Source organism: Macrobrachium nipponense, chromosome 1, assembly GCF_015104395.2.
Source record: "Macrobrachium nipponense isolate FS-2020 chromosome 1, ASM1510439v2, whole genome shotgun sequence".
In the NCBI taxonomy this organism is placed as follows: Eukaryota; Metazoa; Arthropoda; class Malacostraca; order Decapoda; family Palaemonidae; genus Macrobrachium; species Macrobrachium nipponense.
The window spans coordinates 193,936,518-194,181,718 of NC_087200.1; the positions used below are offsets into that span (position 1 = coordinate 193,936,518).

Here is a 245,201-nt window from a genome sequence, read left to right on the forward strand (position 1 = left end):
TTCCAAGTTTATGACACATGTTCCAGTGTTACGAAGCCAGTCTGATGGAAGAAATATGACTCCAAAAATGCAAAATAATCTATATTTTAAAGTTTTTTTAATGAAAAATACTATGAAAATGCAGTTTACATAGTTTTTAATACACCCAAAGCATTAAAAGTAAGATTTTCGTAGGATTTTATTGACGATTTTCCGTCTTACGACGTGTCTTAAGAATGGAATCCCTGTCGTAAACCAGGGACTGCGTGTACTAATTTATAGAAGTAGAGTCGTTTTACATACTGTTTTAAAATGCAAGGTGATGAATCACTTGCACAGTGAACATAATGGAATAAATGCAATGAAGGCCAAAGCAAGAAATTGAGTTTATTGGCCTCAGATTGATTTAAGATGTTAGAGAAGTTACAAAGAATTGTCATATTCGTTATTTTAATTTTCAACTAATCCTAGCTCCAGTTCTTTCATGGTCCTCACATGGTAAGATGTGGTGTCTGCTTCATATATCATATATGCTGGACCCATCGATAATATTTTCTTTTGGCTGTGGATTCTTATTCTTAGTGTCTGGATGTTCATATTACTTCTTCAGTGACGTCAGTTGGAACTGATAAACTCCCTTAGAAAAAATTTCGTTTCAGCTTTCCTGATGGTGTCTCCTATAGTGGACTATAATCCAGCATCAAACGGGTTAGCTGAGAAGGCATTTAGAACTTTTAAGGAAGGTCCGAAAAAGTTCAGGTGTGGTTCTTTCGATATCTAAGATTTTCAATTTGTGTACAGTTTGAAAAACATGTGCAAAGCACTAAAGGGACAACCTATGCAGAACTGTTGTTTGGCCTTTGTCTTGACAGTCCTTGAGTTAGTTAAATGGCACCCTACTGCTGTGTTTACACCGAGCAAATTGAATGGATTCAAATCAACATGAATGATGATTCATCTGATTTAACACACTTAGACTTTAGCAGAGCCATTCACGCCAGGTGAATCACATCAATTCAGATAATGCCGATTTCATTTGATTCAATTCACAGATCTGGCCCCATAAGGGGTTAGTGCCGTCAGTGCACCTCATTCGGTGCAATGTAGGCATTACTTCAACTTCTTTGCAGTGTCCCTTGGGCCCCCAGCTGCAACTACTTTCATTCCTTTTACTGTACCTCCGTCCATGTTCTCTTTCTTCTATCTTACTGTTCACCCTCCCCTAACAATTGCTTCATAGTGCAACTGCGAGGTATTCTTCCTGTTACACCTTTCAAACCTTTTACTGTCAATTTCTGTTTCAGCGCTGAATGGCCTTAGTTGCCCCAGTGCTTGGCGTAATGCCAAAAATCTACACAAGTCAAATAAAAATTCACAGATTTGACTGGACCAATTTTTCATCACTCAGTAAATCCACAGTGGTATATAACACCATGCTACCACAGATGATATCTTGATCCATTTATTCCAAGAGTGACTTGCTGTGTATGATCCTTGCAAAAGGGAACTAGAGCTGCACTCACTCAGAAAAAGTGGTGGGAATGCATTGACCCAGGATAGATACACCGAAGATCAAGACGACTGGACAAGCACCTCAGTGGAGTGGCCAGTATGTTGTTGGCGTACCACCTCGGTGGCCGCGAGTTCGATTCTCGGGCATTCCATTGAGGTGTGAGAGATGTGTATTTCTGGTGATAGAAGTTCGCTCTTGGCGTGGTTCGGAAGTCACATAAAGCCGCTGATCCTGTTGCTAAACAACCACTGGTTCCATGCAATGCAAAAGCACCATACAAACAAACAAGACAACTGGACGCAACTACATCATCAAAGAAATAATGAGGCACTCGGTTATCTCACACAAAGAGTGAATAATTTGGATCTCAGCGACATCATCGAATGCACCAAAGCACATAAGAAGCTTGGGGAACACAAAAATGGATACATTCCAAACAGTTGATGTGCTAGAAGAACTGTGTAGTTGCAGAAAGAATTGAAGAAATCTGTTAGAGGGAATATATAACCTATAATCAGATTAGCCAGAGATATTAATGCAGCTTTGGGAGAAGAAATGACTCATTTGGAGACTTAAAGGCAGCTGTTTGTGCTTAGAGGTCTTGAACATGTTTCCAAGTATCAAATGTTGTTGAAGTCACAGTTCCAAAAACTGAAGATTTGAATTTGAAAATGTAAAGTCAGTGCTGCTTTTCGAGGAGAGGCAAGAAAAGAAGAGGAATCTTGAGTCTCTAAAACAAGTTTCAGAAGAGATTCATAAGAAGAAGATGGAAATTCAAGCACAAATCACAAGAGAGAAGATGGCACAAGATGATGCTCTGAGAGAGAATCCAGAAGATTTGTCCACTCTGCTTGTAGCCAGCTTGGACATACCTGCAAGAAACTGGTCAAAATTTGAAGAAGGAAAAAAGAATAGACAAGGGAGAAAGAAAATACAGGAAGGAATACCATCAGAATAAAAAGAAGGACGAAGAAGTTGTCAGGGATGAAAGCACAAGATGAAAGTGATGAGACAATGAATGTAAATCCGAAGAAGACGAGCTAACAGCAAAGGTTGCGAAAACCAGAATAAGATCAAAGGTAATTATTGCTGTAACTGACAATGAAAACGAAAAGGGGAGAAAAGTGAGTGCAACTGTGAACAAATCGTCAGTGAAAGAAGAAAATTCCAAATTAATATGGAACTTAGGTTCTGGTGCTAGTGATCACATGACACCTCAAAAAGACGGATGTTGATTTTGACAGTTGCATCGCAGGTAATCTAAATAGAAAGAAGCCTTCAGTCCTAGTCCTAGGGAGAGGGAAACTTATGAAAATGAAAGACCAGTTTGATGGATATGAGCTAACCTTGAAGTGCTCCAAATCTAAATAAAACCTATGTCTGGAAGGAGATTGTACAGTAAGGGCTTCAAGCTATTTACTTATAAAGGGATTAAACAAATGAAAGATGTGAAAGAAGTGTTTCTGAAAGGATACTGGAATGAAGCAGCAAAAATGCATCAATGCAAAGCCAAGAAAATTTTGCACGGAAATGAAACAATTCAAGAAGAATGAAGACATAGAAATCACTGAACAAAGTAACAGTAAATTTGTTGCACAAAAGATTTGGACATGTAGTACGAGCAGTGCATCTGATGTCTAGGGTAGTCTCTTGCGATGCTCCTGATTCGCTGTTGATAAGCCAATCACAGGGCTGGAAACTATGGTGTCTCCCTCAGCTTAGGCCAAGTGTCACAGCCAGACACTGATCGTCACGTTCGAGGTTTCTCCCATTCCACAGCACAAGTGGAATCTCGTTTATGGCTGTTGACATTGTTTTGTTCTTGATTTAATTTGCATGAAGTTTGGCTTCAGACCAGAACTTGTGTGGTACTCCAGACTCGATCATCATGCAGCTTGCTATGACCAGTAAACTAGCTGTGGTGTCCGGCTCTTACATTTTGCAGAGGAGTGTACAGGATTGTCAGTCTTCTCTATTCCTTTTTATATAAGAAAAGCCAATCGGACACCCACTATCAGTGTAGAGACATTGCAAAAGTCTGTTGTGTTTTCTCTCTGTCCTGGCCATGACTCCTTGAATTTCTGCAGTTTCACTTTTCTTCTTGATTATAGCAATTTCACTTTACTACTACCTAAGATGGTCATCCAGAAAGGTAGCAAAGATGTGGCTTCCACTTCCATTGGTTCAGGAATCTGACACACATCACAAACATTACTAAGTACTATTTCTATTGCTCCATTACTCCTTGAATCACTTGCATTTGCTTTTTTGTGGACTTACTTTACCTTCCATGCATGTGGTGCAGTCTTCAAGTTTTCCTTTTGCTTCACAAACTTCGGGCAAGACTATAGTAGATTCACATTAACCGTGCATCTGATGTCTAGGCCAGTCCCTTACGACACTCCTGCCTATGTGAACTCTCGAGAGAGTTCACATAGGCAGGATGTATGCTCCAGAAACTCTCATTGGCTAGAAATAGTACTTAGTAATGTTTGTGATGTGTGTCAGATTCCTGAACCAATGGAAGTGGAAGCCACATCTTTGCTACCTTTCTGGATGACCATCTTAGGTAGTAGTAAAGTGAAATTGCTATAATCAAGAAGAAAAGTGAAACTGCAGAAATTCAAGGAGTACATGGCCAGGGCAGAGAGAAAACACAACAGACTTTTGCAATGTCTCCACACTGATAGTGGGTGTCCGATTGGCTTTTCTTATATAGAAAGGAATAGAGACGACTGACAATCCTGTACACTCCTCTGCAAAATGGAAGAGCCGGACGCCACAACCACAGCTAGTTTACTGGTCATAGCAAGATGCATGATGATCTAGTCTGGAGTACCACACAAGTTCTGGTCTGAAGCCATTCTTCATGCAATTACATCAAGAACAAAACAATGTCAATGGCCATAAACGAGATTTCATTTGTACTGTGGAATGGGAGAAACCTCGAACGTGACGACCAGAAATTCATTAAAGTGTTTGGCTGTGAAGCTTGGGCTAAGCTGAGGGAGACACCAGAGCTAGAAGTTCAAGCGGAAAGATCTACCCATATGGGAGTATGTCCAAACCACGGTTGTCCAAACCACGGTCTAGATAGGACCGTGGTCGAAACCAAAATTGATACAAGTTGTGGAGCATCAATAAACAAATTATGATCAATGCGTAGATGTTGATTTATAAAGAGGAGATTTAGTACCACTTTCAAAATCAATGCACCAGCTGTAATAACCACAACCAAGAAGCAAACAGCAACTCTTTTCATATCCGACTCGGAACACCAGATCACCGATACTTGCAAGGAAGGTCAAGACAGATTTCCAGCATTTGCTGAAAGATCTACCGACTGTCGAAAAAGTAATCAATTATCCCGACAAAGATAAGTGGGAGGCTACCATGCTACAGTAAATGGAAAGACTGGAAAGCATAGACACCTGGAAAATAGTGCCAAGACCAACAGGACATAAAGTGATTGATTGCAAGTGGGTATTTAGAGGAAAGTGTGATGAACATTGTCACGACAAACCTTCCGCAAAGTCAACTTGGAGCAAGAAGAAGAAAGTCAAAGGACAGGTGAAACAGCTTCGTGTGGTTGTAGTTGAGTAAACTGATCAGAGAAGACGAAGAAGATTTTTTTATTGAGATATTACGTTTGTGTAATGAAGAATTAATAAATTAACCAATGTATACGATTTGGGAAACAAAGGAATTGCTCGAGGCGAAAACAACAAAGTTTACAAGACCCCTCGGAAATAATCAAATTTGAGTACTGTCTTATGAAAACTAAAATCAAACCTCAACCTCAGTATTTGCATTGATTCCTAGTTCCTAAACTAACGTATGTAAAATAATGTGTAATAAAGTAGTTCTTGAGTTCGGTCACCAAAGTGTAGAGTAGTAGGCCAACCCTTATACCAGGGATGTGTGTAAGATACGAACTTTATCGTGGTCCATCTGCTTACCGACAGCATTTAATTACATGATTTATAGCCAAATGCATTGCGTATTTAGTTGGTTAACTTATCTGTGAGGGTTTTTGGGGGATGATTTTTCTAACATTGTGTTTAATTAGCCCCTTCAGGGACATAGTAATCTTCATGTTGAGCACGTGACACTTGATTGTCTTTGTATCGGGAATTTCTTATTTCAGTAGTGTTTTGAACCTTAGTATGTATTAATCTTGTTCGGGGATTTGTTATTATGCCTTTAAATTCTATTTTTTGTAATAAAATAAAAAAAACTCACGATGCCTTTCCAACCCCTCCACCGCGTGGTAGCAGTATTGTCTCGTAGATTGTGCTAACGGCCCATAACATCAGGGCCTAGAACAGTGCAAAAACGGGAAAATCACGACAAACTTGGTGTTGTAATAAGACAAGGATTGTGGCCAAAGGGTTCTGCCTAACAGCTAGTGTGGACCATAGATATAAAAGCCTAGATGCCGCATCGGCCGGCCGGACATACGTTATCAGGTCCGCCATCTTGGCGCGGTAATTCAAACAATGCAGCAGGCTGCAGTATATGACGTTTTTTCGCCACTATTCGCTTAATATTGCACGGATTTTCTTGTCTGCTGGCTCGCTACAAAGCTTACATAATTCCCTAAAAGGATCTAATAAAATAAAGTTGTTCCTTATTGTTTGAAAGTTAACTTACAATGACTTTGTTTTAGCAGGTAGGGGGAAGGAGGGGGCTAGTTGTACACAAATGTTAATATTTACCCATAACTATTGCTGTAAACAATAATTTGAAATGCTGTGATAAGACAGATTACTTAAGTAGGCCTACAGCTATGGATCTTTGCAACTTAAGTAAAGTAAAATCTTTGTCTCTCGAAGTGCTGTTTAAAAAAAAACCAATATAATTTTTGGCACAGGCCTATAAGTTTAAGTCATAAAACTGTAGGGTTGAGCCTAAAATAAACTACAGTAGGCCCTAGAATAACTAGGATTTCTGTGTTATCTAGCCTTTGCATCTCTGCCTGCTCCTTTGAGCCTGGGGGGTGGGGGTTCTTCCAATTTTTTGGAACGGGATGCTCCTCAGTGAATTCTGACCTCTAGACCTGGCTTTGGAAAATTTAGCGGGTATCAAGAGACCTCGTCTAGTGGCAAAAGTGACCTATCTCTAGACCTAATTTTATATGGTGAAATAATTATATAGAACCTAAATTTTTCACAAAACTGCCTTTAATTTGCTCAGACTAGGATATATCATTATGGCAAGCATTAACAGTTCAATATAACTCATCTCTACACCTGTGTTGTCAAGGATCCAAATTATTATACCTTATTTGGGATAAGGGCCTGGGCCATCTCTATACTTCTACCCTTCCAGAAGGGGACCCATCTGTAGACCAAAATTGCCAAAATGAGCCAATCCTGACAAGCAACCCTGTATACCCGGTCATAGTACACCACCGAGCCTTTTAGCCTAGGCCACAATCATAAGGCCAGTCTAAAAAAATTTTTCAGCTAACTGTTCATTGGTTTGGTCACACATGTAAATTTAAAGCTATGGGTGGCCTTATGGGTCATTAAGCCTATACTTTGAAGTAACAACTCTCAAAATATATTGCACAATGATTTATTTTCATGATATTTGTTCTTACATTTTAATGTATATATAACATTTATTGTCACATCTGAGCATTTATTTATAAATATTCCCAGCAGTTTAAACAAGTTTTTTTTTCATTGCTGTTTCCAACAGTTTAATGATTCTACATTATAATGATAATGTATATGCATTGATATGAAATTAGCAGGCTATATCAAAACATCAGCAAAAACTCATTATGTGCCTTGCTTGGCCATTTAGTTTCTTATTACAAGGACCAGATTAACTCTTTAATATTTCATAGCTATAATGCAGTGAAAGAAATCTAGAAACATCAAATTAGTGTCCTAACATACACGATTTACCCTATTGACCTAATGGCCCTTAAACAATATTGTTTTTGACTATTTTTTTTTCGTAGGCTGTCTTATCACAGCATTTCAAATTATTGTTTACAGCAATAGTTATGGGTAAATATTAACATTTGTGTACAACTAGCCCCCTTCCCCCTACCTGCTAAAACAAAGTCATTGTAAGTTAACTTTCAAACAATAAGGAACAACTTTATTTTATTAGATCCTTTTAGGGAATTATGTAAGCTTTGTAGCGAGCCAGCAGACAAGAAAATCCGTGCAATATTAAGCGAATAGTGGCGAAAAAACGTCATATACTGCAGCCTGCTGCATTGTTTGAATTACTGTGCCAAGATGGCGGGCCTCATGACGTGCGCCAGCCTATTCAGCTAGCGGCCGATGCGGCATCTAGGCTTTTATATCTGTGGTGTGGACAATCTCGAGATTTATACCCGTATAGTAGGAAAATCAAGCATTAGGCTGCGATTGGCCTTAGCTGCTGAAAATTCATGGTCTATTGAACAACAGGTTGGTGTAAAAACCCACCTAATAAACAGCCGACTCAAGGAAATCATATTTATGGGACAACAAAAGGGATGTGAAGTTGTAAACGGAAAACATTTTGTTTGCGGATTGGAGTAAGAGTATCTACGGCTTGACTCAAAGCGGTAGAAACTAGAATGAAGAACTGAACGAGAAGCTGAGAAACATGGGCAGGATTGGATGTGAGTTTGACCGATGCGTCTACTATAATAAAGCAAGAAAAAAAATATTGGAATTCGTGTAGATGATTTTAACATTGATGGAAATTCAGATGTGACTTATTTCGAAAAAGAATTTAAATTATTGTTTTCCTCTTAAAGATCTAGGAGAGGCATGAAATATTCCTTCCATTAAATACACCAGAGAAGATGCATCAACACTTCTGATGCATTAGAGACTACATTCAAGAAGTGCTGATAGATCAAAATCTAGCTGAATCAAAGGGTTGTCAACCCCATTAGTCCTAAGTTAATAGACAAGCAGTCCTTTTAGTTAATAGACAAGCAGTCCAAAAGGATACAGGAATCACTGGTAACTTGTCAAACCTAGTAAATGCACGAGCCTGACATTGTTTTTGCCATTGAGGCACTTTGCCGAAAAATCAAGAACTTCATAAAACAAGACCTGAAGAATGCAGAACATCTACGATATCTCAGGAAGTCTCAATATTTATCCAGAACTCAAGAACGCCAAACAGCATGGGGTGGCTGCTGACCATGCAAATGATCATGAAGGGAGAAAATCCATCGCTGGATTTGTAATAACTCCAGCAAACTCCAGCAGGCGGATCAATATCATGCAGAAGCAGAAACAAAGAATAATTACATTAAGCAAGGGTGACATAGGCCCAATCACAAAAGGTTAGGCTATAATTCCTGAAAATAAACACAGACCTAATGGCTTCGTGACAAACTTTAGGACATGGGGTTGGATATATCTATCTATAACAGTGGTTCTCAACCTTGATATGACCACGCCCCCCTTCCATATGGGAGTAAAATTCCCTCCCAGACTAGAAAAAAAAAGAGAAAAAGAAGGGGTTTCGAGGGATAGTGAGGGAGGTCAATAACTAAAAAACATTGTCAGCCTAACTAGAGTAGTAGACTCCGATACTTCTGCATTTTTTCATAAACGTCTGAATGTTAGTTCCTCACTCTTTAAGAGAATAACGAATATAATTAGAGAATTTTTGTATTCATTTTTCCCCAGGGCTCGCGCCTCCCCTGGAAATTGCTGACGCCCCCGTAGGGGGGCCGCGCCCCCCAGGTTGAGAACCACTGATCTATAACATATAAGTACATCCTACTCCGCTGTCACCATATGTATCCACATTCTTACATTTGGTTTTAGTATTAATACAAGGCAACAAGAGACGTAGTTTATTTCAGAAAACTGCTTTGGGAACTTGGATTCAATTGTCTCTATAAACTACCAGAAATAAATGTTGACAATCAAGGTGCCCATAGCCTTAGCAAATGACATAATCATTTGATATACTTAAATATTTGTATGTACTCGTAATATTTTGTTTGCAATGACAAAATAAAAAAAAATTTACTCGAGTTATTACGAAGTTGTTCATCAAGGAGAGTTGTTAAAATATTAGTCTGAACATATGATTCTTCGTTTTGTCTCTTTTATAATTTAATTTGAAAATTACCGCCTGGCAGCAGCGAATTAATGCTCAAGTCGGTCGTTCCCATACCAGAGTGCTTAACTACCATATAAAATATATAGAGAGGCAGACTAGGACAATACCTGTGTTCTAATTGCTTGACCAACGAAGAAAGAATGCTAGAAAGAATACAAGTCGAATCAAAACGTGCAACTGACATGAAATCACTAAGATTGCATGTTTTACATAGGACGTAGCGTTACTCGTACTACTGTTTGCTTACTACACGTGCAGTGTCCGCATCGGGTGAAACTGCTATCTCTGAGCAATAACAATGTGTATTAAGCGATACATTTTCAGCAATTGTTAGGAATTTTCCCCAAATATTAGACTGAGTAAAGGAATTTAATATGTACGTGAAGTAAAATAATAATTATTATTGTTAAATAAATAATTCCCTATTGGTAAGTGAATAAATAAATAAATAAATATATATATATATATATATATTATATATATATATATATATATATATATATATATATATATATATATATATATATATATATATAAGCAAATACCACAGGAAAATGAAAGTCGGAAATCCAAGCGCTTTCGTCTTTGCTAAGACATTGTCGAGGAACGAATGAAATACAATTGGAGAGAAAGGTCTCAGGTACACAACAAGATCAAGAATACCAGATGGTTAATTGTCAAAAGGGTAAAAATTAAGAGAAATTCCAGTATTATCGGATATCACACGGTCACAAACCTAGACATAGGTTTAACACTAACCTAAACTACAAAGTATCCGTACAGTCCAAAACATGTAAAAACTGAATATATTAATTTTGTTGCTTATATTTATCTACAACTTTTTTCATTTTGAAGGCATGAAGTTTAAATAAACCAAGACTTAAATTTAGAACATTTCCATTATTTGACTTGATGAAACAAGATTCAATGATATTCCTTTTAACTCTGTCATTACATGGGATTAAGGCTCTTGCTTGACTCCAGTTAATAGGATGATCTCAATCTCTTGTGTACGAGTAATGCATTCGATATCTGCCCAGTTCTCACAGAATATTGGTGCTGTTTGAGACGTTGTGAAAGAGATTTACCAGTCTGTCTGTATTAGACTTTATCACACTTTTTGCAAGGAATTTCATATATGCAGCCTGGAAGATCTTTAGGAGAATTTTGTATTACTAAACTCTTGACATTGATATTACTGAAAACAACATTTATGTTGAAAAGCTTTAAAGTTCTAGGAATATCTAAAAATGCCCAAGGACTTTTGTAGATGTGGGATGGAAAAGAGCTTGAAAAACATTTTATTCAACTAATGACAAACTTGAATTGAGTAAGCATAACATTCTAAAATTACCCTATGATGAAGGGTTTTTAGATATTCCTAGAACTTTAAAGCTTTTTAATATAAATGTTGTTTTCAGTACTTAATGTCAAGAGTTTAGCAATACAAAATTCTACTAAAGATCTTCCAGGCTGCATATATGAAATTCCTTGCAAAAAGTGTGATAAAGTCTATTACGGACAGACTGGTAAATCTCTTTCACAGCGTCTCAAACAGCACCAATATTCTGTGAGAACTGGGCAGATATCGAATGCATTATTCGTACATATGAGAAATTTAGATCATCCTATTAACTGGAGTCAAGCAAGAGCCTTAATCCCATGTAATGACACAGCTAAAACGAATATCATTGAATCTTGTTTCATCAAGTCAAATAATGGAAATGTTCTAAATTTAAGTCTTAGTTTATTTAAACTTCATGCCTTCATAATGAAAAAAGTTGTAGATAATAAGCAACAAAATTAATATATTCAGTTTTTGCATGTTTTGGACTGTACGGATACTTTGTAGTTTCGGTTAGTGTTAAATGCATTTTTAGTTTTGTGACCGTGTGATATCCGATAATCCAGGATTATCTCTTAATTTTTACCCTTTTGACAATTAACCATCTGGTATTCTTGATCTTGTTGTGTACCTGAGACCTTTCTCCCCAATTGTATTTCATTCGTTCCTCGACAATGTCTTAGTAAAGACAAAAGCGCTTGGATTTCTGACTTTCATTTTCCTGTGGTATTCGCTTATTTAATGAAGTCATGTGCATCTACTGTGATTTCTTAAGCACTATCTATATATATATATATATATATATATATATATATATATATATATTATGGAGGAGTTATGGAGTTCCATTTGACAATGTCTTGTGTGTGTGTGTGTGTGTGTGAGAGAGAGAGAGAAAGAGTAATTGGTGGTTGGGTGGTTAACGATTGGATTGGCTGTTGGAGAGTTCTGGGTTGTCTGTTGGTGCTGTTGTTGTTAGAGTTCTGTGTTTTGAGTGAGTGTTTTTAGTCAGTCTTTAGTGAGAAGCTGTGACAGCCAGTAGTGTTAGCAGGAGTCTGTTGAAGGCATATTTTAGTCAGATAAGTTGTGTTGTTTTTTGTGTTGTTGTTGTGATTCCTTGGTGTTGTTAGTGGGTGTGTGTTGCCTTTTTGTGTTGGTGATTGTTTGTGCAGTGGTATTTTGTTGTGGTTGTGTTCCTTGTTTGTTGTTGTGTTGTTGAGCTGTGGTTGTATTCCTTGGTTGTTGTTGTGTTGTTGTTGAGTAGCTGGATTGTAGTCCTTGGGTGTTATGGTTCTTGGTGGTTGTTGTGGTGTCTCAGTGACCTCGACCAGCGGACAGCACAGGATTGCCCGGAGTATCTGGAGTGGTTGGGTAAGTACATGCGTTTTGAGAGTTTTTTGTTTTTGGTGTTTGTGTTTGTTTGTTTTTTTTGTGTGTAGGTAAGTGAATTGTCCTGCATATTCCGTAGTGTGAAGAAGAAAGTGTGACTGAGGGTGAGTTGGGCAGCTGGAGTGATTAGGTTTATGTGGGGGGGATTTGCCCGCTTGTTTTTTTAAGCTTGTGATCCCGCCACATTATATTTTGCCGCCTGAACAGGGACTGTTGGTTCGGCAGCTGCAGGGCAATTGGGGTAGTGAGTAGTGTGATTGGTGGAGAAAGTGAGGATGGAAGGGTTGAAGGAGATAGAGAGGCTGAAGGAGGAGCTGAGGTTGGCAAGGGAAGCTAAGGAAAGGTTGGAAGTGGAGAATGATAGGTTGAGGGTAGAGTGTGAGGAGCTGAAGAGCGAGTTAGAGGAAATGAGAGGAATGCTAAGGAGTGCAAAAGTGGCAATGAAAGAAGAGGTGAAAGGAGCAGAAGAGAGAATGGATGAGAAAATGGACGAAAAATTCGGGGTAATGATGAATGCAGTGCAAGAGATGATGCAGGAAATGATAAAGGGATTCATGGGAGAGGGAGCTGTAAGAGGTAGGCCTACTGGGCCTTGTGACGGGCCAGGAGTGGTAAAGAAAGTGAAAGAGCGAGTGGATGAGAGTATGAGTGACGAAGGCGATTTGGTTGTGATAGGTAAGGGAAAGAAGGGGAAGACACAGGATAAGGATAAACCTGAGGACAAGAATAAGGAGGGGGCTGAGGAAAAGAACAAGACTAAGGGAAAGAAGGTTAGTAAGGGTAACAGACAGGATGAGACTGGGACTGAATACACTGGGGAAAGGGATGAAAGTGATTTGGATAGCAGTGAGTGGAAACATGTAGGTAGAAAGAAGAAGGGTAAGAAGAGTATGGATGTGAGTATGGAAGTGGATTCGCTTTATTTGGAAGAGGGAAAGAAGGGTCAGAATGGAAGTAGCGAAAGTGAGAGTGAGAGTGAGCGGGAAGTACGAAAGGCTGTGTATATGAGAGAGGTAACCTGATGTGCACAATACGAGGAACATGGTAGTAAGGACATAGGGGACTTTTTTTTTAGGGAATATGAGAGGTATTGTGAGGCAAAGTATGGGGATAACAAGAGAGTCTGGGCAAGAGAGTTAGGTAGCTTTTTGACGGGATTTTTGTTGAGTATGTATGGGGGTAATGATGAGCGTAGGTGTGCCGTATAAGAGTGTGAAAGCCAGGATTGTAGAACAGGTGAAGAGGATAAAGAGTAGCATTAGATATAGGAGAAAGCAAGATTTTGAAGAGGCAAGAATGAATGTTGGTGAGCCGTTGTCGATGTATGTGGTGCAGCTTGGAAACATTAGCCAGGAAAAAGTTTGGGGATGAAGGGATAAATGAGTGTAAGGAGTTAGTGCGAAAATTGCTGGCGACTGTACCAGAGAGTGTATATGAGTTTATAAATCTGAAACGTAAGTAGAAAATGCGATGGACGAATGAAAGGTTGACATGGAATGACATTTTAGAAATTGTAGAGGATTACGAGTTAGATAGGTGTGTGAAAGAGAGTAGGAGTGTTAGTGTTAGGACTGAAGTAGCTGAGGTTATACCAGAGTTTAAAAGCTATAGGGAGGCAGTTTTGGAAGGGCCGCAGCGAATGGCAGAGCGAGTGGTAGATAGGAGCGTTAGGGCAAGTAATGTGAGTGTAGTTAGCCCTAAAAGAGATAGGAGTGCGAGCGTTGGAAGAGTAAGGTCAGTTAGTCGTGAGCAAGGAGATCAGTGTTATTGATGTGGTAAGCCAGGACACAGGAAGAATGAATGTCGGTGGGCGTTAGGAGCGTGCTTCGGGTGTGGGCAAACAGGGCATTTGGTGAGTGAGTGTAAAAAAGATAGGGATATCAAATGTTATAGGTGTGGACAGGCAGGGCACATAGCTGGTGGATGTCGGGGTACCCGTATGAAAGTGGTTTGCAGCAACTGCGGGAAGAACAGGCATTATGCTAGGATGTGTAAAGAACAGCATGCAAAATGTGTTGAATGTGGAATGGAAGGTCACGTGGCGAGTGTGTGTAGGCAAAAGAGGATATGTCAGGCTGGGAATTCGGGAAACTAGGTGAAAAGGGGATTCAGTTGGGTGGGTCCTCTGGTATGCGGGCAGTAAGAGTGATGCATATGTGTGAAGGATTGTTACATGAAAAGGGGTTTGGGGATAGAGCTCATGAATGTATGAGTGTAAAAGTGAGATGCAAAATGGTGTTTTTGGTTGCTCTGATTGATACTGGGTGCAGTGTCAATGTTCTTTTTAAGAATGGATGCGACAAGTTGCGGAGTGAGTGTGAAATTGGGGAGTGTAAAGGGGAGGTACGAGGAATAGGAAATTTGGGTATGCCTGTGGTGGGAGTGGTGCGTGAAAATGTAGAAATCGGAAGGGGTAGTGATGGATGAAAGTGACTTTTATGTGATCAAGGGAGTGAGTGATAAGTATGATATGTTGTTAGGGTACGGGTTCTTGAGGAAGTGTGGGATGGTGGTCTGTCCAAGCACAAATATGGTTGAGTTGCATATGAAGGGGAATATACATGGAGAGTTGTACTTAGGTAGAAATGGGGAGGTAACCAGTAAAATATGGAAGGGGGTGCCGTTAATTGCGAAAGAGAGTGTAAAGGTGCCGTGAGAAGTCGGAGAAGTTGTTAGTGTGAAAGTTACGTGGCCAGATAGTCTTGGGATTGTCAAAGGTGACAAGTGTGCATATGTGGTTGGGGGTGTGGATGCGAACAAGTTGGTAAGAGCAAGCGTGCATGTTTATGACGGGATTTTGGATATGGAGAATTCGCGGGTTTTTGTAACCTCATTGCCGAATGTTAGGAAAAAACGAGTGTGGGGTATACGTGAAGGTGATTGTTTGGGGTTGCTATACACGTTGGTGAGTACAGATGATGAAAGATATGTTGAAGTGCGACAGGTGATGAAAGGTAGCGTGACAGGCGGTGATGATTGGGGGTATGATGAGTTGAGAGGAAGAGTTAAGGTCGATGAGAATGTTAGTGACAACGAGAGGAGGCGGTTGATGCAGATATTGTGGGATCGGCAGGGTGCGTTGAGTCATGGTGACGAGGATTTTTGGGGGTCTAAGCTTCCCGAATTCAAGATCATTTTGGAAGACAATACCCCCATATATCAGCATCCTCCCATCTTTTCCCCGCCTATTACCTGAGAGATTGAGGAACAGTGTGAGGAGCTTGAGAGAGTGGGAGTGATAGAGAGGAGTGAGAGTGCCTGGAATAGCCCCGTAGACCCTGTACGTAAGCCGGATTGAAGTCTGTGGATGTGTGTAGATTATAGGAGGGTGAATGAAGTGACTGTGAAGGAGCGATTCCCGATAAATGTGGTGTCTGATTGTGTGTACAAGATGCATGGGATGAGAGTGTTTACCAAATTAGACCTGGTAAAGGGCTGTTCCCAGATGCCTCTTGAGGAGGGGAGCAGGCCTGTTACTGCTTTTTCAAGTGGTAGTTGCCACTACCAGTTTAAACAGTTGAGTTTTGGGTTGGTTATCGCACCTGCTGCCTTTCAAAGGGCAATGAATGGGGTTTTGGCTGGGTTTGATAGAAGGAAGGTGACTGTGTTTATAGATGATATTTTGATTGCGAGTGAAACTGTTGAGGAGAATATGGAGCTGCTTGAGAAGGTGTTAGAGCGGTTGGAAGAGGTTGGAGTGAAAGTGAAGCTGGAGAAGTGCTCGTGGTTGGCTGGAGAAGTGGAATTTCTTGGTCATAAGGCGAGTGCTAGTGGCGTAAAGAAGAGTGAAAAGTTTGTGGAAAAGGTAAGGCAGTTTCCGCGTCCCTGGACCGTGCGTGAGTTGAAGGGGTTTTTGGGGTTGATTGAGTTTGGGAGGAAGTTTGTTGGGGATTGTTCAGGTATAGGGAAGCCGCTGGCAGAATGGACAGGGAAGAAAAATTGTACTAAGCTAAGGTGGGATGAGCAAATGGTGGGAGCATTTGAGAGATTGAAAGAGGAGGCTGCTAGAGATGTCACCTTGGCTTTTCTAGACTATAGTGAGGATACGAGAGAGCTTGAGCTGTACACTGATGCGAGCAAGGTTAGTATGGGAGGGTGTTTAACACAGATGCAAGAGGTGAATGGGGAGGAACAGTTGAGAGTAATTGCGTATGTAAGTAAAGCTTTGAATAAAGCGGAGCAGAAGCATTCGGTGGTTGAGAAGGAGCTTGCGACGATAAGGTTTTGTGTGAAAGCGTTGAAAGTGTTTTTGTATGGGGTAAAATTTATCATCCGGATGGACAATTGGCCATTAGTGTATATGATCAAGAAGGAGAGTGTGAATGCTAGGATCGTGAGGATGATTCAAGATTTGAGTGAGTTTGATTTTAGGTTAGAATATGCGCCAGAGAGTAAAAATGTGATTGCTGATGCAATGTCTAGGATGCATGGCAGGGGCAACGGTGTCATGAAGAGTGACTGGGGCCCGAATGTGGTGCCTGAGGGTTTGGTTGTAAGAGAGAGGTTTGAAGGGGGTGACAGTGTGTGTGAATGTTTGTTTTCGGCACTGAAAGACTTGGAAGGGAGAGGTCTGGTTGAAGAGGTGCCTGGTAGTGCGAATGAGTTGCAAGTGAGGTTGTTGAGTGAAGTGCAGAAGGAAGTGGCATATGCGGAGGAACAAGGTGGGGAAGAGGAAATGTTGCATAAATTGCTGTTAGCAGTAGCTGAGTTGTTTGGAATAAAGGTGTTTTTGTATTTTGGATGTGATAGACCGGTTGAATATCGAGGGAGGATAAGTACAGGTAGTGAGCATGGGGTTTTGAGGATTCAGTGTGAGGAAAATGGTTGTAATTGGTTAGTTAGGAAAGGGGACTATGAAAGGGTTTTGAATCAGGAGTACGGAAGTGGGGAGGTAGCTAAGGATGAATGTGGTGAGGATGACTATGATGTGGATAACCAAGTGGACGTGGCAGTGAATGTGTGTGTGCATGGGACACGAGGGAAAATGGTGGTGATGGTCAAAATAAATGATAGTGAATACGGTGGTTTGGTTGATACGGGGCACAAGCTTCCTTGGTGAGTGGATCAGTGGTAAGTGAACTGGAGAGATGCGATTGGGAAGTGAAAAGGCGGTGTACAAGTGTGAGGATACATGGGTTGGGACAAGGAAGTGTTTTGGCGTGGGAAGAGGTGCAGTTAAAGGTTAGGTTAGGAGATTTGGAAGTTGTACATAACTTTATAATTATGGGAGAAAATTATATGCCAGCTTGCTTTTTGATAGGGATGGATTTTTTGAGGATGCATGATGTAAGCATTGATATAGGGAATGGGATAGCTAGGATTCAGGATTGTAGTGCATTTGTAGCAAACTTTGTGGGGATAATTGATATTGCTAGAAGTGAGAATGATTTGTTGAGTGAGGAGATTGAGGAAATGCGACAGTGCGTCTTGAGGGGGAGTACGTGTGGAAGATTGGCTGCATGAGTTTGGTGTGTATAAGAGGGTTGCTAAACGGTTTGTGGTTTGTAAAAACATAGTGTACTTTTTGCATTAGGAAGGGGTGTATGACAGGGAAGTGTATGTGCCGGTGATTTCTGTTGAGTCAGCAGTATGTGTGTGTTGGTGCATGATCGGCTTGGGTATATGGGGAAAAATAAGTTGTGGGAGTGCATGAGAGAGAGATTATATGTGCCTGGGTTGAATAAGATTTGTGTGGATGTGGCTGTTACCTGTGAAGACTGTCAGAGGGGAAAGCATCAGAGTGTGCATGCGAGTCTGCCTGTGTTGTGATTGCAGATGAAAGAGCAGTTTGAAATGCTTGTGATTGATTGTGTTTCGTTGCCAAAGACTGTGAAGGGGCATGTGGGAATGATTTTGATGGTGGATCACATGAGTAAATTTGCCTATGCAGTTCCCTCAAAGATAAGAAGAGTGAAACTGTTGCGCAGATGGTGGGGCAAGTGATGTTGCCTATGTGTGTGTGTGTAAGCCGGCAAAAATGTTTAGTGATAATGGGCCTGAGTTTGTGGGGTGGGAATTTGAAGAAATGTTGAAGGAATGGGGTATTGTCCATGTGTATTCTATTTTGTATATGCCCAGTGCGAATGGTTTGGCAGAAAGGACTGTGAGAACAATGACCGAGATTTTGCGAATGATGAGCAAAGGCGACAATGATTGGGATATGTATGTAGGACGTGCAGTGTGGGTAAATAACGCCACACTGCAGAAGAGTATAGGTATGTCTCCTTGTAAGTATGTGTTGAATTTTTAAAGGATTGTTAGGCCGCGGTTGGGTCTGTCAGAGAGTGATCGAGATTTGGGAATCAGGTGGTAAGGATGTAGTTGGCAGCATGAATGAGTCTCTTCGGGAGTTTGGCAGGAGTGTAAATGAGGTAAGTGATTTGGTGGCTGAGTTACGAGAGATATTTGGACAAGAGTTGGAAGGGGTAGATGAGATAGTGAATGGGATTTGGGAGGATGGTAGTGAGAGAGATAGTAATGGTAGTCTGACTGGAAGTGGTCTGGGAGAAGTTGATGGTGGTGTAACTGAGAGTGTGTATGAGGGCCCTCAAACAAGATCCAGGGGACCTGCGTCCGAGCATCCGTGGGTGTTGAGGTTGGTGCTGTTGTTGTTAGAGTTCTGTGTTTTGAGTGAGTGTTTTTAGTCAGTCTTTAGTGAGAAGCTGTGTCAGCCAGTAGTGTTAGCAGGAGTCTGTTGAAGGCATTTTAGTCAGATAAGTTGTGATGTTTTTTGTGTTGTTGTTGTGATTCCTTGGTGTTGTTAGTGGGTGTGTTATGGAGGAGTTATGGAGTTCCATTTGACAACGTCTGTGTGTGTGTGTGTGAGAGAGAGAGAGAGAGAGAGAGGGTGTAATTGCTGTATGGATAGTTAACAACTGTATTGGCTGTTGTGAGTTCTGGCTGGGTTGTCTGCTGGTAGAGATCAGAGTTCTGTGTTTTGTGTTTTTGAGTCAGTCTTTGGTGAGAGCTGGTGTTGATAAGTAGTTTGGACAGCAGTTTATTGGAGGAATTGAAAGTCAGCTAAGTTGTGTTTTGTTTGTTGTTTAGTTGTTGTTTTGTCAGTTGATGTTGTTGCTTAAGAGTTGTTGTGCTGTGAGGTCTTTGTTGAGTTGTATGTGAGTTCCTGTTATTATATGTGAGTTGTTGTAGTTGAGGGTTGTTGTTGGTGTTGTTAGTGGGTGTGTATGTTGCCATTTTTGTGCTGTTTTTTTTGTGTTGGTAATTGTTTGTGCATTGGTCCTTTTGTGTGTTTGTTGAGTTTTTGTTGTTATGTGTGAAGTTGTGGTTGTGTTCCTTGGTTGTTTGCTGTTGTTGTTAGGTTGTGGTTGTGTTCTTGTTGAGTTGTGGGTTGTGGTCTTGGGGTGTTGTTGGTTGTTGTGGTTGTGTTACCTGTTTTGTGTGTGTTGTTTTGGTTGTTGTGTTTGGTTGTGGTCTGGTTTTGTGGTTGGTATCTATGCGACCTCGACGGCAGACAGCACAGCAAAGCCCGGAGTATCTGGAGTGGTTGGGTAAGTACATGTGTTTTGCTTTTTTGTTTTGTCTTTGTATAGGTGTAGGTCAATTGTCCTGCTGTATTTGTTGTGTTAAGAAGAAAGTGTGACTGAGGGTGGGTTTGGCAGGTGGATCGTTTAGGTTAATGTGGGGAGGGTTTTGCACTTGTTTTTTTTTCTAGCTTGTGATCCCGCCACATTATTTTTTGGTGCTCGAACAGGGACTGTTGGTTCGGCAGCTGCAGGGCAATTGGGGTAGTGAGTAGTGTGATTGGTGGAGAAAGTGAGGATGGAAGGGTTGAAGGAGATAGAGAGGCTGAAGGAGGAGCTGAGGTTGGCGAGGGAAGCTAAGGGAAGGTAGGAATTGGAGAATGAGAGGTTGAGGGTAGAGTGTGAGGAGCTGAAGAGCGAGTTAGAGGAAATGAGAGGAATGCTAAGGAGTGCAAAAGTGGAAATGAAAGAAGAGGTGAAAGGAGCCGAAGAGAGAATGGTTGAGAAAATGGATGGAAAATTGGGGGTAATGGTGAATGCAGTGCAAGAGATGATGCAGGAAATAATGAAGGGATTCATTGGAGAGGGAGCAGTAGGAGGTAGGCCCACTGGGTCTTGTGACGGGCCAGGGGTGGTAAAGGAAGCGAAAGAGCGAGTGGATGAGAGTACTAGTGACGAAGGCGACTTGGTTTTGATAGGTAAGGGAAACAAGGGGAAGACACAGGATAAGGATAAACCTGAGGACAAGAATAAGAAAGTGGCTGAGGAAAAGAAAAAGACTAAGGGGAAGAAAGTTAGTGAGGGTGATGGACAGGATGAGACTAGGTCAGAATACATTGGGGAAAGGGCTGAGAGTGATTTGGATAGCGGTGAGTGGAAACAGGTAGGTAGAAAGAAGAAGGGTAAGAAGAGCATAGGCAGGGGTATGGACGTGAATTCGCTGTATTCGGAAGAGGGAAAGAGGGGTCAGAATGGAAGTAGCGAAAGTGAGAGTGAGCGGGAAGTACGAAAGGCTGTGTATATGAGAGAGGTACCCCGATATGCACAATACGAGGAATATGGTAGCAGGGACATAGGGGGCTTTTTTAAGGAATATGAGAGGTATTGTGAGGCAAAGTATGGGGATAACAAGAGAGTCTGGGCAAGAGAGTTAGGTAGCTTTTTGACGGGATTTTTGTTGAATATGTATAGGGTAATTATGAGTGTAGGGAATGTGCCGTATGAGAGTGTAAAAGCTAGGATTGTAGAACAGGCAAAGAGGATAAAGAGTAGCGTTAGATATAGGAGAAAGCAAGATTTTGAAGAGGCAAGAATGAATGTTGGCGAGTCTTTAAATGAGTGTAAGGAGTTAGTGCGAAAGTTGTTGGTGACTGTGCCAGAGAGTGTATATGAGTTCATAAATCTGAAACGTAAGGAGAAAATGCGATGGACGAATGAAAGTTGACGTGGAATGACATTTTAGAAATAGTAGAGGATTATGAGTTAGGTGTATGAAAGAGAGTAGAAGTGTTAGTGTTAGGACTGAAGTAGCTGAGGTTGTACCAGAATTTAAAAGCTATAGGGAAGCAGTTTTGGAAGGGCCGAGGCGAATGGCAGAGCGAGTGGTAGATAGGAGCGTTAGGGCAAGTAACGTGATTGTAATTAGCCCTAAAAGAGATGGGAGTGGGAGTGTTGGAAGAGTAGGGTCAGTTAGTTGTGAGCGAGAGCGACGGTATTATAGATGTGGTAAGCCAGGACACAGGAAGAGTGAATGTCGGTGGGCATTGGGAGCGTGCTTCGGGTGTGAGCAACGGGGCATTTAGTGAGTGAGAGTAGGGTCAGGTAGTTGTGAGCGCAGAGGACGGTATTATAGATGTGGTAAGCCAGGACACAGGAAGATTGAATGTCGGTGGCGCTGGGAGGTTGCTTCGGGCTGGGGAAACGGGGCATTAGGGAGTGAGTGTAAGAAGGAAAGGGTATTAAGTGTTACAGGTGTGTACAGGTAGGGCACATAGCTAGTGGATGTCGGTGTACCCGTATGAACATAGTTTGTGGCAACTGCAGGAAGAACGGGCATTATGCTAGGATGTGTAAAGAACAGCTTGCGAAATGTGTTGAATGTGGAATGGAAGGTCACGTGGGGAGTGTGTGTAGGCGAAAGAGGATGAGTCAGGCTGGGAATTCGGGAAACTAAGTGAAAAGGGTATTCAGTTGGATGGGTCCTCTAGTGTGCAGCAGTATGTTCAGGAGAATGTGATGAGTGAGTGGTTGGGGGTGAATAAAATATGAGCCGAGCATCAGTGAGCAAATGGGTCTGGAAGATTGGCAGTTAGTGTTGGTTGAGTATGGAAGAAAGCGGAAGAAGGTAAGGAAAGGGAATGAAAGGGAGAAACATGAACTGCATGATAGAGGGGTTAGTGTGGGGTTAGTGTTAGGGTAAAAATGGTGGATAAGGTGTGTAATACAGATGACTTTGAGGGGAGGAATGATACGTATAGCGTGTGTGGGTTTGAATTGTCAGGGTTTAGTGAAGTTTTACTGGGAAGGGAATCAGGTTGTAAGGATGTAGTTGGCAGTATGAATGAGTCTCTTCGGGAGTTTGGCAGGAGCGTAAATGAGGTACGTGATTTGGTGGCAGAGTTACGAGAGATGTTCGGACAAGAGTTGGAAGGGGTAGATGAGATAGTGAATGGGATTTTGGGGGATGGTAGTGAGGGAGATAGTAATGGTAGTCTGACTGGAAGTGATCTGGGAGAAGTTGATGGCGGTGTAACTGAGAGTGTGTATGAGGGCCCTCAAACGAGACCCAGGGGACCTGCATCTGAGCATCCGTGGGTGTTGCGGAAGGCTATTTATTGTGGGTGTTGTGAGTGAAAGGAGACGTTGTCAAATGTAACAGGGGAGGAAATATGGAGGAGTTATGGAGTTCCATTTGACAACGTCTGTGTGTGTGTGTGTGGAGAGAGAGAGAGAGAGAGAGAGAGGGTGTAATTGCTGTATGGATAGTTAACAACTGTATTGGCTGTTGGTGAGTTCTGGCTGGGTTGTCTGCTGGTAGAGATCAGAGTTCTGTGTTTTTGGTGTTTTTGAGTCAGTCTTTGGTGAGAGCTGGTGTTGATAAGTAGTTTGGACAGCAGTTTATTGGAGGAATTGAAAGTCAGCTAAGTTGTGTTTTGTTTGTTGTTTAGTTGTTGTTTTGTCAGTTGATGTTGTTGCTTAAGAGTTGTTGTGCTGTGAGGTCTTTGTTGAGTTGTATGTGAGTTCCTGTTATTATATGTGAGTTGTTGTAGTTGAGGGTTGTTGTTGGTGTTGTTAGTGGGTGTGTATGTTGCCATTTTTGTGCTGTTTTTTTTGTGTTGGTAATTGTTTGTGCATTGGTCTTTTGTTGTGTTGTTGAGTTTTTGTTGTTATGTGTGAAGTTGTGGTTGTGTTCCTTGGTTGTTTGCTGTGTTGTTAGGTTGTGGTTGTGTTTCTTGTTGAGTTGTGGGTTGTGGTCTTGGGGTGTTGTTGTTGGTTTGTGGTTGTGTTCCTGTTTTGTTGTGTGTTGTTTTGGTTGTGTGTTTTGGTTGTGGTCTGGGTTGTGGTTGGTATCTATGCGACCTCGACGGCAGACAGCACAGCAAAGCCCGGAGTATCTGGAGTGGTTGGGTAAGTACATGTGTTTTGAGAGTTTTTTGTTTTTTGTGTTTGTGTTTTTGTGTGTGTGTGTGTAGGTTGGTCAATTGTCCCGCATATTCCGTAGTGTGAAGAAGAAAGTGTGACTGAGAGTGAGTTGGGCAGCTGGAGTGATTAGGTTTAATTGGGGGGGATTTGCCCACTTGTTTTTTCAAGTTTGTGATCCCGCCACAATATATATATATATATATATATATATATATATATAATATACATCGACAGGTTAAGCAGAATTAGTATCAATTTCAAAGGTACCGCCGTCCAAGTAACGCTGTACCTGAGACTATGTTTGTCTCACCCTATGAATGCGATGTATTTTGAAAAGAAGGGAGACAAAAAATGCAGCACAATGATAATATATTTTAGGCAAATTGAAATAATGTGCAATTAATCTGGTGAACCTGGGTGATAAGAGTTCAGTAAATCACAATTCCAGAGTCTCTACCACAACCGTGCTAAAAACGGAGTCCTAAATATGATTCAAAGGGAATGTACTAGTAACTTTCACATTGCTCAGGAATCAATAAAGCGAGAGAGAGAGCGAGTTTTAATTAAAGCTAATGAAATGAAACATGCTATCCATCATGTAAGTAGACATTTATATTGTATAAATTTGGGGTAGCAATTTGTACACCGTTGAAATATTGTTAAACATTTCCCAATTTTAAATAAGTGTGGCTAAGATTATTTTGTAAAATGGCTTCTGTTGGTAAAACAGTTTTCATTTTCTGTACATAAGTGGAGAATTCAACATGTCAATTTAGTTTATGTTAAATATCACCATCTGTTTTAGAGTAGTGGTTTAGATGATCAGAGACAAAAGATAAATTTTGTTTATGAAACTCGAGACGTAAAGTTGTGTTCGAATTATATCGTTCCGTGGCAAGAAGAAGAAGTAAGATGAGACTGCGTCGTCTGCAGACATCTCCCATTCATGTTATGAGACGTCACTCACCTACTACTACTACCTGAGGTTTTCGTAAGAGGCCACAGAGGAGGATCCTGCCGTTTGCCAACAATCACATGCAGATTGTTGCTTCTTTACTTACCAAGACCTCCGCGTGGAAGGCGGTAAAGCAATGTGCTGAGCGGGAACGTGTTCGTCTCTTACAGCTAAATAGAATTGTCACAGGTTGCAAAGTAAGAAGCTGGGCTTTTTAAAGTAAATCGTAGGTGAAGCGTAGCAACTAGCTGCGAACCTTAATCCACCGGTGGTGTTTTATGCTTGAAAATACATAAAAAAGAAATGTGACCACGTGTTGTACTGTATATAGACTAGATAGGTATTCTATAACTGCTGGTGATAGCAAGGCGAGATCTGTACTAGTAAGTACCTACCTACCTTAACACCTACTACTAGGCTAGGTAGCTAGGTAGTATAAAGTGTGATCTCAAAATTAGAAAGCAGTGAGTACTAAGAATTTACCTTGTTTCGCAGAGCCGGTAATTTTAAGTTATACATTTATCCTTTGCCATAAGGCTATACCCAGCTAGGTTAGTAGGATACCTCTAATACTACTATTTAGTAATGTGTGATTCTGTGTGTGAGGACTGCCGGGGGAAATCCAACATGTTTTGAATATTACTAGTACATCATCAGGAATGGTTAAATATAAATAATAGAAAACAAGTTAAGCAGATGAAAAGATACTATACCTACCTACATGTGTAATTTGTAGCAATCGCAGGTGAAAAGTAAAAACTTTGACAAATATAAATGCCTAGCCTAGTGTAGAGAAGCTTAAAATACCATAACTTCCTATGACATCAGGTTTTCCCCCTCCCCTCCATTTTAACCTAGTTATCTTATCCTGACCTGTGGGTGTCACATCTACTATTTGGCAAGGAGACCCTTGCAAGCACCCTTACTGCAGGCCCAGGCCCCACCTTGACTTTTTCATATCAGTCATCATTGCTTCTAACGCTTTATGACAAAGAGCCTTTGTCAGATTCTGCAAGTCATGTCTCTACTGTATTTTCACTCTGCAAAATTTCCATTTCATCTTGTGTCTCCCATCTGGCCCAAAACCTAGTGGGTTTGGGTCTTCTAACTCTTTTGGTACCATCTCCTGGCCCCCCTTCATCATTACTATTTCAGTATATGGCCCTTTGCTAATTTCCCATATATTATCATATCTTACTGTATCCTGCCATCTGGCTCCTTATAGTCTTCCAGCCTTATCTTCAGAGTGACAAAATTTTTTACATATAGTTTCACTGTCACGCCATGATTCATATCCATATAAAAATACAGATCTTGCTGGACTATTGTACTACAATCTTCTTTTACACAAGTAACTTACCAAGCAGTTACATAGCAGAAAGCTTCCTACCTTGGCCGTCCAAAATTCAAATTTTGAGGAGGCACGGCCATCACTAGTATTGATGTGATGCTTGGGACCTGTCCACCTTCTGGACAGGTACAATCCAGCAGAAACTCCAAATTAATTTTCTGCCGGCTCCCAACCAATACAGTAATTATATGCAGTCCTTACTGTTAGCTTTTGCTTATATGTAGTATATTCGCTAAGTGTTTATTTTTTGCCATCATTATGTCTGATTCCAGTTCTTCTGGGATTCTGTATTGCTCAGATGGATGCAGGACCAGGTTATTTAAGCTAGTTTATAATACTCATACTAGGTGTATCAAATGTAGAGGGCAAGAGTGCTCCAAGGAGTTTAACGGGCTCAGAGTGTAAAGGGTGGGATAATTCTCAGTGGAAGAAATATAGGTCTCATGTTGACAAAGCATCATAGAAAAAGCATCTCAGACACTGCTGTGCGAGTGTCTTCAGACACGGATGTGTCTTCGACGGACATGAGGTGCCGTCGACATAGTAGTGTTACCCAGCAACCTCTTGAGAGGCAGTTAACTGCCGACATTTTGCCTCCTCCTGTCAAGAAGTATGGAGAGGTGGTGTTTAGCCCGAAACCTTCGTGCAGTTTTTGGGCTCAGCCTGCAGGTGCACCAGCATCCCATGACTGTCATTCTCCTTGGGACAGTCCTGAATAAGTAAGATCTTTTGAGCGCCCAGTTTCAGCGCCAAAGTGCACTTCACTCCAACACATGGAGTGCCATTTGTCTCCTACACACTCTTCAGCAGCGCCAGCACACTCTTAAGCCTGCTTCCAAGCTTTTGGCATCGGTTCCTCAATTAGAACACCAGGCACCAACTACTTTAGACCAATTTCATTCTGCTGTAGAGGATCCAGCTTTCACGCCTCTATTGTCAGATGGAAGAGCTGATGGGGATGTTTCAGAGAAAGAAGAATGCTACTAGGGTTGATGATGGTCTTTTTCCAGTTTTGTCTTATGAAGAAGAGACTGAACAAGACCACTCCATCTTCTACCTACTCTTCGCTACTTTGCAGCAAACTTTTTGGAGTTTTTTTAGCCTGTGCCTCCAACTTTTCCGGCCTCTACTTTTCTCAGGATTAAGAAAGTCAGCTGTTGTGTCATTATTGTGATGTAGGATTTTTTGGAAACACTGCTGCTGTTACATGTGAGTGGGAGTTTCTACACCTGAGCAGTAGTCAGTTGTTGTGGAGGTAGGGTGTTGTGCCCTGGGGCTCCGTGGTTGAGATGTTTGTTGCGAGGGACCTCTCCTTTCCCTTTGCTTTCCTCATTGGTTGGAGAGTTGGATCTTGAAGGTCATCTATTACGCAGCCTGAGGTAGCTTGCAAAGTGAGTTAACTACGGTTATCTAGGCCTATTCCAAGAAAGTATGGCATCTAAAATCACAATGGACATGATTAAGCCGTTCACCGGCGAAGGAGACGTTGTATCATGGTTGAAGAAGGTAACCTTAGTAGCTAAGCTACAGAATATATCAGACTTAGCCAGTTTTATTCTATTGTATCTGGAGGGTGATGCTCTAGCACTTTATTTGGAGATGAATGATGAAGACCAAGAAAATTGAGGAAAAACTGAAAGTAGCATTTACTGATGATGCATTCTCTGCTTTTGGAAAACTGGTTCAGATGAAGTGGACAGGAGAACCAGTTGATGTGTATGCCAATGAGATTCAGAGATCGGCCGGTTTAGCTAAGTTTGATAAGGTTGGTTAAGAAAATGTGGTGACACTAACTTTTGTCATAGGTCTCCCGGATAATATTAGTTTTGCTTTACAGCAATTGCCAAATGTGATGATGATGGCAACGAGTGAATTGCTCAATTCATGCTAGGATTTTGTCATCTAAACAGCAAGGTGGTGTGGTAGCTGTGACTGTTAGGAAGAATGGAGAAGGAGGTGGTGTTGGGAAACCTGAGAAGAGGGCTAGGCCTATCCAGTTTAAGGGTCAGTGTCTCCGATGTGGTGGACCTCATTTGATAAAAGACTGTAAAGAGACACAGGTGAGATGTTTTAGGTGTAATAAAATTGGTCAATTGCTATTCCTTGTCAAGAACAGGTTGCGGAAAACGAGTAAGGGGTGACTGCTGTACCTGTGGTCGTCCTTGTGATGATAGAAAGGCGCACCTTGATTCATTGCCTATAATTAATGTTTGGATTGGTAATGAGCCTGTAAAAGGACTTTTGGATACAGGCTGCTCTATATCGGTGGTACATTCCAGATATGTGCCCCAATGTAGAGGTGAGGTGTATATCAGTGCTTTTGATGGGAGTCATATCAAGTGTAAAGTTGCAGATTGGGCGAAGATAGGTGTGAACGGTGAATGTGTAACCATAAGGGCTGTGGTGTTGGATCAGCTGGTTAATGGTGTTGTTGTGGTGTTAGGAGCTGATATCATTGACCACTTGGGAGGTGTCACATTGACCCAAGGCAAGGTATGTTTTGGTGCCTTTGTTGTTGCTTCAGTTAGTCAAGAAATTGAGCATAGACTTTAGTGGTGAGAGTGATGACAGTTAGCCAACAGTTGTTATTGAAGACCCAAACTTTCATGCAGTATTTGATGGACAGAGATGGACAGGTGGTTTTGGAAAACAATGAACCTGTGACATTGACAAATAAAATAAGTTGTTATGATAAAAAGCTTGAGTGTTGGAAGAAGAAGAATTTGAGAAGGAAGTGGACAGGTGGATTGCTGAAGGGATTTTAGTTCCGTGGAAAGAAGTTAAAGAAGGTATCATTCTTCTAATGGCAGTGTAACAGCCAACAAAGAATAAGGTGAAACCAGTGCTTGATTTTTGGGAACTTAATGTGAATGTCAAGTGTCACATTGGTGATGATGTGACTGACATATGCAGTGAGATACTACGTGAATGGTGACAGACGGGTGAGAATGTGTCTGTTGTGGATTTGAAGTCGGCCCACCTACAGTTGAGCGTTGATGAAAAATTGTGGCCATATCAACTAGTGAACTATAAAGGCCAGACATGTTGCCTTACAAGATTGGGATTTGGGTTGAACTCGGCACCACAGATTATGTCTAAGATACTGAAGACTGTATTGAGTAAGGATGAAAAAATCAAGAGAGCAACCAGTTCATATGTAGATGACATTCTTGTGAACGAATCAGTAGCTTCTGCTGATGAGGTAATTAGACACTTAAATACATTTGGGTTGATAACAAAGTCCCCTGAGTCACTCAATGGAGGAGCTGCTTTAGGATTGCAACTGCTAAGAGTTGGAGGAGAGTTGATGTTTCAGAGAGTTAATAAGGTGCCTGAAGTCACTGATATGCTTACAAGGAGGGAATTGTTTTCAGTTTGTGGTACATTAGTGGGCCATTATCCCATAGCTGGATGGTAAAGAGTTGCATGCAGCTACATTAAGAGAAGAGCCTCAGGAGCACGTTGGGAGGATCCTGTTAGTGAGCAGTCCATGTTGATGATTAAAGAGGTAATTGAGAGAGTAAAGTTAGATGATTCTGTGAGAGGAAATTGGCGTGGCCAGGTGTTAACAATGGTGTTGTGTGGTGTGATGCCAACAAAAATACTATGGGTGTAGTTTTAGAGATAAATGGCAAGGTTGTTTAGGATGTTGCTTGGCTTAGAAAGAAGGATGATTTCAACCACATCAGTGTTGCCAAACTAGATGCTGTTTTGAAAGGGGTAAATGTGGTCATTAAATGGGGTCTTTAGTCAATAGAGCTGAGGACTGACTCTGCAACTGTGGGAGCATGGTTGAAATCTCCCATAAGAGCTGAGAAGGGTCCTCACACAAAGGGAGCTGCAGAGCTGAGAAGGGTGCTCACACAAAGGGAGCTGCAGAGATGATGATCAAGAGATGTTTGGGAACATTGAAGGAATTGATTACAGAATTTGGTTTGAATATTGTGGTTCAGATGGTGCCTACAGAGAAGAATAAAGCTGATATTCTGACAAGAGTCAAGAAGAGTTGGTTGGCAAGCAATGGAGTCGAGCATGCACATCTCTGTGCAGGTGCTGTAGTTGATCTAGCAGAGTTGCATAATAAACACCTATGGGAATTGACAGAACACTATATTTAGCCAAGAAGTTGGACCCCAAAGTTTCCAGAAAATTTGTGAAGAAGGTAGTTCAGTGTTGTGATCGTTGTCAGTCCATTGATCCTGCTCCTGTGGTGCACAAAGGAGGAGAATTAAGTGTTGAAAGAAACTGGCAGCGCCTAGCTTTACTCATTACAGACAGATACCCTATTTATTAGTGATTGACTGTGGTCCAGGTCGTTTCGCAATATGGAGGAAGTTAAAGAGAGATGTTCAAGAAATATCAGCCGAGTTGAATATCTTTTTGGAAAGAGAGCCAGTTGATGAACTATTACTGGATAATAGTACAGCATTTAGGTCACAGTGTTTAGGAGATATGTTGGATCGTTGGAATATTGTTAGAGCGTTTCGGGCTGCTTATCGACCAGGAGGAAATGGAATAGTTGAAAGGCACCAAAGGACCATCAAGGCTATTGGAGAGAGGGGAGGAATTAGTCCTATTGAAGAAGCATTCTGGTACAATAGCACACCAAGGTCCGGACAGGATGAATCATCTGTTCCACAGCATGCAGTGTACAGATATGGGTGGAGATACCCTTCAGTAGTTCCCAAAGGAGCAGATACCAGCCAAGACACACCCGTTGCAATTAAGCTGGGAGAGGAGGTGTGAGTGAAGCCCCCGATCGCCCATTGTACTACTCAATGGCGTAAAGGGATGGTTACTCATGTGAACTCCTTGAACAACATTTCCGTAGATGGAATGCCGAGGCATGTGTTGGATGTGCGACGAGTTGTAGTTCCAGCCTCCGTATCTGATGGCTCAAGCAAAATGTCAAGTGATGATTCATTCTCAGAAGAGTCAGTGAAACTGCAAGTGAGTGGTCAAAGTGAAACGGGAGAATCAGTGTCCACGGAGGAATAGGAGACCTCCTGTATGGATGGGTGATTATGTCTCTGATTAAGTTGTGTGTGTGTGTGTTTTGATCTTAAGATTCTGTGGGTGTGTTGTGTCATTAATGTGATGTAGGATTTTTTTGAAACTGCTGCAGTTACATGTGAGTGGGATTGTCTTCACCTGGGCAGTAGTCAGTCAGTTGTTGTGGGGGTAGGGTGTTGTGCCCCAGGGCTCCGTGGTTGAGAGTTTGTGGCGAGGGACCTTTCCCTCTTTCCCTTTATTTTCCTTGTTGGTTGGTGAGTTGGATCTTGAAGGTCATCCATTACACAATCTAATGGAGCTTGCAAAGTGAGTTTAGCAGTTTGAGGGAGCTTGCAAGGTGAGTTTAACTCCATGAGCGACTGTGAAGGCTTACCCAAGTTAGCCCTCTCTTCTTCTGCCAAGAAGGTACTTCGGGAAGTGGACAACTGGTTGGCTTTTAAGAGAGACATTTGGAAGGCTTCTTCTCCATTAACGTCTGAATTAATCAAGAAGGGACCCCGTTTCTGTGCCAGTGAGGAAACTCCTTTGGGAGCTTCTGCCTCCTCCCAGGGGACTTCTCTGGTTTTGTGGACGCCTCTTGTCAGTTGGCATTTACTGCTGCCAAGTGGATGTTCTTGTCGCTGGAAGTGGAACCATTTCATTAGGAACCAGTTTAAAGTATTAGAGATTTTTAGTTTCCTTAACTGGACGGTGGGAGCATTGGCAATGAAGATTGAAGACTGTCCGGAACTCTCCAACGACTTTGCCTCAGACTGGTTGGGGGTCTTGTGCAGATAAGGCAGTCAAACATGGTTCTACCAAAGTTGCCTCCTTGTTTACAATGGGGACGCTCAAAAAGCGGGTTTGTTCCTACACGATATACAAACCCTCTGTCCTTTACTAAGGAATTACCTTCAGCTGTTAAATTCTTGAACAAGGTGGTTAGGCAGTAACTACCGTCTGGTAGGCGGGTAGGCCCGCCTGCCTGGATGTAAAACCTCCAATTTGCTTTCGGCCATCTTCCGATTAAGATGTATGTTTGTGAGCTCTTGCTGACTAGCCGTTAATACAATTTTCCCAGTGGGATCTTTAATTTATTATTTTGAATAACTATGTATATTCTGTGCTTGATATCAATAATGAAGTGACTTTAATAATTAATATGCAAACCCACCTTTGTTCATAACCGAACAAACCTTCGGTCTTAACAGTAGGATAATTTCTAGCGCCTAGCTGTATCCGGTTAAAAAGCAGATAAAAGCAAGGAATCTTGTGATATCTGGCAAAGCATGCGTAGCTCGGGTGAGGAGTGGTCAAGGACCACGCCACTACGCCAATCTTTCTTTGACCGCCTGGGCGAGAGTCGTGTTAACCCCTCTTGGCCTTTTCCGGTTCATTGCCCGTTTCACTTGTGTTTAGTGTGTGTGTGTGTGTGTGTTTTGGCTGATATTATGGCTTCTTATGCTCCTTCTTGGCGTCAACGTATGTGCCCTGGAGTTCCAGGTTTTCCGTGTTCTCGTTTTTTGGCTTCGGCAGCGACTGACCCTCACATCACGTCCAGTAGGTGTCATTCTAATTTTTGTACTATAACGAATCCCTGCACGGAATGCTGGGCATGGCCTAAACAGCAGTGGAAGTTGTTTTATGGCAAGAGAGAACATCGAAGGGTTTTGACTTCCTACTTATGAGTGTTTTTCGCTTCTTCCCGATGCTTCGTCTCCTGCAGTATTCAACCACCATAGTACTAGTGTTGTTCCCGTGTCTCCTTCCTTTTCTTCCATTGATTTGTTGCTGGAAGTATTGGGAGGCCACCAGGCTGATGTTTGTAATGTTGCCCCTTCTTTCTCGGGAGTTAATTTGATTCCCGAGAAGGATGAGGCTTTTTCATCAATCTCTTTTCTTCCAGGGTCGGAGGCATCCAAAAGGGCAGCGATTTGGAAGATGCTTGGGCTAGGGGGTCCCCAGTCCTTGGAGGGGTTGCTAGCACATTTTGTGGAGGCTCACACCCCCCTCCCTGGACTGGCAAAGCCATCCCCCCTCCTCCTGGCCTCGTCTTTGTAGGTAGCCGAGGTCAGCCATCTTGTATTGCTCCGCCAGTGACTGCTGCCGTTTCTTTTGAGTTGGAGTGACGCTGTGGCATCAGCCCCGTTGATGATGTCACGGGATCAATCTGTGTATTCCTCTGCCAGTGGCGTCTGATTCCCCGTCGCACCAAGGGGAAGCCGTGACGTCACTCCCATCAATGATGTCTCTCCCAGTCATCTCCTCTGATCTGCCTCTCGGCCATGACATCATCCCTGCCACCCAGTTTGCTACATCTCCCTTCCTTGTCATTGGAGCGTTCTCTGGCACATCAGTCTGAGGTTATATGCCAGGCAGTGTTTCAGAGGTTTTGGATGTCAAGTTGGCTGCCTTATCGGTTGGGAGGACTGGTAGGAAACGTGTTGCTTCGTCCCCGCCTCCTGAGAAGAGTTCGCATAAGAAACCAGTGCTGTCTTCCTCTCCCTCTTCCCCCTCTACGCCCTGTCGGTGTATCAAGTGTTGGCAAGATGCCTCAGCATTAGAATCTATGACGGCCTCCATGTTGCAGATGGTTTCTTGGCTGGACTTCTGGCCCGTGATTATGCTTCCCAGTCTGCTGCAGTCCGGGGGCAAGGTGTTTTCATATTTGGCTCACCTCAGTGCTAATTTATAGGCTAGTCTTCTGATTAGAAGAGACGCAGCTTTGTCTAGGATGGAGACATCGCTCGACACGGAATCCTTGCTGGCATTGAGGAACGGAGATCTGTTGGAGTCCCAATTTTTGTTTCCGTGAACAGGGCTCGAGAATGCGATAAACCGTCACCGGGAGATTGTTGCCTGGTAGCCCCGTCGAGGACTTTGACTTCAGCAGGGCCTTCCGATTTGACTCAGCCTAAGTCAGAAGATCAACGCCCCTTTCGCTCTCGTTCCTTTAAGCCAATAAGGGGCCCAAGTGCCAGAGGTAGGTTAGGCGCCTCTCCCTCTCCTGCGCCATGGGTAGAGTGGGTGCCTAGCGGTACATTGGGCCAAGTGGCAGAGAAGTGGGTGGTAGATGTCCTTCAGGTGGGATACCTACTGCCATTCGACTTCTCTCCTCTGTTGGACAAGCTGCAGCTCAGGAAGGCATATCCTCCTGATTCTCTGGAGTTCTTGGTTCTACGGGAGGAAGTGCAGAAAATGCTGGACAAGGATGTGATAGAGGAAGTGGTGCGTCCGTCCCCGGGGTTTTACAGTTACATCTTCTTGGTGACCAAGGCGTCGGGAGGATGGAGGCCTGTGATCGACTTATCCACTTTGAATCACTTCATCAGGAAGACACGGTTCAAGATGGAGACCCCTCGCTCGGTGTTGGCAGCCGTGAAGGAAGGCGACTTCATGCTCTCGATAGACTTAAGGGTCACATACTTCCAAATCCCTGTTCATCCAACGTCCAGGAAGTTCCTTTGCTCCTCTCTTGCGGACAAGGTCTTCGAGTTCAAAGTCTTGTGCTTCGGGCTGACGACAGCCCCTCAAGTGTTCACAAGGGTCTTCTCTCTTGTGTCAAGTTGGGCCCATGCTCAGGGGATCCGTTTGCTGAGGTACCTTGACGATTGGTTAGTCTTGGCAGTTTCCAGGGAAAAAGCTGCTGCAGGACAGGGATCGTCTACTTCAGTTCTGTCTGGAACTGGGCATATTAGTCAACCAGGAAAAGTCGAACCTTGTACCCAGTCAAAGGATTCTCTCCCTGGGCATAGTCATTGATACGCCAGTGGCAAAAGTTTTCCCATCGGATCAGAGATTGGAGAAGTTGCGGGTGGTGGTGCGCAGCTTCCTGTCAGAATCACTTCAGACAGCTCATTAGTGGCAGGTTCTTCTGGGAGTGTTGTCTTCCCTAGAGAAGCTGGTCCCTCTTGGGCGTCTTCATCTTCGGTCTCTGCAATGGAGACTGGGAGAGTTCTGGTCTCCGGCAGGGGACTCTCCCCTGTAAATGGTTCCTCTGTCTCTGGGAGTGAGAGAAGACCTTCGTTGGTAGTTGGACGATCAGAATCTGTTGAAGGGTGTCCCTCTGCGTTCTCTTCCACTGGACTTCCTTCTGTTCTCGGACGCCTCCCTTGCAGGTTGGGGCGCTCATTTAGGTGGCCTCATCACTTCAGGCGTTTGAAATTTGGAGGACAAGCAGCAACATATCAACGTCTTGGAGTTGAAGGCAGCCTTCCTGGGTCTGAAGGAGTTGGCGGGGGCGGGGAATGGGAGGTAGAAGGTCATTCTGTCGTTTTCATGTCAGACAACACCACGGTGGTAGCCTATCTGAACAAACAGGGAGGCCTGGTTTCACATCAACTTCACGCCTTGACCGTCGAGCTTCACCAGTGGACGGCCAGCAATTCGGTAGAGCTCTCAGCCAGGTATATCCCAGGTAAACGGAATGTTGTCGCAGACAAACTCAGTCACCGGGATCAGATCCTAGGCACAGAGGGGTCCCCTCATCAAATGGTGGCAGACAAGCTTTTCCAGATTTGGGGGAGATCTATGCTGGACCTTTTTGTGACTCGCTTCAACAGGAAACTGGAGGTATTCTGTTCAGTGGTCGCAGATCCTTTAACGTTAGCAGAGGACGCATTCCAACATCCCTGGGACAACCTGGAGGTCTATGCCTTCCCTTTGTTTTGTTTGATTCGTCAAGTTCTGAACAGGCTAATGAGTTCACAGGGTCTCAGGATGACTTTGGTAGCCCCTCTGTGGCCTCAGGTGGAATGGTTCCCAGATCTGCTGTCATTGTTGTCAGAGGTTCCAAGGGAGATTCCCCCTTGGTGACATCTCCTGTGTCAGCCTCATGTGGAAAGGTTCCACCAGTCAGTAGAATCCCTGTCTCTTCACGGTTGCAGGCTAACTAATATCTCCTCCGAGCGAGAGGCTTTTCTCAGAGAACAGCTGGGCATATGTCCAGCAGTCTTAGAAAGTCGACCTCCGCGGTTTACCAATCCAAATGGGTGATTTACTTTGACTGGTGTCGTAAACGTGGTTTTTCTCCACTCGCAACCTCTATTCAGCAAATAACAGACTTTTTAACCTTCCTCTGAGACGAGAAACATTTGTCTTTTCCTGCCATTAGAGGCTACAGAAGGGGTTTGAGCAGTCAAGTTCTCCTAGAGAACTGAAGCCTCTGAGGTGGGATGTTTCCTTTGTTCTCAAGAGCTTCACTAAGAGTCCATATGAGCCCTTGTGTCGCTCATCTGACAGGAGCCTGATGCTCAAGACAGTTTTCCTTCTGGCCTTGGCTTCTTCCAAGAGGATAGGAGAGCTCCACGGTCTGAGCTATGACATGAAGCACAACAGGGGTTGGGGGTCGGTGTCCTTCGAAATTGTCCCGGAATTTGTGGCCAAGACCTAAAATCCCTCTGTGCAAGATGACAGGTTCACTTCGTTTTCTATTCCATCACTGAATGACTGTGGGTGGTGATGCTCAAGAGCTTTTGTTGTGCCCTGTCCAGGCCCTGCGTTGCTATCTTAAAAGGACTCAGCACCTTAGACCAGGCTGCCTGAGACTTTTTGTTAGCACAGACAGTATGAAGAAAAAGATGTCTAAGAATACGGTCTCTTTTAGGGTACAGGAAGCCATCAGACAGGCATACTCGACTCTTGGTGATTCCACCACCACGTCTGTGCAGGCTAGAGCGCATTACGTTAGGGCCATTGGTCTCTCTCTGGCTTTCAAAAAGGACTTAGCTGTACAAAGAGTACTTGGTTACACCAGTCCACGTTCACCTCTTTCTATCTTAAGGATGTTGCCCACAGATCTGCGGACACGTTTTCCTTGTGCCCTGTGGTGGCTGCCCAACTCATAGTTGCCCTTAACAGGGCACTTTTGTATCTTACCTAAGATGATTGTGTGGATGAGAGAATGAGTGAGTTGGCTGGTCTCCTTTCTCTTGTACCTTTCCTTCTTCCTTCGGTTGGGTTTAGGAATAGACACATCATTCGCTAGACTGGTCTAATATAGGTGAGTAAGGTAGTCATACTGATAGTGTGGTCGCTTAATATAAAAATATCAAACCCTCTATTTGGTAGCATATGCTCCACCCCTTGGCAAGGAGGAGTTGGGAGTAGTATAAACCCTGGTGTATTGGTTTGCTATTGGACAGTCAAAGTTTCTCTTTGGTTCCCTATACAGTGGTTCTCCCATATATCATTATGCGTCACTCAGGGTCTGAGTGGTTAGATATCAATTTATCTAGCTTCTCAATAGGATTCAGTCCCTCTCCAGAAGTAATTTCTTCTGGAAGCTGGACTGGTGGGTAGGATGTCTTGTACCTCCCTCCAAGTATGAGTATCCTATTGGTAAGACCGAAGGTTTGTTCTCGTATGAACAAATGACAAATTTTCTAAGACAATAGTTTTCATAGCTACAAACCTGAGGTCTTAACATTATACTGCCTGCCTCTAGCCACCCCTCTGTTTGTTAAGATATCCTGAGTTGGGAAAGACTGACGTGGTGGCGTAGGTGAGTGGTCCTTGACCACTCTTCACCCGATCTACGCATGCGTTGCCAGATACCACAAGATTCCTTGCTTTCATCTGTTTTTTAACTGGATCCAGCTAGGCCCTAGAAATGATCATATTGTTAAGACCTCGGTTTGTAGCTATGAAAAATGCAAATTGTCTTAGAAAATTTGTCATTTTCTCTAGCTTTTCAGCTCTTTTTCTAACCTTTGCTGTGCAATTAGGCATAAGTAATACATATTCTGTGAGAGATTTACATCAATGAAACATAGAGTTAGTTTTTTACTTGTAAGTGTTCCAGATCAATGTGTTTCATACTAGTACATCACCCCCTAGCAGCAAGCACATAGCACATTAAGCAACATAATTAGTTTGTGGAGAAGCAAAAGAACTAACTCTTGGGTTTCTCATTTCAGATGGAAAGTAAGGACGTGAAAGTTCTCCTTGCTTTTGATTTTGACCATACCCTCATTGACAACAATAGTGACACTTATATCTATAAACTTGCCCCAGGCCACAAGATTCCAGCAGATCTGAAGAACTTGTATCGTAAGGATGGTTGGACCCACTACATGGGGGAAGTATTCAAGTATCTTCACAGCAATGGCATGAGAAAAGAGGACATTTTGAATTGCTTAAAGGAAATTAAACTGACAGATGGAATGAGAGAATTGTTAATTGGAGTTCCAAAAGACCTTACAGAATTTATCATTATATCAGATTCCAATGTAGTATTTATTGATCACATTTTACAAAACTTAGGCATAAGGGAACTCTTTTGTAATATTTTTACAAATCCAGCAGAATTTGATGAAAATGGATGTTTGCATCTTCAGATGTATCATCATCAAGACTGGTGTAGTCTTAGCACAAAGAATTTATGTAAAGGTTCCATTTTGGCAAATTATGTCAAATCTAGGGAAGAGGAAGCCAATGTTCACTTTTCAACCATAGCATATGTTGGTGATGGAGTGAATGATTTCTGTCCTAGTCTCCGTTTGAAATATTGTGATATTGTTTTTCCCAGGTGTGGCTATGACCTTTTAAATGTCATTCCTAAGATGGAAGTTGAAAAGGGGTTGAAACTTGATGCAGATGTTTGTCCATGGGATACTGGCAAAGATATTTTAGAAAGACTGCTGTTATGTTATAATGGAGTTGGTCATCTGGAAGTCCCAAGACCAAGAGTAAGAGACCAACTTCTTAAAGTTGAAAATTAGCAGCTTCATCATGTTTTAGAATTGGTTTTGATCTAGCAAAATACATTATGCTATTTTTGTTCCATAAAAGTTTTTATACAATAAGTAATGTATTTTTATTGTATATTGCTACCTCTCATATATTTTTAGAATTCTGTGGTATCCTAAGCTGTTGGATCACATTAAAGATTATCTGTGATTGGTATTGTGAATAACCTGATTTACTGTAATGGAAGATGTATGACATTGTTATCATCTTTTTCCAATTAAAACCAGTGCTTCAATCCTTATAATTCCATTTCTGGTTTTTGTTAGGAATTCTGTCTCGTATCTCATAAATATTGTACCATGTAGTGTGATAACCTCAGCTGTTTTCATACTTGATCGTATTAGGTATGCCTACCATTAATTTCATAGCTTGTAGTAAGCTAAGTACTATATAAATGTATTTTATACCACAAATATTTTTGTCAATTATAATGTATTTTAATATGAATGTTTTTCTATAGCACTTTTCTTGTATAAATGTGATCATTGATGGCAGTTTTTATTGTCACGGCTCAAACTCAAATTCATTGATTAACCCCATGGTTTACGAACAGTGGTATCATAACATTGAAAGTTTCATGAAACTTCAAAAACTTTCCAAAAGTTTCAAATAATATACAAAGCTGCTATGCTGCCAATCTTTGTCTTCTCCAGATATCTGTCACAAAACATGTCATGTAAGTGTATAATGTGACTTCATTACAATGAACCGTTGATCACAAAATAAGACTTATTAGATAATGGAAATCTTAGTAAAGTAATGAAAAGTATTATATATCTCATATTGTATGCCAGCATGCATAGTGATTTTTGCCTCATTATTAAATTTAATGAACACCACATACAGTAAAAAACATATGCTTCATGATGTTAATAGATCACTTCAATGAATTCCACACAATTTTAATGTGCATCATACTTTGTGTAAAAATAAGAGCTTTTATAAGATGAACATCAACCAGGAGGTAGTCTCCTGTTCTACAAGGTACTAGGTTTGGTTGGGTACTTGGCCTAGCCTCACTAATTCTAGTCTACCTTGACAAACCTGTAAAAGAACGGGATCAGAACCTGAGAGAATAGATATGCAAGTATGTATATAAAAACTCACCCTCTGGGATTAAACAAACACAAGGATAAATGTCCAGATTCACTGGATCCATGAAAGACCAAGAGAACTACCTGTTCATGCAACAAACCATGTAGGCCACAATGGGTTTGTCACTATTCCTCCATTCCCATGCTAGAGAGAATACAAACTAAAAAAAGCAATGCAGTATGGCAGCCGCACTCACCTGTATCAGACCAGTTCTAGCGTATAACGTGACTATTCTTCAACCTGCCCATAGGAAGAAGAAAGGAAAAAAGAAAGAAGAAGACCAGCCAACTCACTCATTCTCTCTTCCACACAATCATCTTAGGTAAGATACAAACTGTCCTGCCAGGGGCACTGGATGAGCTACATAACTTGTCGGACAGCCACCACGGAAGCCAAGGAAAAGGTGTCCAAGGACACTGTGGGCAACGTCCTTCAAGTAAAAGGAAGTGAAAGTGGTTTGCTGAAGCTAGGAACCAGCATTCAAAATCATATGAACAGACAAGTTCTTGAAAGCCAGAGAGGAACCCAATCCCCTGATGTCATGTGCACGCACATGCACAGCATCCATGACAGAACTTGTTGGTCAGGAGTATGCCTGTTTAATTGCCAGAATGAAATGGGGTTCTTGAATACTTCTTTCTTGGTTTGGCCCGTGCTTAGTACTGAGGAATTTTGAGTCTTAGCCACGAATTCCGGGACAAATTCAAAGGCCACATACCCCCAACCCCTGATGTGTTCAACATCATAACTCGGGCCATGAAGCTCTCCAACTCCCTTCGAGGAAGCCAAGGCCAACAGGAAAACTGTTTTTAGAATCAAATCCCTGTCTGACGATCAACGCAGCGGCTCGATTGGAGCTCGAGTGAGATTTCTCAAAACCAGAGTAAGATCTCACATCAGAGGCGTGAGTTCTCCATGAACAGGATTGCTTGAAACTCCTGAACAATATCAAGATCTCCCAAGAAATAGAGATGTCCACGCATTTCAGGCGTAAGACCAACCCCAAGGCAGCCCTGTAGCCTTTGACAGCAGAGGCTGAAAGACCTTAGTCACTTCTGAGAAAGATCAGATAAATTGCTATTCACCGAACAGGAGTTCCAAGTGGAGAGAAACCCCGTCGACAACACCAATGACAGTAAATGGCCCACTTGCCCTGATAAACTGCCGATGAAGACCTCCTCAGGTAGCTGGACAGGTGACCTGCTGCCTTGAAAAGAAAAGCCTCTCGCTCAGAAGAGATACTTTACAGTCTCCAAACGGGAAGAGATAGGCACTGTACTTACTGGTGGAACCCCTCCACATGAGGTTGACTAAGGAGGTTGTAGCAAAGGGGAATTTCTCTTGGAACTGCTGAGAGAAGACAGGTCTGAGAACCACTCTGCCTGGGGCCACAGAGGAACTACTAAGGTCATCCTAAGATTCCTGGAACTCTACTCTGTTCAGGACCTGATCCTTTTGCCTCGGACCACCGAAAAGTAGACTTCCAGCTTCCTGTTGAAGTGGGTGGCGAAGAGGTCTAATATGGGTCTTCCCCCATAGGTGAAACAGCCAGTCTGTTATGTCCTGATGCAGGGACCACTCTGTACCCAAGACTTGACTCCAACAACATAGTTTGTTGGCCACTACATTCCTTCTGCCCGGAATGTATCTGGCCATGAGCTCCACGGAATTGTCAGTCACCTATTGGTGCATCTCGAGTGTCAATGAATGGAGGTGACAAGACACCAGCCCCCCTAATTGTTCACATAGGCCACCACAGTGGTGTTGTCCAACATCAGAACGACCAAGTGACCTTCCACCCCGCTCCTGGAACTCCCTCAGACCCAAGAAAGCTGCTTTTATCTCCATCACATTGATGTGAAGCAGCTTGTCCTTTGTACTACTTCATACACCCGAGACTGGGAGCTCTTCGAGATGAGCACCATGACCTTCAGTGGAAGTATCTGAGGAAAGGAGCAGATCCGGAGGGGACAAGTGTAGAGGGACACCCAACGTAAGGTTCTAGTCATCCAACCACCGTAGGTCTCTTTTTACCTCTCCATAGAGGTAACTGCTGCTGAGGGGAATCTCCCACCAGACCAGAACTCCTTCAGTCTCCACCGCAGAGCGAATGTGGGGACGTCCATGTGGGACCACCTTCTTAAGAGATGACGAGATACCTGCCACTGGAGAGCTGGCTGCTCAACCTGAGCAAGGAGGGATCGAGCCACCGTCCTGAACTTCTGCAATCTCTGGTCCGATGGAAAAACCCTCAACGCTGCTGTATCTATTATCATACCCAGGTAAAGAATCCTCTGGTTGGGGAGCAGATTGAACTTCTCCAGGCTTACTACGATGCCTAGGCTCTGATAAAAGTGCAGAAGACAGTCCCTTGTCCTGAACTAGCTTCTCCCTGGAACTTGCTATGACTAGCTAATTGTGGAGGTATCTCAACAGGCGACTCCCCTGAGCATGGGCATATGTCGAAATCAGGGTAAAGACCCTTGTGAACACTTGCCCTCCAAGGATGAAGCAAAGGAATCTCCTGGACGAAGGGTGAATTGGGATCTGGAAGTAAGCATCCTTCTCCTTCAAGAAATGGGCAGTTTACTGTTATTGGTGTCGTCAACAAGGTTTCTCTTCACTCACAACCTCTGTTCAGCGTGTAGAGATTTTTTCATCTTTCTCAGGGATGAGAAAGGCCTTTCTGTTTCTGCTGTCAGGGGCTACAGAGCAGTGTTAGGTTTGGTGTTACCTCTGAAAGGCATGGACATCTCTTCATCCTGGGAGATCTTGTTGTTCAGGAGTTTTGAGCAGACCTGTTCTCCAAGGGAATTCAAGCCTCCAGCATGGGATTTTTGCTTATCCTGAGAAGACTCACTCAAGCTCCATTCAAGCCCTTGCGTTGATCATCCGACAGGGATTTGACACTGAAGACAGTTTTCCTGTTGGCCTTGGCTTCTTCGAAAAGAGTGGGGGAGCTTCATGGCCTAAGTTATGATGTGAAACACACCAGGAGTTGGGGGTCTGTGACCTTCAAGTTTGTCCCAGAATTCGTGGCCAAGACCCAGAATCCCTCGGTACATGACGATAGATTTGCCTCTTTTTCCACTCCATCTTTGAATGACTTTGTAGACAATGACCCGCAAGAGCTCTTGCTATGTCCTGTCACAGTCCTACGATGCTATCTTAAAAGGACTCACCATCTAAGACCTAGGTGTCGTAGGCTTTTTGTTAGCACTGGTCGGTCCAAAAAAGAAGTTTCCAAGATCACCTTCTCTTTCTGGATTTGCGAGGCAATCGAAGCAGGCTTACTCGTCTCTTGATGGTTCTGTCATTGAGGTTGTGCAGGCTAGAGCACATGATGTCAGAGGTATAAGTTCCTCTTTGGCATTTAAGAAAAATTTCACTGTTCATAGAATTTTGAAAGCTGGCTCCTGGTTGCATCAATCCACGTTCACTTCTTTTTACCAAAGAGATGTTGCCAACAGGTCTTTGGACACGTTTTCCTTGAGTCCTGTGGTGGATGCCCAACAAGTTGTGTATTTCACCCAGTGCCCTTCACGGGGCAATTTTTTACCCTACCTATAATGATTGTGTGGAAGAGAGAATGAGTGAGTTGGCTGGACTCTTTCTTTCTCTATGTTCCTTTCTTCTTCCTATGGGAGGGTTGAAGTATACTAGACACTTCATATGCTGAACTGGTCTGATACAGGTGAGTAAGGTAGTCATACTGATAGTTATTTTGCTTTATGTTATAGAAATAATTAGACCTATTCAGTAGCAAATGCTTCTCTCTCTCTCTCTCTCATAAGGGAGAGTAAAGAGTGATAACAAACCCCTGTGGCTAATATGGTTTGTTATATGAACAGTCAGAATTTTCTTTGGCTCCCTGGATGCAAATACTCTCCTCATATATCATTGTATTTCAACCCAGACTTCCAAGTTGTTAGATATCAGTTTACCTATCTTCTCATGGTCATTGAGCCACCTTCTTAAGAACTCGTTCTTCTACGAAGGGTGGTCAGGTGGGTTAACTCCCAGCTGGTTTAGGATACTTGTACCTCCCATCAAGTATAAGTCTATCCCATTGTTAAGACCGAAGGTTTGTTCCGCATATGAAGAAAAGACAAATTTTTAATCAATTTGTATTTTTCATAGCTAACAAACCTAAGGTCTTAACGTTTTGCTGCCCACCTCTAGCTGCCCCTCTCTCTTTTTTATTATAATTCCTGGGTTTGGGAAAAGACTGGAGTGTCACGAGGTCTGGTGCACGGTCTCTGACCAGCTGTCACCTCATATGCACAGGAGTTGCCAGATCTCACAGATTCCTTGCTTTACAATCTTTGATTGTGTTAACTGGTTACCAGCTGATTTACCTTGGGAAGTTTTGGGAGAGGGATCAAAAGATTTTATGCCTCATGCGTCCCTGTCTTTCTCACCCCCACCCAGGTTCAGATGTCGATCATTGGGCCTCTTTAGAGCTATCAGTGGTAACAAACTTAGATGGCCTGTTATCCCACTTCATATCTTCTCACATCCCAGTGTTGGCTGCCATGACAGTTTCTGTCCCCCCTCCTGGCCTTCACTCTGCTGGGTCTTGCTCTATGCCATCAAGCGCGATGCCATTGGTACTTATTACGCATCATCTTGGGTTGCCTCCTGTTCAGGCTACAGCAGTACCAACAGCTCACATACAGAGTTCATCTGTTCTTGTGACGTCACAGCTGGGTTCTGCTATGACGTCACCGGCTGCTGCTCTTACTGCGAACTTTCTCATTCAGGCTATGTTTGGCACAGTTGACTCAGTCTTTTGAGAGAGGTACGGCCGTGTTCTTAAGAGTGACCTTGGTTAAAATGGCAGACCCTCACTCCTTTCTTGAATTGCATGACATCCAAAAGGTGACTACATCGTTAACTTTGATAGTGTGAGCACCCCTCCCCAATCATTGCCACCATTGGGGGATGCCTGGCGAGCCACTGGGCTATGTGGCCGAGTTTTGGGGCAGAACAATGGGTGGTAGATGTCCTTCGGGTAGGATATCTACTTCCTTTTGACTTCGCTCCTCCTCTCTCTAATCATCCTCTCCTTCACCTCACTTACGCCCAGGGCTCTTTAAAACACCTAGCTCTCCAAGGAGTGAGGAGAATGATGGAGAAAAGAGTAGTAAAGTGAATAAAGCATCCTTCCCTAGGGTTCTACAGCCAAGTCTTCATAGCCCCCAAAGCCACTGGGGAATGGAGGCCAGTGATAGACCTTTCAATTTTGAATCGCTTCATCAGGAAGACAATGTTCAGAATGTAGTCTCCTCGTACAGTCTTAGCAGCCATCAGAGACAATGACTACATGGTGACTATAGACTTGAAGGAAGCTTACTTCCAGAGCCCTATCCATGCCACCACCTGGAAGTTTCTTCACTTCAGTCTTTGAGAACTGGTATTCCAGTTCAAAGTCCTTTGCTTTGGCCTGACAACAGCTTCCCTGGTGTTCACAAGGGTTTTCACCCTGTGTTGACATAGGCTCATGCTCAGGAGGTTGGTCTCCTAAGATATCTTGATGACTGGCTGGTTTTAGTGAGTTCATGGGAAAGATAATCCTGATAGGGACCATCTTATCCAATTTTGTCATGGCTTAGGCATCAAGATAAATTTGTTAAAATTTGTTAAAGTCCAATCTTCAACCCAATCAAAGAATTTTTTACCTAGGAATGATCATAGACACAGACTTGAGAGTCTTCATGTCAGACCAGAGGATCAAGAAGTTCAGGACAGTGGCTCACTCATTCCTGTCCAAATGGAAACAACCAGCTTGGCACTAGCAAGTGATCCTAGGTCTTTTGACATCACTGGAGAAGTTGGTTCCTCATGGCTGTCTACGACTTTGATTTTTGCAATGGATGCTGAAGGAATTTTGGTCCCCAGCAGGGGTTTCTACACAGCTACAGGTCCTTCTGTCAACAGAAGTAGAAGCATCTTCCTGTGTTGGCTGGATGACAAAAACCTGACAGTGGGAGTGCCTCTTCATTCACCCCCTCTGGAACTCCTCCTGTTCTCGACGCCTCTACAAGGGTTGGAGAGCTCATGTAGATTTCCTGACTTCTGGTGTGTGGAGTCCTCAGGACAGGCAACTTCACATCAACACGCTCTGATGTGAGATAGCACTACAGTGGTAGCTTATGTGAACAAACTGGGGGCCTAGTGTCACGGCACCTTCACTTGGTAATAGTCCATAACATCAGTGGCCCATCAACAACTCGGTGGACCTCATGGCCAGGTATGTTCCAGGCAAGAAGTCGTTGGGGACAGGTTCTAGGGATAGAGTGGTCTCTGCATCAGGAGGTGGCAGACAGGCTTTTTAAAATGTAGACCAATGACAAGACCTTTTTGTGTCAAGGTTCAACAGGAAGCTAGAGGTCTATTGCTCAGTAGTTCTAGATCTCTTTGTCGTGCCAGGAGACGCCCTTCAATATCCTTGGGATAACCTGGATGTCAATGATTTTCCCCCATTTTGCCTGATGTCATGTTCTGAACAAGGTAATGATTTTCCAGAATCTTGGGATGACCCTAGTACTAGCTTCTTTGTGGCCTTAAGCAGAATGGTTTCCCGATCTACTGTCTCTGCTCTTAGCAGTCCCAAGAGAAATATCCCCTTGGCACAATCTACTCTGTCATCCTCATGTAGAGGGATACCATCAGCTGGTAGGATCCCTATCTCTTCATGGCTGGAGACTATCCAGTATCTCTTGCAAGTGAGAGGCTTTTCCTGCACAGCAGTGACACAGATATCTGGTTACCTCAGATCTTCTTCACTGTGTAATAGGGAAAATGGCCTGACTACACAGACTGTTCTCATAAATGAGTCTCTCCACTCGGAACTTCTATTCAGCGGATGGCTGATTTCCTGATCTTCCTCAGAACAAAAAAACACCTTTCTGTTTCTGCCATTAAGGGCTACAAGGCTGCCTTGGGATTGGTTCTTCATCTGAAGGATGTGAACCTAACTTCATCTTGGGGAATATTTATGCTGCTCAAAAGTTTTGAGCACTCTTTCGGTCGTCGGATAGGGACTTCACCCACAAGACAGTTTTTCATCTAGCCTTGGCTGAACTCCATGGCCTGGTTTTTTTTTATGTAAAACATACTGGGGGTTGGGGGTCTGTAGCCTTTGAATTCATCCAGGAATTTGTTGCCAAGACTCAAAATCCCTTGGTTCATGATGACAGATTTGCCTCCTTTTTCATCCCCTCTCTTGGGGATTTTGTTGACGATGATCCAGATGAATTAGTACTCCTTTGTCCTGTCAGTGCTTTGTACAGATATTATATGAAAAGGACTTGACACCTCAAACCAGGGTGCCAAAGACTTTTTGCTAGCATGGGCTGGGTCAAGTAGAACCGTCCAAGAATACCATTCCGTTTTGGCTACAAGAAGTGATCAACCATGCTTACTCCTCATCATCAGTTTTGCCAATAATACTGTGCATGAAGAGCACGTGACATTAGAGGACTAAGCTCCTCCTTGGCATTCAAGAACAACTTATCTGTTCGTAGGATTTTGAATGCTGGTTCTTCGCTTCACCAAACCACTTTCACTTCTTTCTACAGGAGGGACGTTGCCACAGTTCCTTTGACACTTTTTCTTGTGTCCCCAGTGGTGACTGCACAACAAGCCATGTAGCTCATCCAGTGTCCCTAGCAAGACAGTTTTGTATGTTGCCTAAGATGATGGTTTGAAAGTGAGAATGATTGAGAAGACTGGTCTATCTTTCCCCCTTTTTCCCTTTCTTCTCTACCTACGGGTGGTAAGAAGATGAAGCCATTATATGCTGGAACTGGCTGGATACAAGCGAGTAAAGTAGCCTTACTGGTAAGAGTATTTTATATTCTACACGAATGTACCTTGCAGAAGCAAACCCTTCCTCTCTCTAGCATGTTAGGTGGCTCCTTAGTTTGTTATCTGAACAGATATAGCTCTTTCACTTCCTCCTCTGCAATGAATCTCTTACATTGTATTTTAGCCCAGTAGTATGACTTTAGTGTCCCAAACCTCCAGTTAGTTCAGGATTCTCTTACCTCCCACCAAAAGTGAATCTATCCAAATGTTGTCAAGACCTAGGTTTGTTCTGCATATGAACAAATGACAAATTTTAAATTTGTATTTTTCATAGCAAACAAACCTGCAGTCTTAACATTTACTGCCCACCTCTAGCCACCCCTCTCAGTTAAACCCAGGCTGGAAAAAAACTGCCACTTCCTCCCTCATCCCAGTGAGAGATGCCAGATGCCATCAATTCCTTACTTAAACAATTCATGTTGTTTTTTACTGGTTTCCAGCTGGCACCAGAAGTTTTATCCTGGCGTTAAGACTGCAGGCTTGTTAGCTATGAAAAATACAAATTAATTTAAAATTTGTCATACTTATTAAAAAAAATTTTTTTAGATGAATTTCACTTCTGTTATGGTAGCTGAAGAAGGATTCGTCACTTGAGATTTCTTAATTGGAGTCTTCTTGTCCTGTCTCTCAGTTCCTCGTTGGGACGAGTGGTTTTCGGCTCGGCTACCAATCTGGTGGTCCGAAGTTCGATTCTCAGATCGGCAAACGCAGAATCAGAGGCATTTATTTCTGGTGATAGAAATTAATTTCTCGATATAATGTGGTTCAGATCCCACAATAAGCTGTAGGTCCCATTGCTAGGTTCCCAATTGGTTCCTAGCCACGTAAAAATATCTAATCCTTCAGGCTAGCCCTAGAGAGCTGTTAATCAGCTCAGTGGTCTGGAAAAACTATGATACATATACCTAACTTGTCCTGTCTCTGAACTTGCACGGGAAGAACTGGAGAAGAATGAACTGCTGTAGCGTTCCTCTCAGAACAAGATTCTTGAGGGTGAGAGGCCGACAGACAAGACATATCACCCATGGGAAGATGTACATGTCCAGGAGAGCCATGGACATGGTCCGAAGGCGAAGATGAGGAGTTGGTTCTTCATTTCTTGGGAAGAGGATCAGCGAGGAAGTCTTTAATCCTCCAACTTCTGATGGGGGAACGAACAAGAGGAGAAAACCAGAAAGACAAAGGAGGAGATCTGTGCCACCTCCTCTTAAGAACACAGCTGTACCTCTCTTGACAGACCAAGTCAACTCTGTCAAGCATAGCCTGAATGAGTGTGTTTGCAATAGGAGCAGCAGCAGATGACATCATAGCAGAACCCAGCTGTGATGTCACAGGAGCAGCTGACACTGGAATGTGAGAAGACATAAAGTGGGATAACAGGCCATCCGAGGTTGGAACCCCTGATAGGCCTATTGAGGCCTAAATGACCGACATCTTCTGTGCATCCGACCTGAAAGAGAGAAAGACATGGCAGCATGAGGAATAAGATCTCCCGATCCCTCTCTCAAAATTTTCAAAGACGAATCAATGGAAGAATAGGAAGGAGAAGTAACTGGAGAAATCTAGACAAAGGAAAAGCAGAACAATGAGGGGCCTAAGAAACATCCATCGAAGGAGGAGAAAACACTTCCCAAGATGGTGCCTCCGACTACTTTCCTCTCTGTTCCCTCCTTACTCATGTGGACATAAACCAACCTGAGAACAGTAAACACATGAACCATGGTTCACCCCAAAAGAAAGCGATTAATAGACTGTAATTGGATGATCTGGATAACATTAGTAGTATTCATACTCTGCCACCCTTCCTGCTGCCATGGCAATTACAGCTACGTACCATAATAGAGAGATAATTATTTAAAAATCAATGTTACTATACAAATTTCTATTTTACTGGCTGCAGACCTGTAAATATTTTCATTAAAAAATATTTAAAATTTAAAATACTCAAAATACTTCAGATATTTCTTAGTATGAAAACAGACTTTGTTAGTACATAATGCAAACACTTTTAACTGCAAGGCTTTACATTGAATGCTATTTATGAAGTTCAAGGGTAATGTGTAAGCACAGTTTTTCAATATGATACATGAATGCATAATCAAGTGCAGACAGTTTGCATTGACAGAATTGGAAGTTCTTATGTTAGAAGAAATGTTATAGCAAGACAAAAAATATGCTTCCTTTAAATCATTTAGTTAAGAAATTACCCTCTTCTTAATTCTACTGGACTTCATACTTATAATCTACATAGTTATAATAATAAGATTATGTAGTAAGGATACAGGTGGTTCACCACTTTCAACTTTTAAAGATTTATTTAGACATATCATAACACAGGCATATGACAAAAGTAAACAAAGTGACTTCAACCCGAGTATTGTGCCACATGAGGCCAAACATGCAATATGTGCATTTTACATTGTATTTCATTATGAAAGACTTTTCATATAAAAACTGCTTTATCCAGGTTATAAAAATCCCTAACCTAAAGGACAGACTACTCTCATTAGTGCAGTTATTGTGGACAACAACCAATATAATATCAAAAGAAGTAAATGAAATTTTCAAGATTACAAATACTTATCCAATTATTGTTCAGGTGTGCTTGCATTTCAGCATATCAACATTTTATTACAAAGGTGGTCAAATTTAATTAACAGATACTTACCTTAACATATCACTAGAACATCTCCATAAATGGTAAGACATCATATACAACTGTGATGCATCCATCCCTTAATTTTATAAGTAATTTGTAACAAGTTTTTGATGCTTCATCTGGCATTAAAAATCTCAACTGATTTTACTGAACAGAGAACTCAGCTTTTGAAATTAATAGTACTATAAACAGTGCTGGATTAAGACTCTTTGGGGCTCTAGGCTAAGGGTATACAGGTAGTCCCCGATTATCGGCAGGGGTTCCATTCTCAACAGGGTGCTCATGAGTGAAAACCGTCATTAACGGAAACTCTGCGATTTATGGCGCTTGTGGCGCCAAGTTTCGGTTAATGGCGCCTCTGTTAGGTATGTTATGGCGCCATAACTCTATTATCGGCACCATAAGGTACTGATAACTGAAACTTGGCCTGTTATGGTGCCATAAATCTCTGATTTTATAGAGCTAGACAAGCGTCATAAAAACGGATCGCCATTAACCGATTCCGCTGATAACCGGGGACTTCCTGTATATATGGGGACTTCCTGTATATATGGGGCGACCTGTATATGTATGTATATGTATGTAGTATGTATATATATATATACATATATATACATATATATAACATATATATACATATATATATACTATATACATGATATACATATATATATATACTATATATATATATACATATATATAAATATACATATATATATACATATATATATATACATATATATATATATATATATAAAATATATACATATATATATCTACATATATATATATACACATATATATATATATATATATATATATATATATATATAGATATATATATATATATATATATATATATATATATATATATATATATACATATATATATATATATATATATATATATATATATATTATATATATATATATATATATATATCTATATATATATATATATATATATATATATATATATTTATTTTTATTTTTACCCAAATCATATCCTGCATAGTATTTTCATGGTTTTTAGATACCCTTGTATTTTTGAATAAGAATTATAATTTAGTCGGTAGTGGATTACCCAATAGGCTAATTAGGCTAAGCCTGGGGGCCCTGGCTACAAGTCACTAGCCAGTATATTAGAAAATGTGTAAAAATAATTGGCCCCATATATATATATATATATATATATATATATATATATATATATATATATATATATATATATATATATATATATATGGGGCCAATTATTTTTACACATTTTCTAATATACAGCCTATTGGGTAATCCACTACCGACTATAAATTATAATCATTCTTATTCAAAAATACAAGGGTATCTAAAAACCATGAAAATACTATGCAGGATATGATTTGGGTAAAAAACAAACATTTTACAAACTAATTTTTCGGAGTGACAGAAAAGGGAGGATGTACAGTCACTCGAAGATGTTTTGCGACATGCTTCAAAACTTTTTGGATAAAAGCTCGTTACGTAGTGACATCTGGTGCTATTTGGTAACTCCATTGTAAGTGCTTGAAACAACTCAGAAACTGTGGATGCATCTGTGAAATTACCATAAGTTTCCCTTGAAAGCGATTTTTTTTTAATATTGTTGTCATGCTTTATTTGATTACGGGATGTTACTGTAATACTATTCTTATGTTTTAATATTTTCATCTCAAAGGGCACTCACTAGCTTTATGTTTTATCTCCTTCATGTGTGGAATTTGTAGACATAAGCCTATAACTATTATAAATTGAAATATTAGTCCTAGTAACATCAACAATTATGACTTTGGTAAAGAATTGCTGACATATTATGAATAAAGTTTTTTCAAGAATGGTATTGGAATGACCAAATCTTTGTATATCGTAAATTAGTTAAAAAAATTATATAATTTATATATATATGTTTATGCTGTTATCCTGTGTAATTTCTGATTTCTCTCATTGCCACTTTACCATCCTCATTGATGGATAATGTCTCCTCCTCATCGCAAAAGATGATTTTCTTCCAGAAATCATCAGCCACTGGATAATATTGTAACACAAACCAAGACTATCTTTTTTTATGTTCTCTGTTATGAAGGGTTTCTTGGAATGAATATGATGAAATAATATCTTGGCCTCATGTAGCCTGTTACAGATGGTTTGGGCATCGACTTGTAAGTGAGGAGGCAGTTTGATTTTCAAGCTTGAGTGTAGCATCACACAATAACATACATTGTGAGATTTTTTTCGTTTGTGTTTTTGACGATTATGGTAGAATTATTTACTATATATATTTATATAATTTTGTTGATGATTATTCAATATTATTTTATTAGTTAAGATGCTTTTATTTTCATTCAAAATATAGTTTATCCTTTGACTCTTGTTCAATGATCTAGCACAAAAATGTTTCAAATGTTTTATTTTTTTATGAATGTTTCACTCACCATTCTTTTTTATATTATTAACAGTATGATTAATAACCAAAATCAAATAATAAAAGTGTTTTATTGTATATATCAAAAGAATATATTATTGTTAAGTGAACCAAAACTTCTGGAACATGTTGCAAAACATTTTTGACTGAGTGTACAAAAGTAACTTTTACTCAAATCATACTTAAAATATAATTACAAAATAACTTATGAAAACAATCATGGCTTGAAAATTACATATATAAACTCAATAGTTCTCATAACTAAAACTAGAAAACAATCCACAAAACCAGTGCCTAATGAGTAAAATGTATACAAATATTAATACGTATTCTGTATTATACTAAATATTTGTATCCTGAGCAACTTATTTGTATACCCATATATAAAAATTTCATACATCATAACTTGCTCCAACCTGAGTTTCATCTAGAAAGAAGTTAACTATCCCCTGGGCATTTTCTGGAGACAGCCATAAAAGCGACATCAAACCAGCTTCTAAGATTCCGATGCACATTCCTCCTAAAACGTCAAGAATGTGATGGCGTCGAAGAAGTACACGAGAAATACACACAGCGATAGACCAACCAATCAGAGCCAAAGTGATGATTATCCAAAGTGAATACTGAAATTCAATTGGATGGTCAGTAATGTGAATTTTACATTAAAACTGCTGCTGAAAGTTACATACTGCACATTAACAAAGAAAAATAAACATGAAATTGGAAAACATTGGTGACAATTACATAAAACAGGTGGAAATTACATAAATTGTTCAAAGGGATTACTTGGATGCTATAACATCTAGCCTTCAAAGTGAAGCATGTCCAAAAAGAGAAATGTAGTTAGTAATGGCCACTGATGGAAGAAAAAGATTTATTTTTCATTTGGGTCAATAAAGAAATATATAACAGGGGAGGAGTTAGCAGAGAAGGGACGTACAGGCAGCCCCCGGCTTACGACGTTCCGAGGTTACAACGCTTTTCAATTATATTTATCAAACATTATTTCCAGGTTAACGACACATGTTCCAGGGTTACGACGCCTGCACCGCTGATCTGGCAGAAGAAATTTTACTCCAAAAATGCAAAATAATCAATATTTGAAGTTTTTTTTATGAAAAATGCAATAAGAATGCAGTTTACATAGTTTTTAACCCCTTCGCCACTGGCCTGCTGCATTGTTGCAAATGCTTGCATACCGCATGAGACCCCCTGTCGACCGCGAGTATCAATCATTACTTGCTCCCAGTAAATTTTATGTTATTCATATTTTTCCTTTATATTCTTATGTGAAAACATTGTGTGTACGGACATCAATGAATATTTTTTACCCCATTGTCAAAAAATTACAAAAAATATAGTAAGAATATCGGAAAAAATAGGAATATTTAGTGGAAAAAGTAATTGCAGAAGTAGGAACTGTTATAAAGTAGTAGAAATAGTAGTAAAGTAGTAGAAATAAAGTAGCAGAAAAAGTAGTAAAGTATTAGTAAAATAGTAGTAGTGGTAATAGCAGTACTAGTTTTCTTACTGAAACAGTTATTCCTAGGTTTCATACAGAAACAGCGTATACATCAATGAATGTTTATGGCACTGGTAATAATAATAATAAAACAGTAATAATAGTAATAATAATGATAATAAAAGCAACAGCATCTCGTGACCAATATGTATATACATATGGGGCAGTTTATTCACCCTCATTATCATCAGCAAGCTATAAAAAACATTCATCTCATCACAAGTAACGGGCCTCCATAGAAGTCCTTTCACCTTACACTTTCCTGTTGAATGAAAGTACTACTCTGCCCGAGCATTCATCCATTCACACAATTTGTCAATTACATCACCACAAAAAAGGAAAAAATGCATCTCGTAAGCAGGTGAAATCTGGTGTGTAAGCAGGAATCCCATTGCCACCCTCCGTGAATCAGGGGGGGTTGGGTCTGGGCGCAAGTCACAAGATGGATCAGTTATGAACCGCCAACCTTCATTGACAAGAGGTTCAATGTCTTCCAAACACTCGTTGTCACTGTCAACCTCTAAGAAATTATCACAATAATCATCATCTGATAGATTTGGTAGGTACTCAGACCCTGACTCTGAAACACTATCATCTGACATGATACTGAAAAAAAAACATATAAAATAACTGCAATCAAAAGGGAAAAAGGTTTAGAATTCAAATCTACAAGGTTTACGGACAAAATCGTAATCATCCTTCTCAGATAATAGCCTGAGGCGCACTGGCATATGTTGGCCAGTACCCCTCCTAATATCCCATATGAAAATGACGTCACGACGTCCATCGGACGCTCATTGGTTAGAATGAATTGTGGGTGGAGCTTCAGCACCTCTCTCGTACACAATACTGTGTCTGGAAACCATCCAAGCTGAAGAAAACGCTTTGCTTTTCGAGGAGGGATGAAAGACATACACGCGTACGTCGCGGTCTTTTATTACTGTACCGTAAAAGACATACATGTGTACGTCCCAGTGCTGAAGGGGTTAATGCACCCAATGCATTAAAAGTAAGGTTTTCTTAGGATTTTTTTACAATGTTCCAGCTTACGACGATTTTCGGCTTACAACACATCTCAAGAACGGAAACCCCGTCGTAACCCGGGGACTGCCCGTACTTTTAATTAAATCAGTTAAAGCATCCAGCACATTTGTACTGGTACCATTTGAAGATAAGAGTTTGCTGGCAGAGTGGAAGCCTTTGGTAATCTTATAAAAGACTCCCCTCAAGAATTTCAAATCTTATCACTGGAGGTCTCCAGGGTTTAAATGAAATGTATGACTTGAGTCTTCTGAAGGATGGGACGTTTGCAAACAAGTCTATCAATAGGTCACAGCACTACCCCTGCTGGTATCCCTTTGGGGCTTGTAAACAAGGAGGCTGATTAGCCCAGTGAAGTGGACTGCATCAGCAAAGTAGATATGGTCTTTAAAATCAGCATATTCGGGCTTGATGTGAACTACGTTCTAAGAAGAGGAAGTCATCATTCATTTACACAAAATAATGTGATAATTATACAATGCAGCTTGATTTTTTAACCATAAGAAAACACACATAGTACTTGCTGTTCCTAATTTTAGCATGCTATTAGCCCTATGCCAACTTTCTGTTACTGTTGCATTTGTGAGGTCTCTGAAAGTACACCGAGGGAGTGAGAATGCAATATTGGATAGGTGAAGAGGCAACACATATGATTGCACCAAAAACACCACAAATCCACACCCTTAAAAGTGGAGTTTCCACCTATTGATGAAATGCCACATGTAATGGTAAACACACACAAATGCACACACTATAAAGATGGAGATGTCACTATTGATGAAATGCCACATGTAGATGTAAACACACCCACAGGTATAAAAGTAAAGCTTCAATGATATTATGAGGTGAAGTTAAAAATGAAGTTTTTATGATAAAACAAGTTTAATGTATACTTACCTGGCAGGTATATATATAGCTATATTCTCTGTTCCACCTGGCAGAAATTTTCAAAACTCGCGGCAATCGCTAGTAACCTATTAGTAGTTCAGGCAACCACCACCCGTTACCGTGGCGCTAGCGCTAGGAACGTTCCCAATTGGGCCAGATTTTCTCTGAACCCTGTCCCCTGAGGGGAGGCGGGTGGGAATTAAATATATATACCTGCCAGGTAAGTATACATTAAACTTTGTTTTATCATAAAAAACTTCATTTTAATGTATGACACTTACCTGGCAGGTATATATATAGCTGATTGACACATTTGGAGGTGGGTCAAGGACAGCAACATTCTTAGAGTATAAAAATATTATTAAAATATTATTAAAACTCCAGGTTCCTTACCTGCTAAGGTAGCTGACTTCATAGGTCCTGCCTCTAAGCCTGCTTAAACCTTAGTAGCTCTCAACAAGGAAGTGTCCTGTATGTTGAAGAAGCTAAGACTGGAACTGACAACTGGACGTGACCAATGTGTTGACAGATCCTTACAGCCCTCTTATGCCACGGCATTCAAGCTAGTAACAGATCATTTACCTGAACTACACACACCACCTCACCAGATAATACTAACACAACTGAGAAAAGTACCGCACCCTTTTCTCAGACGACCAAGAAACACAAACACCATCACCTAATAAAAACAACAACTAGCTTACAAGAAAGGTTGATGGGGTAGTAACTCCTTTGCCCAATACTGTACCCGAGGACACGTATGGACCTAGCGTCTGACAATTATCGAAGGTTGTCTGAAACGTCCCTAAGATAATGAGACGCAAAATATTGAATTAGTTCTCCAATATGTTGATTCAATAATTTCCTTGAGGGCTAAATTCTTTTAAAAGCTAATGAAGTCGCCACTGCCCTGACTTCATGAGCCTTCACTTTCAAAATACCAAAGCTCTGCTCTTCACACAACATATGAGCCTCTTTAATTAACTCTCTCATGAAGAAGGCTAGAGCGTTCTTCGTCATGGGTCTAGTGGGGTCTTTAACTGAACACCACAGAGCATCAGACCTCCCTCTGATAACTCTTGTTCTTTCTATATAACATCTCAACGCTCTCACTGGGCAGAGAACTCTTTCTTGCTCGTTACCGACCAATTCAGCTAGACCCAAAACTTCAAAGGATCTTGGCCAATGATTAGCTGGATCCTCATTCTTGGCCAAGAAACCTTCTTGGAATGAACACAAAACTGCATTGCCGTGTCTCCATCCCACCTTCTTCGATATGGCCTGAAGCTCACTAACTCTTTTAGCAGTTGCCAATGCTACTAAAAAGATAGTCTTCTTAGCTCAGCAAGATCTCTCAGAGAGGATTCCTCTAACGGTTCGAATTTGCTAGAAGTTAAATACTTCAAGACCACATCCAGGTTCCACGCAGGTGGCCTGCCTTCTGATTGTTTCTTCGTCCCAAACGACCTAATCAGATCTCTCAGATCTAAGTTTATTCGAGATGTCTAGATCCCTGTGGGTCTAAACCTGAGGTTAGCATACTCTTATAACCTTTAATTGTCGAAACTGACAAGTGTAAATCCTTCCTCAAGTAAAGAAGGAAATCTGCGATTTTTGGGTCACAGAGGTACTGGATGAAGACACTTTCCTGTTTTTACACCACTTCCGGAAATTGTCCCACTTCGACTGATACACCGTGATTGTGGAGGTTCTTCTGGCTCTAGCCACTGCACTGGCCACCTCTCTAGAATATCCCCTCGCTCTGACCAGACGTTCGATAGTCTGAACGCAGTCAGACCCAGAGCGAGGGTATTCTGTGAAAACTGTCGAAGTGGGGTTGTTTTTTGAGTAAATCTACTCTTAGAGGAAGAGTCCTTGGCGTATCTACTGTCCATTCCAGTACCTCTGTGAACCAACTTTGGGCCGGCCAAAACGGGGCTGACTAAGGTCATCCTCGTTCCTTTGCTCTCCCTGAACTTCTTCATCACTTTCCCCAGCACCTTGAACGGAGGAAAAGCGTACAGATCTAAGTTGACCAATCCATCAAGAATGCATCTACCGCCACTGCTTCCTGGTCTGGAATCGGAGAGCAATATGTTGGTAACCTCTTTGTTCTGGCTGTCGCAAACAGATCCACTACGGACGGCCCCACAACTTCCACAGGCTCTGGCAAACCTCCATGTGCAACGTCCACTCCGTCGAGAGAAGTTGCTCTCCATCCTGCTCAACAGGTCCGCACCCACGTTCTTCTCTCCTTGTATAAACCTGGTGAGTATCACGACCTTTTCCTCTTCTGCCCAAAGCAGAATTTCTTTTGCCAGATTGTAAAGGGGAAAAGAATGAGTTCCCCCTTGCTTCCGAATATATGCCAGAGCCGTGGTGTTGTCCGAGTTGACCTGCACTGTCTTGTTTCGAATCAACTCTCTGAAGTGCTTCAAAGCCAAGAAAATTGCCAACCAGTTCCTTCCTGTTTATGTGCCACTTTGTTTCGTCCTTGTTCCAAAGTCCCGACACTCTTGAGGGCCTAATGTCGCTCCCCAACCGCGTCCCGACGCGTCGGAAAACAAGACGAGGTCTGGGTTCTTCTGCTGAAGCGACATCCCTCTTGCTAACCTGCCTGGAGTTAGCCACCAACTTTAATCCTCCTTTACTTCGGTCGGAATTAGAAACTGGAAGGAATCCGGTTGCGATTTTCTTGGCCATGAATCCTTCAGGAAAAACTGAAGAGGTCTCATGTGCAGTCTTCCTAAAGAAATGAACCTCTCTAGTGAAGAGAGTGTGCCCAGTAGACTCATCCCACTCTCTTGCAGAGCATCGGTCTTTCTTTAGAAAATCCTGCACCTTCTGACTGCATTGGGCTTGCCTTTCGGGGACGGAAAAGCCCGAAAAGTCACTGCCGATATCTGAATCCCCAAATAAACTATCTGTTGTTGGGGCTCCAAATGGGACTTTCCCATATTCACTACCAGACCTAGGTCTTTTGCTAAGTCCAATGTTTGACTTACGTCCTCCAGACATTGACTTCTCGACTGGGATCTTATCAACCAGTCGTCCAGATGCAAAGACACTCTGATCCCTCTTAAAAGTAGCCATCTCGCCACTTGGACATCATCCTCGTGAATACTTGAGGGGCTGTGCAAAGGCCGAAGCAATAGGGCCTTGAACTGAAAGACCCTGTCCTGAATCACAAACCTTAGATACTTCCTGCTTCCTGGATGAATCGGAATATGAAAGTATGCGTCTTGTAAGTCCAGAGTCGCCATCCAGTCCCCTGGACGTACCGCTGCCAGTACTGAATCGTTCGTCTCCATAGTGAACTTGGTCTTTTCTCTACGAAAAGATTCAGTTGACTTACGTCCAGCACTGGCCTCCAACCTCCCGAGGACTTTGCAACCAGGAACAGACGGTTGTAAAATCCCGGAGATTCGTGATCCAGAACAGGTTCTATTGCTCCTTTCTCTAGCATGGAAGCTACCTGCTCCCACAGAGCCGCTTTCTTCTCTAAATCGTTGTAATTTGCCCCGAGGGCTCTCGAGATGTTGCGAGAGGAGGTCTTTTCACGAAAGGAATCTTGTATCCTTCCCGAGCTACGTTGACAGCCCAGGATCTGCCTTCATTTGTTTGCCAAACTTCCCAAAAACCTTGAAGTCTGGCTCCCACTGTCGTCTGGAGGCCCGAGTTCCCATTCTTAGAGGGTGTCTTGGCTCCTCTTTTCCGCGGGTACTCTCTTGACCCCTAAAGGCGGTCGAGCGAATGTTCTTCCCTCGAAAGGGCTGTTGCGACGTTCTAGTCTCCTTTGGCGTCTTCTTCACCAACTTGGTTGGTAAGAAACTTCTTAACCGAGACGAAAGAAGATCTTGAGTGGCTTTGGCTCTGCGAAAGGGATAGAGCTATATCCCTAATCACTCTGAAGGAAACAGCTGTTTCGAAAGGGGAGAGACAGTAACTCCGATTTCTGAGAGTTAGAAACTCTTTTGAGGCGAACGAACACAAGAGCGATCTCTTCTTAAGCACTCCTGCTGTAAATAACGAAGCCAGCTCATTCGTTCCGTCTCTAAGAGCCTTATCCATGCAGGACATAATGCTCTTAGCTGTTTCTAAGTCCTGCGAATCCTCTTCTCCTATGGAATTCGCTAGCGCTCCCAAAGACCAATCCAAGAAATTAAAGACTTCGAAAGTCCTAAAAATCCCTTTAAATAGATGGTCAAATTCCGAGGACGTCCACCAGAACCTTTGGGGCCGACTGTACGCCTGTCTGTCCGCGTGAGCTGTCCACTATACTAGAGAAGTCCCCCTGGGAGGAGGCAGGTACTCCCAGGCCTAGATTTCTTTCCAGTAGCGTAACCATACTCTGATTAGAAAGCTAACTTAGCTGGAGGAAAAACAAACAAGTATTTTCCCGCTTCTTTCTTGTCCTTCATCCAGTCATTCACCCGTTGAAGGGCCTTCTTTGCCGAAACTGACATCTTCATTTTCAGGAAGGAGGACTTCTTTGGAGTCCTAGTCTTGGAAAACTGTGATAAGGGGATAACGGAGCTGTCGGTTTAAATTCCCCCTCAAAACAGCAATAAGACGTGAAGTCAGAACCTTATAATCTGAAGAAGGTTCTATTCTTTTCTTCAATTACTTCCAACTCTTCTTCTGCTGAAGAAATATCTTGCAAGTCGTCATCGTATTGACGCTTCGTTGACGGACTAGCGTCCTGCCGCCTGCGTCCTGCGGCTAGCGAGGCATCGGCGTCCTGCCGCCTCGATGTTCTGCCGCCTGCGTCCTGCGGCTACCGATGCGTCTGCGTCCTGCCGCCTCTCGATGTCCTGCCGCCTGCGTCCTGCGTCCATCGTAGACACGCCTGCTTCCTGCCGCCTGCGTCCTGCGTCTACCATTGGTCCCGCGTCCTGACGTTTGCGTCCTGCTTCTTCCGACACTATTTTCCTCCTAGCGCCAGTGCGCCCTGCGTCCTCGGCGAACGCGTCCTTGTCTTCCCTTTTCGAAGACTTAATGGGAAGGAAACATCGTCCTTACGCCTCGAAGATGCTTGTTCAGGAGCATCCCAAGACTTCACCAACACTGCCAACTTGGACTGCATTTCCCGTAAGAAATGCTTCGTACCATCCTCCTGAATGGTAGACGACGAAGGATGAGGATTACGAGCTGGACTGCGACCTAACGGAGAGCGATCTTGTACTCTACCCGACGGAGAAATACAAGGGGAGGATACATAAGAAGATGGAGGCGATTCTCCCAAGGCAATACCATGCCGAGACTGACGTATATCGCCAGTGCGATTTGCGTCCTCTCTAGTACGAAAAATCCTTTTCCTCTTGATCGGTACTGCTTCCCCGTCTTCCGAGGATGACAACACTCAGGACTACTCCAAGCCTCACTATCTTGCACCTGTCTCTCGAGAGCAGTTGACGTCCTGAACGTCCTCTTGAGTGGGCGAGACACCCACTGCATACCGACGTTCCTCGCTCGGAAGTCGAACCTTCCAAGGACGCACACTTCCAGTTACGCCTTTTCTGCGGCGAACTGCAACAGCCTGGGAACTTGCAACAGGACTGTTCGAAGGGACGCCTGACCGTGTCAAAACCTCTCTCGCCTCCCTTCGACTGTCGACATGCCTTCTCCCTTGGGTCTGGGAGCTTGACAGAGGTCTAGGTCTAGGAGCACGAGAGAGACGATCAGACGCCCCCTCCACTACACTTTCACTGACATCGAAAGCACTAACTTTGTCTGTAAGTCGCTGTATCTGGTCGCCCATGGACGCAAGGGCAGCGAACACTTCACAATATTTGTATCGTTCGTCTCCTCCGATACAGCAGCGGGCGCAGGAGATACCTGGGGAGAAGGAACTACCAATTCTATATTAGAAGGAGCTGGGAGAGGAATACAATCACTCCTTTTACTCGAAGAATTTGACTTCTCACTACGAGAAACAGATCTCCTTACACGATCTTTCTCCAGTCTCTCAACGTATTTCATAAAGACCTTCCATTCCTTCTCTGATAATTTCTCACATTCAATGCATCTATTCTCCCAAGTACACACATTCTCCCTACATTTCTTACAAACGGTATGAGGGTCGACCGAGCTTTCGGCAGTCTTACCTTACAACCCTCTTTTACACACACTCTAAACATACTTCCAGAGTCAGACATCTTAAGAACCAATCCAAACGATGCCAAGCTAACGTTTCCCGAGTACAATACCAAAATCCAAGATCAGTCAGCAACGAGAATGAAAATTCTAGCAGGGAACCACCAACAATGTTGCGGTTCGGCTGGCAGAGAAAATCTGGCCCAATTGGGAACGGTTTTTTCCTAGCGCTAGCGCCACGGTAACGGGGTGGTGGTTGCCTGAACTACTAATAGGTTACTAGCGATTGCCGCGAGTTTTGAAAATTTCTGCCAGTGGAACAGAGAATATAGCTATATATATACCTGCCAGGTAAGTGTCCATACATTAAAATTATAAATTCCAAAATAACAGAAAATTATCAACTACTTATTAGTAGAGTTCTTAAAATGAATTTGGCTTGGACAGTTGTCACTGAAAACTGCCAAAAGTTTTACACAAACACAGTTACCATGATAGGGCAACATGAGTAAAACAAATGAAATAAGTCATATATAGTCACGTATCATTTGTTCTTGCATATCACGTGATCCTTAAAATTTTGTCCCCTAAACATGATTTCATCATACATCTCATGTATCGTGCAAGTTGTATTTTTGAGAGCCAAGATAACATTAAACTAACCTCTTTTCCTGAGTAATCCCAACTTCTTGTTAAATTAATGAAAGTAAAAATAAAAAACATTCTTACTGAATTAATTTAATTTTTAGTAGATTGTTCAGTATTACTATGCTTGTGTACAATGAATTGAATTTTTGGTAAATTGTACTAGGCTACACTTTCAAACAAGATCACTAAACTTATGGCTTGTGTAACAATTCATAACCATCTCTTACTCACCAAAGGACTGACACAAACAACATCAAGTACATATAACAAACACAAACAAATCTGTTTAAAATTTCAAGGGATTTTATTTTAACATAAGTTAAGTATATCTTAGTTTTACCAGACCACTACACTGATTAACAACTCTCCTAGGACTGGCCCAAAGGATTAGATATTTTTACGTGGCTGGGAACCAATTGGTCAACTAGCAACGAGAACTACAGCTTATTGTGGGATCTAAACCACATTATATTGAGAAATTAATTTCTAAACAGGTTGACAGGTTGGCTACCTACCCAATAATATGTCTCATTTAAGAGAGAGATGAAGGGGTTGCATATTCGTTTCAAAGTGTATTTATACACTGCGAATAGTATTTTGTTACAATTATGAGTGGGAAAAGGTAGTTAATTGCCTTTGGCATAAAATTTTCAGTCTAAAGTGTGATGGTTGTTGGTCAGAAGCATATTTAGTGTTTATGGTTATGCAGTAGTGTTGACAATGTTACGTGAGAAAGGGTACAGAGTTGCACCAAAAACACCTAGATTTTTCACTTGCCCCTAACCAGATTTTGATCTTATCCAATAGACCCTTGGCTCTATTAATCCAAATAATCGAGAGTACTGTAGTATATACATTACTACAGCTCTTAACCCTTACAGCCTGGGCTAAAATATACATAAAGAGCACCCCTAGACCAGACAAACTTTATGGTTGGCCAATTAAAAAAAACATCAATGGAAAGAGGAAGATATGCAAATGCACAAGGTATATAAGGAAAAAAAATTCTAAAAAAAATTCTGTACTTTCCATTGCCTTGGAAAAGGCACTTGTAAAAATATGCCAATTTTAGCAAGTTATACATTTTCTTTATAATAATCTTTTATTTTATTTTGCAAAATTACAGGGGAGCTGCAGCAGGAGAATATACAAGAGCAGCCCGAGCAACAATAATTACAGGAACATCAGTAACAGCAACAGGAGCAATCAGGGCAGCTGGGGCACGAGGCACAGCAGGAGCTGCCCCATGACTGGTCGCCAGGGAAACAGGAGTCACAGTAGTAGTAGATAAAATACAGGTACAAGGCAGTGCCTCAGCATACAGGAGAGCTAAAGTTGAAAATTCTAAATGAAAAGAAAACCAAGAATGACAATCCAGCCATCTACTGCTGCGCCCACAATGCTCACTGTCAACCTGAAGAAGAAAGCACTTATGATTAGTAGAGAAGAACTCCTCTCGCTCCAAGGGCAACTGCCCTACGAAGCAGAAGAGAGCCCTTGTAAAGAGTTCACCCGACCGCCAACCACCACTCTCTCCTCACCTGACAAGCAAGTGAAGACGGCGAAGGAGGGAATACTCCTGAAGGAGAGAACCCCATATAGAAAGATTACCAGGAGAGAAACAAGAATGAAGGGATGGCTACCAAGACTGCTGTCAGAAGCGAAAAAAGTTCCACCGACATTCAGCTGACCCCCTTCAAAGTTTCCTCTTGGGAAACCCTCCAACAGTGCATGTGGCAAGGGTAACACCTAAAAATAATTATAAGATATACTGTCGCACCCTTACGAGTAAAGGATGTGAGGATGTGATAGGGGGCGAATGTTATGGCCTTGACTGCCGGCCCCGAGACACACGCTGGGGGAAGGTGGCCTGCAAGGCTATCACAATTTGTGGGTTTGCATACTAATGTCAAACTCAGTACATATACCAAAAATATAAAAAGATAAGAGAAAAGACAGCCAAAAGTAAACGGGAATGCTCACATCCAGGCAGGCGAGTATTCCTGCTTACTGGACAGCAGTCACTGCCTAACCACCTTGTTTAAGAGTTTGGCAGCTGTTTTCCTGCTTCACCAAAGTAATTCCTTATGTAAAGGACTGAGGGTTTGTATATTGTTTAGGAACAATATACAAACAGACAAGAAGGCCTAGAAATGTCTAGACACTAGAGGGAGGAAAGAGAAAAGACAATTGTCTTGCTCCTTTAAACAAAAGCCAAGTTCCAATCTTGAAAAGACTTCTTGGGTGACTAGAGAAGAAACAAAAGAGGTAACTTCCTTCAAAAGCTCAAAAACTCAGACACAGATGCCTCACTGCTAGTGCTACATGGACCGGTTGACACACAGACACAGGTAGACACTCGGCTCAGACACAAGGTGCTCAGGACACTGTTCACTCAGAGTCCTCTGACACTACTAGGAGTTCAGACAGGAAAAGCACTTTGGCGCCAAAAACTGGAGCTCAACAACTGGAAGATCTGCCTCTTCAACAGCTGAGGTACACCTAAAAAGAGCCATCAATGATACTTCTCTACACTAGGATCCATATCTGTCCACACTGGGATCCCTGTTCATACTGGGATTTGTATCACTAAAGGATAAAGAATGCACATCCTTAAGGACTCATTTCCAATGGTTGTCTGTCGAGAACTGTGGAGAGCAGGCTCAACTGAGAGGAAACTATCTGGGAGCATAAACCATAAGAACTCCAATGGACTGACCATATGCCTCCTCCCAGGTTTAGGGGAGTCTGACAGGGACTGGGTTTAGGAGATAAAATAGGGCCAGATATATATAGTCCCTTCCTTCATTGCACATTTAGTAAGATGCCTTTAGAATGGCTGTCTGTTGATACCTGGGACTGGCAACAGACTTGACTGAGGAGGCAACTACCCATGTGTAAGCCCGCCTCCAACCTCCCTTGGACTTCCAGTATGCCCTCTCCCAGCAGTTTGACAGGGACCTTTGTCTAGAGTATTGCAGGATGAGTAGGCACCACCCCCACTGCACTTAACATGTTAACCTAGACACAAGATTGGCAAAGGTATGGAAAGGAAGCAAGGGAACCAGGTGCAGGAGCAGGTGGCAGGAGAGAATTGGTAACAAGGTGGTCACCCCTGGTGCAGAGCACATGAGAAAGGGTGCAGGCGATGCTGATGCCGGAGATCAGAGCCAGCAAGCTAGCAGCTTTGTAGCTTGAGCTGATAATCGACTAATGAGAACACCTACTCGTAGCAGTCAATAAAACACCCATTTCTCTCCTTACTACTTTCTGCCTTAATACTTTTCAGTTCTGCAAAGGAAGGTATGAAAGTTATGTAAAAAAAATTGTTTACCAGAGGCTTACAGGAAGCATATGTCAGTTAAACAAGTCATAATTGCAAAATTTACAGGCCTAGTGAAATGACAAAATACCCACAAATTATTTCCAGTGCCTTGAGCGAAGCCTAAGGCTTATAAACAAATCATAAATTGACAAGTTATGGCCTAAAGAAATGATAATAGTTGAATGTCGTAACATCCGAAAATTACTTCAAGGTAAAACCATAATCAGTGTCTCGCCAGTAACCTATGGTCGGAAATCAATTCATGAATTGCAAAAGTTAATGCCTAATGAAAAGGCATAACATACACTAATAATTTTATGATGGAATCCCATAACAATTGAGAATTATTTCAAGCAAAACTTACTTGACAGCTTGCTAGTGGCTTAAGGCCATAAAACAATTCATAAATTGCAAAGGTTATGGCCTCATGAAAAAAGAGCTAACATAGACAAATTACTTTTATAATGGAGTGTCATAACACTAGAGAATTACTTTTAAAACAAACTATCATCAGTGGCTTGTTAGAAGTTTATAGCTTGAAAACAATTCATAAATTGCCAAAGTTATAGCCTAATAAAAAGGCATAACTTACAACAATTTACTTCTATAAAGTAATGTCCGAGAGTTACTTTTAAGGCAAAACTATTACTTATTGGCGCAGCCAGTAGCCTAGCCAGTAAACAAACCCTAAATTTGAATGGTGTCATTTACCGGTGGCTTGTTGATGACTGAATCAACGTAAAAAACAAAATAAGAAAAACTCATCCTGAAAGACTTCAAAACATGCATTCCGATGGTTGATTTAAAGAAGCCTTCATCAGAATCCCAGTAAAATAACCAGAAAATACTTAATAAAGCTACCGCCAGACCAGGTGTTGCCACCATGGATGGTAGGATATGTATGAGGATTGTCTGCTAGGTCATTCCAATATTCCATTAGTAGGATGGGCTGTCACCTACACAAACTATATTGAAGCGCAACCTGTGAAATTTTGAATCTAAGCTGCTGTTCGAGTGGAAACTAGCTATGTAATTACTAAAAAAAATTGGTTTTTCTACCTCAAAACCTGTTTTTTGATAGCGTAGCCACTGTTTGTCCTCAAAGGAGCTTACAAAAGAAATTGACAGGTGATGAAATGGCTAAGCTCTTATTACAATCTAGATTAAATTTTTGGTCTAAGGTTAAACCACAAGTTATAAACCACATTCTTTATTCCAGATATCCATAGGGTTTGGCGACAAAGAACATGAAACTAAACACGAACATATAATTATTAAGATGTAGTTCTAAAGTGACTTGCCTAATTACGTACTCTGGGTTTGGTCCCAGTATTGTTGCACCTTTCCCAGCGATATCTTAGCATACCCATTATATCAAGAAGACCCCTCATCTTCCTCTGTAGCGCCCATAGGGGGTCATGACTTACTATACCACCTACTGTTTCTGATGACCTTCCTGTAGACTCAAGAGACTTCTTCGAAAAAAACATTTCCGATGAAAGCTAACAATGTACGTATGCTTAATTTCTGAATGTCATGTGACTTATGAAAGGACATTGTTTGTCTAAAAACAAGATGGTACTTTAAACAATCCCTGCAGGAGACATAAACTACTGAATTCACCAAAATAAATTGCCAGCTGAAAATTTTTTTTTAAATAAAACTTTCCACTGGGACTCAATTCTATGGACTTGACTTTCTACAGAGTTTGGTTCCTCCACGACAACCAAAAAAAACTAGGAGCACTTAGACATGCACGAATTCTAGTTGCGTGTGAATATCTGTAGAGACCGAAGAGTACTAATGGAAGTAGGTCTGGCACACAGTACATGATTGACACAGTAACTGTTGTCACATCTGCAGGTTAAGAATAGGAATTTCACCTAGGCAGCTGCTGTAGACAAGAGAAAGAGGCCTCCTGTCTTGAGTCCTATAGTACTCTGTCAGTGTTGTGCACTGTACAGTCGACAGCCCAAATTTGCAGGCTCGCAATTCACAGACTCAGTAGTAAATATACTACTATGTAATTTTAAGGCTCAAATGTTTAAGATATCTTTGAAATGATAATAATAATAATAATTTCAAAGATTAATACAGTAATAAGATGATAATTTATGGTACAGTGGTACCTCAAGATACGAAATTAATCCATTCCGAGGCGGCCTTCGTATCATGAGTTTTTTGTATCTTGAACCGCATTTTACATGTAAAATGCCTAATCCGTTCCAAGCCCTACAAAAACACCCCAGTAAATTATATTTCCAAGCCTACAACACATGTTCTTGGGTTACGATGCCGATCCGACGGAAGAAATGTGACTCCAAAAAGGCAAAATACTGTACATACTTGAGTAATATTCAACTGCATGTAATGTTCAAACCCCATTTTACTGCATATATTAGTACTTTAGCATATGTCCCTTAGCAATAAGCCTAGCCTATGTTAGCAGTTGCTACTGTAGCCTAGTCTATGATTCTGACATCTAAAACTAAGAAGCTAAAAGGTTAGAATATGCCAATAAAATGTATAAATAATAAGTATGTACTCATTTCAAATAATTATTAATTAATCATTAACTATAATACACAAACAAAAACAAAAAAACCTTCCAATCTTTGTTTACATTTAGCTCTTACGAGTACCAAACGATCGCCAAGCAATCACTTTAACTAGCACACAGTAAGTCATAAATTTTCATTAGTATCTCTCTTCAACTAATGAAACTACCAAACAGTATAATAACCATTCATTTCTATTCTTTATTCTATCTTTACCTAATGGAGATATCAAGTTACTGACAGCTGTATAATGAAATATATATAATATTAAAACAGAAGAAGAATTCTAGAAAATACATATTTGTTGGCTTCGATGATAGCAGTCATATATTTTATATTTTATTATATCTAATTCACAATTTTTTTTATTAAATGTATTGTATGTACTCATTTCAAATAATTATTAAGTAACCATTAACTATAATAAACAATCAAAAAAAAAAAAAAAAAAAGCTTCCAAACTTCTGTTTACATCCAGCACTTACGAGTACCGAACGATCGCCAAGCAACCACTTTTTCCTAGCACACAGTAAGCCATAAATTTTCATTATCTCTCTTCAACTACTGAAACTACCAAACAGTATAATAACCATTCATTTCTATTCTAATGTTTTTTTTTTATTAAATGTATTGCCTGAATAAGTTTTTCAATTTATGGCATCCTTTTACCAATAGAATACATGGAGCACAAGGGGTAGATGCTGACCAATAGGAGAGCAGGATCTTATGGGGTGACTAGCATCAGGAACCAATGGGAGAGCGGGAGGATGGTGGCGAGTTTACTCAGTTGGCGGCACTCGAGTTTTAAAATTGTTCTCGGTGGTCCGGGCGAATCTCGGGACTTTACAGCAACAACCTTTTGTAACTTGAACTATTTTCATATGTAGAGCCAAAAATATCTTTGTATTTGCTTTCGTATGTCGAGTTTTTCGTAAGTTGAGCCTTTCGTATGTCGAGGTACCACTGTACATTTGATTTAGCATGATACTTCAAGTATATATTTGGTATTTGAACTTTCAAGATAGGTAGTTATAAGTATTTTTAGGGGGTGTTGACTATTCGCTGATTTTAACTATTTGTGGGGTTGTGAGACCGACTATACTGGTCATGACCAACTAAAAGAGAATTCTTTGAAATTGATTATTGTATCTTATGGAGCCCCTCTAGGGACCATGAGAAAGAGTAACTTCTTTGAGGATGAACAGCAACTTTGCTATCAAGAATTATACATGAGCAGGATTTACATTTCAAGCTTGCCTTAAAGTTTTCAGTACTGTTATTAGACCTCTTAAGAAAGCATTCATATGTAATTTCTAAAGTTCATACATTTCACCTATGAGTATTTATTTAGTCTTACCTGAAATGGAAGCACAAAACTAAGCATGACAGCTCTTGTTGCATGGCCAGAAGGGAAAGAAAACTTGTCTACGCTTACTGTTGCAAACATATCATCTTTGTTATCAGAGGGACGACGCCTCCTTGTAATAGCCTTTAAAACAGCTACTATGATGATATCCAGGATGAGAGCTGAAATAACCATTACAATCAAATATTAGTTTTCATTCCTAAATAAGTTTCCCAACACATAAGACACCTGTCAATAGAATGCACAATTCACCTTCAGATTTATCAAGTACTATTGTAAATTATACTTTCCTACAATCTAATTTTTAACATAGTAACACTTATAAGTCACAATAAAATTTAGAATAATTTATACATATTCTATAAATACCAACCCAGACTCCCACAGGGAGAGAGGAACATTGCTGAATTCCTACTTGAAAATCAGCGAGGCACTAAAGACTTGGGGAAACCTACCAGTTCTAGGTCAAGTCTGTCATCTCATTCCTAAACTCGTCACTTACCAATTCATATACTGTAACTGACATGCCAATCACAATAATTATCATGTACTGCTGTAACCACACTGGGAAGATGGCACTCCCACTAATATAAGAAATTATGAAAAACCATGTTTGAAGTTTGTATTTCTGTATAAAGGGCAAATATTTTATTTAGTTCACTCAGCTTTAATAAGCTGAGTGAACTAACTTACATCAGTTCACTTTGCCTGACTGAACACCTTATTCTACTTATGAAAGGGGTTTGAAATTTCTTCACAAATATGGTACAGCCAGCTTTAATTTGAATAATTCTTGGGTGGATGTATGATATTTAGGGCAAAAGCCTAGGCACTAGGGTTACTTAAATCTAATGGAAAGTAAAAGCTATTGCTATGTAAGAAGGCCAATGTTTCCTACTTAGAATCAAATTTTATCACTTGTTGTAGTATTAGGTTCCCAGCACCGAAAGGATGGAAACTAGGTAATGTGTCTCCAGCTTACAAAAATGGTCCAAGAGAAGAGCTAGAAAATCATAGACCAATCTGTCTAATATCAGTCCCTTGTAAGATTTTTGCGTCCATAATTGCAGATCAAACTGTGGATCACATTGATAGAAACAACCTGCTGCTAACCAGTCAATGCGGCTTCAGACAAAACAGATCATGGAGTTTTCCATAACAAGCTTGGTATTTACGACAGTAGTAGAGCTATAGATATACTCTACTTAGATTTCTAAAAGGCCTTTGACAAAGTTCAACACAAGAAACTAGTGACAAAAGTTAGAGCTTTAAGAATTGTAGCAGAAACAGCAGAATGGATTGAAGATTGGCTAACTAATAGAAAACAAAGTCTCATAATAAATGGTGAAGAATAAGAATGGGCAGATGTGACAAGAGGAGTTCCTCAGGTTTCTATCCTTCGCCCACTCTTGTTTTTTATTTATATTAATAACATTAATGTAGGATTAACTAGCAGGATAGGTGTAAATGCAGCAGACCCTGAGACAGCAGAAAGTTTAAGAAATTATCTAAAGAAAATAGGGGAGTGGTCAAAAAGATGGCAAATGCCATTTAACTTGGATAAGTGTAAAGTGTTACAAAATGATAAATTTTCTAAGACAATTTGTATTTTTCAAAGCTTAAAACCTCAGGTCTTAACAATAGGATAATTTTCTAGCGCCTAGCTGGATCCGGTTAAATCGCACATGAAAAGCAAGGAATCTTGTGAGATCCGGCAACATAACTCTCATGATAACTACATGCTGTTTGGGAATGACATAAATAATGTAGAACAATAAGAGGACCTTAGAGTCATTTTACCGAGGACTTAAAATCCACAAAACAGTGCATAAAAGCCGAAAAGAAGACAAAGACACTAGTGGGATACATATAGAGGCAGTTCAAATACAGAAACAAGGAAATGGTGCTGAAGCTCTACAAATCAATAGTTAGACCACATCTTGCATATGCAGTACAGTTTTGGTCACCAAATTAAAATCTTCCAACCCAACCATTAAAAATGAATGACTGGAGGGCACTCCTAACACATAGTGCTCCCAGGCTTCTAACAAAACTCATCAATCCTCAGTCAAGGCAAGGTGATAGCAAAAAACTAGGAGTTTCCTATCCTGTTACCCAAAACCATGCCAGCTGCGAAGAATGGGACTAGTATACTGCATTTTTCATATGTTGTTTCAATATTGCAAAGGTAATAACATAGTGAACGCAGACTTGCATCTCCAAATTGTGGATTGCATGATTGTGGAAAAGGAGCAATTTTGCTTGAGAGCCAATGAAATGGCAATAGCTCTTATTTCATGCACTTTCACTTTGCACAACGAGAGATCAACCTCTTGAATTTTCTGATGTGCTTCCGAAATTACGGTTCTTAAAAAGAAGGTTAATGCTTTGTTGGCAAGTGGTCATGTAGGATCCTTCACTGAACACCAAAGATTTTGTGAGGGAACTCTAATCTTCTTAGTTCTCTCAAAATATACCTTCCATGCTCTTACTGGGCATATTACTTTCTCCTGGTCGACTCGGCTCAGTATATCCTACTAAACTCTTAAAAAACAAATGATCATGGCCAGGGATTAGAGGGATCTTCGTTCTTGGCAGAGAAACCTAGATCAACGAACATACTGCATTCCCTTGAAAGAATATGACATTTTTTATAACAAAACAGTTTTAATTATACTTTCCCAGTAATTATATAGCTATAAGTTACACTTACAAGGCAGCTTGAATTCAAAATTTTGCAGATAACATTTCACACTATCATGTAGGCGACCAGTCCTGCCCACTAACAGGAGAATAGGAACGACTGTGAGCAGCAAGCTCAGTTTGTTCATCCCTTATGTCTATCAGAGGGGAGGAGGGAGGGCTCTGGTCATGTAACACTGGGTAAGTATAATTGAAACTTTATTTTATTATAAAAAATGATATTGTCATGTTACAATAAAGTTTTATACATACTTACCTGACAGATATATACTTAGCTATAGACTCCGTCGTCTCCGACAGAATTTCAAATTTCGCGGCACACGCTACAGGTAGGTCAGGTGATCTACCGCCCTGCCCTGGGTGGCAGGACTAGGAACCATCCCCGTTTTCTAATCAGAATTCTTCTCTTCCACCTGTCTCCTGCGGGAGGCTGGGTGGGCTATTAATCGATATATCTGTCAGGTAAGTATGTATAAAACTTTATTGTAACATGACAATATCATTTTTATACATTCAACTTCCCTGCCAGATATATACTTAGCTGATTAGCACCCATTGGTGGTGGGTAAGAGACAGCTAACTACTGAAATAGACAGGTAAACAACATATGTTGTAGGTATTTATAAACCTTGGTTCCTACCTTATTAGGCTGAAGACTTCGCGGCTACTGCCTTGTAGTCTGCTTAGCCTCAAGAGCCTCAGCGAGATAATGATCTATGGCTAAGAGTTCTTATGGGTCTGCCAATGGGGTCTTATCCACTTACTCGGCAGAGCCTAAAGGCCTTTGTCATTGGGTGCTATTCCACTTACATGACAATACACCTTGTTCAAGGAGCACAAAACCGATCCCGATCACCTGATCCTAACATCCATGTTAGTTCTAAGATTGTAAGGAGTCATCCCCGAACTCCTCACAAACAACCAAAAAACTCGAAACATAATTACACTTTCATTACAAAATATACAAAAAAAAAAAAAAATTTTGTACTCCCCTACTAGTCATACATACCCTTGATCGCCTACCAGCAATGACACTCTGCTCCCGTGCGACAGTAGTGAGCTTGCTACTAGAAAACCAAGCACATATCTGACAAGAGGGTTTATGTACGATAAAAAACACAAAATTAAGGATCAGTCTTTGCTCCAAGACCCAGTACTGTATCTGCTGATACAAAAGGACCTAGCGAGAAGCACTTCTCATAGGTCACTCTCACGTCCTTCAGATAATGAGATGCAAACACTGAATTGCACCTCCAATATGTAGTCTCGATGATATTCTTCAGAGACATATTCTTTTGGAACGCCAAAGACGTTGCTACTGCTCTTACTTCATGCGTCTTAGAACCTTTAGAAGACCGAAGGATGCCTCAGAGCAGTTCTTGTGAGCGTCCGTAATAACGCTTCTCACAAAGAAAGCCAAGGCGTTCTTGGACATGAGTCGTTTGGGGTTCTTCACTGTCACACCAAAGACCTTGTTGACAAGCTCCCATCTGTCTCTTCCTCTCTAAATAGAATTTAAGAGCTCTCACTGGACAGAGAGATCTCTCTATCTCTCTGCCTACCAGGTTAGATAGGCCTTTTACCTCAAAACTTCTGGGCCAAGGTTTTGATGGGTTTTCGTTCTTTGCCAGAAACATTGTCTGGAAAGAACAGATGGCAGCATCTCCTTTGAACCCCACCGTGGAATCCAGAGCGTGTAATTCGCTCGTCCTCTTGGCTGTAGCGAGAGCCACCAGGAACAAGCATTTCCTAGTGACGTCGCGGAAGGACGCCAGATGTAAAGGTTCGAATTTGTCCGATGAAAGGAATTTCAGGACCACGTCTAGATTCCAACTAGGTGTTCTAGGAGTAGCTGCTTTCGACGTCTCAAAAGATCTAATTAGATCGTGTAGATCTTTGTCGTTAGCAATGTCTAGGCCTCGATTCCTGAAAACCGAAGACAGCATGCTTCGGTATCCTTTTATTGTCGAGACAGATAGGTGTGACTCCTTTCTCAGAAAGAGGAGGAAATCGGCAATATTCACTATAGAGGTACTGGAGGAGACAGCTTCTGAACCTTACACCACCTCCTAAAGACTTCCCACTTCGACTGGTATACTCTTCTCGTCGAAGCTCTGCGGGCTCTAGCGATAGAGCCCGCAGCCTCGCGAGGAAAAGCCTCTCGCTCTGACAAGTCTTTCGATAGTCGAAAGGCAGTCAGAGCGAGACCTGGGAGGTTGTGATGAAACCTCTCGAAGTGGGGTTGTCTGAGTAGATGCGTGTCTGTTTGGAAGCGATCTGGGGAAGTCCACTATCCACTCCAGTACCTCCGTGAACCATTCCTGGGCTGGCCAAAATGGGGCTATGAGTATCAACTTCGTGCTCTTCGAAGCTACAAACTTCCTGAGCACTTCCCCCAGGATTTTGAACGGGGGTGGGAAAGGCGTAAGCGTCCACACCCGACCAATCCATGAGAAACGCGTCTATTGCGAAGGCTCTCGGATCCTCTACTAGAGAGCAAAAGGTCTCTATTCTTTTGGAGAGGAACGTCGCAAACAGGTCTATGTGAGGTCTCCCCCACAGGGACCAAAGACTTCGACACACTTCTTCGTGAAGAGTCCATTCTGTGGGAAGGACCTGGTTTCTCCTGCTCAGTCTGTCCGCTCTCACATTTTTGATCCCTTGAACAAACCTTGTGAGGAGAGTTATGCCTCTTTCTTCCGTCCAGGTTAACAGGTGTTTTGTCAACTGATAGAGGGAGAACGAGTGCGTGCCTCCTTGCTTTCTTATGTAAGCCAGAGCCGTGGTGTTGTCTGAGTTGATCTGTATTACCCCGTCTCTGACTATCTTTTCGAAGGACTTTAAGGCTAGGTGTATGGCCACAAGTTCCTTGCAATTGATGTGCCAGGACACCTGTTTCCTTTGTCCAGGTGCCTGACACCTCCCTTGCTCCCAGCGTCGCTCCCCATCCCGACTCCGAAGCGTCGGTAAACAACACTTGGTCTGGGTTCTGCAGAGCAAGCGATAAGCCTTCGTTCTTTTGAAGCTGAGGGATCCACCACCTCAGATATCTTTTACTTCTTGTGGAAGTTGGAAGATGTCCGAGAGTTGACCCGTCTTCCAGCTCCACACCTCTTTGAGGAAAAACTGAAGAGGGCGAAGGTGAAGTCTCCCTAGCGAGAAGAACTTTTCCAATGAGGACAGGGTCCCTAAAAGGCTCAGGTAATCCCTCGCTGAGCTGTCCTTTCTCTCTAAGAAGCTCGAGATTCTTGACAAACCTCGAGCGATTCTTTCTCGCGAAGGATATACCCGAAAACCCGAGAATCCATCTGAATCCCCAGATAGACCAAGTTCTGGCTGGGGATCAGTTGTGACTTCTCGAGGTTGACGAGCAACCCTAGCGAATCTATCATGTTTCTTGTTACTTCCAAGTCCTCCAAGCACTGACTCTTCGACTTGGCCCTGATCAGCCAGTCGTCCAAGTAGAGGGAGATGTTTATCCCTCTAGGGTGAAGCCATCTTGCTACATTCGCCATCAGGTTGGTGAATACTTGTGGGGCTGTAGACAGACCGAAGCACAGAGCCCTGAATTGAAAGATCTTGTCTCCTATCACAAAGCGAAGATATTTCTTTGACTGATGGTGAATGGGAACGTGGAAATAGGCGTCTTGCAGGTCCAGAGAGACCATCCAATCTCCTGGGCGAAGCGCCGACATGACAGAGGCGGACGTTTCCATACGAAACTTCTTTTTCTGTACGAAGCGATTCAGAGCGCTTACGTCCAGAACTGGCCTCCACCCCCACGATGCCTTTGGTACTAGAAAAAGGCGATTGTAAAATCCCGGGGAGTGTGGATCTTTGTACCAGTTCGATGGCCTCTTTTTCCCACATTTGCTCCACCATCTGAAGGAGAGTCTTTCGCATTAACGGGTCTCTGTACCTCGCTGACAGTTCCCGAGGCGTAGATGTTAGGGGCGGTTTGTCGTCGAAGGGGATTACATATCCCTTCTTCAGGACCGACACTGACCAAGGGTCGGCTCCCCCCCCTTTGTTCCCATACTCCTGCAAAGTTCAGGAGTCTGGCGCCCACTGGTGCTTGGAGGAACAACAAGTCACTTAGATTTCTTGAATGGTCTAAATGAAGACCTTCCTCTCTTTTCAGAGCTCTTCTTTCTGGCAGGGGGACGAGCCGTTGCACCTCCACGAAAGGGCTGCTGAGTAGGACGAGGTTCCTTCTTAACCGTCGCCACTACCGGTCGTCCTTCTGGGACGTTTGAGTAAGTAGGTCTTGTGTCGCCTTCTCAGTTAGTGAGCGAGATATATCCTTGACTAACTGAGAAGGAAACAGATGATCTGATAGCGGGGCGAACAGTAAGGCAGTCCTCTGGCTCGGAGAAACCCCTTTCGATAAAAGGGAACCATACACTGATCTCTTTTTCAGGAGACCAGCACCGAAAAGTGAAGCCACTTCACCTGAACCGTCCTGTACTGCCTTGTCCATGCAGGACAGTACGCTATGGAGAATTTCTGGGTTCTTCAGAAACTCCGGATCCTTAGATTTGTTGGCCAGAACTCCGAGCGACCAATCCAGAAAATTGAACACCTCTAAAGTGACAAAAAGTCCCTTTAGAAAGTGGTTCAACTCTGAAGTGCTCCACGTCGCTCTGACCGATCCTAAGGAGTGACGTCTAGAGGCCTCCACTAAACTGGAAAAGTCGGCATCTGCAGAGGCGGGTAAAGAAAGACCCATAGTCTCTCCTGTCCCATACCAAATACCTCTCTTCCCGTGCAATCTGGAAGGAGGCATGCAGAATACCGTCTTTCCTAACTCCTTCTTCTTGTCCATCCAAGAATCTAAAGAATGGAGTGCCTTCTTCATTGATATCGCAGGCTTCATTTTCAAGAAGGCCGACGATTTAGCCGTAGCTGAGCTCGAAAAGAGCGAACGAGGAGAAGGAGGAGCTGCAGGACTAAGAGAATCTCCAAACTCTTGTAGTAGTAAAGAGGCCAAGACTTTGTAACTAGAAAGTCCCTCATTAGCAGGAGGATCGTCGTCAGACAACTCGTCTAACCCTCGATCCGACGAAGGAGAACGTTCCCGTTTTGAGGAAGAGTCCTTCCAAGACCTCCTATGTTCTGAAGGAGAGGAGCTCCCATTTGGCGAAGAGTCATAACCTCCAGGAACGAGTCCCGACTCTTGACTCCTGGCTCTGACTCTTGCCTCCTGACTCCTGCCTCCTGGCTCCTGACTCTGCCTCCTGACTCCTGACTCCTGCCTCCTGACTCCGGACTCCTGCCTCCTGACTCCGGACTCCGGACTCCTGGCTCCTGCCTCTTGACTCCTGCCTCCTGGCTCCTGGCTCCTGCCTCTTGACTCCTGCCTCTTGCCTCCTGGCTCTTGCCTCCTGGCTCTTGCCTCCTGGCTCTAGCCTCCTGGCTCTTGCCTCTTGCCTGGATGCCTCCACACTCTTGGCTCTTGGCTCCTGCCTCCTGGTTGACTCTCACTCCTGGCTCTTGGCTCCTGCCTCCTGGGTGACTCCTCACTCCTGGCCGGTGCCAGACGTTCTGATTGTTTTATCCAGGTTCGTACAGGAAACCTCACCTCGTAGGAGTATCGATCCTGGAGGTAGATACCTCCATACGTCTGGAGGATCTTTTAATAGGAAGGGAAGTGTCTTCTTCTAGGAGGCTCCTTTGACAGGACTCCTACAAATGACGAAATCTGTTCCTGCATCGCCATCATGAACCTCTTTGTAGCCTCCTCTTTATCCTCTTCGGGAGGAGGGGAAGGAGGAGGGGAGGAGTCCATAGCCTCCCCCTCCTGCCTCCTTCTCACTACTCTGGTTGGAAGAATGGCTCTTCTCGCCTTCTTAACTCCCGATGGAGACTCCTCAGGGAAGTTTCAGGGCTCGAGTCAATAGTCGGCGCCCTCCAACTCCTCTTGCGAGGCCGAGAACGATCGGAATCTCTCCAATCACGTCTCGGTGATGAAGATCCCGACGACGAGAAACACTCACGTAGGACGCTTTTACAATAGCGGTCCTTGGCAGTCTGGGGTGTCACAGAAACCGCCGAAGGGACACCTGATCGGTGGGGATTCTCCACAACCTCCTTTCGGCTTTCGACATTCCTTCTCCTCTGGGCATGTGAGCTTGGAAGAGGTCTAGACCTAGGAGCGTTGCTGAGCCGACCAGATGCCCCCTCCACTACACTGGGGACACTTATATCACTGTCTAATGACAAATCACTAGCCTTACCTTGTATGGCAGGCCATTTTTGTTTTCCATTATTTTGAAGGCTGCTTTTAGATCTGCAAGTTCTTTCGCTGGATCTACAGGTTCTGCAATAGGAGAAGGGGCTGCAATGGAAGGAGAAGTAGCAATACTTACCCTTGGGGAAGATCCCAAGCTTGGAATTAGTTCAGATCTAGAACTACTTAAACTTCTATGAGAAGCCTTCCTCGCTCTTTCTCTTTCTAACTTTTTTAAATAATTAGTTAGATTCTTCCATTCGTTCTCACTCAAGTTCTCACATTCTTTACAAGTATTAGTAAAAGAACATTCATACTCCCTGCACCTCTTGCATACCGTGTGAGGGTCTACCGAAGCTTTCGGCAACCTCACCTTACAGCCTACATTCACACAACGTCTCACAACCATACCAGAGTCAGACATATTAAAAGAAAAATCCAAATCAAGTCCACAAACGTCCACAAAAGCGTATGCCAATCCAACAATCCAGATACGTCACCAAAAGTCGGTCAAGAAGATCAATTGCCGGTGAAAAAAGAAAAACCAATCGAGAGGAACCAACAACAATGTTGATGGTCCGGCGACAGAAGAATTCTGATTAGAAAACGGGGATGGTTCCTAGTCCTGCCACCCAGGGCAGGGCGGTAGATCACCTGACCTACCTGTAGCGTGTGCCGCGAAATTTGAAATTCTGTCGGAGACGACGGAGTCTATAGCTAAGTATATATCTGGCAGGGAAGTTGAATGTATAAAATTTCATTTTTAATTATGTAACTTACCCAGCAATTACATACCTCATTCCCACATTGAAGGAAGTGGGAGACATGGACATAAATACTATTAGTACTTCAAAATATGCAATACATTGCAATAGAAATGCTGGTAGCAATGAATATAATGCTTGTTGTTTCCTCATCAGTTAAGAAAGCTACTGGGATACTGCCTCTGGTTGGTACTCATCTTAACCTGTATAGTGGTGTGACAGTATAGCCAGGCGTCGCCTCCTACTTAGTGGGAAATTTGCAGTGAAGTCACAACCCATCCGCTGAGCTTCCTTCCTCTATACCATGCCAGCCACTAGATATGGTCTGAACGCATTTTAACTTCCATGAAATTATTGAGAAAAGAAGAACGATTATGTTCCCTGTACCATGTAGTTCGAAGGCAGAATGGACGTATGAGGTATAAGATATGTAAGGTGAAGGGGAAGAGGATACTCTGACTTCCTTAGCTTTACTTGTATGAAGGCAAACTACTCTCTTAATTCTATGTGTGCCTCAGGGTATAAGTCCATAAGTATAATACGTTCTTGTCAGTGGATGAAACGGATCTTACCATACTACTAAACTCCAATTGGACAGGGACCTCCCTATTCTCCCACAGAGCTTGAGAGCATTTGGACGCTCAGAGAATGATCTGGTGTCAGGCTATAGCTGGTGCCAGAAGTGCTGTACGTCATTTGAGCTATGAACTCAGGACTGGCAGGCGCTTGTGGGAGCTAAACAGTATATATCCCCTCCCAAGGGGAAAATGACATGGACGGAAGTCCTAAAGTCTAGGATATCCAGCAGGCTGGATAGCCGCCACTTCCACTAAACCTCCATGAAGATATCTTATTAGTGGCTGTCTGTCGAGACCCTGATAGAGGCTCAACTAAAGAGCAGCTACCCAGAGCCAAAACCTGACACACAAACACACACACACATCACTAGAATCCATAACTCAAGAAGTCAGGACAAGCACATTATAAGGATTCCTTTTCAATGGTTGTCCGTCAAAACCTGCATACAACAGATTCAACTGAGGGGTAAGTATGAGGGGTAAGTATTCGGTGACAAACCCTTATGAACCCAATGGACTGACAGCACAGCTCCTCCAAGGTTTAGGGGAATATGACAGGGACTGGGTTAGGAAATTTAATAGGGCCAGAAAGCTACATCCTCCACTACACATCTAGTAAGATACCTTTCCAATTGCTGTCTGTCAATAGCTGGGACCGGCAACAGGTTTGACTGAGGGAGCGACCACTCGTATATAACCCCCAAACTCACCTTGGACTTCCAGTTTGCCTCCTCCCAGGTGCATATAAGTCTGACAGGGACCTTTCCTCTAGGAGAATCGAAGGACGAATAGCAACCTCCTCCACTACACACTTCAATATCACAAGGTTAACACTTCTAACCCAACACAAAACTGGCAATGGCATGGGAAGGGAGTGAGGGAGCCAGGCACAGAAGCAAATGGATAACATTATATGATTAGTAGTAGGAGAGAAAATAATGTATGTGCTGATTGTACTCTTTATTTGGTTCATGTACGGCCCTCCACAGGGTAAATCCCTCTGGAGGTTTCTTGTAGTTTTTTTAAATAGGGTTTTTCTTATATGTCAAAATTGTCTTTAAGTGCTTTCTTCTTGTATGATCTGCAATTTAGGCACATTAGATGCTGACCACGGTTGCTCATGGATGTTTGGGCACTTACGGAAATTCCTGGGTACCCAAGGACGCTTTTGAGTGCTAATGGACACTTTTAGATGCTTATGGACAGTCCTGGGTGCTCCTGGATGCTCTGGTGCTTATGAGCATTCCTGGACGGCTGGCACTTCTGAGCACTTATGGATGCTTGGGTGCTTATGGGAGCTTTAGCGCTCATGGGCAATTTGGCACCGACGCTCAAGCCACTGGAGCTAAAGTGCACCATCTAACGCTCGTAGTACGAGCTGGTGTCATGCTGAAGTGAGCGTTCTGTTGGAAGAGAGGAAAGTTCATAATATCTGCATCAACTGAGATGCGTGTCCTCCTTGTAGAGGAGACATGAGAAACATCTCAGAAGTCTTCAAAATTTACTACTTTCTGCCCTTACACTTTAATTCTCAGCAAGGGAAAATGCGAGGGTTAAATTAATATCATTTACTGACTGTTAACATGACTAGGTTTGGTAAACAAAACAAAATATGCAAATCTTTGGCCCAAAAGGAATAACAAAACATTCCAGAATTACCTTTAAAGTAAATATTGGTTGAACAATTTACGAGTAGCCTACACCCTGTAAACATCATCGAGGTACAAATCTTGGCCTAATGGAATGACATAAGATACCAGAATTCCTTTTTTAGGGCAAAACTATATTGTTGGCTCACACTAAGCTGATGAATTATCAATATTCATGAATTACTTTCAAGGCAATTGTTCAACATCTAGTAAATCGCCTACCCACTGTAAACATCACAAATTAACATTAAGGCAAATGTTTAACAACGTCTACTGAATCACCTATGCCCTATAAACGACACTGACGTAAAATCTTGGCTAACATAAAATACAAGATTTACTCTTCAAGGCAAAACAAAATTGACAACTCACAAGTAGCCTAGGCAAAAAATGGGCAAAAGCTGTCTAGCTTTTAGTCTAAATGAATGATGCAACACTCAAATATTACTTTCATGCAATAACCAGTTTTTGAGTATTATACTCTGGAAACAAGTTTCGAGAACTTAATAGGGCCAAATTATATACCTAGGGTTTACAAGCAATGAAGCCTGGTAAACAGAAAAACAATGCAAAAAATAGCCTATAGGAATGACGTAACACATGACAATTACTTTTATGGCTGAACTAATATCATCAGCTTGCAAGCATAAACAAAGACCAGTTGATGAACCAAGTCAATAATAACATAAACAAGTAAAACCTCATCCTGAGATTCCACTGGGAATGCAGACAGACCACTGAAATCCAGTTAAATAACTGGAAAATAACAAACATGCTACCGCCATCATTGGTGTTTACTAGACAACGGCAGGAACAAACTGAACTTGCTGCTTACAGTCACTCCTATTCCCACTTCACACTATCACTTACATGATAGTGTGAAGTGTTATCCGAGAAATTTTCAAAACAAGCTGCCGTATATGTGGAACTACTATAGCTATGTAATTACTACCGGGTAAGTTACATAATTAAAACCCATGTTTTTGTCAAGGGTTTGCAATTCGCTTACTCTCTTCTAAGCTGTAGCTAAGGCGATTAAAAATAACATCTTCCATGTTAAGTTCCTTAATGAAGAAGACTCTAAGGTTCGAAAAGAGGGAGCCATCTTAGCACCACATCTAGATTCCAGGCAATTGCTGCAGATTTCTTTTGCTTCGATGTATCTAATGACTTAATCAAGTCCCCAATACAGGCAGTCCCCCGGTTATCAGTGGTCCTGGTTAATGGCGTTCCGGGTTTATGGCGCTAGACTTATGTTGCCATAAAGGACGTGTTTCGGTTATTGGTACCATAACATACCTAACAGAGGCGCCATTGACCGAAACATGGCACCATAAGCGCCATATATTGACAAGTTTCGGTTGATGGGGGTTTTTGCTTATCAGTACCCGCCGATAATCGGGGACTGCCTTTATCTTGATTCGTCGATAAGTCCAGTCCTCTATGTTTAAATACAAAACTTAACATATCTCTGTACTCTTTTATGGTAGATGTAAGTCAGTCCTTCAGTCAATCTGAGAAAAGTAAAAAAATCTTCTATTTGTGTTACAGTAGTTTAAGATGAGATGTTGTTATCTCAGCACCATCCCCTAAATACTGACCACTTTGCTTGGTAGAGTGCAGCAGATCATCTCCTACAATTTGCAATTGCCTCCGCAAATTTTCTTGAAAACCCCTTTGCTCAGACAAGCTCCCTGATAGTCTGAAGCCTGTCAGTGAGCGTGGATAAGTTTTGATAAAAGCTGTAAAAATGGGGAGGTTTGAGAAGACTTATTTTTGAGGCAGAAGTCTTGGGAAGTCTATCAAGAGGCCAAGAAGATCAGGGAACCATTCTTTCTGTGGCCAAAAGGGAGTCACTAGCGTCATTGTCATAATGCTATGGGACATGAATTTCTTTAGTAGTACCTCCCTCACCACGTAAACATCTAGACCAGACCAATCTTGTAGCACTGCATCTGTCGCCCATGCCTGTGGATCTGGGGCTGGTGTGCAGAATAGAGGAAGACGATGGTTTCTTGACATTGCAAACAGGTCTATCGACAGCTTCCCCCACTGTGGATTCAGTGTCCATTCCGTTGGTATGACCTGTTTGTCATGACTTAATCTGCCTGCCAGAACATTCATCTTGCCTTGGATGAACCGTGTAACAATGTTGGTCTGGTTGTCTTCTGTCCACATCAGGAGATCCTTGGTTGTTTTGAACAGCAAAATAGAATGGGTGCCCTCTTGATTCTTAATGTAGCCTAGTGCGGTCATGCTGTCCAAATGGACCACTACCGTTTTGATGTATGCTTCTGATGAAAAGTTTTGAAAAGCCAGATGAATTGCCTTCAGTTCTTTGATATCTATGAGCAATTTTCTCTCGGCTTAAGACTATTTCTCTGACACTTTTGAGTTGTTAACGCATCTGATTACTATAATGTTAGGTTGGGGTTCAGCCAGTCTTTCTTCTACAGACCACCATTGAAGGTCCTCCTTTATTTCAGGGGTGATGGAAAAGACAAAGGAGTCCGGGAGATTTTCCCTGAGCAAGTTGGCCCTCAGGACTCTGGTAAGTAACCTTCCCTGTGGTACAAATTTCTCCATGAACTACAGTCTTTTTTGGCTAAGCAAGGTGGGCGAGACATGAATTTTTGGATTTTCTGGAGGCATTTCTGTATTCTTTGACTTGAAAGAAAAACATGAAAATTCAGAGTCGATCCTCATACCCAAATAAATGATCAATTGGGAGGGAACTAGTTTAGATTTCTTGAAGTTGATGAGAAGTCCTAACACCTGGGAGATATGAATCATTTTGTGAAAGTCCTCCGTGCATTGTAAGTTCAATGGGGAGTGTAAGAGCCAGTTGTCTAAGTAAAGGCTTATATTATTTCCCATCAGGTGAAGCCATTTTGCCAACACTGTGAGATCTCTGGTAAATACTTGAGGGGCTGTGGAGAGGCTGAAACACAGCTCCCAAAACTGGAAGACCCTGTCCTGGAAAACGAACTTCAGATACTTTCTTGATTCCAGGTGTACAGGAACATGGAAATATGTGTTTCACATATTGATTGTTACCCTGATGGGAAACATGCATCCCACATATCAACTGTTACCTTGATGGATGGACGACAGGACTGACTGATTCATTTCCATCCTAAAATTTGTTGTTAGGATGAAGAAGTTGAGAGCACTGATGTCCAGGACGGGTATCCTACCCCCGATGACTTGGGTACAACAAAAAGGCGGTTGTAGAATCCCCGTGTTGGGATCTTCGACCACTTCCACAGCTTGTTTCTTGATTAAGGCTGACACTTCTCGAGACAGGGCGGAAAACCTCTCAAAGCCTACCGAGCAGGCTTTTAAGTTGATGGGGGACATTGTTAATGGAAGTTTCTCCTTGAAGGGAATCACATAATCTTCCTGTGATACCTTCAGAACCCAAGGTTCTGCATTCCTTACTTCCCACTTTTTCCAAAATTAAAACAGTCTTGCTCTCACTGAGGCATGGAGGACAAGATCTTCATTTACAAGTGGCAGTTTTGGTGTTTGACTGATCTGAGGTTCAATCATGATCTGGGTTGAAAATGGCCTCTTCCTCTTCAAAAGGTATGTTGAAACAGGGGATGATGTCCTAGCAGACAGAATGGAAGATGGCATTCTAGTCCTTTTAGCCAACTGGGACAGTAAATCTTGGGTCGATTTCTTGTGGTTCCTCAGTCACTTTCTCCAAAACAGAAGGAAAAAGACTAGTCCTATCTAAAGATGCAAATAAAAGTGATGACCTCTGTGAGGGAGCTGCTTCTTTAGAAGTGAACGAGCACTACAATTCCTTTTTCTTAAGGATGCCTACGGTGAAAATCTTCACAAGTTCCTGTGCGCTGTCCCGTATAGCATTATCAGGACATGCCAGCACTCCCAGCCAGTCTGATGCAAAGTTCTGCTGCAAAGAAGTACAGTCTTCTATCTTTTTTGCTAATGCTTCTACCGTCCAATCGAGGAAACTCAAAATCTCAAACACTTCGAACAAGTCCTTAACTAGATGGTCAAATTCCAAAGCTGTAAATAAAATCCTACCTGAGGAAAAAGCTGATACACGTAACACCTCAATCAGACTGGAGAAGTCCCCTTGGGAGGAGGTAGAAACTCCCAAAGAAGGAATTTCTCCAGTGACATAAGACAGGTAAGTTTGACGTATCAAACGAGAGGGAGGCATACAGAACACAGCCTTGCCTATGTTCTTCTCTGCCAACCATGCATTTATATTATTCAATGCTTTCCTGGATGAGGAGGGAAGCACCATCTGGGGGAGTTTAACTGCTCCTGCAGGTTGGTGCGGTAAGAAAGATGAACCCAGAGAAGAAGGGGTTGCTGGAGAGAAGGAATCCAGGAAACGGAACAAAAAGTAACTCAACTGCGCCGAGAAATTCGTGGTTGGCTGTTCCCCATCCACAAGTTCTTCCTCTAAAGGAACCGGTGACTCTTGAGGGTCCATATAATTCTGTGAAGCTGGATACGGTTTCTGTAGAAGTGAAAGGATATCATCCAAACATCACTTGATCAGATCCACAGATGAATCATGAGCAATGGGAGCAACACCTGTTATGCCTGACACTTGTGGTACCAACCTCTTGATGGTTAGTGGGGGAGCTATCATAGGTGAAACTTCAGAACCGGAGGACTTGGGCATCGGATGCTCGGGCACTGGACGTTCGGGTGTCGGGCGTTCACATATACTGACCAATCGGTCACTATCCACTTCTCAGGCATAACTCGTTTCATAGACACTATATCATACCTTGGGCATTCATAATTCTGTCGCTTCGACACTGGGTGTTCATACAATGCACCTTCATACTCTTGGCATCTTTCAAACTTAGAGCACTCGGACACTCCACCACATAAATGCTCGAATTCTGAACGTTCATACACTAGGCACTCATAAGTTGAGAATTTGATCTCTGGGGATTCAGAAACTAAACACTTATGCAATGAACAATAGTACACCAACTGCTCCAGTTCCAGGAGCTTGAATACTGGGCACCTATACACTCCTCCGAGGGTGCCTCTTCACCTTCAGAAGGCACTTCAGGAGGCACTTCTTCAGGCGATTTGGGAGACACTACTTCAGGCGATTTGGGAGGCTTTGGAAGGTCATTCTTCATATGCGTGATGAACATGGCAATTGGCAGCTGCTGTCATTGCTTCTTCATGGTGGTGAGGGCTTGATTATAGGGCTCCAATACCATATCAAGAATGTTGGAAAACTTTCAGGAGCGTTCCATGTAAGGATCCCATGTTGCAACAAACTCCTGGACATCATTAATCATTCTCCTAACTTGGGACATGTGTTCCAAAGCCAGGGCCACCTCCTGCTCCTCTGCCTGCTCCTCTCCTGAACTAGGAGTGTCTTCTTCCTCACTGGCAGACTTTGTCAGGTCTTACAAATCCTGGTCTGTCAGAGGGTCAAAGTGGGCATCAATGAGGGTGCCGACTTCATCCTTGGTGATATTGTCAAAGCCTCCACCACCAAGAATTCTCACCAACTGGACTGCCTTATTAATGGCCAAATACTGGATTTCCTCAGGAGAAGTTCGTATAACTATGGACACAGTCTGGCCACAACTTACTCAAGCATGCATTCAGGGTCTCCTCCTTCATGTCCTTCAGCGATCGGTCGATGACAGACACATACGAATTGTGAATTTATGCCAATAAGCTTTCAGTGTAAATTCACTGTCACGGTCATTGCATCAACAAGGTGCAGGAGGGAGTTCCCGGTGTAGATTGCCTTGAAGGCACGGATCATGCCCTGGAGGAGAGAGGTGGTGTTGGGAGGGAGGAACTTGAGCTGGACTCCCTTGTAACAAAGATCAAGAGGGTGGCCACCAGCATTATCCATAACCAGCAACACCTTGAACTCCGTATTGCTTAACTTGAGGAATGAAGCTTTGATGAAACCAGTACTCCGTAAGGATTTTGGTGATCCAGGCCTTGGGATTGTACATCCAAAACTTGGGCAGCAATGCCTTTTTCTTATTCTTGAGTGCCCAGGGATTTGCAACCTTGTAAATGAGGCTCGGTTTCAGCATAAAGCCAGCCGCATTCCCGCACATCAGGAGGGTCACCATGTCCTTTTGTGACTTGAATCTGGAGGCTTTAGTTTCGTCCTTCACTAAATATGTCCAGGACGGCATCTTTTTCCAGAACAGGCCAGTTTTGTCCATACTGCAGATCTGTTATGAGCGGTATCCTTTCTCCTGCAGGACTTTCTTAAAGGTCTCTGGATATTTTGCTGCTGCCTCTTTGTCTGCCGATGCTGCTTCCCCAAGTAGGGAAACAGACTTTAGGTGGAACCTTTTCTGGAACTGGTGGGACCATCCTTTGCTCACCTGAAAACCTTGGGGAGCTGACGATGGTCCCGGTTGTGGCTCGTCTTCCTCTTCATGAGCTGGTTCATCAAAGCCGAAGAATTCCAATTCCCTTTGTCCATCACCTTCCTCATCCTGTAAGTTGCCACCTTCCATAGCAGTTGATAGCTGCTGGTAGAGCTGTCGCGCTTTCTCGCGTACAATGTTGGAGTCAAGGGCACGTTCTTCTTACGAGTCCTTGATCCAGTATGCGAGTGCAGATTCCATTTTCACGATTGTTTAATTGCACTGTTCACACTGCTTTTGCTGTACCAAAGTATATCATGCTTATGCTTTTTCTGATTTTACTTTTTTTTTTTTATGTATCTCACTGTGCTCTCGTTCACATTGAAATGGCGGCCAACTGCAACGAAACTTTTGCCAGCCTTCAACAAATCGAGAGCTTTCACCATCTCATAAAGCTTCAATATGGTCTTCTTTCTCTTAGGTTCAAGAGGCAGGGTGCTCTTTAGGGGCCATTTTTGGCATGATTCACACGGATATTTGCTGATACGTAAACCACAGCTTCACGATTACGTTCCCGTATATCAGTAACTTTCTACACAGTGAGGCTGATGAAGGAGAGATGCGCAATACCCACAATTCCATCTTTGCGAGATGGGGCTCTGGTTTTAACCAATCAATGCCAAGTGTACAGCAAATGAGCGACAAGGAAAATGAATGGTGCTCCTGGATTGGCTGCTCTGCAGATGACAGCCAATAACATGTCAAGTATCATTTTGTCTGGATACTGCTCAAAGAGGGCATCATGGCATCATAAGGTTTACTATTTGCAGTAAGTTAGCTTGGGTGAAGCATCTTTTACAAAAACCAATTATGTTATTGAAATTTTGCTGTGTTTACATTAACTGTAATATTTGAAAATTAATACATTTTTTTCATCATAAAACATGTATTTAGTCACAAAAATATACTTAGTACATATGCATGAAAATTCTGCGTACCGCAGACGAAAATATATGTACCCTGCTATTCCCAATGTCTACATATTTTAGATATGCTTTGCATACTTATAGTATCATCCTAAAACACTTTATGTACATACATAGCATATTTAGAAATCATCTTAAAACAAAACATTTCATAAAATGTAGTATAGTCTGCGAAAATTTCAATGCGCATACTGTACTCACTTGACCCAATAAGTACATTTCAATGTTCTCTCGTTTGTGCGTTTTTTGTGTGCAGCACAGTACATATACTCCACTACAGACTAAGAATTATTCTTTAAAATGTCCTCTAAACATTCTGTTTCTCCTAAGGCTTCTGGCAGAGTCTAAGCGTTAGAGGCTCATACTGTTAATGACAAATGAGGAGAAAATAGACATGAATGTCATGTTAAGAGAGGGCAGAAGTCATTTCAGCCCATTACCGTGTGACTGAAAGTGCAGCTGCCTGCATTGAGAACAAGTATGAGCAGGGAAAAATGCTTGGGGAGGCCATTCTTGGTCAAGAACGCGCCTCCCTCTTTAGTACTGTTATCCCACTAACAGACCAGGCCTTTGAAAAATATTGTGGTCTCTAAATTTGATCAGGGATGTTAGGGAGGTACAGACAACGGTCCAGGTATGGGATAAAAATAAAGAGAGGGCCACAACTTTCATTAATACTATTAGGAATGGAATAGTGAAGCCCTATCATACCTTGTTTGTGCAGATATACAATTACCTCAAGAAGGTGGTGCCTACCGAAATCCTTGACGAAGCACCTCCTGAAGAAGGTGAAGAGGTGCCCTCACAGGAGATGTAACTCATCTACTTTCCTGTGAAGTCTATCTTCATTGTCATTCATCAGGCTGCACAGCTATATAATATTATTATTATAATATTCAATATCACATATAGTACAGTAAATAACATGAAAATACAGAATATCACTGTACAAAAAAATTCGCATTCGCGAATAGCAGGAGCCAGCGAATAATTTTATAGATACGTTCCACAGAGAAACCTGTGAATGAGAGAGTCCTCCTGCGAATAATTTTTAGATATGTTCCAAAGAAAAATCCGCAAATGGTTGAGTCCACGAATCCCAAGAATGCAAATATAGGGGGTCCACTGTATACCTTTTCAATGGCCTTGACACGTTTGAAAAGTGCCCACTATGCTTCTTAGATTTGCGTGTGCCCACTATGCTTCTTAGATTTGCCTGAATCTGAATTACTAAATGACAGTTTGCTTACTCCCAGATGAGCAAGGGGAGTTTAGCAGGGACCTTGGTCTAGAAGCATTGGACAAGTAGCCATTCCCTCTGAATGCACTGCATTTGACACTACAATTGCACCGACACTTTCAAATTTTTCTGTTAAGAATTTTCAGTTAATCACCAATCTGTGAAACGATATTAACCAGAAGACTAAATTTGCGATCTACATGTTCTTCTATACTGGCAATGACATTGAGCTCAGAAGAAAAAGAGCCAGGGATCAGAGTAAATGGAAAAGTAGGAGGACTGGAGATAGGAGAGAAAGCAGTAAAAGGTGTCGAAGGAATAGGTACATCAACTGCTACTCTAGAAGATTCACCCTGACTAATTGAAGCTTTAGCTTTGGTCCTACCTGCTGCCTTTCTAAATTTGTCTCTATGAAGTTTGTCCAAATGATTACGTATTTATAGTCTTCCAAGTTCTCTTATCCCAGTCCTTACATTCTTCACAAATGACTTCCTCTGAACAAATTTGTCTTCTACACAACATACACATAGAATGTCTGTCATAAATCCCAATACAGTAGAGCCTCGGTTCTCGACGATAATTCGTTCCAGAAGGAGCGTCGAAATTCGATTATTTCGAGAACTGAATCAAGTTTTCCCATAAGAAATAACTGAAAATGGATTAATCCGTTCTTGACCGTCAGTTATTACCCTAACCTTGCCTTTTTATACAATACATTACATGTAAATTACAACTAAATAAGTTAAAAGTTAAATAAATATCATGTTAAATGTATATTTATAATTTTAAATGTGTCATATACAGTATAAAAGAAAACTAGCCTGCGTCCAACCGATTGTTGACCAAGCGCCATAGGCTACCTAGGTAAATAGTAAGTAGAACGTAGTGTAGTGGGTAGGCATAAAACGTGTTGCTAACATAATAAAAACATTGAAAAGCAAGTCTAATTATTACAGTAAATTAATAAACTATTAAAATTAAAACCAATTTATATTTATCAAAAACTTTGCCTACAGTAAGTCGGCATTTGAGGATGTAAACAAACCATAGCGCAGCCCTGGTGTTTATATCGGGACTATGGTAATAAACAAACCATATCGTCGCTATAAGCCTAGAAATGTTTACATTCGATATTAATTTATGGTAAATCTTTTACGGAGTCGACTGCAATGCTGTATACAAAATCACTTGAAAATTATCTTTCAGTAAATGTAATGTTATGATACTAACGATTTTGTTTCATAAATGTCCTTATAAAAAAGGTGCGTCTTTTACGGCAAATTATCCAATATCAGGGCTGGTTTCAAGCTTATTGGACTTTGACAATTACGTATTATGGTACTGCATGGTACATATATACGTACGTATAAGTAAAAGAATCTTCTTAATGTCTTTAATTACTATACCATTACGTACCAGCATCTCTTGAGTTTAATATCAAGCCAACCTCTTTTTTTTTCTCTCTCTCTCTTTTTTTACGAGGACGCTTATAAACGAAGCATACAGATTGCGTTCGTTACCGCGCACGCGTTGCATATGTAAACTGTGTCACTAACAGACCTCATATGTAAACATTGACGTCTTTTTACAGTAGACATAAAAGAATCGTCTTAATTTCTATAATTATTCTATACCATAGTGGCTTCTCTGATTAAGCTAAGGCTAACCTCCTCTTTACCAGCAAGCTTAACAAAGATTAAGATTGCGTTCGCTACCGAAGTTCGAACGGCACACGTTACGTATGTGACAGTGGTTTCACTACCAAATCTCTCACGTAAACAATGACGTATTTTTACAGTAGACATAAAAGAATCTACTTAATTTCTATAATTAATGTATACCGTAGCGGCTTCTGAGTTAAGCTAAGGCTAACCTCTTCTTTACCGGCACGCTTAAAAAGCTTAGATTGCGTTGCTACCGAACCGAACATGTTACGTATGTAACTGGTTTCACTACCAAATCTTACACGTAAACATTGACGTGTTACAGTACGACATAAAAGATTCTTCTTAATTTCTTAATTACTACGCACTTAATATGGCATAGTGGCTTCTCTTGTATAAGCTATGACTAACTTCTTCTTTACCGGCAAGCTTAACAAAGCTTAAAGATTGCATTCGCTACCGAACCGCACATGTAACCTACATACGTAACATTGCCTTCACTCCAAACCTAACAATTAAATACGTATTGCATTTGCTACTGAAACGCGCGCCTCAAGTGTAAGCATGGTTTTAGAATATGTCTACGCTTGAAAAAAAAATCAAGCAAGGGTGCTTGATTAAATTTTTTTTCGCCATCACTTTCATGCAGAGGAGAGGATAGACGAAACTTAAGGTTTATTTTGGAGTTGGAAATGATGGAAACATTTTGAAGGAAAAGGCGAGTGCCATGTAAACATTTTCCATTATTTCAGAGATTAACAATAGCAAAAGGTTTTAAAAGATAGCCAGTAGTAATGTTGGGACCCATGATGAATCAAAAGGTAACTGCGTATAAGTTGATAACACCGAAAAAGCAAACGAAATGCGCGCAAGGTGTACAAGACACGACACATGTCTGAATGTTTGTAAACGTTAGTTGCGGACTTTAAACAATGCCGAGTAGCGTCACCAGTGTTACCAACCGTTTTGCTAAATTATGCTAGTCGGTCCAAGCAAGAATTTATGCCAAATATGGTGCAATTTTGTGCCAGAATTATGCTATTAATATATCATTATCTCATTTCTCTAATACATTTGAGCTAAAACAACGATGTAATGGAAATTTAAAACATTTATATATAAGGTGAAATGATACAAAGTGACGAACAGACAATATTATAACTAATAATTTGATGATCTTTACATGTTAGGAAACTCGTAATAAAACACCATTTTTCTTTAATAGATCACATACGCAATCACTAGTACACTATTTGATATGCAATCACTATTATACTATTTGACAAATGTGTGAAGATCACACATACAAATGTGAAGAAAAACAACAAATTTTACTTATTACTGCATCATTATCATGCCACTCAGAACCATTTTTCTTTAACAGGTCACATAAACAATTAATAAACACTTGAAAATGTGTGAAAATTACTTCAAATATAACATTTTGTTATTTACTGATATTTACTGAAAATTAAAATTAAAAAAAAAGGTAAACAAACAAATCAGTCTCTACTCAAGAAGAAAAACATACGTACTTATTACTTGATCATTATCATGCCACTGAAACACTATTTTTCTTTAACAGATCACATACACAATGAATAAATACTTGAAAATTGTGTGAAAATCACTTCAGACATAATTAAAATTTTGATAACTACTGAAACAAATAAAACTTGAAAAAGGAAAAAAAGTAATTCTTTACTCATGAAGAAAAAACATTATTAACACTTTACTGATCGTTTGTCATGCCACTGTGGGTATTTATTTATATTCACAAAATTTAACATTCCTTAGTTGGGTTCAAACTTAGCAATTAACTCATTTGTTAGTGCTGCTTTTGAGGCAATTTCACTATGAAGATACATATATTCACTATAGCTGTGTATGAAATTGAGGAATTTTCTGCATTTTATTTAAAATTTTAGTGAAAATACACTCTAAAATTGTACTAGAACCCTAAGTGTGAAAGAAATTGTGCTAAGCTCCAATTCTTGGGTCGAATTATGCTAAAAATCATGAAATTATGCTACATTTGGTAGCACTGGATGACGCCAACTAGCGGCAGCTGGCGGAAACAGTTTTGTTTACAAACATCATATGGTCAGGGGTCGGAAACTGGTTTTTTGGTTGAAAACAGATACAAAGTTTATTGGAAATTTAGTGGCGAAATCCGATTATGTCGAGTTCTAATATGGTCGTGAACCGGGTCTCTACTGTACATACAAAAACTTGAATATAAGCTAAGCTAACTATTATTACTATTAGTGTGCTACCAAAAATCAAAAAGTACATCACCAAATGCAGAGCAAACCAAAACCATCCTGTGACAAACAAATCCAATGAGAGCTGCTCAACGACGTCTTTAGTCATTGACCAGCAAAAATGAACTGATGCCTCTAGCTTTGTTGTACCTATTCTTCCCCAATAGTGAGCATGGCAAACAGTCCTCACCTAAAACAAAAGAGCGCTACCAAGATTTTCAAATTTTTAGCTGCAGCATAAGTAGCAACTGCAGCCATTAATTATTTGGTAAGTTGCTTGTATAAAAATGTTATTGTTATAATACAATTAAGTTTGTTCATACTTACCTGGCAGATATATATATAGCTGTATTTTCTGAAGTCCGACAGAATTTCAAAACTCGCAGCACACGCAGTGGGCGGCCAGGTGGTAGTACCCATTCCCGCCGCTGGGAGGCGGATAGGAACCATTCCCATTTTCTATTCATATTTTATTAATGCCACTGTCTCCTGAGGGGAGGAGGGTGGGCACTTTAATTATATATATCTGCCAGGTAAGTATTAACAAACTTAATTGTATTATAACAATAACATTTTGTTCATGTCACTTACCTGACAGATATATATATAGCTGAATCCCACCTTCGGATGGTGGGAAGAGACAGAATAGGATTTGTAGGAAACTTAAATTAAGTAGATAGTGTATATCTTGGTTCCTCACCTGTTAGCAAAGTAGACTGTGATTACTGTCACTTAAGCCTGCTTTTGCTTAATCAGAGTTGCCAGCCAGGTGGAGACCTGTAGTGCTGGTGCGCTCTGGATGATCTGTCAACGGGGACGTGACCTCAACGTGACAAGACCATCGAGCCATACATATGAGGGCAACGAAGCAACTGACCACCACCTGACCAACTATCCAAAGACCCCTTGAACACTAAACTAAGGGATGGGAGATCTTCACACAAGACTCACCACAACCTAAAAACACAACAATAAAAACTAACCTAAACCTAACTAAGGGATAGGGAAAGAGCTACTTCCGGACCCCAAGACTGTGTCTGCAGAAATGTATGGCCCAAGAGAATTACAGTCGTCATAAATCGTTCTCACATCCCTTAGGTAATGTGAGGCGAAGACAGAGTTGCTCCTCCAAAAGGTGCCATCAAGAATGTCCTTGATTGATATGTTCTTTTGGAAGGCAAGAGAGGTAGCGACAGCTCTAACTTCGTGAGCTTTCACTCGTAAGTGGCTCAAATCAGTCTTCTGGCAAGATGAATGAGCCTCTTTAATGACGTCCCTGAGAAAGAAAGCAACAGCATTCTTAGATAAAGGTAATTCTGGTCTCTTCACAGAGCACCAGAGATTACCTGCGGGACCTCTTACCTCTTTTGTTCTATGCACATAGAACTTGAGAGCCCTGACAGGGCACAGGACTCTCTCTGGTTCTTGGCCCACCAGACTTGACATACCCTTGATCTCGAAGCTTTTCGGCCAAGGGTTAGAAGGATTTTCATTCTTTGCCAAGAAAGTTGGGCTCAAAGAGCAGACAGCGTTGTCTCCTTTGAATCCCACTAGATGATTAAAAGCTTGTATTTCACTAACTCTCTTAGCCGTCGCCACAGAAGTTAGGAAAAGAGCCTTCCTTGTCAAGTCCCGAAGAGACGCTGCTTGAAGAGGTTCAAAAGGACTTGACATTAAGAACCTAAGAACTACGTCAAGGTTCCATGAAGGCGGTCTCGTTTGGGGAATCTTCGAAGTCTCAAAAGATTTTAAGAGATCATGGATATCTTTGTTGTCCGAAAGGTCCAGGCCTCTGTGCCTAAAAACCGATGACAACATGCTCTTATATCCCTTAATGGTAGGGACTGCTAATTTCTGCACATTCCTAGAAAGAGCAGAAAATCGGCTATCTGGTTCACAGAGGTCGTGGAAGAGGAAACTCCCTCCTTTTTACACCATGCCCTGAAGGAAGCCCACTTCGATTGGTATACAGCTCTTGTAGATGCACGTCTTGCATTTGCGATTGCTCTCGCAGCTGCTTTCGAAAAACCTCTCGCTCTGGCCAACTTTTCGATAGTCTGAACGCAGTCAGACCCAGAGCGGAGAGGTTTTGGTGATACCTTTCGAAGTGAGGCTGTTTGAGTAGATCTTTCTTCCAGGGCAACGTCCTTGGAAAGTCTACAAGGAAAGACATGACCTCTGTGAACCATTCTCTCGCTGGCCACATCGGGGCAATCAGGGTCAACCTCGTCCCATCTGAAGCCGCAAACTTCCTCATGACTACCCCCATGATCTTGAATGGCGGAAAGGCATACAGGTCTAGGCCCGTCCAACTCCATAGCAACGCTTCTACAGCGATCGCTTCTGGATCTAGGACCGGGGAGCAATACAGAGGAAGCCTCTTGGTCCTCGACGTCGTGAATAAGTCGACCAGAGGACGTCCCCACAACTTCCAAAGGTCTCGACACACGTCTTTGTGTAAGGTCCATTCCATCGGTAGGATTTGTTCCCGACGACTGAGAAGGTCTTGCCCTGACTTTTGCACTCCTGCAATTAACCTCGTCAGGATCGTAACCTTTCTTCTTTTCGACCACAGCAGAATCTCCTTCGCCAGGTGAAACAAAATCCTGGAGTGTGTTCCTCCCTGATTCTTTAAATAAGCGAGGGCTGTGGTATTGTCGGAGTTTACTTGAACGATTTTGTTCGTCAAACTCCCTTCGAAGAACTGCAGAGACAGAAAGATCACTGCTAGCTATTTGACATTTATGTGCCAGGCTGCCTGTTCCCCTCTCCAGGAGCCTGACACTTCCTCCCCTCCTAGTGTTGCTCCCCAGCCCGCAATGGAAGCGTCTGAGAACAACACTAGGTCGGGGCTCAGAAGACTTAGGGACAAGCCCTCCTGTAGCTTCTGTGGATCGAACCACCATCTTAGATGGCTCTTTATTGATTGCGAGATTCTCAAGATTGCATTGAGATCGTCCTTGGCCCTCCATTCGTCCGCAAGGAAAAACTGGAGAGGCCTGAGGTGCAGTCTTCCCAAGGAAACAAACCTTTATAGCGAGGAAATGGTGCCCAGCAGACTCATCCATTCCCTCGCCGAGCAAGTTTCTTTCCCCAAGAAGGCTAAGATCTTCTCTAATCCTAGCCGCTGACGTTCCTGGGACGGAAACGCTTGAAAAGCCACTGAATCCATCTGAATCCCCAGATACACGATGGACTGTGTCGGGGTCAGATGCGACTTTTCGAGGTTGACAAGAAGTCCCAGGGACTTCACTAGGGCTAACGTGAACTGCAAGTCCTTCAGACACTTTTCTCTCGACGACGCTCTGATAAGCCAGTCGTCGAGGTAAAGGGAAACTCTTATCCCTGAAGAGTGTAGCCACCTCGCCACATTCTTCATGACTACGGTGAACACCATTGGAGCCGTGGTCAGGCCGAAACAAAGAGCTCTGAACTGCCACACTTTTTTGCCCAAGACGAATCTTAGGTACTTTCTTGAAAGAGGGTGGATCGGGATGTGAAAGTACGCGTCCTGCAGGTCTAAGGACACCATCCAGTCGCCCAGTCTCAAGGCTCCCAGAACACAATGAGGCGTCTCCATTGTGAATTTGGTCTTTTCCACAAAAAGATTGAGCCTGCTTACATCTAGGACTGGACGCCAACCCAACGACTGCTTTGGTACTAGGAAAATCCTGTTGTAAAAGCCTGGAGACCCCAGGTCCGCGACTTGCTCCACCGCTCTTTTTTCGATCATCTGTTGTAAAAGATCGAACAACACTTGTTTCTTTTCTCCCTGATAAGATGGAGAAAGGTCTCTGGGAGTCGTAGAAAGAGGAGGAAGATCTAAAAAGGGGATCTTGTACCCCTGCTCCACGATCTTGAGGGACCAAGGGTCCGTGTCTCTCTCTCTCCATGCTCCCGCAAAGGACTTCAGTCTGGCTCCGACTGGTGTCTGAAGGACATGCGTCTCACTTGGATGGCTTGGGTTTGAAGGAAGCTCTTCCTCTTGCAAGCCCTCTCCCTCGAGGAGCTGCTCTCGAGGGAGGAGCCCCACGAAAGGGCTTAACTTTCTTCGGCGGTCGCACAAAAGACGAAGAAGTGGAAGGAACTGCCGGACGTCTCGAGGTCTGGGCTAAGAGGTCCTGTGTTGCTTTTTCTTGCAAACTGCTTGCCAGGTCCTTAACCAAAGTCTGGGGGAAGAGATGGCTCGTAAGAGGAGAAAAGAGCAACTCTGCTTTCTGAGCTGGAGTAACAGATCTAGCCGTGAAGTTACACAGCAAAGCTCTCTTCTTCAGGAAGGCAGTCCCAAAATGAGAGACAAGCTCCTCTGAACCATCCCTGACGGCCTTGTCCATGCATGATAGCACGCTGGACAGCTCCCCCAGACTAAGAGACTCTGGGCTTCTAGATTGCAGATCTAGAAATCCCAAGCACCAGTCCAGGAAGTTGAAGACTTCAAGAGTCCACAGCAGCCCCTTCAAATGATGGTCTGTCTCCGTAGGGGTCCAGGTCACTTTAGCAGTGGATAAAAGGACCTCCTCTGAGAATCCACCAAGCTGGAGAAATCCCCTTGAGCTGAAGAAGGGATTCTAACACCCACGTCTCCTTTGGTTTCATACCACATACCTCCTTTACCGCTGAGTCTAGCGGGAGGCAGGGCGAAAGTTGTCTTGCCTTGATCCTTCCTTCGTTCCATCCAGTCTTGGAGTTTCTTGAAGGCCCGCTTAGTGGAGAGCGAAGTCTTCATTTCGACAAACTCCGGGGTCTTACATGTCTTCGAGGATGAAAACTGCGAAGGAGGAGACTTGGGAGCTGCAGGCTGGAACTTGTCCCCGAAGGACGAGCGCAACAGCCGCACAAGAACTTTATAGTCCGAGATTGAAGAGGCAGCAGAAGGTTCCTCTTCAACAGAGTCAGCAGGACTACTCAATTCTCCTTCTTCCCTAATCGGAAGAGGAGACCGCCTCTCCGGAGAGGGCGTACGTCTATCGGGTCTTGCCTTAATCAAAGACCCCCGATGTTTAAATGTAGAAGCCTTATCTAGGCTGTCTTCTTTGTGGCGTTTACCGCTCGAAGGAGGCAGAGCGTCCTGACGGCGATGAGCGTCCTTAGCGACGACCGAGGCAGCCTTACTTCCAAGAGAAGCGTCCTTACGTTTCTTCAATGAAAGGGTAGACTTTTTCTCAGGGATACGCGCCTGTGCGCGCAACCCAGCGTCCTGGTGCACGTCGTCTTCTTGCTCGGCGTCCTCCGAAGCGTCCTGAAAAGCGTCCTGCCAAGCGTCCTGAAAAGCGTCCTGAGCGCACTCAAAAGCGTCCTGAGCGTCCTCTCGATAATCACGGCAAGCAGCCTGCCCATGACGTTGAGAGGGAACGAAAGCGTCCCCTTGACGACCCGTCTTCTTTATCGGCGGCGAACGAGAGATCGGCGAATCGCCGAAGGAGACACAATCGGCGAAAGAGACGAGCGAGGAGAGGGAGAAGGAGACTGCTTCGTCCTCTTGACGGGCAGCCTAAGGTCCTTCCTCCGCTTAGGGTCGACTGCTGCTGGGCGAGTCCTCTGAGCCATAAGCGTCGATAACTGGTCCTGAAGGGACAAAAGAATGTTCTTCGTTGGAGAGGAACGAACAGAGGGAGCAGGGCTGATCCTGCGAGAAGACGAGGGGCGAGGGGACGCCTCCTTCCTTCTCACAGGTACAGCTACCTGCTTCTCAGGGATACGCGCCTGTGCGCGCAACCCAGCGTCCTCGTCGGATGAGATTTTGCCTCTCTTCTGAGGCGGAAAAGTCGTCATAAGCATCCGAAGAAAGTGGCGATACGGGACGTGAAGCGTCCTCAACACGAAACGTCCTTTTCAGCGGACGAGAGTCTCTCCGAGCGCTCCACCCCTTGCGCGGGGAGGACGCTTCGGAGAACGAAAAGCAGTCCTTAAGGATACGCGCCTGTGCGCGCTCCTTGACAGACTGGGACTTTGCAACAAGGCCTGCCAAAGGGACGCCAGATCGGTGGGGAGCCCCCGTAACCCTCTTGCGGCTTTTGACATATCCCCTCCCTGATTCCTTGGAGTCTGATAGCGGTCTAGGCCTAGAGGCATTATGGGGCCGATCTGACGCCCCCGCCACAACACTAGGGGCACGATCATGCACTTGCACTGAGCCAGTTTCCAAGGCTTTCACTTTGGTCTCTAGAGTACATAGAGACTCCAAAATAAGAGAAAGGGCATTACCTTCTCCCGACACAGATTCAGGGCCCGAAGGCAACAACACAGGTTTAGGAGATGCAAAATCTACAGGTGTTATAGCAGGAGAAATATTAGCACCCTTACCTTTGGTAGAACCACTCCTGGAGGAAGACCTCCTGATCCTATCGCGTTCCAATTTACGCCGATAGGAATCATACATCCTCCAATCATCATCGGTCAATCCATCACATTCATTGCACCGATCATCCACCAAACAAACATGCCCCCTACAACTCATACATACTGTGTGGGGGTCTACCGATGATTTCGGTAACCTCACCTTACAATCACTCCTCACACACACTCTGAAACTCACTCCACTTGATCCAGACATCACGTTTACAGAAAAGCCAATCCAAAGTCAAAAAACTGTCCACTATCGCGTATGCCAATCCAACAATCCAAAATCAATACCAAAAATCAATCAGATACTTAAATGCGAGTCAAATCCAAAAAATCCTAGGCGGAGGTCTGTAAACAGTAGTTTACCGACCGGCGACAGAAAAAAATATGAATAGAAAATGGGAATGGTTCCTGATATCCGCCTCCCAGCGGCGGGAATGGGTACTACCACCTGGCCGCCCACTGCGTGTGCCGCGAGTTTTGAAATTCTGTCGGACTTCAGAAAATACAGCTATATATATATATCTGTCAGGTAAGTGGCATGAACAAACTATCTTTTGAAGGATCAAGCTGAAAGGAAGGCAAGCACAGAACTCTGAATGCTATCATGGGGACTCAAAGCCAAACTCCAATAGAGCTCATGAGTCCAGAACAAGAGAACATAATATACTGGCCACTTTCCATTTAACCACATGGCAAATGGATAAATTATATCAGTGATCCCACATAGGGATGAAGGGAACACTCTAATCCAAAGGCCTATCCTGGTGAATGTGTTGGTCTACCATAACTTTCCTGCTACCCATACCCAGAATGTACCTGCTTGACAGTTCCAGTTCACCAATTTTGTGCACCACCCATGCAAACTGACAAGAGATGAATGGAAATTGTCTCCCCTCCTTGTTGACATATGCCACTAGCATCATAAAATAGCCCATCATCTATTATCGGAATGCAAATGGTGCTGACAATACTGCCAGAATTTGCAAAATGTTATGCTACTGGTGAAGTCATTTGACATCCACAACCCAAGAGAAACTATGCTCTCCAGGCATTCTTCTCACCCTTATGTCACTGCATCTGAGAACAGATGCACCTCCAGAGGTTGAGAGTTCAAACCCCCCAGACAAAGCTTCACGTTGTTTAGCTTCCTTTAATTCCTGACTATGGGCCACGGGAAAATAGGGGGAATATTTGAAAGCTGACCAATGGTATTTCAGACACCAGTAGAGGAACAAGTGTCTCCAAGAACATGTAAGTGAGGAGGACCTGCCAAAGCCAAGTTGGGTGTTCTTACCAAGACAAAAACCATGTTGTCACTGCCCTTAACTTGCTAATACAAAAATAAAAGTGCAGGAAATACCAGATTATGAACTTGTTCCATCACAGCAAACAGCAAATTTGGCAGTCTCAATGACTGCCAAATTTGCTGTTTTGCTGTGACTGTGTCTGTTCAGTAAGCTAAATAATAAGTCAAATGCCAAAAATGCTACTCAAACTTAGCCAAAACACGGGGAAAAGGCATGCACACAATTACAGCAGGAACAGGACATCTCAAAAGCAAGTCACTGGAGCAGGAGTAGAAACAACATCGGGAACAGAGCACAGAACTCTGGACAAGCCAAAATATTGCCCAAATGCCTTTACAATTCTCATGACTTTGACAAAACACCAAGAACAGATGTGGTGGACACAGGTGCACAGTCACTGTCCATATCAGGGATGGATAGTGACAAGTTATTTGTCTCATCAAGAATAAACCATGAATTGTGAGACCTCTGGCCTGAAAGTTCCTTCCATATACTAAAAAGCCTAGGGAAAATGAGCAGGAACAGACCCATCAGGAAACTGAGGCCAAAAAGGACTGCTGAGAGATGGCAGAGTTACAACCAGTGTGTCATCCTTGAACAAACCACTGACCTCTTTTTGCCTTCTTTTGCCTAGTTGTGTACTTCACTCATTGCAATGGAAGCCAACCACAACACTGCCCACTAGTTTAATTAGTACTCCAAGTTTGTCCATGCAAAAAGCATAAAGAATATCAGACACAGGCTGCATAAATTGACCACATGAAACCTTTCACCCAGGACACCTACACTGTTTATAAGAACTCGTCTGTTCCAAAAAGCCAAAACTCAAATAATCAAAAGATCTATCACAAAAACTCAAATAATCAAAAGATCTATCACAAAAACTCAAATAATCAAAAGATCTATCACAAAAACTCAAATAATCAAAAGAACTATCACATAAAATTTATCAAAAGCCATATAAGGAATACATCCACAAAACAGTCACAGAAAAATAATCCCCAACAATGTCAAGAAAATAGATCACAGTAGCAGTCTCGTCTCTCTACTGTGGAAAAGACAACATCAGCTTACAGTCACTGAGTAGTTGTTTTCCCTACTTCTCACCTACATACTGTGCTACTAATTATGCACTTAATGATCTTCAATAAAACCAATTCCAGTTGGGTGATGAGAATACTCTTATACAAAAGATAATGGTTTCTATGTCATAGGAACAAATGTTTTATTGAACTTGTGTTATATCGCATTGTTATATTATTTTTCAGTCACTTTTGCACAAACTAAGCTGAATAAACTGGAAGGACAGGCTTGGGTTCTCAAGTAGCCTGACAAAGGCCAGCATATTACTATACTACTGTAATTTTATTTTCATTTTACAGAAATATGTACCTCCCTAAGATATAAAAAGCATTTAAGCTTCATACAAATTCTTTTTGTTTAAACTGTTTCACACCAAAAATCTGATTCACACACCCTCCTCCTTGCCTAAAGCCACACTGCTACTCCATATCAAGTATTCTAACCTCTATTTCACTTTCTCAATTCAATCTACGTAATTCTTTCATAATTCTCAAGCTGTCCTCTTACTTTTACAATTTCTTTGGAAATTTTCCTAAAATCAATCAGCCACCCAATTATACTATCTTACCACATCATGAAGCTACTTACTGATAATCCAATTGTAATAACTCTTTGCTACTTACCAATAAAAATGTTTACAAGAAGCTGTCTGACAGAGGGACTGTCAAGGAAGAAGATGAAGGTAGCAGTTCCTACTAACCATGGTATGCCATGACACGATATCTGAAAGAACATTCGATGTACTGACATTTTTAAAACAATTTTAATTCTTTAATACAAACCCATAACTTTAAATTGCCCAGTCATTTGTCAACAAAAATTCTTAGACAAACATTCATCCACAAAAAAATAAAAAATTAATCACTGTGTGTGAGTAGAGAGCATGCAAAAAACAGACCACAGGACACGTTAAACTAGCACATACTTCATGTCATTGTACCTCTAACATCAATGACATGGGGCCATTGTGTGGAAAATTTAGTCTGAATTATGTAGTATAGGTTTCTATTTACAAATATTGGTTGGTAACAATGACAAATTCTTAATCAATTTGTATTTTTCATAGTTGACAATAGGATAATGTGGTGTTGACAATAGGATAATCTAGCTCCAGCAGGAAACCGGTTAAAACAATAAAAGATTGTAAAGCAAGGAATCAGTGGCATCTGGCAACTCATGCGTATACGAGGTGGAAGCTGGTCACCGACCGGCTTGGTACCTCATGACGCATCAGTCTTTCTTCCAACCCAGTATATATGAGAGGGGGAGCTAGAGGTGGGCAGTAAACGTTAAGACCTCAGGTTTGTTAGCTATGAAAAATACAAATTGATTAAAAACTTGTCATTTGTTCATACGTGGAACAAACCTTCGGTCTTAACAATAAGATAGACTGGAGGTTCAGCCCCACCTGACCACCCTTCCTAGAAGATCGAGTTATAAAGAAGGGACTCTGAGCCCGTGAGAGAAGAGATAAGCAAATATCTAAAAACTCAGCCTGCTGGTTTTACACACAATGAGATACAACCAGATTCCTTACATTTGTGGAAGGTAAAGAGAACTCCATCTGACTTACAATTTGTTCTAGGTTCAAATAACCTATAGCATGCTTCACTTGCATGTCTGATCACAATATTTATTTCAGGTTTAGAGAAATTTAAGCAGTTTCTTAGATACGTTGGTTCCCCATATTTTAGTGCTTTAAAGACTGTAAGAAGTATTTTGTATTCTATTCTTGGTTTTACTGGGAGCCAATGTAGCTTGATTAGTGCCGCGGTTATTCTGTCACGGTAACGTAATAGTATGACATATTTTTTATACAATTTGTATTTTTTATAGCTACAATCCTGAGGTCTTAACAATATATAATTTTCTAGTGCCTTCGTGGATCTGGTTATATCAGAGATGAAAAAGCACGGAATCTTGTGAGATCTGGCAATGTGTGAGTATATCGGGTGAAAACTGGTTAAAGACCACACACCTAAGCTACTGCGTTCAGTCTTTCCCAACCCAGGATGTCTTAAGAAGACAGAGGGGCGGCTAGAGGTGGGCAGTAAAACGTTAAGACCTCAAGTTTGCAGCTATGAAAAATACAAATTGTCTTGGAAAATTTGTTATTTGTTCATATGTGAACAAACCTTCAGTCTTAGCAATAGGATAGACTTAAACTTGGTGGGAGGTACAGACATCCTAAACTGGCTGGGGGCCTACCCACCGATCCAACTCCAAAAGAAATATCTACAGGAGAGGGACTGATGCCTGCGAGAAGCTAAATAAACTGATATCCAATAACTCAGCCACTGGGTTACATACAATGATACATGGGAAGATTCATTGCAGTAGGGAACTCAAGAGAAACTCTGACTGTTCAATACCAAACCAATGCACCAGGGTTCATTTTAACTCCTCACTCCCCCTTGCTAGGGAGCGGAGTATATGCTACTGAATAGAGGGTTTGACTATTTGAACACAAAGCAACCAAACTATCATTATGACTACCTTACTAACCTGTATCAGACCAGTCCAGCAAATGACATGTCTATTCGTCAACCCGCCCGTAGGAAGAAGGAACGGAACAAGAGAAAGAAAGAGACCAGCCAACTCTCTCATTCTCTCTTCAACACAATCATCTTAGGTAAGATACAAACGTGCCCAGTTAAGGGCAACCATGAGTTACACAACCTGTTGGGCAGCCACCACAGGACCTAGGGAAAAGTGTCCATAGATCTGTGGGCAACATCCTTAAGATAGAAAGAGGTGAACATGGACTGGCGTAACCAAGTACCAGGGCTCCAAACTCTATGAACAGCCAAATTCTTCTTGAAAGCCAGAGAGGGACCAATAGCCCTGAAGTAATGTGCTCTAGCCTGCACAGACGTGGCAGCGGAATCATCTAGAGTCAAATACGCATGGCTGATAGCTTCGCGTATCCAAAAAGAGATTGTATTCTTGGACACCTCTTTCTTTGTATGCCCTGTGCTAACAAAAAGCCTACAACAACATAGCCTAAGATGTTGAGTCCACTTAAGATAGCAACGCAGAGCCCTAACACGACATGCTTTTGAGAATCACCGCCCACAAAGTCATCCAGTGATGGAATGGAAAAGGAGGGAAACCTATCATCCTGCACTGAGGGATTCTGGTTCTTAACCACGAATTCTGGGACAAATTTGAAGGACACTGACCCCCAACCCCTGGTGTGCTTCACATCATAGCTCAGGCCATGTAGCTCCCCCACTCTCTTCGAAGAAGCCAAGGCCAGGAGGAAAACCGTTTTGAGTGTCAAGTTCCTGTCTGACGAATGACATAAAGGCTCATAAGGAGCTTTAGTGAAACTTCTCAAGACCAAGGAAACATTCCACGTTGGAGGCTTGAGCTCTCTAGGAGAACAAGACTGCTGAAACCCCTTAACCAGCAAGGAGAGTTCCCAGGATGGGGAGATGTCGACTCAGGGCCACCATGTAGCCTCTAATGGCAGAAAGAGACAAGCCTTTCTCATCCCTGAGGAAGACCAAAAAGGCTGCTATGCACTGAATAGAAGTTCTGAGTGGAGAAAAACCCCGTTTACGACATCAATCACAGTAAATCACCCATTTGCCTTGGTAAACAGCAGAGGTAGGCTTTCCACAACTGCTGGACATACTTCCTGCTGTCTTCTGAGAAAAGCCTCCCACTTACAGGAGATACTTGATAGCCTCCAACCATGAAGAGAGACAGATTCTACTGACAGGCGGAATCTTTCTACGTGTGGCTGACAAAGAAGATGCCGCCATGGGGGAATCTCCCTCAGCACCTCCGATAACAACAGCAGCAGATTTGGAAACCATTCTGCCTGCAGCCACAGAGGGGCTACCAAAGTCATTCTTCTGAGACTCTGCAAACTTATCAACCTGTTCAGGACTTGGCGAATCAAACAAAACGGAGGGGAGGCATACACCTCCAGCTTGTCCCAGGGGTGTTGGAACGTGTCCTCCGTTAACGCCAGAGGATCCGGAACCACCAAACAGAATACCTCCAGTTTCCTGTTGAACTGGGTCGCAAAGAGGTCTAGCATAGGCCTCCCCCTAACCTGGAAGATCCTGTCAGCCTCGGCCTGATGGAGAGACGATTCTGTGCCTAGGATCTGATCCCGATGACTGAGCTTGTCCGTGACCACATTCCTTTTGCCTGGGATATACCTGGCTGAGAGCTCCACCGAATTGCTGACTGCCCACTGGTGAACCTCAACAGTCAAAGCGTGAAGTTGACGCGAAACCAGCAACCCCCCCCCATGCTTGTTCACATGAGCAACCACCGTGGTGTTGTCCAACATGAGAACAACAGAATGTCCCTCTACTTTCTCCCAAATTCCTTCAGACCCAGAAAGGCTGCCTTTAACTCTAAGACGTTGATATGCTGCTGTCTGTCCTCCAAACTCCAAACACCCGAAGTAATGAGGCCACCTAAATGAGGGCCCCAACCTGCAAGAGAGGCATCTGAAAACAGAAGGAAATCCGGCAGAAGAGAATGCAGAGGGACACCCTTCAAGAGATTCTGGTCGTCCAACCACCAACGAAGATCTTCTCTCACTTCCAGGTTAATTGATTGATTGATTTGTTAGTTCTTATTGGTGTCACAACGACGTGGTTACTGATGCTGTATCATTAAAAGGAATTACAAAGAGAAAAGTTAATTAAAAAGCTATAATTAAATTTATATAAAAATCTGTCAGAGAACTATAGAGAACCCAAAAACACACGAATACCCATCCCACCTATAGACCTATTTCAAATTAATTGTAAACAAAAGTACAAGCAGCACAGACATCATGCACTTCCAAATTCTACACAACTCTGTGAAATAAATAGATATTAAAAGTACTAAAGCTTTATATATGGTAGTAAATATTATATAAATTGGAAGTAAACTTAATGTACATAAAAATTTAACGAAGTAAGACTTCAAAGCAAATGATATACACTAACACATACTAACTCATATATACAAACTCAAACATCATGACCAAATTAACCTAAATTTTTTCAAGAAGACCTGCTTCTTGAAGGTAACTAAAAAGGCTATCCTCGTTAAAATCTCTTCCAATAATGGCATCCAGTTTAAAATCCATTCATCCAACTGCATTAAAGTGACGGTTCCTTACTGACATTAAGCTAGGACATTCTACTATTAAATGTTTTACTGTGAGGGGAACAAGACAATCCTCACAAAATGGTTCAGGGTCACTGTTCATTAAAAAACCATGAGTAATCCATGTGTGGCCGATCCGTAACCTTACATAATGCAGTCTCTTTCTGACGGTCTTCTAACATATAAAGCCAGGGGTTGATTACATCAGTAAGTTCTCTCATTTTATGCTCTCTTTTGTCCAATAAAATTGCCAAACTGATTCTACCGTCTTTTAAATTTCAGGAATGTAGTCTGAGCAAGGAATTGCTATACTTCTTGGATTTTTTGATGTACCTGACTTAGCCAGTTCATCAGCTTGTTCATTTCCAACAATGCCAACATGTGAAAGAACCCAGCAGAAATCAACTGCCTTCTGTTTTTGTTTTAATAAAAACAGCCACTCTGTTATTTCCAGTACCACAGGGTGTACTGGATTAAAAGATATCAAAGCTTCCAAGGCACTCTGCAACAGACACTTTAGATGCAGCACACGAAATACAGTAGTACCTCGAGATACGAAATTGATCCGTTCCGAGGCGCCTTTCGTATCATGAGTTTTTCGTATCTTGGACCACATTTTACATGTAAAATGGCTAATCCGTTCCAAGCCCTCCAAAAACACCCCAGTAAATTTCATAATAAAGCTAAATTGACCTATAAACAATGAAATACTACAACAATTTGGACCATTCAATACCTAAATTAAGAATAAAAATGCAAAACCTGTAAATAAAGTGTATATTAGTGTACAAGAAATATTATTACTGTAACGTAAGATGTGGAAGCTTACCTTTGTCGAGCTGAGGGCTATTTCCGAAAGTGGTGGCAAGAGGAGGAGGAGGGAACAAAACGGCAGATACATACACTTAACTTTACGAAACATAAAAAAATGTCAGAAAACAAATAAACTTTACAAAACACATTAACAAAACTGTAACACTTAAAACTTTCAAAAACTTAAAATAAAATTTTATTTTTTGTCTTTTTTTTATTTTTACACTTCTTTTTACTTTTTTATATTTACTTTACGTAATTTTAATTTCTTCACCACGCATGGATGCCAGTCCGTTTACGGAATTTTTCAAACCACCCATGAGAAGCCTTGAACTCTGGGGTTGCCGTTGATGTCCCCTCTCTGGCGTCGTCTTCGGCTTGGGCAATCAAATTGACCGAAAATAGCGCTGGCCTTCTGGCAGATTGCCATCTCGGTTATCGTATCGCCATCAATTTCTTTGTCCTCGATCCATACAGAAGCAGCCTTTCCATTTTATTATGCACATGGCTCCTCTTGTTGACAACATAGTCATGCCCTTGGAAGGTGTAGCTGCTTTGATGGCTTCCTTCTGCTTAAGGATGGTGCCTATCATCGACGGATTTCAGCCGTATTCCTTAGCAATCACACTCAACCGCAAGCCAGCTTCATACTTTTTTATTATCTCCATCTTTGTCTCCATAGAAAGCATTCTCTTCTTTCTGTGAACTTCAGCAACTTTCTTGGGGACCCATGACTATATGTACTGTACGTAATTAAGTTACATATCTAGTACATATACTAATTAGGTTCTCACAACACGATAAAGCAGCACAACGAAATCACTAACGAATTTACGATACAAAACGAAATCGTTGGACCGAACGAATGCCGCATGTGTACGATAAAGCTTCGGGTGCGAAGTGGCCGAGCGAAGGAACGCCACCACGTAAGATGCATGATGGGAGGGATGCTGTCCAATAGGAGAGAAGGATCTCATGGCTTGGCTAGCATCAGGAACCAATGGGAGAGCAGGAGGATGGTGGCGAGTCTACTAGAACTAAGATGGCGGCGCGCGGCGCGAGTTTCAAAATTGTTATCGGGCGAATCTCGGACTTTCAGAAACCTTTCGTATCTTGAAAACTTTTCGTATGTAGAGCAGTAAAATTTTTCGTGTCAGCTTTCGTATCTCGAGTTTTTCGTAAGTTGAGCCTTTCGTATCTCGAGGTACCACTGTAGATAGATCATCAACGAACATTGTTGACATATCTTTTGGAATTTTTGAGGCTATCCCATTTATGGCTAAGGCAAACAGAGTGACAGTTCACCACGCAGACCAATTCCATACAAGACTTTCATAATTCCATGCCTCCAGGTAGTATCATAAGCCTTTTCTAGGTTAAAGAAAACCACTACATAATGCTGCTTGGAAGCAAATGTCTGACAAATTGCATTCTCCAAGCGTATCAATACATCTGTGCAAGAGTGCACACGACGAAAGCTACACTGAGATGATATAATCTTCTTTCATTCTAGAAACCATACCAACCTAAAATTTACCATTTTTCCATAAGTTTACATAAACAGGATGTTAAAGCTATTGGTCTATAGCTTGTAGGGACAGATGAATCTTTCCCAGGTTTGACAAAGGGTAAAACTGTCACTATTTCCCCAACACTAGAGTAATCACTCTCCTTAAAAATTCTATTAATAATACTTAAAATGGAAAATTTAGTTTCCTTTGAGGTATTCTTGATCATTTCATATAAAATTTCATCATGTCCAGGTGCAGTGTTTTTACTGTTACTAAGAGCAAATAAAAATTCTTCCATGGTAAAAGGCATATTATATGATTCAGATTTAAAAGAAGTAAAATCAAGTGTTTCAGAATCTGCTAACACTCTCTCTCTCTCTCTCTCTCTCCGAAGAATGGAGAATTTTCATCCCTGCTTGATATCATTGCAAAAGGTTCAGCAAAAACATTGCTTACAGCTTTTGAGTCAGTTATAAAGTCACCATTGACTTTTAAAACAGGGAGGGGACTAGGATTATACTTTCCTGCTATTTTTTTAATAACTGTCCATATCTTGGTCATAGGTGTTTTCCAGGTAATTGTTGACATAAAAAGTACCCACGATTCTCGTCTCGCATGTTTTATTTGCCATCTGAATTTTCAAGTAGCATTCACATTGATGTCTTCTGTACTTAGCAAAAGCTGCTCTCATGGCTTTATGTCTTAGTATTTTGCATTGAACATTCCACCATGGAACAGGCTTCAGATGCAATTTTCCATTCGTTTTTGGGATTGCCTTTTCTGCTGCAAAATGACAAATTTTCTATGACAATTTGTATTTTTCATAGCTACAAACCTGAGGTCTTACAATAGGATAATTTCTAGTGCCTAGCTGGATCCGGTTAAAAAACAGATGAAAGCAAGGAATCTTGTGATATCTGACAATGCATGCGTAGATCTGGTGAAGAGCAGTCAAGGACCACTCACCTATGCCACGGCGTCAGTCTTTCCCTACTCAGGATGTCTTATGATACAGAGGGACGGCTATAGGCGGGCAGTATAACATTAAGACCTCAGGTTTGCAGCTATGAAAAATACAAATTCTTAGAAAACTTGTCATTTGTTCATACGCGAACAAACCTTTGGTCTTAACAATAGAATAGACTTGGGGCCTACCCACCAGTCCAGCTTCCAGAAGAAATGACTCCTGGAGAGGGACTGAAGCCCGTTGAGAAGCTAGAAAAATTGATATCTAACCACTCAGACCCTGAGTGACATACAATAATATAAGGGAGAACCATTGTATAGGGAACCAAAGAGAAAAAACTTTGACTGTCCAATAGCAAACCAACACACCAGGGTTTGTACTACTCCCAACTCCTCCTTGCCAAGGAGTGGAGCATATGCTACCGAATAGAGGGTTTGATATTTGTATAATAAGCGACCACACTCTCAGTATGACTACCTTACTCACCTGTATCAGCCCAGTCCAGCGAATGATGTGTCTATTCCTTAACCCACCCGAAGGAAGAAGGAAAGGTACAAGAGAAAGAAGGAGACCAGCCAATTCACTCATTCTATCATCCACACAATCACCTTAAGTAAAATACAAAAGTGTCCTGTTAAGGGCAACTATGAGTTACACAACCTGTTGGGCAGCCACCACAGGACCCAGGGAAAATGTGTCCGCAGACCTGTGGGCAACATCAGGGTTATGGTACACATCCCCCGCGAAGACTGGGGGTCGACTGCATATATATTCAAGTGCCTGACTGACATTAGAAGTAAACTCATATCTTCAAGTTAACCTATCCATTTCTCCTTAATCACATAGGGAACATCAAAAGATGAAGCAAAAGGAGCGAGAGAGGAATAACACAGGAAGAAGAAAGAATACTTAGAGCAGACTATTGACCAGACCTAACTGATTGTCCATGTAAACTAACAGCTCCTTGCATCTTCTGATACCTCTCAAAATTACCCACTCTCATGAGACCATTCCTTACATTCTCATACCAAGAGAGAGAGAGAGAGAGAGAGAGAGAGAGAGATGAGAGAGAGAGAAGAGAGAGAAGAGAGAGAGAGAGAGAGGAGAGAGAGAGGGAAAACTACAATTACACTCATTACCTGTATTTATTGGTAGCACCTGCGACTGTCTCGTTTGGTTTACACAAAATTCATTCAGACAGAGAGTAACACTTTTATCTGCTTGTTGTAAATAACATAATGCAAAACAGAAAAGAAGCATGATACCATACAGGAGAAACACAGCCAGAAATAGTCAAAATCATTACAGCCAATTCACACCACATGCACAAGGACACAGTGTAAAGAATTCACACAAGAACATACAAATTCCATTCCAACACCACCTGGTGGAGAACATGTGATTACTGACAATCCCTCTGTGTCAGTAAAGCATTACTCTTTTGTTTATTTTGAATGCCAATTGCACCTAACAGTATGAAAATATAAGCTAACTACCCTATAACAGTAAGTAAGATTAATTTCAAATACTTTACTGTGCAAACATATTTATGATCACTTACCTCAAGTCCTTTCATTAACTGTTTGAACTTAGTTAGAGGTCCATATTTTTGATCAACATATTTGACAAACTTGTCAGTTGCAACAATATCCCAATCCAAAGCCTTTTTAAGAGGTTTTGGTAAGACTCTCTTCTCGCCCATTTTCCTCCGATCTAGAAGAAAAAGTAATATACTACAGTAGTGTTCCACTATATCTACTTTCATCACAAAGTTTATACTGCTTATTATGCATCACTATTTCTTATCTTACAGATCAGTATTGAAGCCTAAACACTTAGACATAATATAAAGCTAAACTGAAAAAATGATATTTTTATTAATAACATAATGTTTCACATACACTAATAAACAATTATATAGCTGAAAGCTTCCTACCACGGCAGTCGAAAATTCAAATTTTGGTGGCAGATTTGCCATCATTAGTGTAGGTGAATGACACCTGCCCACTTTCAGGAACACCTAGTGTACTGCTGAGCAGACAACCAACAATTTGTTGAGCTGCACTGTTCATCTGTGGATCTGTGGGGAGGAGGGAGGGCTCTGATTATGTAATTATTTGGTAAGTATATGTGAAACATTATTTTATTATAAAAATATCATTTTCACATAAGTGACTTACCAAACATTTACTAACATAGCTGATTCAACATTAATAGAAGGTGGGAATATGGACATTATTCTCCAAACCATTAAGTGTGTTAATGACTGAAAAATTGGATTGCATGCATCAGTATAAATGCTTGCTGTACCTTGCCTGGTGAGAGAGCAGCTGCAGGTGAGTGCTGGCTCTGGTCAGTGCTCTTTTAACTTGTAGGAAAAATGGCAAAATAGGCCAGGGTCATCCCTACTCTAGTGGGACTTTGTAACCATGAAAGTTCACCAATGGATAACAGAGAGAACATACAAGTTGCCCTTGCCCTGGGTGAAGACCAGAATACAAACAACCTTCACCTACTCTAAAATCAAAAACATAGACCACAACCTTAACCATAAAACAAAAACAGGAGGGTACTCTGGGTACTTTGTACCCCCAGGCTTCCCAAAAAAATCGACTACCTAAAAAAACAAGGTGACGAGAAAGTAGAGGGATAGAAAGCCCCCTATGCTTCCTTTCCCAACACCATAACAGCCACAGATAATGGTCCCAACTTACTGCAGCTTTCAAATGTTGCTTCCACATCCTTCAAATAGTGGGACGCGAACACTGACTTAGATCTCCAGTATGTGGGTTGAAGAATAGAGGACGAGGATATATTAGGTTGAGAGACTAACAATGTGGCTACTGCTCTCATTTCATGAGCCTTCACTTAAAGGATGGAGAAGTACTCTTCTCGAACTTGCAAGTGTGCTTCTAAAATCAGACTTCTCAAAAGGAATGAAAGAGCATTTTTGGATAGCGATTGAGGAGGATCTCTCACCAAACACCAAAGGTGATTAGAAGGCCCTCTTATCTTCTTGAGTCTATGAAGATAGTATCTAATTGTTCTCACTGGACAAAGAAGTTGCTCCTCCTCTTCTGGTTACAGAATCTCCATAAGATTTCTAATAACAAAAGAATGATGCCAGGGTTTGGACGGGTCCTTGTTTTTTGCAAAAAAATCTCCTACAAAAGAGCACACTACATCAACTTAAGGGGACCGTCCGCTATGGCGGATGACATGTCAACTTGAAGAAATAAAAAATCGAGTTATTACTTGTATCTAAGCAGAAACATGCCGTGCATACTTTCCAGAAGTTTCAGCCAATTATTTTTACAAATAATGAAGATATAGCGGTTTTTAAATGATGACGTCATCGTAACTGCGTCGTCTGTATGACTGAGTTTGACAGAATCGTTTTTGTGTGTTTATTTTTGCATATAAACAGGGATTTTTTCAGATTTTTTTCGAGATTCTCATACATCTGGTAGCAATGAAAGGTAGTGTGAGTTGAGAACTGGTCAGAGCGGCTATTTATAGGCGAGAGCCGCGAGATTCAGAGAATGACTCAATTACGCCACAGACGTCAAAGGAGTTACATGCACTTCGTCACTCACCGTTGGTCACTAGCTATTTACGTTGTTTTAAACTTCTTAGTGAACTTATAGCAATGCTGAGTTACCTAAGATCAAGAAGGCTCTCAGCACTAAGGGCTAGCAAAATTAGCGAAGGCCAGGAGTGTGCTGAAAGAAAAACAACACGAAATGATATTGGTTAACATACATAAATTTGTTCATACTTACCTGGCAGATATATATATTGCTGTATTTCCTTCACGAAGGTCCGACAGAAATTGAAAAAACATCCCGGCACAGCACGCAGTGGTCGGCCGTGGTTAGTACCCATTCCCGCCGCTGGAGGGGGAGTCCAGTACCATTCCCATTTTCTAATCCAGATTTTCTATTCCCACTGTCCCTCCTGGAGGAGGTGGGTGGGTACTTTTGATATAATATTCTGCCAGTAAGTATGACCAAACGTTAATTTGTATCTTAACAATATCATTTTGTTCATGAAACTGTACCATCAAGATATATAATATTATCTGAATCCACGTTTGAGGTGATGAGGGACAGAAAAGGATTTTCGAACACATTGCGTGCAGATTATTGAACATCTTGGTTCCTTACCTGTTAGCATAGCTGACTTCGTGATTATTGTCCACCCGCAGCTGCTACTGTCTTTAGCTATGAGTCTCCAGCAAGTTAGTGACCTATGTAGCTGCGGTTCTAGATGATCTGTCAACGGACGTGACCACAATGGACTAGACCATATTGACCAACCATGAGGCTTAAGAAGTATATATATCACTACCTGACCAACCTAGCACGAAAGTTAAGGATATCTAACTAAGCTTAAGGATTTGAGAAGACCGCACTGGCGGCCGACCCCAATAAACATATTAAGCACAACTCTTCCTAACCATTTTCTATAGGATAGGATGAGTGATGACTTCCTTGCCCCCAAGATTGTGGTCTGTAGACATGTATGGCCCCAGCGAGTCCAGCAAATCTATATGTCGTCTTCACATCCCGCCGGTATTGTTAAATGACCCAAATTTGCTTCGCTAAAACGTGGCCCTCTCAGGATGATACTGAGTGCCATGCTCTGTTGAAATAGCTTCGGGAGGCCGCGCCCTTCACCTCGTGAACATTCATTTAAAAGATTTTCAAATCTTTGTCCCAAACATGACAATGAGCTTCTTTAAAAGAACTCATCAACAATAACGCCAGGGTCTTCTTCGACCTGGCAAGTCTGGTCCTTTTTACGAAACACCGCAGATTGTCCGAAGGCCCTCCCCTTTCTTTGTTTTAACTAGATAAAACTTGAGGGCCCGGAAGGTCACAGGACTCCTCTGTTTCTTTGCTAATATCCGATACAACCCCTGTGATTTCCAAGCTTCTGGGCAAGATTAAACAGTTTCATTCTTTTGTAAAAACAAAAGGCTAGAGAACACACCGCTTATGTCCTCTAAAGCCAAACCTTCTGATGATATTTTATTAAACCTCACTAACCCTCTTTGTCTTAATCTAGTGTGGTTAGATTTTGGTCACATGCAAAAAGTTAACACAGGAAATATTCTACAATTTCGAGATTTTCCACAGACCGTCATAGATCGTAAGGGCTTTTGTTGTTTGACAGATCAAATATCTGAGCGTAAAGGCGCCAACCACCTACTTCCGTATTCTACAATAGTTAGAGACGCTAGTAATCCCATTCTTCGACGGAAAGGGAAGATGGGTATGTAATTCCAAGGTCGAGTGGAGAGAAAAACCATTCTTCTGCCCTATCTCCAGAAACGGCCCATTCCGATTGGTAACACTGCAAGATAAGGCAGAACTGCTTTATCTTGGATGACACTAGCCAATAGTCTTGAAAACCTCTTATTCTGGTCACTTTCTTTGACATCCTGACGCAGTCAGACGCATAGCCGAACGGTTTAGAGATACCTCTCGAAGTGAGCTATTAGAGTAGCCCACGACTTTTGACATACTTCTAAGGAAGAATCTCAGACGTCAGTAGTTGCTGCCGTCGTAGAGAATCTTTGCACGGACCTTCCTTCAATCGTGCAGCGTCTCAAGTTAAAACCGTGCCGAAAATGACAATTCAAACTTTTTATGTTACTGTACCTAAACTTCATTCTATTTCGTGGAAGTAGACTCTGACTAATGAATGAGAGCTCTTCCGATGGTTAGTCCATTTCATCAGGATTTCGCGCAACGTTTGTTTGCGAAAGGAGAGACCTCCTTGGAGCGTCGACCAACTGAACAGTCACACCTTATCCGATGCGAGAATGCTTACACCGATATGTTTACTTTGTATCCCACCCAATGCTGCCTGCGGCATAGTCTTTACAGAGGCTGGGCAAAAGAAGGTCTTTCTTTGCTCTTTTCTCGCTTTCATCCAATCGTGAATCTTTTTTAAAATGATATTGTCATGTGCAACTAAAGTTTTTATAACATACTTACCCTGACAGATATAACCTTAGCTATAGACTACCGTCGTCTCCGACAGAATTTCAATTTTCGCGGCACCACGAGCTACCGGGTAGGTCCAGGTGATCTACCGCCCTGCCCTGGGTGGCAGGGACTAGGAACCATTCCTTTTCTAATCAAATTCTTCTCTTCCACCTGTCTCCTGCGGGAGGCTGGGTGGGCCGATTAATCGTATATAATCTTCAGGTAAGTATGTATAAAACTTTATTGTAACATGACATATCATTTTCTACATTCAACTTCCCTGCCAGATAATACTTAGCTGATTAGCACCCATTGGTGGTGGGTAAGAACAGCTAACTACTGAAATATACCGGTAAACGACATATGTTGTGTAGGTATTAATAAACCTTTGGTTCTACCTTATTAGGCTGAAGACTTCGCGCTACTGCCTTGGAGTCTGCTTTAGCCTCAAGAGCCTCAGCGAGATATTGATCCCTATGCTAGAGTTCTTGTGGGTCTGCCGATGTGGCCCTTATCCACTTACTCGGGAGAGCCTAAAGGCATTTTGTCATTTGGTGCTATTCACTAACATGACATACACCTTGGTCAAGGTCACAACACCGATCCCTGATCACCTGATCCTAACATCCATGTTAGTTCTCAAGATTGCAAGGAGTTATCCGCCGAACTCCTTACAAACAACCGAAAACTCGAAACATATTACACTTTTCAATTACAAAATATCCAAAAAAAAAATTTTGTACTCCCCTACTATCATACATACCCTTGATCCCCTACCAGCAATGCACTATGCTCCCGTGCGACATCATGGAGCTTGCTAAATAGAAAAACCAAGCACATATCTGACAAGATGTTTTTTGATGTACATAAAACACAATATTTAAGAGATCATCTTTGCTCCAAGACCCAGCACTCGTATCATGCATGATACAAATGGACCTCGCGAGAAGCACTTCTCATGGGGTCAACTATACACTCTCACATCCTTCAGATAATGAATGCGAAACACTGAATTGCACCATCCAATATGTTTTGTCTCAATGATATCTTTTAGAGACAATATTCTTTTGGAACGCCCAGGACGTTTCTACTGCTCTCACCTCATGGGTCGTTGACCTTTAGAAGACCGAAAGTTCCTCCCGAGCAGTTTCTTGTGGGCGTCCGTAATTACGTTTCTCACAAAGAAAAGCCCAAGGCGTTCTTGGACATGAGTCTTTTGGGGTTCTTCACCGCACACAAAGACCTTGTTGACAAGCTCCCATCTGTCTCTTCCCTTAAATAATATTTAGAGCTCCACTGACAGAGAGACCATCTTCCTATCTCTCTGCCTACGAGGTTAGATAGGCCTTTTACTCAAAACTTCTGCCAACGGTTTTGCCGGTTTTCGTTCTTTGCCAGAACATTGTCTTGAAAGAACAGATGGGCAGCATCTCCTTTGAACCCCACTGTGGCATCTAGAGCGTGCAATTCGCTCCGTCCTCTTGTGGCTGTAGCGAGAGACACCAGGAATCAGCTATTCCTAGTGCGTCGCGGAAGGAAGCAGATTGTAAGGCTCGAATTTATCCGATGAAAGGAATTCAGTACCACGTCTAGATTCCAACTAGGTGTTCTAGAGTAGCTGCCCTTGAAGTTTCAAGGATCTTAAATTAGATTTGTAGATCTTTGTTGCTGGCAATATCAACCCTCGATTCTAAATACTGAAGACAGCATGCTTCGTAGCCTTTTATTGTTTAGTACAGAAAGGTGTGATTTCCTCTCTCAAAGATGAGGAAATCGGAATATTCACTATATAGGTACTGGAGGAGGACAGCTTCTGACTATTACACCACCTCCTAAAGACTTCCCTACTTGATTGGTTATACTCTCTCGTCGAAGCTCTGCTGGCTCTAGCGATAGAGCCCGCAGCCTTGCGAGAAAAGCCCTCGCTCTGACAAGTCTTTCGATAGTTTGAAAGGCAGTCCAGTAGCGAGACCTGTGGAGTTGTGATGAACCTCTCGAAGTGTGGTTGTCTGAGTAGATCTGGTCTGTTTTGGAAGAGATGTCTGGGGAAGTCACTATCCACTCCAGTCCTCTGGTGACCATTCTTGGCTGGCCAAAATTGGGCTATTAGCGTCAACGTTCCGTGTTCTTCGAAGTTACGAACTCGGGGTCCTGAGCACTTCCCCCAGGATCTTGAAACGGGGGAAAGGCGTATGCGTCCACACCCGATCAATCCAGGAGAAACGCTTCTATTGCAAGGCTCCTCGGATCTTCCCCTAGAGAGCAAAGATCTCTATTCTTTTGAGAGGAACGTCCAAACAGGTCTATGTGAGTCTCCCCCAAAGGGACCGAAAGACTTCGACCACTTCTTCGTGTAAGAGTCCATTTCTGTGGGAATGACTGATTCCTCCTGCTCAGTCTGTCGCTCTCCCATTCTTGATGCCTTGAACAATCTTGTGGGAGAGTTATGCCTCTTTCTTCTGTCCAGTTAACAAGGTGTCTTGTTAACTGAACGAGGGAGAAAGAGTGGCGTGCCTCCGCTTGCGTATGTAGCCAGAGCCGTGTGTTGTCCAAGTTTATCTGTATCAACCTCGCCTCTGACTATCTTCTTCGAGAACTTTAAGCCTAGGGTGTATGGCCACTAGTTACTTTGCAATTGATGTGCCAGGACACCTGTTCCTTTGTCCAGGTGGCCTGACAGCTCCCTTGTCCCGAGAGTCCTCCCCATCCCGACTCCGAAGCGTCGGCATATAACACTTGGTCTGGGTTCTGCAGGCAAGCGATTACGCCTATCGTTCTTTTGAAGAGGAAGATCCACCCACTTCAAATGATCTTTCCTCTTGTGGAAGCGTGAAGATGTCTCCGAGAGTTGTCACCGTCTATCCAACTCCCACACTCTTTCAGAAACCTGCAGAGGGCGAGGGAAGCCTCCCCAGAGAGAATAACTTTCCTAGTGAGGACAGGGTCCCTAAGAGGCTCAGATAATCCCTCGCTGAACTGTTCTTTTCTCTAAGAAGCTCGAGATTTTCGACACGCTCGGTGATTCTTTCTCGCGCAGGAAATACTCGAAAACCACTAGAATCCATCTGAATCCCCAGATAGACCAAGCTCTGGCTGGATCAGTGCGACTTTCCACGAGGTTCACGAGTATCCCCAGCGATTCTATCATGTTCCTTTGTTACTGATACGTCCTCCAAGCACTGGATCTCCGCTTTGCCCCTGATCAGCCATCGTCAGTAGAGGGAGATGTTTATTCCCTCTAGGGTGAAGCCATCTTGCCACATTCGACATCAGGTTTGGTGATAACTTTGCGGAGCTTATACAGACCGAAGCACAGAGCCCTGAATTGAAGATCTGTCTCCTATTACAAAACGAAGATTTTCTTTGACAAATGGTGATGTGACGTGGAAATATGCGTCTTGCAAAGTCCAGAGAGACGCATCCAATCTCCTGACGAAGAGCCGACATTACTGAGGCGGACGTTCCCAGGCGAACTCTTCATTTTCTGAACCAAGCGATTCAGAGCGCTTACGTCCAGCACTGGTCGCCACCACCCCGATTCCTTGGTCTAGAAAAAGGCATTGTACAATCCCGGGGGTGTTGATCCTGGACAAGTTCGATGAACGCTCTTTTTTCCCACATTCTGTTCTCATCCATTTGAAGGAGAGTCTTTCTCATTACCGGGTCTCCGTACCTCGCTGACATTTCCCCAGAGGCGTAGATGTTAGGGGAGGGCTGTTTCTCGAAGGGGATTACATATCCCTTCTTTAGGACCCGACACTGACCAAGGGGCGGCTCCCCTTTTTGCCATACTCCTGCAAGTTCAGGAGTCTGCGCCCACGTGGTGCTTGAAGGAGCAACAAGTCATTTGATTGCTTAAGGGCCTAAAGAAGACCTTCCTCTCTTATCAGAGCTCCTTCTTTCTGGATGGGCACGAGCCGCTGTACTCCAGAAAGGGCTGCTGAGGAGGACGATAGTCCTTCTTAATCGCCTGACACTACAGGGCGTCCTTTCTTGGACGTTTGTGTTAGTAGTCTTGTGTCGCCGTTCTCATTAGCGAGCGGATATATCCTTCACTAACTGAGAAGGAAACGATGATCCGATAGAGGTCAACAAATAAAGCAGTCCTCTGGCTCGAGAACCCCCTTTGATATAGGGTCCATATACCTGATGCTCTTTTTCAGGAGACCGCACCAAAAAGGGAAGCCACTTCACACACCGAACCGTCCCTGTACTGCCTTCATGCAGAACGGACGCCTATGGAAATCTCTGGGGTTTTAGCAACTCCGATCTTTAGATTTGTTGGCCAGAACTCCGAGTGACCAAGCCAGAAAGTTGAACACCTCGAAAGTGACAAACTTCCCTTTAAGAAAGTGTTTCACTCTGAAGTGCTCCACGTCGCTCTTACCGATCCTAAGGAGTGACGTCTAGAGGCCGTCCACTTACTGGAAAAGTCCTCATCTGCGAGGCAGGCATAGAAGACCCATAGTCTCTCCTGTTCCCATACAAATACCCTCCTTTCCATGTAGTTTGACGGAGTCATGCAGATACCGTCTTTCCCTAACTCTTTCTTCTTGGGTCCATCCAATATCTAAAGATGGAGAGCCTTCTTCATCGATATTGCGGCTTCATTTTCAAAAAGGCCGAGATTTTTGCCGTAGCCGATCTCGAAAAGAGAGACCGAGAGAAGGAGGAGCCGCCGGACTAAGAGAAATCTCCAAACTCTTGAAGCATAATTGAGGCTACGACCTTATAACTCGAAGTCCCTCATTCAGGAGGTTCGTCATCACATACCAACTCGTCTAAAACCTCGATCATACGAAGAGAAAGTTCACGGTTTGAGGAAAGTCCTTCCAAGACCTCCTCGCTCTGAAGGAGAGGATCTCCTATTTGGAGAAGGTCATATTTCCAGTGAACGTCTCCGACTTCCTGCTCCTGGCTCTTGACTCTTGCCTCCTGACTCCTGCCTCCTGCCTCCTGGCTCCTGACTCCTGCCTCCTGACTCCGACTCCTGCCTCCTGACTCCGGACTTCCTGCCTCTCTGACTCCGGACTCCCTGGCTCCTGCCTCCTGACTCCTGCCTCTTGGCTCCTGGCTCCTGCCTCTTGACTTTCCTGACTCCTGCCTTCTTCCTCCTGGCTCTTGCCTCCTGGCTCCTGCCATCCGTGCCTGGATGACTTCCACACTCCTGGCTCTTGGCTCCTGCCTCCTGGTTGACTTCCTCCTCCTGGCTCTTGGCTTCACTGCCTCCTGGGTGACTCCTACTCCTCCGTGCCAGACTCTGATAGGTTCATCCAGTTCGTACCGTAAACCTCACCTCGAGTAGGAGTATCGATCCTGGCCGGCGAGAATACCTCATACGTCTGGAGATCTTTTGATCGGAAGGGAAGAGTCTTTCCTTCTAGGAGGCTCCTTTGACAGGACTCCTACAAAGACGAAATCTGCTCTTGCATCGCCATCATGAATCTCTTCGTACCTCCTCTTTATCCTCTTCGGAGGAGGTGGGGGGGATAGAGGAGGAGGGGAAGGGGGAGTCCATCGCCTCCCCCTCGCTTCCTCCTTCTCACTCTGTGTTGAAAGAATGGCTCTATTCTTGACCCTTCTTCACTCCCGAAGGGAGACTCCTCAGGGAAGTTTTCGGTCTCGAATCAATAGTCGACCTTCCAACTCCTCTTGAGTGGCCCGAGATCGATCTGAATCTCTCCCACACGTCTCGGAGATGAAGATCCCGACACGAAAACACTCACGTAGGACGCCTTTTACATAGCGATCCTTGGCAAGTCTGGGGTGTCACAGGAAACCGCCCGAAGGGACATACCTGATCGTTGGGGATTCTCCACGACCTCCTTTTCGGTTTTTCGACATTCCTTCTCCTCGGGCATGTGAGCTTGGAAGAGGTCCTAGACCTAGGAGCGTTGCTGAGGCCGACCAGATGCCCCTGCCCACTACACCACGGGTGGACACTCATATCACGGTCCACTGAATTAATCACTAGCCTTACCTTGTATGGCAGCCATTTTGTTTTCCATCAAACTTGAAGGCCTGCTTTTAGATCCGCAAGTTCTTTCGCTTATCTACAGGTTCTGCAATAGGAGACGGGCTGCAATGGAGGAGGAAGTGCAATACTTACCTTGGGGAAGATCCAATCTAGAATTAGTTCGAGATCTAGAACTATTTTACTTAAACTTCTTATAAGAAGCCTTCCTCACTCTTTCTCTCTCTACACTTTTTTAAATATATTAGTTAGATTCTTCCATTCGTTCTCACTCAAATTCTCACATTCCTTACAGTATGTAGTAATGAACTTCATACTCCCATGCAACCCTTGCATACCGTGTGAGGTCTACCGAAAGCTTTCGGCAACCTCACCTTCAGGGCCTACATTCGACCCCCAACAACATCACACAACGTCTGCAACAACCCTTCCAGAGTCAGAGACATTTTTAAAGAAATTCCAAATCAAGTCACAAAACATTCACAAAAGCGTACCAATCCCACAACCAGATACGTCACCAAAGTCTTCAGAAAGATCAATTGCCCGTGAAAAAAGAAAAAACCAAGTCGAGAGGAACCACAACTGTTGATGGCCCGGGCGACGAAGAATCTGATTAAAACGGAATGGTTCCTAGTCTGCCAACCAGGCAGGCAGTAGGGATCACCTGAACTACCGGTAGCGTGTGCCGCGAAATTTGAAATTCTGTCGGAGACGACCGAGTCTTAGCTAAGTATATATCTGGCAGGGAAGTTGACTGTATAAAAAGCTATTTTCGTTGAAAGAGACTTTCTTTCATTTTAACAATTATGATATTTTAAGATACAATAAAGTTTGTTCACACTTACCTGACCCGGCAGATAATATATATATAGCTGTATTTCAGAGAACACAGCTATAATACATCCTGCGGGCTAAGTTTTATGAACAAACCAGAATCTTGTCGTTTTTCGATAACGAAACTGAGAAGGAGGATAGCGAGGAGCACAGTTGGAATTCGTCTCCAACTGAAGGCTCGAAGCAAAAACCAATACCTGAATAATCATACAAGCTGACGTTAGAAGGTGGTCCTTCGTCAGTTTTCTCTGACGCTCCTAACTAAGTCGTCCTTCTTCTATATGAAGCGGCAGAGGGGACTCCTGAAGATGGTGATATAGAGTCTTTTCGATTCAATCCTTGATGAAGATGCCTGTTGTGACGTAATAGGGTGCTTTCTGATTAGTCATCCTAAAATTCGATATGATTATTGGTTATGATACAATAAATTTTTATGCTACTACCTGGCAGGTATATATATAACTGTATTTTCTGAAGTCCAGAATTTAAAAACTTCCGACACACGCATGGTCGGCCAGGTGGTTAGTACCCATTCCGCCGGCTGGGGGCGGTATCAGGAACCATTCCCATTTTTCTATCATAATTTTTATTTCCACTGTCCCCTGAGGGGAGGTGGGTGGGCTACTTGAATATATATATATCTGCAGTTAGAGTATGAAACAAACTTTATTTATCATAACAATATCTTTTGCTCATGAAATTACCTGTCGGATATATATGAGTGAACCCACCGTTGAAGGTGTAAGGGACAGAATTAAGGATTTTGGGAACACAAATGCATCAGATGATTTACGTCTTTGGTTCCACCTGTTAGCATAGCCGACTCGTGATTACTGTCACCCAAGTATCTTCTGCTTTACTAGAGTTTGCCAGCGGGTAGAGACCTATAAATCTGTGCACTTCCAGATGATCTGTCAACGGGGGCTGTGACCACAATGTGACTAACGCAATATTGGACCATACCATGAGGGCTGAAAAAGTAAATAAATATATATATAATTATATATATGCACCACCTTACAACCTAGCCAAAGTTAATGTGGTGTGTACTAAGCTTCAGATTTAAGAAGTCGCCGTTGTCAGCGACTCCCACAACTAATTAGAGCTCTTTCCTAAACCATTTTCTACAGGCTAGATGAGTATTACTTCTTGCCCCAAGATTGTGTCTGCAGACACGTATGGCCCTAGCGAGCAGCAGATCTCATATGCCATCTTCACATCTCGCAGGGGTGTGAAGTGAACCCAGAGTTGCTTCGCTAAAACATGGTCCTCAGATGTTGCTGAGTGCCATTCTCTGTTGAAATGCTTCCGAGGCCGCGCCCTCACTCGTGATCTTCAGATAAAAATCTTTCAAAATCTTTGTGCAAACACAATGAAGGCGCTTTTTTGAAAGAACCCTTTTAACCTAAAAACCAGGGTGTACTTCGAATATGGTCAAGTCTGGTCTTTTTCGGACACTGCAGATTTGCCGCGCTGACTTTCGACTTTCTTGATTTTAAGTAGATAAAACTTGAGAGACACACTGACAGGCACAGGACGCTCTCTGGCTCCTCCCCACTAACTTGTGCCATCCTATGCTTTCCAGATCCTGGCCCAAGGACAAAAAGGGTTTCCATCTTAGGCCATAACGAAAGGGCTTAGATAGCCCACCTCCTTGTGTTCTCTAAAGCCAAACTTGTGACGATGGCTTAAAATCTCACTAACCCTCTTTGTCGTATCTTAGGGTGGTTAGCAGAAGGCCTTCCTGATCACATACAATAAGTTAACAGGCAAGGAGAGGTTCGAATGCTTTGACATCAAGAACTTCAGACTACGTCTAAGTTCATATTGAAAGCTTCGATCCGGAAATGCCAGTCTGTACTAAAGTCCGGTGAACGACCAGTGTGACCAGTCCAGACGAATCAAGGACAAGCAGGCTGTACCCTGAAGACCAAAAGGCCTCTTCTTACTGAAGGAATGAGTGTCTGGACTGACCTGGGGGCGATTCAATCTAAGCAAACCTTGGGGGTGTATCAACGTCAACCCAACGTCGTCCGCAATCGACTTCGTCAATAGAAACGTCAGGGCTACTATATGTTCTGCCTGATCTCGGCCGGTGTCTGACTCCGAGAAACAGCGAGAACAAAAAGTAGATGGAAGCTAGACTCCGAGATTCCCCACAGACCCTCCATGATCGTGAAGGTTCTTTGTTTGTTTTGAACAGATGCAAATCTGTCAAACAACATTCCTCTGTGTTCGCATACTGGCAGAATTTTCAAAACTCTCGGCAACCGCTAGACCACTGGTAGTTCAGGTGATCTCCCCCACTTTTCCCGTGGGCGCTGGTACTTGGACACTATTCCCGTTTTCTCAATTTTCTCTGAACCACTGTCTCCTGAGGGAGGAGGTGGGAATTTATTATATATACCTGCCAGGTAGTAATGTGCATAAAACTTTATTGTAGCATAACAATATCATTTTTAATGCATGACACTTACCTGGCAGTATATAATTATAGCTGATTGACACATTGGAGTGGGTCACAGACAGCAACATCGCATAATTCAAAAATTAACTAATTTTTTAAAATTAATTTCGTTAAGTTCCTTACATGCTAAGGTAGCTGACTTCGTAGGTTCTGCCTCTTAGGCCTGCTAACCTTAGTAGCTCTCAACTAGGCTGTGACCTGTTTGTTGAGAAAGCTAATAACAAGGGTCTGACACCTGGACGGGACCGAATTTGGTTGACAGGAAACCCCTAGCCTCTCTTACAGGGGCATTCATGCTAGGATAAGTTAGACCACCATGAACACACACAGAAGCTAACGTAACACATTACCTTCACATACTGAAGAAGATGAAATAACCCTACTTACAGACCACCATGAAAAAGAACACCACTTAATTAAAATACCTACATGTTTAGTATCTATCGTTGCTGCCGTCGATCGAGACGAATTCCGTACGGACTTTGCATCCTGTACCGAAACCTCTAGATGATCGTTTACATTCGACGCCTGTTGTTAAATATGCCTTTCTCGTAAACTCGATCAGGGACCGAGAGAAGATACTTCTTAAGATATGAGAGAGCTGTGGAATATCAGAGTTGATTGGACCCACTGGTCCAAAAACTGTTTTCGAAGACTGGAGGGACGACCGAATTGCATTTACTTCTTTCAGATTAAGATCCAGGACATCTGAAACACTATCCCGATGTCCGCACCGTTCTTCTATATCATGACGCACTGAGAGATGTCAGAATAATTCCTAGATCTTGAATAATATTTCAGTTTCCCGGTAGGAAAAAACTGTGTCTGATTGAATACTTTCGGGAAACAAACTTCTTCAGAAGAAAGGTCCCCAGCAAGCTCATCCATTCCCTCCCCGATATGCTTACTTCCTATAAGGCTGCTCTTTGCTTAAGCATAGAGCATATAAAAGTGCAATGTTGCGGTAGACTCGTAGTTCTATACCGGGGCGGTAACGAGCACCGAAAGGATTAAGAGATAACTCTGTTGAACATCGAAAGGCAAAACTAATGCAAACGTTTATCATTCACGTAGAAATCCCCATCAATCCTTAGGCTAAAGTCCGTGATTGTAGGACAGAGATACAGTTAGTCAGTCAATCCGCATGAGAGATAGACGTACCTACAGGCATGACAGAGCACTATCGTTACTGCTCGGTTGGAACGTTTGTAACTTGACAGTCAGACACATCAGCGCCAGCAGCTTTACGGAACGTTCGGTCTCTAACTTTATGTCTGGTTTGCCCACTACCCTCTTCTACGAAGAGATAGGTACGTTTTTTTGTGAACAAAAAGAGACTCCTCAAAGCTGGTTATTTTAAGCGAAACAGAAACGCTAATATTATAGATGCGTTTGTGTCGTCAGAACACTACCATAAGACAACGGTAAAAATAATCGTAAACTCCTGGACGCTTGCAGGGAGTGACGATTTAAGTGTCCTTAGAATTAGTAGACAAGACCTCTCGGTTGCCATCCGAAGAGGTAACTACCGCAAGCGTGTCTGACTTGAAACCAACCAGGTAGTAAATAACGCAAGGCAAAAACTTTTATTATATCACAAAAAGTTTGTTCATACTTACCTGGCGACATTATATAGCTGAATTTCGGAAATCTCAGCTACATACATATCTGACAGTCAAGTTTCATGAACAAAACTTAGAGAATCGAAGCAGACAGCTCAAGCTTCTTAAGAACTGGACATAAGCGTTCATTGAGTAGTCTCAAGTCTATTTCTGTATACGAGTCTGCGAATGCGGAAGGAGAGCTCTTCCGAACCTTGTCCCTAATTCGCTACCAATATCCAGTTATGAGATTGTTTGTCAATGAGAACTAACCCATTAACGGTACAGAGAGATATTTGTGTCAATGCGTGGATATCCCACTTACTTGACAAAACGATAGTATATTGTCAATGTGGGAAAGTCACTGAATTGGACTGACAAAACGTATCCAGGAAGTCGAGGCCTTTTTATTTTTCGATTCCCGTCTCAAACAAGGAAGGGCAGAGATCCTGTCAATGACTGGGGCTACGGTAGGTAGAACGACGATTGCCTCATCGCATGGAAGTTCGACTAGAAACTAACAAAATCTATCATATGAAAAACCCTTTCAGATGGTCTAAAAAGCTTTAAATTTATATTGGCAGTATGGCAAAGGAATGTCCTGTCTTGCCTTTCCTGAAGAGCGTCCTTTTGATGATGCCTTTGCAAGAATCCCTACTGAACGTTTGCCGAAAATCTGACGTTCAGGACGTCGAGCCTTTACATACCCCGTAACTGTCTTATCTCAAAGTCTTGACTGATGGTAGAGAAACGAGATCTCCTTAAGCTTTTCCTTAACGCCATCCACCTTTGCGAAAAGCAATATAATATTGACAGAGACCTCTTGAATTCACGAAACCCTAGGTCTTGCTGGGGTTTCAAGACTAAGTTCTGTCACTTTCTTGAGGCTCAAATCTTAAACAAGAGCTTGACGATTCAACAGAAACGTTCTGGTGCGCGCTCGCTCCGCTGCGAGGACGCGCCGGCGTCCTGGTGCGCGCTCGTTAGATCGGCGTCCACTGGCGAGGACCGCTCGCGGCCGGTTGCCGCCTCGGCGGCCACTGGCGAGGACGGCCGGCGTCGCACTGGTGAGTGCGTCCATCCGAGCGTTCCTGTTTCAGCCAATCGGTCCAAATAAGCTGCAGAAAAGCGTCACGCTCCTGACAGGCGTCAAAACAACGAGAGAAACTGCTTCTTTTTCTATTCTTGGTGGAAAGAAGTACAACGTGACAGGCAACTTTCGCTTCCTTACTTTCGCACAGAAAAACCTAACGAGGGAGAAGGGCCGTGAATGCGTCCTCTTCATAAAGCCTTCTTAGAGGGCGCGAGTCCTTCCGAGAGCTCCACCTTGTGCGGGGGGTACGCCGTTCGGAGGACGAGAAGCACTCGCTTCAGGATTCGTGCATGTGCACAAGCACACTTTGGCAGTCTGGGGATTTTCATCAGAAACTGCCGAAGGCCAAACAGCCAGATGGTGGGGTTCCCTGTAACTCCCCCTCCTTCGGCTTTCGACATGCCCTCATACTCCCTTGGTTCTGGGATTCGACAGAGGTCTGACTAGAGCGTTATAAGGCCGAGCTTGACGCACTCCTCCACTACAACAAGGGGCACTGGGGTCCTGCACTTAAGCCACTTCACTATTTCTCTCTAAAGCAAGCAACTTTCGATTCTAAGTTACGAATCGAAATTAGTATAAGAGAACGGCAATAACTCTACCGAACACTGTTTAGGGACCCCGAAGCAACATTACAGGGTTAGGCGTAACAAAACAGAAGTAGAACTCTTCACAACAATGAAGGCGAGCGATCAACCTCTCGCAGACATAGTCCATAACCCTAGGCCATACTACAGCGTTAGGAAAATAAAGTCTTACCATAAGGTTAGCATATCACTACCCTGACTTTCGTAATGATTAATTGGGCGTACTACTAAAACTTTTTTCCTTACGGAATTAGGACACGTTTACTGATTAATTGCGTACAGACAATCATACTTTTTCCTTACGGAAATAGACATGTTTACTGATTAATTGCGCGCCCCCAAGTGCGGAACTACCGAAGCTTTCAGGGGGGGGGTTAGCCACACTCTATCTTTGCAGACAACACCCTGCTGAAACTAGCCTAACTAGATTCATATATCTTATGCAAAATGAATCAAATTCAAATCATTTAAGCATAGCGTATGCCTATCCACAAATCCAAATAAATAAATTAAAAGACAATTATTAATACTAGCGTCAAAGAAGTTTCCAAAATCCTAAGTCCGGGTACTGAAACCAGGTGTTTTTTCCAGTACGCGACAGAATAATTTAAATGATAGAAAATGGGGAAATGGGTTCCTGATACCCGCCTCCCAGCAGGCGGGAAATGGTACTAACCACCTGGCCGACCACTGCGTGTGTCGGAAGTTTTTTTTTAAATTCTGTCGGACTTCAGAAAATACAGCTATATATTCACTGCCAGGTAAGTGGTCCATGGCATAAAATAGAGGTATAATCATTTCTTGCACTCTCTCGTGGGAGTCTCTACTAAAGTCCCATTGTCGACGAGCTTGCAGACAAATATCACGTTGTGATCCATGATGAATGTCCACAAAACCGTCATTCGAGCGTTCACGCTTCAACGTCCATCTGAGCGTCCGCTCACGTCCAGCCGAGCGTCACCTTGCAATCCAGCTGAGCGCACGCTCGGTCGTCAGCCGAGCGTCACGCTTGGGTCTAAATAGCGTCCCAGCTTAGCTCCATAGAAAACGTCACGCTTGTAAACACCACGCGTCCCTCGGGGTCGAACTAGGATCGTCGAGTATCTTGCTTCAACCCCTTGGTTTGCAACAAAAATAACGATCAGTTTACCGATAAAGAGAGACTTATAATAAAGAGAGGGGACCCCTTGAATAGTAAGGAGAGTTTCTTCCTCTCAATATAAAATCTTAAGGAGGAAGTTTCTCATGTTTTTTTGACATACGGCAGGTGAAGACCACTAACTCTAGAAGGCGTGCAACCGGTGAAGAGAAGAGCGATCCACAGTTGCGGGAGGCCGCTTAGATCCTTTAATGCAATATATCATCTTTTCTTCTAGGACGCTGTTTCTGCCTGTCTCCCAGTCGGCAACGAAGGCAAGTTGATGTTTGCAAAATCAAACGATGCCCTCTTTTCTAGAATGTTCCTTTTCAGGTGGAAAAGCTGATACTATGAGAAGAGAGGAGTGAGAGAAATGGATTTTTGTTCTAAAATTAATATTATAATAATTACCTGTATAATTTATCTAGCCCTAAATCCCAAAAACCGCACCAAAAATTTACCCATTGGACAACCCTGTTACCTCCTATTCTGTCCGCCAGTTGGCAACACTGTCGTTGAACAGAGTACGAACACCTTCCCTCAAATCATTTGGATAAGGCAGATCGTGGGTAGGATGGGGATGGGACTAGATCATTATACAGGTAAGTATTATTAATATTAATTGTTAGAATAAAAATTCCTATTAAAATAAACATTACTTATATAATTTATCTAGCCTGATAACCACATGAAAGGAGGAGGGATCTGAAACAATTTTCCCCCTTTCGGAAGAATAGGAAAAACAAACAAAGAAATATATATCATAGGCAGTCAAAACTCAACCCAAGGTCAAAGATACTAACAACTCAAAGTCTCTTCCTACCAGAATGCCACCACTGCGGTAGCACAGGACAAGGAGTAAGTGCATAGTCGTCCGTCTGTACTAAAGTCAGGTGACGCGCCTGTGACCAGTCAGACGATTGCGGACGGCAAGGCTGCACCCTGAAGACTACAAGCACTATTCTTCCCTAAAGGATGAGTGTCTGGACTGTCTGGGCGATTCAAAGCTAAGCACACCTTGGGGGTGTATCGCAACGCAACCCGAAGTGCCGCCAGCCGAATCGGCTCATGGCAACTCCCAACTCGAGCTTTCTTGGTGCCAAGAGACAGGAGCTCGGACAGCAAAAAGGGATTCAGTCCCGAAGGACGAATGCCTGACAGTCCAACCTGGTCCAATGTTTACCGATCATCGGGGTGTATCAACGCAACCGACTTCGTGCAACAGACACTCAGGGCTACTAAATGTCCGCCTGTCTCCACAGTGTCTTACTCCTGAAGAAGACAGTGAGACAAAAAGTAGATGGTGAGCGAGTCACCAGATGACAGCAGACGATCCCATCGACTAATTCCCTGCAGGACAGTGGAAGAAGCACGGAGTCGTCAGGACAAGCGAACCAGTGGCTAGTCGCTAGGTCAGCATCGACTCTGGGAGAAGCGTAGTCGCCAGTGCCGACAACCCAGTGGCTGGACCATTTCACACTGAAATGGAAGCAGCATGATTTGCCAGCAGTCAGTCCCTTGTCATCAACACACCTAAATACCAAACTGCCTAATTCCCATATAACTACGTCAAACTGCCATGGTTTATATACAAAAACAAAAAAGTCTATACCACAAACAAAAAATTCACTGAATAATATACAGGTAGCAACCAAAACGTAAAACAGGGAAGACTACCTACTTCTCCTGTCCTGAGGACCTGTCCTGCCATCACCAACGGGCCCAAAGGAAAGAAGGTCGCCTAGAACTAGAGAAATATCCCTCAAGTAAAAAGAGGCCAAAACAGAATTAGGAACCCAAGGTCGCACGCCTCAAGCACCTTGGCACTGAGACGTTCTTCATAAATCTACTGATGTAGTCAACTGCTCTAATACTTGTGCTCTCGGCGTCTGGTCTGCCCCAGCAGCGACCCCAGTTTTAACGATCAGATCGCTGAGAAAAAGGATACACCATTCTTTGAAATAGGTCTCTTGACTTTCGGGGTGAAACAAACATATGACGGGGACGCCCTGATGTCCTTCGTGCGGCGTCAATACATGAGAGCGCCCTAACATGGCAAGACCTAATCCTCATTTAATTACCAACAAATTCGACCAGCGACTTCATACTAAAGACCTGGAATGGGATTATCAAGCGATTGTCAGTCTTTGCGACAAATTCAGGAAGGTATGACAAAATCATGTCTTGTCCAGATCTGCCCAACCAGGAAAGAGAGTGCTTGCAGTTTCACCCACCCTTCTTGGCTGTAGCCAGTGAGACAAGGAAGAGTGTCTTAGAAGAGAGGTCCCTAAATTTGGCAGAATTCAGAGGCTCAAACGGAGGGAACCTTAAGGCTTGAAGGACTTTGTTAACCGTCCCATGTCGGAGGCGAACACTGCGGCCTGGGTCTAGAATAGGGAAAAAGATCGAAGTAAATCTCTAATGACATAAGATGAAGAGATCTCAGGAAGCCTTGCCTTAAAAACATAGGAAAGCATAGACCTATAACCCTTAATGCACGAAGGTGACAGGGCCCTGTCATGATGTAATGAACTAAAAACTCTGCTACTTTCGGTAAGGAAGGTCTAGAAAATTGAATGTCCTTGAGACTTACGCCAACGTCTGTAAACCGACCAGTTTAGCCTGATAATTTTACTCTGGTTGATTGCCGCCTGGGCAAGAGCCAACTGTCGCGCCACTCTGGAGGAGAACCCCTTCGTGCTTGGAGAACCTCCTGACAGTCTCCAGGCATGAAGATGAAGCATGTGGAGCCTCTGATGGAACCGATGAAAATGGGGTTGTTTGAGAAGATCTGGTCTCTCTGGCAGGGCGAAATGGGGGGTTCCACCAGTGCTTCCAGAAGGTCGGGAAACCACTCCTTCTGTGGCCAGAAGGGGGCGATCAAGGTGAGATCCAGACTCTTGTTGCCCTCACTTTGTTGAGGACTGACCTCACCAGAGAGAACGGAGGAAAAAGCATAGGCTTGAAGTCCCTCCCAGTCCTGCAAAAGAGAGTCTGTCCCCGGCACTCTGAGGAGTCTGGTAAGGGGCGAAGAATATCTGGCACCGAAAATTCACGTGGGGTGGGCAAACAGATCGACTGTGACAGCCATTTCTGCCTGAGGCTGTCGAAGACTTCCTGGCAAAGTGTCCACTCCGGACCCTTGAACTTCGTTCGGTCTCGACAAGGCGTCTGCTAAGACGTTGTGATGGCCCAGGATAAACTGAGGGACCAACGTAATCCCCCTGTCTTCTGCCCAACACAGGATTGATCGGGCTTCTTGAGTGAGAAGATCCGACTGTGTGCCGCCTTGGTTTCTCAGTACGAGACTGCTGTGGTGTTGTCGACAAAGATCGCGACAACCGACTCCAACAGTTGTTCCTGAAATGAAAGAAGGCCTAGTACACTGCCCTCAGTTCCCTCCAATTTTATTGACATGCTCCTCTCCTCCTCTAACCAAAGGCCGAAGCGGCTTCGGAGCCCAGGTGTGCGCCCCAACCTTGATCCGAGGCGTCTGACCAAAACATTAGGTCCGGAGGAACCGAAAGAAGAGATGTCCCTGACTTGAGGCGGTGAACTTGCATCCACCAACGGAGATCCTTCCGACATTGTGGAGAAGAGGGCGACTATCGTGTCCTCGGACACGAAATCCCATGACTGGCGAAGTGTCGACTGAAGGGACCTCATTCTGAGACCGACCTCCGGGAACCAGTTGGATGAGGGATGACAAATGGCCCAGGAGAGACCTGCCAAAGAGAACTGGCTGCCTTACGGAGGACAAAATTCTTCGATCAGACTCAGAAGCTTGTCTATCCGTTTCTGAGCGGGAGAAGCCCTCAAAATCTGGGAATTCAAAACAATCCCCAGATAAGTCATGATCTGGCAAGGGATTAGATTGTACTTGTTCGAAGTTGACACGAATGCCCAAACTCGACACAAAGAGACAGAACTATCCCCTCGACCGGAGACATTTCTCTAGAGATTCGGCCTGGACTAGCCAATCGTCCAGATACCGAAGCATCCTTACATTTAACTGATGCAGAATAGCTGAAACAGGAGCCATCACCCGAGAAAAGACCTGTGGAGCATGTGGTGAGGCCGAAACACAGGGTCTTGAACTGGAACACTCCCCGAGTCCGTGAAAAACCGAAGGTAAGGTCTGCTTCTTGGATGGATGGGATTTGCAGATAAGCATCCTGCAGATCGATGGAAATCATCCAGTCCCCCCTCCTCCTGACGGATGAAAGAACAGTCTGGACCGTCTCCCATCCTGAACTTGGACTTTAGAATGACTTGTTCAAAACCGAAAACCGAGTCTATGATGGGGGGGGGCGCCAGGCACCAGAGCTTTTAGAACTACAAACATCCGAGAGTAAAACCCGGGAGAAAGGAGGAGCTCGCTCTATGGCATACCTTCTCCAAGAGGGCCGAAAGCTCCTTCTCCAAGGCTTGACCCTGATTGAGTGAGGGGAATAACTGTTGACTCGAGAGGACGATTGGAAAGTGGAGGTCTGGAAACAAAAGGATCCTCGTAACCTTCCTTCAGGACCTCCACCACCCAAAGCATCCACCGCTCTCCCCTGCCAAGCTGACCAATGGCGGGAGAGACAGCTCCTACTGCGGTCTCCAGGCGAGGGTGATGACTCCTACTTCCGAAAAAATTCTTACGCAGAGACAAGGAAGAAGAAGAAGAAGAAGAAGAAGAAGGTCCTCCTGGAGGTTGAGCTCTTTCTCTGCCCTTGGAGCCACGCCAAGAACCTCTCCCGCGTTTCAAAGGGTGAGCACCAGAGGATGGAAGAAGACGGCACCAGCAACCTGAGATGTACTCTGGAAAAGAGCCAGCCAGAAGGAGGGGGTTGTTGGGCTGGAGCAGAAGGTACAGATCTGGTTCCTAAAACTTACGCTTACTCCTTGAAGGAATGGGAGGAAGACCAGAGGAAAAAGCTCTTGATAGGCCCACGTGAGCTTGGGAAGAGGCATCACCTTGATGTTTCCTTCAAAACCTCAGAAAGCACAGAAATATCGAAAAGGAAATCGCCAAAAGGAGAAGGGAGGACAACAGACGGGTTCTCTGAATCTCCGTACAGAGGAGGTGGAACTGCGACAAATACAGGTTACGCCTTAGAGAAACAAAGAAGGCCTGCATTGAAGCAGCAAGCTCGTTCTGATGTACAGAAGCGATTGAAATGGATGAGCAGAATTTCTCAAAAGAGGAGCATCAGGAGGAACAAACCCGGAGTCCTTGATATACATTAAAAGCCTCCGAGGACCCACATATTGAAGGATTGAGCTTCTTGTAAGGAGCTCATAACAGCCTCCATAGCAATAAAATCTTCAATTGAGACAGAGACGAAGCCTTAGAAGGCAAGGGTTGACTTGGAAAGTCGGACAAAATCAGGATTTGGCTTGGGGGGTCGAGAGAATGAAGAATCATCCGCCACCTGGTAAACTCCTCTCCGGTGTCGTAGAAGAGAAGAGAGCTTCCTCTTCCCTTCCCCGATCACCTTCGAAAGTTTAGCGGCAACGTCCGTCCTCACTCTCGACGAACCTCTGGGCAAAGGGAAAACGTAAAAATTCCCGTGACCAGGAAGGACCGTCAAGAAAAATCCCTTCTGTAATACAACGAGGCGGAGGCTGCTTCTGCTCTTTAGGCCTCGCCTGAGGAAGAAAACTCAAAATTAAATCAAAAAGTTTCTTGAATTCTACATCATGACATCCATTCGAGGAAACATCAATATCACACGAATCCGCGTCATCATCATCATCGTCAGATCCTAACTTAGAAACTTCCTCTGAAGTAAAATCCTGACGACTAGCTATCTTAGGTCTGACACTAATATCCCTCCCCCCTTTCTCCTAAATAAGCGCCCTTTGGCACTGTTACGGGGACTAACAGGGGACACGTTGGGTAAAGATTCGTTAGGCACCTGCCCGGACCGGATCCCCCCTAGGCCTTCGCCACGACGGGGTTCACAAGCCGGGGTATCTGTCGCACCGTTACCCATGGTGCTGTCGACAGGTACTTGACGAGGAGCTGAAAATGAATCTAAAAGTTGTGTTAGACATTCTAGTAAAGGCTTCTTGAAAATTCTCTGACAGATTGTTAAACTTAGCAGAAATATCTCTATCTAGACTAAGCTGTAATTTCTTAAAATTCTGTTTCCAGGTAGTTTTCCATTGCCAAAATCTTCGAATCTACATCAGAACTAACTTCACTAAGTTACCGGTTGTACAGGGGGCAAAGCATCAATTAATTCGGAATCGGAGTCGTAACGATACCGAAACCGAAGAGCCAGAATCATGAGCGCCCAAGTCAAAGAATTCGTTTAGATACAGTTTTTAGCAATCGATTTCTTTTTCTCTTAACCGATCTTTTACGCTGCAAGATTGTTTGGCGTTTCATATAAGCAGTCATATCCTCGTCATACCAGGGCTTACATACGTCACAACGAGAAGCAAGTCACAAACCTGTCCACGACAAGAACTACAAATGTCATGGGGTTCATACTCCCTGCTACTCATCCTTGTCCCACAAACCGGGCAGTCCTGATGTTGCTGGGCAGAAGGAAGCATCGTAATTTTCTTGGTAATCCATTGTAGAATTGGACAGGTCAGTAGTTCCGGGTCGCGCAAAAAGTTCGTAATTTAAGATAAAAGAACCACTACAGAAATCAAAGTTTAATTCACTATTTCGTGATGTAATGCGTGAGTGGTAATTCATATAAAGTTTCATTTAAAAACAAATAATGAAAAGCTTTCAAAGGCACAAAAATGTTTAAGGAAATTTATAAAGAGCGGCCGTGATGTAAACAACACGGGCACACGGGCGCTCGTTAACAACTGATTTGAGGGAAAGGTTTTCGTATCTGTTCAACGACAGTGTTTGCCAACTGGCGGACAGAATAGGAGGTAACAGGGTTGCCAATGTGGTAAATTTTGGTGCGGTTTTTGGGGATTTAGGGCTAGATATATATTAAGGTAATGTTTATTAATAGCCCTATTCCTTCTTCACCTGTCCCTTCACAGTTCTATTCTTGGAGCGACAGTTCAAAGACGTCATCGTCTGATGACGTCCTGGTTCTCTTTTGAGGCGTCCATGCAGCAAAACTCTCAGGTGACGACGCAAAGCAGCAAAAAGAGAAAGGACGTGAAGCGTCCTCTTCCCTGAGATCAAAGACACAGGCCTCCCGTGCGACATTCTTGCGTCTTTGATCTTTTTTGCGGCGGAGAGTAGTCACGTATAAAGGCGAAGCCGTAAAGCAGAAGGAGCGCAAAGAGGCTCTGCGTACTCCTCTAAGAAATTACTGACGATGGCCACCTGTGCAACATCTAACGTCTTTGTTCTTTTCAGAGGACATGAGCGTCTTCTCATGCTCCAACTACCGTTCGGGGAGGACGCCTACAAAGGCGAAGCCCGTAAAGCAGAAGGAGCGCAAAGAGGCTCTGCGTGCTCCTCTAAGAAACTACTGACGATGGCCGCCTGTGTGACATCTAACGTCTTTGTTCTTTTCAGAGGACGCGAGCGTCTTCTCATGCTCCAACTACTGTTCGGGGAGGACGCCTCTAAGACGAAAATCCCTCACGGAGGGAACGCGCACGAACACACTCTTTTGCAGCCTGTGGCTCGTACAGGTTCTGCTAAAGGGACGCCAGATCAATGTGGAGACCCCGTAAACCTCATTCGGCTTTCGACATGCCCTCTCCCTGGTCCTGGGAGTCCGACAGAGGTCCAGGCCTAGAGGTATTATAGGGCCGATCTGACGCTCCCTCTCGACGAGAGAGAGGACGTGAAGCGTCCTCTTCTCTAAAGCTTCTTTTAGAGGGCGCGAGTCCTTCCCAGAGCTCCAACCCCTGTGCGGGAGGACGCCTCGGAGGACGAGAAGCAATCTTTCATGATCCGTTCTCGTGCACTATTTTTTGGCAGCCTGGGGATCGTCTACAGGTTTTGCCGAGGACGCCAGATCGGTGGGGGTTCCCGTAAACCCTCCTGCGGCTTTCGACATGTCCGTCTTCCTGGGCTTGGAAGTTCGACAGAGGTCCAGGCCTAGATGCATTATAGGGCCGATCTGACGCCCTTCCACACACTGGGGGCACTACACTTCACAACACTGATTGGAGAGCGAGCACTTTAGATTCCAAAATTACAAATGGAATCCACAATAACAGAAAAGGGCATTCTTTCGTAGACATAGCCTAATGGCTCGTAGGCCAAACTACAAGGGGTTAGCAAAAAAAACAAAAGTCTACAGGGAAAAGGTTAGTAGGTTCATTACCCTGACTTCTGTTTACTAATGCAGTTGATGAAGACCCCGTGATTCAATCCGCTCTAATTTGCGGTACATACAAATCATCTGTCTTCCCTTCGGAATCAGTCAAACTCTCACACGTCTTACATCGATTTCAATAAAGAAAAAAACGTTCTCAACCCCCGTGCATACCAAATGAGGATTTTACTGACACTTTTGGTAGCCTCACCTTACTTGTGCAGACAACACAGTCTGAAACTAGCCGAACTAGATTCAGACAAGTTAAACAAAGGTTAATTAAATTACGATAGCGTATGCCTAGCCACACATCCAAGTCAATCATTTCAAAGATAATTAGGATACTTAAGCGGTAATGGAGAATCAAAATCCTGGTCAGAGGTAATGAAAACAGGTGTTTTCATTACGAGCGACAGAAAAAATCTGGATAGAAAATGGGAATGGTTCCTGACTCCCGCCTCCCAGCGGCGGGAATGGGTACTAACCACCTGGCCGACCACTGCGTGTGCCGGTAGTTTTGAAATTTCTGTCGGACTTCGGAGAAATACAGCAATATATATATCTGCTGGGTAAGTTTCATGAACAAAATTCATTGTTATCAGCGCCCTCATTGTCTCATGTCTTGCCGTCAACATCATTGTCTGGTGTCAAGCTGAGGTATTAATACCACTTTTAGGGGTAGGACCAGGATCCTTGATGTAGAAATCAACAATAAAAGTACAAAATCAGTAATTATAATAATGTTGTTTTGACTTTTATAAGAAAAAAGCTAAAATTTACATAGCAAATCTTTGTTGGGAGCTCATAACTCAAAAAACATACTCATGAGCATGTCGGTAACATATTACTCGGTATTTATTACCCAACCCAATTTTGGAGAGAAAGATCTCATTGTGGAAAGAAGGATAAAAAATCCCATAATTCTGTGTGACAGAATTTTTATTTCTTTCTTTCTTTTTTTTTTAGAATTTTTTGAGTGTCTAGACTAAAAAAAAAAAAAATCATGAAAAAAAAAAAAATTCAAAATTCTGTCACACAGAATTGTTCCGTATATAAAGAAGTGTTTTATGGTATGATTTTCAATACAACTGATGTCATATTAGCGGAGAAATCTCTACCTATTTTTTTTTTTAAATCATAATTTTTGCTAATAAAACTAAAAGTTTTTGCTCAAATGACTTGAAATTTTTATATGATGAAGGTATTATATATATCTAAAACATATATGAAAATTATCTATTTTGCGTAATAAATAAAAAAAATAAACATCATAGCGGACGGTCCCCTTAAGCAAATCCCACATTTTTATCTATGGCTTGGATTTCACTCACCCTATTAACTGTCGCTAAAGCCACTAAAAATAGTGTTTTTCTCATCAAATTTTTTAGAGAAGTCAAGCGCAACAGTTAAAACTGTGAACCCAAGAGCCACTTTAACACTATGTCCAAATTCCATGAGACATTCCCAAACTTCTCCACCAGATCGCTAATATCCTGATTAGTTGACAGATTGAGTCCCCTATGCCTGTAAGGGCCAGAGCAGATATCCCCTGATGATACTTGTTGAAGTGGAGTTGTCTGAGTAGCAAGCAACTTTGAGGAAGAAGCCTAGGGAAGTCTACAAGTAGCCAAAGAAGGTCTGGGAACCATTCCTTCCTGGGCCAGAATGGGGCCAAGGGAGTCATCGACATGTTCCAATGTGATATGAACTTGCTGAGGACTTCTTTGATAAGTTCGAAAGAAGTAAAGGCATACAAGTCAAGCTCTGTCCAATCTAGCAACATCGCATCTGTCTTCCAAGCTTGCAGGTCCAGAACAGGTGAGCAAAAAATTGGGAAACAATTGTTTCTGGATGTGGGAAAGAGATCTATGGACAGTTTGCCCCATAACCTCCAAATTTTCCATGACAATTTATTTGTATTTTTCATAGCTACAAACCTGAGGTCTTAACAATAGGATAATTTTCTAGCACCAAGCTGGATCCGGTTAAACAATCGGAGATTGAAAAGCAAGGAATCTGTGAGATTTGGCAATGCGTGCGCATATAGGGTGAAAACTGGTCAAAGACCGCACACCCAAGCTACTGTGTTCAGTCTTTCCCAATCCAGGAAGTTTTAAGAAGACAGAGGGGTGGCTAGAGGTGGGCAGTAAAATGTTAAGACCTCAGGTTTGTAGCTATGAAAAATACAAATTGTCTTAGAAAATTTGTCATTTGTTCATACGTGAACAAACCTTCGTTCTTAGCAATAAGGTAGACTTATACTTGGTGGGAGGTACAGACATCCTAAACTGGCTGGGGGCCTACCCACCGATCCAACTCCAAAAGAAATATCTACAAGAGAGGGACTGATGCCTGTGAGAAGCTAGACAAACTGATATCCAATAACTCAGCCAGTGGGTCACATACAATGATACATGGGAAAATTCATTGCAGTAGGGAACTAAAGAGAAATTCTGACTATTCCATAACAAACCAATGCATTAGGGTTCGTTACCACTCCTCACTCCCCCTTGCTAGAGAGTGGAGTATATGCTACTGAATAGAGGGTTTGACTATTTGAACACAAAGCAAACAAACTACCAATATGACTACCTTACTCGCCTGTATCAGACCGATCCAGCAAATGACATGTCTATTCCTCAAAAGGAACAAGAGAAAGAAAGAGACCAGCCAACTCACTCATTCTCTCTTCCACACAATCATCTTAGGTAAAATACAAATGTGCCCAGTTAAGGGCAACGATGAGTTACACGATCTGTTGGGTAGCCACCACAGGACCCAAGGAAAAAGTCCATACATCTGTGGGCGACATCCTTAAGATAGAAAGAGGTGAACGTGGACTGGCGTAACCAAGTACCAGCGCTCAGAACTCTATGATCAGCCAAATTCTTCTTGAAAGCCAAAGAAGGGACTTGGCAGTCACCGGGTTACGACGGGTTCGGCTTACGACGTTCCGAGATTAAGGCGCTTTTCAATTATATTCATCAGACATTATTTCCAGGGTTATGATGCCTACAACGCTGATCTGGCAGAAGAAATATGACACCAAAAATGCAAAATAATCAATATTTGAATTTTTTTTATGAAAAATGTAATAAGAATGCAGTTTACATAGTTTTGAATACACCCAAAGCATTAAAACTAAGGTTTTCTTAGGATTTTTTATGATGTTCCGGCTTACAATGATTTTCGGGTTACAACGCGTCTCAAGAACGGAACCCCCGTCGTAACCCGGGGATGCCTTGTAACAATAGTGGTGGAAACAGATCCCATCCACAGTAACAATTTTTGGTGGTGGACAGATCCACTCACAGGAGCATCACTACTACGCACCATTAATTCGAAGGAATCGGGGAGGGAAAGTTTCCATTACTTCTATAATCCATAAATTCAATAATCACAACTTTTAGACTGGCTAAAATCAGGTGCAAGTGGGCGTTTCATGAGAGAGTTGGTTGTACTGCCTCTCTCTATCACATGATGTCTTTTTATATATTTGCTCATAAATATATCCAGCGGTTGCTGTTGGTTTTGGTTCTTATCTTCTATGATAGAATGTCAGTTATAATTGTAATTTTGCACAGAAAAGTACAAAGAAACTTTAGAAAAGATATGTATAATCCAAAAAAAATAATTGCATCTTCCATCTCAGTAAATTCACATAAATATTTTACAACAAATATATAGTCAGAATTTATTAATGATTTTAGTTCTTATGTTATGATACTGAATGAGCAGTAATTAAAATTTCACATAGTAACATAAATTTATTTATTAAAAAGAACATGTATAACTTGGTAAAATTTATGACTGTCTTGTAAAAGGGGCTCTACAAGGGGTTGTATATAGTCTTTTTCAACTTTTAATGGAAGGTAGGGAAGATCTGCATTATCACATTTTCCTCTTTCCATCGATATGTTTTTTCTTAAATTGGCCATCCTGAAAGTTTATCCTGTCTGGGGTGCTGCATATTGAATTTTAAGCCAAGCTTCTACGGATTTAGCTCTCATTTTGGATTTTCACTGTTAGCCTAAGATTTTGGTTATGTCAGGTTAAGGGGTAGGTGTTGTCCTCAAATATAGTGGTTTGAAAATCAAGTTTTAGGCCTGAAAATGGAATTTTTCTATATTTTAGTGCGTGCTTTGGGCATTTCTGGTGTTCGTTTCTTTCACTCTAAGGATAATACTTTACTACCGGCACACTCCCACGGATGCTACATTCAGTACCAGGCCCACTGGAGAGAATGGAAAACATGAACAAAAGGCTGTAAACATTTGGGTAGAAGAAAATTTCCTATTAGGCTACTATGTAGAATAGTATAGGGTAAATGACTGAGCAGCGACAATGCAGCCACCTTCCAAGAAAAGTACTTGAATTCGCTGCCATGAGCATCGTCAAGAGCTGCGGTCCATCCGGGCAGCACACCAAAACCTCTACGTTCCTCTCGAAGACAGTGTTTTCTCCTAAATTATGAAATAATGGCACCATTCAAGTGATTTTTTGGGAAGTGGGCACGTTCCAAGAGATGTGGCTGCTACTGGTATGTCGCTGCTTGGTAATTTAATGTAAAATACTGAATGGCCACCTCTACCATAGCGCGACTACCTTCCTGAAAATCAGAAATTACCTATGGCCTTCATTTGTGAATTGGGAGAAAAAACTGACTTCGAGAGGAAATTAGAGGTCTCGTGGTGTTGCTTTGTCGGACATCGCTGGCTCTTGACTAGGTATACTACCTAGTAATGCCTATCCTGAGGTTACTGGCTGGTAATACAGGATGTTAAAATGCTTTTTCGGGAAGGTGGTCGCGCTATGGTAGAGGCTGGCCATTTGTTATTTTACCCAACCCTAGGCTGGAATTTCGGTCAAAGGCCGGGCGATGGGACCTATGAGGTTATTCGCCGCTGAAAGGGAAAATGGAGAGTACCCAGGTAGCTAGGTATAGGGTACTACTTAAAACGTTTGAAAGGTGTAACAGGAGGACTGATCGATTGATTAATTAGTGTTATCCTATTGCCAAAGCCCGGAGTGAAACTTACCAACAGCAAAACCCTGAAACAGACCTAGACTAAACTTTATAATACTTTATATATCATCGGTGATGTCACTGTCATACTTACTTTATCTACTTCACTTCCTAACACCTGCAGAAGGTTTGCCTTTGCAACGGCCAACCCAATTGTTCTCTCGCTGTCCTGTAGATATTTATGTCGTGTTCTTTAATGAATGCCTTTTTTTTCTCTTCCATGGTTAATACATTTATTTCATTGGTGATTCGTTACTTTGTGATTTATCCTCTTTTACTTATGAATTTTCTTGGATTCTGCATTATTTAATTCGCCTTTCTTTCATTCTATGTCATGCGAGGCATACCTGCATGTCTTTCATTGTGCATAATGACTGTCATTTCCTCTTTATTTTTATTTGTTTTAGTTTAATAGGCAATTTTCTTTAAGTAATTGCTTCCTATTCTATACGTCTCTCTCTCTCTCTCTCTCTCTCTCTCTCTCTCTCTCTCTCTCTCTCTCTCTCTCTCTCTCTCTCTCTCTCTCTCTCTCTCCTGTAACTTTGGCAATTACCACCTAAATCTTTCTTAATTTTCATCGACCTCTACTTCATGTGTCTAGAATATAAAGCAAACTTATCTGTAACTCCTGCCTTCAGCTTATTGCCTCTTGTAAGGAATGTTTTTTTTTTTTCTTTTTCCAGTAAATCCTTCCTCTCTCGGTAATCTGCAAAGTATGGGCCGATATAAAGAGAAAGATTTTGATAAGAAAAATGTTTTCATGGTCATTGCGTCTCAAAGAAACGACGAGTAGACATCATGATGCAGAAAATTAGTGCATAATGCGGAGGTCTACAAGCCATTCTCTTTGTCGGTAGGTATATACAAAACTTCTCTGTTTACACTTTTTTTTAACCCTGTTTTAGCTTATACTGTTTACTTTTAACACTTTCTACTGCAGAAGTTATATAGTAGTAACTTTTCCCATCCTTGAGAACCTGTTGTGGTTTTGTAAATTCTATATCAGCGTTTTGTCTCATTTGCGTAGCACATCCATCTCACATATATACTTTCCTTTAAATGTCTCCTCTTTCTTTTCCTTTAGCGAAAGAATAAATGCGGCCGTATAGTCTTAATTCGTTGCGGCGAGCACAAACTTTATCTATGAATTTTGCTTAATTTCAAGCATATTCCATCAATTTTTCATGCCCATGTAGTACTATGTAGCCATCTCTATAACATTTCCTAGTATGAATCTCATTTTCTCCATTACCTTCTTGTCTTTTGTTCATCTTTGGTGTTTATAACTACCACTAACCATGAGGATAAGGAACTTGGTCTTTCTTTATCATATTGTTTTCATTAAGTTTCGTTTTATGAAGCAGTCCTAGGCCTATTTCTGCCATGAAGCTTTAGTATTGCGAGCTTGCTAGTTGATTCATACTATTGCCTTCCCTTGCGTCGCCCCACGTTTCATTGTTGCAGACATAGCTATACAGGCTATTCTCTCTGGTTGCAGAGCCGGCCCAAGGCATAAGCGAACTTTTAAGTCTAACTGGCTGCTTGGGCCACCATCGCCATCATGGATGGCTCCTCCAAGAGCTAGCTCTCGAAAAATATTAGATTAATTGAAATTAGAATAGCAAAAACAAATCAATCTTATACAAAATAAATATAAAACAAAGAAAATATTAGCCAATATATTATAGTCACGAGCCGTCACTGTGCTCTATATCAGTGGTCTCGCCTCTATGTAGTACTAGGTGCAACTGCAGAGAGAGAGAGAGAGAGAGAGAGAGAGAGAGAGAGAGAGAGAGAGAGAGAGAGAGAGAGAGAAGCTGGACAAAGGAAAAAAACAGCATATCAATTTCGGTGCGTCACTCTGAATTTTAAAAGTGCAAATTATATACTGGACCGTATGTGAATTTGCTACCCAGTATAGTTAGTGTTGCCTTTTGTAGTGCATGAAATGACAAAGGACAGTACATTTATGATTTATTTATTAGAATGAAAATGTAAAGAATAAATGATGTGCATGTTAATTAGTGCAGAGCAATATTTTTTAATGCATAAAATATAGTGTAGTTATTTCAATTTTCCTTTGTGAAACAAGGCTCTATTTCACTGTAGATTTTGGCACGCTTTGATTTATGTTAAAATTAAGAATATAACGTTTAACAACTTATGCCTGAGGGGAAAATCTTGCACACGTCCCAAGTAAGCTGGAGGTCTCATCATCCCTTGTTCTTCACTATCAAGAATATTTTTTTTCTTTTTGTCTCGACAGAAATTTCTTCTTAGATCCAAGTTTTCAGCTGGGATTCGTCTGTCACCTTCATATGGCGAGCATAGCACGGGTCTTGGAAATAATATGGGTTATAGAATTTAGGCCAAAGGCCAAGCTCTGGGACCTATGAGGTCATTCAGCACTGGAAGGGATATTGGCAGGAAGAGGGGTTTTAAAGTTGCAACAGGAGGAAAACCTCTCAGTTACTATGCTCTGAAAAAACTGTAATTATGTCTCTTGAACCAACACTGAGGTCGCTGACGTTTTAAGCCACTCTCAGCCGAGTCATGTGAGCGTCAGTTGGTCTACTCAAGTTATAAAGACGAGATCTTTAGGAGAGGACGCTGAAATGGGACGTGGATAAAATATCTTTGTTTTCAGTCTTTTTTAGTTTTTTGTAAAAGAAAACTATTGAGATGGCTTTGTCCGTCCATCCGCCCTCAGATCTTAAAACCACATAGGCTGCGCTAGAGGGCGGCAAATTGGTATTTTGATCGTCCACCCTCCAATCATCAAACGCACAAAATTGCAGCCATCTAGCCTCAGTATATGTAGTTTTTATCATATTTAAGGTTAAAGTTAGCCATAATCATGCATCTGCCAGCTATATAGGACAGGCCAACACCGGGCTGCGGTTAAAGTTAAAGTTTCATGGGCCGTGTCTCATATACAGCAATAATACCGAGACCCCAGAATGATATAGATCTATTTTCACGGTGGCCTTGATTATACGCTGTACAGAAAACTCGATTGCGCCGAAGAAACTTCGGCTTAGTTTTACTTTTCTTTATACATCCGATGCATGATTGTCGCCCATACCCGGGGGGGGGGACCCCCCCCCAAAAAACAATGGGCGACCTCATGGTTCCGCGTAGTAATACCCATCTTATATACTACTCTTGGAACAGAGAGAATGATCTCGGCGTCTTCTTACTTGGCGATCGTGATACTCATTTGCGCCGTTATTACGGCTGTTGCTATCACGGTCTAGGTATATATAGCACCTAGACCGAACTGAAAAGCGCTGTCGTAATGTATGTATGGACGATTGGACCACAGCCGAAAGCAGTTTGAGAGTTCAAACAGAAAATATGCAGTATACGACCTGATCATACGAAGCACTACTATCAAATGATAAAGTCTTTTATAATTTCCTTCTTTAGATATTGAGTCTTCTTTGGTCTTTTGCAGAACCAAGGAAGAGACATATTTTTCTTACTCAGCCAGAGAGCGTTTTGCAAATCATGGAGTGGGCTACCGCTTACTGGGCAACCAGCCATGAACAAATACATATATTAGTCTAGGGTTGAAAAAATTATATATATACATATATATCAAAAGTTTATCTTTCCTAGATATTGACCCTAAGAATTTTAACTCAGTATATCTCCACCTTTGCTGCATGGTCAGTACAAGCCCGTTGGGGATTACCGAAAAAATATCAACAAAATACTGCAAACATCATAAAGATGATGGTCCCTAGAAATATTAGTCCTAGATAACGACCACTCGAAAGGCCCTGGGTGTCGCTAGAAAAGTTCCCATATAGGAAAATAATGAGCAGCTACAGCCATGTTCATCTATCAATGGCTGAATAAGCGATGAATCGCATCTTCATTCTTCACAGTCATTTCCTTTACCCACAGAGATGACCGGTGTGCATCAACGCTCCCGAGATGCACGCTAGTATTGCACTAGCCCCGGTTGTGTTGCCATGCCCCTAGATTAAGTAACTTATATAGTTAAGGTAGTTCAAAGAACCCTGTAGTAGTAGGGGTGGGCAAACACAATGAGATATTTTCAAGCGTTCCGCTTTTTCGGTGAAAGTTCGGTACTTACTCGGTTATACAGTTCGGAGATAATCCCGGCTATATCTTTCCAATCTCTCCAGCCCTGAGTATCAATGTCTTTCTATTCCATCATCTTTCCCTGCTAATAGTTTCTGTATGCTCCCTTCTCCCTAAACTTCTTAATGGTGCACTGTTTCTAATCTAACCACCTATCATTCTTCGTCTTCTCCCGTGATCAGACCATTTTCCGAGAATTCACAGGTAACGTGTGTGCTTATATATTTCGTGTAGTTTATACTTGTCTTAGAACACCCTTGCTTTATTACGAAGTTTACAGTCATAATTATCTTATATTTGATAGATTTCTGTGATATGCTTAACTTACATCGTTATAGACTACAAAAGACTAGCGGACAATAGCAAATTTGAATTTGGTTGGGAAAAGGTTCAATTAACCTCTGCATGTTTTATCACATATTTTATTCAGATTCCTAACATTATTTAGAAATGTATATATAACTTGCAACAGCCCACCATGGCCCCCAGGTTGAGAACCACTGTTCTAGAAAAAACTATAATGAGCTAGATCAGCACAGTGGCCGATTTAAGGGCCATTGTCCTATCCATGGATATGGATGATAGAACATTGTTTTCTTTCAATAAATCATTTATTAATTTAGTAGCAAAATGTTCTTGGTAATGATTATTTAAACAGCAGCAGCAGCAACAACAACAACAACACCTCTAAACTGCAGGGACAAAGAAGCAAATCCCGCCAGAGTTTCGTAACAGGGGTTGGAGGACGGTTTTAAAATCACACGCATTAGTCTAAATTTCATATAGATAAAGTGATCGAGAAGGATATTTTCACTTCGTGGTCTCCCCGGCGACAGCCAGATAGTTGTTATGCATGGTTTTCTCCAGAAACGAATGAACCAAGGACGCGGAATGAGTCGTCATTTCGATAAGATGATTATAGCCTAGGATTTTCACCAGTCATACAAAAATTACCTCACGAAATAGAAAGGACCTGGGGTGGAAAGTGGTCTTGCATATTACTTATTGAATATATCTATATATATATATATAGGGTATTAATATATTATTATATTTTCTATATAATGAATATATATAATTACTTTAATAATATATATATAATATAGGCCTACATATATTTACATACGTACAATTTTAAATACATACACAAACACACAATGCGGTTATCATATGAGTCTTCGTTAACTAAAAGTATCTACTGTAACATTAGCAGATCCTTGCATAAAGAAGTGCTTAGTACTACTATACTTGTTAATATTAAAGGTGAGGGCAGAAAAAAAGCTCTTCGAAGTAGAAATAATTTTATCTTTTGTAGGTCAGCGATCTCAGGGTCAGTTCCCTATGAAGAGATGACATTGGCGACGCATCAACAGCGGGAAAGTCGTTTACATAAACAGTCATATAACGTCGGTATGGGAGATCGGCCAAGAAGATCCCCAGGGTCGTGCGCCTTACAAATATTTTACATGTGAAGAGCTCTCTCTCTCTCTCTCTCTCTCTCTCTCTCTCTCTCTCTCCTCTCTCTCTTCTCTCTCTCTCTCTTAATTCCTGAGAAAGAACACAAGAAGACCGTAATTCTTGGTTTCCTTTAGTAACAAAGGAGTATAGCTCGTGCGTAACGACTTCCTCTGACAAAGGAGTAAGACTACGAAGGCCGAAAGAAAGGAACAAGTAAAAATGCGCCGAAGTTTTCTGTATAGCAGCGTATAATGTTGTATGAAATTCTTACCCGAGGCTCATAAAACTTCCAGCCAAAGCCCGGTGGTGGCCTGTGTTGTTGACACCTTTAGCGGTCCCAGACGCACAATCATGGCTAACTTTTACCTTAAATAGAATTAAAAAAAAAAACCTGAGGTTAGAGGGCTGCAAATTGGTATGTTTGATGACTGGAAGCTTTTAAGAAAACTAAAAGCAAGGTTAAAAATAACACGTTATCTTGTCAGATTCAAAATACAGAGGATCTGCTTTCTGAACCTTGGTTAAAAACGAGCAGTAAAAGATAAAATTATTGTAAATTCGCCATCTCATCTACCCGTTCATGATGTGACCTTCGTAGAACTCGGGAATCATTCAACATTTTGTTTAAACCTGGTAAAAAAAAAAAAAAGTGAAAATATTGAGAACGTATGTTTTTTAAGAAAGCTGGTGACGTCATTGCTGGTTGCATAAAAATATGTGCGCTGTATAAATAAATTTAAAAATATATAATAAATTATTAATTGTAATTATCATTATTTATCCTAAGGATATCTCTTAAGATTCAGTTGTACTAGAGCGTGACTCTAGTTGCACCAAAAGAAGAAGAAGAAAAAATAGCACCCACATTGATATTCTTGGTGCTTTGCAAAGTCTTTAAAATTATCAAAACTGTACAAGGCCAAAAACCAGATGAAATAAGCATAAGAATGATTAAATCATATGTTGTAATTTTCAATCAATATTTTTTCAAGGATATGGAAGTGCTCAAAGGCACAATACTAATAAATGTACGGAACAACTTAAGATCTGTGTCAACCCTTCTAACAAGTAGTACTACATTCGGATAAACAGTAAAAGCAACACCAGTGATATGTAAAGAACAGCCATTCAGCAGGCTGACAACTAAATTCCTCTAAACTAAATTCTGCACCTCTGCACGTAACCATGATACTGTCAGAGGAGAACCTCAAATATTGTAAAACCGTATAAGAATTCGGGAAGAATGAAGTTGACATAACTAGATCAAAAGCCTCAAAATACGTTATTTATTATCATACAATATTTTTATTTTTAATGAATACCATCGTCTTTCCTTTATTGACCGCTTCTTACAAGATCTCCAGAGGTTGATGGTTAACCTCGAGCAGAGGCAGTTCAAAGGAAAATCCCGCCTACTACTACTACTACTATGCTTAACCGTCCATAGATATGAAAGCCTAGTTGCCGCATCGGGCGCTAGCTGAATAGGCTGGCGCACGTCATCAGGCCCGCCATCTTGGGGCGGTAATTCAAACAATGCAGCAGGCTGCAGTATATGACGTTTTTTCGCCACTATTCGCTTAATATTGCACGGATTTTCTTGTCTGATGGCTCGTTACAAAGCTTACATAATTCCCTACAAGGATCTAATAAAATAAAGTTGTTCCTTATTGTTTGAAGGTTAACTTACAATGACTTTGTTTTTAGCAGTATGGGTGGGGGAAGGGGGCTAGTTGTACACAAATGGTTTAAATATTTACCCATAACTATTGCTGTAAACAATAATTTGAAATGCTGTGATAAGACAGCCTACGAAAAAAAATGGTTTAAAAAACAATATTGTTTAAGGGCCATTAGGTCAATAGGGTAAATGTTGGACACTAATTTGATGTTTCTAGATTTCTTTCACTGCATTTTAGCTATGTAATATTAGTGTTAATCTGGTCCTTGTAATAAGAAACTAAATGGCCCAAGCAAGGCACATAATGAGTTTTTTTTGTTGATGTTTTGATATAGCCTGCTGATTTCATATCAATGCATATAGATTATCATTACAATGTAGTATCATTAAACTGTTGGAAACAGCAATGAAAAAAAACTTGTTTAAATTGCTGGGAATATTTATAAATCAAATGCACAGATCTACAATAAATGTTATATATACATTCAATGTAAGAACAAATATCATGAAAATAAATCATTGTGCAATACATTTTGAGAGTTGTTACTTCAAAGTATAGGCTAATGACCCATAAGGCCACCCACAGCTTTAAATTTATACATGTGTGACCAAACCAATGAACAGTTAGCTGAAAAAAAATTAGACTGGCCTTATGATTGTGGTCTAGGCTGAAAGGCTCGGTGGGGGTGGGGGTTGGGGGGGGTGGGGGGGGACGGTTACTATGACCGGGTATACAGGGTTGCTCGTCAGGATTGGCTCATTTTGGCAATTTTGGGTCTATAGAAGTATAGAGATGGCCCAGGCCCTTATCCCAAATAAGGTATAATAATTTGGGTCCTTGACAACACAGGTCTAGATGAGCTATATTGAACTGTTAATGCTTGCCATAATGATATATCTTAGTCTCAGCAAATTAAAGGTAGTTTTGTGAAAAATTTAAGTTCTATATAATTATTTCACCATATAAAATTAGGTCTAGAGATAGGTCACTTTTGCCACTAGACGAGGTCTCTTGATACCCGCTAAATTTTCCAAAGCCAGGTCTAGAGGTCAGAATTCACTGAGGAGCATCCCGTTCCAAAAAAAATGGAAGAACCCCCACCCCACCCAGGCTCAAAGGAGCAGGCAGAGATGCAAAGGCTAGATAACACAGAAATCCTAGTTATTCTAGGGCCTACTGTAGTTTATTTTAGGCTCAACCCTACAGTTTTATGACTTAAACTTGTAGGCCTGTGCCAAAAATTATATTGGGGGTAACAGAGCACTTCGAGAGACAAAGATTTTACTTAAGTTGCACAGATCCATAGCTGTAGCCTACTTAGTCATCTGTCTTATCACAGCATTTCAAATTATTGTTTACAGCAATAGTTATGGGTAAATATTAAACATTTGTGTACACAAGCCCCTCCTTTCCCTACCTGCTAAAACAAAGTCATTGCAAGTTAACTTTCAAACAATAAGGAACAACTTTATTTTATTAGATCCTTGTAGGGAATTATGTAAGCTTTGTAAACGAGCCATCAGACAAGAAATCCGTGCAATATTAAGCGAATAGTGCGGAAAAACGTCCATATACTGCAGCACCTGCTGCATTGTTTGAATTACCGCGCCAAGATGGCGGACTTGTTGACGTATGTCCGGCCGGCCGATGCGGCATCTAGGCTTTTATATCTATGCTTACGTCTTTCTTAGTAGTGTTGTTGCACTTCAGAAATATATCTCAAGTGTATATATATATATATATATATATATATATATATATATATATATATATATATATTTATGTGTGTGTGTGTGTGTGTGTGTGTGTGTGTGTGTGTAGTCAATGAGAGTGTAGCAATGAAAACCGTGGAAGAGGACTTTTTTTTTTTTTTTTTTTGTCTAAGCTGCCTAACCTAGCATTAATAATAGAAATATTCAGTGCTGGTAGCTTACGGTCAGCCAGTTATGTACGTAGCCTCAGTGATGACGGCTGCAAATGTTTACCGTCAGTTCCAGGAAAAAAAAAAAAAAGCGGAAATTTCCAAATACCCAAATGCACTTCTTAGTTCGGCATCCTTCTTTTCTATGCAATGGCGTTGTACTATAAGCAAAGGTCTTCGGCACAGAAAAATACCTGTTTGCTAAAAAGTAATATAATAATATATATATGATATATATATATATATATATATATATATATACATATATATATATATATTATATATATATACATATATATATATATACATACATATATATATATATATATAATATATATATATAGATATATATATATATATATATATATATATATTGGATGTGTACCTTTATGTTTACCCTACTTTACCTATTATTCCTATAAAATCCAGGTTAATTAAGACGATTCCGATAAAAAAGACATTCCGTTCTTGACTAATACTAATAGTCGTTTTGATTGAAATGCCACTACTACAGTAATAATGAGAAAGTAACATAGGAGTGACACAGAATTATATATATATATATATATATATATATATATATATATATATATAGATATACATATATCTATATATATATATATTGACTGGTAAAAATGTTCTGCTACAACAGAATTCCATCTAATAAAAGGAGCCCATAAAACACCAAAATATAGAGAGAAAAGTACTATATTTCAGAGACTGCTGTCTCTCTCTTAGGTATATATATATATATATATATATATATATATATATATATATATATATATATATAGTATATATCCTGAAGAGAGAGACAGCAGTCTCTGAAATATAGTACTTTTCTCTCTATGGTTTGGTGTTTTTTGGTTATGGGCTCCTTTTATTAGATGGAATTCTGTTGTAGCAGAACATTTTTTACCAGTCATATATATATATATATATATATATATAGATATAGTATAGATATATGTATATATGATATATATATATATATATTATATATATATATAGAGGTTATATATAGTATATATATAGTATATATATATATATATATATATATAGTATATATAATATATATATATATATATATATATATAGTTCTGTGTCACTCCTATGTTACTTTCATTATTACTGTAAGTAGTGCATTTCAATCAAAACGACTATCAGTATTAGTCAAGAACGGAATGTCTTTTTTATCGGAATCGTCTTAATTACTGGATTTAATAGGAATAATATGTAAGGTAAACATAGGTACACATCCACTATATATATATATATATATATATATATATATATATATATATATATATTATATATATATACATATATATATATATATATATATCTATATATATATATTACATGTTAGCAAACAGGTATTTTCTGTACCGAAGACCTTTGCTTATAGTACAACGCCATTGCATAGAAAGAAGGATGCCGAACTAAGAAGTGCATTTGGGTATTTGGAAATTTCCGCCTTTTTTTTCCCCTGGAACTGACGGTAAACATTTGCAGCCGTCATCACTGAGGCTACGTACATAACTGGCTGACCGTAAGCTACCAGCAGTGGATATTTTTATTATTAATAGCTTGGTTAGGCAGCTTGGACAAAAAAAAAAAAAAGTCTTGGTCCGCGGTTTCATTGCTACACGCTCATTGACTCGGTCCAGCTGATACGTATATGTATAAAGTAGAGGAGAGAAAATATATTATGACGCTTCAAGTTTGACTTCCACGACTACGTAAGTCAGAGAGCACGAATCATTTGTGGTTAATTCAGATTTCTGTTGGGATGCTCTTCTCAATACAGAAGAATATAAAAGGCTATGTATAGACGTATCAGACAGAAAAGAGTGAATTAATCGGTTTTGTTATGAACTTCCGTTAGAGAGCGTTTCATTGCAGATAAGACCGAAAAGACAGCTCCACGGCTACTGACGTAGGAATACCCAAGGTCCTTTTAAGTGTATATTGTCAGAATATATTTAAAGGACCTTGGAATACCCAGTGAACGGCTTCAATGAGAACGGAGGAAAGGTTTGGCCAAGAAAATATTTACCAATTTGAATATTTTTTCGCTAAATCCACGACTATATACCGTGACTGCTTTTACGAGCAATTCTTAAATCTTTTTAGAATGTTACGTCTCTAAAACATCGCTCTGAGAGTGTATCTAAGATAAGTTACTGCAAACAGGTCATACTTAAAGTTCGGAAAAGTTACATAACTATTTGAGTTAAATAAATTGAATCTTGGTTAAATCCTCCTCGAGAAAATAAGCAGTGAATGGACAAACTAATAAACAAGCGAGAGATGAACTGTTAGCATGAGCATTCATGAAACCGATTACTAAATGCCTGCTTGGTTACAGGGACGCTTGCGAAACCTCATTTCTTCGCAGTTTTCCTCATATTCAGGATCATCTTGACTTAACTGGGTCACGGCCTTCATCAGCCTTCCTTTTTTCCCCGTTTGCCATACTTTCATAATCTGACTGAGCCTTCTTTTTAAGTTTTTGTGCATCTCGTTTATTTTACCACTCCATTTTACGGGTCTAGTAACCCAGCTTATTGGACAACCTCGTGCTGATACGCGAGCCTCTCGGAGCGTCGGGCTTTCCCTGCATATCATTCTATTCAGAAAAGCAGCCAGATTATCTTCAAACAATGAATTTAGCACTACCAATTGTGTATCACGGAAAGGGAAGGCCTAGAAAGAGATGGCGTGATTGTGTAAGGGAAGATATGCGATGGAAAGGTATTGACGAGAACGATGCATAGGAGAAATCGATGGAGACGACTCTTTCATATCGGCGACCCCATTCAAAAATGGGTTAAAGCTGGGAAGAAGAAGAAGAAGAAGAAGAAGAAGAAGAAGAAGAAGAAAAAGAAGAAGAAGAAGAAGAAGAAGAAGAAGAAGAAGAAGAATTATGTATCACGGAAAAGAACGAGTTGTGTCCTATACCAAATAGCCGATCTCGGGTAATAGACTGCCATTTCCTTTTGTTTCCTGAAATTTCCGTGAAGGCTATATATATATATATATATATATATATATATATATATATATATATATATATATATATATATATATATATATATATATATATGTATATATATATATATATTATGATATAATATATATATATACATATAGCTGTCTTTCCTTCTGGTAGACGGTAAAGATTCCAGATATTCTGAACAACAGGTGGAGAGAGGGTCCTCATAAAGGGTGTCCAAGTTAAAAGTAAATATCTGAAAACCTTTATAACTTTGTACTGGAGCGGTGGCAAAAGTAATAAAGTGTTAGTAAGCATTGCAACCTTGCTTGATTAACCCTAAGAAAAATTCACAAATGGAGCTCCATGTTGCAGAGAATTATAACCCCTAGGTCCCCTTAAGGTTCACCATCAATCTACATAAATACCTAAGGAAAATGCAAGGTAATTGCCACTTTTTATGATTTTGTAGAATCTGGAGGCAGCTATAGGATATGGAGATGGCTATAAGATCTGGCAATGATATCTGGCTAGAGGATATCTGTCACAGTCTTCTGTAAGAGAAAAGGATGAGTATAGGAGTTCGCTAAGTATAAAGATAAAGCACAATGTTACAATATCTATAACAAGCTAAAATAATTTAGATAATATTTTATAACATGGATAATTAAGTTTAATGTGCATACAAATTTTCTGGTAAAATTTAGATATTTTCAAAGTAAAACAGATCTGAATGCTGATAATACCTTGACCAGTTAGAATTAAATACTGCAATAGTAAATCAAGAATAAATCACAGAGTAACGAAAGAATCACAAACACACAAAATAATGTCTTCTTTGAATTTTCAAGTTACATTACTAATGTTGGATTTTGAATGGGAAGACAGGTAAATGTTGCTATCCCCTGTAGTCGTATTGCTCATAAAACAGAAAAGTATTGCAGTTTCACCGAAGGTGATTGAAAAGAGAATTAAATATATGAACCATATTAATACTTCTCAAATTAGACGCAGCGCTTTCTTTACTCAGAGGCACTAGAAAAAAATCAAATGGCAGAACTGGATCCTGGACGAGTTAAAAGAAAATTAAAATTAAGGTCTTCGAAAGTTGAAGTATTCCTCCAGTGACGTATGAAGGTGACAGGAGTGAATGAGGTCATTCACACGAAGGGGACAGATGGAGAGAATAGAAGGCTGCAGATAAACGATACTGGAAAGGAGTACAATTTTGGATGTCAACTACGCCACTATAGTAAGATCTAGAGCAGTATATATTTGATTTCTCGTCTTAATGCTCATTTCCTTTTATCTATTTTATGTGCCACATTCTCCTAATATTTGTATTCTTTTATGGTTACTTATGAACCATTTACTACTACTGCTGCTCGTATATGGTCTTCGGTTTTTCCCTTTTTGTATATCTCTCATGAACACTGATGACTTATTGGATTTTGTATTGAGTGTGAGCTGTTCTGGACCGCAGCAATTGCTCTTTGTAGTCTCTATTCCTACTTTTTTGCTGGTAGAGAGTTGTTGGGCGACGATCCATCTCAGCACGGGAGGATCCCACGGGAACTGGAAAGTAAGGAAGAAGAAGAAGGAAATCGGCAATTGTAAACAAAACAATGTCCTTGAGCAACGTCAGTTTGACTCTTCACGTTACGACCGATTCACTCGTCCCGGAAGATACAGTGAACTTTGCACGAACTTCATTGAACTTTTGCCCAACTTCTTTGAAGGTCAGTGTCAGGGCTTCTTATTTTTTTTGCTGTTTTTTTTTATACATTCTATATGGTGTGGTAATGGTATGACAATTTCTTTGTTAAACATAGGAACCCTTATTATCCTTCCGGGTACAGTAAGCTCTTAGAACTTTACTTGATTTTTTTACCCAAACACTAGCCATAGGATTTAAAATATATTTTTGTCTAGTTATTATAATCTGTTTTAGATGCGTTTTGACCATTAGTCTTATGGGTTCAAGTAAGACTTGCCCTATGTGGGAACGAAAAATTACCGCAACACGTCCTGTACTAACCTAGTAGTAGGATAGACATTAGTCAAGAGCCAGCGTCCTCCGTCGAAGCAACACCTCGAGACCTCTACTTCCCTCTCGAAGTAAGTTTTTTTCTCCCAAGTCACAAATTAAGGCCATAAGTAATTCACTCTGGAAGGTGGTCGCGCTATGGTAGAGGCGGTCCATTTGGTATTTTACCCTACCTAGGTACCTATACCTAATTGTACCAACTTGATTAGTAAAATATGCTAAAACTCAAGAGGACTGTGTTGAAGAATATGAGATTGTTCACGTGTGGATTTAACAAAAAGGAGTGTTACAAGGAAAACATGAGAAATAGCTACTACCTAAACCTGAAAATGTGACAGGAGGTAGGTAGTAGCTACCTAAGGTAAAGTACCGAATGGCTGGCCTCTACTGTAGTGTGACTACCTTCCTGAAGATTGGAAATTACGGCCCTAATTTGTGGCTTTAGAGAAAAAACTTACTTTGAGAGGAAAGTAGAGGTCTTGAGGTGTTGCTTTGACGGACGCTGGCTCTTGACTAATGTCTATCTTGGATTACAGGAAGTGTTAAAGTACTTTTTTGGGAAGGTGGTCACACTATGGTAGAGGCTGGCCATTTGTTATTTTACCCTAGTAGGTAAATGACAGATTGACCTTCCCCAACCCAACCTAATGTAGGATGCTGGATCTGGATCCTGTGTGGCTGGGCTCTTTGCTTCCCCAGCTAGAGGTGGGACCCTGCCTTGACCTTAATGGCATTATGGAAAAAAAATGTTTTTTGAAACACTTCTCGAGTCGTGCTCGACCAGTCGCACCTATTCAGGGTTAAAGTGAAACTGAGAAACCTTGGCTAAATTGGACTAAAATTTTATTCAGACAATTAAATTGGCATCTTATTAGCCTTAATTGTAGTAGACTGCTCTAAATTCAGTGCCATGACAGTCCTATAATTAGCAACACATCATTGAACAATTCAAATTTGTGTGTGTAATTAAACTCTTCTTGAATAATAGAAGTAAATATAGTAGAATCCTAAAAGTTTGGTCTCGTGAGATCTTTTTGTTCCTGTTAGGATAGAAACCTTTGTCTCGTATCTGAAGAGACCTTCAGGCACAAGCTGCTCTGGTTGTCAGAGCTTGTTAACAAGATATTTGGCTAATGATATGGGTATCACTCATTCAACTGCCGGCATTCAGAATAGCTTGGTTGTCTTGGAAAGGGGTACCAACCCTGACTCAACCCGTCTTACTCATTCTGATTCATTGGTGTTGGGCTGGTAGGTCCATGGGTGTGCTCACAACTGGTCTTATGGTTTTTGTACCAGTATCATTCTACAAAATACCACCTCTGGGCCCCTTCTAGACTATTATCAGCTTGACGTCTCTTCAGTGTGTGGTACTGTCCAGCTTGTGACTGATAGCATATGTAGTACATGTTCCAGCCGTTCAGTTTCTTTTTTTGGGTTTTGGACAAAAGGTCGAGTTGTTGTTCACCATCTATTTCCCACAATTCCTTCTGATCATGTCCCTGATAAGGGACTGTCTGTTCATGGCACTTGTCACAATACATGGAACAGGTGCAAGTTTGGTTATCACATCTTCCACTTTAGTGGAGGGTCCTTCTCAGTGCAATGATTCTTGTAAGGCTAGAAGGTTCCTTTCCCTTGGAGCTGCATAAGGTCAAGTTGGCCTTAGGGAAGTAACCAGGCCTTCTTGCCGCCACTTAATGTCTTCGATTGATAGCACTTTTTGCTTTACCCAAGATGTTATGCTGGATTGTAGTCTGCCCTGGCCTGTTTTTTCTGAAGAGGGTCAATTTCCTTAATTTCTGGAATAACAAATTCTCTCATCTCCAATTGTTCTTCCATGCTGCTACTTCTGCCTCTGACACATCAGTGGAAGTATTATTCTCATTAGGTCACAGACTTACCTCTTGCAGGTGGAGTTATCAGCATAGAGGCATGTGTACATTCTCTTGGAACTGTTTCAAGTAGATGGAATAGCTTTCTTTGCTCCCAAAGTAGGAGCCATGCAGTTGGTTGTGGTTGGATCCCAGTTTGAATACAATGGCAGACTTTACCTTCTCCAATATATCTTCCAAGAAGGACAGATTTTTTAGGTTTTAGTTTCTGGAGGAAGAAAACATTGGCCTTCCTCGTCCATCAGTCTGATAACCTATGGACAAATCTGGTCTTGAGAGCAGAGATGTCATTTGTGGTGTGTTGTTAAGCCAAGTTTAACTGAGTGGTGTCTCATTGGGACAGGTCAGTGCAGGGTTCTTCTTTTTTTTGTGTGAAGAGATAGGCAGAGATGGAGAAAGGGTGTTCTGATACTTAGTCACACATTGAGTCACCATGTAATATCTTTTAAAGTTCCTCTGGGTCTTGCAAAGGTTACAGCAACCAAGCTTTGTGGGATGGATATGCTAATGATATATGAATTTACAGCTTTCTTCATCCTTGGAGAATGGCCAGGTGCTTCCTGGCCGTTTCTGTCTGCCTCTGAGACTACATGAAAGGAAGGCAAGGAGAAGAAGGAAGGTATGTATGTCAAGCCTTTGAGTATACAGTGGTAGCAACAGGGTACAAAGTTCTTAGTAGCCTGTGCCTTCCGGTATGGTTACTGGATGCTTTTCAGGAACTAACACACTCCCCTTTCTCCTAGATTGATTTTATTCTCAGTCTATTTGTCAGGGTGTCCAAATCTCTTGTCTCGTCTGCAGAGGTATGAATAGTGTTAACAAAGGTGCTATAGGAGCTATGGACAACTGTCCATGTGGGTTTCCCTCAAGATCACCCACCATCAAACAAGACTTGTAGAAGTTCATCCATTTTGTGTGTGAGGGGACAGTTCCATTTCAGACCCCTATGCTTGGGACTGTTGACTGCCCCACACATGTTCATGTGAGATTTCACTCTGATGTCTGTGTGGCCCTCTTCATTTGGGATTTGTCTGTTGTGTTACCTTACTGATTACGTTAATTGGTTTTGTCTTTACTCTTTGATTGGGACCATCTGCTCACCAGTTGTCACAATCTGAATGTGATAAATTGCAAAAAGTGCCACCATTATAGGTAAAGTTATGTAGGCATGTTGATCAATGCAGTACTGTAGTGGCAAGTCTTCCATGCAGATTCTTGGTTCAGCAAGTTGAGAAAGTTGTTGGTGCAGTTCTTGTCTCAACCAGAACTATCTTTCCTTTGGCAGTTTGTTCTCAGTCACTCGTCTTCCTTTGAGATGCTCATCTCTCTTGTGTTACTCTACCTACAGTCGCTTTGGTACTGTGTGGAACAGTGCTGTTCTTGCACATCTAGTCCTCCTATATTTCATGTGTTCCTCCCCTCTGCCAATAAGTAAAGCATGTTCTTGGATAGTGGTTAGATGGGAGGCACCTCTAGTTTCAGTGTTTTGCTGCACTTCCCACCTGTGGAGACACTTTTGTTTCCAGACACATTAGGTGCTCGGCAGCAAATTCACTATGGGTGTGTAAACAAGAGGCAACGTACCTGCACGTCAATATTCTAGAAATGCAATGCAAGATTTTGACATGGCAAATATTTTAGGATTATTTGATTGTCTATTTAGTGTTATCATTGCTGTCATAAAATTAATTAGATCACAAAAAAAGTTTAAAATATGTGATAGGCAGTATCTGCCTGGCTTCAGATATGTTACTTATTAAATAATAATGAAGAGTCCTGCATAAAGCAAGCCCGTATGTAGTAACACTATTAACACAACTGTTCACTCTATTTAAGACTATTAGGCTAACGCTTTTCAAGAGGAAGCCTAGTTTCACAAATTATATTTAGTTAGCTGAGTCACTGACCATTCAGGTACAGTGAATAATTTAAATTTTATGCCAGTCAGTGAAGTAGATGTTAGCATATTGGAGTCAGTATTTATTCTGCAATGCAAGTATTAGAGAAATTACAGTAACTGCAAACACAAATTAAAGTGTTGGCTCCTCTTATCCCAAAAATGATAAAATTATGCAGGTTAAAACCTTTATGATGGGTATTTGATTCTAATCAGTGTCATTTCATTTCAGCAGTTTTATGTAACTATACACGGCACCTAGGTAATCAGGTGTCCTACTTAATGTCTTGGCTGTTTGTCATTTAGTATAAGTATTGCTCTCAAATCTCAGTCTGCCCCCTAACTCTTGTTCCATGGCTTTTCATGGGTTTAAGTTCCTTGCTTAGTGGTAATTGTAGGTGCATATATTTTTATATTTTCCTTTCATATGATTATTTTCTTTATTCACTGTCTTTTTTCAATATAGTATAATAATAGAATACTTTTAAGTTACTTGCTAAAAGTATAATGTGTTTTGATCTCTTCCAAAAGGATGAGAAAATATTGATGATAAGAACTAGTCTAACCCTTGGAATCTCTATACGATTAAAATTTAATTCTGAATGCTACATTAATTGATGAATATAACAGTGTAATGATTAACTTGAGTAATTTAATAATGCAGGTGATTTAACATAGGTACCTGAATTTCATAAATGGGACAAGAAAAATTGTAATTCAATCTCTTCAGATCATATGAGAAACTTGATAAAGTGTAATCTTGAAATCTTGTAAAAGGAACATTTGGTGAAGTGCTAGTCTCTTCATTTATTTAATGTATGATTTTTGCAGTCATCTGTCTCTCTCCCTCTCAAACTTGTTCCCCATACCGCATCTTCTTCCTTCAACTGTTCTTTCTTTTCCATTCTATTCTTAAGATTTTCTTGTCATTTTATTCCTTTTACAATTTATAATTATCACTCAAGTGAAAATGGCAGTTATGAGAACTAATTTTGGTAATACCTACATACTCCACAGCTTATTTTTGTTCAGCTTGTTTGCTGAATTTTTCAAAGTGTGGGTCCCAGTGTTTGAACTCTGTTCCAAAATATCATTCATCCATCCAAAGCATGGATAACATCTTTAAGGAGCATAGATTGAATGGTTAACCATTATGAGAGATAGTTTGAGATTGTGGATATTCTTCAGGTTGAATGGTCTCTTCATCAAGTTTTTGTTTGTGTTGTCCCATCATCCCCAGCCTTCACTGTAAATCCTGACTCTCAAAAAAAAACAACAACACAGAAACAGTACAGTAGTTCTACTTTTTTTATTATGGGTATAAATTATGTGTATTGAAAATATTAATTCTGTAGCTTAAGTTTCTTGTAACAGAAAAAAGTTCAAGTGGCAGGGCAGAGCTAAAACAGATGAATACAAATTTCGCATGAGAGAACACTCCTTCAGGCTCATGATCTTGAAGCCTTACAGTATTTTTGGATTTTAGCTTAAAAATTCTCCATGTAAAAATTTTTTCCTGGAGATGCAGGATATTCAAGTACATGAAACAAGATGATAGCTTAACAAATGAGAGACTAAAGAACAGAGGAGAAAAAGAAATTAAAGGAAGGAAGCCTTTGCAGTGCAAAACGATGGCACATGTTGCTGATTTGTACCTTGAAAGTAATGTTACTGTGGAAGTGCTCAGACAGTATTTCCTTCTTTGTGCATTTTTGTTGTTTCTCTTTTCATGTAACAAAAAATTTTATTCCTTTAACAATGAAAATTGCAAAATCACAACACTGAATCTTTGTGTATTATGATTGTACTAATGTGACAAATAGATTGAACAGTGTTGCTTAATTGATTGTTCATGAATTTGCAATACTCATCAAGTGCAGCTAATTATAAACTGTAATTAGAAAAAATTAGTTATAGTGGTAGGCTGCTGTTATTAATGTTAATTGAGGCCATATATTTTAACTTGCCATTGCAGGTTTGGTAAAGTCTCTCTCTCTCTCTCTCTCTCTCTCTCTCTCTCTCTCTCTCTCTCTCTCTCTCTCTCTCTCTCTCTCTCTCTGTCTCATACACACACACATAGTTGATATAATTTCAGTTAAAAACTATTGGTATTGCAAAATTTCAGGTATAACATATCTTACTAGATCGGTTGCTTTTTCTGGTTGAAGTACATAGTATGAGTTTGATTCAGTTTTGCTACCATATTTAGTTCTTATATAGTGTTTTAGAAAATTCTCTCTCTCTCTCTCTCATGTTGAATAGTATAGGCATAGCACAAGCTCTGATAACACCAACAGCCAAAATGACAACTCTCCATCCCTACCAAAACACTAGACTAAGCAATTTTCAGATTAGTTCTTAGTGTGTAATTTAAAATGTTCTAGATTTTTGTGAATAACTTACTTATTGATTGATTGATTTTTCAGACTTAAACAAGACGACAGTGAAGAACAATCACGTAGATCATAATGCAGTGTGTCAGAAAGAAATGGCCAGGTTTTCTTGCTTGTCTTGGTTCAGCATTCGAGCAGTCGTGGGCTATGGCGTTATGGAGCTCGCTTCCCTGGCTGATAGGTAAGAACAATACGTGTACTAATCGGATGTTACCATTCTATGCTTTATACATTGAAAGCTGCAGATACACAGCAAACAAACATAAATATTAGAGTTCACCATTTCTACAGAATGTTTGGTTATGTAAAATTATTTTTGTAGTACATATTAATGAAAGTTTCTTGTGGGGTGGTCGTTTTTTCCAAAACTAAACCTTTTCATACATTCAACTTCCCTGTCAGATATATACTTAGCTATAGACTCCGTCATCCCCGACAGAAATTCAAATTTCGCGGCACTCACTACAGGTAGGTCAGGTGATCTACCGCCCTGCCCTGGGTGGCAGGACTAGGAACCATTCCCGTTTTCTATCAGATTTTCTCTGTCGCATTGTTGTTACTACCTCCTGACTGGAATTCTTTTTTCAACGCAATTGATCTTCTTTCGGCCGACTTTTGGTGACGTACTTGGATCGTTGTTTTGGCATTCACTATCGTGGACTTGTTTTTGGATTTGCTTTTGGATTTTTCTTAAAAATATCTGACTCAGGTGTTGGTGTGAGAGTGTGTGTGAATGAAGGCTGCAAGGTGAGGATGCCGAAGGCTTCGGTAGATCCTCACACTGTATGCCGACTTTGTAGAGTTGTTGAATGTTCTTTGGATAATACCTGTAATGAATGTGAAAGGTTGACTGCTGAAGAGTGGAAGACTCTAACTTCTTACTTGAAGAAGTTAGAGAGAGACAGAGTGAGGAAAGCGGCTTCTAAAAGCCTAAGTAGATCTAGATCTAATGAACCTTTATCTAGTTCTGTAGCTTCTTCTCCTCATAATATGAATTATTCTCCCTCTGTATCAGGCCAATCACAGTTTGCAAATCCGACAGATTCTGCATCGGAAATTGCAGACCTGAAAGCTTCCCTTCAAAGGATTCAAGAAAAAATGGCGGCTTTAGAAGGTAAGCAAAGTGATGGTGATATTTCAAGTGATGTAAGTGTCCCCAGTGTAGTAGAGGGGGCGTCTGGTCGGCTCTGCAACGCTCCCAGGCCTAGACCTCTTCCAAGCTCCCTGGCCCAGAGGAGAAGGAAAGTCGAAAGCCTTACGGAGGTTGTGGAGATTCCCCACCGATCAGGCGTCCCTTCGGCAGGCTCTGTATCGCCTCAGACTGCCAGGGACCGCTATAGAAAAAGCGTCCTGCGTGAGTGCTTCTCTTCTTCAGGATCTCCCTCACGGAAACGCGGGTGGAAGGACACGAATCTTTCTCGCCCATTGAAGAGGAACTGGAAAGAGCCTGCTTTGGATTCTAGCCCCGAGCGCTTTTCAGAAGAAGCGCCCTCGGTTATCAAGAGAGCTAGAAAAGAGTCGACTTCCTTTGCTGCAAGGGAACCTCAAGCGCCTTCCAGATCTCCCTCTCCTCATTATGAAGAGGAAAGAGAGCCGTCGACCAAGAAGATCCTGTTAAATCTACAGGAGCAGCTAGCTTCTTTGGTGGGAGTCCTATCCAAAGAGCCTCCTCGTAGAAAGGACAACAAGCTGCCTATCAAAAGGTCTAGACACCGATCTCCTGCCAGGCTCAACGAACCCTACAGGGAAGATGTTGCACAGGCGGCCATCTCTGTTGGGAACGAAGCACTGGACAGGCGAGAGGAAGAAGCGCCAGCCAGGCGCCAGGCAACACCTGAAAGTGATTCGCTGTACAAGAGAGAAGTTTTCGCAGGGCGTGAAGAGCCAACCAGGCGCAAGGCACCAGATTACAACCAGGATCCTTCCAGGCGCCAGACGCCAACTAGGCGCCAGGCGCCAACTAGGCGCGAGGCGCCAGCCAGGCGCGAAGAGCCTGATAGGTGCCAGGCGCCAGTTAGACAAGAATCACCAGTGATCAGACATAGTGAGGCGATGTCACTTAGTCCCTCACCTATGAGAAGTCCTTCGCCTTCAGAAAGAGTGAGGTTGAAGGAAGATACATGCGATAAAAGGGATCGTTCTCCTTCTGACCCTCTCGAGCTAGAGGAAGTGTCAGAAGATGAGGCTCCAAGTAAAGAAGGACTATCGAATTATAAAGTTCTAACGGCACTCCTTCTTGAAGAATATGGAGATTCTCTGACCCCAGCTGCTCCTCCTTCGCGCTCTCTCTTTTTGAGTGCTAAAGCTCTGAAGTCGTCGTCCTTCCTTAAAATGAGACCGGCCATATCAATGAAGAGGGCCCTCCAGTCTCTCGGTTCCTGGATACAATCGAAGAAGGAACTGGGGAGGACGGTGTTTTGTATGCCTCCGGCCAGACTGACGGGCAGAAGAGGCATATGGTACGAGACTGGAGAGAACATGGGACTGTCTCTTCCTGCTTCGGCGGAATCTGACTTCTCAAGTCTAGTAGACTCATCAAGGAGGCATGCCTTAAACTCGGCTCGAGCGACATGGGGCCTTTCTGAATTGGATCACCTCCTCAAGGGGCTTTTCCACGTCTTGGAAGTGTTCAATTTCCTTGATTGGTCCCTTGGGGTTTTGGCCAAAAAGACCCATGAAGCAGAAGGCCTAAACCCAGAAGTTTTGCTGAGCATCCTGGCATGCATAGATAAAGCGGTTCAGGATGGTTCGGGAGAAGTCACCTCTCTCTTTGGAGCGGGGATTTTAAAAAAGAGAGCGGTTTTCAGTTCATTCTTGACTAAAGCTGTCTCTCCCTCGCAGAGAGCCGCTTTACTTTTCGCTCCATTATAAGAGCATTTGTTCCCTTCTCAGTTAGTGAAGGATATTTCACATTCTCTAACTGAGAAGGCGACTCAGGATCTTCTCATGCAATCTTCTAAGAAGAATAGACCTGTGGTCATTGAAGACAAGAAAGGGGCTCATACATCGCAACAGCCCTTTCGAGGAGCCCCTCCTTCTAGAGCAACCTCCAAAAGGAAAGATACGGAAAAACGAGGAAGAGCTTCCTTCCGACCCTTTAAAAAGGGTAAATGAGATCAAGATCCTCCAAACACCAGTAGGTGCCAGGCTGCAGGAATTTGCGGAAGCCTGGGCACGGATAGGAGCCGACACCTGGTCGCTGTCAGTTATCAAGAAGGGATATTACATCCCCTTCAGGGACAGTCCTCCCCTAACGTCAACACCGAGGGAACTGTCCGCCAGATACAAGGACCCTGTACTGAGGGATACTCTTCGACAAATGGTGGAACAAATGTGGGACAAGAGGGCAATCGAACTAGTACTGGATCACAACTCCCCGGGGTTTTACAATCTCCTTTTTCTAGTCGCGAAGGCTTCGGGGGGATGGAGACCAGTCCTAGATGTAAGTGCACTGAACAGATATGTGGAGAAGGAGAAGTTCAGTATGGAAACATCTGCATCAGTCCTTTCAGCCCTACGCCAAGGAGACTGGATGGTATCTCTCGATCTTCAGGATGCCTATTTCCACGTCCCAATTCATCCTTCGTCGAAGAAGTACCTTCGTTTCATGATGGAGGGAAGGATCTATCAGTTCAGGGCCTTGTGTTTCAGCCTGTCCACAGCTCCTCAGGTTTTCACAAGCCTGATGAAGAATGTGGCAAGATAAACTCAGACAACACCACCGCTCTGGTTTACATACGGAAACAAGGCGGGACGCACTCGTTCTTTCTCTACGAGTTAACGAAAGACCTTCTAGTATGGGCACATCAAAGGAACAGGCTGAGCAGGAGGTTCCAGGTCCTTCCAACAGAATGGACCCTCCACTCAGAAGTGTGTCAGAGCCTCTGGTCACTTTGGGGGAGACCTCAAATAGACCTGTTTGCCACGTTCCTCTCCAAAAGGATAAGCACCTTTTGCTCGTTGGTAGAAGACCCCAGAGCATTTGCAGTAGACGCCCTTCTCCTAGATTGGTCGGGACTAGATGTGTACACCTTTCCCCCATTCAAGATCCTGGGGGAAGTGCTCAGAAAGTTCGTGGCCTCAAAGGGGACAAGAATGACTCTGATAGCCCCATTTTGGCCAGCTCGAGATTGGTTCACAGAGGTAATGGAGTGGACGGTGGACTTCCCCAGATCTCTTCCAAACAGGACAGATCTGCTCAAACAACCCCACTTCGAGAGGTATCATCAAAACCTCCCCGCTCTTGCTCTGACTGCCTTTCGACTATCAAAAGACTCGTCAAAGCGAGGGGCTTTTCTCGCAAGGCTGCAAGCGCAATCACTAGAGCCCGCAGATCTTCTACAATGCAAGTATATCAATCGAAGTGGGAGGTGTTCAGAAGTTGGTGTAGGTCGAAGAAGCTGTCCTCCTCCAATACCTCTCGATCTTCAGGATGCCTATTTCCACGTCCCGATTCATCCTTCGTCGAAGAAGTACCTTCGTTTCATGATGGAGGGAAGGATCTATCAGTTCAGGGCCTTGTGTTTCAGCCTGTCCACAGCTCCTCAGGTTTTCACAAGCCTGATGAAGAATGTGGCAAGATATCTGCACCTAAAGGGAATAAACATCTCCCTCTACCTAGACGACTGGCTCATCAAAGCCAGATCGCAGAGACAGTGTTTGGAGGACCTTACAACGACACTAGACCTTATAAGGTCACTAGGATTAATCGTAAACCTCGAGAAATCTCAGATGATCCCCAGCCAGAACATGGTTTATCTGGGGATTCGGATGGATTCTCGGGGTTTTCGAGTTTTTCCTTCTCAAGAGAGAATCACAAAAGGTTGCGGAAAAGTCTCCAGCTTCTTAGGGAAGGAGTGCAGTTCAGCGAGGGAATGGTTGAGCCTTCTGGGGACCCTTTCCTCGCTGGAACAGTTCTTTCCTCTAGGAAGACTTCATCTCCGTCCCCTACAATTCTTCCTAAAAAGGGTTTGGAACTGGAAGACAGGACAGCTCACCGACACATTTCCAATTCCTCTAGATGTGAAAGATCACTTAAAGTGGTGGTTGCCCCCTCTAGAGGAAAACAGAGGTGTGTCCCTGGAAATTCGAAACCCAAACCAAGTATTGTATTCCGACGCGTCGGAGACGGGGTGGGGTGCAATCTTGGGAACAAGAGAAGTGTCAGGCACCTGGTCAGAAGAGCAGGTGTCATGGCACATCAACTGCAAGGAGCTCTTAGCCATACATCTTGCTCTAAAGGGCTTCGAGCCGATAGTCAGAGACGGGGTAGTTCAGATAAACTCAGACAACACCACCGCTCTGGTTTACATACGGAAACAAGGCGGGACGCACTCGTTCTTTCTCTACGAGTTAACGAAAGACCTTCTAGTATGGGCACATCAAAGGAACAGGCTGAGCAGGAGGTTCCAGGTCCTTCCAACAGAATGGACCCTCCACTCAGAAGTGTGTCAGAGCCTCTGGTCACTTTGGGGGAGACCTCAAATAGACCTGTTTGCCACGTTCCTCTCCAAAAGGATAAGCACCTTTTGCTCGTTGGTAGAAGACCCCAGAGCATTTGCAGTAGACGCCCTTCTCCTAGATTGGACGGGACTAGATGTGTACGCCTTTCCCCCATTCAAGATCCTGGGGTAAGTGCTCAGAAAGTTCGTGGCCTCAAAGGGGACAAGAATGACTCTGATAGCCCCATTTTGGCCAGCTCGAGATTGGTTCACAGAGGTAATGGAGTGGACAGTGGACTTCCCCAGATCTCTTCCAAACAGGACAGAACTGCTCAAACAACCCCACTTCGAGAGGTATCATCAAAACCTCCCCGCTCTTGCTCTGACTGCCTTTCGACTATCGAAAGACTCGTCAAAGCGAGGGGCTTTTCTCGCAAGGCTGCAAGCGCAATCACTAGAGCCCGCAGATCTTCTACAATGCAAGTATATCAATCGAAGTGGGAGGTGTTCAGAAGTTGGTGTAGGTCGAAGAAGCTGTCCTCCTCCAATACCTCTGTGACCGAAATTGCCGATTTCCTTCTTTTCCTGAAAGAGAAATCTCATCTGTCTGTGTCAACCATAAAGGGATACAGAAGTATGCTTTCGGCCGTATTCAGGAATAGAGGCCTAGAATTGGCTGACAATAAGGATCTGCACGATCTAATTCGGTCGTTCGAGACGTCAAAGTCAAGAGAACCAAGAGCTCCGAGCTGGAATCTGGACGTAGTCCTAAGATTCCTGACTTCGGAAAAATTCAAACCTCCTCATCTGGCCTCCTTTCGAGACATTACAAGAAAGTGCTTGTTTCTGTTGTCTCTCGCTACGGCGAAAAGAATTAGTGAACTGCACGCCCTAGAGTCTCGTGTAGGGTTTAAAGGAGACTCTGCCATTTGTTCGTTTCAGACTGTTTCTAGCGAAGAACGAGAATAGTTCAAAGCCCTGGCCTTACAGACCTTACAGACCTTACATCTTGTTCGGGTTGCCCCAGGTCCCTCAGTGTGAGGCACCTCTAATGTCTACCAGAGAGTTGCTAGTACATCTTCCGGTATATTTTGCATCTTCCAATCTTGGATGGTCTGGGATGCAGTTTAGATATTTGTCGAGCTTATTCTTAAACACATCTACGCTCACTCCTGATATATTCCTCAGATGAGCTGGCAACGCATTGAATAGACGCTGCATTATCGATGCTGGTGCGTAGTGGATTAATGTCCTGTGTGCTTTCCTTATTTTTCCTGGTATAGTTTTGGGCACTATTAATCTACCTCTGCTTGCTCTTTCTGATATTTTTAGTTCCATGATATTTTCTGCTATTCCTTCTATCTGTTTCCATGCCTGAATTATCATGTAGCGTTCTCTTCTCCTTTCTAGACTATATAATTTTAAGAATTGTAGTCTTTCCCAGTAGTCTAGGTCCTTAACTTCTTCTATTCTAGCTGTAAAGGACCTTTGTACACTCTCTATTTGTGCAATATCCTTTTGATAGTGTGGGTACCATATCATATTGCAATATTCAAGTGGACTACGAACATATGTTTTATAAAGCATAATCATGTGTTCAGCTTTTCTTGTTTTGAAGTGCCGTAACAACATTCCCATTTTTGCTTTACATTTTGCCAACAGAGTTGCTATTTGATCATTGCATAACATGTTCCTATTCATCATCACACCAAGGTCTTTAACTGCTTCCTTATTTGTGATGGTCTCATTATTAGGTCCCTTATATGCATATAGCTTTCTTTCTCTGTCTCCATAATTTGTTATTGAGTTCAAATTTATCAGAGTTAAATACCATCCTATTTACCCTCTGCCCAATCATATACTTTGTTAAGGTCTCTTTGTAGAGCGTTCCTATCTTCATCACAAGTAATTTCTCTACTTATTCTTGTGTCATCTGCGAAACTACTCACTACCGAATCCTTAACATTATTGTCTATGTCTTCAATCATAATAACAAACAGTATTGCAGCTAACACCGTACCTTGCGGCACACCGGATATTACCTTGGCTTCATCCGAGGAGCTTCGAAGTAAAGGGCCTGACTAACCTAGTAGGTAGAGAGGCAGAAATGTCCCTTTGCCCGGTCAGAGCACTAAAATTCCATCTAGATAGAAAGAAGCAGATGGGGGGTTCTCAACAAGGTCTATGGTGCTCTGTAAAGGACCCGAAAAGACCTATGTAAAAAATGCCTTGGCCTTTTTTGTTAGAAGCGTTATAACGGAGGCGCATAATAACTGCCCAGATGACTCCTTTAAACTTTTGAGAGTAAAAGCTCACGAAGTTAGAGCAGTCGCAATGTCTCTTGCTTTCCAAAGAAATATGTCTCTAAAGAATATCTTGGAAGCGACATATTGGAGATGCAATTCGGTTTTTGCATCTCATTACTTGAAAGACGTTCGGGTAACTTACGAGAAATGCTTTTCTCTAGGTCCGTTTGTGTCAGCGGATACGGTCCTGGGTATTGGAGCAAGGACCGATCCTTAATTTTATTATATGTGCGTAACCCTCTTGTTGGATATGTTCTTGACTTCCTGCTGGAAGGAGTGTCAGATGTCGCACAGGCGGCCGTCACTTTTGCTCAGTAAGGAACTCGAGTTGTATCTGACTAATATAGGGGTACAAGACCCCATCAACGACCCACTAGAACTCTTGGCCACAGATCAATATCTCGCTAAGGCTCTTGAGGTGAAGCAGACTCCTAGGCAGTAGCCACGAAGTCTTCCGCCTAATCAGGTAGGAACCAAGGTCTATAAATACCTACAACATATGTTGTTTACCTGTATATTTCAGTAGTTAGCTGTCTCTTACCCTCCACCAAAGGGTGCCAATCAGCTAAGTATATATCTGACAGGGAAGTTGAATGTATGAAAATGATATTGTTATGATACAATATAGTTTCATACATACTTACCTGGCAGATATATACGATTAATGGCCCACCCAGCCTCCCTGCAGGAGACAGGTGGAAGAGAGAAAATCTGATAGAAAACGGGAATGGTTCCTAGTCCTGCCACCCAGGGCAGGGCGGTAGATCACCTGACCTACCTGTAGTGAGTGCCGCGAAATTTGAATTTCTGTTGGGGACGACGGAGTCTATAGCTAAGTATATATCTGCCAGGTAAGTATGTATGAAACTTTATTGTATCATATCAATATCATTTTCTTCTATAAATGTCATTGCATATACGTATAGGTATATGCAAGATGAAATACTTGAAAATGTTATTTTAGTTATATTAGGAAGAAAAATTTGGCATAAGGTCTATGCCCTTCTACCTGATTAGATGTTATTCAAAGTATTGATTTTGGTTAACAAAATTTTTCTTAAAATCATTTACAAATATGGTGGCCTATTATCACTCTTGTATTTCCTACTCCCTGCAACACCCCTTCGGTACAGGCCTGTAATGTGTGGGTGTCACTGAGAAAATGTAATAATTTCATACTTTTTAGTAAAGCTGATCTTTATACCATAATTTTTGTGGATGTTGTATGTGTACAAATGGGCATGCTGTAAGGTTTTTGAATGGTGGGTTGAGGAACATTGGCTCAAATACAAGAACTGCCAGAATCAGTCACAAAGGTGACCAGGGTAGAGATAAGCTTGATGACAGAGCACTCGATCTTTGTAGCCATTGTGTCAGAGAATTTTATATAGCCTACTTGTTTATTGTTTTTAGTAGGAGGCACAGTTGAGAACTTGTACTTGTGGGTTTTTGCAGTAAAGTGTGCAAAAACTTTTAATGTGCAGTTTTTGTGGTTTGATTTTAGTTTTTTATTCTTTTTACTTTGCAGAGTTTTTGGCCTTTGTTCCTGCATATATATATATATATATATATATATATATATATATATATATATATATATATATATATATATATATATATATATATATATATAGGGGATACAATCCACAATGAAGTAAATTCCTCTTGTTAGTTCCTTGAGGTGACATATCACACTTTAGTGAACAAGACCACAGTTGATGGTCGAAAGCTCTAATCCTATACAAGAACTATATATTTTAATTACAAGAGGAATTTACTTCATTGTGGATTGTATCCCCATTTACTTAGAGGTACGACATAGTACCTGGCTTCTTCATATATATATATATATATATATATATATATTATATATATATATCTGTGTGTGTGTGTGTGTGTGTGTGTGTGTGTGTGTGTGTGTGTGTGTGTGTGTGTGTGCAGCAACGAAAGCCAAAACTCTGCAAAGTAAAAAAAAAATCTGAAATCTCTCTCTCTCTCTTCTACAGAGACGTATGTTTTGTTGGATATGATTTACTAATTTTCAAATATCAATATTAATGTAAACAGCAATAATATAAATTCAATAAAGGAAATACTAAAGTGAATTAGCAAGATTTTATTTTATAACTAAAAAGAATTATGTAAGAATGAACTCCAGGTAGCCAAGCTGAGTTGGCTGGGGTCCAACAACTGTCAAATCAGGAGGGGGTGTGTTTGTTGCCATCTTTGGATCATGTAAATTCTCTCTCTCTCTCTCTCTCTCTCTCTCTCTCTCTCTCGATCTCTCTCTCTCTCTCTCTCTCTTCTCTCTCTTACTGAGATGAGAGAATTTCTATGGTACATGTGTATGTTTATTAATATTTTTGCATAATAATAATAGTAATATAACTAATTTCAAAATTCATAAGTGATAGTATTTTAAAGAAGTACAATAATCTATCCATTTCACTCTTTTAAATAAGGATAACCCTCTCTCTCTCTCTCTCTCTCTCTCTCTCGTCTCTCTCTCTCTCTCTCTCTCTCTCTTTCGTTCTTTTGCCACACGAGATACTAGTATGTCCTAGTGGTAACTCTCGACCTCTGTTTGGGCTGAAACTGTATGTATAAGTATATCTTTAAGGACATTACTACATTTTATGGTAAAATAATAATATACAGTACTAGTTTACAAATAATATTAATGAGATTAAACAATAACAATAACATTCTCTCTCTCTCTCTCTCCAATCTCTCTCTCTCTCTCTCTCTCTCTCTCTCTATCCTCCTCCTCTCTCTTCCTTTCCCTCTCTCTCGTATGTTTATTTGTTTTGTAGTGTAAATAAATGATTTACCTTATAACTAGTTTTCAAATATTAATAAGATTAATTAAAAATAGCGATTCCCAGTCTTTTTATCCACTTGGAGGAAGGGGGGTTGGGGGAGAAAAAAAAAAACTAACTTGAGAGAACAAAAGAGATAACCATTGCCACAACAAATATTGGTTATAGAATTGTCTAATAGAAATTAAGACAGTCGCAAATACAAATTTTTTGGTTCTGTGAATTCCAAAATATGACTGCACATGATAAATCCAGCAGTCTGTTGAATAAATTGTTCAGATGTTCAATTCTGATTAATTGGCACTTTTCTAAATAAAGAGCTTATCCAAAACTTTCCGATCTTGCTAGCATTGCATGGTTTTCACCTCTGGAATCCCAGGTAACGAAAGCTAGAACGATAGGAAAATATGTATGGATCTGTTAAGCATCCCATGTGGAGAGTTGCTCAATTGTTAACTTATTTTGTCATGAAAGTGACGGGAAGACAGACTTTCTCAGGGAAATATCATGTTTACCCCTTTTTTCACTGCCTTTAAATAGTAGATCTCATCATTGTTGTAAATGCTCCATATACCTAAAACTTAGACGTACGAGCAGCCCCCCGCCTCCAAGACTTGGACATATTTTTTTCCAGCAGAGTAGCCGGGGTATATTCAACTTGCAGATTGGATTTATAGGCAAAATACACTTCGGGCAGAGAGTTACCTTCAACCCCCCCCCCCCCCCCCCCCCCCCCCCCCCCCCCCCCCCCCCCCCCCCCCCATTGCCCAGATGAAATAGTCCTCATCGGAGTATCAGCATTGAGTGTAAAATCCCTGGTATGGACTGTGATTCATTATATTTTAAGCCAGACGAATGATGAACCGAATGTCAACGTAAATCAACATGATTATTCAGTCAGAACTAACTGTAAATATCATAGGGAGCGCCTACAGTTTAGTTGGCCAAGAGTATCGTCTGCTAGATAATTGGCGGACGAATACAAACAAGATGGCGCGCGTATGTTTTGGCGCGATTTTTGAAAACGTGCAGTAATGGAAATCCACGAAATGGCTGTGTGGCTAACCTCCTACTCTACATTCGTAGTTAGTCTTAGATAACGACCCTTGAAAACCCTTGGGGCCACTGTCTAGGAAGGATTTTATTGTTTTATTTTTATGTAATGGCCAAACGAATCAGCCTAGCTCCTTTGTACCATAGTACACCCGAATGAAAAAATCCTCTCGTAGTATAAGAATAAGTTGCGGTAGTATTGCCTCTGTAAGCATCTTAGAATCTATATAATGCAGCTAAACAAGTGAAAAGAAAGTTATATTGGTTTTGTACACACACACACACACACACAATACATATATATATATATATATATATATATATATATATATATATATATATATGTAGTCATATCACATTACGTGATTCATATATATATATATATATATATATATATATATATATATATATATATATATATATATATATATATATATATATCAAGCTACAAATGTCCTTTAATATCTAATTCGCTCTACGCTTCGGAATTAATATATTTTCATATATGTTTAACCGTCGGTCGGCAATTCTATTATCGCTGAATAAATTCCCCGTTCGGTTAAACATATATGAAAATATATTAATTCCGAGGTAGAGCGAATTAGATATTAAAGGACATTTGTAGCTCGATATATATACATACACACACACACACACCACACACATATATATATATATATATATAATATATATATATGTATATATATATATATATATATAATATATATATATATATATATATAATATATAGATATATATATAATATATAATATTATTATATATAAGCTCTTGAAAGCACTCGGCCTAAGATGCGCGGGAAAGGATTAAAAGGAAAGAAAACAGACTCGGCGATTGTCGTCAACGCGTCGTCTTGGTCAGCTTAACCTGTTCCTTGTTTATCCAGCACCCTGATCAATTTTAGACAATTTTTCCTGACGTGAAGATCAAACTGAAATATAATTGCCTTTAGCTATATGCATACGGAAAAAGAAACCCACAAATTACTACTGAGTATAACTTGTTTACTTGTAAGTATTTACATCGTATTTTACTCAACGCTCGAGTACTTTCAGGCCTTGGAAAGTACTAGTGTTGAGTAAAATACGATGTAAATATTTATAAGTAAACAAGTTATATTCCGTAATTTTGTGGGTTTCGTTTTTCATCTACAGAAAAAAAACTGAAAGGATTTTTGTTTGGTTCAATGTACATATATACATGTAAAATTACCCCTCGCGATGTTTCCTATCCGTGTGGCCATGGAATACTCTTTATCTCTCTCTCCATGATATCATGAAGGTAATGCTCCTGATCTACGCAAACACCGTCACTGCCTATTGAAGAGAAGGTGAACTTCTTGAGAGAAAAAAAAAAAAGAGCTCGTTTGAGTTTTACGAACATTGGCTCTACGTGTTTATGACAAAGAAAGAGCAAAAGAAAAAACACCACTTCGTTTGTTTGCGAACAGATGTTCAGAGACGCCGATGTGTAAGAGGAAATCGGTTACGAACTTGATCAATTTCGAGTGAAGTGTGTTCGAAGTGGTGGCGGTGTTCAAGAGAGCAGTGCATTCTCTCGATAGCGGTTAACAGCGAGATCAGCCTACTTGACAACAGTGGAAATAAAAGAGAGAAAAAAATAACGCTCCCAATTAGCTGTTTGATTACTCTCGAAATCAGAAAAAGAAATAAAACTTAAAAAGCATATTTTTGACTGATTTTTTTTTTATTTTGAAAAATGTCTGCTTGTAAACGTGAGAGAGGGAGGGTCGGGTGCCGGTGGGGGGAGGGGGTGGATTATGCTTTCATGCGTCAACAGCGAGATCAGTCATGGACTGACGTAAAAGAAGGGGAAAGCTGAAGTCACCCAAAATCAGTAAAAAAGAAAAACATATCTTAATTTTTATATAACTTTTCTTCTCATTTACTATGGCCAATATACTGAAAAAATGTGTACAGTATAAATGAGAGACAGATAGAGAGAGAGACTACATATGTGTATGTTATTTTCATTTTATATTTTATTTGTGTACATGACATTTACATGTTGGTTTTAAAAAATGAATTTTAAGGGAATAAGTTGGATGATTCTAAGCAGCTTAACCCAGTTCGAGTAATGGAGGACTGACTTTGTAATATTTGATGGCTGAGTCATCTTACCTAAGGAGTTCCAAGTTTAAGATATGTTATATTTACAGCATCAGTTTAGGTTGCCGGTGCCTTGATAACTTTTTGATACTATGTCAAGAGAATATACCTGAAAGCACAGTGTAGTAAATTATACGACTTACTTACGGGTCTTCAGTTTAGAGAAGATCTAATATTTCGTCACAGTAAAGAATGAAGTTCCTCAATGCAGTGGAAGTGAGTTTTTAGCAAAATTCATTTGGCAGCATTTGGCATCAATGTTAAGATTTCCATGTCGGTATATAAGTGCAGTTTTTAGGGAAGTCACTTCAGTGCAAGTGTTTAAGCAGCGAGTGAAACCATGGATCCATTGAGCTCTACCCACATCAAACTGGACACCCCGTCTTCGGTTGGCAAAGCTGCAGAAAGAAGTACTGCTCCATTGTCGTTTCTGTTTTCTTGTTAACACAAAATTATGGGCGAAGTGGGTAAAGGAGTGACTGACTGATGGTACCATACATTATGTTGACAGATATTTTCTGGATGTAGGGTGTAGCTATAGTAGATTCACATCAACCGAGTATTTGATATCTAGGCTAATCCCTTACGACTCTCCTGATTGGCTGTTGATAAGCCAATCACAGGGCTGGAAACTCTCAGTCACCCTCGAGAGTTCACATAGGCAGAATGTGTGTTCCATTCTGAGGGATACGTCTTTCAAAAGCATCCCTCAGGAGAGGTGGAACACACATCCTGCCTATGTGATCTCTCTCTCGAGAGAGAGACTGAGAATTTCCAGCCCCGTGATTGGCTTATCAGCAGCCAATCAGGAGCGTCGTAAGGAACTGGCCTAGACATCAAATGGACGGTTGATATGATTTTACTATACTACATTGCTCATTGCTTGACGCTGTCGGCATGTTAGTTCTATCCCGATATATATATATATATAATATATATATAGATATATATATAAGTGTATATATATATATATATATATATATATATATATATATATATAATATATTGTTAAAAGTAAATGAGCACAGTTCGATAGTTCTCGCTGAAAACATTCATTTGGTTACTTCCTGTTGTTGGTTGACAGTGTATGGTGAAAGTTGGGGATGTGACTTGTGGCCATCGTGAAGTATATATAGAGGGGTTTGCTCATGTAGTCACTGAGGTGTCCTGAATCATAGAAAAATTAGGTTTCTTGAGAATTAATTACCTGAGTATCAGTGTTAATTGTGTGGCTGGATTTAAGTTATTATCTGTGGACCCATTCCAACATCCAAAAATATGCCATGAGGCATTGCTCTCTGATGTTATTACGCTTTTCTCTACTGTACAAATTCATATTGCAAAACGATTGATTGGATAAATTAAAAACAAGCAAGCTATTTCAACTTCCTAGACAGAGGAAATTAAAATTTCTTTGGTGCTGTTTTACCTAAATTTACTACGTAGTGTATCTGAAATGTCAACTTTGTTTTTCATTTGTCCTTATGTATTACCTTGGCAGTGATTAACTCTCTCTCTCTCTCTCTCTCTCTCTCTCTCTCTCTCTCTCTCTCTCTCTCTCTCTCTCTCTCTCCACTCCATTGTGCATAGGCATTATAAACTTCATGAATTTTTGCTTTCATTTCCTTACTTTCCACTTGGTTGGAGCTCTTGCTATCATCATCATCATCATCATCATCATCAGCCGTTGCTAGTCTACTGCAGGATAAAGGCCTCAGAAGTGCCTTAGTGGCGTGGTTGGTATAGTGTTGGCATACCACCTCAGTGGCCGCAAGTTCGATTCTCGTCCATTACACTGAGAGGTGAGGTGTGTATTTCTGGTGATAACAATTCACTCTTGATGTGGTTCAGGAGTCAAGTTAAGCCGTTGGTCCCGTTGGTGAATAACCACTGGTTCCATGTTATGTCAAAACACCATACAAACAAAGGCCTAAGACATGTCCTTCCACTCCCTTCTGTTTATGGTCTTTCTATGCCATTCTATACCCGCAAATTTTCTTAGCTCGTCCATCTATTGTCTTATGTTCCTTCCCCCTCTTCGTTTGCAATCTCTAGGGACCCATTCTGTTATTCTTTTCGTCCATCTATTATATCTGACATTCTCATTACATGTTCTGCCCACGCCCATTTCTTTTTCTTACTTATTACAATATCCTCTACTTTAGTGTGCTCCCGTATCCATACTGCTTTTTTTCTGTCTCTTAGTGTTATTCCCATCATTATTCTTTCCATATCTCTTTGAGTTGTAATTACCTGTTCTAAGGCTACAGTAAGGTTCCTTCCATGCCTAAGTTAATACTGGTAGGACCATCTGATTAAATACTTCTCTCTTGCTGTACTTTTTCTAAATACCCTCTTAATACTTGCTTCCAACCCACTGTGACACCCTTATTTTATATTAAATACCTTCTTTCTCCGTCACAATCATCTTGGTAGCTGTATTTTTCCTTATATGAACCTTTCATTTCCTCTTTCCATCAAGCACTATTTTGCTTACTCTTTGGCGGAATCAATGCTCGTAACAGACCCCCACTGATATACTACGCAACAGAGTGCCACAACAGACACATTTACGACCGCCATTTAACCACTCCCATTTATTCTTCTGCCAATCTTTCTCTCTCTCACTCTCTCAAACAACCCTTGGAGAAGTTGTCAAGTATGAACTACCATCATTACTCCTCCATAACATGCTCTGCTGAAGCCATGAAAGCATCCTGCCTGCAATTTAACATGCACGTTGTGAACCCCTTTAACTGTACCCCACTGTTCAGCCAGTTTCTCCTTACTCGTTTTCCTGAGTTCTTTCCAGAAAGGGTGTGACTTTAGTATAGTGGGAAAGAGGATAGAAATAAGTATTGAAATGAAGAAGTGAGAAGATAAGGGAAAGAAAAACATGTTATGTGAGGTGTGGTCATAGGGCAAAAGAGTTGTCATTTATAGGAATAAGAGAGGATGAATAAGTAGGTCTAAGAGGAAAGTCAATGCAGAGAGAATGTTTTATGAGCAGTTGAGTTTGGGCATAAAATATTCAGGTGATGAAAGGAGAAATGGTGCCTGAAAGAAGTCCAGTTGTGGATTGATGGAATGTGTATTTTGAGGATTTGTTAATACGCAGAGAGAGGAGAGGCAAAGCTGAATGGTGCACTCGTTTTCAGAATACTTGTTGGTTTGGCTGTAAGGAGGGCAGTTAAGAGATAGAAGAATGGGAAAACACGAGGCACAGTAAGTTGTTGTGTTAGTTAGCGGTGATAGCGTAACCAAGTGGTTGACCAGCGTTAAAGTATGTTCAGATGAGGGAAAGGTTGTGGAGGAACGAGTGAGAGGATTACTTTTTTTATTGTATAGGGGTGTAGGTGATAGAGGAGACTGTAAGAATGACTACATAAGTGGTTGGATTCTGGTTGAGAAAGTAAGGCAGATGACAGGTGACAGAATGGCTGATAGGGAAGAACAATATGGGTTTAGACCAGAAGAAAATGTGTGGATTAGCTGTTTGCTATGAAAGAATGAAAAAGAGCAGTATGTGGCATGGAAAAACTTGTGATAGAAAGGACAGATGTTGGATATAGGGTATAGACAGAGTACAAAAAGTTTTTTTTGAAGGTCAAACAAGTTTTAATATCTGTAGAAATAGAGCTGAGAAAAGGGTGTGCTGTGTGTCTGTGTGAATGTTTGATATTGTATGATTTGAGGGGACAGGAAGATCAGCAGATGCAGGTTAGAAATTGTGGAATAAGAAAATGGGCTTTGATTGGAATCTAGAAAGGGTGATATTTGCTTTCCTTGTTTCCTCTGTGACTCAACTCGTCCTTCCTACTACCAACATTATTTATTCACTTCCAAGTATACATTCATTGCTTCTGACCACTGCTCACAGTTATTCTCCCCTTTCTCTTCATGCAAACACTTCCAAACACGACACAAACCTACCTCTACAAAAGCTACAAGGTTACTGAGGTGTATGGTCGACTCACTTCTGTGTAGAGGGATGATCCTGTGACGTCACAGCAACAGGCGAACCAAATGGCGTTTTTCGTTCGACCACAAGAACTTCTTTTGTTTTGTTTTTTGACATAATTTGCTCCCTCGCAGACATTTTGACGAGTACTGTATATATGTGTGTGTGTGTGTGTGTATATATATATATATATATATATATATATATATATATATATATATATATATATATATATATATATATATATATATATAAATGAATGGCAATTTCAACCAAACTCGGTTACATAAGACTTACCGTCTGAAAAAGAACAGTGTTGGGGTAAGACATTACTGGCGCCAAAAGCAGCCAAGTAGGAAAGGGTTAAAGTGTAAAAATAACTGAAAACTACAGGAATTAATGTCTATCCCATAGTATTCAAGGTCACTGAGATTAATAGATACAATCCCAATGCCCTTCAAGTGCAAGTTTACCCTGATGTGGTGGTGAGAAGTGGGTGGGATGGAAGTGACATGTAAAAATAACTGAAAAAGACAGATATTAGTGTCTAATCCTTAGTTTTTGAGGTCGCTGAGAAAAATAGTGACACTCCTGATGTCCTTTACAATCAAGTTCAACCCCAGGAAGGGGGTTGATGAGAAGGGGTGGGAAGGCAATGAAATGTAATAATATAACAACAGATAGTGTCTAATCCATAGTTTTCAAGGTTGCTGAGATGAATAGTGACACTCCTGATGCTCTTCAAGTCCAAATTCAGTCCTGATAGGAAGGAGGGGGGTTGAGAGAGGGTGGAAGGGGGTGACCAGTAAAAATAACCCAAAGTGAAAGATGTCAGTGTCTAATCCATAGTTTTTGAGGTTGCTAAGATGACCAGTGACCCTCTCAGTGCCATTTAAGTCCAGATTCAGCCCCAATAGGAAGGGAGGATGAGAAAGGGTGGGAATGGGGCTGATTGATTTGCAAAAATAACCTACATTAACAGATATTAGTGTCTAATCCATAGATTTTGAGGTCACTGGAATGAATAGACACACTCCCAGTGCCCTTCAAGTCCAAGTTCGGCCCGATAGGAATGGGAGGTGAGAAGTGGTTTAATATAAAATGTCAGTAATGCTGGGCAATGTAACTGAAGCAACTAGTTCCCGAGAGAAATCCGCGAATCCGGAGAACGCAAATACTGGGGGGTCCACTGTGTATATATGTGTGTGTGTATATATATATATATATATATATATATATATATATGGATCTTTGTGTGTGTGTGTGTATGTTCCAGCATAATTGAAATATTGAGCAATTTCAACCAACCTTGGTATACATAGAAAAGAATACTATTGGGGTAAGACATCACTGGTACCAAAGGGGGTGGGGGCATGAAGGGGTGACATAAAAATAACCAAAAATGACCGATAAATTCATAGTTTTCAAAGTTGCTGAGATGAATAGTGAAACTCCTGATGCCCTTTAAATTTATTCATATATTATCTAGCCTATATATGAATAATTAAGATAGTATGTGTATGCATACATACTGTTTAGAAAATTTTACGTGACATGCATAGAATCATGCTAACATCATGTTGCCAGTGCTGATAGTCGAAAACTGCCATAAACCGAAACTCTTGATTTATGGCGCTTATGGTTTCGTTGAATGGCGCAGATAGCCGGTTAATGGTGGCTCTGTTAGGTGTGTTATGGCGCCATAACTCTAATATCGGTACCTTATGGGACCGATAACTGAAACTTGGCCCGATATGGCACCATAAATTGCCAATTTTGTGACACTAGACAAACACCATAAACTGGATAGCCATTAACCGAGTTTGCTGTTAACCGGAGACTGCCTGTACTACATTAACTCTAAATTTCCGAAACAAATGGGGAAAATGTTTAAAGTGATAGTGGAAGATACTATAACAAAAACCAAATTTGAGGAAAAACACTAGAAATTTAGACAGATTATACAAAAGGGATGAAATAGCATTTTAAAAGAAGATGAAATACTTTAATAACAATAATAAATGGAGAAAGGACATACAAGATTGAATCTTTCAAATATTTAGGAAGAATGATGTCCAGTACAGGTTCCTTTGAATTGTAATTCAGTCTAATAAGATCAAATGAATTAATGTGCAGGATTATTAATATTTCGAAATCAAGTAGGCTGAAATTGCATGCAAAAGTTAGATTACAGTATACAGGAAGTCGCCGGGTTATGACGGGGGTTCCATTCTTGAGATGCGTTGTAAGCCGAAAATCGTCGGAAGCCGGAACATTGTCAAAAATCCTAAGAAAACCTTACTTTTAATGCTTTAGGTGCATTCAAAACTATGTAAACTGCATTCATATTGCATTTTTCATCAAAAAAAACTTTAAATATTGATTATTTTGCATTTTTGGTGTCATATTTCATCTGCCAGATCAGCATTTGTAGGCGTTGTAACTCTGGAACATGCGTCGTAACCCTGGAACATGCGTCGTAACCCTGGAAATAATTTCTGATGAATATAATTGAAAAGCGTCGTAACCTCAGGAATATCGTAAGCCAAGACCGTCGTAACCCGGGGACTGCCTGTATATGTTTGTCAAATACGATCTGCATTGCTGCAGTCATAAATTATATCTGCAAAGAAAGGAACCTTGAAAATAAATTAATAACCCATGTAACAAAAAGAGAGAGTATACTATGTATGTGTTCCCAAATTTGTGATAGAAAGGATATTTCATAATGAAAAATGACATATGCAAAACCAGGAAGAGAATGGTCTCTATATGAATATACGACCCACATGAATGATGGAAACCTATCTTTTACTTAGTAGTGTGCTCTTGAAACGAATTCCTAGCTCAGAATCCATGGAACTGGTGAATATGGATTGATATCCTGTGGCCACACTAAGTTTGTGAATTATATTTTGTTTTTATTCAAATTTACGTTTCCTGTTGAATTCAAATTTACAATATTTTACCCATAAATGATGAAGTTGGAATAAGAGTATGGAGAAAAGATTAATAATGAGCAATGAAAATACATAAAAAATTATGTATTAATCTTGTGAATTGTAGTTTAAACATACTGAATTGATATGAAAATTTGATTGAAAGATTCTGTGTAGCAACCCAAAATTTGACTATTTACCACCAAGCCATTTTAGGCTGTACTGATTATTTTTTACTTTGTGTTTCCATTTTTACTATTTTAAAATTTTGTGCTCAAGAATCAATGATTGTGACTTGAACGTATCTAGCCTCAGCTTTATTATGCTTCAGGAATTATATAATTTGCTTATTTGATATAAATTTGATGCCATAATAGACAAAATTTCCTTATTTCTCTTTTCATGCTATGGCCAACCTTATTTGGGCTGCTTAGCCTACAAAAATCATTTCATATTACAGGCAGTCCCTGGTTATCGGGGCACTCAGTTATCGGTGACCTGGTTTTATGGCGCTTGTCTAGTGCCATAACGGGACAAGTTCCAGTTATCAGCGCCGTAAGGCACCTAATGACGTGCCACAAGGGTGCTTATGTGGCGCCATAAGGATACTGATGGTATGTGTAAGGGTGCTTATGGTGCCATAAATCACTGAGTTTTGGTTAATGGCGGTTTTCGTTTATTGGCACACCCCCTATAACAAAACCACCGCCAATAATCAAGGACTGCCTGTATATACATACATATTAATGTTGAACTTTTTTACAGCCTTTTATTTCAGCACAGTATCTCATCTTTCAAACTGTGTTTTGTGTTGCATGGGAAAGTGATGGTTATTTATTATCTCATGGAACAGGTTGGGCAACCCTAACCATGATGGGTCCAGTGTTAGCAGCGCGTGTACTCTACCGAGCCTATAATGTTGTTGTTGATAAAGTTTTCTACAATGACAAGGCCCTTTGTGGAAAAGTAGGTTATGCATTGTGTTGTGTATTCAGTTTTTAATTTTTAAAAGCTTGTGAAACAGTGTTGCTTATAAATAAAGGTTATTCTGTTATTAATGCATAGACGTCTTTATTAAATTTTCACTTATGAATATTTTGAGAGCAAAACTATTTTTTTCTTCATTGTACCTCTTAATTGTTTATTCATTAAAATTAACAAATTTCTAGCGAAAGGAGTGAAGACTGATAGTATACAGTAATTTGACTATGCATATGGTGACAACCATTGCCATGCGTATTATTGCCTATAGCCCTTATGCTTCATTTGTAAGGGTTCAGTCACTTAACCATGAAAAAATGTGAGATAGAATTGTTGTACCTCTCGATCGATTTTTTATTACACTTCCTTATTTGTTAATTTTACCTTTTTTCTTTCTTCCCATCCTACTTGTCTTTTTCTGATGCACAGTTTTTCTCTTGCAACCATATTTCTTCCTTTTGTTGTTTGTCCTGGTACATTATAGTGCTAATACTTTTTACTAGAAACTTCGCATGTGAATAGCTAGAATCCGTGAATACTTAACGCCCCTTTAAAGATGCTTAGAACTTCCTATTTTGATTGTTCAAACACCAAAATACCCTGCTCAAAATTGCCTATACCAGAGTACATATTTTAATAGTTTTATCACAAAAATGCATTTAGTCATGAAAATTATATAAAAATAACATAATTAGTGGATATTTCTCTGTAAGAAAAACAGCAAATAGGTGAATTTTCCATGAACAGTGTGGATATACATTCCTCAGAAAAATCATTGACTAGGTGAAGCCGCAAATCCAGAATCGTGGTTAGTCGAGGGTACACTGTTTGCATAAAGTATACAGTAGTTAGATAGATAATTTACTGTATGTGGAACCAGTGCAGCATAAATTTGATGTGCTGTGTGTCAAATTTGGTCAGAATCACAGTACTAAATTGTGTTAGATTTAAAAGCAATTATCCATTCTGACCTTTTAAGTTGAAAGAAAGAACAAAGGATCATTCAAGGTTTCTATAGTATTTGACCTCAGTTTGCTAGTTCTTTCTCGTTACTTCTCTGTCCTGTTCCATATTTAATAATGAGGTTATTGCCAAGAAGAATCAGGTTGAAGTTATAATTCATATTGTATTGTCTCTATTCAGCATTGTTTTGCTTCTGCTGTTTCTCCTATTATCTGTACCTGCATATTAGTTCCAATTTTTTTTCATTTCCTAATACAGTGGTACCTCGAGATACGAAAGGCTCGACTTACGAAAAACTCGAGATAGGAAAGCAAATACGAAAAATTTTACGGCTCTACACACGAAAATTGTTCAAGATACGAAAAGTTGTTGCTGTAAAGTCCGAGAGTCTCCCGGACACCGATAACAATTTTGAAACTCGCGCGCCGCCAACTGAGTAGACTCGCATCCATCCTCCCGCTCTCCCATTGGTTCCTGATGTGAGTCACCGCCATGAGATCCTTCTCTCCTATTGATCAGCATCCCTCCTATGATGCATCTATGTAGTGGCGGGCTTTTTCGGCCACTCGGTAGCAGCATCGTTTCTATACGCACGCAGTATTCGTTTGTTCTAACGATTTCATTTATTAAAGTAAATTTGTTAGTGATTTCGTTGTAGTATACTTTATCGTGTTGTGTGAGAACTTTACTACATACGTACGTATACGTACTAGATAACATAATTACATACAGTATATATGTAGTCATGGGTCCCAAGAAACTTGAAATTCACGGAAAGAAGAGGATGCTTTCCTTGGAGACGAAGATGGAGATTATCAAGAAGTATGAAGCTGGTATGCGATTGAGTGTGATTGCCAAGGAACACGGCCGAAATCCGTCGACAATAGGCACCATCCTTAAGCAGAAGGATGCCATCAAAGCAGCTACACCTTCCAAGGGCGTCACTATTTTGTCCAGCAAGAGGACCCACATGCATGATGAAATGGAAAGGCTTCTTCTTGTCTGGATAAAAGACAAAGAAATCGCTGGCAATACGATAACGGAGATGGCAATCTCCCACAAGGCCAGCGCTATTTTCGGCGATTTGATTGCCCAGGCCGAAGACGACGGAGGAGAAGGGACATCAACGCCAACCCCAGACTTCAAGGCTTCACATGGGTGGTTCGAGAAATTCCATAAACGGACTGGCATCCATTCGGTGGTACGGCATGGGGAGGCGGCCAGCTCGGACACGAAAGCGGCCGAAGCCTTTAAAAAGACGTTCGACGAGATGATGATCAAGGAAGGCCACAGTTCTCAGCAAGTCTTCAACTGTGATGAGACTGGCCTTTTTTGGAAAAAATGCCTTGTCGGACGTACATCACGGAGGAAGAGAAGAACCTACCCAGGCATAAGCCAGTGGGGATTGCAAGGTGAAGCCCTTACTTGTCTATCATTCCGAGACTCCTCGAGCCTTCAAGGCCCACAAAATGCTTAAGGAGAAGCTTCCAGTGATGTGGAGGGCTAATGCGAAAGCCTGGGTAACAAGGCTTTTGTTCACGGAGTGGGTAAATCTGTGTTTCGGCCTGACAGTGAAGAAATTCTTGGAAGAGAAGCGCCTCCCTCTGAAATGCCTGCTGGTGCTGGACAATGCCCCTGCTCACCCTCCTGGCCTCGAGGAAGATATCCTAGCGGAGTATTCCTTCATCAAGGTTCTTTATCTTCCGCCTAACACCACCCCTCTCCTCCAGCCCATGGACCAGCAAGTGATATCGAACTTCAAGAAGCTGTATACGAGACATCTTTTCAAGAGATGTTTCGACATCACCGATACCTTGTGTGAATTTTGGAAGGAGCATTTCGATATCGTAATATGCATCCGACTCATCAACCAAGCTTGGCAGGAGGTTTCGAGGCAAACCTTGAATTCTTCATGGAGGAAACTCTGGCCTGATGCCGTATCCGCCCGAGACTTCGAGGGATTTGACGTAGGCGAAGCTGGTGCTGCAGATTCAGAAACAGTTGACGATACTGAAACTGTTTTGCAACCAGATCTTGATGAGATCGTTGCACTCGGCAAGTCCATGGGGCTGGTCGTCGACGAGGACGACATCAACGTCGAGGAGCACCAAGAGGAGCTTACGACGAATGACCTGAAGGAGTTGGAGGCCATGCAACATAACGTCGTTCAAGAGGAGTTCTCTAGCAGCGGTGAGGAGGAGGACGACGACTCTATAACAACGGCAGAAATTAAGGATGCTCTAGCTGCTTTTCATAAGGTGCAATCATTCGTACAAAAGAGACCCCGAAAAGGCTTACAGAGGTCTTATGCTTGCACAGTTCAGTGACTTTTGCCTGAGTCGTTTCAGGAACATTGTCAAAAGTAGGCAGAAGCAATCTTCCTTGGATAGTTATTTTTTAAAGAGGCCTTTAGTAGGAGTAGTAAGCAAAAAGGAAGAACCAAGAGGTACTAAAAAAACAGAAAGTTGAAAGTGGTGAAGAGTTGAAATTTTGTAAAAAAAAAAAAATTTTTAGTTTTAGTTTTTTGTAAAGTTAAGTGTTACAGTTTTGTTAATGTGTTTCGTAAAGTTTAGTTTATGTTTTCCTTACATTTTTTTATGTGTTTCGTAAAGTCAAGTGTACGTACGTATCTGCCGTTCGTCCTCCTCCTCTGTCGCCACTTTCGGAGATAGCCTCACTCGAAAGATAAGCTTCCACATTTTACTTTATATGTACGTATGTACGTACAGTATTTCTTGTATACCATGTACACTAATACACTTTATTTACAGGTATATTAGCAGTATATATTAAGTTAGGTATTGAATAGTCCAAATTGTTGTAGTATTTCATTGTTTATAGGTCAATTTAGCTTTATTATGAAATTTACTGGGGTGTTTTTGGAGGGCTTGGAACAGATTAGCCATTTTACATGTAAAATGCGGTCCAAGGTACAAAAAGCTCATGATACGAAGGCCGCCTCGGAACGGATTAATTTCATATCTCGAGGTACCACTGTATACTTTTCTTCATCTTACTTTTCTTCCAAATTTTAGTCTTTATTTCTTTGAATCTCATCAAACATTCATATAGCTGCTGCTTTTTTTGGCAGTTGAGAAAAAAGAAGTGGAGTAGAGAGGTTATATTTTTGGTTTACTGGCCTGCCTCAACTAATGTTTACCCTCCTGGTAGGTAATGATGTAGCAACTGTTTTTTTTTCCTCCATTATTTTTTTTGCTTCTAGTTTTACATCACAGGCCAGAAATTCTGGCTGATGGGAAAACATTGATTGTATTTCTTGGGCTTTTGTGGCTTTTTGGTATATTACTGTCTTTGTTTTGTATAGACTGCAACATTTAATAAGGCAATTTCTTAAACTAGATACTATTAGCAGGACCGTTTGTCATTGACTAAACATTAAGCCACACAAAATGCCTGATTTGTTAAGGTAAAGTATTTTTTTTTTTAAAGATCAGTGTCTCAAGTTTAGTGACTGCCTATTGACCTGATGAAAGCATATGTTAAGCACAGGAATAGGAGAGAAGTAAATAGGAACAAGAAATATTTGGTTTAAGATGTTTGTTCCTATATGTAAGGTAAGACTAAACCTAGGTAGTCAAGGAGTGTTCCCAGTGGAAACTTCAGAACAACCCTAAACTTACGCTACCTGATCCTTCTCCCCAAGCTGGTCTTTCTTTCTCCTCTACAGTTGAGGCTAAAATGCATATGACATTCAATTCCTTTTTGTCTTTCTTTAATTCTAAAAGCCACTTGTTTTGCTCAGTCATCTTGGAAACAAAGAAAGGAAATTAAAAATTGAAAAATTGTGTGGCATAGTTTCCGAGAAAACAAATGACCTCCCTATTGCAAAACACTTTATTCAATTTATGGTTACCATGAAATTTTACTTTTCAGGTGATTATGATAACTGGAGCGAGTTCTGGCCTAGGTGAAGCAATGGCTCATGCTCTGTATAAGCGAGGTGCACGTTTGATACTGGCTTCTCGCAGTGTTGATAAGTTGACCAAGCTTAAGGATACACTTCTGAAATCATATGTAGTAAGTCAAAAGAAAATTGCATTCTACTCGTTGTTCTGTCATTGATTATGCCTTCTGTTCTCTTTTTTTTCTGTATAATGAACATTTTAATGAGCCGAATGGTAAAATGTAAGGGAATAATATAAACAAATACTCCTTTAGATATTTGTTAGTGAGTACAGTATACTAGATACAGATTGTTGCTTTTAATTTTTCAGTGCAGAAATTTCTTACCTTAAGATTTTTTTTCTAGTTAAATTGAGAGTCTTTTGTCTTCACTTTCCAATAGTATTTATGATTAGTGAATGCATAGTACTACAAACAAAGGAGTATTTAGATGATGAGTGAAGCATTCTCTACTAGAGAGAAATGTCACTTCTATACTTTGATTTTCTAGCTGTGCAACTCCGTAGATCCTTGACCCTTTGCTGTCATTAGGGGCTTAGAGGATGTCAGCTTAGATCTAGGCAATGTACCAGTTCTTTGATGAATTTAGACATCAAAACCCTTGAAGCCTTGTATGTCAGCTGCTGACCTAACAAATTGTAACCAGGCCTTTATTTTTTTTCCATTTAGTACCAATTTCACTTTTTCATGTATGTGTCGTGTCGAAATAGTCTTTACAATAAAGAATCAAGTAATTTCGATTATGGAAAATTCTGCTAGTGAAACTTTGATGGAAGATAGAATTGGATAGCGTGCCTCTCCACCCATTACACTAGAGTACCTGAAATGGCCAAGCAAGAGGGAACAATAGAAAAAAAAACTGCGAATACACGAATTTCCCACAAATAATGGGTAGATATGGTCCATGGAGAAATCCACGAATGTCGAGATGGGGGAGGCATCCACTGTACCAGTAGCAGGATGTAATCTTTGCAGCTCCAGTTTATCAGCCTCTGTTTTTCATTGTTTAAATTTGTAGGATCTTCTGCTTCTGCTGCTGCTCAAAGCTTTCTTTTAGTTGTGTCAGTAACTTGGTCACTGCTTGCTGTTTTCATTTATCTCCATTTGAGTAGGAGGCTTGGGTGCTCTTACTCTCTTTTTTTTTTTTAGATTCTCCTTGAACTCCTTCCTATCAGTCCAGGTCTTGCATCCACTCTCTACAAAGTAGAATTTATAAACAACTATTTTTTTCAGATTACATTACCAGTCTAGTTTTGTTCATTTTAGCTTTTCATATTCTGCCAAAATGGCCTTTTCTTGTTCCTACTAGAATTTTTTAAAGATTAACAAGCATCATAGTGTGAAAGAAGAAGCTTAGACCATTAGCTTAGGTCCACCTATAGGCCTACAAACTGGGACTCCCACTCCTCTCTTTGATTGTACTCACAACTAAGCTATTGTGTGTACTTGCCACTTGTGCCTTCAATTGCAATGATGTTAAGGCTAATGACTTGCTATTGAAAGATATGATGCTGCTGATTGGAATAGCTCTTAGTGTAACAAGGTCCATCCTCCTTGTCACCTAGAACAGTATAGTATATTGGTCTTAAGAGGAGCTCTTTCCCACTTCTTTTTACCCCCAGTTATAAAAGGTCAGATAGGAGGAGAACTAAGTTCTTCCCATGAAACTCATGATCTTTATCCAGAGAATCACACTTTTTTATTCATGAAGAACTGTCCTTTTAGTATTTGCAGTACATTCACCATCTTCCTCATTCCACTCCACCTTATTTGACCTCCTTTATTCCAAAGTTATTGATTAAAAGTTTATATTCTGGCCTTTTTACCATACTACTTTAGCAGCAGCATCTCATCTTGGATTTATGACAGCATCATTTTATTGGTTCCTGTCCTCAAAGAAACAGTCAAATAGAGTACTTTTAAATTTTTTCTTGACCACCTATGGGCCAGCTCAGAAACATGGTTTCCAAGCACTTTACAAGAGGGAAACAGCCTGTCTTGAATCAGTACCACCTGGTTGGTGACAGGTCTGAAGAATTTAAAATTTCACCCAAGGTTTCTGTAATCTCTTCTTATTCAAACCATTCCAGCATTGGTCTTTTTCACCCAGTTTACCCTACCCAAAATAGGTGGTTGGAGGTTGAAGGCAAAGACTGTTGTTATTTCTAAGGACGCTGTCTTTCATCAACACTATGCTTTGCTGTCCTCAGCTGTAACATCTTAAAACATAAATAGATCATGAAAGAGTATTTAATATGTTGCATGTTACTGTTTATTTGATTAAAATATTCAACTCATATTTTGGAGGACAATATAACTGTACATTTCCTAAAGAATATTGATATATATATATACATATACTGCACATAACTTTCTTTTATTGATGTCTGAAATTTGAAATATTAAATAAAAATTTAACTGGCATATTGCTAAATAGTACGTAGTGCTTTCCCAAGATTTTACTTAAAATTGTTGAGAGGTTTAATTTGCTATTGTAAATTAAAATTTTGCAAACTAGCAGGGTGTAATTTAGCATAGTTGAAATGAAACTTAAACTTTCTCATTTTATGATTGAATCCTGGTTTTGGGATATCTGTAACTTAATTCTTATGACCAGCTATCCAGAAACCTCTTTGCTCTGTTGGTTTCAGACAGAGCTCTCTGCTCTCTATTGGATAATTTTCAAATTGTGTGTTAAGTAAGTTAAACTATTTTATACTGCCTGTGTTCTCTTTCATGTACACAGGTCACTTTCTAGAAAGTTTTTGATTAGCAAATCTTTTGATTGAGTTTTCTGTTTGATGTATGTATTGTTCTCTGGATCTCTGACCTCGAAAAAGCAAAATGAGCACTGTGCTCATTCAGCTGTCTCAGAGCAATTTGTTCTGTCATGTTGAAAAAATTTCCATAGAGATGACGTAACAGCAAACTGAAAAACTTGAACAGATTACCGTATACAGCACTAGCCCAGCCATGGTTCATAATTGTCTTTGGCACCAGTGTCTCAGTGCATGCAAATGGGTTTTGGTATAGCTGATGCATTATTTCAAGATTTTGATAGTATGTATATTGAGTGTAGACTTATGCAGCAGATAAAGGATACTTACAACACTTCTTATATAATAGAAAAAACATTATGCAGAATATGGAATAACCTTTTATTGCAGACTTGCATTATGTGAAAACACCACATGAAGATGACATACCAAGTTGAACAAAATAAGAATAGATTAAAGATTCAAACAACCTTAGCATATTATTACCATTTATGAAGTAACACAAACATGTTGGCTTATGATAGTCTTTGTATAGTAAGATTTACCAATACAGGAGTGAGGGTTTTACTAGTATAGGTATGTTTTTATTATACGTACTTTGGTTCATGACTGAGTAATATTTAGCTTAAATATATTTTCTATGGGGCAGGGTGGACCTATGAAAAATACAACCTTCGGCCTTAAGGATGCAATTCTGAGACTTACTTGAAAAAACACTGTTTTCAGCATGGGGAAATATATTTTTATATTATTTTCTTCCCTTTACCTTTGTTTATATTTTTGTGTGCTATTGTTAATGGTTTGGCAAACCACAAATATTTGTAGAGGGACTGAATTGTAAATAGAATAATGATATAATACTATATGGTTCTTTGACTACTGTACCCAAGCCTTTTACATAATTTGAATTTTGTTTCCAAAGTGTTAGTGTTAACAGTTGTGGTATGTGCATGGAGGTCTAAATATTTTCATGTACTACTGTACAGTAAACTCAACCAATCAGTACATTTTTCCTCCAGCTGCCATTAAATAAGTATTTGAATAAAAAATGATTGAGAGAGAGAGAGAGAGAGAGAGAGAGAGAGAGAGAGAGAGAGAGAGAGAGAGAGAGAGAGAGATATTTTTACTCCTTTTTTTTTAAGAATTGCTGAATTCATTTGCTGTTTGCCATTCCAGAGACACTTTCTTTTTTCTTTAAGCAGACAAATAAATCTACTGTAGGCCTTAATAGCCAGTCATCCAATTTTACCACCCTTCCCCTGTGTGTGTGTGTGTGTGTATATACGTACATTAAGCTCCTGTGCTACCTGCTACTCAGCAGTCCTCCCCTCAGTCCCTTCCATGTTCCCCATTTCTGAGATATAACTTTGACAGTGACAGTGAGTGTATGAGTGCTTAAATTTGCTAACAAAAGGAAAACAAAAAGAAAATATGGACCATATCAGAGATTACCATATTTCCCAGCATCAAAGATACTCTGACCTCAAAGAAACAAAAAGAACAAACATAAAAATAAGGTGGCAACACTCAGGAATTGATGGCTTTTTATTTTGGTTGGTGCCCTGCACAAATTCAACTGTCTCAGTACGTTGATAATTGCAGTTTTTTCAATTTATCTTAAAAATACTTTGTTTTATGTTTTGTCAAGAAGTACATTGATTGTAATATTAAATAAGCATATCTGAAGTGGACTACCTGTGAACAGAAAAACTTTATCAGACTACAAAGCAACATATATGGTATAAATGGCCCAGCCAGGTTGCATCAGAACTTTTCTTGGCCAATAGTGTTTTAGGTTGTGCATGTGTGAATGTTTACATACAAATATGCATTGTGTTGAGATAAACTATGCAGTTCTATGCGTTTGCTTGCCTGTCCCTTTCTTTGTTTGGGATATGCTTTAAACAAAAGGAAAGATTTTGTATTGGGGTGGTAAGCAAATGACAAATTCTATATAAAATAAATTTTTTTACACACACACATACACACACACACAGATATTGCTTATTGATAACAAATAACATAATGAGAGTTCAGGATATAAACATGGCATTTTAGATGGATTTCTTTCGTGCATCTGGAAAGTCATAAACAGCAACCCTTTGGCTCCTTGGTCAACTGTTGAGACTTTTTGTGACTGCAAATGTTGCCATGAGTTTTTGGCAAACTTGTCATTTTTACCTTTTATTTTTGTCAAATTCCATTTTAAACACAATACCACAACACCATAACCAGCTTTTGTGCTGTATTGGGTGATTTGTGAAGTGTTCAGTAGGCTCTCTTTGAGTTCTTTGTCAGTATTTTTTTTTTTAAATAGTGACAGAATACTACCAGTGGTCATTTCATCAAGACTGCATATATTTGCTATATCTGCTCTTACAAGACCCCTGACAGGCTCTTACAATGTTGAGGCTGTATTCAGGAATTCTCTAAAAATATTTTTTATGCTATTCTTGACAAGGTAGATAAATAATACATAGTAGTGTGCTTATACTTTTTCTAATGATCCCTTGTACTTTTTTAGCCACCGGAACTTCACATGCCCTCAGTAGTACAGCTAGACTTGGAGGATCTTAACAATATAGCTGTTGTGGCAAAGGAGCTCATAAGAGTCCATGGACATATTGACGTACTCATTAATAATGCTGGGATATCATACAGAGGTGCCGTAGTAGACACTGATATAAGTGTAGATATCAAGCTCATGGTCATCAACTATTTTGCTCAAGTTGCTCTAACTAAAGGTAAGTACTGCAGCTCCATGTCTTGGCACTAGTATATAAGTAATAATACAAACTGAAAACTTATTACATAAATACTTTCTTAAGACAGTACCATGTCCCAAAAGGGGGCCCCCTTGTTTTAATTGTTGAGATAACTTCCATTAGTAGTCAGCAACAGTTGTTTGTACTTTACATAATGTTGTTTCATATCTAAATTTTCAGTTTACAATTTGAGTTTTTCAGTATTTTGGAGTTGTATGTGTATATGGTGTTTGGTATTTATTTTTTTAAATATACTGTTATGGCAGATGGATGTTTTCATGCGATTGGTTTTCATAAAGAGATACAGGTTTGTCCTAGATGATATTGTATAGTTCTTAGTATTTCTCTCAAAATTATAATGTGTATTTACGTATTACATAGTATTAAATCTTATTGTATTTCTATTTTGCCCAGTATTTTTATTGTGATTTTTGGGAATTTTGCTCATATTGTTAGGAAAATTTTAAGAGTTGACATAGATTTCGGCTTTACCACAGTCCTTAGTAGGAGAAAAGATACTTGGGGTGAGAAAAGATACTTGGTATATGAGACCTTATGTACATACAGTTAGGCTTTTAGTAACATGATTTCTTTCAACAGAGGAGAGATGAGTGTATGTAACTTGGAGATATAGGGCTTGTCAACTGGGACCTAGCCATATGTGAGAGGAGTAGGAACTTTGCTTGCTACCAGAAACAAGGGTATACATTACAGGCAGTCCCCGGGATACGACGGGTTCAGCTTACGACGCCTACAACGCTCATCTGGCAGAAGAAATACGACACCAAAAATGCAAAATAATCAATATTTGAAGGGTTTTTTTTATGAAAAATGCAATAAGAATGCAGTTTACACCCAAAGCATTAAAAGTAAGGTTTTCTTAGGATTTTTGGTGATGTTCCGGCTTACGACGATTTTCGGGTTACAACGCATCTCAAGAACGGAACCCCTGTCGTAACCCGGGGACTGCATGTAGATGGGATATAGCATTATCGGCGCTTTCGGTTAATGGTGATTTGGTTTTATGGCACTTGTCTAGCCCCATAAAATCGGCAATTTATGGCGCCAAAATGGCAGAGTTTCGGTTATCGATGACATTAGGTGCCGATAATATTTATGGCGTCATAATATACCTAACAGAGATGCCATTAACCAGTTATTGGCACCATTAACCAAAACTTAGCCATAAATTGCAGTTTTGGTTAATGGCGGTTTTTGCTTATCAGCTCCCCGCGGAGAACGGAACCCCCGCTGATAACCGGGGACTGCCTGTACAGTAATCCTCACCTTTGTAATCATGTGATGTGCAATTTTTTGTTGAATGAGAATTAGTATCAAGAATTAAATACAGGCAGTCCCCGGGTTACAACGGGGGTTTGTTCTTGAGACACGTAAGCCAAAAAGCATCGTAATCCAGAGCATCAAAAAAAAACCTAAGAAAACCTTACTTTTAATGCTTTGGGTGCATTAAAACTATATGGCACCATCTACCAAAACTTATGCCATAAGGGCCATTAATTGTAGAGTTTCGGTTAATGGCGGTTTTTGTTGAATGAGAATTAGTATTAAGAATTAAATACAGGCAGTCCCCGGGTTACGACGGGGGTTCTGTTCATGAGACGCGTTGTAAGCCAAAAATCATTGTAAGCCAGAACATCATAAAAAATCCTAAGAAAACCTTACTTTTAATGCTTTGGGTGCATTAAAACTATGTAAACTGCATTCTTATTGCATTTTTCATACAAAAAAACTTCAAATATTGATTATTTTGCATTTTTTGTGTCATATTTCTTGTGCCAGATGAGCATTGTAGGCGTCGTAACCCTGGAACATACATCGTAACCCTGGAAATAATTTCTGATAAATATAATTGAAAAGCGCCTTATCCTCAGAACGTCATAAACCGAACCCGTCGTAACCCGGGGACTGCCTGTACTGATTAGTAATAAGTTCATTCTAATAGTCTCTACAAACACAATTGTTGAACAGTAGTAGTATGTAATGGGATTGGAGTTGTAAATGGATCTCATTGAAAACAAGTGTTTACAAACAGTAAGACAAAGGAGTCAGAAAAAATTACTTTTAGAATTGATAGTAGAAGTTATTAATTGAATTTGGATTTGTGTATCTTCTAAGTGCTTGAGAATACTACAGTCATTCTCAGTCTTCTCTCCCTTTGCATACTGCATTATCATTGGTTATTATTTCTTTCTTTGTCTTTCATTCATTCATCCACCTTATTCTCTAACATGCCATTTTTTATTTTTTTTGTTCCTTGATTAAAGCAAGTGTTGTTCAAATCAGGTATTCTTCCCTTCACAGTCAAGCTATGTCTTACAATGAGACCTCTTTAAAACTGGCAGCCTTGGGACCAGGCCACCGTTGGAATACAGAAAAACCCGGATTTTAGAAATTGTCCCTAAAAATCCATATGTATAAATACAGATTGCCAGCTCATTCCACATTTACGTAGTGTGCTGTGTTATCCAAAGTAGAGCAAAACTTGCATTCTAACACATAATTCATTATAAAAGAATACCAGTACATATGTACTTGATACTGGTGCCTTATCTTGATACTGGTGCCTTATCAACACTTCAGTTCAAGATACTTTGCCTGATTGGATCCTATGAAGAGACAAGCTCTTGGCACTGGCAAGGTTCTTTGGTCCAATGCTGAGGCAGAAAATTTGTCCGAGTTGCTTTTCCATGTGATTGAAGTTTTGTCTTTTGCTGAGATTTTGCTTAGCATAATTGCTAATTTCTTGTGTCTGCCTATGGAGTTTTGGGGCACTGGAAGACTCTGAGGTTTTAGAAGAGTCCTCGGAATATTTTACATAATTCCTATACGTACTTCTTCAATGAAGCCATCTTGGATGCTTCAGGGAGACATTACATGCTTATAACAACATTATACTTAAGAAGGAAGCCTGGTTTAAGAAGGTAGACAAGTACATACGTACTGGTATTCTTTTATGATGCATTGTGTTAGAATGCAAGAAAACTTCTTGAATTGTATTCTACATAAATGGGAAAGCTTTAGTTTTTTCACAGACTTAGCAGGTGCCAACAGACTTGAGGATAACAGAGACCTAGTCTCTTTATCATATCCACCTCGTCAACTGAGTGAATACAAAGGGAAGCACAATGATAATCAAGCCCTGAAACACATAAGAAGCCTCCACTACATCAGTCACCTTGTCTGCTTGGGCAAAATTAGTAGCTGTGGTAGCAGAAGCTGAATTTTCAAACAAAACTCTAGGGGAAACAGGAAAGGAGGAAACATCAAACAGAACCTCTTGTGTTGCCACACCTGAAGTGCTGAGCAATAACAAAGACAGAGATGGTGCATCACCTTTAAGTGTACGAAGTGCACTCTCTTGTTGTGACCCACATGAGGCACCAAGAGGTAGCTGAAAAAGAGACGATGTGACATCACTAAACACAGAAAGTGCAGCCTCTTCTAGCACCACATATGAAGCACCAAGAGGCAGAAGAGAAAACTATCATAACAATAGGTTGTAGTGAATGGATGGAAGGTCGGTTAGGAGGGAAAATATGAGGGTCAGTGATACCTGACACAACCAACTTACTTGTAGCTGCCTCTTAACGCTGAAATTTGTCAACTGGAGGTAAATCATGAGCCGAAGAGACTACTCTAATGGCATGAAGCTTACACTCAACTGAGGTGCCTGCTAATGAAGCAGAAGCCAAAATACGATGCAGGTGGATGAAGTAGCTTATGAGGGAAAAAGGAGAGGAAGGAACAAAATGAAAGGCAGATACACGCACAGATGAGATAAGTTTAAAAACAGACTGAATAGTACATATTTTCACCAGAACTGGAGAAAATAACATAAGTCTTAACATACAATTATTGTTAGTATTCTCTTAAATTAGGAGCTAAGGATACCCTAACCTCATTACCATTAGTTTGACAAAGGTGACGTTGATGACTGGAGTGACAATTTACATTTTGAAAAACAATTCTTTGGCGAGCAAGCCATAGGCTTAACTGATTAAGACAGGAAGATATTTTTGCAAAAAAATCTTTTGAAAGATTGACATCTCTATATAAAAGGTTTATTATTGACTAGATAATTACTGCTGATTGAATCTTAGGTGAAGGCATTACACTTTCAGGTTTGTTGTTGTACTTTTCACCAGACAGTGTCTTGGGAGAGCAAAACTGGGTTATTTGCACTTTTTTTTAATTGTATAGAACTTAACTATTTTCTGAAAGGTACAAATTGAGGGATACTATCCTTCTTTAACATCTGATTGATAGTATTAAGTTTACTTGCTCTTGCTGGTATTGCTTCTATGTGAATACATGGCAGTAATGGAATAAGGATGCAAGGGTGAGAGAAGGGGGCCAGAGGGTAATGGTGCTCTGATAAACTCTTCTCTGGCAAATGACCTACCTCAGTACTGTACACATACTACTGATTAGCTTGTGAAAATTTTATGGTTGCTAGTAAGGGTCGTACTAAACTGTACTTAAAACCTGTAATCTTAATCTGTAAATTTTCATAAAAATCTTTCCAATTTATTTATCCGCAACAAATCTGTATCTACAAGTATATAGTACAAGCAGTCATATTGATTCATATCTGTTTGGGTGTGAATTTCATTTCTTTCTTTCTCTGCTATGTCATTACTTTATAGTAATATTTCCTAATCAACTGTCATTAATACTGAAGTGGAAGTCAGTAAGTTAAACATGAAAGTGTTTTCAATTCTTATACAGGCAGTCCCCAGTTATCAGCAGGGGTTCTATTCCAATGGATTGATGATAAGCAAAAAGTGCCGATAACCGGATTTTGGTGCCGATGACTGGTTAATGGCACCTCTGTTAGGTTTGTATTGGTGCCAATATCTATTAATTGTGCCGATAATCAGAAATGGGCACATTTCAGTGCTAGACAAGCACCATAGAACTGGAACACCGTTAATGGGGACTGCCTGTATACATTACGTGTGTGGTGAAGTTTCCATAGGAAAGATATGGAATCTCTTTCTATGTAGATATGTACGTATTCTCTTTTCTTTCCAAGTTTTAAAGCCATCTGACCTTGTAAATTGGAGGGATACAGTACTATAAGGGAATTGTGTATATAGATCTTCAGAGAGAGGCAGAGGTGGACAAGTTCTCCAATTTGGTGGCTTCTTCAAAATGCAAGAAATCTGCCTGTCAGAAATAAGGGCTGCTGGTGAGCTCAGTACTACAGCCTGTTGAGCTCAGTAGTACAGCCACTATAGCAACAGTGAGAAACTAGTTACTTCTTGAAGAGATTATTTTGGGTTACATGATCTTCTGAACTGCAAGAAGTGTATGCTAGACTTCTGGATCACAAAGGCATCATCCATACTGGAGAGAAAGCTGTCTTCTGGGGTTGAAGGTAGTATTTTTAGGTCTGAAGGCCTTGGGTCATTATATGAGGCAAGGCATTCGTAATCAGGATTGACAATATGACTAGGGTGGCATACTTTAGGTCAATTGCCAGTGAGTTTGTTCACTTGAAGAGGCTCATAAGGTGAAAGTTGCCTTGGGTTTCATTCGGGGGGAGATAATGAGGTCGCAGACAGTCCCAGCAGGGTGAATAAATTTCTTCCCTTGGAATGGCCATTCTGTCCAGAGATATGCAAATTCTTTGGGTAGCAGTTGTTGTACCCACTGGTTCAATCACAAGTTCCCAACATTTTTCTCTGTTCATTCATGTCCAGCAACATGGTAGATAGAGTGCAGTTCTGCATGATGTTGTTAGCAATAGAGAAAATTTTGGACATAGCAAGAGTGGTTTGACAACCTTCTGATGCTTCTGAAGGAGTCTTGAAATCTGAACCTTCAACCCTGAAGGCTATCCAGCAGAGGCAAAGGTTTTTCAGCAGAAAGATGAGATTATGTTTTAAGCTATGCAGAAAATGTTCTCAATATTCACCAAGCAAAGTGGAACTCATTCTGCAATTGGTGCAGTGAAAAGGAAATTGATGAGATCACATCATATGGAAATAGCCACATTTCCTTCTTTCTGAAGCTTACCAAATTTTTTAGCTTTATGAACCATTCATAAAGGAAGTGGGAAGATTAAGCAAGGGTTTTTTCCCGTCTGTGAATGTGGAACAGCATTGCAAACCCCATGTCAGGTTTTTGGAGGTGTGGTTTCTTGCCGACATGTCTCTGGGTGCACTGGCAGAGGTTTTTTAGGGCATTAGTAGTTGTGGGGAGATTATTTTGAACTACCAGTATTGAATTTACACTGATTATGTACACATGTACGCATGTCAGGGATGTGTTGGTTGAAGCCATGAAAAGTTATAGGTTCATTCCATTCCTTCTCAGGTCATGAACTGTTTGGAACCGAGGCAGTTGGTCTTATGTTGTTATTAAGGTATCTCACAAAGCTTCCGTAAGAAGCTTTTAGATCAGGCTTCTGTGGCTGACTTACTAATGAAAGTGTCATTTCTTTAACTTTGCACAAATTAAACATTCACAAACACACTCAAATAAGGTAACAGAAGTCAGTTTGTCTGCCCTTTGCAGCAGACTCCAGTGTTAAGACAGATTCCAATAAGCTTTGATCAGACCACTACACACTTTTCCATTCTTCCACTCTTGCACCTTGACAAGAATGAAAAGTACCTTTTACTTTGCTGAATGAGAACAGTCCAGTTGTATTACTAGAAAACCAAGTGGTTCAGGGGATGTACAGCAAGAATTTTCATGTCTACAGAGCATATAAAAAATGGAAATTGACAACAGAGGTATTATGTTGTTCTGTCCCTGACAAATTATTCTAAGGGCATATACGTAGGTTTATAATCTAATTGATGGCAAAGCAAACATTTAAGTTCTCTACATTTCAAATATATTCTAGGGATCACAGATTTTATTGCATGTTGGGTGAGGTTCCTCTGCATCACAGCAATCTCTTCATTTATCCATCATGCCCTTCTCTATGGTGTAACTTTGGTGTTATTTGTCAGTACAGCAAACTGACTGTATTTAATGATACATCACCCTTATTAGCAAAACAAGATTTTGCAACTTTCTTTTTTGCTATTCAATTAAAAAGAATATATAAAAATTCAGTTTGTGGTAAAATAAATAGATATTTGTAAATTAAATTAATTTTTCTCACAAAACCATTGAAGTACATAGTACAATATGAAGTTCCCACCTCCTAGCCCCACAAATTTCTTGTAGCTCATGATTGAGACAAGAAAAATAATGAGATTCTTAGGCTGATTTTTTTTAAGACTGAAACATTTGGAATAATTTTATGGCATAAAAAAGGAACTGTGGATTTGAATGAATTTTTTTTTCAAAACTCTGACATTACAACCATTTACTTTTTTAGTTTATTGACAGACATAGTTATTGTTTATACACCTAGGATTATAATTGTATATGTATATACTAAAACTTGGGGAATTGAACATGGGATGAAGAATCTGCTTTTATTGTACTTTAAATGTACTGTTCCAGAGGAGCAGGCCAGAAATTCTGTTTTCCTACGTAGTGCTAAATAAAATGTTGCTTTCAGATTACTATTTTATCTTTTGTTACAGCTCTCCTACCAACGATGTTAGAAAGGGGGTCTGGGCACATTATTGCAGTTGGCAGCGTGCAGTCAAAACTGGCAATTCCATACAGGTATGTAATTGAAATTCTCAAAGCAAGTACTAAAATTTTGTTTTGTTTTTTACAGAAAGATCATAACAAGGTACAGTAACTTCTTAATTATTCACACTAATTAAGCCATCCTATTCAAATATTGACAAAGATTGGAAAATGGGTAGCAAACTCTTCAGCCTAGGTATGGCATCACCAAATACTATTTTCTTGCAAGGTTTTTATGTAGTCTCATAAGGGGTGTAGAAATGCAGTTTTTCTCTTTTAGTACTTTTTGTCTTAACATAAATGCTTCTCTATGAAAGTACCCAGTAAATAGGACTAAGGAATTAGGCTGAAGCTAGGCATTAGGAACCATAGATGTTGGCAATAAAATGTGCTCATACAAATTACAAAACTTTTATGGTTGCCAATGCTTTTAGCTTGTTCAGGCTAACTGTATGAGATAACTTTTTAAAATGGGCAAAGCTAAAAGGTGAGGGACTTTAGTCTTTGTTTTTGCAAATATCTTCCAGATTATTTTCATTGAAGTGCATTGTGGGTTACGCATTGTGATTTTGTAGGTGGAGGGTTTCTGGTTGTCTTTTACTTGTACTGCTGTTTTATCATATTTTATCATATATCTTCATCTTGTCCAAACATCAGCAGTGATAGACATGTGATATACATGTGCTTTCTAGTAATTTTGTGTTACTAGTGCATGTTTTGTATTATGTTGATAGAGCTGTATTTCTACAATAGAAATGTAGGTGCATCTCTGACCACAATTCATTCTGATTTTGTATTGATACTTTCTTTTTCCTTTCCTAGAAGTAGGGATACTTGATATTGCTACAGTTCATTAGTTTTCTGGACTTTGACAATCTGTATTTTTGGAGTTCAAAGATAAGGATTGCTCCCTTGTGTGTTTCAAATGCCTTGGCCTTAGTATAAGGGAAGAAAACTATGCCAGGAGGAAGTAGAAGAGCAAAGGATTTTTTTCATCTCTGTAAGCAGGTTTTTACAGAATATGATTGCACCGGATATGAAAAGAAAGATGAGGTGAAGAGAAGTCTTGCAATACCTGGGAAAATAACCAATATTAAGTAAATAAATTAAGAAACATTTACGTAATCAGCAGTTATAAGTCTCCAAAACAGAGGGTAGGTTAATTTGACAAGATGCTTTGGTAATTGTCATTGAGACATTGCGGGACATTTAACAGAATGTGGAGGTTTCTCGTTGGACGAGTGGTTTTCGTGCTCGCCTACCAATCCGATGGTCCGAAGTTCAATTCTTGGCTTTGCCAATGGGGAATCAGAGGAATTTATTTAAGTCTGGTGATAGAAATTCATTTCTCGATATAATGTGGTTCGGATTCCACAATAAACTGTATGTCCCGTTGTTATGTAATCAATTGGTTCCTAGCCACATAAAAACATCTGATCCTTCGGGCCAGCCCTAGGAGAGCTGTTAATCAGCTCAGTGGTCTGGTAGCTACACCAACTATGTAGGCAATAAAAGTCTCCTTTTGAAATAAAGCATATGGAAGATAACCATGTAAGTTGTCTTTAGATAGTTGAAATCATTACTAGATATCATTGTTGGACAAGCCCCATTGATTCCACAGGTCTTGACATATTTGTGGGTGTAGCAAGCATTCCTTCAGTAAGATCTAGTCCTTCTTACTAAGTTGATCTGTCATAACATGGGTCATATCTGGAATTAACTGTGATATTGAAAGTATGCTCTTAAATTCACATCAACATAGATTTCCATCATCAGCAGGTACCACAATGACTTGCATGTGAACCCTCTTGGCTTCTTGAGAAGATTGCTGTCTCCTTCCATGAGACTAAATCTACTTGTGGAGAATCTTCCCATCTGCCAATACTTCTTGTTTGTATGGAGGTCTTGTTCCTTCTCTGACAAAAGAAAACATCTAAGGTCCATAGAATGGTGGCCCATCTTACTTCCAACATGTCTTAGTGTAATGTCAGGTCCAGGCTCTTTGCATCTAGAGGAATTTCCATCAGGAGTAATGGTCTATTCTGCCATGAACTTAGATTTTTTAATAGCTGCTGGAGTTGGATTAAGAGAGTCCCTTGCATCAAAAACCACTCATAGGACTCCTTCCAATGGAATAGAGTTGTTCCAGTCAGTTTGGAAAGGGGGATGAACTTCTCCAGCAAGGACCTGTCTTAGAAAAGAGCCATTTCTATGGAAGGAAGCTAGGAGAATCATAAGTGAGTCTACTCATTTCTCGGATGGAAAAACCTGAAATCTCTGAGTATCTTCATTCCCAGATAAGATATCACTTGGGATGGAACTAGGATTACTTCATGAATGGTAATTAATATTCCCGACATCATAGCAAAGTTGAGTATCAAATCTTTGGCTTACAAGATCCCTTCATGAAATCTGGCCAGGACTAAGGAGAAATTCAGACTCCCATAATTGTCACCTTCAGGACATGAGTGCTAGTAACCTTGTGAATGCCTGTAGTGGCTTATGAATGTCAAAGCACAGGACTCAGAACTGAAAAACTTGGCCACTGAAAACCAAGTGGAGGAATGTTAGAAAGAGAATGGATAAGGAGGTAAAAGTAGAGGCCTCACATGTCCACTCAAGACATCTACTCATCTTTATGGACGACTGCTAGGACTGAGTTGGATGTACCAAGTAAAATCGAGTCAAAGCTGTAGAAACCAGGGGAGATTTCTTTCACTGGTTCAGTGGCAATTTGTGATCTGTGTTTTCAAAGCTCAAACCTATCAGAAGATATATAGGAGTGAGTTTGTAACAGCATCCGATGTTGCTTTACTTTACTTATCAAGGGAGAAGTGGTATTTCCAATTTGGTACAATGATTGACTGCCCAAGGAGAATTCCAGTGGCAGGGAATCATAGATCTATCCTTGAGTACTTCCACCACCCTGTGCCCTACTCCTAAATCTTGCCATATTTACAAGTAGTGGGCAAGTCTGAGGCACACTCCTTGAATGAAGAACAGCCGGCTGTAATGAATCAAGTGGCTAGCTACAAGGTCAAACTAAAGTATTAGTTTTTTTATTTTAATAACTTTGTGGGAGTTAAGTGTTTCTGTTCAGAGTTTAAATTAATCAAGTTATCACTGCAAACCATGAATATTTATTCGTAGCATTATTGATAAGTTAGTGCAGCTTCACATTTTGTTTCATAAGTCAATTAATAAACATTTGGAACAATATTACATGAGATTTGCATTAAATTTGGGGACAGAATCCAAAACTAATGGAAGATTTTTAGGCTTTTAATGACAAGGTACTAATGGGTGTTACTCAAATAAAAGACTGATACATTGCTATAAACATGACTGAAAATCAGTAGTGACATGTTTTGGCAGGCTTTCCACTATCCGGAATGCAGAAATCAATGAGCAGGTTGTTCCAAACCTCATGATACATGAGCAGTTGTATTTTTACCTCTTTATTTTTAGGAACTTGTTGAATTTCTAATGCAGATCCTTGGGAGTCCCAAAGGTGAATTTATAGAAATGTTTCTAGGAGGGGAAGTACAATTAAGTCAGTTGAAAGGTTAAATGGCAAGTTGTCTGTATAAACAAATACACTGAAGTCTATAATAGCATATGTAAGCAGTTTTTTTTTTTTTTTTTTTTTTTTTTTTTTTTTTTCAAAGCATGAAAACTGATGCTATCTGTAAAGGTTTCTTTTAAATTACAAACCACTAATCTATGAGAGATATGCAGACAATACTGCCTTTAATGTCTCGGACAACAAAAGTCACATTCGACCTTTTTATGAATGCATGAACAATCAACATAATTCAATAAAATTTACAATTGAGAAAGATTTACTGAAAAAAAAAGATATTTGTGAACCTGGTAAACTGAATAACCAAAACTCATTTAATCAGAGTATTTATACTTACTGGTCTTGACATTCATGTTCTCAGTGTTTGCTTTCATAAAACTAACACTTGATTTACCTTCCTTAACACAACTCTTCCCTGTAAACATCCAATTACTTAAACTTTCCAAATGAAATAGAATTTCTAGAAAAAAATAGTGAGAAAGAATGGTTGTCATGGAACATATTTATGAATAAACATATTAGGCAGTTTCTTAATACAGTAATAAATATAACTATAAGGGAAAAAGATTATATTAGGCCTTACAAAACAAGTCACATATTTCTGTATGTATTAAATAAAGGGGTTGGCAAGGTTTCCAGAGCTTTTCTTCCATAAATAACACCCAAATTCTTTATTTAAAACACCTTTAAACTACCTGATGGTTTATGCATGTCCACTGTTTACTGTTTCCTCTGTCCTTTTTGCCTGCAAGATTTTTTTTTTCTAGATCGAACACTGCTACCATGACATCAAGAAAATTTTGAGTACATTATGTTGGTAGGTGGTAAGGTAAGTCCTAGCCACATAGCTGCCTTATTGAAAATCAAAGAGCCTTTTTGATACTGTGGTAATTTTGAGATATTGCAGGGTAGAGGTGCAGTTAATCCCATATCCTAAACCATCATTATTAGGTAAGCCACTTCAGAACTACATAGAACAATGCATACATACAGTCAGCATGGATTGATATTACAACAAATCCCCTTTCAAATTCAATTTCACTAATAGCATCAATAAGTCAATAAAAGATCAATAAAAATCAAAGAAAAAAATGTGTACTCTTCAAAACTAGTACTTGGTAACATCATTCTTCCTACAAAGGACCTATTGGAGGCAGCAAGGGATAGAGTCAGCAAGGTTCCTCAAAACATAGGGGTCGAGGGAAGAACAGCAGTAGCACATTGCTACCTCTAACTTCTCTAGAGAGGATGTATCCAAATCCCTTAACTGTTTTCTTTATTATAGCCTAAAGGTTTTCAATGGTGACAGATCCAGGGAATTACCAGGCCAGTTAGGAATAAAGTCTGTATGGCAGTCCTTATACCATTCCTTTATTATTTTGGCAGTATGAGTGGGAGCACAGTCTTGCTTACGTATCAGAGTCGAACTCTTCTCGAACAAAATCTTCAAATGCAGGTTCAAAAGTGTGTAGTAGACCTCCTTCATCACTGTCTCACTGGGGGGAGAATAACCAGATCTCCTAATACCCCATACCTAAAAAGACCCTCTATCTTAAGGTATTGCGGGTGCTTGACTGAGGAGGTTCTCTGTAAGGGTGTCTACCCTGGCACACGCCACACATGAAATATTTCCCCTTTTCGTCACTCACATAAAAGCAAACTTCATTGGACCAAAGCACTTCTTGCCACTCATTTAGCCCCAATGTTTATAGGTTTTAGCAAAAGCACTCCTTTGAGCAGGAGAGAGTGAATGTCTCCTCTTGGCAGGAACCTTCCGGTATCCCTCCCTATACAGGGTCCCCTGGGTACACCAAACAGGTCTCACCTAGTAGCAGGGGATTCTCTTCTGTAAGTTTCTTTGCTTGTACGGATTGGATTACAGCTCAACAAATGCTGTAGAGCTCCCAAAGTATATAGGGAGGCCTTCCTAGGCTTCCCACTCCTGTGGTGATGGTGGGGGCTTGTCTTGATGCCCCCACTTTCCTCAAACCAGATGATAAGGATATAAACAGTCCGACATTTCACACCAGTTTGACAAAGAGTATCTGAGCTTGTAACCCATCCTTATGACACTGGATTACTTTTATTTGATCATTATGTGGTGTACGCTGCTTAGACATAATTCTCCAAACACTAAGCACTGCAGTACAGATGCAACAGCCAGACAGAACAAAAGCAGGTGTAAACTGGGATATAAATAAACAAGCAAGCAACTGAGGTACAAAACTATTTGGAGATATTTTCTTTTGTAATATTTTTCAATGGATAGGTTGTTTATCTTGATGTTACATTCTTATCGAACTTGATGATAGTAAAAAAGATGAAATGGTGCTATATTTAGACCTACACCAAGATTGATGGGAAATTATCTCAGTATCATCATCATTATCCAAAATTTGATATCAATCCTTTATTCCTAATCTCGTTTTCCCACCATTGTCACCATTTCAAATATCATTTTATTGTTCTAAACTTCACGAAACATTTCCATTGCCAGTTAAACCTTTGTTCAAATTTCTGTGGGGATGTTTTACTACAATGACAACACAGGTAAAACAACCAGAAATTTTTTATCCTTTTGGAATAGAATACCCATGAATTAAGTTGATAGGACGGTTTATGAGAAATGCAGATTGTGTATAAGGATAAATATGTTAAGGAATTGATTAAGGTTGAACCATGAACTGTCAATGCTAATACAGTAACCCAAGTCTCTTTGACAATACTGTACAGTTTTGATTGCATATTTCTATTATAGAACTTATTCATAAATAGATAATAATGATTTTCAGCTCTCCATAAGCTACACCCTCTTTCAAAAGTTGCAAGATTGTTAGGTGGTCAAAAATAACTTCTACCTCAGGTTTATGAGTACATTGTGTGTTGAAGTTGAGGATGAATTCAGATTTTCATACTAGTTTACTAACTTGGGGATTTGAAAGAACTTTAAATGAAGGGTGAAATATGATAGTGTAGTAAATGAGTAATGTCCAGCTTGGAATTTTGACTTTATACACAGTATTGCTTATTATAATAGCCTCTGCATTGTGCTATTAATGTTGATTTCTTCATTTAACAGGTCATGTTACACTGCCTCGAAACATGCAATGCAAGGCTTCTTTGATTCACTCCGAGCTGAGGTTGCTGACAGAAATGTTAAAGTTTCAGTTATAAACCCAGGGTACATTTCCACAAACCTCTCCTTAAATGCAGTTACTGGTGATGGTTCAACTTACGGAAGTAAGTTCCCTCCTTCTTTGTTGTAGCCTGTACACGTAAATGAACTCGTATGCTATTACGTAATTAGGATTAGTGAGGATGACATAGTTAGTCATTTGCTTATCAGATTACAAACTAATATTGTAATCAATATGACTAGTTTACAGAAACTACTATACTTATGCACTTGATACAAATAATAATGGCAGAGGCTTCCATGAAACCTCTGGCAGCCATTGAAACTAGTTTTTTCAACACCATAATGTAGTTATGAATTTTGTCAGCAATAATAAACATAGAGTATACTAATGCAATTTATTATTGATATTTAATGATTATTATTTTCAGGGAATAGAGTTTAAATCCTTAACAGTCATACAGTGGGTTAAAAGCTCCTAAATGTGCATGGCAAATAGCCAGAGAATGTTGTGAAGGTGTAAAGTGGCTGGCAGGTTGTGTTTACTTGAAGTTTTCCAGTTTTGTGAAATACTGCCTTCACTGCTTCTTACAAGTGTGCAATATTTTAGCAGTGAATTTTGAAAATATTCTTTGGGGTGTAGTTAGCCATTTGCATGTTTTAGGTTACCATAGACTGACAATCAATATCCATGATATTACAAGTAAAGAAATTAACATTATACAGTACATCTATGTCCCCTTTTATACATAATTTTAGTGTACTGCTGCATGAGTATTGAAGAAAACTATACTTTTAGATACCTTAGTTGCACTGCACTGTAAGTTTGCAGGATTATGAAAGTCATGAAATATAAAAAATGGAAGGCTTTCTCAGACTTGGATTTACATTCGTTATTTCCAGTAGTGAGGATTTACCAGCTCCCAGAAAAGTGAAAGCCAGCAATTGTGGCACCTGGTGTTTACCAGAAAAATCATTAAAAAGTTCAGGAAACTTGATACTTGGTGGGATAACATAGAGCAGGAATGAGCAGGGATCATGTTTCCTTTCCCTTGCATTTATTCTTGTAATGTAAAGTTTACATATAAGGGAGTCATTCAGGTTGGACATTTAATCCATTTAATCAGATAAAATTTGTAGAATATCATCATCTTTAGCATCATTAATGTTTTAGGTTTTCCTTTTACAGAGTTAGACTTATAACATGTTCTTTCCACTATCTTCTGTATGTTCTGCATGAATTCCCCTTTGGTCTATGTCTGTATTTGTGCCCTTAGCTCATGATTTCCAGGTCTTCTCTTTGGTCTTCATCCAGATAATTCCTTATCTTACATTTTTCCTACTAACAGTTCCTTGACTGTCCTCTTTCAGATCTCAACCCATTTTACAGCCACAGCACACAATATGGCTTCTCATACTCTTTATTTGTAATTTGATATTTTCATCCAGTTCATAATCTTAGCAATATGTAAACACACCTTTCAAAATCTCCTCCATTTTCTTTGAGTTTCTTCCATTTTTTTATTTCAAGTGCCAGTACGTCTGGTCAGTAAATTAGTTTGGACTTAATTCATGTATCATAAACTTATGCAGTTTACCCGGGAGATTATTGTATTATTATTATTATTATTATTATTATTATTATTATTATTATTATTATTATTTATTTATTTTTTTTTTGCTCTATCACAGTCCTCTAATTCGACTGGGTGGTATTTATAGTATGGGGTTCCGGGTTGTATCCTGCCTCCTTAGGAGGTCCATCACTCTTTCTGCATGAGTCCTGGAGCTACTTCAGCATCTAGTTTTTCTAGATTCCTTTTCAGGGATCTTGGGATCGTGCCTAGTGCTCCTATGATTATGGGTACGATTTCCACTGGCATATCCCATATCCTTCTTATTTCTATTTTCAGATCTTGATACTTATCCATTTTTTCCCTCTCTTTCTCTTCAACTCTGGTGTCCCATGGTATTGGGACATCAATGAGTGATACTTTCTTCTTGACTTTGTCAATCAACGTCACGTCTGGTCTATTTACACATATCACCCTATCCGTTCTGATACCATAGTCCCAGAGGATCTTTGCCTGATCGTTTCTATCACTCCCTCAGGTTGGTGCTCATACCACTTATTACTGCAAGGTAGCTGATGTTTCTTGCACAGGCTCCAGTGGAGGGCTTTTGCCACTGAATCATGCCTCTTTTTGCACTGGTTCTGTGCAAGTGCCGGGCATTCGCTTGCTATATGGTTTATGGTTTCATTTTTCGTATTGCTCTTCCTACATATGGGAGAGATGTTATTTCCGTCTATCGTTCTTTGAACATATCTCGTTCTTAGGGCCTGATCTTGTGCCGCTGTTATCATTCCTTCAGTTTCCTTCTTTAGCTCTCCCCTCTGTAGCCATTGCCATTTGTCATCGCTGGCTATTCTTTAGTCTGTCTCATGTATTGTCCGTGCATTGGTTTGTTGTGCCAGTCCTCTGTTCTGTCTGTCCATTCTCCTGTCTCTGTATATTTCTGGGTCTTCGTCTACTTTTATTAGTCCTTCTTCCCATGCACTCTTTAGCCACTCGTCTTCACTGGTTTTCAGATATTGCCCCAGTGCTCGTTTTCTCGATGTTGATGCAGTCCTCTATACTTAGTAGTCCTCTCCCTCCTTCCTTCTTTTGGGTTATGTATAGTCTGTCCATATTTGCTCTTGGGTGTAGTGCTTTGTGTATTGTCATATGTTTCCTGGTTTTCTGATCTATGCTGCGGAGTTCTGCCTTCATCCATTCCACTATTCCTGCGCTGTATCTGATTGCTGGCACTGCCCATGTGTTTATGGCTTTTATGATATTTCCGGCGTTGAGTTTTGACTTGAGTATCGCCTTGAGTCTCTTCATATATTCTTTCCTGATTGTGTCCTTCATCTCTGGGTGTTTTATATTATTATTATTATTATTATTATTATTATTATTATTATTATTATTAAATGTTGCTGTGGGTACATGATGAACCAAACAAAAACTTCTTTCAGTTTTCTTCTGAAGATTGAAAAAGAAACCCACAAAATCACAGATAGGGCCTGAAAGTACTCGAGTGTGTAGTAAAACTAAATGTAAATACTTCGAAGTAAACAAGTTACAAAGTGATTATTATTATTATTATTATTATTATTATTATTATGTAGTTTAACCAGACCTCTGGATTAACCTTTAGGAGCCGGGATAATAAATCAATATGCAGCACCCCATGCCTGCAAAACTTTGAGGTCATCCAATTATAAAAAAAACATCATGGAAGGAGGAAGATATGCAAATGCACATGGTGAGAGAAAAAAAGTTCTAAAGAATTTTCCCTACCCTTCCACGAGAAGTTGAAAATAACCTATTTACAACCCGTTGTAAAGCCTCTTTTACATGACAATTTAAAATTTTGACCTACTTAAATATGTTTTTTCTAATAATTAATGTTTATTTTATTTTTGTAAATTATAATTACAGTTGACACAATATTCAAAACAGATAAGAAATGAAATCAGTAACAAATTCTTAGCATATCTGTTGAAAAATATTTATGTAATTTTACCAAGAACAATGATTCAGTAACTTTTTTTATATTTAATGTTTTTTCATATATTTCTTTGCAAAATTATATTACAACTATCATACTATTGTGAAAGACAAGAGCTAAAACCAACAGCAGCCATTTTGTATATTTATTTGTGAGCAAATTTATAAAAAGACGTCGTATGAGACAGAGACGCAGTGTACATTCCCCCCTTGAAGTCAAAATCACTACTAAGTTTGCATGAGGTGCCTATTCTTGATTTTAGCCAGTGTGAAAGTTACTATTAGTGAATTTATGGCTATAGAAGTATTGGCACCTCTCCAAATCAATGGCGCTTGAATATTGTTTTCCTACAGGATTATTCTGTCCACCACCCCAAACCTGTTATTACTACTCCCCAGGAGCACTCCATCCATTAAGGGTTAAAACACTTTGCACTTGTATGGCTGGCTTAGTTTTGTCTGCTGGAAGTCGTTGAACAATGACTTCTTTCAGCTGTTGCAACATCTTTTTCTTGTTGCTCTCCTTAAGTATTGCTTGAAGTCCAGTATGTACCAAAGTTAATGTGATGTTCCCCCTTTTTTCTCCATTGTCTCATAACATAGAGACATAATAACTTTACATTTTGTGATCTAGAGTATCTCACCAACTTGAATTTCTTTTTCACCTTATATAGTTTTTTACCATTTCATATTTTTTCCATCTTTCGTTGGCCATTCCACTGTCCTGAATATTTTCTCTTCCACTGCTTTATTGAGATTCTGTCCTAGATCTTTCCTTTGACCCCTGCAATTTTGTTTCCTTCTTTTTTTTCCCAGTATTTATACTGTAAATCTTTGTTCTATGTTGGAGCTTGAAGACTCTCCTGTTTACTATTTGCTTCTTATACAAAGTATCAGGTACAAAGTGTTAGGTACAAGACATGCATTACAAAGAATGTATGTCAATTTGTAGACTGAAGTAACCGTAGATTTGGAAGATTTAGGAAATTGAAATTAAACTGGAATGTATATGTTTTCATTATTACTGTATTCTTTGCACACTCTCAGTTGTCATTATCAGTTGTAAAAACTTTACTGCAGCATGTAAATGACTTTTTTTACTTAGGTAAATAATCATTGTTACACTCAGGTTAATGACTACTCTTTCTGCGTTAATCCATCTCCTGATTATAAGCCTATGGTTGCTGAATCTAATAGTTACACAGTACGTATGTGGTGCAAATTGTGTGGGGTGAAGGTTAAAGCCAAACAAAAGTTAAGAGTATGATTTACAGTGCTCTTTTTAACTGCATTGCAAATCTCATATACATATGAGAAACTTATTCAGTCTATTTCCTCTTCAATTGCACAATAGTGGGTGTACTGAGAAAGTCTTTTGAAATTTTTGAAGTCCTGTTTATCCTGAGGAAATGCTGTCATTTATTCTTCCATGTTTTGAAAATTGTTTTTCCTGTTTGGTTATCAGTAACTGACTGATATCGTAAATTACTGGACAAGAACTTGATTTCTATTAAAATATCCTATCCTTGATCTTGTATTAGTCTCAGGAACTGGTGTCTAGTAAGCTCATTGTAAAGATATATAATTCTGATCATCCTTTGCATTCAGATCTCCCAAAACTGATCATTGCACCATGTAGTACACAGTTAATTCCAACAACATTGCATTTTTTTTTCTGATAGAACCAAAGCTGCACAGTTTTAGTTTTACTGAATTCTTGTTTTGATCAAATTGTGTCATAATCATGATTTCGTAGTTGAATCGTTTGAACTTAAGAAGTTCAGACTTGTGTTTTTTTTGTTTGTTTATGATAATTCTGACTTCATTCAGTAGTTACTGTCTTGTTTACTGTATTTCATTATTATTAAGTAGTTTAACCAGACCACAGAGCTGAGCTGATTTACACATTAATTTATAGATATTTAAAAATATATTTCATTCAAAATAATAGAGATTCTGCTAAAATTTCCTTGATTTTTTTCTGTAAAAATTTTTTTTTTATCATAATTGATTTATTTCCACAAGTTGACTTTTGTTGTTGATTATCTTTTGGACATTACACAAAAAGTTTAATTTTTAATGTTAATAGCATTTTACACTGTACAGAAAGGGACTGGATCACTTGGGCTGTTCACCAAACATCCATGTGTCAGACAAGAGTGACCAGTTCTAAGATGAGTCAAAATTGCTTGTGTATCATTCATTGGGTTTGATCTGTTTTAATTTGTTTCTACATTTAGTTTTCCCTATTTTTGCTATCTATTGATATAATTAGTTTGAGAGATGTTATGTAAAACTAATAGGAATATGTATTTGTGATATTGTAATGATAAGTGCAGCTTTTGGCTGCTTTGTCAGCTTCTTCACTTTGCTATTTATAGCGCCTCAGCGGCGTGGTTGGTATGGTATTAGTGTAACACCTCGGTGGTCACGGGTTTGATTCTCGGCCATTCCATTGAGGAGTGAGAGATGTGTATTTCTGGTGATAGAAGTTTACTCTCGACGTGGTTCAGAAGTCACGTAAAGCCATTGGTCCCGTTGCTGAATAACCACTGGTTCCATGCAACGTAAAAACACCATACAAACAAACAGTCAAACAAACAAACTTTGCTATTTATAATTTTTACTTGTTTTTCCTTTACTATCTTAATTGTTTCTCCTTCATAGTTTATTCTTTACATATCATTACTATTATGTACTGGGCTGCTTTCCACATTGAGGCTCTTGGCCACGTAGTATTCTGTTTCCAGCTTGAAATGATGATGATAATAGTTGTTATGCTGTATGAGAAGTATTTTTCTATGCAGACAGAAAGCCATTGTTTAGGAGGAATTAAAGAAGAGAACTGCTGCAAAGGTAAAACTGCTTCTTATTTGGCTTCAAGAATTGTGAAAGCAGATACCACCTACATATAGACTGCAGACTATTTACAGTGTATTGTTGCTTTTGATTAATTCAGAGGTCAGTTACTGACACAGCAAAATAACTATAAGCTTCATTAAAACTAGATTGCGTACTGTACTTCACATTCACTGAAATGTTTTATCTCTGCAGCAGTTCTCTTTCATTCCACCTAAACACTGGCTTATTGTTTACATAGGAAAATACTGCCTTTAAAGTACTATTATTATTATTATATTGGTTATTACTGAAAGGAGACCCTCTTTGAAAAAGGTATTATTGAATGATATTGCTGCATCAGCTGCATTTACCTTGTAAGTAAATCGTCTTCTCTAATTTTCTAATAACAGTTTTTTCTCTGATACTGCAACTGGCAAACATCGCACTGATATAATTCATTAGGAGGAATCAATTTCATATTATTGTGTTAAATTTATTACAGAAAGTAAATAAAATATGGAGTGTATAGTCTCTAGGGTTATATATGGTTCAGTCAAATTCTTGTAGTGGCCAACAATTCACTTGGTTTTTGTTTGATTTCTCTTGGTATCTCTGAGTATGATCATGGCAGTGGGTTGGCGTAGATAATAGATGCAGTCGGGATCTACACAATATATAGTGGTAGGTCAGCAGGGGGTCAGCTACTCGCTGATTTGTCATTGGTTGATGGGGCAGTGCGTTCCTCCTGTTGGCTGGAGAAAATTTCTCTCAAGCCACTTCTTGTCGTTGAAGGTCGTGTTACTGCAAACTTGCCAAAGAACCGCCAAAGCTGGGGTGTGACGTCACAGTGGCTCGAATTTTCATTGAATGCTGGCCTGCTTGTCCATCTGGTATTCATGGGCTGAGGGTGTCGCTTGGTCTAGTATTATTTATAGTGTACTACTTATATTCATATGCCTTCTTTAGTTGGTGGGTAAGAAGAGATTATCCTGTGTTGTATTTAGTGAGGGCTTTTCTTGTTGTACAAGGAGAGCCTTGAGTAGTTGCAAACGTCACTTGTCAGGGGCCCTCCCTATTATCTTAGTATTCTTGATAATACTCTCATGGAAGATGGCTCCCTTAGGGGCAATAGAGGAAACCTGGTGAACTCAGACTTGGAAAAAACAGTTATTGAGTAAGTTTTTTTACTAATTTTTCACAATTGAAGCTACTACCTCAATACCGGGACTTGCTATTAAATATTAAGGAGCAGAGCAGTTGGACAAAGTAATATTTACAGAGGAGGACATTAAAACATAATAGACAAACTCAACAAGTTCAAATCTCCTGGCCCAGATGGGAAGAGAAATTAAAGAGCTAAAAGACGAGAGAGTTCCTCACCTATATAAACTCTACAGAAAAAGTGCAGAACTAGTTAATGTGCCCCCAATTTACAAAAAAAAAGTCCAAGAGAAGAGCTGGGAAATTATAGACCAGTCTGTCTAACATCGGTTGTTTGTAAGATTCTTGAGCCCATAATTGCAGATCAAATTGTGGATCACATTGATAGAAACAACTTGTTAAACAGCCAACATGGTTTCAGAAACAAAAGAGATCCTGTCTATCAAACCTCTTGGAGTTTTTTCATAACATGCTTGGTATTTATGACAGTAATAGAGCAATAGATATACTCTACTTAGATTTCCAAAAGGCCTTCGACAAAGTTCCACAAAAGAAACTAATGACAAAAGTTAGAGCTTTAGGAATTGTAGGGGAAATAGCAGACTGGATTGAAGACTGGCTAACTTACAGAAAACAGAGAGCTGTAATAAATGTTGAAGAATCAGAATGGGCAGATGTGACAAGCGGAGTTCCTCAGGGTTCTGTCCTTGACCCTCTCTTTTTTTTTCTTGTTTTTTATTTACACTCAATGTAGGCTTAACTAGCAGGATAGCCAAATTTGCAGATGACACCAAACTAGGTGTAAATGCAGCAGACCCAGATACAGTGGAAAGTTCAAGAAATTATCTAAAGAAAATAGGAGAGTGGTCAAAAAGGTGGCAAATGTCTTTTAACTTAGATAAGTGTAGTGTTACAAATAGGAACTAACAACCCTCATGCCAACTACATGCTGCTTTCGAATGCAATAAATAGTGTAGAACAAGAAGAGGACGAGGATCTTGAAGTCATTCTAACCAAGGACTGAAAATCCACAAAATAGTGCATAAAAGCTAAAAAGAAGGCACAGAAACTAGTGAGATTTATAAAGAGGTAGTTCAGATACAGAAACAAGGAAACGGTGCTGCAGCTCTACAAATCAATCATTAGACCTCAGATACAGAAACAAGGAAACAGTGCTGCAGATGCAGAAACAAGGAAACGGTGCTGCAGCTCTACAAATCAATAATTAGACCTCATCTTGACTAAGCAGTACAGTTTTGGTTACCAACACTAAGAAAGGACATAAATAGCACAAAGTTAATTCCACCCATTAGGCAAATAGGTTACCAAAGACGACTAGAGAGCCTGAACATGTATGGCTTAGAAACATGACAATTGTGAGGACAACTAATAGAAACATTCAAAATACTGAAAGGCATAACAAAAGTAGACAGTAACCTATTCACGTTAAACGAAAACCAGACAAGAAATAATGGATGGAAACTAGAACTGAAGAGATACAACACATCCCATTGTGGGAACTTCTTTACATATAAGATATGTGACACATGGAATAAACTGCCACCAGAAGTTGTAAACAGCAACAGTGTGGAAGAGTCTAAAAGAAAGCTAGCCAAAATCATTAGGACACTGAATGAACGGTAAAACCTGCTCCAGGAGATAAGTGATGTGAATGAACAGTAAAACCAGCTTCAAGAGATAAGTGAGCACACAGTGTGTCCTTGGATGGACTAATTAGTCTTTGAGACATCCCAATCCTTGTAACTCCTGGTGCGGTGTCCTGGTATGGTTCATAATCACTCCTGCCTGCATGTGGCGAGAAATCCTCTTGGACAGTTTCACAGAAGTCATACCAGTGTGAGAGACGAGACATCCATGGGCAGGGCATAAGAATTGGTAAACTACATTCATCTGCTTGCTGCCGGGGTCGGATTGAATTATCATTATTATTATTATTAGGTTCAAAACAATGACCAAGTCATTGGGTTTGATTTTATACAAGGTCTTGTCAGTTTTTCTTACTATTCTCTTTTTTTTTTTTTTCAAGGCTGATATCTGCCTAAAGCTGGCCATGTACATATATAATCTGGAAAAGGGGAAAGGCAGGAATTCTGAATATGTATAGTCACTTTTTATTCTGGGACACAGGCAGAAGGTCAGCCTGCTTATACCAAACTGAAATGTAACTATATGCAGAACTCCTCTCTTTCCCCTTATCCAGATTATGTACTTGGGCCAGCTCTTAGCAGATATCAGCCATAAGGAAAAGAGAATTGCAAGAAGAATTGAGATCTATAAAGTTCATTCCATGGTAGCTGCTAGTCTTTTTAACAGCAGGCTTAAGAGGGTCTACTTTTTTCATATCATTATTATTGAAAGTTATGGTTGTTTCAACTACATCTAGCTGGTAGAGAGTTGTCTTTATCCTTCTGATATTCTTTACCTTGGCAGGTAGATGGTATAGTGTAATAAATTTCCAAAGGTCATAGAAAGATGTTTTGCTTTCATTGTCTCTTTACTCTTTATGTTTCAGTGCTCAAAACAAGTGGTGATTGAAACCTTTCTTGCGTTGATTGAGAAAGTTCAGGGTTTTCTTCTGGTGTGGCTGTTGTAATGATTTGCTTCATGGTGGGGATATTTTTTCATCATATTTCTCTTCTCCAATCCCTCAAGCCAGTTGGTTACCAAGATGTCTGTTCCAGTGGTCTCTCTCTCTCTCTCAGTTGATTGTTTGAAAATTTGACAAATAGCAGATATTTGAACTAAATTTGCATCAACCAACAGCAGTGGTGAGTTGCTACTGGAAATAGTAGTTGTTATCATGTACTTTTCAAGTAATTTTGCTTATTCATCAGGCATCACTTCAGTGTTGCAGATTTTATAGCCACAGCATAAAATAACTGGTGCTCACAGCTTGGCTTTGAAGGATATTTATTATTCTTTTGTTTCAGATATGGATGCAACAACGGCCTCTGGAATGAAACCAGAAGAAGTTGCTGAACAGATTGTGAGCTGCATAATTAGTGGCTATGAAGAGCTAGTGTTAGCACCACTATCACACCGTGTAGCCATCAACCTCCGAACCATATCTCCCTCCCTGCTCTCCCGTGTAATGAAAAGAAGGGCTGCAAAGCAGAAAAATTTGTATGCATCAAAAGATGATTAAAACTTTTTGAGATGTGTTATGGCAAAATGTGCACATTTTGGACCTTAAACCTCACCTAATTCTGTGTCCAGTATTTAATTTTTTTCCAGGCACCAAATAATAGCTTACTTTTTTATTCAGAGGTATTAGTTTTTAAAATTTTTTGTTTTTGTTCAATCAGACAAGTGGGTTTAATACAACCAACATGACTAAGTTCTTATATTGTCTAAAGGAATATGTTGCTGATGCAACAGATAATACTCTTAGGGTACAGTTCTCTTAATACATGAGATTGCAATATGTATACAGTTATGTACTATATTTTTTTGTAAATAGGCAATTGTATTGGAAGTGTTTTCAGAATGCATATTCAATTTGTGGGGAAACACCATTTACATTTTTTACAAAAACAGTGAAACACAAATGTTGTGGTGTTTCTAGTTTCTATATAAAGTGTAAATATAACACATCTTTTTAAAGTTATTGTTGTAGTTATACTCTTTGAATTATACTGTGATATCTGCATAATCAAAAGAACATCAAGCTCTTATGTTATGTAGTGTAAAATTCTTCTCTAAGGAATAATACACTTAAATTCTTATAGCAAGTAGAACTTGCTTGGGAAAACGTAGTTATAACAGAGTACTAACATTTAGTTCAGTGTTAGCACGGGCTGTAATCTGTCTTGGGCTTCAGGTTAAAACCTGCAGAAAGACCCATTGCACAACAAAAACAGTGTTAGGAATCCCAAATCCCAGTGAATAGTGGATTGCTTTGCAGAATACTAATAGAATTAGTAATCTACTGTACTGTATGTGGTTTTTACTCTTAAGAAAATGGTTTAAATGCAAGACCTCCCAGTAAACAGGTTGTTTGAGCATGTCTCCTTAGTTTACTTCCATGCAAAAAAGTATGTGTCAAGGATAGCTTTGATGTACAACCCTCTTAACCTTAATTTTAAGTAGATTACCAGAGTTATCAGAAGTGTCATGTTTGCTGATCAGAGCTTACTGCCCAAGATAGTTTAAATTTAGCATGAAACTAAGTCATTAAATGTATACTGTATTACTAGCTATATTTCAATTATATAGCATTGCTAATCCTGATTTCGCATATATGTTGTTGCAGTTTTCTTTCACATGACAGCATGGTAGTGTTTATGACCTACATGTAAATAGCAAGTTGTTGTAGATATGGCAATAGGTAAATTAATTTACAAATACTGTATATTGAAACTGGTTTTTTTTCCAAACCTTTGTTGAAAAAACAAATGAGAAATTAATTGGTTGTATAGTGAATCTTTAGGTTTTTTCTTCAGTTAGCAGCGTTGGTTTATGCTAAGTGTTTTCCAACTGCATTACTATACTTGTTTTTCCAATCCCTTTTAACAAATAGCCAATGTATTCATCAAGCACAGCTGGTGAATAATATTTCTAGTTGTATGGCTTGCAGCAGTCAGTTTCATTTTCAGTACAGGTGCATTGCAATTTACCTAACTTATTACTTCATTGAGATTTTAGTTTTTCAGACAAATGATTGTTACCAAAGATATTTACAGTAAACAGCATTAATAAATTATTTTAAAAGACAGCCTTATTTTAATTGAATCTGTAAAGCTACACACTTTTATAATGTCACAGTCCTTGCACAAAGAAATGTACTTTATTTCAGTATCTTATGATGAAGTACTACATGGTGATAGTTACAAAATGAAAAATTTTTAATCAATTTTATTTTGATAGCTAACAAACCTGAGGTCTTGACAGTAGGATAAATCTTCTGGCACCAACTAGAAACTGGTTAAAAACAATAAAAATTATATATGCAAGGAATCTGTGGCATCTGGCATCTAAAGTATTGGTGAGGTGGAGGGTGGTCAGCAACCACACTTGAACACTGAAGCATTTAGTCTTTCTTCCAACCCAGGATTACCATGAAAAATACAAATTGAATTAAAAATTTCTCATTTGTTCATATGCCAGACAAACCTTTGTTCTTAACAATAGGATAGACTCGGAGGGAGGTATGAGAATCCTGAACCAACTGGAAGTTCGGCACACCTGACCACTCTTCCTAGTACCTGGCCGACAACTCCGAGTGAGTCACCATCCATTCATGCACCTGCTTTGTCTGAGGAGAAACAAGGCCCTCATGATTGTTGACATAAGCCACTGCCTTGGTGTTGTCGCTCATCAGCACTAAGGAGTGCCCCATCACTCTGTCCTGAAATTCTTGAAAAGTCATGAAGGCCACCTTGAGTTCCAGCGCCTCAGTGGCGTGGTTGGCATGGTGTTGGCGTTCACCTCGGTGGTTGCGGGTTCAATTCTCGGCCATTCCATTGAGGAGTGAGAGATGTGTATTTTTGGTGATAGAAGTTCACTCTCGACGTGGTTCGGAAGTCACATAAAGCCGTTGGTCCCATTGCTGAATAACCACTGGTTCCATGCAATGTAAAAGCACCATACAACAAAACAAACCTTGAATTTGCACCCCATCCCTCAGTCAATGCATCCAAATACAGAAGAATGTTGGTAGGGGGAGTATGCAGGGGTACTCATATCAAGAAGTTGCTGTCATCTAGCCACAGGTGTCTGTGAGGGACCAACTTCTCGAAAGACGACAGGTGACCGACTACAACTTGCTATTGCCCTGCTGGTTATTCCCATTGAGAGAGGAACAACTGTACCACCTTCCTGAACTTGCTGATGCAGGAGTCTGAGGGGAAGACTCTTGCTGCTACCGTATCGATCAGCATGCCCAGTTACTTTAGCCTCTGTTTGTGAATGAGATCGGACTTCTCGAAGTTTACCACAATCCCGAAGGTGCGGCAAAACTCAAGAAGTCGATCCCTGTCCTGAAACAATGCGAGCACAGGACTAACCCATCATTGAGATACCTCAACAGATGTATGCTCTGAGAATGGGCCCAAGCCGAGACAAGGGTGAACACTCATGAACACCTGAGACCTGAGGAGTGGTTGAGAGTTACAAGCGTTTTGAACTAGAATGCTGTATCCCCGAGGATAAAACAAAGGTAGTTCCAAGAAGATTGATTTCTGAGTATATTTGGAAATACGTATGCATCCTTCAGATCACCATCCGCACAGTCATTCTCCCTGACGGAGGCCAGCACTGAACGCACTGTCTCCATCATGAACAGTCTGGCGAACGAATCGGTTCAGGAGAGAAAGGTCTATGACTGGTCTCTCACCCCCTTGAAGCTTTCACTGAGGGACAACTTCTATCGTGCCCTTGGTCAGCATGGCTTGCAGTTCTTCCTTGAGTGCCATGTTCTTCAATGAACCAGGTACTTAAATTTAGAGATGGATCGGGAGGTTGGTGAGGGGAAGCAGAGACTCGAATGGGAGTAGATACCCCTCCCGAAGGATATCCACTACCCAGGTCTCGGCTCCATATCGCTGCCAAGTTGCCCAATGGCACAATAGGCATCCCACTACCAATGGCAACAGCTGGAGGGGAATGCTGCCCCTAACATTTCCCTTTCTTCTTTTTCTTCTCTTCCTGCCTTCCCTGAGGAAGAGGGCTGAAATGAACAATTCTGAACAGAAGAGTAAAGCTGGCCTCACACTAGGCATTTTTTTCTCGAGCAGCGAGCCGTTGCTGCCGAGAATGAAAAACCGGGAGCTTTTAGCTCGAGATTCTAGCTTCCGAACAGGACAGGAAGCAGCCAGCACAAGCCGCGAGCCACAGCATAGTGTAAACAAACAAGATGGCTGCTGCTGATAAGACGTACTCTCCTGAGCCACTCTTGGACCCACAAACGTTTTTTGTTACTCTTGCATTCACGTAAGTTTCCGAGAAATAAACCACTGCAGCGCATCTTGCAACTGTCCGACAATTTCTGGGCGCCATGATGATATCAGCTGATCAGTTTTGTTTACTTTTTCCTACGGCTCCTCGAAACCACGAGTTCCTAGTGTGACGATACAACACTTTTGCTTGCGAGCATCGGCTGGATGCTGGCCAAAACCACGAGCAAGAAATGACTAGTGTGATACCAGCTTTAGAATGCTGGGTTTTTCCCAGTGCCCTTCAAGGCTTGAGTCTTCTTCGGCCCTGAGGAAGAGCTGGCCTGACCTGAAGGTCAAGCCGCAGCGACACGCAAAGGTCCCAATGACTTGGTCACTGCCTGGAGGAAGCATCGGTCATTATCTTCGACTCTATGCTTGTCCACTGCAGCATCCATCTCTCTAAAGCTGGCCTCACACTAGGCATTTTTTTCTCGAGCAGCGAGCCGTTGCTGCCGATACAACACTTTTGCTCGCGAGCATCGGCTGGATGCTGGCCAAAACCACGAGCAAGAAATGACTAGTGTGATACCAGCTTAAGGAAGAGAGAGGAGGAATCCAACAGTGATCCATTCCTTGAGTCATTTTGGACTCAGGCCCCAAAAACCTGATCAGGCAAGTTGAGATGGTCTCTCTCCTCTCAAGGACCAGGTTTGCTGTCTGGTGGGTTAGTTAGGAAACTGCCCTACCTCCAGACTGGCACAGTCTCACGAAAGCGGAATCCTATCCAGGAATCATAACCCCTGAGGAGGCTGCTATCTTAGCCACCATAAACGACCACAAGTCCAGCCAGGAAAGCTGCCAGAATGGTAGTAGCCTCCAGGGTTGCTGCGAGAGGGAAACTGCCTCTGCAGTCAATTGCTGCAGCAAAAGACAGGGGTCCAGGCAAACTAAATCTGGGTCAACCTGCTCAGCGGACAATGACATCTCTGAAAGTTGATAATGTTTCAGGGGAGGTAAAGGAGGAGAAAGCATCTTGTTTGAACAGTTCGACCTGAATTAATTCTCTTGTCCAGACAAGAACATCCACCTGATTGAGAACCCCATCGGCTAGGGAAGACCATGGCAGTCCCACTGAAGCCTTGGGTTCCTTTCTCAGCCCCACTCACAAGGACTCCAGTTGAGAGGGACTTATGGAGGAATGATGTGATTGCATTTGATAAAGTCCTCAATGGTCGCTTGTGAGAGAGATGGATCAGCAACATGATCTCGGCAAAAGTCATCTGTACCTCAGGGGTGTCCGCATCTCATGGCAATAGACCTCAAGTCCTTCATAGATGCAGTCTTCCTGATCTATTCCACAAGACCACCAAGGTCCCTCCTTCACTACTCCAGCATACGTCCTGCCTGGTCCAGGAATTTAAGCTTGAGAATCAGTTCTTTGAGAACCTTCGATGGAGTATTTATTTTAATTGTGCCTCCTGATAAAATCCCAGGCAGTTGAGGGAACAGGCGAGAAGGGCTCAGCAATCTCACTTCTCCTATCAGACAAGCAGTCAGGAGAGGTAAGCCGCATGGCAACCACCACCAACCCGCAATGATGATTGAGACAAATTTTAAATTAAGTTCCACAGTACAGAGATGAAAAAAGTTAAGAATTCTCTTCGTTTTTACCAGGCCACCAAGTTGATTAACAGCTCTCTTAAGGCTAGCCCAAAGGATTAGCTATTTTTATGTGGCTAAGAATTAATTAATCACTTAGCAACAGGACCTACAACTTACTGAGGGGTCCCAACCACATCGAGAAAAGATTTTCTATAAAAAAAAAAAATAAATTTCTGATTTCATGTCGGCAGAAAAGGGAATCTAACCAGGAGACTGAGATCAGTAGTCAAGCAAGTACAAAAAAGAAAATTACTGATAAATTAAGTTCCATAGTACAATACATAGGTACAGGTATCTACTTACCAAAATAACCAGATCTTCAATTTCTCTTATGAATTACCAGTCCAAGTCCCATTCACATAAGAGGACTTGTATGGGCGAATTAATTTGAACGGTGTTTTTACGTTGCATGGAACCAGTGGTTATTCAGCAACGGGACCAATGGTTTCAAGTGACTAACAAACCACATCGACAGTAACTTCTATCATCAGAAACACATCTCTCACTTCTCAATGGAATGCTCGAGAATTGAACTTGCGGCCACTGAGGTGGCATGCCAACATTATACCAACCACGCCACTATGGTGCTTTAATTAATTTGGGTGGAGGTGAGCACAGTAGGAAAATGGCACCATTACTCACAGACATGAGAAAGCAAACAGCACCGAATATTATAGGTGTCTCGACATGGTCAAAATGTCCGATGGACAACCATTGTTACCACATCAGGCAAAGCTGGAAGACTTCTCTCGCATTGAATTGATGCAATATCTGGCAACAAACAATTCTACTGAATGAGGTTGTTAACCAGTTTTTACTGATAAAGGAAGACCAACATAATTAATTGGTAACAACGTTTGCCTGTTGGACATTGTTCAATCCTGTGGATACACCTCACCACTTAAAAGACCTTGTTAGGTAGGAATGAAAAGTATTCAAAAAACAAGCCAATAACCTCCACAACTGGTTTCATAGATTTGTAGTTAATATTACCATTACTATTAGTAGTAGTGGTAGCAATAGTATGACAAAATGCTGTAGATTAAAGGGCACCAACAGGGTAATGCCATTCGTGCACCTAGTAGTAGTATTATAAGCAGTCCCGTTATTGGCAGGGGGTTTGTTCCCACTGGTGGTAAGCAAAAACTGCCATGAAACTAAACTGATTTATGGAGCCATTATGGCACCAATGACCGGAACTTGCCCATTATCTCAGGTCACAGTGGTTGGCTTGTGGCCTAAATTTTATTTACAAACCAACATGGAAAGAAATGCAGTAATAGACAAAAAGCGGAAAAATCAAAATAAGAATGTTTAACGAACTATTTTCTAGTAGAACCAGCAACAATGACATTTTATGCTTTTAACGTCTTATAAATCTAATGTATTGGTTCTTTGCCACATTAATATGCCTGGCAGTCAGTTACCATTCATTCCTAAAGTACTATTTGGCAATGTGTACGGCAGCCAACTGCGGGTCTGGCACTGGACAAATGTCTGGTCTAATTGTTTGGAGAGGGACTGCTTTCATTATAAACAATTACTATTCCTCAATAACACCATCTGCAATTACTATACACTCATAAAATCAATGGCTCATTTTAATCTTGTTCCGTGAATGTGCCATGACATTGACATTCATGTACTTGTTTCAACTGCCGTTTACTAAGTACTCTTCATTATACAATCTTCATTTTCACAACTCAAGAAACCTTTAGGTTTATAACTGAAAAAACCTGGCCATTCATAACCACACAAACATTTACTAGTTTAATTTTCTTCATGCTTAATGAAACAAAATATTTATTATGTATAATGTATTTTGTTGGAATGACACTAAAAATTCAAATCATTAAACACTTTTCTCAAAATACTTTTAATGGTTTTCTTATTACTCAGGTTCTCACAGGAATGGATGGAAATTTAATAATAGAAAAATACAAAAAATAAAATGAGCTCAATTAACATAATTCCAAAAAGAACAAGGTTAACTGGAATGAAATTTCTTTGGTACTATGAGTCCACTTAAAAACCACTTCAAAATAAGGCACATTCCCACACCCTTTAAGAGATTTCATACTCATTCTATGTAAAATGTGAGTAACCTTAATATCAAAGTGCAACATTTGGGAATTAATGTTGGCATCAACATTTTTGATCTAGGTGAGTGGTGCATTGCACTAATGATGTATGTAGTCATCCAGTGTTCAGTTTGCAAACTAAAATTTACTTTAAAAATTTCCTACATTCGGTTATTCCAAGACTGGAAACAGTGAAGTTTCAATGAGTCGAGCACATTTAATCGACCTCTTCAATTGTGGGGCCTGATGAACCACCACCAGGAGCAGCACCAGCCCCTGGGGCACCTGGAAAACCTCCTGGCATACCACCTGGAGGAGCACCACCAGCTGCTTGGTACATTTTGGTGATGATAGGATTACATATCTGTTCAATTTCCTTCAGTTTGTGTTCATATTCTTCCTTCTCCCCAAGCTGATTAGTGTCGAGCCACTTGATGGCATCATTACAGGCTTCCATGATCTTGTTGCGATCATCCTCAGGAACCTTATCCTTGAATTTGTCATCTTCAACAGTGGACTTCATATTGAAACAGTAAGACTCCAGGTTGTTCTTGGCAGAGATACGCTCCCGCTGTTTCTCATCGTCAGCTTTGTACTTCTCGGCCTCTTGCACCATTCGCTCAATCTCTTCCTTGCTCAAGCGGCCCTTATCATTAGTGATGGTGATCTTGTTCTCTTTGCCTGTGGACTTGTCAGCAGCAGATACATTTAGAATACCATTAGCATCAATATCAAATGTTACTTCGATTTGTGGCACTCCCCTTGGCGCTGGGGGAATACCAGTCAGCTCAAACTTACCCAAAATGTTATTGTCTTTTGTCATGGCACGTTCTCCTTCGTAAACTTGAATGAGCACTCCAGGCTGGTTGTCAGAATAGGTGGTAAAGGTCTGGGTCTGTTTGGTTGGAATGGTGGTGTTTCTTTTTATAAGGGCAGTCATGACACCACCAGCAGTTTCAATACCAAGAGACAGTGGTGTTACATCCAAAAGCAACAAATCTTGAACTGCTTCAGACTTGTCACCACACAATATGGCTGCCTGTACAGCTGCACCATAAGCTACAGCTTCATCAGGATTGATGGATTTGTTGAGCTCCTTTCCATTGAAGAAATCCTGTAACAGCTTCTGAATCTTTGGAATTCTGGTGGAACCTCCAACAAGGACAATGTCATGGATTTGGGCTTTGTCCATTTTTGCATCTCTCAGAGACTTCTCAACTGGCTCAAGGGTGCCACGGAACAAGTCACCACAAAGTTCCTCAAACCTGGCACGAGTAATAGAAGTGTAAAAATCAATACCTTCATACAGAGAATCAATCTCAACACTAGCTTGAGCAGAGGCTGAAAGAGTACGCTTGGCACGCTCACAAGCAGTACGTAAACGACGTAGAGCACGCTTGTTTTCGGAAGGATCTTTCTTGTATTTTCTCTTGAATTCTTGAATGAAATGGTTAACCATTCTGTTATCAAAATCTTCACCACCTAAATGTGTGTCACCAGCAGTAGACTTCACTTCAAAAATGCCATCTTCAATAGTTAGAATAGATACATCAAAAGTGCCACCACCTAAATCAAAAATCAGAACATTACGTTCTCCACCAACTTTCTTGTCCAGCCCATATGCGATGGCAGCAGCAGTGGGCTCATTGATGATACGGAGCACATTGAGACCAGAGATTGTACCAGCATCTTTGGTGGCCTGACGCTGGGAGTCATTGAAATAGGCAGGGACTGTGACGACAGCATCCTTTACAGTACCACCCAAAAAGGCTTCTGCAGTTTCTTTCATCTTAATAAGCACCATTGAGGAGATCTCTTCTGGGAAAAAGGTTTTGGTCTCTCCTTTGTAATCAACTTGAATTTTGGGCTTCGTGCTGTCATTAATGACTGTAAAGGGCCAATGTTTCATGTCGGACTGCACTACATGATCTTCAAACTTACGACCAATGAGCCTCTTGGCATCAAATACAGTGTTGTTGGGATTCATAGCAACTTGGTTCTTGGCAGCATCACCAATAAGACGCTCTGTATCGGTGAAAGCAACATATGATGGAGTGGTTCGGTTGCCCTGATCATTGGCAATGATTTCTACCTTTCCATGCTGGAACACACCTACACATGAGTAGGTGGTACCCAGGTCAATCCCGACAGCTGCACTTTTAGCCATGTTCCTGAAAAAGATAACCTGTGTTAGTTTTGAAAAACAAGTTGCAGGAAATTCTAAAACTAAAATGTGTTCTACAAATTTTAATGACCACCCACTAGTGACTTAGAGTTAGACATCTTGGCTGTTCACTACTCCTCTCCAAATTTAATCTACTATAAGAAAGCCCAATCAATTCATCAAATGTTATAGAAGACCTAATTTACCTAAAAAAAATTAATAAATAAAAAATTGAGCTTTTTAACTGTGGTGGCCAAATAGGTAAGATATCCCTTATCCAATAATGTTTTCATTAAATGTCATTAATTGCATTTGGAGAAAGTGATGACTCTTGAAAATTTTGAGGCCAATAATTACAAGAGGAGACATAATGTGGTCCATATTGTAGCATTAACCTTTCTGTTGGTACCTAAACAGTTTCTAAGCTCTATTTCTTAGCATATAAATAATACATTTGTGGAAGCAATTATATGGTCATGGTCACTCACAACAATGGCATCACATTTAGAGAGCCACCTCTCATCGCATAAAAAACAGCACAATAAAGTACAGGCCTTAGTCTCTTTGAACATTTTGATCACAATTTACATTAAAATTTATGTAGAAAATATAAATAGCATGAAGTCATACAGTAAACACTATTGTTTGAAATCAAGTAGTGATGTCAAATTACTTTAATCGTAAGTTTAATTGCAGGCTGACCAAGTGGAGTGCGTAGCCATGGGAGAAAAATCTTTTAACTAACAAGCATAACAGATTCTTCTCAACAGGTACGCTTGACCAAGTGCATCATGTCAAAATTCAGTGCAAGGATGTATAGAATCTGAAAACGGCTGTACAGGAGGTAGCATGGATAACAGATGACATTGTAAGCAAAAGACTGAAGGCATTGCCATGTTATAAATCATTCACAAATCTAAACTTGACAAATTTGATCATGATGAAGCAAATCTCTCTGGAATAGGTGGAAGCCATGACTTTTAATTTCAAGAAGAGGAGAATCTAATAATCACAAGCCAAGACAAATATTCAATATACAAATACTAAAGGAGGGGTCAGTTTTTCAACTAGAATTTTTCTCAATATATATATACATTACATAAATATAGATAACTCATTAGCTGTCATCCTAGTGTCTGTTATCGACATTTCGGTGTAAACATGTTTATTACATCATTAGGTAATGATGGTGACAATATATGTTGCAATAAAGAACCTGTAGGAAAAGGATTGCCATTAGGAAAGGCTTTCTTCTCCCGATTGCACCTGGATTACAGTACCATTCTCCAGCTCATTTACGGTTGGATTCACATACTGCCTTAAGACGTTAATACAAATTACGCTGAAAATCGGTTCACCTAATACAATGGTAGACTGGTACAATTTTTGCCAAGACGTCTGAGAACATTGTGGTTCAAAATAACCGCAAATTCGGCAGACCAGGGGATTGTCAAAATTGACAAATCCAAATTCGGCAAACGGAAATACCACAAACGCAGACGTGTTGATGGTTGTTGGGTTTTAGGTGGGATTGACCGCAAAACAAAGGACTTTTACCAAATCGTTCAGGACCAATCTGCTGAAACTGCTTCCCATCCTCATCAAAATCATTCACCCAATTTCTTTATTTCAGAATGTTGGAAGTCATACACTACATGAAGTTAGCATTTTAATGAACATTTAAATAATCAATCATTACTTTCATCACTACATTGTCAGCACTTTAATGAACATTTAAAATTAATCAATCTTTACATTTCATCAACCCAAACGACAAAAAAATATACCAACACTATTGAATCAACATGGCAGACATGGAGGGTCTTAAAAACAGTTTTGCCAAGGAGCGATAATAAAAAAAACTTGTACCCTTCCTATTAAAAAAGTAATTTCAATAACTGCGGTTGCCCATTCAAAACATTCCTCAAACTCACCTATCCATTAAATAAAGCGGTCAATGCCAAGGTAAATCTGTCCTTTGGGGTTGTTTACACTTTACCGGGCCAGTTGCTCCCTACTTTGTTTGTTGTTGTTTTGGTATCGCGACACCCAAATCCATCCGCCACGGTAAGTAGCCTTACTGTAACCCCTGTGGTTAGCGCGCGCAGCGCAACATTACCTCTTGCCAGAACATGCCGTACCTGCCAAGAATCTTTAAATATGCGGATAAGGCGCGAAGCGTCGTTCCGCCACGGCCTTACTGACAGCACACATAAATCGATCGTCGCGGATATGTAGTAGCTCCCTACTTTGTTTGTTGTTGTTTTGGTATCGCCGCCATATTGGTTCTGGTGTTCTTCCGCCGATTTCGGTCGGCGGTCGAGTGGGCCCGCTAATCTGTAAGTGCTCCGTCCTTTGTCCCGTGGTACCCAACAAACTCAAGAAACACGTGACATCAAACGTTCAAACCGAACAGCCGATGCAGGCCGTCCCAGCCAAAAGGACCAGAATCACCCTGCCAGAATGGTCACACAGTTCAGATTTTGAATAAGGTACGTGCAATTTCTATATATCTAAAATAACCACGCCCTGTCAGGTAGGTTCGTTTGGTTAGATCACAATCATTGTTACCAGCTTGGGGGTCCAAGGGGACGAAGCCCCCGGCAGAGTCAGGGAACACACCCTAAGTCAGGTTAGGCGGGTTTATTGGGCAAGGTCACTAGCAGTACGTAGAGAGGCGGGTCAGTCAGTCAATAACGGGTTAATGATTCTTTTGTAGGTAAGCAGTACCCTACCCTAGGCTAGCAGAATCCACCTCCGATTTGTATGGTAGAGGGTCAACCTGTTGCTACATTGTTATTTTGCCCTCGCCTTACCCACACGCATTTCCCCCAACCCAAAAAAACCGGTTCCCAAAACAAGGTCGACCTTGCCGCTTCTACCAATCTTTCGGCGATCGCCGCCACTTGTATGAGTTTCCCCACCACCCAAAAACCCCGGTTTCCCAAGAGGGGACAGATCCTACAGCTCCTAAACTATGATCCCCATTTTAAAAAATGCAAAGAAAAGTTGCCCAGCCACTGGAGCACCTACAAGATGACGGACAAATGTCTTGGTGCGGTTTTTTTGAAACTTTGCAGTAATAGAATATCAAAAAGCCTATAAAAACTTAAGGGGGACCTTGTTGGGAAACCGGGGGGTTTTAGGGTGAGGGACAAAGACAACGGCAAGTGGTCAGGCTAACTGAACTGTTCCCACATTCGTAGTTTGAACATGTGGGCTGTTAGCCTAAGTGAATGTTCGGGCATGAGATGCACAGCCTGACTAACTAAACTGAACCAAACCAAATGAACCTACCTAACCTGACATGGGGCATGTGCCCTGACCTGGCCGGGGGGGAATGCCCATTGGAACCCCCCAAGCACCCTTTGACAAAAATAACTCTGCCCTACCTGGCTGGGGGGAGGGGCGGGGCTTAGCCCACCATGCCCCCCACAAATAATAAATAAAAAAATGGCACGTAAATTTCTTTACCTGGAAACTGAATAAACCGATCTTACCTTCGATATCGGAATCGTCGGAGACCTCGGAAATTACCGATTCGGACTACTCGAGTCTTCTTCTCTTCGGGGCTGGAACGACTGATTTTGTGGGGACATGGCCGGTGAAATTGGGGGAACAAGCACGTGTGTCATTGACGGATCCGTTTGTACGGCGGCGTGTCGCGATTGTCGAGTTTCGGCGAAATTAAACAGCATTTCGACGCGTGTTGAATCTACTCTATTCAAGGGATATGCACGTTTAACTAATTCGAGAAAAGCTTTGAAAGGGCAATCTACATTTGACAGGTAACGTTTCTTAATACAATACATCGAAAAATAGGGATTATACAATTTTTTTACTTTACCACCACTAAGCAAAACATGACGCTTCAACACCCGCCAAGTAGATTCTATGTGTATGCGTGTATCGTTGGGATCAACAAAATGTAGTTTGTGATTAACGTTAAGGTGTGTTTTGAAATGTTCACTTAAAGTGTGGTATTTCCAACAATCTGAAATGACGGTTGACTCTGGATGTATGTTTTCTATCAAAATTCGAAGGAGTGTTTCTGTAGCTCTATCGGGAACAACTTGAAAGAACGTGTCCTTTGTTTCGCGATCAATCCCGCCGAGAACCCAACCACCATCGAACTTGGACTCGTCAATTTCCACGACGTGCCCTGGCCCCCCGATTTTCCGGTTGTCATGCACCAAAATCTTTATACTAACTCCCCGGCAGAAATCGTACCACTCTTCTATGGTATTCTGGGACCCAATACCCAAAGTCATCAGTACAAATTGTAGGGGATATTCGTGAATCCAGAAGAAGATAAACACTAAAATATCCTTGATGGACTGATGTGAACCAGAGAAGAAGGAGCCAGTCCGAATGTCTTTAAGTTTCCGGCAATGTCGGATGTTGCACCGCCATTGGTAACTGTCCCCCTGTTTCACGAGGCCGACGGTGCCTTCTTTACAACTACCACAAACACCACTGAAATCTCCCAGCAGGCCACTTTTCAGTAAATACACAATTAATGACTTTTCGTCATTGAACAGACCACACAAATCTTCCAAAGTGACCGGAGTGGTGGCGGCAAACTGGACATGCTTGGGGTACGATGTAAACACAGCCATGTTGGGAAGCAGCCAAACTCAAACTGGAGACCAGTGGAGTGGACTCACTGTGAAAGGTCGCGGGCAAGTGGGCACACATTGGGTCGCGGGAACAACAAACAACGGTCACGCGGTCATCAGCTGTTTTGGGCGGAACTACTTTCCTTGGCGGAGGGATTGGTGGCCCGGGCAGGAGTTTCGCGGCCTGCCCGACGAATCTATACACAATACCCAATTTTGTTAAACAAAATAAGACTACCCAAATTAGTTAAAAGAATAAGGTTATGAAGTGCATATATTTATTCATGATAATTCATTTGAAAATATTAGTTGTAAAAGTAACCGGATTCCTGACAAATTTCACCGGTTTTTCTACGTGTTAATTTAGCGAATCTACTTGATGATTTAAATATATCAATTTTATCATTGTTGTATTACTATGACATATAGAATTCATGGAAAGTTTGTAATGGCATCAGCGTTGGCGACGATGAATGGCTTCCCTGGCACGCATTAAAGATTACATTTCTTTCAGCCGTACCTTCTTCCCTGCAGGTACCCATTTCAGCCGTACAATTGAAAAAAATTATTTCAGCCATACAATTTTTTTTTCTATAAACGGCCAAAATAGTTACATAAGCTCAAGTAAGATACCAGTGCTGACAAACAAGTGCAATTGTTTTTGTCATAATTCACAAACCGATCGTCTGCTGGACTCGTGGATTCTGGCTGCCAGACGTACAAATTTATTCCCGCCATAGCTTTGCCGTAAAAAAAACTCACGTATATATAATTTAATTTGGAGAATTATATCGAAATATTTATAATTACAATCAATAAAGACTGGAGTTTCATTTGTGATGGCAGTAAGGATAAAACCATGACAAAGTAAAAACGCATTCGGTTCAAAAACATGATCGCGGAATAAGAACTCATACTTTCACTAATAGCTTTAGGCAACAAAATGGTTTATTGTGCCGATTACAACTAATTTTAAGTAACATCGATAAACGTCATATACAATTAAATATATGCAAAAATTGTCCAAATGAGCGCTGAGAAAGACGTGTCCGTCAGTGTGTGCCGGGATTGTGCAGGCGACGATACCACGCCATATTGGATTTTGAAAATGCCTTTTAACACATTTTACGAAGACCTCACATGCTTACTTCGTATAGCGGTTTTAAATATCTTACTTTGTTAACAAAACTCCAATCTTTAGAATGGTATGATTAAATACTGAACTTTATTCTTCACCATTCAGTGAAAACGTTCCGTTTGGCGGCTACGTGTCTGTACAGCGGTGTTTTACCCTACTACCTAAATCCTTTACTTTCTCCATGGTTCAAAGTGCATACACGTGGTTCACGAACATCAAATAACGCTCTGATTAGTTACGAAGATTATATATTTTCCCAAATGTCTGTCCGAAGAAACTTCCAGACACGTGGCCGACTACCTTCCAACCTCCCCCCCCCCCCCCCCACCAAAACCCAAACCCTCTGTGAGAAAGAACCGATGCATGACTCAGGACTTCCAATGGCGGTTTCCGGTCAAAACTCCAACTCCACTTGAAATATTGGTTAACAAACCGTAAAAATGAGCCAGAAATACAACAGACAACCTTCCCCCCAAAAGCTTTATATGGTAGAAGTGGGAAAATAAAAAAAAAAAAAAAAAAAAGTCCGTGGAATAGATCGGCCCTGAAACGCCGAAAACGGACTTTAAACCCCTTTTAGTCTTACCCACCAACGGACCTATTTTTACGTATGGCGCTTCGAATAAACACGCAAAACCTGAAAAGTAAAATGCATCCACATCAATATCGCCAAGGTGTAGTTTAAACGGTGCGGAACGCGGTGTATCGATTTCTGCAAATTTCCAAAGTAGTTCCTCCCTCCAAGCCCATAGCCCAGTTTCACTCAACACTCAATTAAAAACCAAACATTCCCAAAACTCCAGTGCACCTCTTTTCGAAACCGAAAACCGACCAATATCACGATAGGTATGATTAAAAGCCATTACTAAAGAAAGGTGCACAGGCGGGAGTTGTTGGGTAACCACAATGGCGGCTCACGAACAATCAATCAAAGGAACATTTTTAATTTTACAAGAAATCAGCGAATTTAAAGCAAATAAATCAGTTCTGAGTGTGACCAACTGTTCAGGACGTCAGAACGACGGTCCAAGAGTCAAAAAATATATCACCATGCTTACCAAAGTCAGCAATTTCGAAGTAACTTAGTCGAAAACGAATTAAGTGGGCTCAGGCCGGTCTCGTGGTCTACGCTCGTATGAGGACGATGATGGCGGCGTCGCTGGCGAGCTTCCCGGCTCCCCAAATCCTTATCCCCCACCGGTCCGGTCCACCACCGCCCTCCCTCCAGCCAAGGCGGGGTTGGATGATGAACCAACATTCCAGAGGTTTCTGTCCGATCCACCAATGGCGAGCGCGGTGCGTAATGATGTCATTCTTACCACCTGCGTCACGAAATAGGAACGAATAGTCACAGAGGTACCTACTTAAACGTCATTATTTTTCTCCTTGTGACTTTACATTTGAACCAATAGGACGTCAACGTTTGCAAGCCTAATGACGTCATGGATACACCGTTGACGCTATAATGACGCAATGTAGGGCGGGAAAGGAACAATACGCGCACTGGTTGATGCCTGGGGAAGAATAATGCAGTTATCCTTCTCAGAATTCGTGAATGTTCGCTGTGTATAACGTGCTTAAAAATTATTCACAGGCCTAACCCCAACCCCCCTTTTTTAATAACTAGAATTCTATACTGTCTTAATTAGTGCACCTTTTACAAAATATTTTTACTGCATAAGATGAAGATACGATGGTCACGGTCTCGCCTTTTTGTTTGTAATAGCATTCCACAACCTGTCAAAGTGAAATATATATATATATATATAATATATATATATATATATATATATATATATATATATTATATATATATATATTATATATATATATGACTGGTAAAAATGTTCTGTAACAACAGAATTCCATCTAATAAAAGGAGCCCATAAAAACACCATGTAGAGAGAAAAGTACTATATTTCAGAGACTGCTGTCTCTCTCTTCAGGTATATTATATCTATATATATATATATATATATATATATATATATATATATATATATATATATATATACTATAATTATAACGTTGCATGTTTGCAAAGATCCTCTGCGTAGTTCCGCCATTTCATTTTTCCTGTGCCTTATCTTCCCGAAAGTTCCATTCGTTTATAGCCTCCCTCTCCATAGGTCTTGTCCAAGTAATATTGTCTTCCAAATCGTCAGGTATCTAAAGGAGCCCAGAGGACGCTCAAATAGGCCTCTGTTCTCAGGGAGTTGAGCAAAATAAGGACTTTCTCCGGTAGTTAATATCCTTACTCTTGAATATTCCAAAAAAAATCAGTCTCAAAGTGAAGCATGAAAATACTTATATAATTATGTTCAGACATCATGAAAGAAAAAAATCAAGAAGTTTAGGCATCTTAGAGAAATTCGAATCCCCATCTTATATAAAGTCATTTTTTAATAAAACGCTACAGTTTTGATATTTCATAGTAATTGCCGTTGCTTTTTCTACCCTTGAATGTGTTCACTAGATCGGACGATGAAGATATGTAATTTCAAAATGTTCGACACTATACTTATAGTACTACATCATGACACCTTTTTACCAAGACACCATCGCAGCATTATGGACTGACACTTTTTTTTCCTATCTCTGGAATCTAAACGAAATATGACGCATGACTTTAGAAAATATTTGCTGGGTCCCTGTCACTCTTTAAGGCGTGACAGCATGTTTGTAGCCACCATAAATCTATGGTAGCCACTTGCTGAGTCGTAGCTTCCTTCCACAGCCTTGAGAGTTGAGACCCTGTCCGGTGTTGGGGGCTGGCTCCTACACAACGCAAGGACCATCACAAAAACGAAAAATATCAACATTTCACTTATATTTTAACATTTAATCCATCAGGGTGCAATGAAGATGAAAATTACAACTAGAATCTTGAGAAACGCATCTCAATTTAATCTTGACTCAACGAGACAGCAACTCATTTCTGTTTCATAAGAATCTTTTGAACTACGATGCTGTTTTTCTTTCTACCTAAAATTAAGATTTTTTCATTGCCAACTGAGAAGCTGAGCATCGATTCTAGCGGATATTTTCAAGTAAAATTTGAGCTATTTTGCACGCATAGGTGACCTATGTAAACCAATGAATAATGTCATGAACAAAATTACTTGTGTCCGATACCTTGGTCCAGAAATGCCGAACGGGCTGGTTGAAAAGACCGAATCAGATATTCATAATAAACATCACTGATGTATCCTATTAAGAACCGTTCTGTTGGATGTGTAGCTATATGAGGAGGCTCTTCACTTTTTCATGAAGTATGAATTGTTATCCAAGACATGAGAGGACAGCCGTATGATATCCTAGCATCAGCATGAAAAGAAGTAAGAAAGGCGTAGGCTGCAGACGCATCTCCAGGGGATGACAGGCTTTGTATGTTTCTTTTGTTTTTGCTTATTTTGGAACTGGTTCTTGGTGTCGTTACGTAGCAATAATTTATGCAATTGATTTGATTGGCTCAGTAACAGTCTCCGTCAAGAGGGGCAACAGATAACAGCTAAAAAGATATGAAGAAAGAAAAATATACTCTGGAATAATTACCGTGAACTAAATATTTGCATATGAACGAAAAGTATGTTTTTTTTTTTCAGCTAGCTGTTTGACCATCCTGATGTTGAAGTTTTATATTATTGTGTCACAAGGGTGAAGATGTTTGTTTTGTAACCTCTTTTGATGTGACTTTTGTGCAATACATTGAATTAAGGATTGTCATTACTTATCATAATGCAAAGTTCTACATGTTGATTGAATATTCGTAAATGTTCTATTGGTGTTTTCTGTATATTCACCGCTAAGAGCAAATTACCTTTGCTACTGTCCAGAATACGTGATATCTACGGATAAGGAAAAATACTTCTTACTATATTCAATTCATAATATACTATCCAATGTTTGTTATTAATATTAATTTTATAATTTGATTTTTTTTAATATGATAGTGTCACCAATTATAATAATGGTGAATTGTAATGGAATTGAATATTTCATATATATATATATATATATATATATATATCATATATATATGGAATTTTTATCTCATCACCGTGATTCATATACTAAATGATTTAAACTACAAATGTCCTTTAACATCCAATTTCGCTCTGCCTCCGAATTAATATATTTTCATACCCGTTAACCTAAGGGATTTTTTTAAGTTGATAATAAATTCGTCCTCTCGTGGATTCGAACCACTAGTGCACAGAGGAGAAATCAGGACTTCAGTGACGTCTTGATCGACTTGTGCAGATCAATCCCGGGAACACCTGTTACGGAGAGAGGAAACAATATGTTGCAAGACATACCATGGATATGGAAGTGCGGGTATAAGGAAGAAGGGAAGACCAAGAAAGAGATGGCGTGATTGTGTAGGGGAAGATATGTTATGGAAAGGTATTAACGAGAACGATGCACAGGACAGAAATCGATGGAGACGACTCATTCACAACGGCGACCCCATTTAAAAATCTGTTAAGGCTGGGAAGAAGAAGAATCGCGGGTATTTGGTGGCCTGCAAAGAGAAGTCCTAGCCACGCCCATGCACGCCCTTTCTGCACATTTGCCTCATATAGGGAACCTCTCATGCATGGAACATGTAAAAAATTTCCAAAAATTTAGAGATAACTGCCACTGAAGAAGATGTTAGCGAAGTCTGTGTGCTTTATTTGTATCAAAAGTAGGAAGGTGATCTGGATTCAGTGTTTCTTATATTTATTTAGATAATATTCTCACCTCCTAATTGCCTGCTTGCAAAGTACTAAGTCTCTGCTTCCCAGGTCCTCTACTTCATCAGTACTGTATTTTTACCGAAAGTTAATAATAATAATAATAATAATAATAATAATAATAATAATAATAATAATAATAATAATAATAATAATAATAATAATAATAATAATAGTCAACATACAAAAGGCAAAGTAACGAGAACTGAAGGGATAAAGCTACCAGATTGGGAGCAACATCAAACACATAGATGAGACAGGATACAAGAATACCTGGGAAATAATGGAAGGAGGGGATATAAACACCAAGAGAATGAAGGACACGATCAGGAAAGAATATATGCAGAGACTCAGGCGATACTAACAAGTCAAAAAACTCAACGGCCGGAAAATATGATAAAAGCCATAAACACATGGGCAGTGCCAGTAATCAGATACAGCGCAGGAATAGTGGAATGGACGAAAGGCAGAACTCCGCAGCATAGATCAGAAAACCAGGAAACATATGACAACACAAAAGCACTAGCACCCAAGAGCAAAATACGGACAGACTATACATAACACGAAAGGAAGGAGGGAGAGGACTACTAAGTATAGAGGACTGCGTCAAACATTGAGCACAGAGCACTGGGGGCAATATCTGAAAACCAGTGAAGACGAGTGGCTAAAGAGTGCATGGGAAGAAGGACTAATAAAAGTAGACGAAATATACAGAGAGAGAGAATGACAGACAGAACAGAGGACTGCACAACAAACCAAATGCACGGACAATACATTGAGACAGACTTAAAGAACTAGCAGCGATGACACATGGCAATGGCTACAGAGGGGAGAGCTAAAGAAGGAAACTGAAGGAATGATAAACAGCGGCACAAGATCAGGCCCTAAGAACCAGATATATTTAAAGAACGATAGACGGAAATAACATCTTCCCTTTCCCATATGTAGGAAGTGCAATACGAAAAATGAAACCATAAACCACATAGCAAGCGAAGAATGTCGGCGGCACTTGCACAGAACAGTACAAAAAAGAGGCATGATTTCAGTGGCAAAAGCCCGGCCCTCCACTGGAGCCTGTGCAAGAAACATCAGCTACTTTTGCAGTAATAAGTGGTACGAGCACCCAACCTGAGGGAGTGATAGAAAACGATCACGCAAAAGATCCTCTGGGACTTATGTATCAGAACGGATAGGGGTGATACGTGCAAACAGACCAGACGTGACTTTGATTTGACAAAGTCAAGAAGAAAGTATCACTCATTGACGTCGCAATACCATGGGACACCAGAGTTGAAGAAAAAGAGAAAAAAGGGAAAAAATGGATAAGTATCAAGATCTGAAATTAGAAATAAGAAGGATATGGGATATGCAGTGGAAATCGTACCCATAATCATAGAGCACTAGGCACGAAAGCAGAGACTCAGTACTTTGCAGCAAGCAATTAAGGTGAGAATATATAATATATATATATATATATATAATATATATATATATATATATATATATATATGATGTATGTATGTATGTATGTATGTATGTGTGCATAATATAATATATATATATATATATATATATATATATATATATATATATATTAATAATTGAAAATTAATTTGGGGCGGCAGCACCTAATAAACCAATGGTTCTTAACCTTTTTAATACCAACACCCCCCCTCTAAGAGTTGGTCCTTCCCTCCACGCCCCCCTTGCATAATTGCATTTATGAGTGGGTATAAAATTTCCCCCCAGATTTAAAGGAAAATAATAAAAAAGAAAGAGAAGGTGTTTCGAGGGATAGGGAGGGGAGGTAATTGATTACAAAGCATGGTAAACTCAACGCGTGCTAGCTAGAGTAGTAGACTATATGAAACTAAAAAGTTATAAGGCGAGACTTTTTGTTTGCATTTTTTTTTTCATAAACATTTATTTTTTCCTATATCTTGCTAAGAGGATAGCGAATATAATTAGAGATTTCCAATTATGCCCTGGGTCTCGACCTTCTCATATGGTATAGCTGACAGGCTCGAAGGTTAAGAACCACTTAGCACTAGACCTAGACCGTGCCACTGAGTAACTCGACCAGTCACCACAAGAAGTTCGTCGAAGCGATCTGGATCTGTCAGCATTGCGGTGGGTGGGGGAGGGGGAGGGGCGGAGAGGGTGACGACAGTTGCAAGTGGGAGGCTTCCTCCGGAATGTGACGACCAAGTGCGCGAACTCCTCCAACGAAATGTATTTTCTTTTGTCGATGATCAAGGAAAAAACATTAGACTAAATCTTTAAAAGCTAATTTTAGCATTAAAGGTATCTGGTGCATTTCGAATGGCTTAACTTTAAAACTGACTTGAAAGAGCATGCATGTGCATATTCCTGAAGCAAGTGATAGTTACTATACAGATAAGCTAACGTAACAAATATAGATAACAAATCTAGTGGGGTATGAATATTGCACGAATTGATTTGCCAAACTGTAAACATTTCGTATTTTGCTATTAAAGCTTTTGGATACTTTGCAGAGTAGTGAGATTATAGGCGATACGGTGGTGAAAACTTCGATAGCATAAAAGTTACTCTACGTGCACGGGGAACTGGTGATGAGTTATGTAAAATTATAATCGAGTTTCAAATGTCGTAATTTTTTTATCCTGTCTACAGAACAGAATAAGCATATCTCGTCTGATAATGATCTTTTCTCATTTAATTCTCATGCCTGGCATAGTTTGTGAAAACAGGAATTCTATGTCTCAAACGAACAGTTTGTGCATTGCTATTTCGCTGACAGTATGACTATACCCCACCCTCTCTCTCTCTCTCTCTCTCCTGTCTACTACTCTGGATGTCCTGTCTTCAAGATTTTACCAAGCATTGATGGGAATTTGATCACGACGAAACACACACCGCTAAATCTTTTCAGCTTTTAGTTTACCTCCATTCCCGCCTCCTTCTTCCCATCTTGTTGTCTTATATAATACCTCTTCA

The 245,201-nt window shown here is 40.8% G+C and overlaps 4 protein-coding genes across 9 annotated transcripts; 2 read left to right on the forward strand and 2 right to left on the reverse strand.

Moving 5' to 3' along the window:
- The first annotated feature begins 24,354 nt into the window (after positions 1-24,354).
- On the forward strand, positions 24,355-38,646 carry LOC135219967 (probable phosphatase phospho2). 3 transcript variants are annotated; one of them, XM_064257213.1, is made up of 2 exons: positions 24,355-24,532; positions 37,665-38,646. In XM_064257213.1, the coding sequence occupies exons 1-2, from the start codon at positions 24,485-24,487 to the stop codon at positions 38,466-38,468; spliced, it is 852 nt and encodes a 283-aa protein (XP_064113283.1). In that variant the 5' UTR covers positions 24,355-24,484; the 3' UTR covers positions 38,469-38,646. The 3 variants fall into 3 exon arrangements, with proteins under 3 accessions (XP_064113283.1, XP_064113282.1, XP_064113284.1); XM_064257212.1 differs by having other exon boundaries at positions 24,361-24,601; XM_064257214.1 differs by lacking the exon at positions 24,355-24,532 and adding an exon at positions 24,660-24,868.
- A 13,968-nt stretch (positions 38,647-52,614) lies between these two features.
- LOC135219968 (polyisoprenoid diphosphate/phosphate phosphohydrolase PLPP6-like) lies at positions 52,615-144,786 on the reverse strand. Of its 3 annotated transcripts, none has more exons than XM_064257216.1 (5): positions 144,640-144,786; positions 113,148-113,299; positions 103,795-103,894; positions 69,995-70,164; positions 52,615-53,182 (listed from the first exon to the last, which is right to left on the reverse strand). In XM_064257216.1, the coding sequence occupies exons 2-5, from the start codon at positions 113,286-113,288 to the stop codon at positions 52,952-52,954; spliced, it is 642 nt and encodes a 213-aa protein (XP_064113286.1). In that variant the 5' UTR covers positions 113,289-113,299; positions 144,640-144,786; the 3' UTR covers positions 52,615-52,951. The 3 variants fall into 3 exon arrangements, with proteins under 3 accessions (XP_064113286.1, XP_064113285.1, XP_064113287.1); XM_064257215.1 differs by having other exon boundaries at positions 144,559-144,648; XM_064257217.1 differs by lacking the exon at positions 144,640-144,786 and adding an exon at positions 113,523-113,640.
- A 13,512-nt stretch (positions 144,787-158,298) lies between these two features.
- Positions 158,299-223,658, forward strand: LOC135219969 (dehydrogenase/reductase SDR family protein 7-like). Of its 2 annotated transcripts, XM_064257218.1 has the most exons (8): positions 158,299-158,456; positions 164,983-165,130; positions 186,469-186,581; positions 191,454-191,597; positions 196,785-197,004; positions 204,597-204,681; positions 211,311-211,471; positions 221,875-223,658. In XM_064257218.1, the coding sequence occupies exons 2-8, from the start codon at positions 165,025-165,027 to the stop codon at positions 222,087-222,089; spliced, it is 1,044 nt and encodes a 347-aa protein (XP_064113288.1). In that variant the 5' UTR covers positions 158,299-158,456; positions 164,983-165,024; the 3' UTR covers positions 222,090-223,658. The 2 variants fall into 2 exon arrangements, with proteins under 2 accessions (XP_064113288.1, XP_064113289.1); XM_064257219.1 differs by lacking the exons at positions 158,299-158,456; positions 164,983-165,130 and adding an exon at positions 178,974-179,125.
- A 5,625-nt stretch (positions 223,659-229,283) lies between these two features.
- LOC135219971 (heat shock cognate 71 kDa protein-like) lies at positions 229,284-238,681 on the reverse strand. The gene is made up of 2 exons (XM_064257220.1): positions 238,542-238,681; positions 229,284-231,733 (listed from the first exon to the last, which is right to left on the reverse strand). Exon 2 carries the CDS (start codon positions 231,727-231,729, stop codon positions 229,780-229,782), a length of 1,950 nt encoding a protein of 649 aa, XP_064113290.1. The 5' UTR covers positions 231,730-231,733; positions 238,542-238,681; the 3' UTR covers positions 229,284-229,779.
- Between the last annotated feature and the right edge of the window lie 6,520 nt (positions 238,682-245,201).

Bases quoted from the DNA above. Each gene is read 5' to 3' on its own strand.
- LOC135219967 (XM_064257212.1), top strand. From the start codon at position 24,485: ATGCAGATTGTTGCTTCTTTACTTACCAAGACCTCCGCGTGGAAGGCG. The intron at 24,602-37,664 runs GTAAGAAGCTGG...TTCTCATTTCAG, and splicing joins GAATTGTCACAGGTTGCAAA to ATGGAAAGTAAGGACGTGAA.
- LOC135219971 (XM_064257220.1), bottom strand. From the start codon at position 231,729: ATGGCTAAAAGTGCAGCTGTCGGGATTGACCTGGGTACCACCTACTCA.
- LOC135219968 (XM_064257216.1), bottom strand. From the start codon at position 113,288: ATGGGCGAGAAGAGAGTCTTACCAAAACCTCTTAAAAAGGCTTTGGAT. The intron at 103,895-113,147 runs GTAAGTGATCAT...ATGTTCTTTCAG, and splicing joins AGTTAATGAAAGGACTTGAG to ATATCGTGTCATGGCATACC. The intron at 70,165-103,794 runs GTAAGTAGCAAA...TGGTTATTTCAG, and splicing joins TCTTGTAAACATTTTTATTG to CTCTCATCCTGGATATCATC.
- LOC135219969 (XM_064257218.1), top strand. From the start codon at position 165,025: ATGCAGTGTGTCAGAAAGAAATGGCCAGGTTTTCTTGCTTGTCTTGGT. The intron at 186,582-191,453 runs GTAGGTTATGCA...TTTACTTTTCAG, and splicing joins ACAAGGCCCTTTGTGGAAAA to GTGATTATGATAACTGGAGC. The intron at 197,005-204,596 runs GTAAGTACTGCA...CTTTTGTTACAG, and splicing joins TCAAGTTGCTCTAACTAAAG to CTCTCCTACCAACGATGTTA.